The sequence below is a fragment of the Dermochelys coriacea genome, chromosome 6 (assembly GCF_009764565.3).
Source record: "Dermochelys coriacea isolate rDerCor1 chromosome 6, rDerCor1.pri.v4, whole genome shotgun sequence".
Taxonomy (NCBI): Eukaryota; Metazoa; Chordata; order Testudines; family Dermochelyidae; genus Dermochelys; species Dermochelys coriacea.
The window spans coordinates 22,699,832-22,988,189 of record NC_050073.1 but is presented as its reverse complement, the minus strand read 5'-3'; the positions used below and the strand labels follow the sequence as shown (position 1 = coordinate 22,988,189).

At 41.8% G+C, this 288,358-nt stretch overlaps 2 protein-coding genes across 9 annotated transcripts in view; both read left to right on the top strand.

Moving 5' to 3' along the window:
* The first annotated feature begins 49,906 nt into the window (after nucleotides 1-49,906).
* On the top strand, nucleotides 49,907-269,313 carry OSBPL5 (oxysterol binding protein like 5). Of its 8 annotated transcripts, XM_038406906.2 has the most exons (23): nucleotides 49,907-50,390; nucleotides 170,052-170,208; nucleotides 187,658-187,731; nucleotides 203,038-203,118; nucleotides 204,371-204,472; nucleotides 207,595-207,798; nucleotides 216,295-216,379; nucleotides 234,195-234,366; nucleotides 241,758-241,974; nucleotides 242,053-242,106; nucleotides 245,962-246,146; nucleotides 247,538-247,619; nucleotides 248,376-248,474; nucleotides 249,243-249,339; nucleotides 250,645-250,743; nucleotides 253,045-253,142; nucleotides 255,258-255,347; nucleotides 257,511-257,647; nucleotides 262,088-262,273; nucleotides 263,029-263,167; nucleotides 264,655-264,772; nucleotides 265,542-265,644; nucleotides 267,985-269,313. In XM_038406906.2, the coding sequence occupies exons 2-23, from the start codon at nucleotides 170,073-170,075 to the stop codon at nucleotides 268,118-268,120; spliced, it is 2,694 nt and encodes an 897-aa protein (XP_038262834.1). In that variant the 5' UTR covers nucleotides 49,907-50,390; nucleotides 170,052-170,072; the 3' UTR covers nucleotides 268,121-269,313. The 8 variants fall into 8 exon arrangements, with proteins under 8 accessions (XP_038262834.1, XP_038262836.1, XP_038262835.1 ...); XM_038406908.2 differs by lacking the exon at nucleotides 242,053-242,106 and having other exon boundaries at nucleotides 50,328-50,390; XM_038406907.2 differs by lacking the exon at nucleotides 49,907-50,390 and having other exon boundaries at nucleotides 268,021-269,313.
* A 4,016-nt stretch (nucleotides 269,314-273,329) lies between these two features.
* The window catches only part of LOC119857266 (tumor necrosis factor receptor superfamily member 10B-like), a 15,320-nt gene continuing 291 nt past the window's right edge, over nucleotides 273,330-288,358 (top strand). The window contains exons 1-10 of the mRNA XM_038405962.2: nucleotides 273,330-273,643; nucleotides 276,536-276,641; nucleotides 278,150-278,281; nucleotides 278,509-278,620; nucleotides 279,277-279,350; nucleotides 280,016-280,132; nucleotides 281,104-281,129; nucleotides 283,339-283,662; nucleotides 284,160-284,214; nucleotides 286,817-288,358. The exon at nucleotides 286,817-288,358 is cut by the window's right edge and continues 291 nt beyond it. Of these exons, the coding sequence (XP_038261890.1) occupies nucleotides 273,500-273,643; nucleotides 276,536-276,641; nucleotides 278,150-278,281; nucleotides 278,509-278,620; nucleotides 279,277-279,350; nucleotides 280,016-280,132; nucleotides 281,104-281,129; nucleotides 283,339-283,662; nucleotides 284,160-284,214; nucleotides 286,817-287,115 (1,389 nt within the window). The 5' untranslated portion in view covers nucleotides 273,330-273,499 and the 3' untranslated portion in view covers nucleotides 287,116-288,358. The remainder of the gene's footprint in view (nucleotides 273,644-276,535; nucleotides 276,642-278,149; nucleotides 278,282-278,508; nucleotides 278,621-279,276; nucleotides 279,351-280,015; nucleotides 280,133-281,103; nucleotides 281,130-283,338; nucleotides 283,663-284,159; nucleotides 284,215-286,816) is intronic.

Here is a 288,358-nt window from a genome sequence, read left to right as displayed (position 1 = left end):
AGTATAACAAAGGGGATTTTATTGAGAACAGGAAAATAGGATATGGGAAAGGAAAGGGTAAAGTTTAATTAATAAGTACTAAAACATCAAAAAATCAACACATTTCCCACCTCTTAACACTCACAACTCTTCCCAACCCTCAGTCCTTCCCAGGTGCACGGTACGCTAAGGATGAGTCATGAAACAAATGCTGCACCATGATGAACATTGGTCTGTTTAAACAAAAGAGCAGAATAAAAGGGGTCCTTTTAGAGTGTTTTTGACCGTGAGTGGGGAAGGGTCCCATCATTTTGTGCTTTGGGCACTTTAAAAAGGCTCTTTTATCTAATATAGTTTTGTAATATGTGAGTTCAGAATGCAGTCTTGCAAATTATTTTGGTATTTAACAGAATGAAACTTTAAAATGGTCAAAGGAGATACTGACATTTAAAGAGTAACTCAGCAGTAATCTTGTTTCATAAGGATTTTAATTCTATTATCATGTGTGCAACAGAGGATCTGTTAAACTGTGTGTTGTGAATCTGTGACTAGAATATTATTGAGCTATAATTTGAAACATGTATTACCAATACTCATTCAGAAACCTGATGTGTTGTGAGTACAGTTCGGGAATAATACACAACACATGGAGCCAGACTATGAAATTCCCTGTGTGTGATCCAAAAGGCCAGATTAATAACTGGGACAATAACTGGAATATCACTTTTCAGTTTATACTGCCACCCTAACAAATGGTGCATTTATTTTCCACTGTTACTAAATAGCCCTCGTGGTATATTCTGTTGCTTTTCACAAACATATTGTGTGCAGCTATTAGAGTTGGACACTAATTTTCAATTAGTTTTGGAATTCTCACGGGATTTGTGTGCATGTCTTAAATTGAAATTAGACCTGTCAGGAATGCCATTAATGTGGAAAAAAGTATCTCCCTGGAGCCCTTTTTAGACTGAAGCCTCATTAGTCACATTTAAGGCCGATCAAAAATCCACTAAATCCAATAGGAGACCTTCCAATGACTTAAATGGGCTTATGAAGTAGGCCTTTAGACAGGTATTAAGATTTGATCCAAGAAGACATATTTGTGGCCCTCTGTGTGGATGTCACATCAGTAGAGTGCCTCAGCTGGGGCCTAAAAGGGGAACAAGCTTCCCAGTGGTGTGGAGAAAACCTTGCTTATTTTGACAAAGAATGAGCAAAGTTGTACAATATGCTTTAAAAAAAGAGAGAGCCAAGAATGATTCTTTCAACCCACGCACCTCAATGTACAGTGGATCTTCTGCAATGCTAGCTTGGATTGCTCTCGCCACATCTCCGCTCCCTCAGTTTGACTGCCAGCTAGATATGCAGTGTGTTCGCTTGGCCCTTTGCAAAGCAAACTCCATGAACTCCAGCCACTTTTCTCTTCTTCTAAGGACAAAAAGAAGAGATTCTTTTAAATGTGATCGACCAGACAACAGAATTATTCATCCTCTAATAAATGCATAATAAATTTCCACACAGAGGAGAGGAGGCTGAAAATCAAGCAAAGGCCAAGAACTTCCATGTTTTTGTATCCAGAGAGATGTGGAAGGACTGTATAACTGCCACAACCTATAATCCATAATTAAGAGAACTCTGTTTATGTGCAGACATGCTATCAAATGCCAAGTCGGAGAAGTACTAGGACAGCAAGAACAGGATGAAACTTTATAGTGATTTTATCTGATATCAGGGACGGAGATAATGTTGAGCTGTTTTGCTTTATATAGGAACTATTTCTTCCATCTCTTTCAGAAACAGAAGTAAACAACAAGAAACCTAGTTAGTGATGCTTAAGATCGGGGAATATTAACTTGGAAAGCCCAGCCTGCTAAAACTTTTCATTATTACCTTCAGCGTTTCATTATCTGTAGTTTATGCATTTTCAGTTACAGCTCCGCTTCCCTCTGCTTCCTTCCTTTCTACACCTGGTGTCAGAGTGGATGGATGGATGATAATTTAATTAAATATATCCCATATAGCTCATATCCTTTGTGACAATATTGTGGCCCCTTTGGTCCAAGCAGTTAGTTCAGGGGTTCTCAAACTGGGGGCTGGGACCCTTCAGGGGGTTGTGAGGTTATTATATGGGGGGACGCGAACAGTGATGAGCTGCCAGAAGCTCAAGAACCGGTTTCTTCACTTGCTCCGGGTCTTCGGTGGCGCTGAAGGACCCGCCGCCGAAATGCCGCCGAAGGCTCGGAGTGCCACTGGGTCAGTAAAAATTCACATGGGAGCCTCCCCAGCCGAGAGCTCAGGCAGGAAGGACAGGACGGTCCCGCGGGCCACATTCTGTCCATCCCGTCTGAGCTTCTCCACCCCTTTAACAACTGGTTCTAAACCGGCTTCAAAATTTAACAACTGATTCACGTAAACCAGTGCGAACTGGCTCCAGCTCACCACGGGACACAAGCTGTTAGCCTCTACCCCAAACTCCACTTTGCCTCCAGCATTTATAATGGTGTTCAAGGCCAATCAGAGGGGGGACCAGGAGAGCCATTGGCCTGGGCCTCAAGCTCAAAGGGGGCCTCAAATTTAGATACTTGTTAATTTTTTGGCATTTGATAAGTTTTGCAACTTGTTTTTATGTGCATCCCTATTGGACCAAAATGTGACACACACACTCAGCTTAAAGCTGCAAATTTAGGCAAATAATAAATGTGATTTGGTAAAAGACATAATTTTTTTGTTAACTGATACAGATTTTGTCATCTTAAAGAGTTAAAAATGTTCATAAATATTAATAAAAATATATCGGTTCTGATGGCATAAGATTAGACCGCGATGAACGTGTCCTCTCAGATCAGCTGATTATAAAACAAACCACTACGGTGGCTGGTGCTGGGTAAAGTGCGCATTGAAAGGGGCCTCAAAAGCTGGAAGTGGTCAGGGCCTCTCTGGATCTTTGAGAGGGCCTGATGGTGTTAAAAATATAAAAACGTGTTTTTAATTATAAGGGGGGCTGCACTCAGAGGTTTGCTATGGGAAAGGGGTCACCAGTAAAAAAAAGTTTGAGAACCACTGAGTTATTTAGTATTTGGGGTCTTGCTGGATTGTCTCTGTTAGGAGGAGAAATCGATGGTACAAGTCAGATATTTCTTTGGTCCAGTCCTATTTCCCTGAACACAGTAGAAATAAACAGCAGTCCTGTGCCCCAAGGAGCTTGGTTCTTTTGCTCCCTCTCAGGACCACACTTACAACTGCTTCTCTAGCTATCTGCTGCCTTCCCTCACCAGTTCTCTGCCTCTCTCTCATACACACAGTTTGCCAAGCAATCCCCCATCTTTTGGGGGGAAATGTGTTCTTGCACATTTCTTCTGCTAATATACAGATATGTGTCTTACAACATGTTGCACTGTCTGCATACAGTGAACCTTGCTTACAGTGAACTTAGTTGTAATAAAACTTTACTTAAGACTGAAGCAGAGTGAAACTCTTAAACTAACTCCAATGTATGTCCATTCTCCTAGTGAAATTGCAGTTTACTCTGTTCCACTGCGTTAATCCCTTTGGAAGTTTGAAAAATTATCACCTCCCACATGAGTATTAAATGCTGCACTCATAAAAGATTATCACCTCCCCCTCCGCCTCTTCTACTCTGCTTGTAGAGAAGTGGTGGTGTGGGAAAAGTGATGTTGCCACCTCTTCATGGGAGAAAAAAATAAACCCTGGCTCTTGGTCTTGCTAGAATTATTTTCTTATGGCAGTGAAATTCTGGATACCCAGAGACCTCATTCACAAATATCCACTGAAGCTTCAGGAGATTAATAGAGGTCCTGGCATCACTCCTAAAGGCCTCTCCAGTCAGATTGAAACTCATACAAAAAAGTTTCCATGTTGTGCCTAGGGGCGCAGGGTGGGGTGGGGCTAGGGGGAGTCCAACACTATAAAAGTTTGTCTCCATGCGAAAGTTTTACTAGTTACACCAGTTAAAATGCTCTACTTTTACTGGTATAACTTCCCATGTGGACATTTTTATTCTGGTATGAGAACCTTTTTTTCAATTTAGCTTAAACCCCTTTCCAAAGTGTCATAAACTAGTTACCATTATAGTTATGCCAATAAATCTTCCTGTATAGACAAACCCTTTGTCAATAAAGTTCAAAAAGTTCCCCATATTGGGTATGTCTACACAGCAGTTGGGAGCAAGCCTCCTAGCCCAGGTAGACAGACTTATGCTAGCAGGGTGCATGCTAAAAATAGAAGTATGGACTTTGTGGCTTGGGCTTTGAAGCCTAGGGGTTTTGGTGCTTTGCCATTATTATACCTAGTCTTATATTTTCACTTTGTGAATTTTCATGTGTAAAGATAAAAATTTTCACAAGTGGCTTTAGTAAATAGTGAATAGAAGGTGGGGTTTTCTAACAAAAAGACAACTTTCTAACTTTGTCTAAACCGCAACATGTTGCTAATTGGACACAGGCTAAAATTTTGCCAGTGGAGACTGAAATTTTGAAGTGAATTGGGATGGTGAAGAAAGGACAAAAAAGGGTATGAGGTTTGTTTAGATCTGGTCTCTGACAAAAATGATGAAATTTGAATCTAGACTAAAAAAAAGAAATGTGTACACTTGATTTCCTCCTCCTTCCCTCTCAGGCTTTGCCAATGATGGGAGCTTTCTCACACAGCTCAATCCTGTGAAATTAGATTTTCAGATTGAACATTTCAGTGTTTGGACTGTAACTGCTCATTCTTCATGCCCTTATGCAATGTTGTGTCCACCTGAAAAATGCCAGCAAAGGTTAATTCAATTTTTTTTAAATGGAGGATTTAGTTAATGTCTCGCCCTCTTTACAAGATGGATTGCTCTTTCTGGCTGAAGGATGAAGACATGAAAGACTGTGATTGAGGAAAAATGATTTAATGCATTAACCATTAGTCAAACACTCCAGTATGGAGAATCCAACTCCCCCCCCCCGTACAAACATAATATCGCGTGGCTTGGATGGATGCGTTTGTGGTTCATTTGTTCTATTTCAATGTCTCCCCATCAGCTAGCCAATTTCTCTCATTGTCATTTCTCTCCTCCCCACCCCCCCCATTCCCTCCAAAAATATTTTTCTTGAACATTCTGCTCCAAAAAATGGTGATTGCATCTATGTTTATGTTCTCAAAGTGATCTAATTGAGGCTGGTGATGAGAGAAACAATGGCCAGGCATCTTACCAAGTTCTGATTCTGCTTTTCTCCTGGCTCCAGTGACAAGCATAGGTATGGTCTGACCACCCAATATGTATGATCTTGTGCGTAAGGCACAGGATGGGAAGTTAAGAGGCCTGTCTTCCATAGACTCCCTGTGTGATTTTGGGCAAGTCATTCATCTCTGTGTGCCTCAAATTCCTCATCCTTGTATACACTGTGGACTTCACCTGATTATAGCCCCTGGTGTAGATGCAGAAACCCCTGGTGAGGACAAAACGAAGCTGTTACTTGTGTCAGTGTTGCTTTTGCTTGCATGACACTGGGATTAAGCTGCATTTGTGCAAATCGTGGCTTCTAGTGGTTTATCCTGTTTACACTAACAGTTTGTATTGGTGCAGCAATAGCTTTAGCTGGCTTCTGTAGAACTTTGCTGACTTACACCAACTGGTCTAGAATGGTCTGACCTCTTGAATTTTTTTTTTAATTATGATGTTTATCTCTCAAGAACAGTAAATAATACAGAGATATCATGGAAATGCATTTCTAATATTTTTATAGGATAGGATCATTTGCATTTGTGGTCATTTGCATGTATTTATTACATGCAACCAATTTATTTCTTTGCCATGATTTTGCTCCAAAATTCTGTAAAGTATGTAGCAATCACCATCTGCTCAAGAAACTCCCTAAAGAAGCTCAGGAACAAATCTACACTGACACACACCTAGATCCCCAACCAGGGGTAATTCTACCTGCTACCCAAAATCCATAAACCTGGGAATCCTGGACACCCCATCATCTCAGGCACCCTGACAGCAGGATTATCTAGCTATGTAGACTCTCTCCTCAGGCCCTACGCTACCAGCACTCCCAGCTATCTTCGAGACATCACTGACTTCCTGAGGAAACCACAGTCCTTTGATGATCTTCCAGAAAACACCATCCTAGCCACTATGGATGTAGAAGCCCTCTACACTACCATTCCACACAAAGATGGACTACAAGCCAACAGGAATAGCATCCCCGATACCATCACGGCAAACCTGGTGGCTGAACTTTGTGACTTTGTCCTCATCCACAACTATTTCAGATTTGGGAACAATGTATACCTTCAAGTCAGCGGCACTGCTATGGGTACCCAGATGGCCCCACAGTATGCAAACATATTTTTATGGCTGACTTAGAACAACGCTTCCTCAGCTCTCATCCCCTTACACCACTACTCTACTTGCGTTACAATGGGACCCATGGGAAGAAGGCCCTTGAGGAAATCCACCAAGATTTCAACAATTTACACCCTACCATCAACCTCAGCCTGGACCAGTCCACACAAGAGGTCCACTTCCTAGACACTACAGTGCTAATAAGCGATGGTCACATAAACGCCAGCCTTTACTGGAAACCCCCGGTGCCAACTCTGTCCACATATCTAGAGATACTATCATAGGACCTAACCACATCAGCCACACCATCAAGGGCTAATTCACCTGCACATCTACCAATGTGATATATGCCATCATGTGCCAGCAATGCCCCTCTGCCATGTAGATTGGCCAAACCGGACAGTCTCTACGCAAAGGAATAAATGGACTCAAATATGACATCAGGAATCATAACATTCAATAACCAGTAGGAGAACACTTCAATCTTTCTGGTCCCTCAATAACAGACTTAAAAGTGGCAATTCTTCAACAAAAAAACTTCAAAAACAGACTCCAATGTGAAGCTGCAGAACTGGAATTAATTTGCAAACTGGATACCATCAGATTAGGCCTGAATAGAGACTGGGAGTGGTTGAGTCATTGCAAAACCTAAACTTTATTTCCCCAATACTAATTTCTCCCTACTGTTACTCATATCTTCTTGTCAACTGTTTGTAATGGGCCACTCTCTTACCACTTCAAAAATTATTTTTCCTCCCTTGGTATCCTGCTGTTAATTGATTTATCTCAAAAAGAACGAGGAGTACTTGTGGCACCTTAGACACTAACAAATTTATTTGAGCATAAGCTTTCGTGGGCTAAAGCCCACTTCATCAGATACATGCAGTGGAAAATACAGTAGGAAGATGTATATATACAGAGAACAGGAAAAAATGGGTGTTGCTATACCAACTCTAATGAGACTCATCGAATAAGGTGGGCTATTATCAGCAGGAGAAAAAAACTTTTGTAGTGATAATCAAGATGGCCCATTTCAAACAGTTGACAAGAAGGTGTGAATAACAGTAGGGGAAAAATAGTTTTTAGTTTGTGTAATGACTCATCCACTCCCAATCTTTATTCGAGCCTAACTTAATGGTATCCAGTTTGCAAATTAATTCCAATTCTGCAGTTTCTCGTTGGAGTCTGTTTTTGGAGTTTTTTTGTTGAATAATTGTGACTTTTAGGTCTGTAATTGAGTGTCCAGGAAGTTGAAATGTTTCTCCGACTGGTTTTTGAATGTCATAATTCTTGACGTTTGATTTGTGTCCATTTATTCTTTTGCGTAGAGACTGTCCAGTTTGGCCAATGTACCAATGTACATTGTAGTCGTTAGACTGACTTCACACTTGGTAAAGCAACCCCCATCCTTTCATGCATTTATACCTGCTTCTGTATTTTCATTCCATGCATTGATGAAGTGGGTTCTAACCCATGAAAGCTTATGCCCAAATAAATGTTTTAGTCTCTAAGCTACCACAAGGATTCCTCGCTATTTATAAAGAATGTGTATTTTACCACAGCACAGCAAGCCAACTCTTAAGTTTGATCCAATATGCATAGTGTTTTTCCAACAGAAATCTCACAAAATAAAAAAAGCCAAAACTTTCTGAAAAAGAAACCTAAACTTTATGGGCCAGCATTCTACCTGGCCATTAAAATCAATTCCATTAAAATCAATGCAGCTACACCAGTTTACACCTGCTGAGCATTTGGCCCTAAATATAGAGATTAATGGCACTTATTGATCACCCTCAAATGCAAGTCCCCATAACTACTTTATTTGACTACAAAGAGACCACATGTATTATGCAGAGAGTTTCTCATTTCCCCTTCAGCATAAATCTGGCAATTTGGAGCCCAAATCAATTGACCCAGCCAAAACTATAGTGTGCTAAAATAGAGCTTTATAACAGAAACTGGATGCAACATTAATTATGGAGAGTTGCTGCCTCTCCACATGATTTGTTTTAAAATAAGTCATTTTTCTGACTGTTAATAGCAAACCTCTAAGAGCCACTCTTTTTATTTTGCAAAAAGAAAAGGAGTACTTGTGGCACCTTAGAGACTAACAAATTTATTAGAGCATAAGCTTTCGTGAGCTACAGCTCACTTCATCGGGGGATCCGATGAAGTGAGCTGTAGCTCACGAAAGCTTATGCTCTAATAAATTTGTTAGTCTCTAAGGTGCCACAAGTACTCCTTTTCTTTTTGCGAATACAGACTAACACGGCTGCTACTCTTTTTGAAACCTCTTTTTATTTTCCATCTGAGTGATGGGGGAGGCCTAGCTCATTACAGAATGGATTAGGCCACAGGGAAATAAGGCAGTGCTTAATTTGTAATGAAAGAGGTACCAGGCCTCAAGCAAATTCTTTACATTCATAACTGATGCAGCAAGCCCAGATGTGCCAGGGCTATGAACTGCCAAGCCTAGAGATGCTGGGGCTCAGCCCAGGCGCAAATTAAGCACTGAAATAAAAAGTAAAATATAATTTTAAAAAGGGTGACTGGCTGAGGGCAAACTACTGAAAATATACAGCCATTTGGAGACGAGTCAATTAACTATCCAGGCCTTTGTTGGGAAGCACATGCAGACCTGTCTATTTGGACCATCTGTTGCTGCATTATAAAGTGGCTCTGGACATCAAAACTCTTAAGCAGCTTCTGATTTTGTTTTAATGCTCAACTCATCTGTCAGGAGGGAATTCTACTCTCCTCCTCCAGTACTGCAGGTTCATGAAAAGGGCTTTACCTTCCTCCAGTACTGGTCTGGTCACTGTTGGAGAGATGACATTAGATTTGATGGACCATTTTCTGACCCAGTGTGGCAAATCCAGAAATGAAATAATACCGCTGAGCTCTTTACATCTTCAAAGCAAATCGAGAACACTGGAGTTGATCCTGCTCTGGGCTATGCCCGATTCCACCAGCAAAAGATTCCTAGTGGCAGCTAGCCTTCTTTGAGAGAGATCTGTGATGGTGCACCTTCTGCTCTGCTGGGGCCTGACAGCCCCCAACATGGATAACACTGGATGAAGTGAGAAGGGGAAAGAAGCCACAGCACCCACAGGATGCCCGGAATCAGAGTATCCTCAGGTAACCAACACCAGCATGGCTTGAGAGATCGCTGATTGTAGTTTAAAACTTCCCATCACTAATAAAACCCATAAGGGGAGTTTGGCATTGCAAACACGACTAGCACAGGGGGAGAGGCCCCAACTGGAGAAGGTATGTTTGTGTACAGTATGCACCAGTGGAGATGAATCAACTCCATTAACTAATTCTTCTACCCCAAAGATGGTTAGTCTCATCCCCATTTTACAGAGAGGCTAGTTAGCAAAGAGGTTGATGTCACATGGACAAGGCCATAACAGGAGTCATTATCAGAACAAGGATTAGAAGAGAGCAGGACAGCTAAACCACACCCCTGGCTTCAACTAGCTCTTTGTCTTTTCCTTAGAGATGAACCTGGGTTGCAAAATTCAGATTTAGATTCATCCAGATATTGAATCAGCCTGGGAGTTCAGGCGCATTTGCATTTGGGTTTCTGATTCAGCACTTTGTGCAGAGATGACCTAATTGTTAGTTTAAGATCAGGATTTGCATTGAGAATTCAAAACAAACTTCTCCAACTCCAACTTTTTGAGGAGTTCATATAAGGATCTCTGAGTCAAAACCCATGCATACTCCATAGCTGGGGACATCAAAATAAAACTAATATAACCTCACAAAAATACACTCAATAAACTGCCCATAAAGGCCAACCAATATATTTCCCCTACACATTCACAAAGCTATCAGTCTTACACACCCAAGTTCTCTCTCTTTTTTTTTTTTTTTTTGTAAGCAGCCCTGTTAAATACGACAGCACATGCCATTCTGAAACCGTGTGTCTGAGCACAGTGAATTAATCAGTGGTGCTCATAAATCAATGCAGTTAATGTTGGGAAACATATCTGAATTTCAACCTAGTCAGAGGTGCAGACAGTATCCCTTTCATTGTTGGAACAAAATGAGACATCTAATCTCCTGACTTTCTCATTTTCTAAATGGAATGGAGGGGGATGAACAAATGCTACTTAGGTTTTTTTTATTGTATAATATAAATTTCCCCCCCTGAAGCACATTTATTTCTGTGGCTGAATCCAAGGAAATCTGAATCCTAGCTCTGAGTCACAAATACAGGGTAATCAGTTAAATGCTCGTAACTAAGAAATGTGCTCTTAATTTATTTTGGCATAAAATGGATAAATGTTTCCACATCTTTTAAAATCACTTTAAAGATCTGTGTACAGAAGGAGGGGCTCAAGTCATACTGTTCAGAAACATTACAGAATCCTGACTTCCCCAAAATGTCAGTCCCCATTTGGCCTCATCTCTAGTATTAATAGACATAAGCACAACCAACGATGAGTTTTAAAAATGCATGTATTATGTATATTAGAGTTATAATACTGATCAGACATCCATTGAGCTCAATGGAAAGACTTCAGTGCGCCCATAATCTCTTTCCTTCCTCTCTCACCACTGCCTCGCCATCATTTGTCTCCTTCCTTTTTGTTGTGATCTGGGGGAAAGAGAGCTAATTTTGAAAACGCTAGGCCATATTTTGCCCTGTTGAATAGATGCAATACCCACTGATTTCAAAAGGAGTAGCATGTAGAACATTCGAGGGCAGAATTTTCATTAGTGGCTGCTGGCCCAGAAAGTATGTTAGCTTGCCTGGCCCACTGCTTTACCAAATGCCTCTGTTTTTGTGTGGCAGGGAACCAGCCCACTACTGCCCTGATTCATCAGGAGGGCTGAACCTTCACCAACTTAGTATCCCTTTGTTAGTATGGGGGTAAAATTTCCAGAGTTTCAGGCTGGGAAGAGTGGCATGAATCCAGAGCTGCAGAAGATTCTAGAAACTTTCAAGGAGCGTTCAGCATGGAATGGTTGGTGATGTATATGTTTCTGTAACAGGGGTGGCTTGCCCCTTAAGGGCTGGAGGTTGCTTCCCCCGCCCCCCGATTACTGAATGAGTCAAAGGTGGGAGAAATGAGGTGATTTGCCTGAAAAGAGCAGCAGGAAGTTTCAATAGGAAAGCTCAGGAAACTGTAAGGCGTGAGAGAGGCTCCTTTAGGAAAGACCCTGATTCCAGGGGGATTTGGAAGCTAGAGCCAGAAGACTGAGCTCTGGGTAGGCAAAGCCTGGTGGGAGTGGGAATTGAATCAGAGGAGACAAGGCAGACCCCTCAGGATTGGAAGTAAGGGCTGGACGGGGACCAGTTTAAAAGTGTTGTGAAGATTTTGTGTCTGTTTTGGGCTACTAGGGGAAGGATATTACTGAGTTCTGATCATGACAGACGTTGTTGCTAGCCTGAGTGGAACTGGTGAAGGGCAAATCACAGGGACCATGGAAAAGACAGCCCAAGCCCCTGAGGGAGGGCTGTGGGGTTCCCTTAGCGAAGAGTGGAAGGTTTGGGGGTCTAGGGGGCCACTGGAGACTGCAAGATTAAATAAACTAGACCCTCCCCCATCCAGAAGGGGTAATTTTGTTTGAAATATTGTGGGCTGTGCTGTTTTTAATAGGCCCCTGAAGAGAGGGAAACAGACAGGGCTGCAGAGTGACCCCATCCTATGACAGGGAAGTCAGGAGGCTGCTGATCCTGTTACAGTGTCACCCAGGGAGATTTCTGTGTAGGTAGGACCTGGGCTGTGACTGAGATAAGCACTTAAAGGCATACTTAATTCTACAGCACTTGAAGTCAAGAAGACTTAAACAGGTGCTTAAACAGAGCTGCTTTCCCAAATTGTAGTCCCATCGTGCATTCCTAAGAAAAAATATCTTGCCTGAGAACTTCAAAAGCTGAATTATTATTTTTTAGGTTTAAAAGTAGCAGCCATGTTAGTCTGTATTCACAAAAAGAAAAGGAGGACTTGTGGCACCCTAGAGACTAACAAATTTATTTGAGCATAAGTTTTCGTGAGCTACAGCTCACTTCATCGGATGCATTCAGTGGAAAATACAGTGGGGAGATTTATATACACAGAGAACATGAAACAATGGGTGTTACCATACACACTGTAACCAGAGTGATCACTTAAGGTGAGCTATTACCAGCAGGAGAGCGAGGGAAGATGGGGGGGAAGAAACCTTTTGTAGTGATAATCAAGGTGGGCCATTTCCAGCAGTTGACAAGAATATCTGAGGAACAGTTTGGGGAATAAACATGGGGTTATAAAACAATAGTTTTACTTTGTGTAATGATCCATCCACTCCCAGTCTGTATTCAAGCTTAAGTTAATTGTATCCAGTTTGCAAATTAATTCCAATTCAGCAGTCTCTCACTGGAGTCTGTTTTTGAAGTTTTTTGTTGAAGAATTGCCACTTTTAGGTCTGTTATTGAGGGACCAGAGAGGTTGAAGTGTTCTCCTACTGGTTATTGAATGTTATGATTCCTGATGTCAGATTTGTGTCCATTTATTCCTTTACATAGAGACTGTCCGGTTTGGCCAATGTACATGGCAGAGGGGCATTGCTGGCACATAATGGCATATATCACATTGGTAGATGTGCAGGTGAATGACCTCTGATAGTGTGTGCTGGTAATAGCTCACCTTAAGTGATCACTCTTGTTACAGTGTGTATGGTAACACTCATTGTTTCATGTTCTCTATGTATATAAATCTCCCCCACTGTATTTTCCACTGAATGCATCCGATGAAGTGAGCTGTAGCTCACGAAAGCTTATGCTCAAATAAATTTGTTGGTCTCTAAGGTGCCACAAGTACTCCTTTTTATTGTTATTATTATTATTATTATTATTTACTTTCAACTCTTTTTCAGTGGTTAAAAATTCAAAGTTAAGGTGCAGCATTCCTAGTGGATATGTTGCTTTATTACCAAAAGAAATCTGTGCACTACCAGAAACCACAGAGAGAAATAGGTTATTAATTTCTGGAGGAGAGAGTTATGCAATCTTTTACATTCATTTGAAGTATTTCTTTGAAGCTGCTTTTGCTTGAGCTTTGCAGGTGATGCCATGCCTTGCTAGGCTTCTAGTGAAATAGTGTTTTCTAATATCCAACCTAGACCTCCCCCACTACAACTTGAGACCATTGCTTCTTGTTCTGTCATCTGCCACCACTAAGAACAGTCTAGCTCCATCCTCTTTGGAACCCCCCTTCAGGTAGCTGAAGGCTGCTATCAAGTCCCCCCGCACTCTTCTGCAGGCCAAATAATCCCAGTTCCCTCAGCCCCTCCTCATAAATCATGTGCCCCATCCCCCTGATCATTTTTGTTGCTCTCTGCTGGACTCTCTCCAATTTGTTCACATCCCTTCTGTAGTGGGGGGACCAAAACTGGATGCAGTACTCCAGGTGTGGCCTAACCAGTGCTGAATAGAGGGGAATAATCACTTCCCTCAATCTGCTGGCAATGCTCCTACTAATTGAGCCCAATATGCCGTTGGTCTTCTTAGCAACAAGGGCACACTGCTGACTCATATCCAGCTTCTTGTCCACTGTAATCCGCAGATCCTTTTCTGCAGAACTGCTGCTTAGGCAGTCGGTTCCCAGCCTGTAGCAGTGCATGGGATTCTTCCTTCCATGCATTTAACATTTAATGTGGAACACTGAAGAGTGGGATTTTCAAAAGTACTTGGCGTTGGCCTAACTCTGCTACCATTGAAGGCAATGAAAATATTCATGAGAAGCAAAGTTAGGTTAACACTGAGTGTCTGAAAATCCTACCTGTAGCATTTTAAAGCTATAGAAGTTATTAGTGAGTTTACTCAGAGACTTATTGTTTACTCTTTAACATATACACTTATTTTTAAAAGGCTTTTTAAAAAGGGCTAAGCATAATCAGTCTTTTGTTAACAAAAATACATAGCTGCAGTTCATTTTAACACTGAATTTAATTAGAACATGGATTATTTTTGCTCACTGCCTTTTGCACCTGCACTGAAGAAGACTCTGAGATCTGGCAAGACTGTGATGATTAAGTTTTAGCAGACTAGAATCTCAAAGACTTGCACTGTACAGTAGCTGTGTGAGTTCTACTTATGCTAATGGGAGCCATGGAGGTGAATCTCTGTGTGTCTCTTTGAACAATGTAGGATAGTCTTATGTGCCATATTGTATTTCCTTTATTTCTTGGATGGTTTTCATTTCTGAAACTTAACTTGTTAAGTATTTCAAGTATTAACTTGTGTGTATTTCAACCTTTTACTGTGAGAAAACAGCAAAAATAAGCATTTTCCCTTATCCACAATTCCTATTCCTATCCTGATCAGCATTGAAATCTTAACATTTCCTTTTTAACAGACCTCATTAACTATAATTTGCCTAAAGACCTACATCAGTGTCCCATAATCACTTTATTGGATCTTTCTTGCCTTTTTAGCTCATTCCCTGAAGAAAGATGTTCCTCTGGTCCAAGCAAAGGTCCTGGATTTAGGACATTTGTGCCCTTTTTTCCTGGTTCTGCCCCATATGACCTTGGCCAAGTCAAATAATCTGTCTGTGCCATACTTTTCCTATCTTTAAATGAAGATAAATGTGTTAGTCTCTAAGGTGCCACAAGTACTCCTTTTCTTTTTGCGAATACAGACTAACACGGCTGCTGCTCTGAAACCTAGAATAATACAGTGCTTTCTCTCTCAAAGGCAGTTCTTAAAAGCTAAGGTTTTTGTGTATTTGAGAGAGTTGTGTATTTATGGGGTGAAATTTAACGCTGTGCAGAAGGCCAGCAAAAAACTTAAGCATCCCTTAAAATCTCTGTTTAAGCCTTCAAAAGAGGGTGTAAGTGGAACTTAAATGGTACATAGGTCTTTACCTGGCTCCTTGCATAGGGTGAATTTCATACTATAGTGAGTTTATAGTAGATTTTCCTTCAAGAAAACAAGCAGCAGTATGTATGCAAGATAATAAAGCAGTGTAAGAGATTACTTTATCTTACGTTGTCCAGGACCCTCCTTTAGACAAATCAGTAGGAATTGTGGGTGCTCAGAAATTTTGAAAATCAGGCCCAAGGTGATTATAGTTGAAGCACTCAAAATCATTGACTGCCTTCACAAAAGTTGGCTTTAGTTTTGAGTGAGACAATGACAAAGCCTCACTGCAGTTCTGGAGTCTTAAAGAAACTGCTACCATAAATAATTAGCACAAATACTTTGCTGAATAGAATTCAGCACCCCTAAACAGCAGGCCATCTCTTCCATTATCTCAAGAATAAGAATGGTTACTACTAGTCAGAATACTTTCATTATGTGACGTTTTGGCAAAATGTGCTTGTCTTGTCAAAGCCAAATTGGTTTCCACGAAACTTTAGATGGGAAGATTTTGGGAGGAGGGGACAGAGAGAGACACACACACACACATGCTCAGTTGTTGAGCACCTAGGGTGTGAGACTGGGATGTGGAAAAACCAGGTTCAAGTTCTTGCTCTGCCTGATTTGAATTGGCTTAGGATGGAAAATCTGCTCTGAATTAGTCAAAGCAGGGACTTAAACTTGGATCTGTGACCTCTCAGTTTAGTTGCAGTAAAGTGGTCATGACAGGATTAACTGGGTCATCCAAAGTATTATGGGATGGAGCCATCCTCTACTGTTCTTTACTCCCTGTTTTTTAAGTGGGAGTTTTCCCCCTCCCACTCTGTTGTGATGCAGTTAAATAAAGCAGCAAGTTCCCAGCCTGCAGTCCTGTGAGTAAAGTGGTGTTTTAGTTGAACTGAGCAGTGCCTTTACAAAACTAGTACCATAGAGTGTCACTCTCACACACTCTCTCCGCCTATGACACAATTCTCTTTTCATTAAATGTTTGAAACATTTTGGGGGTTTTCTTCCATTACAAATGAAAACACATTTTGAGACCTCAAAAATTGCCACAAAATAGAATTATTGTCCTGTTGTCTGAAATGAGGGTTAAGCCTAGAAACTGAAGATTTACAAATGCTCAGCCACTATATTCAGAAATAGATGTATGTCACCTTTGGCTCAGTATCAGAGGTGCCAAATACATTCAGCATGATGGCCCCTTAGACTTTTGGCACGAGTGTGTCCTCCACGTCCATCTGTACATTAGCCTCAGCACATAGCTGTTTCCACAGTAGACAGCCAAAAACGAAAGCTTTCTACTTCAGCATGACATGTTCTGCCAAGGAGTAAATGTGAATGCTTTATGCATGGCTTACTGGCAATGCATTTAGCTGTAAAATGAGTGAAACTAAATTCAAAGTAGTTGTGAATTCTGGAGAGCCGTGTCTTCCAGTTTTCAGAGTAGACACTGAGTCCACAGTGAACTCAGATATCTGCTATTTAAGTGTAATTTTAGATACAGTAAAGGATAGTAGTGAATATCTAAGTACTGTTCAGAGCAGTGTGCTAGCAAAGAGCCATAAGATGGCATGGAAGGGCTGTGGAGGAGCATTAATGGAGGCAAGCATTACAGAAGACCAGTGTATTGAGTATCTTATTAAAGACTAGCAATAGCGTAGTGTGGGCTTCAGGGATTAAACTATGTATCCTATGATTGCTCAGAGTTGAGAAAGGAAGTGCAGGAGTAAGCAGGAAGCTGAGATTTAGCTGAGAATAGGGCTGCTGAGGTGATGGGCAATATTTTATTATTATTGTTATTATTATTATTATAGTGGTGAAAGTGTATTGGTTCATTTATGCACAGGTAACAAAACAAAGTCTATACCCCACAGAGCTTAAAATCTAGCAAGTTAACTCCAATGGTGTGATTGTTAATGAATAAACAAGTGCTCCAGCAGTACACACAGATTCACACTTTCATGTAGAGATTTTTTTTTTTATCGGTATGTAATTACCAACCATACAGTTTTGGGTGCTAAATGAATTGGGTTACCTGATTAATGACTGTGTTTTTTGGCACTGCCCCCAGTTGACGTGGCAAGACAGATGTTTCAAACCTCACTGTTGAATCCTACAATTTATATTAGGGGGACTTTCTGGAACTGCTTAGAAATACCACCCAAATTCAATATTTAAATAGGAATTTTTGAACAGACATTAACTATACTAATGTATAACCTCTATAACCCTCTATATCATCATGTACAAAGTATGTACATCCAGAGTGTGTACTAAAGTACTAAGGCCTCAGTACTCAAGTATGGAAACATGTTGGAAACCTAATCTTGTTTGCTGTGGGAAGTAACTGGTCTGGCCTGGTCCCCTACTATTTTAGAAAGAGATGACTTCTTTGTGTCCTATTTTCTGCTAACTAATTTGGCTCAGGCTGCAGGAAGAGATTATAGTGCAGGGGTGGGAAGGTTTGTTTTACAAACAAGAAAAGCTGGCTTGATCCAAGTAGGGGGGTTTCACCATGCAGAATAAAGTGCTGGTAATGTATTAGCTTCAGATGTCCACTACCCTAGCTGCATTAATTTCCTGTTTACACACCAACTTGAACGGGTGGGTGACAGACTGTGGTGAGACCATGTACCTGTTGCCAGAGCTGAACTACAGTAATCAAAAGGTTCATTCACAATGCGTTTCAGTCTGAAATGAGGAATCCGCTGAATAGCATTAGAGACAAAAATGTCTTGGGTTTTTTGCATCATGTTCTGGGGAACCACAGTTTCAAAGAAATAAAAATACAGAACAAAACCCTTCTTTCAGGTACTGGCTCTAGAACTCAACCAGGGGTTAGTGGCATCAAAAAGAGTCAAGAAAAATTCCTTTGGCTTGCCTTTAGAAATAAGCAAGTGAGTCAGTGACTTACACAGGGCCAGATCCTCAGATGGTATAAAGTTGACTTCAATTGAGCCATCCCTATTTACACCAGCTAAGAATCTGACCCCAAGGGTGCTGCATTTTTTCCTTTTCCCCAAAAAGGCTAGCAGATGCATGCCATCACTTGAGGCAATATTTGCACTAATCTTTTTAGGCGTCACCTGAAACACCCAGAGTTGATACTGGGAAGCTTGTAATGTTGTTCCTGTCTGTTTGTCTGTCTTGTCCGATGCACTTCTGTGAGGTCTTTGTTTTGCTATTGCTTCTCTCTGGGGCTGTCACCTCTCTTGGCTGTAAATGTTTCATTTCTGACTGAGGAGTCCCTAAAAGAGCTTATTTCCCCTGTCCTCTCATGTGACTACACACACTAGCCCCAGAAGGGCAGTTTTATCTTATACTCCAGTCATAAGAGTGTCAAGACCTCCTCCTTTTCCATGGGCAAACAAACATAGTGGGCTTGTTGATAGAGAGAACTGTGGGGATCTAAAATGGACCAGAAAAGGGAAATCTGCCTCTGCATTTGTTTTTTATTGTTTCTACAGCTGTGCATTTCACCCACTCAAACAACAGGACGCTGTGCAGAAAAGCATCTCCGGTGAACTCTGAGGTGGTCCACAGCAAAAGCAAAGATGCACATTAGCCAGAAAGATCTGAATAAGCTCCTGACTGTTGTGGTTTGCGGCACTTGTAGCAGAATGAGCAGGTGAGCAAGACTGCAAGGAGGAAAAGAACTGGACAAAAGAGAGAGTAAGGGAAAAAAATCCATCCTGTTCCCACTATGCCCCTGCTTTGCTTTGTTGAGAAGAGAAAAGGACTCGTGACTAGACTGTAATCATGAGGCTTCTACTCCATCCACTAAGTTCCCTGCCAGTGCCCTGGCTTGAAGAGCTCTCTGCACAAGTTTGGCCTTAGATTTCAAAGACCATGATTGAATCAGACATGCAGGAGCCCAGATCTAGGAGATTGGACTGTTTGGTAGCAGAAGTTTAAATGTTGCCCCTTTGACCCAAGTGGCTAGCCAATATGTGGGGCCTTGTTGGGCTGTTTCTGTTAGGATGAGAACTCGATGACACAAGCAAAGTATATCCTTGGTGTAATCTTAATTACTCAAAAATGTACACAAACTCCCACTTTCTTGAACACAGTAGAAACAAACAACACTAGGCAGTTTCCTTCCTCAGAAATCTTCTGAACCTGCCGCGTCTGTGAGCTCCATGCCCAAGAAGCTCTCCTCTGTCTCTTAGCTTTGTCTCAGGATCATGCTTACAATCCTCCAGGCTTTTTCTGCTTCCAGCACACACAGATTACAAACTGATATCCCAGCTGCCACATTCGCAACTAGAGAAACATTTCCTTCCACACAGTCTAGCTGTGACCTGCCATGCGACCTAGTCCTGGGTGGTAGCCTCCATTGTTTGCAACTATCTTATTACTTAAAGGTGCTTGATTGCTCCTGCAGAGCCTGAAGGAAAGTGCTTGGTACACCCATTGGCTTTGATGAGGTCTGTGATTTCTTTTGGATCCAAGACTCACAGCTGGCAGCCACTAGCCCTTTCATTGCGGGTGGATGCAGGAGGGTTTTGGGAAGTGAGGAAGGGGCAGGGTGTTTTTCAGTATTGGGGTAGCTAAGAAGAGTTCCGAAAGTAGGAGGCACTTTCATTTCACAGCTTATTTTACAAGGTATGTGTTCATGGGAAGAAAAGGAGGCAGGTTGTCGCAGAGGCTGGTAAACTGAGGTCCCTGCGGAGAACAAAGCTCTGTGCTGTCACATGTGAAGTGCTGGCCCTGGCCCTCGTAGCCTGGAAGCCAGACATGGCTTTCACTTCACTGAGTCTGTACAGTTTCAGAGTAGCAGCCGTGTTAGTCTGTATTCGCAAAAAGAAAAGGAGTACTTGTGGCACCTTAGAGACTAACAAATTTATTAGAGCATAAGCTTTCGTGAGCTACAGCTCACTTCATCGGATGCATTTGGTGGAAAAAACAGAGGAGAGATTTATATACACACACACAGAGAACATGAAACAATGGGTTTATTGTTTCATGTTCTCTGTGTGTGTGTATATAAATCTCTCCTCTGTTTTTTCCACCAAATGCATCCAATGAAGTGAGCTGTAGCTCACGAAAGCTTATGCTCTAATAAATTTGTTAGTCTCTAAGGTGCCACAAGTACTCCTTTTCTTTTTGTACAGTTTCAGAGACTCTTCTCCTGCTTATACTTAGCTTTCTCCATTCAGGAATCTATAAAGTCTTTAAGCAATAACTACCATCCCCCTTATGCAGAAGACAAACTGATCCTTCCAGCTTGGTGTGCCAGGCAGCAGCCCTCTTGACTTGAAAGAAAGGTCAGCATGTCCCTGACAATGCAGCCTTCTTGTGCCCCCACCCTTCTCTCATCAGAGCTGTTCATGGTAACCTCCACATGCTTTGCATGAAATGAAGCATCCTCCCCTGGGAGTAGCTGATCTCACTGGGAATCTGTTTGATTCCGACACTTGGCTGCACTTTAGCAGCACTAGATCTAATTTTAGAAGGTAAGTGTCAGGTTTGTGAAAAGGACAAAGGAAGATCACAGCATATATCAAGAAGATATTTGAGGTATCTGTCTCAAGCCAGTTTGAACAGTTCAAAAGCACAGCTTTTATTGTTCATCTCTAAATCATGCTGTATGGCAGCACAAATCAAGTTAAAACATCTAGAACTAACTTGTATAATAAATATCAACTAAAAAGAAAAGGAGTACTTGTGGCACCTTAGAGACTAACAAATTTATTTGAGCGTAAGCTTTCGTGAGCTACAGCTCACTTCATCGGATGCATTTAGTGGAAATACAGAAGTGGAAGTATTTTCCACTGAATGTATCCGATGAAGTGAGCTGTAGCTCACGAAAGCTTATGCTCAAATAAATTTGTTAGTCTCTAAGGTGCCACAAGTACTCCTTTTCTTTTTGTGAATACAGACTAACACGGCTGCTACTCTGAAATATCAACTACTGTCTGAAAAGGTCATTGTTGTTATGTTTGCGACAGTAGCGCTGTACAAATAGGTATCAAAAGATACGATCTGCCCCAAAGAGCTGACAATCAAAAAAGACAAGGCAGGCGTAGGTGGGAGAATTGTTTATTACCATTTTACAGAGGGGTACTGAGGCACAGAACATAACTGACCTTCCCCAAGTCACACAGGAAGTCTATGGTAGAGCAAGAAACTGAAACGAGATTTTCTGAATACCAATGCAGTGCTGTAACCGGACCACCATCCTTCCTCCCTGGAGTTTAGGGCAGAGTTAATTACATATGACATCAATTAATTACATGTAGACTAACTTACTGTAAGATTTTTTTCCTGCTGTTTTAACTATAACATTTGGCTATACACACTTTATACGTACTTCTCAACTGTCATATGCATCTGCAATTACTTCACTCATACAGATTCATTCTTCTCACACAGGGATGTGTGTATTATCACACATGCAACATTCTCTCACTTGTACAATCTCTTATCTTCCACAGTCATTGTCCTTGCAATCACATTCTTTCACCTCACTCATATGTGCTCACATTCACACTGCCCACATACACACTAAAATACACAGCAGTGAGCAAACCCTGTGGGGGGTTTTTGTGTGAAAAAGGTCTTGGATGTTATCTATATTATTTGTACTGTGGTACAAATAGGAGCCCTAGTGATGGACCAGGACCCGGTTCCAATGTTCAGTAAAAATGCCAGTGCCATAAGTATTCCATTGGAAAATCACTTTAAAACCTTAATTCAGTTATTTAAGTTCTTGCTTTATAATTTATACATCAAATAGTGTTTGTACATGTCTGTGCCCTTGATATGAATTGCAGTGCTATTTGTTAGAAAATAAAAGCAGTGACAAATCAATGGATTTGAATGATCCAGGATGGTAATTTGTTTTTTTTTTTAAACCACTGCAGTTTTCTTGGATGTCATGCCAATGTCTTGTCAGTGCCAGAAAATGCCACTTTCTTCTTCATTGAAAAGAGCAGTGCTAAGCCTAATCCAGGAAGGTGATGAGCACCAGTGCTATGAGCTCTTTAATTTCAATGGACTTAATCCATGTTGATTTATGGTCTTGGGTCTTTATGGTATAGGGTAATGGCTTGTAGAAAATGTTGTAGAAAGGTTACCCTCTGATCCCACTGAGAGTTACCAAAAGAAACTATAGCATTTGCTCAAGAAACTCCCTGAAAAAGCACAAGAACAAATCCGCACAGACACACCCCTGGAGCCCCGACCTGGGGTATTCTATCTGCTACCCAAGATCCATAAACCTGGAAATCCTGGACGCCCCCATCATCTCAGGCATTGGCACCCTGACAGCAGGATTGTCTGGCTATGTAGACTCCCTCCTCAGGCCCTTCGTTACCAGCACTCCCAGCTATCTTCGAGACACCACCGATTTCCTGAGGAAACTACAGTCCATTGGTGATCTTCCTAAAACACCATCCTAGCCACTATGGATGTAGAAGCCCTCTACACCAACATTCCACACAAAGATGGACTACAAAGCCGTCAGGAACAGTATCCCCGATACTGTCATGGCTAACCTGGTGGCAGAACTTTGTGACTTTGTCCTGACCCATAACTATTTCACATTTGGTGACAATGTATACCTTCAAATCAGCAGCACTGCGATGGGTACCCGCATGGCCCACAGTATGCAACATTTTTATGGCTGACTTAGAACAACGCTTCCTCAGCTCTCGTCCCCTAATGCCCCTATTCTACTTGCGCTACATTGATGACATCTTCATCATCTGGACCCATGGAAAAGAAGCTCTTGAGGAATTCCACCATGATTTCACAATTTCCATCCCACCATCAACCTCAGCCTGGACCAGTCCACACAAGAGATCCACTTCCTGGACACTACGGTGCTAATAAGCGATGGTCACATAAACCCACCCTCTATCGGAAACCTACTGACCGCTATTCCTACCTACATGCCTCTAGCTTTCATCCAGATCATACCACTCGATCCATTGTCTACAGCCAAGCGCTACGATATAACCGCATTTGCTCCAACCCCTCAGACAGAGACAAACACCTACAAGATCTCTATCATCCATTCCTACAACTACAATACCCACCTGCTGAAGTGAAGAAACAGATTGACAGAGCCAGAAGAGTACCCAGAAGTCACCTACTACAGGACAGGCCCAACAAAGAAAACAACAGAACGCCACTAGCCATCACCTCAGCCCCCAACTAAAACCTCTCCAACGCATCATCAAGGATCTACAACCTATCCTGAAGGACGACCCATCACTCTCACAGATCTTGGGAGACAGACCAGTCCTTGCTTACAGACAGCCCCCCAATCTGAAGCAAATAGTCACCAGCAACCACACACCACACACAACAGAACCACTAACCCAGGAACCTATCCTTTCAACACAGCCCGTTGCCAACTCTGTCCACATATCTATTCAGGGGATACCATCATAGGGCCTAATCACATCAGCCACACAATCAGAGGCTCGTTCACCTGCGCATCTACCAATGTGATATATGCCATCATGTGCCAGCAATGCCTCTCTGCATGTACATTGGCCAAACTGGACAGTCTCTACGTAAAAGAATGAATGGACACAAATCAGACGTCAAGAATTATAACATTCAAAAACCAGTTGGAGAACACTCAATCTCTCTGGTCACTCGATCACAGACCTAAGAGTGGCTATACTTCAACAAAAAAGCTTCAAAAACAGACTCCAACGAGAGACTGCTGAATTGGAATTAATTTGCAACTGGATACAATTAATTTAGGCTTGAATAGAGACTGGGAATGGATGAGTCATTACACAAAGTAAACTATTTCCCCATGGTATTTCTCCCTCCCACCCCACCCCCCACTGTTCCTCTGATATTCTTGTAACTGCTGGAATTTAGTCTACCTGCTTGTCACCATGAAAGGTTTTCCTCCTTTCCCCCCCCTGCTGTTGGTGATGGCTTATCTTAAGTGATCACTCTCCTTACAGTGTGTATGATAAACCCATTGTTTCATGTTCTCTGTGTGTGTATATAATCTCTCCTATGTTTTTTCCACCAAATGCATCCGATGAAGTGAGCTGTAGCTCACGAAAGCTTATGCTCTAATAAATTTGTTAGTCTCTAAGGTGCCACAAGTACTCCTTTTCTTACTGCTTATCCGGACAGCCAGGGGAGCTATAATGTTTTCAAAGCAGTAATCAGTTTTTCAGCATACAGGGTCTGATTTTGTTCCTGCACTGATTTTACGCTATCATAACTACATTAGCTTCAATAGCGTTACTCTTTATTCAGACACAAATTTAAAGGGGCACTGAGGCGGGTGCTTAACTTTCAAGTCCTATTGACTTCAATGGGATTTAAACCTGTGCTTAAAGCTAAGCATTTGCTTTCAGTGCTTTCCCAAATCAAGGCTTTTGACTGGTATATATGAAAGAAGAATCAGGCCCACAATGTGGTAGGAATAAGACTGAATTATTTTACACACACTCACTCAGTCACTCTCATACCACTTCCTTTTAGAGATTTCCAAAGGTTGAAGGGTGGAATAAATAGAGTATATCTAATGATTATCCCTTTCATCTCTCCAGACCTACAGTATCTGCCGGTATTGATTTTTGGATGTTAAATCTCCATTTAGCCTTCTTTCTTGTGCACGCACAGAAGAGATTGATGTTTAAAGAAAAACCTAGGCTTTAAATGTTTTGAGGGTTTTTCAACCATCATCATTAATGGTGATGGGCCATTTACACCTGTTGCAAAGTTTCTGTAGGATTTCTACATATCTGAACCAGATGACGTCTCTTCACAGGGGTTGAGTACAGCCAGTTTGACTGTTTTAGTGACTTGTACTAACAAGAGGATTAAATCTTTGGGGGTTTCACAACACCCACTCAGATTAGAATGTTTTTATAAGTCTTCCACTACTTCAGTGTTTTCCATGGCACAGAGCCTAATCCTGTTTGCTGATTCTGGGCAAACTCCCACTGACTTCAATTAGAGTCTTGGCTATTGAAGGGTGTGTGTATGGGATCTGGCCCTATGACCTGATTACTACTGGTAGTGTGACAGTTCACAATGTAGCCTTCTACAGCCCCACAGATCAGCGACTTGGAATCCCAGGCACCCTGCGTTAGACAGACCATTCACCCTTGAGAAGGACTCAGTTTATTGTGGCAGCCATGTTTTCATGCCATGCATTATATAGACCAGTGCTTCTCAAGCTATCTGATGTGGGGGACCGGCAATTTTTTTTTCCAATGTGAGCGCAGACCGGCAGCCAATGGCTCATGGACCAGCACCGGTCCACAGACCACCATTTTGAGTAGCACTGATATAGACAGCTGGGTAGGTAATGATTTTCCCATCCCACAAAAGTTTTTGCAATTTCAAAAGTTTTTCCTGTTCCACAGTGAGATGAAACTGAGACCTTTTGAAGTTTTCATGAAAAACAAGTGAGACCCTAGCATAGCCAATAGCCTTGTGGTCAGGGTACTGCTTGGGTTCGGAGACCCCAGGTTCAAGTCCCTGCTCCAAGTTTTCCTTCTTACTATTAGGGTTGGTGTTTCATATGAGGTTTGGGGTATATTCTGGCTGCAGCTTACAGTGAGTGATATTTCTTGCCAGCTGTGGTAATAACTAGGCCTGTGATCCTAATTCTCCAATGCCTTGTCCTTGGTATAGTCATTACCACTTGTACAAAGGGGCTTAAAGTGTGACAAAGTCAGGATTCTCCACTGAAACTGGTGGTAACAACACTTGTCCCACCAGCACACATCTACTCTGGTCCATTAATGCTGCAGGCAGCTCTTTCTGGAACCCCTGCTTGTATTTCCCAGCTCTGTAGACAATTGTGACTTACTTCCTGTGCACATGTGCTGGAGAGTGGAAATAGGCTCCCTGTACCTTATACTCTCTCTAGCTCACCCAAATAAAAGCAGGTGTAATTTGGCCCCTAAAGTGTTGAAAGCTCAGGTTCGAGGGTGCACTGCCCGTACTTTTAGCCTGTCAGAACGCAGTCAGGGAGTGATCTCTCCATCAGACCATTCCCAGGAGAACTGAGCAAAGGGGATTAAAAAGAATATATGCAGATGCCCCTGAGAACATTCTTCACCAGATCATAACAACTGTAAACAGGTCAAATCTGGGTTTTTTTAGATTCTATTCTGGTGTACAGTGCCCAGCACAATGGGTCTCAATGATGACTGGGGCCTTTGGGTGCTTCTGTATATAAATGGTTCATAATAATCATATGGCCATCTCCCTTTAAACTTCCATGGCTACAGCATAGCAGGAAATTAAAAAAAAAAAAAAAAAAAAAAGATAAATGCTTGCAGTTTGCACACCAGGTGCTTTTTGCCTAAATGCTCTTAGCTCTAAGTACCATAGCATTGTTAGTAATCCTGGCAAAAGGGGCTGTTTGCTGGGGGGCAATGCAATTTTAAATACCCTTTTCAACCTTACAGATCAGGAGACAACAATGCTTGGATATTAAAGTATTTAGGCTCGATATACTCCGAGGCCCCAGTCATTAACTTTTACCAGGAAAAATGCCCAATAACTTTAATTGTAGATTTCAGGACTGAGCCCAGAATGCATATTGAGGATTTCAGGTTTATTGGACGATAGATAATCCTCTAGTTAGAAAGATCGGGAGTGAAATTTTAAGAGGAAATCTATCATCTCATGTACAATTCAAAACCAGGACTGGATCCTCCACTGATGTAAACAGACTTCATCTGCTCAGCAAGAGTTCTCCTATTCAGAAGCCCCACGCATACATAAATCACTTTTGTGACCTTTCCCTCTTTGCACTTTGAGGCCTGACACAGAGACCTGCATCTGACTGATACAGGAGCACTGTGGAGATACATGTTTCTCAGCTGTGGAATACATAAAATCTAACATACACAGAAAGGGATTCTTTCTTTTCAAGTCTCAGCAGTTAACTTGACGCTTTATAGGTTCAGTGCATGTATTTAATAGGGATACCTATGTGGACAAGAGTACAGCCAGTTGACTGCTACTGGGAAGAAATGGATGGGAGCCAATAGCAAAAGTATTTGTCCAGAAAGTTTCATCTCTAGTTAAAAAAAATAACTGATCATGATCATATGTTTCCTGTATTTACATTAGAGTCCTTTATCAAAGAAACAGGTCCCATAAATGCACCAATCTAGATAAGCTGTCGTGAATGACAGCTTTCTGCTTTGGTTGTAAATGGCCATAAATCACCATTGTGTAATAATATTAACAATCAGACACCCTCTGTATCTCTCACTTCTGTATAGCACACTCAATTTATCACCAATACATCTCCACGCTCCAGACACTTAATGCTAGTTAGATCTTTTCTATGAGGAAAGCCCTGCTGTTTTCATCTTCTAATTGTCATGCCAATTTCAAAAGCCCTTGGATCTTGTCTACAGTAGGAAAAATTTCACTGGTGTAAGTTACACGCAGTGCAAGGCTCTAATGAAGTGTAGTGTCTCTGAGGGATTTGCATTGGGGTGACTTAATTCAGTAACCCCTGGAGTAAGGCAGAGCAATGGAGTCCTGACCGCATTGGTTGCTGTCCCTCTATGTTAGTGGTCTGGTGTAACTATATCACTGTTACACCAATGCAAATTTCTCTCGGTTAGTCAGGGCCTAGGTCTCCACTGCCTTGCTCATTGTATAATCATTTATACCAGTGCAAAATGAGGGTGAAGTGCATGTAAAACTCTAAGATGCAAGAATAGTTGCATTTTTACACTAACTTTGCATTCATCTTGCACTAGTATAATGGCTACTCAAGGCCAAGGGCAGTGGCGAATTAGGCTCCTGGTTTGAAATTTACAAAGTTTTAGTGTAATGAATTCCAGACGGGCAAACTGAAAATTCCCAACAGTGTCAAACTTGTAGTTGATAGACCACAACCTTAGGGGTATTTAAAATGTAGTGGACAAGTAGCAAAGTTAGATATTTCTAATATTTTCAGGCAGATCCTCAGTTATTGTATAGTGGCATAGAATCATTGGAGTTTATGGCTGAGGTGTGAGACAGGCAGCACCAAGACTGGTCCTCAGGCAAGCATTGGGCCACAGTTCTTAGGAGTGGAAAGTATTATTGTTTGTTATTACATGTCACCATCATCCCTGTTATTTTCATTAGTGTGGCCCGACCAACTCCTAGATATTTCTACATTTTTTTCCAATTGTCAATTTTAATCAATTTGTAAATGACCAGAACATGTGATAAAAACGTCAATATTACTGATTCTTTACGAAATAAACACTTTCTGCAGCTGCATCTTGCAACTGTTATTAATTTTGTTGGGATTTTACACAGGCTTAGCACTCTTGGGAACCTCAGCCACCCCCAACTATCCAACTTTACCATTTTTTTTGAAATAGCAGCTGGGGAAGAAGTAAGTTTGTTTTGGTTCATTTTCTCCCAGCAGATGTCACTATAGGGCAAAGAGATAGGTGAAAATTAATAACAATGAACTATTTGTTCAGAAACTGAAATCTAATGATAATCGCTGCAAAAATTTGAGGAAAGGAATAAGCATGAGTTGTAGCAGGGGATTCTAGCAGCTACCTGTTGATTGAAGATCTGAAGATTTTCCTTCAGGAACTGAGTTGCTTGGTCCTTCAAACTAGCTTTGTTCCTCAGTTAAGTCAGTTATGGGCTGCATTAGAAATCTAAATGAGATTTGGAGGTTGCAGAAAGGAGATTCTTTCTTTAAAAATTTCTTATCTCTAATGCAGCTTCTTAGATATTATTTCCCTTCCAGCTCTGTCTGTCTAGTGGGGATCAGGATGGATCTCATGGGGAGGTAGATTATCCCCACAACTGCCTTCTCTGGGGTTCTTACACCTTCCCCTGAAGAATCTGGTTTTAGCCATTGTCTGAGATAGAATACTGGTTGCAATGGACCTCAATATGCAATGATCCAGTATGGCCGTTTCTCTGTTTAAAAGAGAGCAGTGTAGACCCTGGACTTCAGTGGAATGATGCTGATTTTCTACTAGCTGTGCATCTGGGTCTTTATCTTCAGGCCTTTTTTATTGCGGTACAGCACATCTGTTAGTGCCAAACTGGTTTATAACGATAATGAATCAAGGATAATTCAGTACATAAGCCTATAACCTCACCTTTCTGCAGACATACTTGTGGCACTGGCCAACAATGTAATGAAAACATTATTAAAAACCAGAAATAATCCAAATTTGAAAACATTTCAATGACATTTTTTGTTGACATTTTAAATGTTGACCAAAACAGTTAAAGAGGAGGAAGATTTCAACAAAATTTTCAGGAATTATTGTTCCTGGTTTTCAGACAGCTCTACCCTGGAACACCCATCAATTTTTTTAAAAAAGAGGGGCATCTGAGACAAAGGAATTGGGGGGGAAGGTAACAGATAAGGCCCTATTCCTACCATGAGACCCGCCTATGTGACAGCGGGGCTCTGCAAGGGTGCAGAGGACTGCCTGAGTAGCTGTCACTGCAGGATCAGCCTAAGAGCCCAGCAGTGGTCATAAGAGTTTTTATGTATGTAGGCCAGGCTTTGATCTTTAAATATTGATTAATAGTGTGAAGGGACAGGCTGAAACAGGTGCCAAAGAGGAGCAAGAGACAGCTAGTAGCAGATCCATTTGTCCTGGCCCATCCTTCCCTCCATGACAGCATGGTGGGAAATCATATAGGGTTTATTATGTACCACATTACACTGCCTGTGTGGACTCCCCATATTTTATTCTCTGCCAGACGGAAGAGTGCCAGTTTCATTTCCTCTGAATACCTCCACGTCCATGAGGAAGGAGATGCAAATCTGCTCCTAATCATCTAAAAGATGCTCAGAGGGGTCTCAATTGATGAAACCCACTGAATGTTGACAGAATATTTTTCCTATCCGTATCCCTGCGGGTTGCAGCATATGTAACTAAGTACATTTATGTGGTAAAAATATAAATGTATCTTCTGGCTAATTTGATAAAGTGTTCAAAAAAGCTGCATATTATTTTATGGTTGTCACTTTGATTTTTTTTTAAAAACCCCATACATTCAATTTTTACCACACTGTAAGTCTATAAAGTGACTTTCTGTAAAGATCTGTTGCAATATACAGCTATCCAGAAGACAGGAAGTTGTAGGTTTGAGTACTAGAATGTTGCCATTCATCTTACTCTGCATTGTTATCCACTGAAATAAACCTGTAAGAGCATGTGCACCCATCTCTCCATTTATGTATCCATTTTTATTTCAGCCACTAATCTGCTGTAGTTTTCAGCTTTAGCTTGGGGTTATTGGAATGGCATTGTGACTGGATAACATCTGTTTCAGTTTTCATCCATCCAGAATGCAAGCATTAATCACTACAAATGAGTGTGAAATGGAAAGAAGAGTTAAATGCACAATTTATTCTGAACAGTCTCAGAAAAATGTCTTTCGGGGATCTGTCCAAATGGAAAGCTCTACTATGATATAGTGGAGTTTACAACTGTGGCTAGAGTTGAAAGCCTATCACATTTTCAGTAGAAATGTCTCCTTCCTGTAGTTTATATTATAACTGCCCTATAAATAAATTTCTACACTTAAAAAAAACCACCTAAAAACAAGTTGTGTCTTTTGTTTTATTTAGGTTACTGAAGTGCAAAGAAAAAAAATAGTTCCTTGTTCCAGTCTCTTTGTGCCCTTAGCACATTCTGTGCTCCTGGTATTGTCCAAAAGCTTTGCTTGTTCCATTAAAATGAAAATGTGCAGGCTATTGGCATGTGGCAAAGGATTTGCAAGGCCCTATGTAAAGTAAGATATGTGAGGCCCCTTCTAACTCCCTCCTGACTGGTGACTACCCCTTCCCACTTTCACACACTATGACCTCACCTCCTGGCTGCCAACTGAATGCAAAGGCTTCTGGGGCATTCACAAGCTAGCTGGCATTCAAAACAGCTGAAGCCAGGGGTGTTGCACCAGACCACAGATGGATGGGGAAGAAGAATGGCTGAGGAGGGTTGCAGGACTTAGGGGATCTGAGAAAGTGGGTGGTCCATCAGCAGCTCTGTTATTAGGACTGTCAGCTGTTTGGCACTGGAGCCCTGAAGGCTTGAAGTCCTATGCTGCAATGGGTAGCATGTACCAGGCTCTTTTGGGGATCTGACGTAATTTTATCAAGACTAGAGAAAATATTGGAACAACCCTGCATTAACAGAGTGAGGGAGAAAAGTACAATGTATAGATTTTTTTTTCCCATCTCCAATATCCAATTCTAGAATTCCATGACATTGAGTTTGATTAGAAACATTTTTCTTGAATCCAGCCACCTTTTACATTCTACGGATCAACAATAGTACTCAGTAATCATTTAAGGAGCAATAGGAGTGAAATATTGACAGACTTTTCAGCCTTCACTCCTGATTTATTTATTTTGTACATTTTAGTCTATTATTAAAAAAACAAAACTACACTTAGTTCTAGTTTGCCCTTCCAAAGCAGTTTTTTGCTTTTACAGCTAGGTAAATTCGTAGTCATTGAGCTGAAATTTGTGTTAAAGACAGGAAGGACAGCAAAAAGGCTGCTGAAGCATGGGTCTAGAGTTTGATCCTGCCAATCCTTTACTCACAAGAATAATCTTTAATCAAGTTAAAAAAATTTCTACTGAGGTCCATGAGAATATTTATACGATTAAGGGTTTCCAGGCTCAGGAGCCTAATTTGTGTGCCTCACACAGTTTGCACATGAATATTTAGTCAAGATTGTGTTTCTCAGTTTTTGCATTGTCATTCTCCAGTTACACCCCAGTAGAAGGTAAACACTACTAGAAACGAGGCAAGAGAAGAATCAAAATCTTTTCCTTGCAGTTTTAGGGTCATGTTATCACCTAGCTATCCATCTCCTTTTGTCAGTGAGCTCACGTGTTCTTTACAACTGTGTTGGGGTCCACAGAACTTTAGATATTCAGATATGCTGGATGGACAGCTGTTTCTGTTCTGTCCTGCCATGTGATTTATAACTTAGACAGTAAAAACTTTCAAACTCATAAATTTCTTTTACTGAAATTGCCTTTCATCTAGGAAGGCTACCATGGATGTCAAAATGCTTGATGTGACTATCTCGTGTATCTCTTTGTGTTCCCTATCATCAAAATGAGGCAATTTTCTGATGGCATTGTATCTATCTAATTAGTTAGATAGAGCAGACAGTTTGGCTGTTGAGCTGCAAGTTGAGGGGACGTGATTTGCAAATTTCTTAATGTTGCTTATGTTGTGTATGCGTGGGTGTGTGAATTTCACTGGTCAGGCAAATTCCTTTATAAATATGCACCTTGGGTGAAATGTCCAAGACAGCTGGCTTCAGAAGGCCCCCAACACAACAGAATGCTGCATGGAGGTAAGTGGTGACATGCACATGGGGACTTTGTATCCCTGAGTCCTCCCCTGCAGGGATCCTTTGTGAGAAACTCCCTCATAGAGTTTGCTGGGCCCTTTAACCCCTTCCTTCAGTTTTTACCTGAGGGAGGATACAATGTAGACCTAAATTTCCTGGAGATGTGGGATGGACTTCTTTTTTTTCCCGGTGCTCTAAGTGTGCCCCTATGTTGGTGAATCCATTCTGTGGCATGGCATGTCTGTCTTGTGAGATTATGGTTATTCTCAGCTCACCCAGGTATACTTATTTTCAAAGCTACATGAAAACATAGTGGAGATTCCTAATCAAGCTCTTCAAGTCAGGTGATCCGAATGGGAGTAATTAATCTCAAACCTCAGAGAAGGTTGCTCACAGAAGTCCTCAAATAAAGTAGAATATAAGTCCCCCCAGAGCAGTCAATACTACATGCTATGTTCATTTGAAAGGTGTTCTAATCAAGATAAGGTTATATGGTTTCCTCAGTGTGTAATTTTGCTATGGCTCAATAAGTTCAGCAAACAGTCCAGTTCATCTTTCCTTTTTTGGTGTTGCTCCTCTGCTCCCCCTCCCCCATATGTTGCCTTTATTAGAAACCTCTCTCAGTGCTTTAAACAGATTCCAACTACTGAAGAAAGCTATTGCTGTGTTTAATAAACCACTTTTGCCAGGCCACAGTGCCAGTCTAGCATGTGAGTATTACCTAGAGCAATGTTTCCCCAATTTTTGAAAGCTGAGCCCTACCTTCAAGAAAATAAAATCACTTGCACCACCTTGCAACTTTGCTATATGTTGTTAAGACCTATCGATCTTAATTTATGCATGTTCTGCAACCCTGGCTAGTCCTTCATGCCTCACATTCTAGAAAATGCTGCTGCAGCTATTCATAATATGATACTTCCCCAGTTTCTTACGTGTTTTCATTAGTAATGAAATAGTTAACAATATTGACTTTTAAAATATCATTGTTGGCCTCTGAGTTAGCATCTTTTCAAATGAACGGGGAGTTTATACCTCACAGGTGTTGTTTCAGACTCTCTGCAAACTCAGGGCTTGTCTACATGGGGAAACTATATAACTATATTTAAACTACTATAGTTAAACTGGTATAACTCCCCATGCAGGTGGTCTTATCCTGAAATAAGAGGACCTTTTTCCACTTTAGCTTTCAGAGTAGCAGCCATGTTAGTCTGTATCCACAAAAAGAACAGGAGTACTTGTGCACCTTAAAGACTAACAAATTTATTAGCGCATAAGCTTTCATGGGTTACAGCCCACTTCATTGGATGCATAGAATGGAACATATAGTAAGAAGATCTATCTATCTATCTATCTATATACATACACATATACAAGAAAGTGGAAGTTGCCATACAACTGTAAGAGGCTAATTAATTAAGATGAGCTATTATCAGCAGGAGAAAAAAAACTTTTGTAGTGATAATCAAGATGGCCCATTTAAACAGTTGACAAGGTGTGAGGATACTTAACATAGGGAAATAGATTTAATATGTGTAATGACCCAGCCACCCCCAGTCTCTATTCAAACCCAGGTTAATGGTATCTAGTTTGCATATTAATTCAAGCTCAGCAGTTTCTCCTTGGAGTCTGTTTTTGAAGCTTTTCTGTTGCAAAATTGCAACCCTTAAATCTTTTACTAAGTGGCCAGAGAGGTTGAAGTGTTCTCCTACTGGTTTTTGAATGTTATGATTCCTGATGTCAGAACTGTGTCCATTTATTCTTTTGCATAGAGACTGTCCGGTTTGGCCAATGTACATGGCAGAGGGGCATTGCTAGCACATTAGCCTGTCACTTTCAAAGCAGTTAAGCTAAACTGAAAGAAACGCTATTCTTATTCCAGGATAAGATCGCTCATGTGGAATTATAACAGTATAAATATAACAGTATAATTAGACCAGTGTAACTGGAAAAATCTCCTGTATAGACAAGCCCTCAGGTAGCCATCTCTGCATCAGTTATACTCTATATTTTGAAAGTTTTTCTTTGCAACCATAACAGGTCAAGACTTGCTTTTTAAAAAAAGAATGAGATCTGAAATGCTTGAGAACAATTGAGAGGGGGTTCACCCCATACTTTGAGTAAACTGACATAGAATTTCTACCACTCCCACTTCTTTTCTTCCTCTAGAAGGTTCCTATAATACTCCTCCCATCTTTTTGTTTAAAAAAAGGAAAATTGTACTGCTTCTGTTTCCAGACCTAATGGTTTTTGCTGCTGAATTGTGTCATGAATAAGGTTGTGTCTCACACACTGTGTCCCAGGACTGGCTCTGCCAGTATACATAATATATTATTGCAAGGCCCTAGCAGTTTCTTTTTCTAGAAACAGACTTCTCTAGCTGTTTTTCCTGTCTCTAAAAGCAACTCGTCCACATAGCAACTTCCTTGGCTTTCGGAGGCTGCTGTACTAGGGCATTTTTTATATGTGCTCGTTAGTACTTGGAAAAAATGACAACCCTGCAAAAGAGATTTGAAAAACAGAATATCAATTAGAATATCTACAATAAGTGATGAAAAGAGGGCCTTTTAGTGAAACTCCATATTATTAATTATATCAGAATAGCAGTACCTAGAAGCCCAACCAAGATTGGGGTGCTATTGTTCTAGGTATTGCAAGTAAGAACCATCATTGATCTAAAGAGCTCTCAATCTAAATAGACAAGAGATGGGAGTATTATTATCTTCATTTTATATATGAGGAACTTTGAAGCATGCAGACATTAAGTGACTTGTCCAGGTTCACACAGGAAGACTGTGGCAGAGCTGGCAATTGAACCTAAATGTCCTGAATCCTATCTCCAGTCTGCATCTTTTGGCACCCTAAATCTTCATTCTGGCAGGAATGGTCCCTGTGAAGTACTTGCCAGGGAGGGATCACTGGAGTGCAAGACCTCTGTCAAACTCCTTACACAGAAAGTCTTCAGAAGAACACGGAACTGAATCCAGATTTGCTGAATCCCCATACATTGCTTTACTTATAAGGCCATTCTTCCTCTCCGCTGTGTTGTAAGTTTTTGTACACACAGAATACACTTTTTGAAACAATGTTGATGTTAATAGCATGAACATCATTTGATGGGATTCATGCACAGAAGAAGAGGAGCCCATGATGCATTCTGTATTGAATGGAAAATAAGACACGACAAATAAGACTTTGTTCTGGAAGAGTGTGTGTGTGTGTGTGTGTGTGTAGGCAGACACATATGTACTGTGACAAAGTTCCTGCTCTACCTTGGTGGGTCTTGGGCTTATTGGCGGATTTGCTTGGATTGGAGCTTCATGGCAGCCCTCAGCTTGGCCGTCTTTCTGAACCCACAGTCCAGGTCGACGACTCCTGTGACTGATCAGGAGTTGGGAGGAACGTGGACCCACCCTCTACTCCACGTTCCAGCCCAGGGCCCTGTGGAATGCAGCTGTCTAGAGTGCCTCCTGGAACTGCTGTGTGACAGCTACAACTCCCTGGGCTACTTCCCCATGGCCTCCTCCCAACACCTTCTTTATCCTCACCATAGGACCTTCCTCCTGGTATCTGATAATGCTTGTACACCTCAGTCCTCCAACAGTCCGCGTTCTCACTCTCAGCGCCTAGTGCCTCTTGCTCCCAGCTCCTCACACGCACACCACAAACTGAAGTGAGCTCCTTTTTAAAACCCAGGTGCCCTGATTAGCCTTCCTTAATTGATTCTAGCAGCTTCTTGATTGGCTGCAGGTGTTCTAATCTTAATTGTCTCCAGAAGGTTCCTGATTGTTCTGGAACCTTCCCTGTTACCTTACCCAGGGAAAAGGGACCTACTTAGCCTGGGGCTAATATATCTGCCTTCTATTACTCTCCTATAGCTATCTAGCCCAACCCTGTATATGTATAAAGTTTTGCAAAATTGTCATGAAAATTTACCAGCCTAATCTCAAAATCTACTTGCCCATTCCTAGCAAGATCATGATTATAATAAGATAAAATTGCCAAATCCTCAGCTGATTGTAAATTTATGTAGCTCCATTAGGGATCTGCCCCATGGTATTTTAGGGTCGGTCTACACGGTAAAAAAAAAAAAGGTGTGTTTCTAACCCACATTAGCTAACTTTGGTTAAAATAGCAATAGAGACATGGCAACTCAGCTTGTATCTCAGTTTAGCTGCTCAAGTTAAAGTCCATCAGGAGCCTGGGGTCAAGTTAATATTCCAAGTTACAAGCTAAGATGCCATGTCTTCACTGCTATTTTAAGCTGAGTAGCTGCCGTGAGTTCCAAACACACCTTTTGCTTGCAGAGTGGACATAAATGTAATTGCCCATTGAAAATAATATTCATCCCCTTGGTGAATAGAATTTTCAAGACCAATATATATTTATAGGTTACTCTGGCTTTTACAGAACCCACATAGCAAAGGTATTGTTGAAACCCTGAACTCAGTGACATTCCAAGGAGCTTTTTGGCTGATTCAGAAACCACTGCATTTCACCTGGTTTTGCAGCAAAACTGTACGAAGTTCTGAGTTTTGCTACAAGACCCTAAGCTGGCTCAGGTTTGCTCAGACCCTTGGCAAAGCTTAAAGAACTTTTTCATGAAGATGGGATGAACTTTGAGCTTGGGACCAAACCCAGACCAGGTAAACTTCATTTAGTTTCTAATTTGTAATGAAACTTTTGTACACTCTTGCTGAAGGTCACTTAAGGTTTTGTCACGCACTGTAAGGTTTGATTGCATATTTAAGTGTAATTATTTGCCTCCTGAAATAGCTTAATGAAAAGATTTTATTCTGATCTGTTCCTTGAAGCATTTAACAAGCAGGGGATGCAGTGGAGAGTAGTGGGAGGTGAGAAAGAACAGCAGTTGTGACAAACTTAATATAATGGAGTCCTGCCGCAACTCTCGTTCTTGGCAACTTAGAGATCAATAAAGGGCCTGAGATCTAGTCTCCTCCAAAGCTCATCTAATAAACAGCTCCTCTTTAGCTATCCTGCAGTACATTAAAGTATATACAAATAATAGTACTTTGAACTTGTATGCTTCATGAACTTGAGCAATTAGTACAACTCCAGGTTCTGTGCAGTCATGGAGATGGCTCTGTCATACAAAGCTCAAAGCTAGTAGAGAGTGTGTCTTGTCTTTTTATTGGTTGTCAGGGTCATGGGAGCTCAGTGGTGCAATCTGCCATGCCGCATTGCAAACTCTCCTCATTTTATTGAATGTCTTGGAATATTTGGCATTGGATTCAAGAGTCTGCTTGAAATTCTCTGCACTTCTTTAAAAAGTATGTTTCTAGCCCTCAGGGTTGTGGAAAAAAACTAGCAAGGTGAAGTGAATACATCCTAATGTATGAAAAACCAGCAGTCAAATGAAAAGCAACCAAAAGGTTATTTTTGTAATTCATTATTGTGAACCACTTGGGTTGCAGTGCTGCCCCTTTATGGTGCTGAGAGCAAGGAATGGAGGCACTCAGGACCATGCAGGATTTAGCCCATTAGTCCTGGCATTTTAATGTTTTTTTAAAATGTGTCACAGTTACCAGGGTAAGCTGCACCTTTGACTCCTCACTGGTTGCACTTAGTAGGTAATGCATGATGCAGAACACTTTGTCAAAACAAATATTGTTTAAATCCACCGAAGCACAGTATTCAGAGGAAAGGGTTAAAATAACAAAAGGCCTCATAGCAGTCAGAGAGTTTAAGGCCAGAGAGACCACCAGATCTAGTCTGACCTTCTGCTATCACAGGCCTATTTGCATCTGTCTTACTTAAAGGTTAGTATTTATGTCAAGCTTAGGTAGGCCCCATTTATTCCAAGTACCCCTGCTATTAGGGGCTGGGGTTCAGTCTGTTTCCCTGATGACTGTGACTGAGCTCAGGTTTTATCTGCTCTGCAGTTTTTTTGTTTTAGTTTTCCTGCTAGAATGCCCCCTCCCCTGTCCCACGCCAGCAGTTTTGGCCAAGTGTGATCAATGCTAAAATTCAAAGGCATTGATAACTGTATTGTCCGCGAAGTACCGGTGACTGGGTTATCTGATGCAGTGAGCTCCTGCAGGAGTTGATTCTTTTGAACCCATATAGCAAAGCAGCATGATAACAATCAAATAAATAGAAGTACACATAATATTCATAAAAATAACCAATATCTCCTTTGTCTTTGTAAATATGCATGGTATTTGCCTGTAGATGTGATGGTAGAGGTAAACAGACTTCACTGAGAGCTACCACGGGCCTTCACAGAGGACTAATGGGGAGGAGAAGCTCAAACCCACCATCGTGGTGGTTGCTATAAATGTCCCCATGTGATGGGGTCTCTGGTGTGCCAAAGCACCCTTACCTCCTCAGGTTTCAGAGTAGCAGCCGTGTTAGTCTGTATTCGCAAAAAGAAAAGGAGTACTTGTGGCACCTTAGAGACTAACAAATTTATTAGAGCATAAGCTTTCGTGAGCTACAGCTCACTTCATCGGATGAAGTGAGCTGTAGCTCACGAAAGCTTATGCTCTAATAAATTTGTTAGTCTCTAAGGTGCCACAAGTACTCCTTTTCTTCTTACCTCCTCAGAAATTCAGTAGCGCATCAGGTGTTCCATGACTTGAAGGCAATTTAGATGCTAGGCCTTATAGGTTCTTGCACCCAGTGATTTGGGTCACTCTGATGCTTCACTGAAATGAAAGGCTAATTTACGGAGGCTGTCAGGAAAGGTCACAAATACCATAGGCTCAGTGGCTTAATTGTGGTTTACAATTAGGCTTAATCTGATACAAATCTGATATGCTCCCCTCTGGTAGGTGTCCAAAAGAAGGCTGAAACTTCTCAGTCCTAGCAGGTTTTTTGTCCATTCTTCCATTAAAAGCAACTAGCAATCCCCCATCCCTGCAGGCCCCACTGGCTTGGGTTCAGCGCCATGGTTCATCTAACTGTGGGCCCAGCACCCAGACAGATCCACTAAACGCTTCCTTAAACTAATACTCGTGTCCGGACCATGCTGGCTGCCACCATTACTAAAGGCAAATGCCCCTTTCAGACCCTTATAGAGCTGCTGACTCTGTGATCCTGACAGCCTTATTCAGGCCCTTTGCTATTCAGCTTTCTAGCTGTGTGAACCCTGCACCAATCTCTGTTGCTTCCCAGGGGTTCTGAGAAAGGCTTGTTATATCCTGCTGTTGTGGCAGCTTCTGTTTAGCTTGCTGGGCCGCTTACCAGACTCCTAAGGCTCCAGCTGCTGGATACCCAGAGAACCAGCTCCCTTCCTGGGAGAGACGCTTTTTAAAGGGTTTTTTTGGGTGTGGGGCACTTACTGTATGGGCTAGGACAGGGGACTAGGTCTGCTGTCCTGTCGGCAGTTGAAGCTCCAGAGATGGAGAAAGAAAAATATTGAGTCTATTGCTCAAGACCAGGCCAGGGAACTCCAGGGAGAGAAAATATCTTCAGACCTCAAAAAGTATAGTTTTTAAGGCACAGTGGGATTTTATCTGTTAAGTAATTGAATGGAAATATACAGTTTTCTAGATAAATTTTTTCCTGCATGTTTGTAAGTGCTTGGCTCACAGCCTCACTTAATCTAGTATGTGGAAATCATGCTGGGAGACCCAAACATTTGCTGCTCTCAAAATGTCTCATTTACATTTTCTTGCAGGTGAAAATCAGCCTACTGTATATATCTTTGTTTAGAAGGTGTCCCCTCTTAGGAACCCATCTGATTTCAACAGCAGCTGCTCTATCATGGAAAGCATGGAGGAAAGTCATTACATTTAATGAAAGTCAGCTTCTAAATGCTGACTTTAAAAAAGGGTGTCAATGTAATCCACTGGAGAATCAGGCCATTGGCTCCCATAGTAAGCTTTCTGGTAGCCAAGATGTGCATGTTCCCTATATATTTATTTTATTTATCTGGGTTTATTAAGCATCCATCCAATGCTCTGGGCACTGCACAAAGACATTAATAAACAAAAGCATTCAGCAGGTAAAAAGTCAGTAAGCAAAGACAAGACTATTCCCCACAGTTTATTACAGATACATAAAACAGATGTTCTGCTTGATAACCCAAATCCCAGCACCATTTCCCCTCTTACCATACCTCGGTCAGCCTCCTGATCATTCCCCATTCATCCCTCTCTCTCCCTAGCTTTATCAACATTCAATATGCAAAAATTAGAATGGATCCAGATCTGAGTTTCCCAGGGAGTCATGCAACACAGCAAGAGCTGTTGCATTATTGGAGAAAAACAACAAATGGCAGTGGGGCAGTACAAGGCATCAGGCTTGAAGACAGCTGAGACATTATTAATCTTGTTTACCAGCAATGGAGAAAATACTTACAGGATTCTACAGGTTTCAGAGTAGCAGCCGTGTTAGTCTGTATTCGCAAAAAGAAAAGGAGTACTTGTGGCACCGTAGAGACTAACAAATTATTAGAGCATAAGCTTTCGTGAGCTACAGCTCACTTCATCGGATGCATTTGGTGGAAAAAACAGAGGAGAGATTTATATACACACACACAGAGAAAATGAAACAATGGGTTTATCATACACACTGTAAGGAGAGTGATCACTTAAGATAAGCCATCACCAAAAGCAGGGGGGGGAAAGGAGGAAAACCTTTCATGGTGACAAGCAGGTAGGCTAATTCCAGCAGTTAACAAGAATATCAGAGGAACAGTGGGGGGGGTGGGTGGGAGGGAGAAATACCACTTTGTGTAATGACTCATCCATTCCCAGTCTCTATTCAAGCCTAAGTTAATTGTATCCAGTTTGCAAATTAATTCCAATTCAGCAGTCTCTCGTTGGAGTCTGTTTTTGAAGCTTTTTTGTTGAAGTATAGCCACTCTTAGGTCTGTGATCGAGTGACCAGAGAGATTGAAGTGTTCTCCAACTGGTTTTTGAATGTTATAATTCTTGACGTCTGATTTGTGTCCATTCATTCTTTACGTAGAGACTGTCCAGTTTGGCCAATGTACATGGCAGAGGGGCATTGCTGGCACATGATGGCATATATCACATTGGTAGATGCGCAGGTGAACGAGCCTCTGATAGTGTGGCTGATGTGATTAGGCCCTATGATGGTATCCCCTGAATAGATATGTGGACAGAGTTGGCAACGGGCTTTGTTGCAAGGATAGGTTCCTGGTTAGTGGTTCTGTTGTGTGGTGTGTGGTTGCTGGTGAGTATTTGCTTCAGATTGGGGGGCTGTCTGTAAGCAAGGACTGGTCTGTCTCCCAAGATCTGAGAGAGCGATGGCTCGTCCTTCAGGATAGGTTGTAGATCCTTGATGATGCGTTGGAGGGGTTTTAGTTGGGGGCTGAAGGTGATGGCTAGTGGCGTTCTGTTGTTTTCTTTGTTGGGCCTGTCCTGTAGTAGGTAACTTCTGGGTAATCTTCTGGCTCTGTTAATCTGTTTCTTCACTTCAGCAGGTGGGTACTGTAGTTGTAGGAATGCATGATAGAGATCTTGTAGGTGTTTGTCTCTGTCTGAGGGGTTGGAGCAAATGCGGTTATATCGTAGCGCTTGGCTGTAGACAATGGATCGAGTGGTATGATCTGGATGAAAGCTAGAGGCATGTAGGTAGGAATAGTGGTCAGTAGGTTTCCGATATAGGGTGGTGTTTATGTGACCATCGCTTATTAGCACCGTAGTGTCCAGGAAGTGGATCTCTTGTGTGGACTGGTCCAGGCTGAGGTTGATGGTGGGATGGAAATTGTTGAAATCATGGTGGAATTCCTCAAGAGCTTCTTTTCCATGGGTCCAGATGATGAAGATGTCATCAATGTAGCGCAAGTAGAGTAGGGGCATTAGGGAACGAGAGCTGAGGAAGCGTTGTTCTAAGTCAGCCATAAAAATGTTGGCATACTGTGGGGCCATGCGGGTACCCATCGCAGTGCCGCTGATTTGAAGGTATACATTGTCACCAAATGTGAAATAGTATGGGTCAGGACAAAGTCACAAAGTTCTGCCACCAGGTTAGCCGTGACAGTATCGGGGATACTGTTCCTGACGGCTTGTAGTCCATCTTTGTGTGGAATGTTGGTGTAGAGGGCTTCTACATCCATAGTGGCTAGGATGGTGTTTTTAGGAAGATCACCAATGGACTGTAGTTTCCTCAGGAAATCGGTGGTGTCTCGAAGATAGCTGGGAGTGCTGGTAACGAAGGGCCTGAGGAGGGAGTCTACATAGCCAGACAATCCTGCTGTCAGGGTGCCAATGCCTGAGATGATGGGGCGTCCAGGATTTCCAGGTTTATGGATCTTGGGTAGCAGATAGAATACCCCAGGTCCTGGCTCCAGGGGTGTGTCTACAGTGACCATCAAATTCCACCCAATTTCAGAGTCAAGTATTAGGTAAATCTCGCGATCCCCAGAGAACTGTGGTTTGGGATCTTTCTATTTGAGAGACTGCCAATCTCCCTGTGCTTTACTGCACAGTTATGATCAGTGGAGATGCTCAAGATGGATTTCCATTGGCTCAAAAGAGAGGGACCCTTGGCTCTGAAAAACAGCCCCGTTCTATTGACCTTCATGGCACACGGCAAGGTGTATCTATTTGGGCTGATGGTGGGTTTTCATGGGGTGAGAGCTGTGCTGTGGAAGGGAATTTTGTGTTCTGTTGGAGGCTGGGCACTGCTATTTAGTTTTTTATTTTTGTGCTTGTAATTTGCAGCAGGGACCTTAGACAATGCCCCTATATAAATCCTAAGAAATAATACAGGCCTCCCCAAAATGCAGATAGACCAGTAAGCCAGTTGCCCTTCAGCAGTTTTCTAGGCTGTCGAGAATATTATTGAAACTTTTATCTTTCTGAGCTCTTCCGTATCCCTGTGGCAATAGTAGGTGTTCTGTTCATGTGGGGCACCAACAATAATATAGCAGCCTCAAGATTAATTATAACAGTGAAGCAGATTCTTATCCTAATCTCTGCTGGAGGCAGAAGATGAATTTAAAGTCTGAGAGCAAGAGGTGTGAGAGGTTACAGTAATTTAGCGTGCCTGAGTAAAGATTCAGGAAAGATAAAGGGGTCAAAAATAAGAACAAACACATCTAATAATAATTGGAAGCAGCAGCAGACACAGAAATACGGTTTAGTGCTATTGTAAAGCTAGAGATGGACCAGATTTGTCAAATTCTGACTTGACTGACTCATCAATCACATTAGCTCAGGTGACAATAACCAGATTCAATAGTTTGAAAATCAAAATGCTAAACTAAAAAGACAGTCAAGTGATTAATAAATCAGAACCAAACTATACATATCTGGTTTGTTAGTCAAGTGATTTATAAAGAGAGTCCCAAGTCATAAGTTTATGAACAACTGACTGTAGGTGTCTCTTATAACAGTACTTGCTTCAGACAGACTAATCTTGTTAGCATCTGCTCTAAAACTTTTCTGGAGCAGGAGGGGAAATAGACTGGGGAAAAAAAGATTCTTGTAAATCTGACCTCAAATGGAGATTTACCTTTTGTACTAGGGAAATATCTAATCTAGGATCATTCAGGAACATGTTAGTTATCCCTGTTGATTTTGATGTTGAAATCTAATCCAGCCATGCAGGAAGATCACATTAATATACACTTTAGACCATCATTGTTCTATTAATGCTGGTTTGAGTTCTAGTTCACTCGAAATACACAGAGAACAAGAACTCTGGAATGTTTTGGAATATCAAACTTGCATTTTTATGTCATCTCTCCAATAAGGCTCTTGAAGTCTGGCCCAGATTGGGTCGCACTATTTATCTGATTCCAGGATCACCCTTGCTTTCTAGCTATCCACTACCCCCTATATTTCTCTGAAAAAATGTCATTCAGCAATTATCATAATATTTTCCCTCTTGCTGTGTGGGCAGGTGCACAATCTACTCCAATGCCATGAATTAGTTAACAGGGTGGCCTGCTAGAGAGAATGAATGGCCAGCAAACCCTTTGATCCACCTGTTAACATCAGAGCCCTGCTGGCACAATTCTGCAGTACTTGTCCTCTCCGATTGTTATAAGAAATGAAAACAGACCAATTGTATTTCATTTACTATCACTGGTCATCAGAAGAGAAACAAGAAAAAAAGGACTGATCCTGCTACTGTTAAAATTAATGGCAATGCTCCCTTTGATTTTGGTGGGAGCAGGGTTGAGCTCTATGTTAGTGCAAACCATGTTGGAAGAACCAATCTAACTCTCAAACCACAAGTCACTAGCTTAAGCCCTAGCACACATGGGATTTGAAGACTGCGCTGGCCAGGGCACAGAGCAGGGAGAGAACGCAAGAAACAAAAAGCACCTGCTGCCCATTAAATCTCATTGAAGACACATAACAAGATGCCTGTTTGGAATTCAGGAGAAGGAAAAAGGGTTTGGGGAAAGGAAGTTGAAATGGAGTCCTGTTGAGATTCATGGAGCAGAGGTTAGGGTTTAGTAGGCCTTGTAGGAAGGGGACATGATAAAATAATGAGATGACATGATCAAAGTATATAAACTAATGAATGGTACAGAGAAATTAGATCATGAATGTCGGTTCTGCCAGTTTTGGAACACAAGAACAAGGGGCCAGTCAATGAAATTAGAAGGTGACAAATTCAAAATTGATAAAAGGAAATACTGGTTCACATGCCCTGTAATTTGACTGTGGAACTCATTGCCCTAAGAAGTCACTGAGGCCAAGAACTTAGCAAGATTTAAAAAAGGATTGGACATTTATATGGAGAGGAAGAGTATCCAGAGTTAGAATTGTTTATGCTAACACAAGAGATATTAAGTCATTAGAGATCAGCTGAGACCTAATGTGATTGCCCCACAGCTACCTACTGCAGGGCTCTTATACCTTTCTCTGAAGCATCTGGTGCTGACCACTGTCTGAAACAGGCTATTGGATTAGATAGACCTTGGATCTGATCCAGTCTGGCAATTCCTACATAAAACAGAACTCAGACTTTTCTATAGGGGCGTATCAGAACCATCTCAGACTTCTGAACCTTTTTGTGGTTAGGCCAACATAATAAATTCATAAGCAAGTAATGCTATCCTAGGTGGTGAAGGCCACTCTGGACCATTGCTGTGATTCAACCAGAAGAACCCTTAGATTACTTGCACACTCCATCTTGTCCAGGAATGCTCTATTGAAGACCTGGCGCTCTGGGTAATGGCTACATTGCCAAGGCCTATCAGTTATAGCACAATATTTTCTAAGTTGAACCCAAGCCAACACAAACATGTACCATTACAGGTACAAAACCTAGAAGCGTGGGACCCTGGAAAAATAGATGAGATGTAGCAGTGAAGTTTAAACCAGACCTTAAAATTATGTCATCCCCCAACTCAAAGGGCGAGTGTAAAAAGAAAACAAAACCAGGAACTGCCCTGTGGTACCATTCATGTGAGCACAAAAGTTGGAAGAAGAGTTATTAATAATGAAACACTCAAGAAAAATGGCCTGGAGTTGCCAGAGAAAGCCCAGTCAGAATTTGTCATCTCAAAGGGAAACACACACTAAGAAAGAGACGCAGACAATGTAGACAGTATAGCAATCTTTATTATCAAAACACAAGTTGCTGTGGGATTCTGTTGCTTTTCATGATTGCACGTCGCCATGTATGCTGTCTCCACGATGCTGCATTTATGCTGTGCAGTCTGACAAGAGAATCTCTGCAAAGCTGAATTCCCTATATTTGTCAGTTACTGTGTGGCTTGCTAAATAAAGCTCCAGTTTTCATCAACATTCAATTGGTAAAAATTTTCCTCTGCCTCTTGCCACAAGAGGCCTCTCTCTGTCTCGAGAGGCTTCCAGGGGGTTGTTTGTGGGATTTTTTCTAACTTCCCTGGAGAACAGCTCTAGCAACCTTGCAATTAAAGCTCTAGTTAGCAATATCATTGTTTTCCAAATGTTGAGCAAATGTGTTAATTCTAGCATTCACTTTTACTAGTGAGCTCTGAGGAGGCATAATACCATTTGCTAACGAGGATTTCTCTATCCAGCTATGGCATTAAACATTTTAGCCAATGAATTCTGCATCAGGAAACATTTAAAGGTAAAATCGTAATCTTTCTGTTTCATTAATTTTATATGTCTGAATTTAAAAGTTATGGATAGTGAAATGATTAAATGACTCTTGGTTTTGGTCCATGATCAGCTATAAACTAAAGGACAAATTACTTTCATTGCTGGCAAGACCCACTGTGGTGTCAGATCAATATGGTTATGACTGCAGAGGCCTGGTGTAAATTATAGTGGTAAAATATGGCAACAGAGCTGTTGTTCTCAGATTCCATTTTAATAGGGAACAATATTTACATTTGGTTACTTTTACAGAGTCTAATCTGCTTTTTAATTATACATACGAGCTTGTAGCATGCTTACAAATGACGATTGTGTCCACAATCATTGTTCCATGTTGGGTACATTGTGAGATCAGAAAAGCATAAAATACAAGTCTTGTGTAACAATCGGAAATTGATGGATGTTTGCATTTCACGCAAACAAGATCCAGGGTGCATGTGTGGGAGGACAGTCTGAGGAAGGGAGCTGAGGGGATAGATAGGGACAAAAGATACAGGGATCAGCCAGAGTTTTGTTGAAAAAAAAATTGAAACAAAATTTCAAAAGTCAAAACATTTCAACTTTTCATATTAAAATGGTATTTTGTTTAGAAATGTAGCTACATTTTAAAAAGAAGATGAAAAACATCCCAAAATGACTGGAAATGAAATTTAAAAACTGAAAAAAAAATCATTCCGGTTTTTCTTTCTTTTCATTTTGGTGAGAAAAACTGAAATTCTTCAGTTCAGGTTGGAACCAAACCAATTGGGGGTGGGTGGAGGTTTTCAGTTTGGCTCCCAAACTAAAAATCAAAATCAGTTATTCCCTCAGCTCTAGTCAGGAGAAGGCTCTGGTGTCTTTTACTAACATGAGGGTCATAGACCTGGTCACATGAGGTAGTTTTGATTCCCTGTAGTACATCTAGGATCTGTTTTTTATATGAATGAGCCAAAGACTGGAAAGCGAGAGGATTGTTCTGGCTTTGGTTTATGCCTCCTGATGTCTGGGGAGATCATCTTAGATTCAGGTATCTTCTCCATGAAATCGGTTGGCACCTCTTCAGACTGTGAAGCTTCCCAGGTAGTGAGATGGCCATTAAGGTTGATTAAACAATTTTCCACTCATGAAGTTCTGCTGGTCATGATTTAGTCACTGTGATGACTGAGGAGAAAAATGATATTTTTGCAGGCAGGTCTTGAGTTGAAGTCTGTTTCTTCTTGTGATTTCCATCATTGATGTTCATATTTACTTTGCTCCTTCTTCATCAGCAAAAAACCATGGTGATTTACAGGGCTGATGGGAAGGGGAGTGCTGTTTAGATGTCTGTGTAACTATAGCTGTGCTCAGTGTAGGATTCTAGGGTTTCACCAGATCTTCCACTTGGCCAGTTGGACAGTCATAGATTTCTTTGAGAAGATGGGATCTATGAGCAGTGGACCAGGATGGTATTCTGTCATCCTGCTCTGAGGCTCCAGTTCTTATGCGTACCTATGTCCTTGACATAGGAGTGGTTTTTGTGTCCTCTGTATTCAGTGGAAATCTGACTAGCGGTAGGGTATGCCCAGCTCTATGCATAAATTTGGATAATGCTTGTAGGAGACCTAGAGTGGATTCCAGTATGGATTTTTGGCCCATAGCATCAGAGGTGTCATAGCATGGATGCTGAGATCTCTCAAGACAATGAGCTTTGGGGACGTCCCTGCCATATAAGTCAGTATCTCTATCAGTTCTTTAAGGAATCATTTGTGTCTGGAAGCCTGTAGATTAGTAATATGTCCGTTGACTCACAAGCTAATGGTATTTAAAAGATTTTGTAGTTCCTGGGGACGCCCTGCTGCATTTTTGCCCCAATTCAGCACAACACACAAACGTGCTTAACCGAAAAATGTAAGCAACCTCATTGACTTCAGGTTCCAGAGTAGCAGCCATGTTAGTCTGTATTCGCAAAAAGAAAAGGAGTACTTGTGGCACCTTAGAGACTAACAAATTTATTTGAGCATAAGCTTTCCTGAGCTGTAGCTTATTCTCAAATAAATTCGTCAGTCCCTAAGGTGCCGCAAGTCCTCCTTTTCTTTTTTCATTGACTTCAGTGAGGCTACCCATATGCTTAAACTTAAGCATGTGCTGAAATGCTTTGCTGAATCAGAGCCCTACACTGGATGGAATAAGAATGGCCATTCTGTCGCTACTCCTGCCTGTTCTCGGAGCGTGATTCACTGCATGTCCCGAGTTTCAGAGTAGCAGCCGTGTTAGTCTGTATTCGCAAAAAGAAAAGGAGTACTTGTGGCACCTTAGAGACTAACAAATTTATTAGAGCATAAGCTTTCGTGAGCATCCGATGAAGTGAGCTGTAGCTCACGAAAGCTTATGCTCTAATAAATTTGTTAGTCTCTAAGGTGCCACAAGTACTCCTTTTCTTTTTGCATGTCCCGAGGAGACCATGCGGGGTAGCGTTGGGCAGGCAGTGGCATTTGGCCAGCTTTGGGTGATGCTGCTACCAGGCAATGCACATTGCTTAAAGCGGTGTCTTCTCCACTACGCCTGCTACAGGATAGTTACATGACCTCCACCTCCAGGGTTATTCTACAGGCTGAACCTCTCTAGTCCGGCACCCTCGGGATCTGACCGGTGCCTAGGCAGAGAATGGCCGAACCACGGGAGGTCAATGTTGTAGCCAGCGGGTCTCTTTTTGTTTATTTTATTTATCCCGAAAGCTTACGCTCAAATCAATGCGTAAGTCTCTAAGGTGCCACAAGTCCTCCTGTTCTTTTTGCGGATACAGACTAACACGGCTGCTACTCTGAAACCTGTTCCTGGGGAGACCTTCGCCTTTGGCTTCCTTTTACTTTGGCCTCTGCCTCCCCCCTCCGCGGTTGTTTCAGATTTGAATGAAATGCCTCTTTTGGAGATTGATTGTCCAACGGGGGGGTGGCATGTCCCTTGTCTGCGTCAGCCTGCTCCCATATTCTGTTGTGCAGGCTTTGAACGTCTAAAGAGAAAGACAGGCTCAAACTGTGGGGGAAGAGAGGGCAGAGGAGGGTTTATTAGATGCTAAAAACTCCACATTCGGTGAGCAATACCCGGCGCGCCTGGGCAAATGCGTCTTTGCTATGCATTGATCGGCTCCTCATGTCTTTTTTTGGTGGGTGTATTATTATTATTATTTATTATTTTCACGTAAAGTAATCCCCCGTCCCCCTCCTCCCATTCAATCGATAAAAGCGGCCCAACACCATGTGAAAATCCAATCCAGGATTCAATGATCCTGCCCAGGTTTTAGAAGCTCTCTTCCCCCCCCCCCCTCCCCGCCGCCCCCGCCCCTTTGTACTGTGGTTGGATAAGTCTTCTGGTATTTCCTGCCGCAGACTCCCTCAAACAGCTGTCCAGCTTTCCAGTGTAAATGCCTCTCCCCTTCGCTGCTGCTGCGACTGGGACCGAGAAGGGGCAGCAGCTCCAGAGGCCGGCTAACGCCTAGACAGCCCGTGTGTTTTGACGGCAGGAGTTTAGGGCAAGGGGAGCAACAGCTGCTTGGGAAAGGCAGGGGCTGCTTGCGGGTGCCAGCGCACAGCGCACCGGGCACCGCGCCGCGCACGGGAGAGACTTGGCGACGGTGACCGGTCGGAGGAGGCGGGCAGGGGACACGTGTCTGGCCCCACAGGAGGATCTTTACATCCAGGACCGGGGGAGGGAGGCGGGCAGCCCCAGCCGAGCTGGGCGTCATGTCAGACAGCCGGTGGAGAGGTGTTCAGAGGAACTTTTTACTAGGGTGAGGAGGAGGCAGTGAGGACATGGGGAATTTGCCCCCCTGATCTCCAGCAGGATTTGGGGCAGGGGCTCTGTCGGTCCGAGCTGTCAGGTATTACGCTCTGAGAAGGTAAGGGCATCCTTTCTGCTGGCCATAACTGTGTGTGTGTGTGTGTGTGTGTGTATTTGAGATAGCTGACATGTCTTATGCCTTGTGAACTGGCAGATCTTCCCTCTCCCCACCAACAATACCTGTGCTGTTGAAGATAAGATTTTACAGTCTTGTCTCTCTTTTATCAATGCAGTAGTAATAACTGAATCCTGCCAATGCTAGCAGTTAACGCAACCTCACATCATTCAGAGCCTGCGCTTCTAGAAATGCACCCACACAATGGAGCATTCAGCATTCACTGGGATCTGTTTCTTTGAAAATATGGGACTCCTCCCCAGACAGAAAATTAACATTTGCAAAGAAGCCTCAGGAATATTAATTTGTGTAATACTTTACTTGTGAAATGCCTACCCATCCTTTGCATGGGGCACAGGTACAAATATTTAAGCTGCACTTCACAAAAATTCAATAGACCATAATAATAGCGCCCCTGTAGACAGCATACAACATGCACCATGTATCCATTCCTCAGTGAATCAGACAAGAAATGCACTAATACTTGCTTTATGATGCCATTATCTTCACACATTAAATGAATGTTGCACTTGTTTTTCTGTGGCATTTTTGTCATTCATAGCAACATAGCATCACTGCTGTCTTTAAAAAAAATAAAATGTCCACAGTTCCACGCTTGTAATTAGAAGCCATACTTCTAAGAAAACACTTGGTGAAACTGAGATTTCATTTCCTGTGGAGACTGACTTGTCATCCCTTACTCATGCAAAAATCCCCATTGAAATCACTAGGAATTTCGCCTGAGTTAAGATGTACAGAAAACAAAAGAAAACAAAATCTCATTGAAAGCTGGGACACTGTGTTAAGAAGAACATAATTACAGAACAACGCAGTCTTTTCTTTTTGTTTTAAATGAGATCTCATCTGACTGCACAATTACATGCATTTGCTTTTGTTTTCATTCATATGCCAGAGAATATAATTGTTCTTAGAATCAGTACCCCACAGTGGTTCTATTTGTATAAACATGAGACCATGGAATTTTCCTGTTTATCCAGATCACAGTTTTGTTACATCCTAGGAAAGGCTGTGTTTGTGCTGAAAGTGAAATGTATACTAATTCTAGCTGTCACTTCTGTAACTAGAAGAGAAAAGTTTCCTTTCTGAATGAGTTTAACCTAAAGGTCCACTGTTACAATAGATCTTTATTTAAACTCCGGCTATTTATACCTTGTTCTCTGACAGCACAGCTTAGCTACCTACAAAATTATATCTATATATCTGTAAACAAGAGCTAAGGAGACAATGTGAAATACATTAGAAGAGCTTGGAATGCTCAACTAGCAAAATAATCAAAAATCTTTAAGATCTGAAATGCGTAGTGGCTAAACTTACTCACGCTTATGAAATGGCTCAGCAAGGCCAGCACACACACACACAGCATATTACTGTTTTTAAAGTGCATTTGTTGCACTTTGGGATTTAGCAGTGGGAGCAGTGAAAAGTCAGAATACTGTAGTTCAACTCTGTCTCTAACAATTCATCAATCAGGCACTCAGAGCACCTTTATACTAGAGCTAGAGGTGGATTTGAACAGACTGTCAGTTTTGGCAAAAGGAATTGAGAGCTATTGTAAGTGATATCGTTTCCTTTAAAAATACATTATGTCTGGCTGGTGGGACCCATTTTCAATGCACTTCCTGTAATATGAAGGGTAGGTAGATTATAGCTTTGATCCAAATACTTAAGCCTGTGTTTAAGTTTAAACCCAGCATTAGCCCCAGTGAAGTAAATGGTCTTAAAGTTAAACATGTGTTTAATAGTTTGGAGGATCAGGACCTATATTTGTCAATTGCTTTGAAGACTAAAAGTGCTATACAGTATAATCTGAAACTAGTAATTGAGATCAGTGTGAGACTAGCAAATTGCTAACCTTTACCATCAACACATTCATGTCACCCCAGTTGAGTTTATTCAACTCAAATTCAACACTCTGGCCCATTTATTTCACCCCAGAGCATAGGGCAAAAAGGAACAAAGCTGCAGAGGTTCACATAGTCACTATTTTCCTCTCTGTGGGGTGCCCTTCCTCCCCGCATCTTTCTCCCTGACACACAAATTCTCAGAAGGCATGGCCAAGCAATGGAGGAGGGAAGTGCCGGGGAGAGCTGTCCTTTGAAGCTTATTTCCCTCTCTCTCCACAGGTAGGCTTTTTCTCACCAAAAACCTGCAGACGTTAATGCTGCCCAAAGCATTTCCCTATAGGCTTGGTGAAACTCTGACAGTGGTTCACAGATTGCACTGGGAGTGGGCAAACAATGGCAGCCACTCAGCCGTTGTTGGTGAGAGGGACCCTGGAATGAATGTGAAGGTGAAGGATAATATCTGAACTGGGTCATAAATCTGTGGGGTTTGCAATGTATTCCTGTCCCTTTGTTGGCTTGAGGCTACATCCCTGTGGTTCCTCTGTCCCATACGGACTGCAAGGATAAATTCTGTCTGATTCAGCAAAATAGGATTTAAACAGGCACCTTAATCTGGATTTCATATGGAACCTGGAGACCTCAGTCTTGTGTAAATGTACTGAGGTTATGGAATGATTTATTCAATGTGGGTTGCACAAACATAGCTGAAGGAAGGATTTGCTTCTGTATTCTTTCTATGGCCCCTACGTTTAATTTCCATATGTTTTATTGCAACATTGGATCACGAGCTGAGTGGGAGAGAGGAACAGAATTTCAGTTTCTATTGCTAGGCTGTGTGTTTAACAAGGCGCGTTACTGGACAGAACATAAGAGAGGATGAGTCTCTCTGAAGAGCCTCGAAAAAGCTTTTATGGTTTGGAATCTGCAATACCTTCAGGTTAATGCCACATTCTGACCCTGAATATACCCAGTGGGATCTTTTTGAAATAAATAGTACCTGCATTCTAGGATAGAATTTAGTCCTGCTTATTTTATATTATGCTACAGTATTTACTTAGGTCAGTCTGATTTAGCGTTCAACTGACTCATTGTCTAGGGGATCCATTCATTGCGCATTCAAGTCAATGAAAAAGGCTCCCATCAGCTTCAGTGGCTATTGGACCAGGCCCTCACTCTTCTAGGGCAACTAGGAGGCAGCACAAATTAAGCCGCTACCAAGTATGCTAGGCATGGTGCTTACCTGCTTCTGATTTACCGAGCCAGTAGAAAGCTATTCCAGCCACCGTATCTGCAATTTATAGTCACTTTGTAAACAGGCAGGAAGCCTAATTTGGGGTTTCTTCATTAGTGTTGCCTCTCTGCCTTGTGTGCATTACCACAGGATTTGCTCAGTGAAAACTGCTGTTTTTCATGGCTCTACTTTCTGTGGCGAGATGTCTCTTGCAGCACATTTCAGGTTTGCACACATTCGTGCAGTGGTTACTAAGGAGATTGTAAAGGAAAACAAGATACATCTTAAGAAATGGCAGCTGGCAATCAGAATGTGTCCTTTTGGAAAGGAATTACAGTGACCTGTTTTACCCTCACATCTCGAACTGCGGCTGTTCTTACGCATGGCTGGTGCTCTCCAGACTGCCTGTGCTGGGATTTGCATCATTCTTTCCAGAATGCATGACTCCCGACACTGAGCACACTGCTACAAGAAGCTACTAGGGGTGAAGCTGGTAGTAACTTTTATGGAGCAATGTGGTTGCTGTGTACCTTTTATGTGGTTGCTGTGTACCTAACTGGCCTCTCGACACTCCTCTGGATTTTTGTGTGAAAGTCAGAGGACAAACCTGGCTCAGAATGGTATGGCTGAATTTCACCCTCTTCTCAGCACACTCTGGGCAGCTGTTGACCTTAAGTTCTTTAAGGAACTTAAGGCACAGTGCTCAGCACCTCCAAACTTTTCGACGTTCTGTCTCTTGCTCTGTAGGATGAGCTCCTAAAGTGTAGACCCCAGAGAACAAAGTGCCACTAAGCAGAAATGCTTGCTGCCTTGATTTTGTCATCTTGGCGTCCACTTTATAAACATTCCTAATTCTCGCTTCTGAATTTCTGTTAATCAGTTACTCTCTTGAAGTACACTTTTCCTGACTGCAAAGTTTATTATCCACGTTCTGCTGCCATGATGATAATTTGACACATTTTAGCATACTGTAAATTTCCAGCCAGCATTCTGACAAGGCTGTTTCAAACATTTCCGTCAACTGCCACTTTGCAGATGGCAGGAGCCAAAAGATCTATGGATGCAACATTTTTTTCCTTCCTGTCCAGCTTCCAAGTTAGAGAACATGCAAACAAAAAATTCTGAAATAACATATCCAGACTTAGAATGCTTCGTTAAAGATGGATCCAGGGACCAAGACTTTATATCAGTTATTCCCACATACTGTCTAAAGGCCTTTTATAGTACTTGTATTTGGATCCAGATACTGTGTGTGCAGGTATCTGTGTAACATAAGGAAACTGGGTGATTAAGAAGGAATAGTCTGCAGAATTTGTAGCAGCTGACTGATATGTTTCTTAATGTTGCCTCTACATGACTTCAGGCCTTAATAAGGATGAAAGAGGATTTTTCCAAGCCAGAATTGCCAGGCTACTTGTTTAATTAGCAAGGTGGATAAAGATAAACTAAAAGGTACCCATTGTTCTGGAGACAGAGCCTTCCCTTTGGAGTGCTCTGAAATCTCAGATTATTTGTGTTATGTTTGTATAGCTATAGTGGCGGTTGTGTCAATATTTCCATTATACTCCCTTTGGTTTGTGGGCTTTGTAATGTGGAGACAAAACTTTGCTCTGGGCTGAAAACTAACACATACAAAGTCTTAGTTTGGGATTCTTTTTTTTCCCCCCAGTTATAAAATCTAATGTTCACGGTACAGCACCTTTGACGGGTGCAAGTTGTTCTTGTGCAATTTTTCGCTCTCTAAGATATGAGAATCTCTTGTAATTCTTTGCTATGAGCCAAAATCAATAACGTTTTCTTGGTGCTTAAAGCAGCCTTCTCAATGTTTATGAAATATATTCAAAACAAAACTCTGCCCGTTTGTAAAGCAGCTCTAGTGTAGTGACAGTTTTGCAGCAATTCAGTTTCCATTTGAACGATATAGTATCTGTGTTACTGAGTAAAAGTAACACACTGCAATCAGCCCTGGAATGGGAGTGTTAAGATTGGAAATATTATGTAGTCTTAATTAGCATCGACAATCACTGGTACACTTATGGAGCTCAGTATTGATTAATTAAACAGGAAAAATCAAATACATTTACTATAAAAATCCCCCCAAAGAAATCATAGTAATTTGACAGGTTTCAGAGTAGCAGCCGTGTTAGCCTGTATTCGCAAAAAGAAAAGGAGTACTTGTGGCTCCTTAGAGACTAACAAATTTATTAGAGCATAAGCTTTCGTGAGCTACAGCTCACTTCATCGGATCCGATGAAGTGAGCTGTAGCTCACAAAAGCTTATGCTCTAATAAATTTGTTAGTCTCTAAGGTGCCACAAGTACTCCTTTTCTTTTTGCATAGTAATTTGATTATTGTATGCTGTTAGTGCCTAGAAGTCTAAACTGAGATTCGGACCCCTTTGTACTAGGAGATGTATGTACGCACAGTAAGGCTATGTCTACCCTACCACTTATGTCAATGTAGCTTATGTTGCTCAGGGGTGTGAACAAGCCCCCCCCCCGCCCCCAGAGCAACATAAGTTACATCAACCTAAGCACCAGTGTGGACAGCGCTATGTTGGCAGGAGAGCTTCTTCCATCAACATACCTACTGCCAGTTGTTGCGGATAGATTAAGTCAATGGGAGAGCTCTCTTCAATCGGCTTAAAACGGTTACACTAGTGAACTTTCAGCGGCACAGAGCTGTAAGCTCTCTAGTGTAGCTATAGCCTAAGAGACAATCTCTGTCCTGAAGAGCATACAGTCTAACAGACTAAGGGTAGTGAAAAGGAAGGATTATTATCTTTATTTTACAAGATGGGGAACAGAGCCACAGAACAATTTAAATGACTTGCCCTAGGTCACACAGGAAGCATGGTGCAAAACTGGGAGCTGAATTCAGATCTCTGGAGTCCCAATCAATTGCCTGAACCATAAAGCCATCCTTCTTTCCTTAATTAGTACCCTCCTCCACAAATAAAGATACAACAGGTGGTAACTGTCTGCACAACTTCTGCATCAGAAGAGTCCTTGATGCAGAATGTGGCTAAAAGAAGCAATTTTTTTTTGTATAGATATAGTGGAGGTTGTGTGGTTTTGAGGAATGCATGTAAATAAAATCCTGAGATAACAATCTGAATGCTGTTAGCTGGTTATTTTTTCAAATTGAAAGTCAAGATTAATCTAAAAATATTTTTACACCCACGCTATTGCAGTGCCAGTAGAAGCTCCGGTAGCTGCTGGTTTTTTTTCAGTGCTACAAAGATGTTGTGATTTTTGTTACTTGTAGGTGAGTGCCAGTGAGAGCACACCAAAAAATTAAAAAAAAAATCAGAAGCCAGTGTGGCAGCTGTTCAGCTGATTTGCTCTTTTCTTTGATTGTAATGACACAGTCCTCTAGTCTCTTGGTAAACAATTTACACATCTCATTCACTAGGGTTAGGGAACTCTGCTGTACAGCATGGTGTGGTTAGCTATTAGTCATTATGGGAAATCTTGGCAAAATAGAAGGAACAATTTCTCCCTGTCTTGAATATTGTCTGGCACATACCCTGAATAATTTTTCTAAGGCAGCGGGATGTGACTCTAAGGAGCCAAGGCTTTTTAACATCTTTGCAAATGTGTTGCTATTCACTGAGGAAAGGCTGCTGAATGATCCACAGAATCCCTGGAAGTCTGATGTGAAATTACCACTGGAATTACTACTGGACTAGTGGGTTCATTTTGATAAGCTCCTGGCACAAGCACAAGTAGAACAGATTTACATTTTATAAGATGAATCTCTCAGCTTTCTCTTGCCACGTTGCTTTAAAAGGAAACCCCACACTGTATTGTAAATCTGTTACTGATATTAAGAACCTTTCCCCCTCTTCTTCACTGTGGGGAAAAAACGGTTTCAGAGTAGCAGCCATTTTAGTCTGTATTCGCAAAAAGAAAAGGAGTACTTGTGGCACCTTAGAGACTAACAAATTTATTTGAGCATAAGTTTTCGTGAGCTGCATCCGATGAAGTGAGCTGTAGCTCACAAAAGCTTATGCTCAAATAAATTTGTTAATCTCAAAGGTGCCACAAGTACTCCTTTTCTTTTTGTGGAAAAAAAGTTTGTGACCTTTTTATTTTATACGTGGATTTCTTCTGATTCTGTGACCTTTTTCTTTTATATGTGAGTCAAAGTCAATTCAGCTTTGAACAACATTAGCTTTAAAAAAAATTCTCATAAAGGGGAAAATCCTTACTTTGGTTAAGAAGGCGTTCTCCAAACACTGAATTCATCTCATTTGGGTTGGAGCATTAGCAGGCCAGGCCAATAATTTGAGCTGCATTCCAAATAGATTTCTACTATTGTCAGTCCAGAGAGGGACATAGGTGTTTGGGGTCGGAAAAGTACAACATTTATGTTTGTGATTCTGTTTATAATGGACCAGTTTTCCTGCCTGATGTAAATCCAGTTAACTTGGCCCAGTGTCTCTGTTTTACACTATTTATAATGCCCCTCATGATGGAGAAGAGACAGAATAAATAAATAAATTTATTGGTCTCTAAGGTACCACAATTACTCCTCTTTTTTTTTTTAAATAATTACTGTCGATCAGATGAGAGGAGAGATTGTACAACTGTTCCAATTTTGCCCTTTCTATGACCAGGTACATCTTCATGAGGGAGTATAAAGTAGGTAGGGACTAGATGAGAAAAGCAAGTGAGCAACGCTGTAAATACAACAAGTGGACGGTGTGACTCAAGCAGTTTAACCAAAATAATCCCTGCAGGGCTTGAAATTTCCCTTCCCAGAAAAGCACACTATGTTGTTCTTTGCTATAAAGCTGTCCTCAAGTGATTGCATTGTGTTAACGTGCACCTCGTTGTTATCTACAAGACCGCTTAGTTAATAGAGAGCTGCTGCTAATTATTATTAATGTTCTCTCAACTGTTGAACAATGGTAGCAATAAGGACATTTCCTCTTATGACAGGTATCAACGTACTGTGTCAAAAAGGATATTTCCAATAGCACTTCAAATATTACAAGCCAATGTTTTATTTCTTTATGAAAACACCAAATCACCATGTATCAGAGTGTCACTTGGATAGCTGCTTCCAGGCAAATTATCCCTTTTTCCCATAGTGCTGTAAAGTTAGTTGCTTTAAAGATGGGCTGGACTTCTGGGAAAGTTCTCATTTCAGGATTTTCACAGCCTTCTATGGTGCAAAACCAACTAGCGCGGAGTACAGTCTTACAAATCCTACTCACATGGAATGTCTCATTGACTTTAATGGGCTTTCTTTCCTAAGTAGGGACTACAAATGAGAGTAAAGGTTTGCAGGACCTTTGAGTCCTTATAGTTTAATATCATGCAGTTAACTGGCATATAAACATATGCCATCCCCATCTTGGCTTCTGTGTTTCACTGAATGATACTGTGAGTCAAATCCCGGCCATTGACTTCAGTGGAGCCAGGATATCATCTTGTATCTTTTGAAGGAAAACCACGTTAACACCACATCGTTAGTCAGAAATTGCTCATACTGCAAAGATACACATTTTTATTTGTAGCCAAATTTGAATCCTTTCTTCAAATAAGTGCTTTGGAGGATAGGATTAACATTCAAAATGATCTGGACAAACTGGAGAAATGGTCTGAAGTAAATAGGATGAAATTCAATAAGGACAAATGCAAAGTACTCCATTTAGGAAGAAACAATCAGTTGCACACATACAAAATGGGAAATGACTGCTTAGGAAAGAGTACTGCTGAAAGGGATCTGGGGGTCACAGTGGATCACAAGCTAAATATGAGTCAACAGTGTAACACTGCTGCAAGAAAAGCAAACATCATTCTGGGATGTATTAGCAGGTGTATTGTAAGCAAGACACGAGAAGTAATTCTTCCTCTCTACTCCATGCTGATTAGACCTCAACTGGGGTATTGTGTCCAGTTCTGGGCGCCACATTTCAGGAAAGATGTGGACAAATTGGAGAAAGTTCAGAGAAGAGCAACAAAAATGATTAAAGGTCTAGAAAACATGAACTGTGAGGGAAGATTGAAAAAATTGGGTTTGTTTAATCTGGGGAAGAGAAGACTGAAAGGGGACATGATAACAGTTTTCAAGTACATAAAAGGTTGTTACAAAGAGGAGGGAGAAGAATTGTTCTTCTTAACCTCGGAGGATAGGAAAAGAAGCAATGGGCTTAAATTGCAGCAAGGGCGGGTTAGGTTGGACATTAGGGAAAACTTCCTAACTGTCAGAGTGATTAAGCACTGGAATAAATTGCCTAGGGAGGTTGTGGAATCTCCGTCACTGGGGATGTTTAAGAGCAGGTTGGACAAACACCTGTCAGGAATGGTCTAGATATTACTTAGTCCTGCCTTGAGTGCAGGGGACTGGACTAGATGACCTCTCGAGGTCCCTTCAAGTTCTATGATTCTATGAAAAGGGGGAAACTTAACTGAGGTCAATGGGAGCAAATGCAAGTGAGATGAAAATTGCCTTCTAACAGCTGTCTCGGTGTTGGAACTGAAGCCTTCTTAGCTATATGTGGGGAACATTGTGCTGCTATTCTCTAGTTATCCCTTGGACATGTAACATTAAATTCAGAAATAGAATTTAAACCTCCTCCATGCTAACGTCTGAGTTGTCTACTCACTGAGCGGAAACAAGAAAGAAAGGTCACATTATTAAATACGTAGGCCCATTTTCAAGTGACAGGGTTTAAGAGAGTAAAGTAGTAGCTCTGGAAAGAAAAGAGTTTCCTTTTCTAAACATTTTTAATTTGCCATAATTATATTAAGTACTAAATTGGGAGGGCCTTTTCCGTGATGAGGATAATGAATAGTTGTGCTGTATTACTGTAGCCAAGGCTGGAAAAGGAAGCTTTTCTCCAGCTGTGAAAGCATATTTGGACCAGTGTGGGACTTCATAATGTATTTTCCCCACTAATAAACTGCAACACTGATTCCCAAAAGATATCGCATCATTTTTAAAACTTTGTGCTCTGCCCTAGGGAAGTGGCAGTTTTTAAAGGGAAATCACCAGGCACTCAAAGTGAAAATGGCTTTGGAAATAGATCTAAAGGGCTAGATTATACCTTCAGGCACAGCCCAGAAGCAGGGGTGCTGCATATGCAGTGCTGTCCTAGGAATAGCTTCAGGAGGCACTTTGCCTCAGAGAGGCATCTCTGAGGCTCAGTTCCCTCCCTTCTTCCCCTTTGCTCCAGGGAAAGCTGTAATTTGCTGTTGAAAGTTACAACACCGTGACCCCCTATTCCAGCACAGCTGGTGGTATAGCCTTGGCTCCATTCATTTCTCTTTTCCCCCACACCTGGTCCCCAACCATCTGCTTTGTCAGGGAAAATCGGTAGGCACTGCACGCCTGTGTACCTTAATGCAAGGTCCAGGTAATTTACGAAGAGATGTAGGGGGAGTAAGAACCTCACCCATCCTTTATTCCCTTGAGTGGATGCATAATCCAAATTGCAATTTAGACCACAACTGTATTTTTTTAAAAATCACAGGTTATTGCATCCCAAATACACTTTCTTATTTCATGTTTAGAATAAATGGTAGGAACTCAGTTCTAAGTTTTTGGATGTAGGAACTGCTGCAAGTGCAGCCCAGTTCTTCATGTTGTTAAAAATGATTACTTGGGGGAGAAATTTCATTCAACCCTTTTTGAGCTTAAGTAGTCATTGGGAGCATATGGACTGCTCCTCTGTCTATCAACCTTTGATACTTCTCGTGTGCAGATCACCACAGTGTCTAGTCTCTGCTTTATTACAATGTTCTCCTCGTCCATTCATTACTTTGCTTCTCTGCTGGGACTGCCATTAAATTGATCCACGGTGATTTTTATGATATGGACACTAGTTTTCTAGGAATTATACACAAGACACTCCCTTATTTCACACAGACTACCACCAGACTGGATTTGAATCGGTCACCTAGAGGTTAAAGGCTCAGTAGTGCCTTATTAATCTTCTGAGCATTCCAGTTCCCAGCCTAAAAAAGTTTAAGCAATATAAGTCTTCTCACCTAATTACTATGAAGTCCATATTGGCCCTGGATGAACTTCAAAAGGCTCAGAGGTTCAGTTCAGATGAGCATCAAAAGTTCGTATGCTTGTCCCAAATTCTCTGGCCTGCAATATTTGTATGGAAAGCTTGTAGTCATATGCTTGTCTCTGATACTTCTGGGATCTGCTTCTAGATGGGTTGGAAATATCCCAAGAATAGTTTTCCTCACCATATTTTGGTAGATGTGGTCCCAGACGGAGTGAAGAGGGTAAGCCAGCAGCCTTAGGTTCAGAAGATCTGTATTCAGTTCCTGGCTGTGCCACAGGCTTCCTCTGTGACTTTAGGCAAATCATTTCCTCTTTCTATGCCTCAGTTCCCCATTTAAAAAAAATATAAAACATCTCTACCTCACTTGGGTGTTGTGAGAGTAAATCTACAATACCCTGAGAGATGCTCAGATATTGTGGTATTGGAAAGGCCGGGATCATATATATAAACCTAAATTGGATTAGAGGTATTTGCAATTTAAAAGTAAGGAGGAAAAACAAGTTGTTCAAATGTTTTGTTGGGTCGTTGACTTTCAGTGGTTTGTTGTGTGGACTGAGTGAAAGCTCAGGACTCCTCTTGTTACAGCAGATTCATCCATCCTTAGTCTGTTCAATATAGTCACATCACAATACACTTGTTTACTCTCTCTCTATAAAGCCAGTGATAAAATCATCAGATGATATTCTTGTCTTTCTGTTAACCTTGTGAGTAAAAACTAAATGGAGAATTAAATAAATACATTTCAAACTAGCTTTTATAACATTTCTTTAATGAGTTGAGGTGTAATTATAAATATATCTGGTGCCCTCAGGAGACCGAGATTTGTATTCTAGAGTAGTTTATGGACAATTCTAGTGCTGTCTGTACACATATGGGTGACTGATTCTATGCTGGGTGCACTGCAGATGAGACACTCAATATTGTAAATAACAATACCATTTATTATGAAGCACTGGAATGCATAATAGCAAATGAAACAATAAAAAAGTTAAAAAGCCATTTTGCTGTGGCATAATTTTTAAATGGAACAATTCAACAGAGGTAGTGGCGAATACATGCAATGTTACACGGCTAGGAATGTTCAGCCATTTCAACAGTACTACCTCCTCATCACTGAGTGCTTTATCAGTTGTTTTGCAATGAGTTATATGCACTGTTTTCTTTGTGCCTGAGAATGGAGTTATAGAGCTCAGGACTGTACTCTAGTTATATGCATTTCCTGTAAATGAATGAGAACCAATAGAAAGGCTTGAACTCCCATATTTGAACTGGTGTTTCTCAAAAAACATGTAATATCATAGCTTTTAAAACCGGAAGAGACTATTACGATCATCTTGTTTGACTGCCTCATAACACAGGCCATAGCATTTCACCCAGCATGTCCTGCATAAAATTCAACAACTTGTGGTTGAACTAAACCATCTACTTTAGGAACACATCCTACCTTAATGTAAAGACTTCAAGTGATGGTGGATCTGCCGTATCCATGGTAATCTGTTCCAGTGGTTAATTATCCTCACTATTAAAAATTTGCACCTTATTTCCAGTTTGGCCTTTTCTAGCTTTAATTTTCAGCCACGGGATATTTGACTGCTAGTTTAAAGAGCCCACTACTATCTGACAACTTTTCCCTGTGTATGTGCTTATAGACCATGATCATGTTGCCTGTTAACATTCCGTTCAATAAGCTAAATAGGTTGAACTCCTTAAGTCTTTCCTTGTACAGTGTTTCACAGATCTTGAATTATTCTTGTAGCTTTTCTCTGAACCTTCTCCAATTTTTCAATATTGTCTTTAAAGGGTGAGCATCGCACAATATTTTGGCCATTGTCTTGTCAATGCCACACATCGAGGTAATATCATCTCCTTATGTCCTGCTCAGTATTCTCCCATGTATGCATCCAAGGATTGTGTTATCCCTTTTTATCCACGGTATCATATGAGGAGCTCCAGTTCAGTTGTTTATGTACCAAGAGCTGTAAATCACAGCCTTTGCAGAAGACTGAGGTATCTTCCTGGAAAGGGTGTGGACAGTTGGTTTGTTCTGAGGCAATAAAAGTTTTTTATTTTCTGTGCTCTCTTTCATTTACTGTTCTTACATCACTTTAATTATCTGCTGGCAGTTTGAAGGCAATAAAAAGATCAAGAAAAAAGTTTTCTCCTTCAAATTGTGGCATTCGAATATTCCGCTTTTAAAGCAAACATGCCTTGCTTGCAAGGAAGGTGCAGCCATCCGCAGTTTTGGTAAAAGACTGGTAATTGGTTCAAATGAATGCAAATAAGGCTTGCAGCAGTTTTCATAAGTAGCTTCTTACTTATGTGCTGCAATGGTGCCTGCTTATTGCATTTATCCCCAGTAGAAAGTGGCAGTGGAAAGCAAGTGAGGAGTGACCACAATAACAAAAAAGAAGTGAGCAAATGTTTGTGCTTGGAAAACAAGGCATTAGGGCATTTTAAAAATCCCTAGAATTAACTCTATTCTCTGTAGTTTTCAGGTTGCCATGAATTCATAATTTTCCACGCTGTCTTTCCAGAAAGCTCCCTTATTCCCAAAGTATAGTATTTCAATAGAATTAAAAGCTGCATCCCTCGTTTTCTCCCCAAATATCCCTATTTATAGCTCTGAAAGGTTGGCAGATCTTTAAGCCTAAGTCTGAAACTACTGTAATGTTTTCCTCGCAAATCCAAATGGCCTTTAATGATACCGAAATTATGGCTTTGGAGACAGGGTTATAGCTCAATTATAGCACCAGCTATGCTGACAGAGTTGAAAATAGTTGGAGATGGAACTGATGGAGATAATCACGTGCCATGTCCATCCAGAAGGGCAGGACAAACAGCTGGGACTGTGAGTTGGGGGCAGTGAAATGTGCCTTACATGGTAAAGGTGGGAGTGGTTTAGGTTTGGATTGTTTGTGGCCGTGTTACATATACTATTGAAGTGAACATAGTGAGAGTTCTGTTTTTCTATACAAAAAAAAAAAAGCAACTGTACATTTCAGTTGGAATGCCTTTTATTTTAGAGTAAGGGGAAAGAACGAAAGTAAAGTCTTTGTGAACGAGCAGTCGGCTCAATAACATGCTGCCTCACAAAATGGCAGCTGCCTCAGCCAAGAGAAGATTCCTAGGTCTTTGGAGGTGCAATACACAGAAAACAAAATGACAACAGTTACAAAGCTACATTCATCACAAAGGTGCAGGGGGAAAACAGGAGACATACATATTGTACATGGTTCCAAACAATCCTCTAAATGCAGCTGAGCAGAAGCTCTTTCCAAAGGGGGAAACAGCATACATAATTCCGTGATAAATGCGTCATGTTTCCTAGAGATGCTTAGCCTTGAGAGATGTCATTAAGTGTAAATTCAATGGGGAGAATCTCCACATTTAGCAGTCAAGGATTTCGTGTCGCTATTAATTGGTGTCGGAGGGAAGCCAGGTCTACTCAAAATGGATTGCTTTCAAAATGTGCCAGTTTGCTATTTCAATGACTTTATCCAAAGCACTCCTGGGTAGCTCAGTGGGGTTTGTTTTTTTTTCAGTGGTAGCATCATATGTGCTCGGGCTTTGCACCTGTCAGTTCTGGCAGTGGCTGCTGGATTATAAAACACTGAAATACACTATAGTTAGAATGATGCACCATCTGTGTCAGGCTTGAAAAAGCAGTCCCAGCATCTTGGCATCCCAGGGGGGCTAGTATTCACATTCAGGGCTGCTTTACCAGTCTTTCATATCTAAATGGTTTAAAAGTCCATCCTGCTGCTTCAAAGTAAGTGTGAGTATGTGTGCACTTACAAAAACTTAATCGAAAATGCATAAAGGTTTGAAGTTAAAATGTATGTTTGTTTTGTTTATTTATTTGTTAAGCATCCTGTTCTAAAGACAGCTTGTTTTAGAGTGGTGGCTCTCAGCCTTTCCAAACTATTGTACCCTTTTCAGGAGTCTGATTTGTCTTGTGTACTCCCAAGTGTCACCTCACTTAAAAACTACTTTCTTACAAAATCAGACACCATAATATAAAAGTGTCACAGCACACTAATTCTGAAAAATTGCTGACTTTCTCATTTTTAGCATATAATTATAAAATAAATCAACTGGAATATAAATATTGTACTTACATTTCAGTGTATAAAGCAGTATAAACAAGTCATTGTCTGTATGAAATTTTTGTTTGTACTGACTTAGCTAGTGCTTTTTATGTAGCCTGTTGCAAAACTAGGTAAATATCCAGTTGAGTTGATGTACCGCTGGTTGATGTACCCCTCCTGCATAAGGGGGCCTATAAGAGGATTCCCTTGATCATCCCATATTCTATTTCTACTTCCCCATAATATGCTGCTCCCCACAAAATATAGTTGATCCCTCACCAGAGAGCTTCAGTAGGCCAGGGCTACCTCATCTTCTCCCTAGTCACAGCTGCCCCCAGAAACGCAAATATAAGTGGGACTGGTGAAAGAGGGTCTGGTTTCAGGAGGACCTAGTTGGTAAGTGACACCTCAGGAATGCAAGTTGGTGGCCAGGATGCTATGGAATAAAAGCAGGCCTCTCTGCAACACTGTCCTCTAGGCACGCTCAATACAGATCTCTTTCCTACAGTGCTGCCTGCCGGCTGCTTCACTTATTGCTAATGAAACTTTAGGCTGTATTTTCTTTTCGTGGGAACTTCTGTGGCTTGATCCCTTCCCCAACACATACTTTGGACCCACAGAATTGCTTCTGTCAGGTCTGGGAAAATGGGATACAGTGCTTCAGGAACCATTATGATCAGCCTCCAATTTTCACAATCCTCCATGAGTTTTTCATTGGTTCTTAATGTGTCTTTGCTCAATTGTAAACATTAAAGCCTTTATCAGGCACTCCTACATTCCTAAACGTAGTCCGAGAAAATAATTTCTCCTGCCTTCTCTTATAAAAGTGCTCTCTTATCTGATACAATATTTAGATAACCATCCAAACATCAGAAACTGTTCTAGCTACCACAGTAAAGGAGTTTAGACTAGTGTCCTGGCATTTAATGTTTTAAAATTATTATTTTCCATTCAGACTTTTTTTTAGCTAATGATGATTTTTTTTTCTGCGTGTTTATGTCTCTGAGTTTGTGAGAAACTGCCATGGTCAGTGCCAGTTCTGGAAAACCAGCCAGTTAACGCTGAATAACTTGTCAGTCCCAATTTTACTGGAAAAAGCGAGGCTAATGAAACTTGAGGAATGTCTCAGTACCTCTGCTCTGATGTAATAAATCAGGATAAAAAGCATCGGCACTGTTAATTCAGAGTTATATTAACTTTCAGCAAACCACTGCTTCTCGCTCTTTCCCCACAATTCTCTCTCTTTGTGTTGCCTCAAACCTTCCCAGTAGATAAGTGTTGTTATTGCCCACAGTTCAGAGCTGGTCTTCTCAGGAGACTCTGCAAAGGAAGTGGCAAAGCATCTCTGGTCCCCACTTGTATGAAATACACGCTTTACTTCTGTCTAATATATCTAGGTAAGTAGGGCCTGATCCAATTCCAATTGAAACTAATAGAAAGACTCACATGGACTTGAATGGGAGGTATATCAAGTACTTATACTGTACTTGTTACAAGAGTATATGAGCACCTTATCTCTGTACACATTTGAACCCACAACTTGTTTCAATCCTCTTCAACCCTTCACTATTCAACCCAGAGCACCCTACAGCTGCAGACTTGAGAGTTCGTCTCAGTCAGTCCTAATGAGGTTTGGGAGATGCAATGTCTTTAGACCTCAAGGGGAAAAACTTTCTGAGTGTAGCCTCTCCTGTCTGGAGGTGATGTAACTGCTAGATTCCCAAATCCCTCCATAACTGCATGGTTGGACGTACAGCATGTGGAGAACCTCCATAAGGGCCTTGAATCACCCATTCCCCATCTCTAACTTGACCACTTTTCCTGTCATCTGTGATGTAACAAGTCTTACACAACACCCTATGACACGCACAGTGGCCTCTGTTCTTCAGAGTAGCTTTGGGTGAATTGGCTACTCAGGTTTCTATGCAAAGAGCAACCTTGCATATCCTAGTATGGGTTCAGGCTCCAGATGGGGAGCACAGTGAGTCAGATAATCAGAGAACTTAGCCCAGTTCCAACCAGACTGAATTCATTGACTCATTATTCTTGTTGAGTATATTCAACTACAGTGGCTCCTATTTCACAATGGAAGGAGAGGAATAGGGATAGTGGGGATTATTAATTCCCACTTGCAGGGGAGTCTGGATTTGTTTCTTTCCCATTTCTAGAAAGCTTCCTCAAAGCACATGGGACGAGATTGAGATATACATTGAGGAAATGACAAAATTAGTTTGATTGGTTTTCTAACGCTATAGTAGAAATTCATAAACTTAAGGGTCCGAATGTTGCCCTCAGTTATACCTGTTACAGGAATGCTCTCTCTGCATATATGTAAATAGTTAGTTAATCAGTTAGGTGCCAGAGGGTTTTGTAGGACCAATACATCTTGATATTTGTACTGTGAATGGGTTTCTCTGGCTGCACTGTACATTACTCTTAACAACACTTATACAATCCTATTGACATCAGCGGGGAGAAATAGGTATAAATGAGGGCAGAATTTGGCCCAAGGTTTCCCCCTCACTAAGTGTCAATACTGTTAACTTCCCATCTGAAGTAAATCAGGAGAATTGGGGCTTGTCTAAATGGGGGAATTTACCAGAAGAACTGTATCGGTAGCATTATGCTGCTATAAATGCCCATATGGACACTCTTATTCTGGAACAAGAGTGCCTTTTTCCAGTTTTGCTTACGTTGCTTTGGAAGCAACATAAACTAAACTAGGAAAAGGCACTTCTATTCCAGAATTAGTGTCCACGGGGCTATAGTTATATACAGTATAATTATACTGGTATATTTCTGCCAGTAAATTTCTCTCTGTAGACAAACTCTTCTGTATATAGGAGCATGGAGAACGCTGAAATGTCGGTGGTTGGGCTGCAAACAATAGTCTGATCTGTCTTTTGTCTAAAAAACACATAGGTCTCCTACTTTGTACATCTTACACATTCTTCTTCCCTTCCTGTTGTGCAGTCTGTACTGTTTTCCACCCCAGAGGTAGCTGATTTCAGTTGTGGGTATGTCTGTAATTTGTTAGGTGCTTTTGAATTCTTCAGGATGTAAGATGCTGTCTTGCTTATCTGTCTAAAATTTATCATGTGAATGACTGAGAGAGTTGAAATATCTCTGATTCAAATTATGTAAGAAAGCTGATCTCCAGTAGGTAGCTTTAATCTGCAGAGCTGACCTGCATTCAGTGAGCAGAGCACAGAATACTGATCTTGACACAGTACCACAGAGAAGTTAGTTCTACATGGATTAATTGTCACTGAACAATTCTTCCAATATAATCATCCCCCACCTGCTGCTTCTTCTTTGTCCAAAAAGCACATAGTGTAAAGTGGTGACTTCAGTTATTTCCACTGCAGTCAGCAGAAGTGTTACCCTAAGTGACTGCAGGTTAACATTGCTGATTCTCAATGTTTGCAAGAGATTTAATGATCTTTGGGGGATCTTAGTTTTAATTGACCTAGATGTCCTCCAGCAGCAGGGGAAGAGCAGCCAATCTCCACAGTTGTTGAGGGTAATTCAAGGAAAGGCCCCTTCTCCATTTGTGCTTGTTTTGCACTTCTTTCTGCCTTCCAATCACGTCCCAAGGTACCAATGAAGTGTAGAATCTTGTTGGGTATTGTATTTTTCTTGAGGTGTCATATAAATCCTTTTACCTTTAATGGGATATAGGCGGGGTATAGACTCTGTGCTACTGTACATACTAACCATCATAGGGATTCATTATTATTATTTATTCATAGTGCTTAGAGGCCCCAAACACGGCCCACATTTTGCTAGGCGCTATACATACACATAATGAAAAGACAGTTGCTGCTCCAGAGTGCTTACTGAGGGCACAGAAACTATTTTGGTGGCATCCCTGCACGGGTTCTCTGCCCACAGTCCCCCCATGCAGCCCTTATATGGGGCAAAAGTGGTGCCGCAACCTTTCAGAAATTAAATGAAGCCAGCTTGTAACCCACAATCAATGAAAGTCTAATGGGAGAGGCCCCTCTAAAACCATTAAAGACAATCTGCTATAACAGGAAGCAGAGTTCATATTATTCATTTAATTTGGAACTGCCTTGTTAAGAAGAGATCTAGTTAGGATTTAGAATTAAAAACAATAGAACACAGACACTTATGCTTAAAAAACCACCTTCAAGAATATGAGTTATACCAGGAATATGTAGAGTCAAGGTTGAGACAGTGTCATAGACCTAGAACAAACGGGATATAAGGGACCACAAGGGTCACCTAGTCTAACCCCCTTCCATTAAAACGTGCATTATGCACAGGAGTTGTTGGTTTGTATAGGGTTTTTTAATTAAATCTCTGCAATTCACTCTAAGCTCACTTGCACAAAAAACCACAGCATCTCTTCCCACTTTTTAGCCAAATTTTAATAGCAGAGGGTAATAGTCAAGGCTTCAAGGCTGTTACAAAATACACTACAGAGAGTTTAGCAGTATTTTGTGAAGTATTCACTGTTGCCAACTCTTGAAATTTTATTGCAAGTCTCATGATATTTCGTGTCTTTCTTTAAGACCTATTTCCTGGAGCCATGGGATTACATGAGGGTCTCAGCTTTCACTGGAAAAAAAATAAAAGGAAAAAGAAAAAATAAATTTCTGATCCTCACGGATGAAAATGTGATTTTACTTTAACCTAATGACTTGAAATTCAGCAGGCCATGAAAAGGAACCCCACATTTATTATTTTTTTAATCTCATTTTTAACCCAATCTCTTGATTTTTTTGAGGCCTTGGAGTTGGCGATATTGTCCTAAACAACTAAAACTAGACTTAACAAATAAATGAGCAAAGTACATTTCACAATGCACTGTCGCAGCTGTTTTAATTTAGTTTGTTTACAGACTCATTGATTTGCAACATCTAGTCATACATGATCTCTGTCTTCCAGTCATTAATGTGAATTAGTAAGGGTTCTTTATGTTGCTTAAGAGTTGGAGTAGGGTGGGGAGTAAAGGAGGAAGCTTCTGAACCCCATACAATTTTTTGTGTCTTTTTCTACGCTGAGATTTTCAAAGGAGCCTAAGGGAGTTAGGCACTACCAATGAATGTCAATAGGATTTGAGTGCCTAATTTAGGTTCTCATGAAAAATCCCAGTCCTGATCAATTAATAGAAAGTATCTGACGAGATTTAAATCCTTTTTTGGAGGAGAGGAGAGAAAATACAGATTCTTAAGCACGTTCTTAATTGTAAGTTCATGAGTAACCCCATCCCTGTTTGTTAAAGCATTGATTGCAATGGGACGTAAGCACACGTTTCAATTGAAGCATGTGTTTAAATGCTTTGCTGAATCAGGGCTATAGTGATCAGGCTGACAGCTTGCATACCAACTTTGGTAATAGTAAAGGAGGAGTCAGTCTATAGCTAAACTGCTGGCCAATCGTGGCCATTTTGACTACTCAGTCTACTTATGCAGCTGTGCCTGATTGTATTCATATGGCATCACCAATCCCATCCAACCCCTTTTGTCTGTTTGTCCAGGTGTTGCCTTTTTTGTCATCCTCCACTGTGAGCTTTCTGAGGATCAATTTATACAGAGTCTAATGCAATGGGACCCTGATCAGTGATAGGGACTTCTAGGCACAACTGCAATATTTAGTAGTAATAATAATAATAATAATAATTGCATGAATTATCAATCATTCTTATCCAGGCAGACCAAGGGGATGGACAGGGTTGCGGGGATGGACTCAAAAAGGAATGAGTTGCTCTGTATTTGGCGATAGCTGGTATGAGTGATAAGCATTTTCGTTGTCTGTATGATTATATGAGCACTTTCCTTGATTCTGTGCTGTTGTATTTTATGTGAGTTTTTGGGCTATACTGTTTTATTCAGGGAATGGGCAACTTCTGCTGTTGTATTTCACGAGCCTTTCACAGATGTCCTTCTCTGCTTAGGGAAGTGTGTTTATCTGTCAAATACCTTGGTACTATCTTGTGTTGTGATTATTTGTGTTGACACAGCAGACCTGTGGTGGGTAGGGAGGTTCTCTACTACTTTTATTGGTGGCAGATTGAAAAAGGAAAGTGTGTAAATTATTCTAGCCTAGAGGCAGCAGTCATTTACACTGCTATGAGTTGGGCTGGTTTGATATGTCCAATTTTATAGCTTTTTTTGTAGATGTATCATTGTTCCCAACATTCCCTGGGCTGAGGAAGGAGACGGTCAAGTTCACATCCAAGCGGATGTGCTGGAGCAACTTAGTGCTGGCTGCAACCATGAGACTTTAAAAAAATCTTTTAGTCTCCCCGCTTGTCTCCTCCGACAGGCTCCTATGGCGTAGTAGAGGGTGTCCTTAATTCTTGGCCAGATTGTCAGCTGCATTGAGTTTCCACATGGGTTAGCAGATAGGAGAGAAGCCGGTTAGAGACTCCCCGATTCTCCACCTGGTCCTGGTACAGGTTAGAATAGCCTGAGAGTTGCTTTAATCTGTGCCAGCTGGCAGTGGTTCCCAAGGGACTGTCCAGTAGGTGAGGAAAGTGCTCTGACTGCATCTGTTTCTCACAAGTGACATGACTGTCCTCACCACAGTATATCCCTGCACCAGCAGCTGTAAAGGAAGGTGACTGTGTACCTGCTGTATTCTGGCTGTGTACCTGCTGTGGGAGACTGGAGATAGCAACAGATTCCATCCCTTCAGCTGTACAAAGGGGACAGCCCAGGGTAGAGTTTATGGGCCTCTACTTCTCCATCTTTGGCAGTACAGAGGTGGGACTGAACTCTGTGCATTTCATAACACAGAAGCGAGTTCACATGGAATGCATGCAGGTGCACACACAGCAGAGGAGATAGCACTCCCTGGGGATAGACAGTTGATGCTGTAGGAAAATAAGTATTACAGAAAAACATTACCCATAACCCCAAAGGACTATTTGGGGCCAGAGCCTCAGCTGACATGTCTGGGTAAGTCCATCACTTTAGTGGAGCTGTGTTGATTTAAACCGCCTGAGGCTGTTGCTGACTGTGCCACCTCACCTTTCGTGTATGGAGAACGGTCACGTTCAGAAAGACAACTTGCTTTATTTTATCCACTTTTTCCCATTTAACAAATAGAATTGACTCAGTGCTTGTAATAGTGGAGGCTGAGCTGCATTCATAATACGATTCTTTTCTGAGTATGTTGCAATTTGGGGGATCTGGCTCATCCATATGAATTACTCTATTGTGCAGAACAAGGTCATTCCTCTCTATATCTCTGTCTTCTTTCTGTCTAACCAGACATCATGGCCCTCTGGCATTTTGTTCAATGCCTGTGAAATCATTTTCAGTTCACTTCATATTTAGGTTATATGTTTCCCCTGTTATTGGTGCGAAGGGCATATAGAAAATCAATGGTCTGTTTTGTGCTCTAAAAAAATGCTGTAAATTGTGTTATTGTTGATTGCATATTGTGGAAGATAATATCATACCCAGCTTTTCAATAGCATATCTTATAGCTAGAGGCCCCTAACCCTCACGGGCCCTATACTTCCACTAAGTGTTCTGGTTGTACTCAGTCAGGCACATTTTCATATATATATTAGCACTGTGATATTCAACATCAAATATAAATACTACATTTATCTATGTGACATAGTACCATACATATTGTATTCTGTAGTACAATTGGAAGTATAAATGCACATGTATGCATATAGAGACACAATACTTATATGTGGCACCTTAGAGACTAACAAATTTATTAGAGCATAAGCTTTCGTGAGCTACAGCTCAGCATCCAATGAAGTGAGCTGTAGCTCACAAAAGCTTATGCTCTAATAAATTTGTTAGTCTCTAAGGTGCCACAAGTACTCCTTTTCTTTTTGCGAATACAGACTAACACGGCTGCTACTCTGAATACTTATATGAAAAAGAAGGTTCCATCTTGAATGCTCAACTGACTCCTGCACCCGCCTGGAGCACTGTTGACATCATGCGGTTCCACACTGGGCCAGCGGTCGGCTCCTGTATATTAACTCACAGGAATGGAGCCTAAGGGCTGGTCTACACTGGAAACTTAAGTTGGTATAGCTACGTTTCTCAGGAGTGTGAAAATCCACACCCCTGAGAGATGTAGCTACATCCACTTAACTCCAGGTATACACAGTGCCAGGCGGGATGGAAGAATTCTTCCATTGACCTACCTGCCACCTCTTGGGGACGTGGATTAACTACTGCAATGGGAGAACCCGTCCTGTCGCTGCTGTGAGCATCTATGCTGAAGCACTACAGTGGCTTCTAAAGATACCTTGTTTAAATTATATAACCAGTTCCATATTTTGCCTTAAAAAACCCTACTTGTCTGAAAATAATACTTAGCTTTTACTGAATATAGCACTTTAGATCTTCAAAGCATTTTACACTCAGTAATTAATCCCATAACACCCCTGTGATGCAGGGAAGTATTGCCGCTAACTTGCAGAAGAGGAAATAAGAGATACATTAAAATGACTTATCCAAGGCTACACAGAGAGGACAGAATTGTGGCTTTCCCTGAAGAGGGTGCTGGGGCCCTTTCCCTCAATGAGCTCACACCAGAGGCATAATTCTCCTGCCTGTGCCATGCTGGAGAACACAGGAGGGAGCTGGGGAGGGCAGAGGCCAGCTGCCAGTGGAGTCAAGCTGCCAGGGTCCAGGTTGCAGGGGGCATCTGAGCTGGTATAAATGCAAAGAACATCTAGAGCTGGCTGGAAAACAAGAAGTCTGATTTTGAAAAATTTCAAGGTTTCAACCTTTGTTTTCATTCTGAATTGGAACAAAAAGTAGACTCCTCAGAGATGTGGGAGACCCAGGTTCAAGTCTGCCTGATTAAGAGCAGGGACTTAAACCTGTCTCTCCCACGTCCCAGGTAAGTACCCTATAACCAATAGGCTATAGAGTTTCTCTCTCTCTTTTCTTGCCTCTCCTCCCCACTCCTTGCCAAAAAACAAAACCCCACCATCAATAATTCTGGACCTGAGAAACCTTACCAATTAAGATTTTGTCAAACTGACACATTTCTGTGAACAGTTTCAGTTTCAACAGATCAGCATTTTTCAACTAAAAAAACCAGCGTCTTATTGAAAAAATTTCCTACCAGCTCTAAAGGCATCCACACAAGACGGCTTTAGGCTCCAGTAGACTTTGAGGCCTGTGTTGTTGGGACTACACACCTAATCTGTTATTTGGAAAGGACAAACCCCTAATCTACAGAGAGAATGACTTATGGGGCAAAAGTTTCCCTCTCATACCTCCTTCTGGAAGTTTTCCCAGGAGAGGGGTGATCTAGCCAATGGCATTTTATACGTATTTAGGCTATGTCTACACTTAAAACTGCCAACATTGAAAGGCTATGCATAGGGACACACCCTATAACTACATTACTCTAGGAGAGATCTTCGGAGAGAGTGTGTATTAAAAGGAAAAGCATTTTGAAAAATAAAAATAAATAGGGCCTACCCTTCCTGACTAGGGACTCATTTGGCTAGTAGGTATGAAGCAGAGGGGGGATTGAACTGTACCATATGGGCCCAATCTGGACATATGGAGTAGATATGTGCAAAATCCAGGTTTGGTCCCAGATCCCAGCTTTCTCAAAGAGTGGAGGTGTTTTGATATTAGGTCTGTTAGCTCAGCCCACTATGGAGACAAGTTCTAGTTTGGATCTTGAGATATGGTTTGGCCTATCTCTGCTACTGAGATTGTGGTGCATCAAAACATTTAAAGAGGACCCTTGCAGGCATTTTCTGCTGGTCTCTAGATCAGAAATCCTCAAATTCTGGTCCATGGACCACTGGGGCAGAGCATTTTCTGGTGGTTCCTAGAGAGCTAGCTAGTTGCATTGTGTTTGCTCTCTGCCTTATTTCCAGCTGCTAACCTCAATAAAAAGGAAATAAAGTACATTAAATGTTTTCCTATTATCACTCTTCTATGGAATCAGCTGCCATAGGGATGTTCTGCAATCATGAATGGAAGGGATGGTGACCTGTGCGGTCATGACAAAAGGGGAGATTCTCTCATGGACCATCTCTCTAGGGAAGCTCCTAAGCTGGAGATCCTCTGTCCCAGAGAGTACACAGTCCAAGCAGACTGTATGGCATAGCCTGGGTAAAGTGACCAATGCAACACAAAGGAGGACAGTGCAAATTGGATAAAGCATATCTCCAAACAAATTGGTCTTTATGCTTTAGACAGACAAAAGCTTTGAGGAAATGTCAAATTCTTTATAAATACCATGCAGTGCATAGCTAGTTGTTCCCTGCATTTTGCTGGCCTGGTGGGTGTGATCTATTCAACAAGAGAATAGACTAAAAAAAGAAAAGAATACTATCACTGTTGGCCTCCTGTTCTTAAAAGTAGCCATCTGCACATCCCCAAGCTCTCAAGGAATGGGTTGTCATTATCTTCCACACATCGCAAGTGCATCTAGAATGTGTCCACTCAGCACCCTGGGAAATCCTGGAATATTCCATAACTGCCAAGCACACACGTGCAATCCCAGAGCTGGCAAATTTGTATGAATAATTCAACTGCTCTGTAATGTGGGCTGGAAATAGCAAGGCTAGCTCCTTACAAAGGCCACAAATCCATCATTTTGAAATGTCAGGCCTTTGTTGCCTAAAATAGGCTTTTTGTCTTCTTTTTCATGCATGCTACACATAACGTTTATTTTTGTTTAGAGCACACAGTGTAATTGCCACCAGAAACAAGAGGATGGGTGGTTAAGAAGCTAGAAGGAGCCAGCTCATAGTGGTTGGGCTCAATAAGGACTAAATGCTCCTTCCCACCCACATGTGGACAAAAGAAGCCTAAAATTCAATCAGATTGTTGTGGTGGGGTGGGCCACTGGGGTATGCCTGTGTCAGCTGACTCCGACTCGCGGGGCTCAGGTTGCAGGGCTATAAAATTGCTGGGTAGATGTTCGGGCTCTAGCTGGAGTCTGTACTCTGGTACTCTGCGAGGGAGGGTGGGGATGGGGAGGTCCCAGAGCGCAGGCTCCAGCCAAAGCCTGAATATCTACACTGCAGTTTTGCAGTCTGATCCCCGTGAGCCGGAGTCAGCTGACACGGGCCAGAAGCGAGTGCTTAATTGCAGTGTAGACATACCCTGAGAGAATGCTCAGGAAGCTCCATTCATCTGGCCTGGGATGGAATTCTGCTCCATGGTGTCGCTATGCACTGCAGCATTATGGGGTTATGGATATGGCAAAAATTTAGCGGGGAGGGGGGAGCAGCTGCTATGCAGCTCCACAAACCTAAGAGCCCTTTATTGGGGTTGTACAGGGATTGGAGCTGTTACTATAGCCGAGGGACAGCAGTAGTGTCATTCTAAATGACTGGATTCGTAGAGTGGATTCTTGCTTCTTGCAGTGGCTCCTCTGTGTAGCCCACATTTATTTGGATTATGCATGAGAATGTGGTGTGGTCTACATCAGCATGAGCTGAGCTTCTCTAAGTACCCTCAGTTCACGACTCCTTTCAGGGACTTAAAATAACTTGGCTGTGAGCGGTTTCTGGATCTGGATCGTGTTGGCTGGCGGGGAGGGAGTGGTGGCAATGTGCATTATAGGAAAGATTGACCCAGAGAAGGAAGGAATCCTAGGTTAAGGTCCAGATTCAGTGAAGCGCTTACACATGTGCTTGATGTCCATGGAAATTAAGTAGGTGCCTAAAATTAAACACGTGCTTAAGAGCTTTGCTGAATCGGGGCCTTAATGTCCTCGCACTGTTAGATCTGGAGAGGACTCTTTGTCACTGGTAATGGAGTCTGCAGGTGCTCCAAGGCCATTTCAATAAGTGGTGTTGTCCACAGCAAGAGAGGCCCCTGAGTAGAGAGGCACTAGTGGGGAAATACTGACTATAAAGACAGGGAAAGGTTTCAGTGGCAAGGTGTAAATGCCTCGTCTGCATCCTGTCAATTAATTTCTTAATCTGGAATCATTCGCAGAGTTTGTTTAAAGAGCATATAAATAAAGTGGGATTACTTGTGTGAATAAACTGCTCACCAATGTCAGTAAAGGGGTCACAGTCTGGCCGCAACTGTCAGCTGCTCTGGTTTAGGTTAGTTGTATGTCTCTGTCACGTTTCTTCTGGAGAATGTACTGTGTGAACTGGAAGGTTTTTAACCTGTCAAGACTTCAGCTCAGTGTTTGTGCTTCTTCTGTGACTGCCACATTAGCGTAAAGAGCTAATACTTTATGCTGCTTTGAGTGTCATTAATGCCACTAAGTATTGCAGAAGAAACATATGACACCAAACACTGATCTTGGCAGCTAAATGCTCCGGGAAGGGCAGATTTTCATCTCTAATTTAAGTGTGGACATATGTCTTTTTGTAGATTTGTGATCTTCTGGATTTTGTTAATTGATTTAATTTAAGAACAGTGGGTGGGGGCAGGGGGAAAGGATTTCTGTTCTCCTTTCTCTTGCTCTTTCAGGCAAGCTCCATGAATGTTCGCCCATGTGCCACTCCCTTGGAAAGATGGCAAACCCCTATTTCCATTGAACAAGTATATTTCCTAATCTTTGGGAGAGGGCTGAATATCGTGCTATTCTTTAAACAACTGAGCAGAGTAAAGCAGCTGTGTCGTTTTAAATGACAGGGTATCTGACATCCAGAGGAGGGTGAGAGAGGCCACTTTGACTGAGTTTGAAGTGTCATTTTCAGAAACATTGTTCAAGTCCCCATTTCAAATATCTGCATATAGTTCCAATAACTGGAATTTGAACAAAGGGTTCTGTTTCCAGAGTGCTCTGTGTGTGTGTTGGGAAGTGGGAACAAATATTTCTGGGAAGAGGCTAAATAAAACGACATCTTGTCACAGAGGGATTTTCTGAGTTTGGCCTGTAAAAAGAGGACCTTTTTCTATCGAATACAATGAATAGAGCTTGTTGGAGACTGACCTTTTCTCCATCTGTGAACAGTATGAAAACTACATTTAGATGGACCTTCATTAGCTCAATGTGTGTTAATTAGTGAAATACTATGTTGATCTTGACATGAATTCATTGGCAAGATAGATATTACTTATTATGCATATTGCAGTAGGGCTCAGCAACTGCCTATGAAATCAGAGTCCTGTTCTGGGGGTAGACACAGTCCTTAGTTTACAATCTAAACTGTAATCCTCCAATCCAATCTGCATGAGTAGACGCATATGCAGAGTCCTGTTGAATTCTACTGTAAGGCCCATTCACATAGACCAGTTTGCATGATTAGACCCTAAGAGATTAAAAGACCTATGCTCCAGGGAGGAAAAATACAACACATATTGCAAATATGTTTCTGAAGAAAAGAGCCAGCATACTTGGGGTAATTAATACACTGCACTGTAACTTCTAAATCCTTGATTTTTACGTTTTTTCTTCACCCTGGCTTTGAGATGGGAATTCACTGCTTCACCATTTGCTCATACCTTTTTAGAGCTGTGCATAGTTTTAGCCATCTGACACTTCCTGTTTGATTCAACTCAGAGCTACACTTATACAACCTTGCATAGATTCTCTGAAATTGTATATGTTTGCAGGCCTTTCTGTCGTGCTCATCATCATAGTATTTGAGTGCCTGCTCTTATGGAAGATGATCTTTGCATATGATGCGGTTAGAGAACAATTCTGGGGAAAGTGCTCCTTTCTGTGACAGGGTTCAGGAACAGACAAACTACTTTGGGGAATGTGAGTGCTGCACCCTGGCAGATTCTCTAGGGGAAAATACCACCAACAATTGGGGCTTGATCCAAAACCAGTTGAAGTCAATGGAAGGACTGCTGCATCAGTCAGCCCCAGGGCATTGCAGTTAACAGCAGTAGCAGAATTTTATGCATATGTGCTGTGTGACTGGTACCTGATAGGGGGTTGTATGTGTCACGGATAGGATCCATAGAAGCAAATTCTCATACAGAGCAGGGAAAGCTCAGTGCTAGTGTAATTTGAAAATGTTCTGTTTTACCAACAGCTTGAGTGTCCTCATTTTTCTAAGGTCAAGGCCAACTCATTTTACATTTCACTAGAACATGCAGTAACATTGACTGATAACCTCAGAACATCCCATTGCTGATGTAATATGAGCTGATTTACAATTAATCAAATGACAAGATTTTCACTGAACTCCTAATGGATAATGATGGAGCATCTCTTCTCTTGTCTAGATAGGAAGCAATAAGATGAACACTGAGGGAAAAACACTCTGATCTTATTTTTTTTAATCTGCATTGATTTTGTTTTAAATAGCTTCCTTTTTTACCTCAGCAATTAGCAAGTAGAAAATCAGTCCTGCTGGGCTGAAGCAGGTTCGTGTAGTCTGAGTTGTTGCTTGTCAACTCAGCCTTCCACAACACCCAGGAAAATGTATGACTTTGCTCCATCTGGCTTACTGCCCCATCCTCAGTGGGGCACAGATTGAGTTAAGGAACTAAGCCATTTGCTATGCCGTTTGACCCTCACTGTTCAGCCAAACACTGTTAAAAACTGATTGAAAACATGACTCTACATTTGGTTTAAAGGCAAGGCCAGTGGAAATAGGAGCTAGAATATGATAGTTTTGCAACTCCTAGGCCAGAATTTTCAAAAAGGTTCGGCCCCCATGCTCAGGAGCCAGATTTTCGGATGAGCTCAGCTCCTTTGAAAGCCTGGCCATTAGCATTGCAAGGGGAACTGCAGGGCACTCAGCACTTTTGAAAATATGGCTCTCATTAAGGTGCCTAAGTGGGATCTGAGTTCTGGTGAGAATCTGGTCCCATTTGTTAAGCCCTTGAAAATCAGGCCCCCAGAGTGTACTTTTACCATTTTATTTATGCTCAGACCTCAACGTAAGTGTGTTTTCTTTTGCGCTGTGAATGCAGTCCTATTGTGTTTATGGTTGTGAACCCTCCAGGATTACCCTGGAGTCTCCAGGTATTACAGATTAATCTTTAATTAGAGATTACGTCATGTGATGAAATCTCCAGGAATACCTCCAACCAGAATTGGCATCCCTAGTTGTGGTCCGTATTACTGAAATTTTGTCAAAAGTAAATTTACTTTTGCTTGATCTGCATTATCAAACAAAACACTCTGTTATTTCTCAACCCCTTCCTTGGGGCTTCTCAGCACCTGTTGTCTCCAGACTGCAAGCTCCTTGGGGCAGGGACTGACCTCATTTTGTGTCCTGTATAGCATCCAGCAAACATGCGAAGAACTACAAAAGAATCTCACAAAACTGGGTGACTGGGCAACAAAATGGCAGATGAAATGTAATGTTGATAAATGAAAGTAATGCACATTGGAAAACATAATCCTAACGATACATATACAATGATGGGGTCTAAATTAGCTGTTACCACTCAAGAAAGAGTTCCTGGAGTCACTGTGGATAGTTCTCTGAAATCATCCACTCAATGTGCAGTGGCAGTCAAAAAAGAGAACAGACTGTTGGGAATCATCAAGAAAGGGATAGATAATAGGACAGAAAATATCATGTTGCCTCTATATAAATCCATGGTACACCCACACCTTGAATACTGCGTGCAGCTGTGGTCTCCCCATCTCAAAAAAGACATATTGGAATTGGAAAAGATTCAGAAAAGGGCACAAAAATTAAGGTTATAGAATGGCTTCTGCATGAGGAGAAATTAATAAGATGGGGACTTTTCAGTTAGGAAAAGAGGTGACTAAGTGGGGGTTTTATAGAGGTCTATAAAATCATGAGTGGTATAGAGAAAGTAAATAAGGAAATGTTATTTACTCCTTCTCATAATACAGGAACAAGGGGCCACCAAATGAAATTAATAGGTGGCAGATTTAAAACAAACACAAGAAAGTATTTTTTCACTCAACGCACTGTCAGCCTCTGGAACTCCTTGCCAGAGGGTGTTGTAAAGGCCAATACTATAACGGGGTTCAAAAGGAAGCTAGATAGATTCATGGAAGACAGGTCCATCAATGGCCATTAGCCAGGATGGGCAGGAATGGTGTCTCTGGCCTCTGTTTGCCAGAAGCTGGGATTGGGTGACAGGGCTTGGATCACTTGATGATAACCTGTCTGTTCATTCCCTTTGGGGCACCTGCCATTGGCCACTGTCAGAGGACAGGATACTGGGCTTGATGGACCTTTGGTCTGACCCAGTATGGCCGTTCTTATGTTCCTTTGTAAGCATATTGTTTGGGCATAAAAATATAATAAAAAGAAAAAGGACTGGAACCCCAACTTAATATTTGTGTTTGTACAGTGAATAGTGCATTTGGACTCTTCTAGGACCCAAGCTTCCAGGACAGGAGAGCTCAGTGAGTGAAAAAACTACGTTTCAGATGTATAGGTCTTAAAGCAGGGGTGGGCAAACTACAGCTTGGGGCCACATCCGGCACGCCAGATGTTTTAATCTTGCCCTCAAGCTCCCACTGGAGAGGATGCTTTGGGCTGGAGCCAAGGGGTTTGGAGGGCGGGAGGGGGATCGAGGGGTTTGGAGGGGCCCAAACGCTGCCCCTGCAGCTCCCATTGGCCAGGAACCGCGGCCAATGAGAGATGCTGGGGCAGTGCGTGAGGACAGGGCAACGCGCAGAGCTGCCTGGCCGTGCCACCATGTAGGAGCCGGAGGAGGTACACGCTGCTGCTTCTGGGAGCTGCTTGAGGTAAACGCCACCCAGAGTCTGTACGCCTGACCCCCTCCTGCACCCCAACCCTCTGCCCGAGCCCTGATCCTCGATCCCCCTCCCACCCTCAAAACCCCTTGGTCCCAGCCTGAAGCACCCTCCTGCACCCCTAATCCTCACCCCCAGCCCCACCCCAGAGCCCACACCCCCAGCCAGAGCCCTCACATCCCCCCCACACCCGAACCCCCTGCCCCAGCCTGGAGCCCCCTCCTGCACCCTGAACTCCTCATGTCTGGCCGTACCCCAGAGCTCTCACCCCCCACACACCCCAACCCCCAATTTCATGGGCATTCATAGCCCGCCATTCAATTTCCATACCCAGATGTGGCCCTCGGGCCAAAAAGTTTGCCTACCCCGTCTTAAAGGTACGAATGAGGAAAAGCTGATTTATTCCTGCCACCTCCCTCAAAACTGGGGTAAACTGAAGCACTCACATACTATGGTGATGGTCTCACTATAAGAACCTTGATGGACAGTATGACCGCTTGTGCTAGAACTGCAACCCAGTTAATTATAGATATGGGCATGAGCCCCAAAGTTTGGATACAGATCCAAACTTCCTCTGAAGGCTAAGGGTATTTAGCAGTGGTACAGACTGGTCCCTGGTTAATTAGCAGTCCACGTGTGTATAGTCACATCAGCAGCAAGAAGTCCCATATGAAGATGTACTGCAAAGCTTGAATTGTCTATTCCCTGCACACATGAAATATGAAGCCATTGAGAATGGAACTCCTAGGGAAATGATTAATGGAAACCTTGGAAATCTGACAGCTATACCACTGAGCCTGTCTGTACTGAGAGATGAAAGGTCTGGCATCAATAGAGCTATACTGTACTAGGAAGCTTGAAAGAGCATTGCTTCCCCTGCTTTTCTCTCTCTGTCTTCCTCTTCCTTATTTGCAGCTGTAAGTGTTACCATAGGATGGATCAAGGAAACACAGACAGCTGGTGAATTGGTGAGTGAAGAGTAGTTTCCCCATGATATCTGGAGGAGCGTCTTTGTTAAACGAGATGTACTTTAAGGGTTCAGAAATGTTGAAAAGCATTAAGTAGTGATATCAAAAATACTTGGTTTTTTTTCTCTTGTGAGAAGAAAGTGTTTGGAGCCTGATATTGCTATGGAGAGCTTTGAATACACCTTTGATAATCCTCAGGTGCCAGACATCATATTAAATCCAAGCTGCCCATGTGGTTCCCGACCAGAATGCTTTTCCTGTGTACTCCTCATTTTGTTCAGGAATGCTTAAACTTCCAGCCCAGGGGCTGTTGCCAGTAGCACATTATGATGCCACACAGGAAATCTGAGCACAGGAGCAATGCTGAGACTTCTGTTTCCCATCTGGGCAGCAGCTGGCAAAACTACAGATGAGACTCTTTCCGTTTCTTGGAGTGGGGGCCATTTTGCAGCATGCTCACCCCATGTCTTCCTAATAGCTGATCTTGGAGGTACCTTAGCAGCAGCCAGGCAAGTTTGTTAGGATGCAGGAGATGGAGAGGACAAGGCCTTATTCAGGGGGAAATGAAGTTCCAGAACAATAGGGATGGTGAATTAAATTCCCACTCCCATTGTCTCTTGTTCTTTAAGAGCTAGTTGTTTGACCCTTACTCTCTTTCAGGCACACTTACTCATGCAAGCAACCCCCCTGAAGCTAACGGAACCACTCATGTGAACAAGTTGTCCACCAGTGTGAGTAAGTATTGCACAGTCAAGTCCTAAAACATCAGGGGTTGGGATTTGTGTGTTCTGCTGCTGCAGGGGTTGGGGAGAGGATATACTGCATTGCTCAGTATTAACTCCTCCAGCCAATTAAGCAGCAGAATTAACTGGAAGGAGCCCCATTCAGAGTACGTCTACACTAAAAACTTAAGTTGACCTATGTTAGGTCAACATACAGCCATTGCAGTAATTCCTTCAGAGGTGCATGTCCACATGGGCCTCCTTCGGTCGGCAGTGTGTCCCCTCACCAGGAGCACTTCCACTGATGTAAAGGGACAGTGTGGGAAGCTGAGAGCCCAGTCTCAGCTCTGCTGGCAGCTCCCTGGTTGGGAGCCCGGCTGCCCCACAGGCTTCTGGGATCCCGATTGGCTGTTCCCCCCACCTTAGCCCCCACAGCTCCCTGCCAGGAGCTGGGTCCAGTCACCCAGCTCTCCAGTGGAACAGGGGGCCAGCTAGGTTCTGGGTTTTCTTGTCAATTTCACGCTTCACTGGAGCCATGAAACTGACAAGAGAGCTAACAGCCAATGGAAGTAACTTTATCTACTGAAACTGCTTCGGGCCCCACATCTCTTGTGGAGATGGAGTTATTATGTTGGGATAGTAGTGCACTTACATTGGTGGGACAAGACTGAAGCATAGACAGACATAATTAGGTTGACATAAGGCAGCTTATGTCAACCTCACTGTGTAGTGTAGACCAGGCCTCAGTCTTTCTCAGATGATAGCTGCAACATGGGGTCTTGAAGGTAGATGTTAAAATTCAAAATATTTTGCCATAACAAGGTGCACAATTCTTACAAAAGAAAAACTGGGGGGGGGGAATGGGGAGAGGGTGGACAGAGAAATTAAGACTCCTTGCCCAAAGAACAGTTTGCATAGTGGTTTGGATTGTGAAGAGAAGTAAATAGAAAAGGCTCTGAGGATGCCAACGCTGAACAAAACAGTTTATCTACCAAAGTAAAGGGGAAACATGAGTTTTCCCTGCCCTCATACATATTTTATTTATCACTAGCATAAAGAAAAGTGATCGGCCATTGTTTCCATTTCTTGTGCTTCATTTCCATTCATTACACTTGGTTGCGTAACCCAGTCAGTGCCTGAGAATGAGGTAGGGATGGTTTTCAAGAAGCAGTCCTTAGCGTTTCTAGATAAGCAGAAGCTTCCTCTGCGGCACCTAAGACTGAACCATTTACTCAGAAAGTGAGGTCATTTGACATGAGCCCATTGTCTTTCGGGAATAGCATTTTAGCAAAGAAAATAATTTTTACTTGAGGTCTTATCAACGTTTCTTCTTTGTGTGTATGTGAGGTGGAGCGGGGGTGCAAGGGAGAGAGCAGAAGCCTCAAAAGAAGCTCACAAATTTCTGAGTTGAAATAGCATTGAACATCAGAGAAGCTGTGTTCAGATAAACTCCCCAAAGTTTGGATACTTAACCTAACCTAGTGTGTCTGAAAAATCAGGGCCTGAGCTTGCTCCCAATTGAAATCAATGGCAAAATTCCCACTGAAATCAACAGCAGCAGGATCAGGTGCTTTGGCTCTGGATGCCCAATTAACGATGTACAAAACGCCACTGCTAGGAATTGGTCTGGTGATGGCACCTTACTGCAGTTCTGGCTCATTTACATTTGGCTGGTGGAGAGTCAGATCCTGAATTTACCATAAGATGACTATCTTGCGCTACTAAATTCTTCTGGATCCTGATCAAAATTCTCCCTTGTGCACGCATGTCAGCTGCAGCCATTTGAAAGCTGCCCCTTGGTCTTACCACCACTACATAGATGAAGTAAAATGCTCCCTTTTCATCTTTTAAATCAACACCACACAAGGCTCACTCATGTACTTCTTCTTCCCTCCCGCCCCCTCCCCGTCATTCGCTTAGTTCTGCAGACTTTAGTCTGTATTTTGCCAGTGGAATTTTTAAACTGAACTCCCCACAGAAGTCAATGAGGAGTGTGGCTTAAAAATCAATGACCCAATATAGCCCAAAGTAAAACTATAGTACATCTTTCCTAAATCACCTGGGGATCAGAGTCTTACAGAGGTTGAGGGAAGTAATTGCTATCATTCAGGGGATGGTTTGTGGGGGAAAATCTGCTGAGCTAGGTTTAAAAGAACAGCCATTGTGAACTGGAGCTGTCCACGTTCTGAAACACAGTTTGCTTCGCACTACTTTGTGAGTTTTGATTTGATCTGTCCTGACATAGCTAAGTGGCTCGTACCTAAACACCCATAAAAATGCTCACTTGTCTTATGCTTGTTATTGGTTTATGGAACTGCTACTGATAATCGAAGGAAAAAGCGTTGCATGCTCAGTTATTTTCCTGCTTGATTTATGCTCATTTACCAGGCTAGGCAGCGTACATACCATACACATACTATACCGTAGAGAAACATACTAATATCGGTGTGTAATAAGAGATAAAGATCAAATATCAGCATTTTGCAATGGCTTCTTGGAATGGATGGCTTAATCAGTTTTTGGAAGAAGAAATTACATTAGAAAACATGATTTTCAAAGACTTGAGAGTTTTGAGTTTACATCCATTCTAATGGAATATTTAAGGGGGGAAGTTTCAGTGTCGTTCTAATCCTTTCCATTTCATTCTGTATGTTTGTTTTTGTTTATTTTCTGCCATGCAGTTGTCAGTTTCAGCGACTTAACAGAGCTCTACTGACATAGATTACTATTAGTATACAGGATTATTACTGTTATTTATTTATATTGTGGTAGTGCCTAGAGGCCCTGCTCTGGAATCAAAACTTCATTGTACTAGGTACTGTACACACCTAGTAAAAAAAAAAAAAAGACAGCCCTTGCCCTAAAGAGCTTACAATCTTAGCACATGATGAGAGACAACAGGTGAATAACACAAACAAATGGAGGGAAGGAGCAAGGTAACCCAGAAACATTCATGATTAATAGAATAAGCAGCGGTCGCAGCATACCACCTCTCTAGCTATAAAGTGAAAAAGGCTTGTGACTAGCAGAGAAATGGAAGATAATTTCTCAGAAATGTTTTTTTCCTGATGAAACAGCCTTCAGCAGAATGTTTGCCTTTTGATTAGTGTTTACAGTGCTTTTTCAGTTTAGAAAGTCTTTTTAGCTACTTTTTGCAAATCCCGAGCCAAACTCTGCTAATCTGTGACCACATGAGGCTTCTTCTATGCACAGAGATTATAATTGGCTGTGAAATACTGTATAAGGATTTTGCGTGATAAACTGTAGAAAATTATATTCCTTTGAATTGAAATATGGCCTATTCCCTAACCGTTACACACATGGGACCAGATATTGCAAGCTGCTTGAGAAAGGCCTAATCATGTGTTTAGCTCCTATGGAAGACAACGGGATTTAAGCATACGCTTTAAGTACTTTCCTCAATCAGCACTTAGCTGGTGGGACTAGTTCAGGGTCTGTAGCTCAGTTTTGAAAATAAATTCTTTACATTTGTGTTTTTCATTTGTTTAATACCTTTAAGCATATGACTATAGCATTTCATATGAGTGACAGAGAAATGATGTCACAATTAGTATTATTCTTATTTATGACTGTTTATCTCTTACCTGGACAGACACATAGTGATGACTTCATGCCCTTTTGGTGTTGCAATTCAGGTCATTCATTTTTACAGGGAAATTTAAAATATTGCAGGTGTTGATTTTCAGAATTTTAAATTAAAATACAAATTCTACAACTCAGCAGCATGTTCAGGTTTCTCAGAGACTGACAGTGCTTAGTATACTGTGTGACCAAATTCTGCTGTTACATAATTGAAAATCCAAAGTAATGCTTTTGAATTCAGTGGCCTTTCTCTGGTGTAACAGCTGAGTTGAATTTGGTCCAAAAAGTATTAGGTTTGGGATTTCCCAAGAAGCCTAAGTGAACTGAGAAGGAATTTGGGCACCTAACATTTACGTTCATTAGAAAATCTCTGGTCTTGTACAGTCAGCCGTGATGTAAAGGAAGGTGTCCAAAACCTCCACTGCCTTTTCTTGGCATGACAGTGTGTTTTTCCAGCCAGCCTGAAAGCAAACCTGTTCCTTGCCTCGGAATTGTGCAGCTCATGTTCAGTGATTTAGCTGGCACTACGAGTAGTCTTTGCTGTTGAGCTTTCATTTCAGAGGTGTGCCAGACTTAGCAGGCAGATCCAAATTTAGGTCTCTGCCTTTAAATGAAATACAAGATCTAGGATGCATCTGATGAAGTGAGCTGTAGCTCACGAAAGCTTATGCTCAAATAAATTTGTTAGTCTCTAAGGTGCCACAAGTACTCCTTTTCTTTTTGCGAATACAGACTAACACGGCTGCTACTCTGAAACAAGATCTAGGATGCCTCTTTTAGGATATCTAGACACCATCTGCCAATGACAAACCTTACTGGCCACTACATACATCACAGTTACTTCCACAGACCTAAATATACTAGGCTGCTGACTGTTTTGTTATTAATGTAATCAATATAGGCTCTTATAATGCCTGAGGCACAGTCCTTAATGAATCTGTGGTGATGTCCAAACCAAAGCAGAAAGCAGCAGCTTTCAATCAGGGACAACATGCAAGTGAAATCCTTCATCGTCATCAATGCCCTGCATATTTTTGCCCCTGCTATTCTCACTTCTTTACGTTTGGCTTGCTCCACTTGCCCAACTGCTTCTTTCATCTGCTTTTCGTGACTCTCAGCTTCATGACTTTGATGATGGGGCCTCTGTGTGTGGAATAAGATTCCAGTCCTCTTCTCTGTTCTCCTTCATATCCCTTTAAAACCCCCCTCTTTTAAAGAATCCCAACAATCTCTCCACACTCTCTTAAGGTGCCGTGTTTTTATGTGTTTGTTTCTTTGCCTTGTGTTATATGGTTTATAAGGTTGTCAGAGCAGGGACAAGGGGCACAAAGGGAATATAACCTGGTGTCAGCTGGCTGGGTGAAAATTCCTCCAGCAAAAGGGAGTTCTCAACTGGTATAAGGCTGGTACAGCCAGCTCTTATGCCAGCTAGGGTTGTCAACTGTCTAATCACACAAACCCAAACACCCTTCCCCTGCCTCCTGCCCTGCCCCTTCCCCAAGGCCCTGCCTCTGCCCTGCCTATTCTCAGAGGCCCCGCCCCACTCACTCTATCCCCCCTCTCTCCATTGCTCACTCTCCCCCACCCTCACTCACTTTCACCTGGCTGGGGCAGGGAGTTGGGGTACAGGAGGGGTTGCGGACTCTGGGCTGGGGCTGAGGGGTTCAGAGTGTGGGAGGAGGCTCTGGGCTGAGCCTGGGGCAGGAGGTTGGGGTGCAAGAAGGTGTGCGGGGTGCAAGCTCTGGGAGGGAGTTTGGGTGCAGGAGGGGGCTCAGGGCTGAGGCAGGGGTTGGGGTGCAGAAAGAGGTGGGGGGGGTGGACTCCATCTGGGCGGCACTTACCTTGGGTGGCTCTTGGGTGACGGTGCAACAGGGCTAAGGCACACTCCCTGCCTGCCCTGGCCCCATGCCATTCCTGAAGTGGCTGGCACATCCCTGTGGCCCCTGGGGAGGAGAAGGAGGTACCACACGCTGCCCCTGCCTGCAGGCACCACCCCTGCAGCTCCCATTAGCCGCAGTTCCCAGCCAATGGGAGCTGCGGAGTTGGCACGCGGGCAGCAAATGGAGGCCCCTGCCACCCCAGGGGCTGAAGGGATGTGCCAGCTGCTTCCGGGAGCGGCGCAAGTCTAAGGCAGGCAGGGAGCCTGCCTTAGCCCTGCTGCGCCGCTGGACTTTTAGCGGCTTAAAATCTTCCGGTTTGGCTTCAGTAGCCTCCAGCAGATAGAGCCTGATTCTGAGAGACTCCCAGCAAAAGCAGGAGGGTTGGCAACCCTAGTTGCCAACCTGGTATAGGGGAAGTGTTCTAGGAGGGAGGGAGCATAACAGGATAAGAAGAGGGTGGAGTGGAGCTCTCCTATGGCAATTCTCAACTGGTGTGGACCATAGCCAGCTGTTGTAAGTTAGAACAGCACCTAGGCTACTCTAACTCACCTCAGTGCCAGTTGATAATCAGGCCCCAGAGCTGGATTGATAGGGAAGAGATGGCCCTAGGCAGAGACATATGTAGCATGTAATGTGTTATGTGTACAGCTCTGGAGGCCAAATGTCCCCTTCTATATGTTTTAGAGTCACTGAATGATTTGATATGATTTTTTTCTAAAGATTATCCTTAGTTAAACTATTAAAATGTATTTTTATGACTCTTTGCACCTTTGGCATCAACATCTAACAGCTGGGTAAGAGTCACTGCTTTCTAAAATTAACTCCAACTTAAAGCACGATAATAACAGCAGCCCTATAAGCTTGTAGCCTACTTACTTTTTCATTGTGTTTATACTTCAGAAACACTTGAGGGTAAATGCATTAACCCAGGTCTGTATTTGTAGGTGTATATGGATACAGTATTTTTTTACACATTTTTAGTAGCTAATGTTTGGCTAATAAAATAAAACTGAGCAATGCTATTGCATTTTTATCAGTTGCTGATTTATTCAGTGCCTCTTTCATTTTGTTCATGAAGGAATTTGATTCTTAGAACCTGCACAAACAACTGCAACTCTTTAACACATGCATCAATTGGTGCATTCTCCATCAAGTCCTGTTCTCCGAAGCTCCTGATCTGTTTGAGTCCATATCTAATTCCAATAGAAGAGCAACATGTCAAGGATTGTGGGTAGGGCTGTCAATTAATTGCAGTTAACTCATGTGATTAACTCAAAAAAATTAATCGTGATTAATTGCAGTTTTAATCACACTATTAAACGATAGAATACCAATTGAAATTTATTAAATATTTTGGGATTTTTTCTACATTTTCAAATATATTGATTTAAATGACAACACAGAATACAAAGTGTACAGTGCTTGCTTTATATCATTATTGTTATTGCAGATATTTGCATTGTAAAAATTATAAACCAAAGAAATAATATTTTTAAATTCACCGCATACATGTACTGTAGGGCAATCTCTTTATCATGAAAGTGCAACTTACAAATGTAGATTTTTTTTTTGTTACGTAACTGCACTCAAAAACAAAACCATGTAAAACTTTAGAGCCTCCACTCAGTCCTATTTCTTGTTCAGCCAGTCGCTAAGAGAAACAAGTTTGTTTACATTTACGGGAGATAATGCCACCCGCTTCTTATTTACAATGTCACTTGAAAGTGAGAACAGACTTTCACATGGCACTTTTGTAGCCGTCATTGAAAGGTATTTATGCACCAGATATGCTAAACATTCATATGCCCCTTCATGCTTCCATGTGATGATGCTAGTTAAAAAATAATGTGTCAATTAAATTTGTGACTGAACTCTTTGGGGGGAGAATTGTACGTCTCCTGTTCTGTTTTACATGCATTCTGCCATATATTTCATGTTATAGCTGTCTTTAGTGATGACCCAGCACATGTTGTTCATTTTAAGAACACTTTCACTGCATATTTAATGAAATGCAAAGCAGGTACCAATGTGATATTTTTAAAGATAGCTACATCACTCCACCCAAGGTTTAAGAGTCTAAAGTGCCTTCCAAAATCTGAGGGGATGAGGTGTGGAGCATGCTTTCAGAAGTCTTAAAGAGCAACATTCCAATGTAGAAACTACAGAACCTGAACCACCAAAAAAGCAAATCAACATTCTGCTGGTGGCATCTGACTCAGATGATGAAAATGAACATGTGGTCGTCCGCACTGCTTAGGATCATTATCAAGTAGAATCCGTCATCAGTATGGACGCATGTCTTCTGGAATGGTGGTTGAAGCATGAAGGGACATATGAATATTTAACGCATCTGACAGGTAAATATCTTGTGACACTGGATACAACAGTGCCATGCGAATGCTTGTTCTCACTTTCAGGTGACATTGTAAACAAGAAACGGGCAGCATTATCTCCTGCAAATTTAAACATACATGTTTGTGTGAGCTATTGGCTGAACAAGAAGTAGGACTGAGTGGACTTGTAGACTCTAAAGCAGGGGTGGGCAAACTTTTTGGCCCAAGGGCCACATCTGGGTATAGAAATTGAATGGCGGGCCATGAATGCTCATGAAATTGGGGGTTGGGGTGTGGGAGGAGGTGAGGGCTCTGGCTGGGGGTGTGGGCTCTGTGGTGGGGCTGGGGATGAAGGATTGGGGGTGCAGGAGGGTGCTTCAGGCTGGGACTGAGGGGTTCGGAGGGCAGCAGGGGGATTGAGGATCAGGGCTGGGGCAGGGGGTTGGGGTGCAGGAGGCAGTCAGGGGTGCAGGCTCTGGGCGGCGCTTACCTCAAGCAGTTTGCAGAAGCAGCGGCATGTCCCGCCTCCGGCTCCTATGTGGTGCCGTGGCCAGACAGCTCTGCACGCTGCCCTGTCCTCAGGCACTGCCCCTGCATCTCCCATTGGCCACGGTTCCTGGCCAATGGGAGCTGTGGGGGAGTGTATGGGGCAGGGGCAGCGTGCAGAGCCCCTTGGCTGCCCATAGGTGTAGGAGACGGACAGGGGACATGCCATTGCTTCTGGGAACCGTGAGGAGCGGGGCAAGACCCCACCCCCGCTCACCAGCAGGAGCTTGAGGGCAGGATTAAAACATCTGGAGGGCCGGATGTGGGCCCTGAGCCGTAGTTTGCCCACCCCTGCTCTAAAGTTTTACATTGTTTTATTTTTGAATGCAGTACATAATTCTATATTTGTAAGTTCATCTTTGATGAAAAAGAGATGCCACTACAGCACTCATATTAGGTGAATTGGAAAATACTATTTCTTTTGTTTTTAGAGTGCAAATATTTGTCATAAAAATAAATATAAAGTGAGCACTGTACTCTTTGTATTCTGTGTTGTAATTGAAATCAATATATTTGAAAATGTAGAAAACATTCAAAAATATTTAAATAAATGATATTCTATTATTAAATATTATTTCTAATATTTAAATAAATGGTATTCGATTAATCGTGATTAATTTTTTTATTGTGCGTTTAATCATGATTAAATTTTTTCATCGCTTGACAGCCCTAATTCTGGGATTCCATATGATTCCCTTAGACAATGAGACCCAAAGGCTTGGAATCTTGTATATTAAAAGTATTCTTATTTACCAGTCACCAAACACGAGAGGCAGGTTGTGTTTATTTTAGACAGTATGGACATGTTTCTACTAGTCTCCGGGAGCATCTCTGGTGAAGGCTGTCTGAGCATTTCGTGCTCTAGAAGTTATCACTTCCTCAGTTACATTATCCTTTGCAATTCCAAATCCTTAAAAAAAAAATTCCGTGCCAAATACTTAAACCCCATTCCCTGTTAGCAGCTTTGACTTCTGAGGTGGCTGTGTTATCAACAATAAGAAAATAATTATAAAAATTAGGGTCAATGCCCTTTTTAAGAGCTAGCAGATACACTTCTTTTTACGGGCTGCTACATGGTACATTGATTTCCTACTGCCGGAGGCCTTGTTTGTGAGGCTTCCATAGACTTCAATGGTTTGGAGTCATGGAATTAAACAGAATAAAGCCACCTCTAACTTTTATCAGGGTCTTGTACTAGTACTTGTACTTGTCTCTTCTGCTGAGTGCTCAGTTACCAATAGAACTAGAAAAGTGCTGCATGCATGCAGCCAAAATGAAAGTCTTGTATATGTAGGTGCTTATCTAGACTTTCAGAACTGGAATCTTCTTTATCAATATTACAGATGTAGAAGCTTCAGTCATAGGTGGCCTCATGTCTAGCTAGCTAATGTCTCATGGCCTCATGTCTAGCTCTTTTACCTCACAATTCTCTCTCCATTTCTCTCTCATGACTTATGGAGAAGTATGTGATAGAGTGCTCTGCTCACTGCTCGATGGCACCTCCTCCTGGCTGTTCTGGGGATTAGTGCTGCCAGGCCAACTCCCTTCCCTGTGGTTGCATTCCATCTCTCTCTCTCTCTGTGTCTACAGCCCCTCTCTCCCTCCAAGAACTGCTGCTTCCTCTTCGTGACTCGGCCATCCAGCCAGGCCACTAAGTGATTTCCTCTTCCAGGGTGGTCTTTCAAGGTTTCTCTCCACAAGCAGCATTAGGCAGTTCTCAAACCCCTGACAGTGTTGCTCCAACAGTCTTCGTATCCACTGCCCTTAGCAATGCCACTGTGCAGTGGAACCCAGGCCGACCCTCTGTTCTGGATTCCAGTCCAGGGCCCTTTAGTGAACAGTTAAGGACTGCATCTATACCAACCTGACTGCTCTGACCCCTGGACTTCTTCCTACCATGCTTCTTTTCCTCTTACTTCTATGTGTGAAACTGCCAGCTTTCTCCCTGCTACACACTGTTGCTGGCCTTCTGGGTTTATAGAAGCCCTGCCTGTTGCCTCAAAGGTGAACTTTCTTCTAATTAGCTTTGTCCACACAGCCTAAATCTCCCCCATTTGCAGCTTAATTGGCTGATCATGCCCTCTTGGCCTAATTCAGCTCTTGCAGGGCCAGTGTGGAGAGTACACCCCATCACAAAGTATATTATTGAGCTCTGCTACGGTGGGATTTTGGGAATTCCGACAAACACAGTGTAACAAACAATTACCATCTTTCAGACTTCTTGTACATCATGCATATGTTTGTGCACATATCTTTGTTTTTGCAGTAGTTCTTCACATGGCTTTTCTAACGTACAAGCATAACCAGAAAGCATTGAAATACGATTTGGCACTTGCCTCAGAGGGTCAGGAGTCTGTAGGAGGAGGAGGATGGTATTTACTTGAGTGATTTCCAGCACCTTTACAGTGGAATTATGCTGCAGTAAAATGACCCACAGCCACAGATACTATATACTAACAGTTTCAGGTTGTTAGGATAGTGTTCCCAGGTTGCATTAGAATAGCTGTCTTACACAGGCGGGGATTATAGTTTTGTGGGGTCCTGGGCCAGAGCAAGCGGGGGCCCCTCCTTACCCCTTCTGCCTGCAGTCCCCCCAGTGCTCCTGCCGAGAAAATGGGGTGGGGTCATGGGGGCTTCCCTGCCCCCGCACCCGGGACTCCTGCTGGGGAGCAGGGTCAGGCTCTGGGGGCTTTCCCTTCTCTGCCTGGCTGGTGCTCCCACCGGGAAGTGGGGTCAGGGCACGGGGGCTTGCCCAGCTCCCAGGCAGGATTGCCGGGCAGGCGGAGCAGGTCAGAGTGCCCATTTTTCCAGACCCCCCTCCAATTGGCTGCGGCTCCTGGGCATGGGCCCCGTTGCCCCAGTGGCTAATCCACCACTGCTGCTTAGACCTTGTACATGTTAGTAAGCTATTGCATTTTGTGTTTTGATTCCCCCTCCCTTAATACGGTTTCTTTTTAGTTACTTAACATCAGTAATTGCCACGTTTCATGGAGAATGTGAATGGTGAAATGATGCTGAAAGGAATCTTGTGAAGGATGCATTAAAGAGTAGGAGGCAGTTCAGAGGGTGATGAACTTCAGAGGCCATTTGAAAGTTGACTTTAAAGGAAAGTTGCACTCTCCTTTTGTGTGGTTGTTCAGTACTATTTTGGTCCAATGGCGAGAAATATTCACTGTCCGGTACAACTCTGTATTGGAATTCAAAGTTGTGGGTTTTTTTTTTCTGGACTTGGCATTTTTTCGTGGTTTCTATTCTGAATAGAAAGAGTCATTGGGTTAGGGACAGAATGGATCAGGAGGCTGCTAAATGTCTTTAATTTCTAGATCATTAATTTAAATCACAACCCAGTTTGGTAGGGACCACAAAGAACCATACTTTGGCTGCTTGCCGGCCAGCATTCAATGAACTGGTATCTTCAGGCTACTGCCTAGGTGCCAGCTATCCACATCACACAGACCACCAGAAAAATTGACACTGATTGGTACTGTTAGCAAGCATCATGAAAAACGTGATTAATTTGTGACACAGGGCCTGCAGGGCAGGCATTAGGAAGGGAGTGGGTGGATTCCAGAGGGCCTACACACAATAAAAAGAGACTCCGGTAGCTGTCTCTGGACACAGGCCAGGAATTGGAAACTACTTATCTCTTTGGTGCAGAAACTGTCACTGACAATATATTTGTACAGATTCTGCTATCATCAGGCCTTGACCTGGCTCATTTATAGTCACTACTGTAATGTAAAAGTTAAATAATAATAATAATATTTCCATCCTTCTCTAACTCCAGTTTCAAAATCACAGGGCTTTGGGAGTTTTACTGTTTAAATGCAACAATTTTTATTTTTGTTTATGCAGCGAGGTTGTTGGAGCTTTACAGCAGGACGGACACACATTGGTTTTGACAGTTAATTGTGCCTCCATGCATTTGTTTAATAAGATGGCGGCTGTCAGGATGCAGGAACATTGAAGTGGCAGCAGAGTGGGGATGGAACAAATGATCAGTGGCTTGAGCATCAGGCAATCCAGGGATGCAGGTGGAGGTGTGGTGTTTCCTTCCCAGCAGAGCCAATGGAATTCTGTGTTCCCCACTTTCTCCTTTCAGATACCTCTCTCAGGCCTCTCCAGCCTTCAGCACCTGGTGCTGAGTACCTCAGTATCTTTTAACCCCTGGCTGGCTCCCTGCATTGTCTCTGTTCTCCTTGCTTGCAGCAGCTCTAGGCTCACTAGCTTTAGTCCACACTCCCTCCCCTTCCCACAGAGCTGCAGATTGTTAAATGGCCTTCTGGGTGAAAAAAACAAAAGGGTACTTACACCTACAGGCACCAAACCTGTCCCTGGCTACTGTGGGGACTGTGAATAAACCATAGGAACAATCACCATGACAAGTTTTCAACTCTAGGGACATAGCTTTCCATTTTCTAGGGTTTTTTTGCATTGTAAAGGGCCAGATTTTATCCTTTCTCTTCAGTTAAAGTTGAGATTTTGGGGGAGAATGTTTCTCCCTCAGTTAGATACTGACCTTACATTGATCTACCTCACAACCTTGATTCTGATGCACATGGCTGTCAGCAAGAGTTTCAGAAATATCCATGTGCAGGAAAAATGTCAATTTCTTGTAGACTTTTATCCAGTAATCAGATTCTGCTTATATCACTGTGTAAACTTTCCAGATTTTTCATTGAGCAAAAAGAGGGTAGGTTTATTGAAATGCAGGCATTGAGGTAGAAATGGATATACTGTTAATATGTATGTTTCTACAGTTCACCACATTTCTGTTTCATTGAGGTTTCTCTTGTCAAATATTAGTAATAGCCCAGCTATTTGTTAAGCAAGCAAAGAAATCCTGACTTCAATTTTCATTGCCAATACTTAATTTTACACGGGTCCTTTTGTGAGAGAAGTTTATATATCAGTGGTATCATTTAGATATCATTTCAGATGGCTCTTAAATACCACCCCTACAATTCCACTGCTACTGCTTTCAAGCTGATTAAATCCGTCTCAGAGCTGTAAATATGGTGGTCTATTTCAAAATTGCAGAGAGGAGCACAAGCTCATCAGAAAATGTAAGTGGCGATAATTTCAGAAAAAGCTGTCAGTGTAGAGAGAGAGAGATGTTTTAAATGTCTTATCAAATTAGTAATAACTATCAGGGATTCTCTACCATGCTTCGCAAAGGAACAGATCTTTCCTAAATGAGGCAATAAAGTGCAGCACCTTCTGCACTGATCTAATGCAGACCTTTCTCGTTGTCCTATTAGTTAACTATTAAGCCTACAAGTCATGTTTTATATGCTTTCTGCTTGCAAACTGGCAAGACGTCTGAAGCAGAGATGGGCAAACATGATCAGGATTTAAGGTAAGTGTCTACTGCAGATTTCAAATACACTGGATAGAATGAATTGTGATTTCCCTGCTGTAGAAGTGGGATAAACCAGGAATATTTCCAGATACAATACAGTAAATAAACTTTGAAATGCCAAAATGTTTTGGAGAATGGACATGTTTAAAAAGAAACAGTGAATACTAAAATGGTATCATATCTCAACTCATTAAAAGGCTACAAGATGGTTTTGCTACAAGCCCTGAGCAAAGGGCAGCATGTAGTTGCACCACTGCAAGAACAGACTGGAACCATATTGTGGTTCCTTGATTTCCCCCTGTGCTCTGGAAAGGAAGACCTATACTTGGCATAGATCACTTCCCCCAAGTGCCCTGGCTCAGCAGCAGTGTTAGCTGGGGGAAGGAGGGAGCCAGATTCAAGGCTATACACCAGTGGTAGGCAACCTGCAGCCCGTCAGGGTAATCCGCTGGCGGACCGCCAGACAGTTTGTTTACATTTGCATGGCCACCCACAGCTCCCAGTGGCTGCGGTTCACCGTTCCTGGCCAATGGGAGTTGTGGGAAGCAGCGGCCAGCACGTCCCTGTGGCCCGCGCTGCTTCCCGCAGCTCCCATTGGAGAACCACGCATTCCCCATCCATCTATGTGAGAGAATTGGCAGCTTTGCAGCAGCTGCTGTCTCCCTTGTACTATTACCTGTGATGCAGGTCGTGAGTGCAGGATGGGCCACAACCCCTGCCGACCCAAACACTTGTGAAGGTTTAGGGCCTGATCCCATGCTCATTGGAGTCTATGAGAGTCATTGCATTGAGTTCAATGGGTGTAGGATCAGGCCCTTAAATATTACAAAGAAAAAGGTGAAATGAAAGGAATTTTACCAATCAAGACCTGAGTGCAGCAATTTGTTTTCCCTTGCTATGGTAGACATTATTATAGCAGCCCACTGAGCTGCTTTGCGAGCACTGTTTGAGGCAGGTAGAACTCACAACCCTGAATGCTGAACTTAGTAGGTAACTAAAGGAACTGATTTTCAGCTACAGTGTTTTGTTTTAAAATATGCTAATTTGCAATTAAATCTACTTGTTTTTATGGTTTCTGCTCATTATTTGTGACCATGTACAGTTTTTCTTGTTAACTAGCTACTGTAAAAGATTTTGAAGGGCCACAATAGAATGTTTTATTTTTATTTCTATCCATTGTCCTTAATTTTAAAGGCATTTTAGTCCCTTTTCAGTATAGTGGGCCTGATTCTCACTTACACTGAGACCACTTTGTACTACTCTGGCTGTGCAAAGAGGCCTTAAGGTTGAGAGTAAATTTCCTTTACATTCACTTTAAGTCCTCTTTGCACTGCCAGAGTGGCATAAAGCATCCTTAGTGTATATGAGAATTAGGCCTCATAGATTTTCTTTATCTGATAAGGCAGGAAATATGTTCATTGCTATTATATTGTACTTAAAATTAGAGCAGTTGTCAAAAATGTTCATAAAAAATTACTCTTGCTCTAAATCTTAATGGTCACCTTTAAAAAATAAAATGTGGACATTTTTACATTAAAAATAACCCATGTGGATGTGCTTTGTTTTTCTGTTGCATTTACCCATGTTCAGCTGATCTGACTGTCTTTCTTTTTCTGGTGATGGGGTTGATCTGTATGCTGTCAGGTCCAAGGCTCATGCAGGTGCTCTGGGGATGGCTTAAGGCTTTTCATGTTGATTTCTGGTTGCCGTCTCAGTCTTGTCAGCATGTTTTATTCCCTCTGGACGTACTCGGGAATGCAAATGCCAGACTTGCTCCCTGAACAAGTTTGTAGCAGCTGCCAAAGCCTTGAGCCTTGTGCGCAAGTAAATGCTCTCCTCACCCATTTATAGCAAGCCAAACGTTACCGCTCTCCAAATGTCTCCTCCTGAAAAGCACAATTAGTATACAGAAGGGCTCGATGAAATTTCATTGTATAGGGTTTTTTCCCTGGAGTTTTGTTTCCAGCACAACAGTATTTTAATTGAATTTCTTTTAATATATAAAGACTGCTTACTCTTTTTCTTACAGGCCCAGTTACAATAGAAAATGCTGTCCTGCCAACACCAAGCACTCAAAAAATCATGAGTCATGAGATTGTCTTAAAAATTATGAGATTGTCATAAAAATCTGAGGATTTTTTTAATAAAGAATAAATAGATTTTTAATTTTCCTTCCGGTTTCTGAGCCTTTAGGGCTCACTCAGTTCACTTTTCTGGCTTTTCTGTGCAAACGTTAGGGCTATAAACTTACCTTTTCTTTTAAATGAAAGCTGAGATGCTCATCTAATCACATGACTCCAGGAACCGTGGCCTTAAGAAGAACATCAGATATCATGTGACTCGCAATAAAATCGTGAGAGTCAACAATGCTATAAATGTATAACAGTGCTGACCCTTATATTACGTTTCAACACCCCAATCTCAGAATACTTTTAACCAGGAAAAACAAGAGACTAGATCGTTAAAGCAGGACACCTAAACGCAGACCAACGTCCATATTTCTTTAAATAGAAGCAGCCCGGTTTTCAGAAGTGCTGAGCTCTTGCAATTCCCATTGAAGTCAATAGGAGCTTTGAAAATCAGGCCACTTTTGTTTAGGTGGGTTTAGAATCCTAAATTGAAACATCTAGCTTTGCCATTTTGACTGTGATATCTTTTCATTCCAGGTTCTTGACAAACTACAGTCTTCAAGGTTATATTCATTCAAGACTCAATCTTTGCACCCCTTGAAGTAAATAGTGAAAATCCCATTTGATTTCAGTGGTCCAGGATCAGGTCTTTACTGTAGATTTTGATTTACTGACTGATCAAAAGTCCAGTGAAGTAAATGAAAAGACTCCTATTGACTTTGGTAGTTTTCGGATCATTTCCATAGACGGTTCTCTCTTGATGACTTAAATAGGTTATAAAAAAAGAAAATCAGCTTTAAATTTACCATAGTCCCTCATTATTTTAAAGGTCACTTTATTACAGTACTCAACCATGTCATTCATTAAGATGGGAAATAGGTTGTTGGCTGATGTATAATCTATGTTGCTTATTCAGTGAAAGGAGGTAACTGGAGTAGTTTAGTTGTATAATTGTGTTTTTAAAATGTGGCAGGGAGCACCAGGGACAAAAAATAGGCACTCTGCTTTGTGCAATGCATGTACAAACGGGAGGGAAATAAAATAAAACTAAATAAAATTAAAGTCGTAGACTTTTCCAGCCAACACAACAGTACTCATCATAATACATGAGATACACAAGACTAAAAGTAAATCAAAGCCTCTATAATGACTTGGGAAGGAGAGGCGTTGAACATACTTGTGGTCCTGGGCCTTGATGGAGCAGAAACTGAAGGTAAGAAAGTACCCTTCAGAAAGGAGTTTAGGAAGAAAGTACTTTAGGCAAAGACCAGACTGTTGCAGAGACCAGTGGACAGCCCTTGATGAGGTTCCTGTGCATTGTCCACAATCAATTATTCATTCTATTCTGTTTTTTTTGTGGTCCAAATCTACAACCCATTCATATCACTGGGTGTCATTCTATCGACTTCAATGGGCTTTGGCTTAGGAGCTATACTACTATCACAGGATACATCCAGAATGTAGGAGTTGCAGATTAATCTTGTAGGTTCCAATTCAACTGTTCATAATGGAATGCACTTAAAATTAAGCACATACTTCTGTTCTTTACTGAACAGGGATGGACATGAGCATATGCTTAAATATTTTGCTGAATAGATTTTCTTTATCTGATAAGTTGCAGAGATGGAGTTTATCTTAGCTCGTTTCCTAATGAACAACTTCAATGAGTTGTTCAGAAGAAGAAACTTCCCTGGCTTTTTATGCCAGTAATTATGCTATTATGTTTTTAAAGCTAATAGACATTCTGTCACACTATCCTTGTACTATGTAAATTCTTCAAGTTTTTAATTCAAAGACATTTTCAGGGACTGTCCAAGTTTAATAAAAAGCTTTGATCTCTCTTTATTGCCCTCTATCTCTGAGGTGAACATGCATTCATTTTCAGCTCAGAACATTTTGTTTTGAACAGTGATGTTCCTTTTTTTTTTAAGCAATGACACTGGCACTGAGATTTGTTGGTTTTTTCCCCTCATATGATCTAAATACACACAGATTTTTTTTTCTGAGTCCTAAAAATTATCTTGGTCTTCTTGAGGAACTTGTGAAACATTTGCATATTAATCAAAACTCAACAGCCATACCTCTTCCCTGTTCTAGTTATCTCCAAGCTGGTACTGCAGTTCTTTATTAAGTCAAGAATTCTAAGATGTGCTCATAGAGTGGATCGCATTTAATCACAGAGGTTGTCTCATGGACCACTTTCCCTCCCATTTGTGGTTGCACGCTCCACCTCCTTTTTCCATTCATGACAGTATTGCTTCCCGTTGACAATTACTGGAATTGTTTATGTGGGAAAGCGTTTACTTAATATATTTATAGAATTCTCTTAATGTGATTTAGCAGCTGAAAATAAGGTGAAGCCAGCACTATGTGACGAGCTAAACCCTTACAAACCACTAATTGCTCTGCTGATCACCAGTGGTCCACAGTTTGAGTGTCTTTGTATTAAATTCGTTGCTTACCTCCGTTATCCATTGTAAAATGCAAGACTCTTTTTTTGCCCTTGAAGTCTCCATCATATTGTTCCAGTTTATTTTTCTGATCTGTTACTTCATACAGTTTCTAATGATGCTCTATCCTTGTGCCTTCCCTGCCTTTTGGCCAGAAAACAGTAGTTTGAGAATTCAGGGTCCCACCCTCCAGAATAGAAGAGGAAAGATTTATTGAATTGTACTTGGCTCACAAAAATGAAAACTTCTGAGGCACCTTATCAGACAGAGACGTCTTGAGATATTTTTAAAGTTTAATACATTCTTCAGAGTCAGTGATCCTTTAGAAGCTTGTGACAACAAGTATATCTTTACTTTAGACCTAAACAAGGAGCTGGGGACATTCATGTTTCCTATTTGAAGTTGGCATGACAGCTAAAGGCTGAGTGAGGCCTCTAATTATATCCAATGGCTGACCTCCAATCGAGTTAAATGGGAACAGGACCAGGCCCTAAATTCATGTCTTAGATAGGGATAATGTTGCCAACTCTTGCAAGTTGTTGCGATTCCCACAATATTTGGTGATTGCTTTAAAGCCCCAGCTTAAGGATTCATGGAGTCACTCATGATTGCAGAGAGAAACTGGAAACTTTCAAATCTTCATAGGTTCCAAAATCAAAATGCATATGAAAAAACTCAAAATGTATTATTGTAAAAAAAATCTCTTGATTTTAGGTCAATTTCATTCGCTTTTGGGGGGTCTGACTCATGGATTTGCGAACGTTGTGGTTTGGCATTCCAGTAGGCATGTGGGGATCCTATGAAGTAATTGGGAGTCACACGCAAGCACAGAAATAGTCTTATAAGAGGAATCACTCAAAATTATTTTAATCTTCTTCCAAAAGGAAATTATGCGTGGGGTACTCTGCAGCTGCTTGGTTTTCAGATTGTTATGTTACTCTCCTTCCTTTTAACAAGCCTTCAACAATAAGGCAGAAAATGTAAGTAGCCAACTAACTATGAAGTCCAGAAGATACTGCTTGCTGAGCAGTGCTGCACAGTGTTATTTTCTAGATTATAAAGGTAACTTGCTTGCAAAAGAAAATTATACTTCAAAAACAGGGTCTAAATGTGCATCCAAAATCTTCCAGAACTTGGCATGCCAAGAACTGTAAGAATAGCTTCTCTCTGTACAGGCTGAAAATCTTGCAGGCAGGAGATGGGGCTGATCAACTAGGGATAGGAATTGTTACAGGAAACAGGATCTAGAAAACTGTCAGGAGTGCAGCTAAAGCTATCTCACTCATCTGGATAAACAAAGGACCTGATTCTGAAAACTGTCGCCACAAAGAACTTCCATTGGCTTCAATGGGAGTTCCATATCCTAAGGGCAAGCAGAATTGAGTGCACAGATGTCCTGGAAATGCTTCCAAGAGACTGGGTTCTTACCTTGGTACCAATATGTTAGGTTTTCCCAGCGTGGTATGAATATTTTGTGACTTTATTTACCCTAAAGAATTAACTGTTGCTGTTGTCACTGCAGCCCTAAAAGCGATACAACAGCATTGTTTGTGTCTCTGCTCAGATCCTTATGACGTTTCCCTTTCTCTCTTGGGTCTTATCTGTGTGCTGCTTAAAAGGTCCCTATGACCCAGGCCTTCTATACATAGCTGTAGCATCATCTGGACATTCTGGACTCTCCTTAGGCAGTGAGGCAACACGATTAATGAGCTACAGGGCAGCAATTACACCCCAAATCTTTCCTTAGTGCTTCCGCTAACAGCGTGTTTCATGTCACATTTAGTCTGGTGGCTCTCAATTGATACCCAGGCATGCTCACTTTGTCTTGCTCCCCCTCTCATTGCTTGCCTTCCACTTGCCATAGAATCTTCCGAACCTCTTCCCAATGTCTCTGTCACAACATTCCCCATGACAGCCTTTTACAAATGTGAAAAAGGTCTCCATTCAGATCAAGTGCCAGACTAATTTAGTTTTTAAAATGATCCTATCTATCATAGGTGATAGAAAATTGGTAATCTTTTTTTTTTTTTTTTTTTTGGTTTTTGCCAACAGGCCCCCATCTCCCTCACAATAAATAATCATGTGATGTATTACCATATAATTGTTTTTTACACTGGGTCTTTCATTAGAGCAGTATCCCCAAATGCTTTAAATATCAAGTTAAAATACGTAATGCATGTATGCAGGTCTCTCTGGATCCTCAGCTAGTGTAAATCAGAGTTGCTCTGTTGAAAGAGCTGTGCTGATTTATGGAACTTGAGGATCTCTCTCTGAACAGAAAAGCAGTGCTCGTGGCACCTTAGAGACTAACAAATTCATTTGAGCATAAGCTTTCGTGAGCTATAGCTCACTTCATCGGATGCATTCAGTGGAAAATACAGTGGGGAGATTTATATACACAGAGAACATGAAACAATGGGTGTTACCACACACACTGTAATGAGAGTGATCACTTAAGGTGAGCTGTTACCAGCAGGAGAGAAGAAAAACCTTTTGTAGTGATAATCAAGGTGGGTCATTTCCAGCAGTTGACAAGAACATCTGAGGAACAGTGGGGGTGGGGGGGGATAAACATGGGGAAATAGTTTTACTTTGTGTAATGACCCATCCACTCCCAGTCTTTATTCAAGCCTAATTTAATTGTATCCAGTTTGCAAATTAATTCCAATTCAGCAGTCTCTCGTTGGAGTCTGTTTTTGAAGTTTGTTTGTTGAAGAATTGCCACTTTTAGGTCTGTAATCGAGTGACCAGAGAGATTGAAGTGTTCTCCGACTGGTTTTTGAATGTTATAATTCTTGACGTCTGATTTGCGTCCATTTATTCTTTTACGTAGAGACTGTCCGGTTTGGCCAATGTACATGGCAGAGGGGCATTGCTGACACATGATGGCATATATCACGTTGGTAGATGTGCAGGTGAACGAGCCTCTGATAGTGTGGCTGATGTGATTAGGCCCTATGATGGTGTCCCCTGAATAGATATGTGGACACAGTTGGCAACGGAGTTTTGTAATATACAACAGAGGGGAGAAATTATGAGGTATATGCAAATGGGAAAAGATGTTTCCAGCTGTGGTTTAAAATAAATGATGAGTCACTGGGGCAGACATAAGGCAGTTCCCAGTGGCAGGAGCAGCGGAGGAGAGCGTGTTTTCAGCAGTGATGACCCACGGTGTGAATGAACAATGAAGATACACTGATGAATAGACAGAGTGAGAGGGGAGTAGTGGGGAGTGAGGGGAGGAGACCATTTTCTTCAAATTCAAGAGAAAAACTAAAGTGCCTAGATGCTGAGAATCTGTATGCTAAGTTTCAACCTGGGAGGAGTTTTGCATTAGAAGCGGAGATGTTATAAATCCCTGAAAATAAGGGTTTAGAATGGAAGTCCTGACACAGCCCTAAATATAGTTTTGCAAATAAAATGCTATTAACTTCCCTCCACAACTATCTGTATAATAATAATTCTAGTAGTAGTAGCAGTGGTATTAAATCATTCATCATTTTCACAAAGGGAAAGAGAGTTCCAGTTCCCCGCTCTCCTGCTGGTAATAGCTCACCTTAAGTGATCACTCTCGTTACAGTGTGTATGGTAACACCCATTGTTTCATGTTCTCTGTGTATATAAATCTCCGCACTGTATTTTCCACTGAATGCATCCGATGAAGTGAGCTGTAGCTCACGAAAGCTTATGCTCAAATAAATTTGTTAGTCTCTTAGGTGCCACAAGTACTCCTTTTCAGTTTTCAGGGGGAACTCCTGAAATGTATAGCCCTGTGGGTTTTGAGAAGCTTTTAGAAAATGTTCATTTAAGTTTGACCCCCTGTCCCCAGGATTTTTATTCTGTTGCTTTTTATAGTTGTAACCAGGACAAAAGTAAAAATCTGGGTTTTTTGCTTAAATAAATCTATCAAAACATGCTGACACGACCTTAACAGAGATAAACATCCTTCTCTGCGTTTAAATATGGTGTGGGTTGAGAGAGAGAGAGAAAAGGTGCTTCTACAAGAGCTAAATATCAACAATATATTTGAGATTTAAAAAGATGCTGTTTTGATCACATACTCTATGAACAGAACTCTCTGTGGGTACAGCTTTACTTTGACTTCGCATGCTGAATTGGCAGTCATTTTAGATTTCACAGATAAGGTTTGTGGATTTCAGCAAAATGTGTAGGATCTTGATCCTGCAAACTCTTATGCATGTGCTTAATTTTATGCACGTGAATATTCTCATTTACTTCATTGGGATTATGCATAGGAATAACATTAAGCATGTGTCTAAATCTTTGCAGGATCAGGGCCTAAGTCATTATCAAGATGTTGATTTTCATCTTTGTATTTAAGTGAAACAGAATAAATAATGCCTCAGATGTGGCATCTCATGAAGATCTATTCATTGAATTTGCTTGTGCAAAACTCTGTTGGGCCTGACCCTCCACTCTATTACTCAGATTTTTCCCACAGTATTCTTGGATTTAATGAAGTTAAACTGGCATAAAATTTATGTAACTGGGTAGCAAATAAGGCCCATTTAACTTATTCATATATGTGTTTATAGATTGGCCAGATCTTGAGCTGATTTAAATTAACACAGCTTCATTGAAATCGGTGTAGCTATGGAAGAGGATGAGAGAAAGAACAAACCACATGTGTGATAGATGTTAATCAGATCTCTTATACGTAGAGCCCTACCAAATTCACAGACTTGCAAAACGCACCATGGACCGTGAAATCTGTTCTTGTGTATACTTTTACCCTATACCAGGTGTTGGCAACCTGCAGCACAGCACAGGAACTGATTTTTAGTGGCACTTTGCTGCCAGCCAGGGTCCTGGACACCAGCCCCGCTCTGCCTGCTGCCATCCTGGATGGACAGAACCACGGGCTGGCAGTGGGCTGAGCGGGGCCGGCGGCTGGGACCCCGGCTGGCAGGGGTCGGTGCATGGAACCCCAGACTGGCAGTGGGCGGAGCGGCTCAGCATGCTGCCGGCCCGGGGTTCTGTCCAACCAGGCTGGCAGCGGGATCGGCAGGGCTGGCAGCTGGGACCTCAAACCGGCAGTGGGCTGAGCTGCTCAGCGCGCTGCCGGTCTGGGTTTCCGGCTGCCGGCCCCTGCCAGCCAGGGTCCCAGCCGCCAGCACTGCTCAGCCTGCTGCGAGTCTGGGGTTCCATCGGGGGGCCCTGTAAATGTAAAATGTATTACTGGCACATGAAACCTTAAATTCATGAAGACTTGGCACGCCACTTCTCAAAAGTTGCCGACCCCTGCCCTATACTATGCAGATTTCATGGGGGAGACCAGGTTTTCTCAAACTGGGGGTCCCAATCCAAAAGGGGGCCATGTGGGGTGAGGTCGCAAGTGTTATTGTTGTGGGTCACAGTGTTGCCACCCGTACTTCTGCTCTGCCTTCAGAAGTGGGTGACCGGAGTGTGGCAGCTGCTGGTCAAGGGCCCAGCTCTGAGGGCAGCAGTGCAGAAGTAAAGATGGCAATACTATAACATGCCACCCTTACTTCTGTGCTGCTCCTGGAAGTGCCGCTGCCTTCAGAGCTGTAAGCAATGCATCCCTCGGCTAGAGTTTAATTAAAAAACCATTGATTTTTAAACATTTTTCTCCAATATAGATCGACATAGTTTGTTCTAGGTTTTTCATGTTCAGTACCATTGTATTCGTGGGAGAATGGGCTTTCAAATGACACCCAGCTTTACCCATTTCTGACAACATTGTATTATCAAAATTTCCACCAACCGGAGGACCTGGAACTGGAAGTGGGGTGGCAGCAAATCCCCCCGCCATGCCGCAGAGGGTGGCCCCATTGAAATTATGATTTGTAGCCCTTAGCTTTCTATCATTAACTTTCCCATGGAATTACACATACTCCCAGAATACGCTTTTGCAAGGAGCAGATTCTTCTTTTAAGAAATGATTCTAATGACTAGAGTTGTAACTCTGAATGTAACCAATGCTGTTCGGATTAAGCTGAAGTCACTTGAGTTAAGAATGAATCAGAATAAGCAACATTCTGCTATTCAGAGGAAATGACTCCTTCCTTTTACATTCCATACACACAAAACCAAAAAGCCACATCATCAACTGGGAAGAAAGTGCTTGCAGTCACGAAGCAAGCAAGGTACCAAAAGGGCTCTATGTTAATTATCTTCATATATTGCCAGTGGGAGTTCAGAAAGCAAGTCATCTGCAGCAACTGGCAGTTTTGGACTTCTGTAGACAATGGGTCTGTCTTGATGCCTTTGTAAACTTGAGTGTGCCGTAATTAGTGCTGTAGCTTTTATTATTCACTGTCCTGCAAAGAATGAGATCAGTACCTGAGAGAGCTGCATAGAAACTGTCATCTAAAACAAAGTTTGATAGGGTATGTAGAGTGAAAGTTCACAGCATCTTTTCAGCCAAATATCTCTGGAGGTCCACAGTAGCCCAGACAATTGTAAGCACACCTGGTTCATGAGATCTAGCCACCTGGTGAGCCACAGTGTAACTGTCCACAAAGCATTGGTATATTACAAATATATTAGTGTGTAGAATATGTACTATGAACTGCTGCTGTTTTGGTTTCAGTTAATTTGCCAAACACTTTCTCTTTTCTCTTTGCTTCGGCATTGATTGATGCAAATTTTCCAATTGTATGTTACAAGGCAGCTTTTAGTCAACAAATCAAGGATATTGCCATGTATCAACTGATTTTCCTCACTACAGTTAAACAGAGGAGTTCTTGGTAATTTTAAACACAAACACCAGGTAAGTTTTTTCCCTATATTTGGTAATGAGACCTCTTCCTAGGCCTGCCTCAAAGAAGCAGAGGGTGAGAATGCCAAGCCTTGTCTGTGTTAGAAAATTACCAGTATAATATCCATTGATAGAGTTTAAAGCCATGTATCCAACTCCAAGTTAAGTGTGTTCAAACAATTAGAGATGCAATGGTATGGATTACCAGGAACTTCTGCCCTATTGGCCTAATTCAGAGTCTACTGAAGTTGATGGGAATCTTTCTGTTGACTTCAGCGGGCATTGGAGCAGGCTCGTTGTCCATGCTGGCATGGCACTGCATGAGTTGTGGCTCATTGACCTCTGGGCATATATGCCAAAGTGGCTGGCACCACTCTGAGGCCCCGGTTCTGGACAGTTTTCCCATGGGATTGTGGGATACCTCCAGACTAGATTTACAACCCTAAAGTTGGTATGGGCCATACAAATTGAGGAAGGTAATACAGTCACTACGTGCAGAACTATTTCCTTGTAGCCTGGTAAAAGAGGTGGCTTTAGTGTCAGTGGTTTTTCTTTCCGGATTAGACCAGTTATCAACAGACAGAGTAAAGAGGACTGTGAGGGGGAGCATGATATACCTACATAACAGAGGTCTGAAATATTAAGCTGCACTTTAGCCTCACAATACTTTTCACTGTTGCCAGGGACTTTTTTGGCTCATGAGGTACGTTTAAAACTAAAGCTCAATCTCTTAACTGTGAGCATGCTACTGTTCCAGGGCAGCCCTCGTGTGACATGGAAGCCCCTTTCACAGTGATTTTTCCACATCTAACAACTTACAGCAACTGTTTGTTTAAATTCGTCATTCTGTGCAAAACGTTGTTGTGGGAATGTCCACTTATTTTCTGAAATGCCAGGCTTTTCATTTTAGAGCTGTCATTTCACTATGTGTACACAACCACTTGTGCATTTGGAAATGCCCACCATATTTATATGGATATTTCTCAGAAAGGTTTCACTTATGCTTTGCACTGCTTTCATTTTTAAAGGGCAAGTAATGCAGTAAGCATACAGAGTCAAAATCATGTCATGTCCAGTGCTTTACTGTAAGATATACACATCTGTGGTCAATTATGACTTCTTCTGTTATGATAGAAACTAAATTTCCCCTTTAAAAAGAAGTGGTTGTTCTCATTTTCTTCATCTTGGAATTACCATGGCAAACAGTAATGTGGGTTTGGTTTTACTGCTTCGTGTGCATATGGTTTCAAGCTGATGGACTGCTTGTTTGTGAAACCAAGGACTTGATTAGTTCATTGTTAACACAGTGCCACAGCTACAGTTCATCATAAGAGTAAAAGGTATAAAAAAATGATTAGATCGTTAAGTCCCTCTCCTCACAAGGGCAAAATAGATCCCGGTAAAGGATGTTCCCAGCATTAAATTGACATCATATTGATCTTAACTAAAAGGCCACTGCTTCAGAATTTCTCATGTTTGTTCACAGCCCAAACATGTACACTTTTGGAGTGTGGAAAAAAGGGCATCATCCAAATTTAGCCCCTTTTGAGTTTTTTAATATCACAAAATGTTGCCTTAAACCAGCTTTGAATTTTCTCAGGTGTTTTATTTACACACTCTGGTAATGCAAATGGTTTATTTAGAAAAGTTTACATGGCCTTATATTTCAGTGAGGACAAGTGCCTAGGACATGTCTGAAAAGAGTTGGTTTAGAAATGTCAGAGTTATAAGTGTTTGACAAATACATACTCTGCAAGCTCAGTAGTTTCCTGCTAAACTATTAATAGTGTTCTATGGGGCACAGCTCTGTGCTTATTTCAGTCCTTACATATTCAAATAACTCTGAATTGTGCTGTATACCCTCTAGAACTTTCAAATGAACACACAAAGTGGTCTGAATTCTGTGGAACCCAATCTTGCAAACACACCCTTGAGTAACTTTATTCATGGGAATTGGCCCATTAGGCTTAATCCTACAAGGTGCTGAGCACTCCGACTGACCCAGAAATGCATTTACTTTAAGTGTGTACATTTACATTGAGTAAACATGTTTTACTTTAAGTAAATGTGTACTTTAAGTAGATGGACTCTCTATTGACGTCAATGGAATTGTATCAGGTCCTTTGATGTCAATGAGAATTTTACCATTGACTTTAATGGGAACAAAGTTAGGCTAATGCTGAGTGCTTTTGAAAATCACACCCTTCATATATAGGGCCAACTATACACAAGAGTAATTTACAAGTTCTGACTCATAAATGTGAGTAATCACATGAGTCAAGCTACTTATGAGTATAATGGAAGAGTAAGTCTTTGGTGATCATGAGCAGCAAAACCTAGAAGGCTTTGAGAGGTATAGTCCTATAGTCTAATACACTCGTCTAGATGCCACCCCTAAAATGTCTTATTGTTGCTATTATCTTCCTAAGTGCAAACTGTCCTGCTGTCAATGTAGATAATAATGTAGTATTTTTCACATTATATATTGCAGGTTATTATCTGGGATGCATTTTATATGGACAGGTAACATGTATGCTTTGAAACAGATGTACTAGGTATATCACTGTCTGATGTAGATCTGTTGCTGCTTTTCTCTCTTCATTTACTGCAGGGTTATACATCTTTATTAATTATACTGTCATTGAGAGCTCCCATTTCCCACTTCCTCCTGCCATCCAAACCCAAAGTTACTACAAGAAAATTCAAGCTTTTGCTTTGTTTGCTTGTTTCCCAGTAACCCTTAATGGTTACAGATTGATAATTTCCTCATAAATGGTCCCTTTGAGAAGTGCTGATGTGATTTATGTGCCTTCTGCACACTGCTGTGGAAAGATAGCTATTTGTGCGTAATGATCCCCTAGGCGCTATGCCCATGAGATCTCGGTCAGTGTATTAGGATGGAAAGCACTGGGATGAAGGTAATTAGAATGGGGCTTAAGGCACTATGTCATTGGGAATGAGACTGGGTTTATAACTATGGATGGCAGTATGTTATTCCTTCAGTTTAATTGATGGATTGATTCATTAATTTAGTAAACCTAGTGCCTATGAAAAGGGCTGACTGACAGTCCTCAAGATTGGAGTTCTCAATTTATTCACAGACGAGGTACAATACTGGAGGCAGCAGTGTAAGCTTTTTCCCACCCTGCCTTGCTAACAAGCCTCAGGGTTTGTCTATGCTTCAAATGTACAGTGGCACAGCTGTGCCACTGCAGCACTTCAGTGTAGATGCTATCTATACTGACGGGAGGGATTCTTGTTGTAGTTAATTTACCTCTCCGAGGGGTGTACGTAGGTCAATGGAAGAATTCTTCTGCCGACTTAGCGTTGTCTACACGGGGAGCTAGGTTGGCATAATTACACTGCTAGGGTGATTTTTCACACCCCTCAGCAAGATGGTTATCCTGGACTAATTTTCTAATGTAGACGAGGCCTTGTACTAGAAGGCTCACCTTAGGAGTGAGAGTACAGGTCGTGGATTTGTTATTAAGGCACTAGGACTTAGCTTCTGCTGCACTGAAGTTATTAGGAGTTTTGACACTGAGCTCAGTGTGAGTAGGATCAGGTCCTAGTTGTGAACTGGTAGTTCTATCATACTGGTTTTCATCCCAATTCCAGGCTCTCTAGCTCCCTCCCTTCCCCCCACTCTTCATCCAATCTTAGTCTCCATCCACCTGCTGGCTTCCAGGCCTCCCCCCACACCTCAGATCCTAGTCACAGTCTCCTTGTTTAGCCAGTCCCAGTCTACCCCCAACCCCCAGTCTCACTCCATTTCCTCCTGCTGCTGGTCCCCAGTCTCAATCTCCCACTCCAGGCTTCTTGTCCCAATCTATTCTCCTCACAAGTCCAGCTGTTGTCCCTCTGCATTCTAATCAAGAAGTTTCCTTCTCCGCTGTTACCTGGGCCCAACAGGGGTGTCTTTGAGAGCACTGGAGAGACAGGATCCCTGCTGTCAGTTCCAGTGCCTGGACCCAGCACAACCCAGAGTAGCTGAAAGCAGCAATCTCAGGATCAGTTCAGCCCTGGACTGAAGCCTGCCTAGTGCAGGCAGAATCTTCGGGAACTTTAGCTATTAAAATCTAAGAAGTGTACTGAGTAACTCCCTGCGTCAAATGATGGGGGTGCTGAAGCTTTTCAAAAGAAAGGTCAGAATTTTTCAACATGGGCAAAACAATATATTTCCCCTAGCTTCATTCTCAGAAATGGCTGGTATATCTTGGCTGAAATTTTCCAGAAATATTCAGCCTGAAGCATGGGAAATGTTAACGCAAATAGTTTAACTCTGGCAAGGTTTAAACAACTGATAACAGGGTCTTATATTGAGAAGTGTTGGGCAACCTTAATAATAGGTGGTGCTACCAGTTCCATTATAACAATAATGTCCCTCTCATCCTACCCAACAAGGGTGCCAAATAGCACCCATTACGGATGTGTTTTTGTGAGGACACCTGTCCTTTAGACACTGGACTGATGCATTTATTCATTTAGTGTCTGTTTTCATAGCACTGTCTGAGCCATTGTTGTCACAGTAAATGTATTTATAAGTTTAAAAGTGCATTTCTGAGTGTGTCCAACAGTAGTTTGCCCTAATTAGTGTTGCCTTAAATGGCTATTTGTTTCGTGTTACAGTACCGAAGGACAACATCTTATTAGAAAGGCACCATATTTTTGTAGTTATCTGACCCTCCCATCCCACAGTACAGTAGTGATAATAACAGGCACCAGATATTTGGGAGGAGGAGGAGAGTGATATAGTTGCAAAACAAACAAACAAAAAGGGTTGTACCGAGAGATGAATGCTGCTATATCTTTTTTTAAATTACTGGGTGACATCTGTTTATCGAACAGCAGCAGCTGTGGAATAGAGCAGACATCACCCCGTTTCAAGAAGCACTCAAGTGAAACACATGTCGGCCTGTGTGTGTTGTATGCTTCTCCTGCTCCAATCAGCTGGGACTCTTCTGGGGGCATTGTATTTGCAAAATAACCTGCTGGGTGGTTTTTTTTTCTTTTTCTAGAAGAATACGATGGCAATTAACTGAATGAGGCTATACAATGAGAAAACCAAAATGCTGTTGGGTCATATCTTCCTTTTGGTTGCATTGCATATAAACAGAAGAACTAGGAGCAGAATTTGAGTCAATAGACCAGATGGAAGATTTGGACCAGTAGCTCGAGCACCACAAATGTTGGGGGTGTTTGGCTCTCAGGTTGTGGTTTGAGCATATCCCTAACTATTAGATTTGTATCTGAAGCCTCCACAAACAACTGTCACCTGCCTAGAGAGAGAGTGGTCTCAAACCTGAGCCCTGCTTTGGCCCCTATGTGTCACTCTGGTGGTACAAAGGTTGTTTTAAACAGTGCAGCCAGTGGTATGGCACCCCCTCTCAGATTATTTTCATAGGAGGTGCATTGGAAAGAAGCATAGCACATATTGTGAGAGGACATGGCTGGAGTATGTTACATCCAGTAGTCCCTGGCTGATGTGCAGTCCCATGGAAAATGTTGCAGCTGGGCCATAATTTAGAGTAGTGGTCCCCAAAGTATGGTGTCCGGACTCCTGAAGGTCCACCATGGGTTATGTGGGGGTCTGTCCCTTGAGCCAAGCTGACAGGGGTACAGGACATTTAGTAAGATGCCAAAGGGGCCCTTGGGGAAAATGTTGGGAACCTTTGGTTTGGAGCACCATCAAGAATGGGACTGAATTGGCCTTTGGCTAATGCCAGAATCTGGCTCCTGAACTTCAGCTGCACTCAAAATTGAGCCCTGTGTATTTATTCCCCGGATATATGCACATGGGATTATGTATTTGTTCAGGTCTGAGACAGCTCCTGTCAGAGAGTGTTTTCACGTTAAGGGTTTATCAAAGTCTGGCCTGCAGAATGTGGGTGTTAGTTTTTCCTATGTTTCTTCTTGTGGTCTCACAACTGTGCTGGAAGCACAGTGCTTTCCTCTTACCCATGCTTCTGTTTCGAGTTCTGGGTCAGGTTCTATGGAACAGAAAGCCAGTTAAGAAAAGTGAGGCAAAATTTTGAACTGAATGCTGCCTTTCTGGCTATGTTTTCTTGATGCTGGTATTCCTCTAGATGTAGGAGACTTCTTGGTGCTGCCGTCTGACCCACCGCAGCTGCCTCTTCCTCCTTTTACTGTGCTGATAGTGTTCTCAATCCCTCTCCAGTTCACTCCTCTCATTCTCCTAGACTGAGCAGATTCATTTTTTTCTTACTGTTGCACAAAGCAATGTGAGATGCTGGGTCTCAGAAGGGGAGCAATGGGCAGGCTGACTAAAGGAGGAGCTCCTATGTCTCTTGGTGTGTCATGGTTTCAGACAGGAGGAAAGAAGCTAGAGTGGAGAGGAGATGGGAAATAAAAAGTTGGGGAGACTCCCTTTTAGCTTGTCTAGGAAAACTCAGTGTGTGTGATTGTGAGGAATAATTAGCAAGCCCACAACTGATGGGTCAGCACAGACAAGAATCCTCATTGTCAGCTAGTCATGGTTAACCCCTGGTCTTAATAGAGTTTAACCACAACTATTATTTAGATGATGGTAGAGTTTAGATGCCTTGACTGAGACCAGAGCCATACTGTGCTACGTGCTATACATACACATATATTAAGAGAAAGTTCCTGTACCAAAGACCTTGCAGAGGTGAAGTTACTTGCCCAAGGTCACAAAGCAGGTTAGTGCCAGAGTCAGGAATAGAATTGGAAGTTGCTTTACTCCCAATCCAGTACATTAGTCACAAGACCGCAGTGCCTCTCTGGCTAGCTGACGTCATGCTGAACATGATTTGTTGTTGTCCATGCCGACCACAAAGTCATGGTGAGCATCACATCAGCTAGGTAGACTCCTCCCAGTCATGTTTGAATGCAAGATGCCCTGGTGAAGATAAGCCAACAATGGATGGAGATGAGGTGAGGCTGAGAGAGAAGAAACAGGAGGGAAACGTTCCCTACTTGCTTTAAGCATTTACTGTGCTATTTTCCAGTGTGTGCTATTGGTGGAACTGTCAATGCTATGATGTTGAGAAAAAGAATCAGAGAGTGAGTGTTGCAGGAGTTCATTTCATTCTGATGTTTAATGTATATATATTTAGATTTGAATATTACCTATGAAAAAATATATTGTTTTTTCCTCAAACTGATGGCCCGTATCATTTTAAGAATCATCTTTCTCCCTCTGGAGTTTCTATGAAATTTGCTGCGGACATTTACATTTAATAATTGTTATGCTATCTGAATATAAATAGTCCCAGGGAATGTGTATGGTGAGTGAGATGGTCATTTAGGAAGGGAAATGGCCTCTTGGTTGATGTGAAGAAAACAGAATAGTTTAGGCATCATTTTCATGCCACACCATCATGGACTTTATCTATATGGCTATTTACTAGATATAACTTGTGTGTTACAAAACACATTAAAACGTGTAAAAGCAGAGGACCCAATGGTTTTATTGTTTATGTATTTTTAAAACTGTTTGCATCTTACACTCTGTTCAAGGTATGCTGCATGGGATCTATTTTCCTTTTTATCTATCCTTTTAAGAATTACTATCTTTTTAAAGAGGAAATCAGAGTTAATATGTGTATCCATTCCCCACATGCTGTTAGATTCATCTCATGGAACACTTTCTCTTTCTTAAATGCAGAAATAAAGGCAGATTTTGTCACCCTTGCTCACATTGAGTAGAATCTTACTCATCATATAGTCTCCTTGATATCAGTGGGACTACTCAGGAGAATGTGAATGAGGTTATCATAATCTGTCCCATTTTACGAAATCTTTGGTTTTTCTGTGTTTTTTGTGGAATCACAGGACATATTCAACCGATGTCAGCCAAGCATTCTTCAGATCTTCTGGTGTAAATCAACATTGACTTCAATGAAATTATGCCAGTTTACATCAGCTGACAATCTGGCCCCGTGTTATTAGTTTAACTGTGTATTTAAAAGTGTATTTAAATGCTGTTGGGAAAGAGATGGAAAGGCATATCCTCAGCTGGCATATGTTGTCATAGCGACAATTTATACTAGCTGAAGTTCTGCCTGTTGATCATTTGCAAAGATGCTGAGATACATTCACTCCGACAGTCTCTTACTTCCTAGTTGCATTTAAATACATTTCCAGCCTTGGCTCTGAGGAAGGTCTAAGTCCTGTGATGAGAGTAAATTAAGATGATTGAAGCTCAGCTCTTAAGACTAGACAAATAAACATGGTATTTGAGTTTAGACTGTGTCCTATGTGGAAATGGCTTATAATTATTACCTGATTTGCTTTAACAGAAAGGCCCAAGTTAGTCAGCTGCCATGGCATTAGACTAAGTTATACATTTTGGTCTTTTTCTACAAGCAAAGTTATTCCTGTTTGTGAATGCTCCACATTCACAAAGCAAACTTAGTGCGCTGACTCAGTAAAACGCCAGGAAGATATGTGATTTTGACGTTAGCGTCCTGATTTGTGTGAATGTCATCTAAGGACAGTGAGGTGAGGTGGGAGAGGAGGAGGGAAGCCCTTTTTTCATCTTGAAAGCTTCCTTATGGTGGATTTGCTGTGGACCGGATATTCAGGGAAGCTCACAGATGTCTCAGGATCAAAGAGGAGCCTTTGCTAGCTCAGTATCTAGAGTGTTGTTGATAACAATTCCAGACGGAGATGAGGGTGTTAAGAGGAGCATGCTGTTTGAGCTTGCAGAAGTTAGGATCATAAAGTTGTAGCTCTCTCTGTGCAGAGCGTACAGCCAGCATTATTCATGGACTTAATTGGTTTTATTCTTTGAACCTAATTCCTATGAAACTAATGCAAAAACCTTTCATTGACACCCTATGCTTCCTAATACCAACAGTTGGGATTAGGGACTAAATCCTGAGAGGTGCTGAGCAGCTCCAATTCCCATGACTGAAAAGTAAAAGGCAAATGAGGTGTCAGCTGGAGCTAAACAGTAAAGGAGATGGGATAATAAACACTTTAGCTTCACTCCCTACGCCAGTCCACATCAGTGAGTTTTTCACCTACCAGCCAGGATGCAGCAGCTAATGGGAGCACTAAGAACTTGAATATTTCCAGCCTGGATTTCCATTATTCCTCAATAGTTCACCTCCATCTAGAGTGGCTCACGACAGGGTAATTTCCTATCTCATATGGGTTCCTAGAGTAACTGTACTGTTGCCTGTGAATCGGATTTTTTCAGTCAAGGTTTGTCTGTTGTTTATCTCTAGTATGTCACAATTTATTTTAGTACATGTTAATAAGCTAAAACATACCCCTCTTTTTTACTGTATCTTACTGATGAATGTTCTGTAGCATTGCAAGAATATTTCTCCATAAGAAAATAAAAATTATGATACTTAACCCACGACCCAGTATTTTGCATTTTATGACACTGTATATGTGTATAAAGAAAAGGAGTACTTGTGGCACCTTAGAGACTAACAAATTTATTAGAGCATAAGCTTTCGTGAGCTACAGCTCACTTCATTGGATGCAGTGAGCTGTAGCTCACAAAAGCTTATGCTCTAATAAATTTGTTAGTCTCTAAGGTGCCACAAGTACTCCTTTTCTTTTTGCGAATACAGACTAACACGGCTGCTACTCTGAAACCTGTATATGTGTATAACCTTAATGGTAAACATTCTCATTCTTGTATATTTTTAGCTCATTGTAGACGATTCTAAAATACCACACAGCTCTTCCCTTCGGTATATTTTTTCTGACAAACAAAAATTTAGCTATACATTGTTTTTTATTTTTAAATCAGTTTTATACAAAGCTATAATGGCAAGTGAAGGAGTGCAAAGCAGGGGTCAAGTGCTGCAAACCATGGCTCAAATGAGTAGCTTCATTAACTTCAAAGTGGCTACTTGTGTGAGTAAGGCTTTGCTGACTTGAAAAGGAGAGTAATTGTCTTGTGGTAAAGTCTGCTCACCACAATACTGCATTGCAAAAATAAGATAATTTCCTGTCTTAGAGTGAGTAGGTATCATTGTCTATTAAAATACACGTGGTCACTCACATTTGATTACCTTGTGCTGGATCCTGCTCTTTTTTAAGTCAATTAGAGTTTTGCCATTGACTTCAGTGGGAGTGGGAACTGGCTCCTGTGTTTTGAAATCACCAGTTTCAATGATATGTCAAATTAGACTAAACATCAAGTCTGTTTATTTTTATGAGTGGGGTTCAAATGTTGTTAAATAATTCATTAAATATATCAGTGACTTGCAAATATATGATGGGTGTAAACACCAAGGATGGAGATAATTATTTAAGGTGATGCCTGAAATAATAAGATGGAATTAAGAAAAGGAATCTGTAGGCTGAATTTCAGGAAGAACTTCCTAACAGAGAGACATGTAAGGTTGAGGAATTCTCTTTCAAAGGCATTGATAGAATCCCCAGTACATGGGATGCTTAAAACTAGACTGCACAAAGCACAAAAAAATATAGTTCAAAGAACCATGTTACTCTGGTAGAGGGTGGATGAGATGATCTAATAGGTCTTCTCCATTTGTAATTTCTGTTGGTTAGTCAGTATACATTGGGTGTGAGCAAAGTAGTTGAGATAAAAATCAGAAACAGCTTGATATTTTGCTCAAAACTTAGACTTTCTAAATTTATACTTTTTTTTTTAGTTTGGAAAATATTCAGTTAACTTGCCCCGCCCCCGCCATGCACATCCTCACTGCACGATGGCATTTGTTAGGTGGGCTGTTCTGATCATAGAATCATAGAATATTAGGGCTGGAAGAGCCCTCAGGAGGTCATCTAGTCCAACCCCCTGCTCAAAGCAGGACCAACCGCAACTAAATCATCCCAGCCTGGGCTTTGTCAAGCCGGGCCTTAAAAACCTCTAAGATTGGCAATTCCACCACCTCCTTAGGTAACCCATTCCAGTGCTTCACCACTCTCCTCGTGAAATAGTTTTTCCTAAAATCCAACCTAGATCTCTCCCATTGCAACTTGAGACCCTTGCTTCTTGTTCTGTCGTCTGCCACCACTGAGAACAGCCTAACTCCATCCAGGTCCTTTTCAGCAGATGACCCCTAACTTATTGCCATTTGCAAAAAGAAAAGGAGTACTTGTGGCACCTTAGAGACTAACAAATTTATTTGAGCATAAGCTTTCGTGAGCTACAGCTCACTTCATCGGATGCATTCAGTGAAGTGAGCTGTAGCTCACGAAAGCTTATGCTCAAATAAATTTGTTAGTCTCTAAGGTGCCACAAGTACTCCTTTTCTTTTTGCGAATACAGACTAACACGGCTGCTACTCTGAAACCTGCATTATTGCCATTTGTGTCTTATGACAGGTTATGAACTCAGGTGGTACATTAACTCACCATCATGGCCAGTATGCTATTCTGATCAACATTTCACAAATCCCTGGCCTCTTCTTTTTTTATCATGTTTTTCATCAAAGTATCGAGGACTTCATTCTTCCCTCATTTTCTGCTAAATTTATGCGCCGATGGGAATGGTCTCTGCTTTCACTGGCAGCAGTTGCTTTAGCTTTTCAGTCTTCCATATTCTGTGAGTTTGTCAGTTATTTACCGAGCATCTGTCACCAAAAAGGCACCAGATGCCATACATAAAATAAAGAATCATAAACCAGGTTCAGTGGCTGAGTTACAGGGTTCTCAACATCAACTGTCTCCACCCTTCCCCATCTGTGCAGAATAGGCGGAAACGAGAAGATAAATGGTCAGGAACAAAATGACTCATACTAGGACTTCAGTTCTTAAAATAGCCACACAAGGGAATCCACTCATCCACTCACGGAAGGGAGTTTCACTGAGGACAGCCTGCCACCGAGAAGGCCGGACCTAGATTGAACCTCAGAAAAATGAGCAAGATCAACCTCACAGATCTATATTACTTTGTTGGGACATAGGGTGAAAAGCAATCCTGCGAGTACATCATTGTGGATCAGTTTCTGATTGAACAAAATCTTCCCATCTCATCATCTCTAGTGACTTTAACACTTTTCATAAAAGGAGTGGGCTTGTTTGTTATGGATCGTCTTTCCAAGTTTACTTATTTCACCTGCTGCAGCTTCTTGAGCTTCAGAATATGATGGCAGAAAAGAGACTGTGAACAAAGGAACAAAGTTATCCTACAGGCAGACATTCTGAGGAAACAAATCAATGAACAAAACTAAGTTAAGTCAGGATTTAATCCTCTAGGAATCAGATTTTGAATCCTGAGCTAATAGCCTTAAAGATTTGAGTCAGGACTTTGAGAGTTTTAAGTGGGCCTAGAAGAAAGATGTTTGGAATGATTTTTTTTATGCTGGGTAGTATACAGTAGTTATTTAAAGCTGGAAATGAGGGGGTTTCAAGAAGCTAACATTTAGATGGGTTTCAAAGTAGCAGCCATGTTAGTCTGTATTCGCAAAAAGAAAAGGAGTACTTGTGGCACCTTAGAGACTAACACATTTATTTGAGCATAAGCTTTTGTGAGCTACAGCTCATTTCATCTGATGCTGTAGCTCACGAAAGCTTACGCTCAAATAAATGTGTTAGTCTCTAAGGTGCCACAAGTACTCCTTTTCTTTTAACATTTAGATGACAGTCAATCTGATTCTCATCCTGAGTTAGAAGAGAGAGGTCATTGTGTGGTGAAGAACAACTAGTGGTGTTTTTAAGGGAGAAGATGTATCTTGTACTTACAACTACAAAGGGGCAGGTGTGCTTTCAGGAGTTCCTATTCTCACTGCTTCCAATGAGTTTATTTGGTTTTTCACAATACATCTAAATAGCACCTGGACAACTGGTGTTTGCTAGCCTGAAGGTCATGTCCCATGCCTTTTGGACTATGAAAGCCAAGAGTGGTGTTTTCAAAGCTGCCTAAAGGAACTGGATGCCCAGTTCCTAAAACCACCTAAAGGATTTCAGCATCCAGTTCTTAGAAACTCCCATCCTAATGGTCAAATCCTGTTTGTCTTCCTTATGCCTCTAGACTAATTAACTGTGAGCAAGAAACTCCATCACTGGCGGTTGATGAAGATCTCATAATAACAGTACTCTATATTAAAGATTATTTTAGTATTAATACTGTTACAATAGCACCTGGAGGCTTCAACCAAAATTGGGGCCCTATTGTGCTAGCTGCTGTACATATACATAATAAAAGTTCCTGCCCCAGAGAGCTTACAATTTGCATTACCCAAATCAGATAAAGGGTGAGAGGAAAGATTATTTTTACCTATTTTACAAATGAAGGAAATCAAAGACTGATAGAACTAGGAATTGAATCTAAGATTCCTGAGGACTAAGCTAATGAATCAACCACAAGGCTATCCTTCCAGCCCTTTGGAAAGGGTACTATGTTAGTGTGTCAGATGCTCCTCTTCTTCCTTTACTGGCCCACCCCCCAGCAAAAAAAACTTCAGTCAGAAGATGGGGGAACCCCTTTGAAAGGGGAGTTTCCCTGCCATACTCACTGCCCCAAATCAACAGGAGAACAAATTCAAAAGAACGTGTGTCATCCTATGAGATATTAAAAGAATCCTCAGAATCAAAGTCTGAAGTCAGGTAGGCTTGTGCAATGTGGCACTTTTGGGTGAAAGGTAAAACTCAGCCATTGGCTCTGGGAATCAGGGCCATTTCCAGGTAATTTTATTTTATTCTGTTCTTTACAGATTCTTATTCCATAATCATCACCATAGTGTCTGAGTGCCTTCCAGTAGTGCATAAAGGTTTGTGACTATCATCTGTCATCTGTGGTTTGTTGTCTCTCCCATCGCGGTCTCAAGGGAAGAAGTGTGTGTGCAGTTTTAGTTGGTAAGGATTTTTTTTTTTTTTTTAGATCTTGTGGGAGTTTTTTTCTCACTGTCTTGGACTGGCCCCTGAGAAACCGCTGTCTCCTGCACAGACAAATTTACCCTCATTGTAGAAAGTTCTCTTTTGCTAGAGAAACAGAGTTATCAGCCACAGATTTCACCACAGAGGGTTAGGCAATATTTTAGATATCCTGGGGTCCAGGTCAGGAGTGCCTTGAGATAAGGACCAATACCTTGAAACAATATTTCTACTACCTGACAGTACTACAACCAAAATAGGCTACCAAAAATGCATTCAGATGCTATCTATTGTTCTTTGAGTCACCCAGCCTTGGGTGAACCATCAAGAACTATACCAGAAGGAGGAACTTTATATTCTAGTTCTGAAGGAAGTATACTGAGCACAGATGGTTCGGGGTGAGAGAGGAAGTTGGCAGTATTTATTATCACAATAAAAATCTTGCATAGCTGAGTTGGGTAATGTAATAAAAACTCATGGTATTCCTGACATTTCAGTGAAATGAGTCAAGTATTGGCAGGGCTGTAGACTAACAGTCTTAGATCTCTCTATATGATAACCCTACTGGAAAAGTAAAGCAACTTACTGTCTGTTCTTTTGATAGGTTTAACTGCCATATTGCTTTGGATCATGGCTTAAACCTCCTTGTACCTACGTATATTTCATATAATTTGGAAATGACTGTGGAGTTTCTCATGTGAAGGAGGGCTTGGTATGGCATCTTCAATTGACTTTAATATTTTGGAAGCTCACTTGGAATATTGCTTTCAGTCCTTCTCCTGAAAAAAAAAAAAGATTGGACACTGAACACTTTTTATTTTTTCTTTGTCTTCTTAGTATCACTAATGTAGAATTGAAGTATTGTTTTGAATGGAACCCACCTCAACACATACAGTCTGGTAGACTGCTTTGTGGACAATTAGCAGCCATTGTGTATCTGTTTGTAATACAGGTATGCCGTTCAGAAGCCACATTTAATTCCCTAATACACTAGGAAGCCTGCGGAGAGTTTGGAACATTGGCATTGATCCTCCCTAAAGCTTTCTCTACCACTTGAATCAGGTGGGCAGCTTCCTTGGTTCACACCAGCTGCTGTTTTCCCAGCTTTGGCTGCTGATGAAAACTTGGAAGATTTTCTTCTTTTTCATGAGTGAGATCTCCCAAGCTGTTTGGCAAGATGATAAGCCTTGAGCGAACGCATTTGGTTCTCACTATTAAAAATCTGCCCACTCTTGCACAATGCCAAAGCAAGAGCAGGCATATATTACAATAGCACATCTAAAAATACTATACTCGGGCTTGCTCTGCTCATAACTGCAAAAGTACACCACTCGCAACAAAGTGATTCAAAAAGGAATGCTGTGTTCCTTGCCCTTATCCCCACAGCTGCCACCTAGCTATAGAATTCCAACCCAGCTTCCACCTTTGTATTAATTCATGTATTTCTTCTGTTTAACACAAGAGTAAATAATCCAAGAGCCAGCCTGGCCCTCTGTATAATCAACCTACCTTCACCACTCTGCGCAGTCAATTACTCACTGCCGGGTGCACCAGAGATCTAACATTTGGTCTGTTGTGGTGCTGACATCATTTTAAAATATTCTACACAGCTTTTGTCCGTCTAAAAAAGCATATAGCTTGATGAAAAACAAGGGTGTTAGGAGAGAGAAGACTGTTTGCTTTTATGGGAGTTCCTGGCTTTCTGTTTTAATAACAATAGTTCAGCCTCTTATAGATTGAGCAGTAAATGGTTTGATCTTTAAGCATTATACTTCAGAAGCAGAACACTGTAACATGAATGCCTGTTCCATTCATCAGGTCAGTATGGGCTGGATTGAAAACCCTGACCACTGAACAAACTATTAATGTCGTCTGTTAAGTACCCACCTTTTAAAAACTCTAAAATGTACATAAATATCAGTATCATGTTAGGAGGCATCTAAATAACTGACACACACTCTGTTGGCTTCAAAGACATAAGGTCTTGTATACTGAAGGATAAACCTCAAAAGGGTTTGGGTAAGTATCTCAAAGTCTGGATGCTTAGGTGATTATCTGGAGTCCGCCAAATATGGATTAAAAACTGTAGCAAAATAGGCTTTTTTGCAGTATTTCACCCATTGAGGTTCTGTTTCTTGTCAGAATCCAGAAGTCCAGAATTGCACAAAAACGTAAAATAATTAACCAAATATTTCAGAACCATACAATAGGTCTGAGTCTAAAATTGGGCATGGGTTTCCACAAAAGTACAGGATCTGCCTATGCAGAACAGCTAACAGGGAAAGGGTTTTGGACTCTCACTGATCTCTACCACAGTCTGTCCACTAGATTTGAGTCCATGGCTGGATTTATATTTTGTTTATATTTTTTTCAAGGAATTTGGTGTTGAATTAGCCACCAGAGGGAGCCTATCCAGTTGTTGGAGTCCAATGGAAACAGATTGAAGTTGACAGAGTTAACATTGTAGCGTTCAAATGTCATTCAATGGTTCATATTGGCTTTTACATAAATGGAAGCTCAAATAAAGGTCAGACGTTGCTTAGTTTTACTTTTTTATTAAAGGAAACAAAAATGCTTTTGCCCACTTTTTTTTCTTGTCATGGGAAATAGACATGTATATAAGACGTATGGGTACAATTTTCAAAAATCCTTCAGCATACTAGGAGCCTAAGTGCCATTTTTCAAAAGTGATTTAAACAGTAAGGCACCTAAGTCCCATTGATTTTCAATGAGGTTTAGGCTTCTAAGAACCTGCATCAGTTTTGAAAATGGAATTTAGCCTCCTAAGTCACTGAAGCACTTTTGAACGAAGAAAATAAAGCTATAGTAATTCAAGGCCTCACATTGTGGTATTAGCCTAGATTCTCCATGGAGTTAATTAGTTAATTAATTGCTTTTGCTTTCTAGTATTTAATATATGTTTCACCACCTGATGATTTATCTGTATAAAGGCTATGGGTAAACTTTGTTTGTAGTCTTCCTTTAGTAGAAAAATGAGCCTGATTCTCCACTTCCAAGTCATTTACACCTGTGTAGAGTGAGCAAAAAGTGAGTGTAAAACATTTGCTTTTCAGATTTGGTATCATTTTTACATCCACTTTATGTGGAGGTAATAATTAGGCCAGGTGCAAGGCAGTGGAGAGAAAGGCCAGAGGAATTCATTCTCAGTATAAATAATAGAATCACAGAAATGTAGGGCTGGAAGGGGCTGCAAGAGGTCATCTAGTCCAGCCCCCTGCACTGAGGCAGGACCAGAGTATGTATTAAATGACATTTAGTACATCGTTTGGGCATTTCACTATAATGAAGCACATCTTTCACAAAGCAATATTTCCTGACGAAGGCTCCAATACAGGAAAACATGTCTATTGAGGAAAGCACTTAAGGACATGCTTAACTTTAGACACATGCTAAGTCCCATTGATGTCAATGGGATTTAAGCACATATGCTTAAATGCTTTCTTAAGAAGCAATTAATTTACGCAGATGCTTAAGTTCTCTCCTGAATTGGAGCATAAAGGTCCGATCCTGCAAACATTCTAAAGGACTTAGTTTTTACAACAGGTTTCAGAGTAGCAGCCGTGTTAGTCTATATTCGCAAAAAGAAAAGGAGTACTTGTGGCACCTTAGAGACTAACAAATTTATTTGAGCATAAGCTTTCATGAGCTACAGCTCACTTCACTCACAGTAGTGAGCACTAAGCCTGTTAGAAAGTGTTTGTGGGATCAGGCTGTAAGTAAACCAGAGACATCCAGAGATAAGTGATTTATTAGCTCTAACAAGGTGTTTAGACAAGTTGGTGAAACTACTTTGTCCACTCTCCTGAATCCATCCCCATCATTGTCTAATACACCTTCTGGGCTCTGACCCTTATCTGTTGCCTTCTGATAACTCTTGTTATTTTCACACTATTTCTCCTTATGCTCCTACATGGCTGCAGGGCTCTTTGTTTCTCAGAACTGCAAGATATACTGGCTGTAATTGCCTCATTTTTCATGAAGTCTCTTAGGTATCTCTCTTTGCATCACCAAACCTGCACCTCTCTAGTCTGATACTTTTCCACTAATTGCGCAATATACCTGTCATTATCATTACTTCTTTATCCTGTTACTACAGTATTTCTCTGTGTATGTGCTGTGGAGTACCTTTGAAGGCTAGTAGGATATGGCACTTCTGACAGATTGGCTATGTAATGAAATGGAAATGTGTCGCATGCATTAATACATAGTGGGGAGAATGTCAGTGTTATGAAATAGTTCATGGCAACATAAATTAACACAAAACTGAATGATCGTGTTCGTTAAGAATTGCAGTTCTGGAGCTGTGCTACCGTTGTTGTATCAGATGTGATTATAGAATGGGCATTGTTTTTAATGTTATTATTATAGCTGACAGTTGAGATCACTCTGACTTAGAAAGTTTCCTTTTTCAACATAGGCTAAATTGTTAACAGACAGCTTTACCTGTACATTGCAAAGCCTAGTCAAAGATGCACTCTGTGCCAAGCAGCAAGTATGGTTCGCTATTGTGCATATCCTGCTTCCTAAGACCATATTAATTGATAAGTGAGGAAAAGGTAATATTTGGAAGAAATTAATTTTTAGAAGCATGTAGGGCCCTGAACATCCAGATTTAGCATAATAATGAAAGAATGACATATTGCCAGGCTGCCTGCTCTCGCCAGTGTTATTTCTTCAGAAATGAAGCAGCAAGGTTTTCCATATGTAGCATTCAGCTTCCTTTCACTGATCCTTATTTTCATTATTATTTTTATTATACGTGCATGGTGGCATAGCACAGTGCAATGAATAGTAATCTCAGTGGCTGGAAATGTATTATAATACTTCTTGGTCCTGATTCTGAACTCATTGTCCCTGGTGCAAAATCAGGAGTAACTCCAGTGAATCTAATGGAGTTAGACTGTTGTAAAACTGATGTGAGAGGAGAATCAGGCCCCTAATAATTAATGATTTCCATCCAGAGGAACTGGACTGCAAGGGTAAAATTCTGGCTCCATGGAAAGCTATACCAAAACTCCCACTGACTTCAGTGGAGTCAGTTTTACACCCCAAGTTGTCTGTGCAAAGCTATATATCAAATCCAAAGTGGTATCATATATAATAATAAACTGCAGAGTCATCTGATAGATTAGATATGGAACTCATGGTGATGATTATCAGCGTGAGACTAGAATGGCTGCATTATTCACAAGTAGCAAAGTCACTAAGTGCGTTATGCAGGTTGTCCCAAATGATTGCCAATAAAGGCCCATATGTTTTTGAAAAATGAGAGCTTAGTTTCTAAAACACATTCTGCAGAAAGGTGTGAAATCTGAGACAACTTTTTGGTGGAATGGTAGGGTACACGGGACCCTGGTTATAAAGTGTAAGTGTCCTTACAAGAAGCAATTTTAAAAATAGCCCAATGAAGTTTGGTCGTTTTTGTTTTTTTTTAATCCAACATTGGGCTGAGAATAGTACAAGAAGATCCAGCTAACTGTTGAGCTGCTGGTTCCTTTGTCATTATAAAATGTGGAATCCTGAATGTGTGCAGTTAACGGAGAGTTTGGAAGCAGCAGTAAGATGTGGCAAGGGTTATAGCGCAAAGCAGCTATGCCCAAGTCTGCTTCCTTCTCAATCAGTAGAAAAGCAGGGTTGAATTCAGGTTCTTTTTGTTTGTGTGTCTGTGCTGCAGTGGTCACCAAAAAAATTCAAAGCCTGAGTCACTTTTGCCTTTGTGATATTTCAAAAGGATATTTCACGGCATTTAGAAGAGTCACTTATTTTAAAAGCTAGAAATACACCATTGAGACTGTACTAACTGAAGACTTATGGTTCAGGGGCCCAATCCTGCAAACCCTTATTGGTGTACACAGTCTTTATTGATGCAAGTAGTCCTATTGACTACTGTGAGACTACACATATGAGGAAAGACTGTGCAGGACTGGGCCTGAAACTGCTGATGTTACTGAACTGGGTGTGGCTCAAGAATCAGCAAATTTGAACCATTGTATGGTGGTGTCTATTCTCTTTTTTCTTACAGTGGTCAATGTGCCTTTGAAAGTATGTTCACTGGCCTTGAGTCTAGAAGTACAAGAAAAGGAACCATATCGGGGTGCATAAATCAAAGTTTGAAACTCAGTTCTTTTCTTGTCCTAAATTTCTAAAAGGCCTGCAGTCAACTCAGTCTACTTGAAGACACGTTTCCATATAGTGTGCTGATTGAGTAGTTTATAAGCAAAAAATGCACAGTGCTTCTGTATGTTTCACTTTCTGTATGTTTCACTAAATCAGTATTTTATATTAGTAAACATTAGTCATTTTCACTGTTCTTTTTGGGGGTGGGGGCTTGATTCAATTAAATCAATGAAAAGATTACTTTGAAGGACTTTAGATCAGGCCCTTGATCAAGTTGTTTCTTAATTTTTGGAATGGCAAACAATATAACAAAATATATAAAGAAAAGCATCTGATGTAAACATGCATATGGCAGGGGAATGCAGAAATCCCTTGTAGAATAAAAGAAGCTGGTACAATGGCACTCTACCAAAACAGTCCCTAATCAAACTAAGAAATAAAATTAATAGTAGTAATAATAATATTCTGTACGTAGACATTGACTTTCAACAAGAGTCTCCAAGATCAGTGTTAAGATTTAATCTGTATGGACTGGATCCAAGCAAACCACCACTGACTGACTCAAAGTCAGAAGTCTAATCTAATGTTATAAACCAGGGAGACTGCACCCACGTACAGACTAATCAGAAGTTGGTTTCAGTTTTGATTTTAACCCTGAACCATTTTGTGTGGGAAAGGAAGCACATCTAACTAACAATGGCTATATTTCTCCATAAACCTAACACTGGAGGATTTCTTCTCATTTTATTATGTCTGAGACGGCTGAAGCGGGTGTCATCATTTGCTAATGAGGCTCCCCTGGTTCTCCTTTTCAGATTAAAAAGCATTGTATCACATCTAGCTGGGGCCAGATGTGTCACAAAGACAGGACTCATGGTTGCCTAAGTCAGCAGAACATTCCCAAACTGTTTGTGAGAGTGACTGCAGGCTGCTAGGGGCTGACATACATTGATCTGATTAAGGGCAGGCAGGGGACTCCTAGAGATGCCTCTGCATTCAGCCAACCAAAAATTCATCACCTTTTCTCACGAACTCCTGACTAAGGAACTACTTGTTTTTGATTATGCTGAAGAAAGAACAACAAATCCCAAATATCCTCAATAACCACTTGGAGACTGATTTTCCTAGAGGTCGAGCACCCATAGCACCCACTGGTTAAAGTGGAGCTGTGGGAGCTCAGAACTTAAGAAAATCATCTCGCGTGACATTTGTGCCTGGAAACCCATGTGCATTCTCTTGCACGCAGCAGGGCTAAAGAAAGTTAGCAGGGATTCCCCAGCAATGATTCCTCTGGATTCCTGGGACCACTGCTGAGGAGCAAAACCAGATGGCCTCTCTGCCTCCTGTCCCACTGCTCCACTTGGTGACTTACAGCCATCAGGGTGTGGCAGGTGGGCATCAGGAAAGAGCGGGCAGGACAGAAGGTGAGTAGAAAAAACCTGCTTCAACTCCATAATCTCCCAGGCACCCAACCCAGCAAGGTGCCCCAGAATCCTCCAGCCGTCTCACCACGCATCCACTCAGCTTCTCAAGCACCCCCTGCGCGCGCGCACACACACACACACACACACAGAGTTTCCCCAGGATCCACCAGGCATCCCATCTCCCTAACAGCAAAGCATCCCACTACTCATGCAGCTGACTCTGGAATTTCCCATCAACATCTTGAGTTTCCCCAAGCATCTCCTCCAGCTGCTTCCCTCACCTTCCCGGAAAATGGGGTTCCTGTGTGTGTGAGGAGGGGGCTGTCCCACCTGTTACTTCTGGGGAATAACAAGGATGGGATCCTGTCTCCTGAGTCCATTTGCTCCTCGGGCTTGAGGTGGGAAGGGAAGGGGATGGGTGGACTCCTTTGTCTCAGCTCCGTCACTGCTTGTGGAGGAGATTGGGAACTGTCATTCGTCCATGAGAAATTTCATACCTGGAGCTGCCCAGAGCCCAGGAGCTTTGTGCAACCCTTACTCCTGTGAGCATTGGCATAACTATCGTGTGGGTGTAAGCACCACTTGTGGGAACAGGAGTAGCATGACTGAGCCCTAGAAATTAAAGCTAATACAAACGGTTTTATGATATCTACATGGAACCTGAGTGATGGAGCTGCTTGCTGGTGGTGAGTCCTGTGCCATGGAGGAAACGACTTTTACACAGATTTGTGGAATGGAGAATCAGAATACAGGGTACAAAGTCATTTCAAAAGAGGCTTAGTTTATATTTGAAAAATAGAGAAGATTAATAATAGTAATTAAGTGGGCAAAATACTGCTGATTTGCTACAGATCTTACTCAGGGAAAACTCCCATTGAAATTGCATGGCTGTTCAAAAGTTGCAATTTTTTACTATTGTTGTTATTATTATTATTTACCTTACAGTAGCACCTACAGGTCCCATCCAAGATTTGGTCCCTATCATGGTAGGTATTGTATATGCACATAATGAGAGACAATCCTTGCCTTGAAGAGCTTACAAACTCAATAGGCAAGATGGACAAAGGTTGGGAGAAAAGTATTGTTATCCTCATATTCCTGGGGAACTGAGGCAGAGAGAAACAAAGTGTCAAAGGTTACACAGGAATTCTATGGCACACCCAAGAATTAAACCAAGGCTCCTTGTCTAGTATGTTAATAAGAAGATCTCCGCCCTTTTATGTTGTTGGGGGTGCCACAATCACTCTGCTTTGCCTTACGATTCTCATGCTCTATAGGCTCCAAGGGAAATGACTCCAGTTGCCAAATTGTGAGAGGAATTTTATGTTTTTTTGTTCTTCTTGCTGTACCTACCACAGCTGGCTGCTGTAACACATTGGTTGAATTGTTTTGGAAACTCTGCAGTTACCTAAGAGGTATTTTTGTGGCTTAGTTATGGTCTGGCCATGCTTCTGTACCTTCCAGAAAGGTTTCAGAGAGTGGTGGGGCCAATGTCCCCAAACTGAAAATTCCCACCTGTCTCTCGTGTATCTGTGAAGGAAAGAGTGGAGAAAGCCAAATTGAAACAAACAAACCCACTTCTGCATCTATCTCATCTTATTATCTAAAGGCCAGATCTCCAGATGGCATAAATTGATGGAGCTACACCAGCTGAGGATCTGGCCTTACATTTCTCCTTTGTGCTATCAAACCACTTCAACTATCTATATCAAGGTGAGGTTTCTGGGCAGAACTATACAGGATAGTACAGGATGAGATTTTCTTGGTTGTTATTCAGAAAACGGCTGCATGTATTTTTAGTTGAACTGTAAAATCCTGCATTGATTTAAGAATTGTTTTGAGCTGTGGGGCCCCAATCCTGCAACTCAGAGCATGTGGACTATAGTGCTATACCAGCGCGGAGCCCCATTAAAGCCAGTGGGGCTCTGCTCGGGCACAGCCATCCACGTGCACATTATCCACTGCAGGAACAAGGCCTAATTCTTCATGGATAAGCAGGGCCAGATTTCCAGTTAGGCAAAGTAGGCTCGTGCCTAGGGGCGCTGGTGTTCTAGGGGTTCCTTACCTCTCTAAAAGTGTGTGCAACATGAAGGTCAGCTATAGGCAGGGCTAAAGATGCTGTGCCTAGGGGCATGTAAGGTGTAAATCTGGCCCTGTGGATAAGGCCAAAAACTCTGCCACCCCTTTCTTTTCACATGTCAGTAGGCCCAGATTTCCATGCTCTGACATCATTACATTCCTCACTCTATCTTTATAAGATTCATAAACTCACACTTAGCAACTCGGATTTGGGACTGGGAGACTATGGCCCTGACCTTTCAAACACTTGCATGTTTGCTTAACATTAAACATGTGAGCACTGGTAGATTTCAGTGGCCTTGATGGTCACCTGATGCAGTTCTTGCTGCTGTACGGGTTGTCGTTGCCCTAGAATGGCATAATGCTAACACTCTGTACATCAACAAACGGCTTGTACAAGCTGAGGATGGTAGTGAGTGTGTGATGGAGAAGACAACTAGTCTAAGGAGTGATATTGCAATGAGTAGCGCCTTCATCTTTTTTCCCCCTTCACCTTTGCTGCAACTTAGGTCAGCAGAAGGCAAAAGAGTAGACCCAGTCTCTTCTCCTGGAGAAACAGGTCGGGGGGGGGGGTCTGTCCCAGGAAGAGTTTTGGCTTTCTAGGGACCAACAGCAGGGGCTGAAGCAACCCGAGGGCTGAGTGAAAAGATGAGAGCCCACCAGAGGTGCTGGCTGGTAGCAGTATACTTTGACTCCCAATCCAGACATCCCTTCATGTGCAGTACTCCTATCTGTAGGGTCCATCATGGTAGAGAAGTGACAGAAATCTGTTGGAATGAATATAAAAGGGAATTTTCTATTGAGGCTGCTGGACACAGACAGTACCCTGTAGTGCTCTCTGGCTTTCCAGTTCCAAGACTAGGGCCTCTATTGCCTAATGTCATCACACAGGGTCCACAGGGGTTTCCTGACACTCCGGGGGAGCATGTCCACTGCACGGAAACTTCTCTATTCCTTCCCACATGAGAGTAGCTGATGCCCCAAGTGGTGCTAGCAGGGGCTGCAGTAGTGAGAAATCCTCATTGTGCTTTGGGCACCTCATCACAAAGCTGTCCATGATAGAGTGCCCCCTCTGGGAACCACACAGGGAGCACACACATGTAAGTCCAGTTATCCCCCACCCTAGCAGGTGTTGTAGAGGGCTGGCGCTCCACCCTCCAGCTGAGGCCTCTGGAGTCTCGTCCCTTCTTGGGGTCCCCTGCAAAACCACAGAACAGCCCACAGTAAGTAAATGGGGTGAAATAAAAGAAAGGAAAAGAAAAAACCTGCAGGAAAAACCCTGGGAATATCACTATCGACTTCAGAGGCCACTGAGGTTCCAGTATAAGTATCAGTCTCCTTTCCCCCTCTGCTCAGGGGTCCTGCACCATGTCACTCTTCTCTTCAGGGCTGGAGAGGCTCAACAGCCTGTTCCCTTCCTCAGCCCAGTCTGAGAGGAGTTCCCTCTCTTTTAACTCCTCCAGTCCTGCCATGATTTGCAGGTGTGGAGGGGCAGGGCAGGTGTGGAGGGGCAGTTCCAGCCCAAAGCAGCTCCTTAACCCCATCCATGCTAGTGAGGGGTTTATATACTCGGTTATATACACGGGCCAGGCCACAGTCTGGCTGCAAATTAAGTCCTGTCTAGCTTTTGATTGAGTTGTTTCTGTGGTTGCCAGCTGTGCAATGTGAGTCTAACTACTTCAAGTACGGATGGGGATTGTGCCTTTTTATTTTCTGAACCTTGGACAACTGCATAATTTATTAATAACCAAGTGCAAGCGTGGCAATAATCTGCAAATGTCTGAGGGTAAGTCTGCAGTGCAGGCAGAGGTGTGACTGCAGTGTAGAAGCACAGGTGGCCACACGGAATGTACAAGCCCACCCAGGACTCTGGATGCGTACTCAAGCATCTAGCCTGTGCAGTCTCCTGCACCAGCACAGCTTCACTGCTATTTTTCAGCTAGCTAGATCAAAGCTAGGTTGGATATGTCTACAAGTGCTGCACTCACCCCTCTGATGGCAGTGTAGACATACCCCGAGTCTTCACATGCCCTCTTCTGTACTCCGTTGTTGAAAGAATAGGTACAGGCTCGGAACCCCTAGACTAAGGATCATGCATGTTTGTATAGTTTCCTGTCAAGGAGCAGTCATTAGACTCTAGGAGGTGTTCTTTCATGCAGCTTTCCATGTGAACATAGCCTCCCACATGGATTTCAGCAGCATCCTCAGGCAAGAGTCTCTGAGATTGCTGAAATTTCTAATTTGACGAAAGATCTTCTTGTCTCAACAGGTACTATGGTTTCATCAAACCGTGTACTGACAAGCATATGGGATGTTTATATGCTCACTTTACTTCTTGTTTGCACAGTGCTTTGAAAAGGTAAAATATCATAGAAATGCTGGCTTATTATTATTATTATTACTACAGTTATTATTATCTTACTCTCCCGTAGTTTTGAACAGCGGTTATTCATGAGAAATCTGTGCAACAAGTGGGAGTTTTTCAAACCTTTTCTGGTCAGATTGTGTCCAGTCACATGATGCCAGGTGTCTCAATGTAACCCTGATATGATGCAAAAGCAAATAGGCTGGTGCATGACAACTGGGGAGAACCCAAGCAGGTAGTTACAGAAGAGCCAGGAATACAAATACAACATCCTCCCACCATACAAAGAATATTAAACAAAAATAATAATTGATAATAATAAGGCCTTTTGGCTGATTGCAGATGTGGTCGTGTAATTGTGGGGGCAGTTGCTAGAATCCTCCATGGAGATGCAGAATTATTTTTGCTGACTTACTCTGATATTGGTTCAGCATTCAACATTTAAGCCTCTCTCTGAGATAGAGGGAACATGTTCTACAGGGAAAAACCTTAGGAACATTCAAACAAAAGCTTACATTTACATTTTATTCTTGTCACTTAAGTTAGTGATAAAGGGAAACCCCGGGCAGGGGGAAATTTGGATCACTTCCAGTGTCTGATGCGTTAAGAGCAGGGTAAGATGTAAACACACTTTCTTTCTGAAGGGATCTGTGTATATATTGCTAAGAGAGATAGTGAATAATATTTGTTTTACTATTTTTGAAGATATAATAATAATACATTAGTGGGTCTGTGTTGAAAGCTGTGGCATTGGTGTTCGGTGCTGAGATATGTGCATGTTATGCACTATAACTGTCTTACCCACTTGATGCTTGGAAAACTGTCCCCTAGAAAATGACTTCCAAGCTGTTTGGCAAATGGCGCTTGCACCTTTTCTCAGTGTAGATCAACTGACAGGTTTCTATCAAACTCGGGTATGGCTGGCACCTTTACAAAATTCACTGAATACTTTTTTTCACTGTTGCGGGGATTTGCCAGGTCCTTATAAATGAATTATAGGAAAGATTTGTAGCCCAGATTTGTAGGCTAGTCTGCCTTTATTATATTTACTGCTTTGCATTATATTCTGCTTTGCATTATTTTTAGCAGTAATGCAAGAAACCTATAGGCCTGTATCCTGTAAGACATTAGCTTCAGCAAGTTAGTGTAAGGCTTGAGGCCTATGACCTTTGGACAAATAAACCACAGATAAACAGCCAAAGGAAACCCCAAGTATTGGGGAGCCAAAAATAAAGTGTTTAAGGGGAAGTTTTGACCAAAAGTGCATGATACAACCACAAAAGTGTCATGGCAGTAAGTTAATATATATAACAGGTACATGAACTACCTAACCACAAGAGGGCCATGGTAACAAATTGATGTACGTGTACATTGGCCAAACCTGACAGTCTCTATGCAAAAGAATAAATGGACACAAATCTGACATGAGGAATCATGACATTCGAAAACCGGTAGGAGAACACTTCAACCTCTCTGGCCACTCAGTAAAAGACTTAAGGGTAGCAATTTTGCAACAGAAAAGCTTCAAAAACAGACTCCAACGAGAAACTGCTGAGCTTGAATTAATATGCAAACTAGATACCATTAACTTGGGTTTGAATAGAGACTGGGAGTGGCTGGGTCATTACACATATTGAGTCTATTTTAAGTTTACCCATGTTAAGTATCCTCACACCTTCTTGTCAACTGTCTAAATGGGCCATCTTGATTATCACTACAAAAGTTTTTTTTTTCTGCTGATAATAGCTCATCTTAATGAATTAGCCTCTTACAGTTTGTATGGCAACTTCCACCTTCTCTGTATGTATATATATATCTTCTTACTGTATGTTCCATTCTATGCATCCGATGAAGTGGGCTGTAGCCCACAAAAGCTTATGCTCTAATAAATGTGTTAGTCTCTAAGGTGCCACAAGTACTCCTGTTCTTTTTGCGGATACAGACTAACACGGCTGCTACTCTGAAACATGTTAATAAGTTGAAATCATTGATATATTAACCTACAGAAGAAAAACACTCCAATATTAATGAGGTAAGAAAATGCAAATAAGGAAAAGGGAAAAATCCCCTATTGAATATGCATCAAACATAGCATTGTCAGTATAACATATTATAAAAGTTGCATCCCAGCCTAGAGGAGTGGGGAGAAGGAGATGTAGTCCTTGGGACATGCCAGAATTATGGCCACTGGTAATGAGGGAAAAGGTAACGGTGATGAAGAAGATGATGGATAACATTTCAGGTTGTTCTACAAGAGATGGTGTGAGTATATGGATGTGCAGATGTACATTCTGTAGTATTTTTATCTACCTTACTGAGTTGGGGTGTTTGTAACTGTGCTAAATGTGTTAATAAACTATTTTGTAAATATAAACAAGTTCCTATAGTGTAAGTGTTGCAACTGCGCACATCGAGGTTCCCAACTATATAAATAATACTGGGCCTGATGTTGGAACACAAACCTGTCAACCCTCAAAGTGATAACTGGAGATTCTTAAGTAATCAATACATATATAATGTATAACTCCAGCTACAGATTGATCTACTTTTCTGTAAATTGCCTGAAGCTTTTGTGAGCCAAGAAACTTTTTTTTTAAAATGATATACTGTAAATAGCAAAAGCAGAATCCTGCAAAGAGATGTGGTGTTATTTTTCTGACTCACTGTAATGTCAATTCAGGGAGATCCTATTAGTTCTAGTGCTCTCTGTGCCATCATGCTGTTCTACAGCTTTTCACTTACCCTGGAAATAGTCATAAGTACATATTCCAGCTTCCTTTTTCATTGCCCTTGTCTTGCCTCTTGCTGATGCCCAAAGGAGGGGAACTCAGAAATGCAGCTGCATACTCATCCAGAAGGCTTAATTTGGGGGAAAAGGAGTGATAGGTTTCTGTGTTTCTCCTCTGAACCAAATGTTTCCTACTTGAGTTGCCAAAATGAGATGCCACACAGTGGATTGTGCAGATCTTCATAATAGGATAGTCTCTCTTCTTTCTTTCTTGCCTTGATCAGCGGTGGAGTAGTTAACAATGATGACAATTAATTTATCATCATTGGGCATAACAGTTATAAACTCACAGTGATGAAGGTAGCAGTTCACACCTCTCAGGGCTTTTTACAAACTCAGACAGATGTCACAGCATCGGTTTGCACTCTCTTAGTGTTCTCCAGAGTCATAGGCTATATGTAGGAACACCACCTCCCTGAACGATGTGGGCTAAATGGACAGAAGCACTATTCCGTTGATATACCTGTGTCTATACTGGGGATTTTGTCAGCACAGCTATTTCGGTCAGGGATGTGTATGACTGAGGTAGCTATGCTGATTTAACTTGTAAGTGTAGATAAAGCCATCATGGTTAGAAACTTTCTTTAAAAAAAAAAAGAAGAAAGCTGAGATTCTAGACACATGATGGCAACTTGTGGGTGGTATGCTCCATACCTACATGCCCTTCCAATATGAGCTCTCTATGTACAGGTCTTCTCTGGATCACAAATTGAGTCTGAGCCAACAATGTGATGTAGTTGTAAAAAAGACTAGTATTCTGGGTGTATTAACAGGAATGTCATATGTAAGACATGGGAGGTAACTGTCCTGCTCTACTCAGCACTGATGAGGCTCAGTTGGAGTATTGTCCAGGTTTGGGTGCCACTAAGAAAAATGTGAACAAACTGGAGAGGGTCCAGAAGAGAACAAAAAAATGGTAAAAGGTTTAGAAAACCTGACCTATGAGGAAAGGTTAAAAAACCTGGGCATGTTTAGTTTTGAGAAAAGAAGACTTGAGGGGGGAACCTGATAGTCTTCAAATCTGTTAAGGTTTGTTCTAAAGAGGATAGTGATTAATTGTTCCGCATGTCTGCTGAAGGTAGGACACGAAGTAATGGGCTTAATCTGCAGCAAGTGATATTAAGGTTAGAAATTAGGGGAAAACATTTAACTGTAAGAGTAGGTAAACGCTGGAATAGTCTTCCAAGGGAGGTTGGGGAATGTTCGTCATTGGAGGTTTTTAAGATTTGGTTGACAAACACATGTCAGGGATTGTCTGCCTATACTTAGTCCTGCCACAGTGCATGGGGTTGGACCTCTTTAGGTCCCTTCCAGCCCTACCTTTCTGTGATTCTAAGGTTTGAAGCCTTGTAGATCTGAAGATTGAAGGATCTTAGGAGAGGCTAATACCCAGGAAGGGAACAGAAAGCCCTCCTGTATGCACACTCAAGGAAATGGGCAGAATGGCTCCTGAAAAGTGACAGTGATCCTTGCATAGGTGCATCATGAGAGAGAAAAAAGTTTGTTCTCTATGACTATACGTTCTGAGTTGAATTCTCTTACCCCCAGAGTCACTGCACGTGTAATGCCGACAGACCCCGGTCGTCGGCCGGCAGAATTGAACTGGGGACCTCTGGAGCTCAGTGCATGAGCCTCTACTGCAGGAGCTAAAAGCTAAGGTTGTAGAGCAGACTCATTTTCTCTTTATGTTTAAGTGGTCTTGGTGCCACTAGATGGGACAGAACATCGCACCCAGAAGGTGTGCGTTTTACACATGCACATAGCCTTTCCTATGTCTTTCTTTAAATCTCCCTTGAGACACTTTCTTCAGTCCTTCATTCCTTTCTATTTTCTTCTTTCCCTTTTATCTTTTCTTCTTTCCCTCTCAGACCCATATTTTTTTATCTTCATTTAGTCTTTCTCATCTACCCTTCCTTTCTTTGCTTCCGTTCTTTCCCCTTTAAAATCGGATGCAACATCATGCTAATAAGCCAGGTTCTTTGAATGTTTCTAATGTTGTGTTTGAAACCTGTTGAGTGGCAATACTGCGTTTGCAGGATTTTTAAATACCCTAGCAGCTGTATGTTGTAATTAGCTTCATTAATTGATATTGTCGTTAAGCTAGTAGGTTATAAACGATTGGCCTTGTAACTGCCCTCTGCTTCTAAATAATTTGGATAAATTTCAAGGTGTCGATATATAGAGAGGTCATTTATTTTTTAAGTAGCTTATGCCTAATTCTGGGATTTTTTTTACTCAGACAGAAATCTCATTCAGTTCCACTGTCCCTTTGCCCTGGTCCTTCCCTAAATCTATAAACTGCCCCCACTTATATCACTGTGAGTTTTGCCAATGACTTCAAGGAAAGCAGAATCAGACCTAGAATAAGCCCACACCTTGTGTACACACAAAAGATTACTGCCTTAATCTTAAAGTTATAGTTAAAGGGGACAACCCCCCCTAATGTGGATGCAGTTATTCCACAATAAATGTTCTTATACCGGTATAGCTTATTCCTGTATGGGAAAAGGGAATAAGCTCTACTGGTATAAGGTACCATTGTATCAGCATAACTACATCCATACTCGGGGTTGTAATGGTATAACTACATTTGGTCAAAAATCACACTCCTAACCAACATAGTTATACAGCTACAAAAACTGTATGTAGATCATGTCTTAGGTCACGTCTACACGTACAGCGCTGCAGCATGTAGGGTGAAGAGTTCTCCCGTCGGCATAATAAAACCACCTCTGCGAACAGCAGAAGCTACGTCAGCAGGAGAAGCTGTCCTGCCAACATAGCACTGTGCACATGAGTGCTTATGCTGATGTAATTTATGTTGCTCAGGGGGGTGGTTTATTCACACCCCTGAGCAACATAAATTATGACATTTTGGAAGTTGTGGTATGATTAATTGAGAAGAAAAGACAGGGCATTTGGACGATTACAATGCTGTCCTGTTGGGGATGCATTTTACTGTGTTGCTGATGGTACTGGGATCCGCTGATTGGTTTGATGAAATAATTACAGTGAGTGGTTGGTGAGGAAAATAATGTTTACAGAAGCTAATGGATTCCACTTGTTGAGTTGGTGACACCTCTATTCTATTTAATTCACATATGTACTTACTGTTACTATCATTTCAAGGCTGCATTTCTGGAGCTGTCGTACCACATTTCTCTAAAACCTCAAGACAGGCAAAGTCATGGCTGAGCAATATGTTTTCACTTTCTAAACTGTAAACAAATTACTTTGCCACACACTCTGTATTGCACTCTCCCCATTAGAAATACTTCTTTACATGTGCGTACCAAGCTTTTTTCTTTCTCTCAACACCAGACCTTTTACAAATAATTATTTGTGCTCATTTCCATATTCAGTTTGCATATTCAAATCTTGGATCTTCACAAATAAAGATCATCTTTGCTGTTGACTCGTGATGATGATATTTTCTAGACATTATGTATTTGTCATTATATGTTACTTGGGGTGTAGTCTGATAGTCAGAGCAGGGAACTGGGAGTCAGAACTGCTCAAAGCCATTGACCTCAAGCAAGACAATTGTAGCTGGTTTGTAACCCTACAATCCAGCTCACTAAGGCTCAGTGCATAACAGAGTGAATCTGGTCTCTGCTGTTACCTCTGTGCTTCGGGGGGAAGTGATCTGTTGCAGCTTGTTTGCTGGTTCAGATAACTTTCCCCTCTGCACTGGCTCCAGTGCACAATCTGGCAGTTGAGGAATGGAGCTATGGTTCTGCCCACCGTCTTTTTGAGGATGGGAGTAGCACTGGCAGGCTGGCGGGTACTGCTCTCCCTCCTTGCAGCTTCTGGTAATGTGGGTGCCCATGTGAGGAGTAAAGGAGTCCCTTATGTTCCTTGATCTGCCCCTTACTTGCAGTTGAGTTCACAATCTGGACCCATAAAATGGGATTTTCAAAAGTGGATAGTGTTGGCCTAACTCTGCTTCCTTTAAATCAGTTGGAACAGAGTAGGAGAACAGTGGGGGAGGCATTTTTGGAAATCTCACTCTTAATCCCTCATTGCTGCAGTTTATCAATCTGTAAAATGGATATTAAAGCAATAATACTTACCTAAATCCCATCATTAATGTCTGTAAAAGTACATTGCGAGCCCCAGAGGAAAGGGCCTATTAGTGCAAAGCACTGCCATTATCGTTACAATACATGCTACTATATATCCAGAGCTTTCCTTAAGGATAAGAGTCGACTGTATTATTGTTCTTGCTGGGAAAGGCACTGAATGAAGAGTGGTAATCTAGAGGAAGAGGTTAAAATTAAAGTATATTCTTGTTCAGCTTTCTCTGGCTTCACCCATGCTATCAGCACAATGGACTCGCTACTTCTTTGGTGTGTATGTGTACTGCTGCCCTCTGTTGAATGGAATCAGGCCTGTTTAGGTATCGGAGGCTATTATAACCACAGTAATAGGGCAGGGACTGCTATTTATTGTCTACTTGTACAGTGACTAGCACTATCGCTGAAACCAAGTTCTTTGTTACGGGTTTTTGTAAGAACAATACTTAGAGGCATATGATATGTTATAGTGGACAGAGCACTATGGACTAGTACTCAGGAGACATGAATTCTGTACCTGTCACCAACTACTGTGATGGGAATGATAAATAATTAAGGGAGATTCTTTTAGCTCTGATAGTAGAAGTCTGTGTTTATGCCAGATGTATGCAGAGTAGATGGTATGTACACAGCCATGGAATGTTAGCGCTTAATCCTATGTTCCCACAGACTCTGGGTTAGACCCTCCGCCACTCTGAATATGATTATGGTCTGTGGGGATTGCCTCACACCAGGGTAGTTTATTCTTTCCTTCCTTCCCTTTTCTCTCCAAAACCCATCAAGTCTTTTTTTAGTCTTTGTGCCTATAAATACATACATATGTGTGTGTGTTTAGTGTGTGTGTGAACTGTATATAAATGGGGTGTACTGTAGTCTGATAGTCATGTGCTTCTCTGATTGAGAAATTGGCATAGGCGGTATAGAGCACGCTATGCTGGATGAGCCAGGGATTCCTCCCAGAAACTCTAAATTGTGCTGGGTTTGGAACTGTTATACAACAGCATCTTTAGGATCTGCTTTTGTAATATAGACCAAATTGTCCCCAGAATGAATTGTCAGCTTCGCCTTCCCCTGCCCCTGTTAGAACATTATAGATCTTTTTGGTATGGTTCCCTTTAGGTCCAAATTATTTGAGTTTGACTGTAATGGCTCAATCCTCAGCTGGTGTAAATCAGCAAAGCTCTATTGGAGTTCTTGGAGCTCTTGGAGTTTACACCAGTTGAGGATCTAGCCTTAGATCACTGTTGTTATATTCATTTGATGTGCTTTGTTCCTGCTGAAAATGATAGTGCAGCAGCCACAACCGTCCCCTATTTTGTAATCTTAATGTCCTTTTCCTGCAATAGAAAGGAGATTAGGCAGTAACCCACACAGTGGCTGTTCTCTGATCCACTTCAAACTGTCAGTCATCTTTCACCAGTTCCCCCTACTGCTTCTTCTTCACTGTGGAGATAATGGAAGAGTTTCCTGTGAGCTCATCTCTTTTTGATAAATTGCTGTGATCTGTATTGAAAAACATTGTCTAGCTGTTCTTATGTTGTGGTAAAGGAATTCTGTAACTGTCTGCATTGTGTTTTGCTTCCTTTCAACCAGAGTATAGCTGAATGGGTCAGGACCAGATCCTTGGTTGTGCCAAGGCTCTGCTCAGCACAGCTGAGGAAGTTTGGGAGGCAAAGATAATTTAAAAAACCCAAACCTTTATATTTTTCCTAGATCCTGGAGATGATGGAGGCTAATCTGTCCCATGGCATAAATTATGACCTGCTACAGTGGCCCCTACAAGCCTCTTGGGGATTGTAGGAGCACAGCATGATCCAGCCATACTCTCTGCCTCCACTGGCATGTGCCCCTCTGATTGGGGAAGTTGCATAGGTGACATAAAGCATGCTATGCTGGATAAGCCAGGGATTCCTCCCAGAAAATCCTCAACTGCCCACATAGGGAAGCTCTATGGTCCCTACACCCAAAGATTCCAAGCTGTAGGGTTTGGATGGTTGCAAAGTTTGATACTATTCAGATTTTTTGCTTAAATCCTTCCTTTTAATTACATAAAAATCCTGGGCCAGTGTATCTCGATTCTAATCTTTAAAGTGATATTAAAGATCCTCCCACTAAATCTAGCACTGCTTTCAGCTTTGTATTTTTTGTAAAGAGTTGTATTGCCATCTTTCTGCCTGAGAGTCTGGGGTCCAGATCTTGCTCTTGCTTACATTGGTATCAGTCTGGAGTAACTCCACTGAAGCCCATAGAGTTACCCCAGTATAAGAGTGGTGTAAGTGAGAACCCGATCCAGGCCCTAGGTAGCGGATGTTTTCAGATAATAACCACTGAAATATATTGATACTGTTAAAAAGAGAGTTTGTAATCTGTGCAGAGCATATTTAAATCACTTGAGGACCTTCCTTTCTCATCTAAATGAATTCAGCAGCAAAATGTGCAGTGCATTATAATTGCATTATTTCTGTGATCCTCCCAGGCTTTTGCTTATGGTTGATAAATAACACAATGACTTATCTCATCCAGCTCCATGAAAGTAGCAGCCTGCCAGCAGGCGCACAAGGATGAATACTCACAGGATGCTCTCCTGGAAGTAACTGAGAGACAGCAGTAGTACTATTTTAATAACTATTTGGATAGCTAGAAAACTCGCTGTACTCCCAGCAAAGTCAAGTGTGTGTGCGAGCTGTGATCATTATGGGTGAGGTTCACCCTCCTGCGCCAGGTTCTCTACTCCCGGAAATCTACTTTTAGCCCTCCCTGAGGAGTAGAGGGAGAAATCACCACAGAGGGAGTCTTCCCCGAGCTCTGACTGCTGCATAGCTGAGCTTTGGATCTGCTCTGAATAGGTTGGTGTGAAAGGAGAGATTGAGTGGGCACAGGGAGAGGCCAATACATCCAAGTTTATGTAGATCCTTGCAGCAGCCTCAAAACCCTGGAACAGAAGCCAAGTGCCATATGCTGCAGAGGGGCTGTACTGGGGGGTGAGAATTCCAGCCCCCAACCCCTGCAGAATTCCATGCACAGAGCCCAGTTCCTCTGGATTTGGGTAGTACAGGATGAATTCCACCCTAAATGTGCTTTTCAGGTTGTAACTGCCTTTCTCCCATAGAAAATGTCATTTTAAATCTGGAACTGAAACAACTGCAGTGTGGTCCGTTAGCCACTGGGATGGGAAAACGTGATGCTTTAGTGAGGCTTTTAAAAAATATATGTACATGTTAATCTCCATTCGAATCTGATGGATGGTCACCACTTCAAAGTAAGTGTAATTGGCATGCTAGACATAAACTATTACTTCACAAGGGGTGCTTGTATACAACAGACTCCAGAAATCTGAGACTCTAGATCAGGGACTTATAAGGATCTTTTCAAAAATAGATGCACTTCCTTAAAATGTATTTGGCCTGGCTTATCCAACCCTCCCTGTTAAGACCCCTGATGTTTAGATTGCCTGTTTGAATATGAAAGAGGAGACAAGAAAGCAAGAGACTAGAATTTTCCCCACCATTGGAACAGCTTACCAAGAGGCCTGGTGGATTCTCTATCACCTGGAATCTCTAAAACAAAGGTTGAAGGTCTTCCTAAATGAGTTACTCTAGTTCAATCACAATGTATTTGGCTTGATATAGGAACTACTAGTTGAAATTCTACGGCCTGTGTCTGCAGGAGGTCAGACTATACTTAGACTATCTGCTCCTTGGGGCAGGGACGATGTTTTTGTTCTGTGTTTGTACAGCGCCTAGCACAATGGAGCCCTGATTCATGACTGGGGCTTCTATATATATATCTATATATATAATAATGAACAACTAGAAAATCTGGAGGTGATCATAGTGGTCCCTTCTGGCCACAAAATCTATGAAATAACTTATCATTGATGGAGAAATGGTCTGAAGTAAATAGGGTGAAATTCAATAAGGACAAATGCAAAGTACCCCACTTAGGAAGGAACAATCAGTTGCACACATACAAAATGGAAAATGACTGCTTAAGAAGGAGTACTGTGGAAAGGGATCTGGGAGTCATAGTGGATCACAAGCTAAATATGAGTGAACAGTGTAACACTGTTGCAAAAAAAAAAAAAACGAACATGATTCTGGGATGTATTAGCAGGAGTGTTGTAAGCAAGGCACAAGAAGTAATTCTTATGCTCTCCTCCACGCTGATTAGGCCTCAGCTGGTGTATTGTGTCCAGTTCTGGGCACCACATTTCAGGAAAGATGTGGACAAATTGGAGAAAGTTCAGAGAACAGCAACAAAAATGATTAAAGTTCTAGAAAACATGACCTATGAGGAAAGAGCGAAAAAATTGGGGTTGTTTAGTTTGGAGAAGAGAAGACTGAGAGGGGACATGATAACAGTTTTCACATACCTAAAATGTAGTTACAAGGAGGAGGGAGAAGAATTGTTCTTTTTAACCTATGAGGATAGGAAAAGAAGCAATGGGCTTAAATTGCAGCAAGGGTGGTTTAGGTTGGACACTAGGAAAAACTTCCTAACTGTCAGGGTGGTTAAGCACTGGAATAAATTGCCTAGGAAGGTTGTGGAGTCTCCATCTTGAAGATTTTTAAGAGCAGATTAGACAAACAGCTGTTTGGGATGGTCTAAGATAATACTTAGTCCTGCCATGAGTGCAGGGGACTGGGCTAAATTGACCTCTCGAGGTCGCTTCCAGTCTTACGATTCTATGAAGCGAGGTGCATGGATGAAATATACGGGACATTTTGATGGGAGATTTATTCTTAAAAATTTGCTGTTGTCTCAGCTGCTTTGACTTTGGTATGGCAGGGAGTTCCTGAGAAGAAAACCTGGTGGAAAATACATCCACAAAAGATAACTTGCCATATTTTCAGATCAAGCCAAAGTCCCTGTGAATGATCCTGAATTGATCTATGCCCCAGGAAATCTTTGTGAGACTACACAGCACTCATACTCTCTTTTTTCAACGTTGTCCCCAATATTTTTAGCATTCCTGCTGTGTATTTGCATTGTACTGCCACCTTGCTGCCTTTGGGCCTGAACCTGCAAATTGTGAACACCTTCAAATCCCAGTGCAGTCAACAGGGTTTGAGAGTCCACATCTGGCCTTTTCTGAATATAACATGTTACCAGGGAAGAGTGCTTTACAAACAACAACAACTAGGATGGTGCTAGGAAGACACTATTAAGCATGTGAACAGGTCTTAAAATGAGATTGGTATTTCCCAGTAATGGTGTGTTGGGAGCCTAGATTTGAGTGTCACGGTTCCCTCCCCACTCTGAACTCTGGGGTACAGATGTGGGGATCTGCATGAAAGACCCCCTAAGCTTATTTCTACCAGCTTAGGTTAAAAACTCCCCAAGGCACAAATTCTCTCTTGTACCTTGGATTAGGTAATGCTGCCACCACCAAGTGATTTAGACAAACTCAGGTAAAGGACCACTTGGAGTTCCTACTCCCCCCTAATATCCCCCCAAGCCCCCACACCACCCTTCCTGGGGAAGCTTGAGAATAAACAAGATGAGCACAGACCAACCTTGGGTTTTTTTAGAACACCAAAAAAAAAAAAAACAACAATCAGATTCTAAAAGAAACAGAACTTTATTAGAAAGAAAAAAGGTAAAAGAAGCATCTCTGTAAAATTAGAATGGAAGATAATCTTACAGGGCAATCAGATTCAAAAACAGAGGATTTCCCTCTGGGCCAAACTTTAAAGTTACAAAAAGAAAACCAGGAATACACCTCCCACTCAGCACAGAGAAAATCACAAGCCAAAACAAAAATAAGCTAACGCATTCCCTTGCTAGTACTTACTAATTCTAATGGAGTTGGATTACTTGCTTCCTTGATCTATGTCTGGCAAGCACACAGAACAGACAGACCAAAACCTTTCTCTCCCCCACAACCCCAGATTTGAAAGTATCTTGTTCTCTTATTGGTCCTTTTGGTCAGGTGCCAGCCAGGTTACCTGAGCTTCTTAACCCTTTACAGATAAAAGGATTTTGTGCCTCTGGCCAGGAGGGATTTTATAGTACTGTATACAGGAAGGTTGTTACCCTTCCCTTTATATTTATGACAGTCCACATCTGGCCTTTTCTGAATATAACTTGTTACAAAGGAAGAGTGCTTTACGAACAACAACAACTAGGATGGTGCTAGGAAGACATTATTAAGCATGTAAACAGGTCTTAAAATGAGATTGGTATTTCCCAGTAATGGTGTGCTGGGAGCCTCAATTTGAGGTGTAATCTCTCCTATATTTAATTATATGAAAGCAAAGGTGGGTATTGCAGAAAGCCATGAGTGAGGCTTGCGGTACTCTGTTTTCATTAAATGCCATTAAAGCATAAAGTAGGGTCCTTCCTTTAAGAGGGGATACTTTCTTATTATGTTGTTTAGATAACAATGTGTAGCAGTAATGATGTTGTTCAGATGTTCTTTTAAAGAAAAATGCAAGGCAAAAATGACCCTGAAGTTTTGGGTTCCTTGAAAATGACATAATTGTGTGACCGAAGAAGCTAGTTCTGTTATGGGGTTAAGAGTTCAATGGGTTTAAGATAAGGCAACTTTGTTAATTTGTCATTCCTGGATTTTAAAAAAAAAATGTTTCCACATGACTTATGTATCCGCTGTTTCCCAGCTAGCACTTGACCTATACTCAATATTAATCAGGGGCCCAGGCCTACTGGGGGCTCTGCTCATTCAACTTCCACAGAAGTCAGTGAGAATTGAAGAGTTACTAACAGAGGGCCTGATCCAGCAAACTCTTACCCGCTTGTGTAGTCCTACTGGCATGCAGTCTTGGGCCCAGAATTATGAACACAGAAAGAAAACTTCTAAACAAAGTCAATGAACAGATGGTACCAATCACCACTCTAAGGGCTTGCCAGCCACAACTCAGCCAAATAGGAGAGCATTTCCCACAAATGACGGAGCCCAATTCTGTTCTCAGTTGCTCTGTTGCAAATCTGCATTGATAGCAGTGGTGTTACTCCAGATTTGTACCAGCGTGAATGAGAACAGAATTAGGCCCGCAAAAACTAGTCTTTTTGAGGAGATGGATGGATGCATAGTCTATACTATGCTATATCCAAGGCATTCAGTAAATCTATGCAAAACCACAAGTGAAATGTCTTCTGAAATAAGCAACAATATCACAATCAAGATTTAAAATGCATTTCTCCTCTGAGAAGTGACCATGTGAAAATGGGATTGTGGGTCCCAAATTTATTATCACTCAATGTTTGTCTCTCAATGATTTCCAGAGACAAATTCGGTTTGAAAATTAAAAGTATTTTTGAAAATTGCCAGCCTGGCAGACTCAACCTTGGCTGGGCTCTTTTCTTCCCATGCATCATCATCAGCACCAATAATAACTATTCTGAAGGACAAATTCTGCCCTCAGTGATATCTGTATCACACAATTGTTTTCGATGGGTTTGCACTGGTGTTAAAATTTGAAACTTAGGCTATGTCTGCACTGCAAGTGGAGGAGTAATTGCAGCTCGGGTCAGCATACCCATGCTAGCTTTAGTCTAGCTAACACAACTGAAAATAGTAGTGACGATGCCGGCTAGCAATGTGAATATGTAATCAGGATTATAAACAGGCTTTTACAACCTGCACTGGAGCCCATACCATTGTGTCTTCACTGCTACTTTTATCAGTTTTAGCTAGATTAAAGCTAGTATGGGTAAATTTACCGAAGCTACAACTATAACTCTGATTGCAGCGTAGCCATACCCTTAGTAAACAATTCTGTTGATGTTGCACATGGAGAAATAAACTCCAGCTCACTTTTTTAACTGCATTGGCCCTGCCTCAGAACAGAAACAACAATAAATAATAGGAACCCTCAAAACATGTATTATAATTACCATGGGCCAGATTGTGGTAACTTCACTCACATTGAATAGTACCTTCCCTATGAGTTCTATTCTAATCTGTATACTTCTTATACGACAGACATCCCATTAAAGTCAATGGAGTACTTGAGGAGTAAGGTGCTATTCAGCATGAGTAACCATATCATAGTCTGGCCCTAAATTAAGACAAGTGTGATACATTCAGAGAGCGTTTCTATACATTATAAGATCTTTGGAACTGTCTCTCAATATATGTTTATGCAGTTGACAAGATGAGGCCCAAATTTCAGTTGGGGTACTACCATAATACAAATAATAAGCAAAAAGAAAAGGAGTACTTGTGGCACCTTAGAGACTAACAAATTTATTAGAGCATAAGCTTTCGTGAGCTACAGCTCACTTCATCGGATGCGAGCTGTAGCTCACGAAAGCTTATGCTCTAATACATCTGATGAAGTGAGCTGTAGCTCACGAAAGCTTATGCTCTAATAAATTTGTTAGTCTCTAAGGTGCACAAGTACTCCTTTTCTTTTTGCGAATACAGACTAACACGGCTGGTACTCTGAAACAAATAATAAGATCTGCTCAGTAGGAAGGTCCCATTTTTATATAGTCAACTGCTCTTTAAAAGGGTTGCTGCTGAAAGAAAGTGGATGCTACTGATAATTGTTAGTGGTATAACAAATGCAGGGCATTGGGGACTTTAAAAGCGGTAGTCTCCAATGGAGGTGTATATTGAATCGTGGATAATTGTTGGAAGAGTCAGTGTGTCAAAAGAGGATGTTGTTTACCAGCTATCCAGCTCATTAATACTGTTAATCAGGTTTGGAAACTTGCTAATTATTCAATAAATCCACCCAAGATGAAAAGGGCAAAGCTAGACTAAATAAATATTGAGTATCACATTTACAGCACATACTTCAAATAATAATTTCCCTGGTGGAATGAATTATCAACAATGGTACTGACATAAAATAAGTCAAATGGAAAAAAGGTTTTGACAAGACATTTTTTGAGTCATGCATTCAGTGCTTTGCACTTTGGACCTGATCCTGTGCCCATGGAAATCATCAGTAAAGCGCCTATTTATTTAATTGGTGCAGGATCAAGCTCTTCTTAGGTCATTTTTATATTCAGTTACTGACTTCAGAAAGCGCATATGGGGCTGAATCCTGCACTCATTGAAGTCAGTGGGAGTGTTGCCATTTACTTCAGCGGACTAAGGATCAGACCCATAGTCATTATTTTGAATGGCCCATCTAACTTCATATGACTCAGAATAGTATCTATCATTCTAAAGTAAACAATAGGCTATTTCCCATAATAGCAATGCAAGAGTAATGACCCTTTTTAAACAGATTGCCGCAGGTCAGTTGCACTATCCATATGAATCCTTGTGTTACACTTCTCTGATGTTTTAATTTAAGAAAATAAAAAAGCAAAACACATGTTATTAGCCAAACAAGTCTATAAAGTAAAGTCAATAGAGGCCCAGATCCAGGTCCCGGGTGTTTGAGCCTCATCTGCCCTAATCAGTTAGCAGAGTTCTTAAACTACTCTCAAGAACATCTCTGGAAAATAGTTTCAGGTAACACAGGCATAGGTGTGCATAGACACAATGTTATAATAAGTGGTTGCTGAAAATTGCTGAAGACCAGGTCATCATTATCTAGTTTCAAGAATCGTTTACAATGACCATTTAATATAGTTATTTCTCGTCTATGCTGGCCAGCATAACTATGTTACTAAAACCATTTTCAAGATAGTTTCTTCAAATGGGTTTGAAAAAGGTGATTAATTTTGCAGTGTGTCTAATGTCTTTCCCAGCATCCCTTAGGATTCATCCCAAGTTAAATTGTATCTCTTTTAAAGCTGAACAATAATTCACAGTAAACAACTTATTCAAAACACTTGCCTCTTTCTTTTTCTTGTTTGCAGAATACCTATAAGCAAAATATTTTTCTCAAATGTATTAGTTATTCAAATGTATTTGATTGATAGCTTTTCAAAAAAATTCTTTTTTGATGGGTAGTAAATGTACTATATTGATCTGTATAGTTTGGTTGCGTTTGGTCATGTAAGTCACATGATGTGGTTTCTGTTCCTTGATTGCATGGACATGCTAGCTGTACCAGTACTGGAATTTGCCCTTTTTGAACATGTGTACCAGTAAACTCTATTGCAGAAAGTAAGGCTGGCAGGAGCATAAACATATTCAAAACAAATTCATTAAAAAAAATATCCAAAGATTATTTTTGTATTCACCCAACTCTAATCCTTCAATAAATGCAGCCTTTCATCTTTACCAGTGTTTTGCTAGTTCCAGCTAGGTTTTTAAGTGAATACATGTATCCGTATCCTAATGCAGCATAAATAGATTCTTCAGAAAAATAAAATCTAATTCTTCCAGACATCTTAATTTGAAATATCATACAGTACAGATCTGATTATCCAAAAGTCTTATGGGACTCCTATAACTTTCACAGTCTCCGGGGTTCAGATAATTGAGCCCAACAAGCTTTGAAATCCATTTGCATGCTTCCCTAACCCTGAGTTTAGATTCCAGATCATACAGGCCAGTTCACCAGAAAGCAGATTTCCCCAAGGCCAGATAGCTCTGTATTCCATTGTTGTGGAATTTAGGACTTCTCAAGAGTCAGACTTCAACCTTGGGAGACTTATCTGACCTTTGGGTAACCAAAAGTTTCAGTTTAACTGGAGTCTGGATAATCTATGTTTGACTGAAATTAAGATATTGGGCATGATTCTCTGTTGCCCATCATCTTGCATAGTCATTTACAGGAATGCAAAGCTGGTGTTAACCTCTACCCTTCTTCATTTGTAGCACATTACACCCACTTACTTTGCACTAGGGCAAATAACTACACTAAGTGCGGTGCAACAGTGAATGAGTTTACAGCTGTTAAAAAAGCTCCCCACACATTTATGCCTTACTGACACTTCCTGTCATAACCATATTACTGTTTTCAAGAACCCATAAAAGTGTGTAAAGTTGGAGCAGACCGCTTGGGATCACATTTGCATTATTCATCCAATAGCATTTATGGGTTTTCTTGGTTGTATGTGTTATTTTGGTGGTTCATATGGGGGAGCATTAGTAGTTTGCATTTTGATTATTAAAATTGCATATATTTAAAGTAAAACTTTACTTTAAGATCATTGGTTAACTTATGCCAAATAGTAGCCTATGAATAAGGGATGAGTAGAATGAAAAAATAATCAGATACATGATTTATACTGAGAGTGGTTTGATTGTCAACATTTTTAGTTGTGTTCTGGTCAACATATAACACAGGACTAAAGAACTAAGAGATCTGATTCAGGAAAGCAGTTAAGCACATACTTAACATTAATCATGTTCTGGAACATAAAATTAAGCATATGCTGAAGAGCTTTCCTGAATCAGGGCCTGAAAGACATTAATAAAAAGCTCAATTTGCTGAAAATAAAATGAAGGATGTAGAAGAAAGATAATAGAGAAGGTTGTTACCAACATCAAGTGAAAGGTATCTATAAACCACCTCGCCATTCTGGAGTAGTTTGTTGGATCGGCTGTATTGTCAGTGATATTCTAAAGGGCAAAACTCTGCAGATGAACTCTTTTATGAGAAGAAGTGATTAATGCAGATATACTAGCTTTAATTGTGATAATTGAAGTATGATTTCTGCCGTTAGCTAAAGAACAACCAGTAAAATTGCTAAGTCAGGAATGTGACCCATAAGGCAAGTGGAAAATGTAATGTGCTTTGTTAAATTAATGGGCTTCTGCACAACAATCAATTTACACGTTGAAAGGTCAGAGGAAATGAAAAAGTGGATGTAAAAGCCCTGGAGCATTTATTCCAATGACCCCTCCAAACCCAGCTCTAATTCTTAGAAAGGATAAGCAATAAACATTTAAAATAAGAACAGGAGTACTCGTGGCACCTTAGAGACTCACAAATGTATTAGAGCATAAGCTTTCATGGCCTACAGCCCACTTCATCGGTGAAGTGGGCTGTAGCCCACGAAAGCTTTTGCTCTAATACATTTGTGAGTCTCTAAGGTGCCACAAGTACTCCTGTTCTTTTTGCTGATGCAGACTAACACAGCTGCTACTCTGAAACCTGCCATTTAAATTAAGGTCCGCTGCGGTGTTCTTCATCCCTTTCATCCCACCTGCTTAAGGTCAGACTGTAATTAATACTTAAAATGGGATGCCACTCCGGCGGTCTTCAGTGAGATTCGCTTTTGGCTGATTCTTCCAGATTTCTGTCATCAAACTGATAAAACTGATTGCCGTAGGCTGCTGTACTGGCCTAGTCAGGAACATGTCAAAAGGAAATGTGCATAGGATTCATTCCTGATTTTGTTTTCATCAAACGATGTCCCCGGATGACACTACTTCAAGCCACTGGATCCCAGTTCTGCATAGAATGACTAGGGAGGTGTGTGGTACCAAATGTCATAAGAGTAGCAGTTGTGAGAAGGTTATTTCTATCCTCCTCTCTCTTCTTCCTCTTCCTGCTTCACGTCGTTAAAGCTGGATTTAAAATGTCTATGCTAAGGGAAAGAGGTCCAGGGAGTAAAAGTTTTCTGAATGAACAGAAAGTAGGACACAACACGTGGAAAGACATAGCTTCAAAAGCGATACATTTCCCAGCATGAAACCAGAAATAGTACTACTGATACAATGATAAATCAAAGGAAAGGGAAAGCTGTTCTGTCATCTAAAGCCAAGTCCCTTATTGGTTTGGTATCAGTTTAGTGTCTACTAATAGTAAATGTTTATCCAATCCAAAGGTGATTCATAAGAGGTTCTTCAGGGTCAAGCCATACTAGACATGAACAGTTTCCAAGTGGCTCTAGCCAATTATCTGATGACTGAGATAAGTCCCAAGGAATATTATACATCTATTAAAAAATGAATCATCGTTACAACCTGAGCTGTAACATTGAGCCTGTTATACGTGAAAGTGGTAGGTCACATGTAATTACCATGCAATTACATTGTGGTTTTGCTTTCTGATACTTGTAATTATTGCTAAAATTCATATATCTGCAAAGTTTATTACCTGAATGAAAATAATCTCAGTGTAAATACAATGGGCCAGATACTCAGTTGAGGTCAGTTGTCATGGAATGGAGCTATGCTGATTGACACCAGTTGAGGGTCTGGTTTACTGTAATTAATTTACCTGGATTCTAATAATATAATCTGTATTAAGAGGAACTCCTAAATTGTGATAACTTGTGAGGAAGGTAGTCCATTGCTGTTAGAAGAAGAATGTTGATCAAAGGACAGTCTCAAAGATTCAATTTTCCTTGGTTGTTTATAAATTTTTCCACAGTTGGAATGACTCTGAACATCCTAGCTGGGAGAAACGAATTTTACTTGTACAATCCAGTGTGTTGGTATGTGACAGTGTCACAGGGTGCATGGCTGGCCCCTCTTCTTTGGGGCCCAGTTGCCCTCCCAAATAAGTCCAGGGAGACTTCAGTTCTGTGCAACACCCATGTCCTTTATTCTTTAAGCATTTTCCTACCACCAGTGTCCAACTATATACAATCCTTACAGGTTTCTCCCCTACCGCAGACTGGGTCAGTAACCAACTAGAGGGCATCCACCTTCCTCCCTGGCTGACCTCTCTCTCTCTGGCTGCTTCCCTCCTTCTGGCTCCTTCCCAGCCTTTGTAACTCCTGCCTGGCAGGTGTTGCCAATCACCAGGCAGACATAAGGCTTTTCAACCAGCCTCAATCTATCCCCCTTGGTTGGGGCTGGCTTGGCAGGGGCTGATTAAGTGTGTTTGCAGCTGCACCCTGCCACAGACAGCAAATAGACAAATCTCACATATATGCAAGAGTTTAGATCCCAAGCTTGAAAAATCAAACAAGTTTCATCTCCTTGGTATGCATCTCATACTGTATGCAAGCATAAGTGTCCAGCTGGCATGTTCTGACTTGTACCCAGCCTGCTGCAGCTTGTGTTGAAACTTGTTATAAAACTTTATTTTTTCAGGTCTCCAAAGTATGATACAGGATCACAAAAGGCTATGTGTAATCTGCAATATGCTGGATTTCTTTTTTCTGCTATCAGTGTGTACTTTGCCATATTTCCACCCAAACAGGTGGATTAATTGAGGAGAGTTTGCCTGGGGATGTAGAATTCACTGTACTACACCTTTCTTTTTATTGAGCTGTGATTAGGTGGCATTTCTCCAATTTTCTATCCTGTAGCTAGACATATATTTTAGGAATAGCATCCTGAAGTGGAATTCAGGGACATTTAACATTGGTCACACTGCTATAGCAGATGTAAATTGGTAAAGATCAATTAAAGTCATAACAGCTACGACGATTTACACCAGCTAGAGATATAGCCCACTGTTTTCTGATTTGTGACTATTCTGAATCTTTACTCTGATGGGTCTATAATAGTAAAAATGCATAAGCTAACAACCAGCCCTGCTTTTCTGAACATGGAAATTTTTCCTCCTACAGTTAATTGAATCAGGAAATGTCATCTTCTTTACATTTCATCTTCCTTTTCAATGCAGATTCTAGAGATTGAATTATTACTGTGAATACAATATATAATTTAATTTAATATCTGAGAAAATGTAATCACCAGAAAAAGAGAACTATTGCTTGAAACAAGCCTTGAATAAAATCAAATACTCCCCTTTCACTAACACAGTCAGGAAAGGCTATGCCAGATCTTTAATTAACTATTTATAGAGATGTGCATATTTCCAATCTATTTTAAACCCTGTAAATGACAGTAAGCAAACCAATCTACGCACCGTTAGCACAAAGTATGGACAGCATAATGTCCATGCAGTGTTTAGCTACTTGGTAATTACATATCAGCAACCCAGAAAGTGTGAAGACAGAGCTGCCTAGCTTGATGCTAAAAGCTGAAACCTTCTGCCATCTTCCTCTACAGGTGCAGAAGGCACCAGAAGCATCACGGAGGGCTTCACTGCACATGTGTGTGCCATTGTTTATCTATTATAAATATAGCAGTCATTGTGACCACCCAAAATGGGTCCGCTGTTCAGAGATGATGAGCACTGACAGCTCCCCTTCGGTTCAAGGGAACCTGTGGGCATTCAGCACCTCTGAACAGCCTATGCAGTATTCTTACTTGTTTGCCTCTTGATTGGTTTGCACTTACTGGTGAACTCATTTATGGACTAAAGACAGCACCAGGCACACCAGGTCCTGTCATGTTCATTGCCTTCTATTTTATAAGAGTTTGGTAAAGTAGGTTTAGTTTGGTGACTGGGGTGTTTCCCCTTGTTCCAAGCCCTGGACATTGGGAACCAGATACACAGCTCCCATTAATTTTGTGGCACCTTAGAGACTAACGAATTTATTTGAGCATAAGCTTTCGTGAGTTACAGCTCACTTCATTGGTTGCATCCGATGAAATGAGCTGTAGCTCATGAAAGCTTACGCTCAAATAAATTTGTTAGTCTCTAAGGTGCCACAAGTACTCCTTTTCTTTTTGCGAATACAGATTAACCTGGCTGCTACTCTGAAACCTGTTATTAATTTTATGTTGATTCTCTTAAAGAGCTACTGCCACCTAATGGGCAACCTTGAAAACTATTCTATTTAGGAGCAGTACTGTCAATATTCTCTGTATTTCTCTTCTCTCATCTTTATAGTCAAGAACATGGTGGAAAGCTGGAGATTTATCGCTTCCAAGGGCAGAAGGGACTACTATGATCATGTAGTCTGGCCTTCTGTATAACAGAGACTATAGAACTTTCGCAAAACAATTCCTAGAATGTATTTTTTAGAAAAACCTCCAATCTTGGTTTGGAAATTGCCAGTGATAGAGAATCTACCATGACCTTTGGTAAATTGTCCGCTGGTTAATTACCCTCACTGTCAAAAATTTACATTGTCTTTCCAGTCTGAATTTGTCTAGCTTCAACTTGCAGCCATTGGATCATGTTCTACCTTCCTTTGCTAGATTGAAGAGCCCATTATTAAATATTTGTTCCTATGTAGATATAGGCTGTAATCAAGTCACCCTTAACCTTCCTTTTGTTAAGTGAAATAGATTGAGCTCTTTGTCTATCACTTTAAGGTGTTTTCTGATCCATTAACCATTCTTGTGGCTCTTCTTTGAACGTTCTCCAGTGTATCAACATCCTTCTTGAATTGTGGGCAGCAGAACCGGACACAGTATTCCAGCAGTGGTCACACTAGTGCCAAACACAGAGGTAAAATAACCTCTCTGCTCTTCTTTGAGATTCCTCTATTTATGCATCCTAGGATCCCATTAGCTCTTTTGGCCATAGTTTCACATTGGGAGTTGATGTTCTGCTGATTATCCACCATGACCCACAAATCTTTTTCAGAGACACTGCTTCCAAGGATAGAGTCCATCATTGTGTAAGTATGGCCCATGTTCTTTGTTCTTAGATGTATACATTTGCATTTAGCTATATTTAAATACATATTAGCTGCTTGCATGGAGTTTAACAAGTGATCCAGATCACTCTGTATCACTGACCTGTCCTCTTCATTATTTACTACTCTCCCAATTTTTGTGTCATCTGCAAACTTTTATCAGTGATGATTTTATGTTTTCTTGATAAAAAATGGCAAATGGCATAAGACCACGAACTGATCCCTGTGGGACCCCATTGGAAACACTCATGATTGATGATGATTCCCCATTTACAATGACATTTTGAGACCTATCAGTTAGCCAGTTTTTAACCCATTTAATTTCATATTTTATATTTAATTTTATATTGTTCTAGTTTTTTAAACAAATGTTGTGTGATACCAAGTCAAATGCCTTACAGAAGTACAAGTATCCTACGTCAACAGTATTACTTTTATCAACCAAACTTGTAATCTCATAAAAAAATCAAGTTAGATTTACAGGATCTATTTTTCATAAGCCCATGCTGATTTGCATTAATTACATTACTCCCTTTTAATGATTAATCAAGTCCCATATCAGTTGCTCCATTATCTTGCTCAGGAGCTATGTCCGTCTGACAGGCCTATAGTTCCTTGGGTCATTCCATTTACCGTTTTAAAAAACTGGTACAACATTAGCTTTCTTCCAGTCTTCTGGGATTTCCCCAGTGCTCGAAGACTTATTGAAAATCAACATTAATGGTCCAGCGAGCTATCAGCCAGCTCTTTTAAAATTCTTGGGTTCAAGTTATCTGGACCTGCTGATTTAAAAAGTTCTGACTTTAGTAGCTTCTGTTTAACATCTTCCAAAGCTATTAGTAGAATGGAAAAAGTGTTATCACCATCTGATGAGACTATGTCATCTGTTATTTCCCCCAAATACAAAACAGAAATATTTATTGAACACTTCTGCCATTTTTGTTTTATTATTATTGTTAATTCTACCATTTCCAGCTCGTAACGGACAATGCCATTGTCAGGATTCTTTTTGTTCCCAATATATTTTAAAAACTATTTTTATCATCATTCACTCTGCTGGCCATAGATTTTTCCCTGTGTCCCTTTGCTTTCCTTATCAGTTTTCTATAATTACTAACTTCCGATTTATATTAATTACTGTCAACTTCCTCTTTCTTCCATTTGTTGCCTCTGCTTCCCCTCTAACTAGGTTGGTTTTTTTTACCGAAACAGCCCTTCTTCTTCAATTGTGGGGTTCTGATTTTTGGACATCTAATAAGGTGTTCTTAAATGATTCCCAATTATCATTCACATTTTTCTGAAAAATTCTTCCTAACAGCTGATTTGGCTCATAATTGTTTCCAGCTTTGTGAAATTAACCCTAGTAAAGCACTGTGGGTGTGGGTGTGTCTTTATTCTGCTTACACATTTATAAATGTGGTCAAGTCATGATCTCTAGTACCTAAGCTACCATTAATTTTTAGTTCTGTGGTCAGTTCCTCTTTATCTGTTAGGACAAGGCCTAATAAAGAATTTCCCCATGCTGGCTGCAACTTTTTTTGAGTTAGGAAATTGTCATCTATAATGGTAACAAATTCCAAGGATGTTTTAAGTGGCCTGACCTACAAAATACGGTAGAGGGCTCTTTAATCTACCAAAGACATGACAAGTTCCAATGTCTAGAAGCTAAAGCTGGCTACATTAAGGCTAGAGATAGGGTGTAAATTTTAAGTGAGGATAATTAACCATTAGTAAAGCTTACCTAGACATGTAGTGGATTCTCCATCACTTGGAGTGTTTAAATCAAGTTTACATGTCTTTCCAAAATACGTGCTCTAGTTCAACTAAAAGTTATGGGCTTGATGCAGGAATTACTGTGTTAAATTCTTTGCCCTGTATTACACAAGCAATCAGGCTATGTTCCCTAGGGTCCCATTTGGCCTTAAAATCTATGAATCTGATCTAGATTTTGAAACCCACACTCAATATTTTCAAAACTAGGGGGTTGTTTCAGCTTGGAGCAAGCTCCAAAATACATATCTAGATCTGGGCTAGGATTTCAAAATAATTCAACTCCCCATAAAACCAATAGCAATAATGTAATGTCCAAATCCAAGGTGATTGGTTCAGGCCCAAAAAACAAGAGTGCTCGTGCTTGGAAGTTCCCTTCTGATCAAAAACCCTAGTTGCAGATTTATTTTTGTTATTCCTTCCGTTAATCCTTCCATTCAGTATGAGCTAATTCAGTTCAAACTGAATGGAAGGATTAACAAAAATAAATCTGCAATTAGGGTTTTTGATTTCAAAAGGGCTGACTTTCAAAAATTAAGGAAATTAGTTAGGGAAGTGGATTGGACTGAAGAACTTATGGATCTAAAGGTAGAGGAGGCCTGGGATTACTTTAAATCAAAGCTGCAGAAGCTATCAGAAGCCTGTATCCCAAGAAAGGAGAAAAAAATTCATAGGCAGGAGTTGTAGACCAAGCTGGATGAGCAAGCATCTTAGAGAGGTGATTAAGAAGAAGCAGAAAGCATACAGGGAGTGGAAGATGGGAGGGATCAGCAAGGAAAGCTACCTTATTGAGGTCAGAACATGTAGGGATAAAGTGAGAGAGGCTAAAAGTCAAGTAGAGTTGGAGCTTGCAAAGGGAATTAAAACCAATAGTAAAAGGTTCTATAGCCATATAAATAAGAAGAAAACTAAGAAAGAAGAAGTGGGGCCGCTAAACACTGAGGATGGAATGGAGGTTAAGGATAATCTAGGCATGGCCCAATATCTAAACAAATATTTTGCCTCAGTCTTTAATAAGGCTAAAGAGGATCTTAGGGATAATGGTAGCATGACAAATGGGAATGAGGATATGGAGGTAGATATTACCATATCTGAGGTAGAAGCGAAACTCAAACAGCTTAATGGGACTAAATCGGGGGGCCCAGATAATCTTCATCCAAGAATAATAAAGGAATTGGCACCTGAAATTGCAAGCCCATTAGGAATAATTTTTAATGAATCTGTAAACTCAGGAGTTGTACCGTACGATTGGAGAATTGCTAATACAGTTCCTATTTTTAAGAAAGGAAAAAAAAGTGATCTGGGTAACTACAGGCCTGTTAGTTTGACATCTGTAGTATGCAAGGTCCTGGAAAAAATTTTGAAGGAGAAAATAGTTAAGGACATTGAAGTCAATGGTAAATGGGACAAAATACAACATGGTTTTACAAAAGGTAGATCGTGCCAAACCAACCTGATCTCCTTCTTTGACAAAGTAACAGATTTTTTAGACAAAGGAAACGCAGTGGATCTAATTTACCTAGATTTCAGAAAGGCATTTGATACCGTGCCACATGGGGAATTATTAGTTAAATTGGAAAAGATGGGGATCAATATGAACATCGAAAGGTGGATAAGGAATTGGTTAAAGGGAAGACTACAATGGGTCCTACTGAAAGGCGAACTGTCAGGCTGGAGGGAGGTTACTAGTGGAGTTCCTCAGGGATCAGTTTTGGGACCAATCTTATTTAATCTTTTTATTACTGATCTCGGCACAAAAAGTGGGAGTGTGCTAATAAAGTTTGCAGATGATACAAAGCTGGGAGGTATTGCCAATTCAGAGAAGGATTGGGATATTATAAAGGAGGATCTGAATGACCTTGTAAACTGGAGTAATAGTAATAGGATGAAATTCAATAGTGAGAAGTGTAAGGTTATGCATTTAGGGATTAATAACAAAAATTTTAGTTATAAACTGGGGACACATCAGTTAGAAGTAACAGAAGAGGAGATGGACCTTGGAGTATTGGTTGATCATAGGATGACTATGAGCTGTCAATGTGTTATGGCTGTGAAAAAAGCTAATGCGGTTTTGGGATGCATCAGGAGAGGTATTTCCAGTAGGGATAAGGAGGTTTTAGTACTGTTATACAAGGCACTAATGAGTCCTCACCTGGAATACTGTGTGCAGTTCTGGTCTCCCAGGTTTAAAAAGGATGAATTCAAACTGGAACAGGAACAGAGAAGGGCTACTAAGATGATCCGAGGAATGGAAAACTTATGAAAGGAGACTCAAGGAGCTTGGCTTCTTTAGCCTAACTAAAAGAAGGTTGAAGGGAGATATGATTGCTCTCTATAAATATATCAGAGGGATAAATACTGGAGAGGGAGAGGAATTATTTCAGCTCAGCACCAATGTGGACACAAGAACAAATGGGTATAAACTGGCCACCAGGAAGTTTAGACTTGAAATTAGACGAAGGTTTCTAACCATCAGAGGAGTGAAGTTTTGGAATAGCCTTCCAAGGGAAGCAGCGGGGCAAAGATCTATCTGGTTTTAAGATTCTACTCGATAAGTTTATGTAAGAGATGGTATGATGGGATAATGTGATTTTGATAATTAATTGATCTTTAAATATTCAGGGTAAATAGGCCTAATCCCCTGAGATGGGATATTAGATGTGTGGGATCTCAGTTACCCAGGAAAGAATTTTCTGTAGTATCTGGCTGGTGAATCTTGCCCATATGTTCAGGGTTTAGTTGATCGCCATATTTGGGGTCGGGAAGGAATTTTCCTCCAGGGCAGATTGGAAGAGGCCCTGGAGGTTTTTCGCCTTCCTCTGTAGCATGGGGCATGGGTCACTTGAGGAAGGATTCTCTGCTCCTTGAAGTCTTTAAACCATGATTTGAGGACTTCAATAGCTCAGACGTAGGTGAGAGGTCTTTTGCAGGAGTGGGTGGGTGAGATTCTGTGGCCTGCGTTGTGCAGGAGGTCGGACTAGATGATCAGAATGGTCCCTTCTGACCTTAGTATCTATGAATATATGTTGCATATTCCTCAGCTGAAATCCTAGGGCCAAATTCAGGCCCCAGTTGATTTTTGGGTCCAGATGGTCATACATCAGTGCTGCAAAGGCTAACATTAATATGAGCCTGTGTTCTGAATTGGTTACAGTCTAAACACGGCCTCCACTCCCATCTCATATTGATTGTTCTGGACAGTGGCAGGAATAAATTATATAAAACATGCCAAGTCAGGGACTGTGTGCGCTTATCGACATTGACCCATACCTCTTGGACCCAGGCCCTGCCCTATCTCAGGAGAGCAGCTGATTTTATGAGATTTTGGTCATCTGGAATGGTGGAAATCTTGCAGGATCACTTGTTCTTGTGAAATTGCACCCACATCCAAATTAGAACCACAAAACTGGCCTCTTCCAATGTTGGATCTGACCTGGAACCAAAACAATAGAGGTGGGTTTAGTTTTGGAGATTGAAATCCAGCCACTCCCTTTGAAATTCAAAGGGCTTCACACCTGCCATTCTCCTTTTGACCCCTCTCAAGTAGCAATGGGTTTGGAATGTCATTTGTGGGAAGCAAAATGAGTTCCATACGTTAAAGTTTCTCTCATGGGCAAAATCTGCTCTGGATCTATGGGTGCTAAGCACCTCATACATGGAGGAACCCGTGCAATACTGCTGTTGGATGGGCAGAATTTGGGAACTCATGCAAGAGGTGCACATCCTGAACATGGCACAAGTCTGCAGGGGCTTCCTGTGCAGTTTTGAGGAGGAGTGAAAATGAGGCCTAGGGTCAAATCAGTGGAAAGTTCTTGGCCAGAAGATCAGCAAAGATCAGCTGACATGAATATTCCTCAATTCTCTTTCCCCACTGTTGCACTAGAGTAACAGAGCCTTATGCATGAATTTTCAAAAGCAGAAAACTAAATTAGCCTCCTAAATTAGGGTTACCATATTTGAACATTCAAAAAAGAGGAAACTCAACATTGGGGTCCTGTCAGCCCCGCCCACAGTCCACCCCACTCCATCCCTACTCTTCCCCAGGTCCCGCCCCATCCCCGTTCAGCCCCGCCACCGCACCTCTCCTCACCCCCTGGCCCACCGCTGGCTTGCTGAGTCCCTCCTCAGTTCCCCAGCCACCGTGGGCCACTTGCCACTCACCTCCTCACTCCCCTGCCAGAAACCCCCATGCCCGCCCTGAGAACCCCCACCTGCTGCTGGCTCGTTGCCCGCCCCCTCACCCTCCCTGCCCACTGCTGACTCACTCGCCTCTTCACCTCCCACCCCCCTGCTCGCCTACTCACCCCTCCTGCCGCAGGTCCCTCAGCTCTTAGGATCAGGAGTAGCCGAGGGGTCTCCATGTGCTGCGCCCGTCACAAGCGCGAGCTCTGTGGCTCTCATTGGCCGGGAAAAGAGCCAGTGGGAGCTGCCGGAGCTGTGGAGCAGGGCTTGCAGGCGCTGGCAGCACACAGAAAGCCCCCCGACCCAACCCTAGGAGGAGCCAGAGGGACCTGCTGGATGCTTCCTGGGAGCCGCGCCAGGTAAGCACCGCCAGGACTCCCCACCTCGCCCCCCGGCAGGTCCCTCTGACTCTTAGGGTCGGGTTGCAGGGGGCGGAGGGCTCTCTGTGCGCTGCTGACACCTGCAAGCCCCACTCCGTGGCTCCGGCAACTCCCATCTAGGGTTACCATATGTCCCTATTTTCCTGGACGTTTTTAGATATTTAAAAATTCCTCCCAGACGGCGATTTAAGAACTAAAAAGCCAGACATGTCTGGGAAAATACGGACGTATGGTGACCCTATCCTAAATCCATATTTAGGCACCTAAATTAGGGCCTGATTTTCAAATGTGCTCAACGCCCAGTAGTTACCGCTCAGGACAATTCTGAAAATGTTGCCTCTTGTGCCTGCAAGTGCGTATTACGCAGAGGTCTCAGGAGCGCTATATAACTCCAGACAGAAACAGGCAGGAGAGCACATGTGGACAGCTATAAAAATTACAAGTACATTATGTAATCCCAACTAGCTAAAGGAATTTGAATGACTCCAAACAAAAAGTGTTCACACACATACAAACACATAATCGTTTCATATGATTTTTCTACTGCATTGTGCACTGAGCTTGGGAATGGAGTAAATTCTCCGCCTCTAGCAAGTTAAGTCTGCATATCTCAGCCCATTGCCGAGGAATCATCATGGGAACCGAACTCTTCTCATTCTTAAGAAATGAAATCTAGAGCTACTTTACACTACAGTTAGACACCTGTGGGTGGCCCGTGCGAGCTGACTCGATCTCATAGGACTTGGGCTAAGGTGCTGTTTAATTGCAGTGTAGACATTCAGGCTCTTGCTGCAATATGGGCTCTAGGATCCTGCAAGGTGGGAGGGTCCCAGAGCTCGGGCTGCAGCTCAAGCTTGAACGTCTACACTACAATTAAACAGCCCCTTAGCCTGAGCTCTGCAAGCCTGAGTCAGGTGGCACAGGCCAGCTGCAGGTTTTTAATTGCAGTGTAGACATACTCTAAGAACCCAAGTCAACATCTGTCTTCTATACTTTATCAAAAATAAGGAAGAAGTGAATCTGGTGCAGAGAGTTTCTCCACCCTAGGGTCCAACACAGAAAAGGTCCTGTCACCTGTCAAATTTAAGTTGCAATGATGGGATCACTAAAAGGTAGATGGTGCATGAGGACAGATGCTTATCTGGATGAGGCTCAAGGGTGAAGTCTCAAATATAGCCAGGGGCTACAAACTACACCCTTAAGAGCTTTATAAACCAACAGTGGCAATGTGAAGCCAATCCATCACTTGAAAGGAGGCCAGCAGAGAAAATGCGTGGTATGCGACTAGGATCACGAGTTTAAACCAGTGGACAAATGTGTTGCTGCATTCTGAACAAGCAGGCAATGGAGATGCTTTGCATCAGGGAGCCCTATTTAGAGGAAATAACAGGAATCAATCTTCATGGTCACAAGGACATGTGTTGTTGTTGCAGGGTTATGATGTGATAAATAAAGGGTACAGCCTGTACAAATTGTATGCTGGGGGAAACCTCTTAGTACACTGTCACCCAGTGGCTTCCCACAGCTGACAGGGACATGAATGTTCCTTGCTGCAAACAAGTCCCCTCAGTAAGTATAAGGAAGAAAGAGAGAGTAACTTCATAATAATGAGAGTTTTTCTGTGGCTAAGTGATGCAAAATTTTTTAAATGAAGAACACAGTAGTGTATAAAACATGTGCCCCATTGTCATCATAAATATGTAGATATGATAGACAAATACTTTGAAAGTAAATGTATTCCACCTGGCCTAAGCAAATACAGAACAGTGCTCCTATTGGAGTCCATACGGGTTTTGCCATTGATTTCAATGGGAGCAGGCCCACAGCTCTAGAATTGAGTCTCTTGTGTTATTGCTGAGATGGAGCGATGCACATTCTCAGCTTTCTATTAAAAAAATCAAAGAGAAATTCTGCAGTGAAAATTGGGACTAGTGAAAAGAGACAGATGGAAAATAGAGTTAAAGCTTGTCACTTATTCCCTAGCCTTCTTTCCATTGGGTGGACATTATGTTTCTGAATGGTTTCTTGTAGTTCAGTTTGATGAAATTGGCCTGTCTGGGCCAATGCTATTTGGGGAGAAAATCCCAAGGGTTTGCTTTTGCTTGTGGCATCTTAAAAGCAATTCCAAAGGTGGAAAGTTCAGACAGCCTTTCTGGGAACAGAGACAGAAAATATCTCAGTGTGAGTATTCTAAAAAGAGTTATTTAAGCCCGTGTTATTTTTAAATATTTTTCCATGCGATAAGTGAATAGATGCATTTTCTTTTTCTTTTTATTTAAATTAACTTTGAATTTAATGCTACTCCCCAAATACTCTATAGTCAGAATGTAGAAATTTACACAACATATGGATCTGTCAGCATCCATACAATTATTCTCTCAATCTGAATTGGCCCCAAACTGAAACACTGGCTCAGTACTCTCTCAAACCTTTGGAGCAGTTTGGATCTGGACTTTGTGGCTCAGGTCCATCTAAGATTGAGCTGTTCTGTCTCCCAGAAGCAGATACTGGGACTGATTCTCCGCTGTGTTCATGGATACCCGTTCAAAGTAGTCACAATGAAATGCTGCTACTGTGACTCCTTGGCATTTTACATTCGCTTTGCAGAAGGGTAAACAACAATAATATTGAGCAGTTTTAGAGAACTCTGTATGCTCAAAGCATTGAGCAGACCTTAATTCATCGGCCATGAGGTAAGTGAAGTTATCCCCATTTACAGATGGGGAAACTAAAGGCAAGAAAGGTGAAGTGATTTGCCATGGTCACAGAGTGAGTCAGGGGGAAAAGTGGGATTAGAACTCAAGACCAACACTGAACTCTTTCTTCTGGATGACACTGCCCTTGCTTCTATAAAAATGCATATAACAGTGCAGTGGTTCTCAAAGCCAGTCCGCCGCTTGTTCAGGGAAAGTCCCTGCCAGGCTAAACCAATTTGTTTACCTGCTGTGTCCGCGGGTTCGGCCAATTGCGGCTCCCACTGGCCGCGGTTCGCCGCTCCAGGCCAATGAGGGCTGCGGGAAGGGCGGCCAGCATGTCCCTTGGCCCGCGCTGCTTCCCGCAGCCCCCATTGGCCTGGAGCAGCGAACTGCAGCCAGTGGGAGCCGTGATCGGCCGAACCTGCAGACGTGGGAGGTAAACAAACCGGTCTGGCCCCGGCAGGGGCTTTCCCTGAACAAGCGGTGGAGCAGCTTTGAGAACCACTGTAATAGTGCATATTAAATTAGGTTCACATGCCCTAAAATTGGTCCATGGGGAAGAAAGGAAACATCTTTCTTACTGTGACACTCCCTAGGATTGTGAGACACCTCATCACCACCTGCCCTAAGTGTGAAGAAAGTCTGGTCTGTACATGAGTTCCCTTAAACCACCAGCCTCAGGCAACACAAGCACCGCCTTCCAGGCCTCACTCTCTCTACAGGGGAGCATCAGGCCCAACTCCTCCCAACATTCCTTTAGTGTCCAGCCCCGTACCCACTGAACTGCACAGAATTACCAGGCCTGCTGCTTCCTGAAAGGAACAGTACACTGCAGTTTATTACTTATTCCTTGGAACAAAGCTCTGTTAAACACACAGCTCTTAGATGCATTTATAGTGCAAACAATAAACTGATTATCAAAGATCAGAGGTTCAAATGATAGTGAGTATGAAGAGTGGAAGCAAATGGTAACGTATAAAGAAGATCACGCTTTCTAGAGATTAAACTTTAACTAACAAGTCCAGCTAGCTGTCTAAAGAAGCTTATCTCACCCAAAGTTTTCACCAGCATTTTCAACGAAGCCTGGATGAGACCCCCTTTTTCATGAAGCAAACTCACTCCGTTTACTTCCTAGCTGAAGGATGCCAGAGTGTCTTCTATGTCCACCAAATATACGTGAGCAGACCTCTGATGTGCACTCCTTCCCCCCCGGGCTCCTCCACTGTTTATTTCTTCCTGTGACCTTCTTCTCTTTGATGTTTTCACAAAATCCTTCATTAGCTTTCAGTTCAGACTGGTGAGAGGAGACCCATTGTGAACTGTATAATACCTAATTGACATGTAAACAGCGGGATAGATTAATATTTCTTGTCTGAAAGAAAACCTGTTTTTTACCTTTACTGGTGACCAGTCCCTAGACACAGACTTTAAGAAAATAATTTTCAGTGTATATATATAACTCTTTACATAACATCCTTACATGTGTTTTGCAATGACAGTTATGACCCATGTGACACTGGCTTTTATTTGAGACCTCACATGACACTCTTTGGTGAACTAGGTTGTACATGCCAGACCCTTATGCACCCCCCCGGTGCCCCTTACCAGTTGGCACTAATAGATTCCTGGCTCACACTTACCTTTTGGCCATGTAAGTGCTATTTAACTCAAAAACATTATTATTGTAATTGCTTCTTATATGGATCAACATAGCAGGTGCCAGAGACAGCCCGAGCAAAATACAAGAGGATGTTTTCTCACATTGCGCTAGATTCTTGCCCCCCCCCACCCTCCCTGCTTTGTACTGCCTCAGTAGTGAAAAGCTCCCCTGAAGGGGCAGCTGAGGCTTCTCCTATCAGCGATGGAGTGGGGAGGGTTTCAGGTGCAGGGAGGCGGTTTTCCCAGAAGCAGGCTGGAGTGCACAGCATCCCCCATGACCCTCAGCCAGTCCAGTGGTCCATGTGGTATCACTTCAGCCAGTGTAATTTAAAGAGCCCCTAGGCTGCTTGAAATCATGCTGGGAGCTGTTTCCGCTGTGTTATCCTCAGCTGCACCAAGGAGCTGGCCCATTATTTCTTCACAGCATGAAGAGATGGGCAAACTTACAGGCCATTTTTCAGGAAACAGTGCCCTGAAATTCCAGTGGGTCTCCCCCAAGCTCTCTTTGTTGTGCAGTAATTCATCCTGTTAGAGAAAACATACCATGTATTCCCTTCTACAAACCCTGAAGGCAAAGTTAACTCCCATCGCTGCTCATGAGAACTCTGCCGTCAGTTGCACATCAGAGGGAGAGTAAAGCCTAGAAATCAGGGCGATGATCATAATACCCAATTGTGATGGGTGAAAAAGAACTGCTTGTCAGAAAGGTATAAAAGAAACCTTTAATTCCAGTCAGGATAATCTGTGCTTCAGCTGCGCAGTGGTAGATAGCACAGCACTACCCAGCTTTTGTACTGAGGCGGAGGGAGGCTTTCAGGAAGATAAATGCTGTTCTGTAGCCCAACAGAGGGGCAGCGCTTACTCCTATTGATCAAACGTTGAAGCTGATCTAATGGCCATTGGAAAGAAAATGTGATGCTGCTCAAATGTGCTGTATGAAGAAATCGGGCAGGAAGGACAGTGCCTTTCCGGTGCTAGGTCCCTGTGCAGCTCGAGTCACTCATATCAGCATCCTGGCAGCGGGTCTTCCTCTTTATACTGTAGACTGGACTCTGGTCTCAGTGGGTGCCGCCTAAAGCCAGAACCTGCTTTTTAAAAAAGGTAGCAAAACAATTCAGTGTTCTGCTCTTGCTAGGTCCAGGAAGTAACCATTACCTAGAAAGTATCTTCAGAGCCTCGTAAAGGAATGGATGTTACACTGGCTGGATCCATGAACGGGAGTTTGTACCCACCGTTCGTGAATGGCCAAGAGTCAGAAGACAGGAATTTGGCTGTTCCTCCTAATATAGCAGTTTGTTTGCATAGCTGTCTGACATTCTAAAAATGGAATCAGTGCTCTGCTTAGGTAGCTCTGAAGAAGCAGAGTCATCTGTGTGTGAAACTTTGGTTTCTTGTGTCTTAGCATTAACTGTTATTATTTCTGTCCCTTCCTTTTAGAAAACCCCTACTGCTCATGCCATGAAGGAGGAGAATTTTCTTCGTCGCAGGTTCTCTCTCTGTCCTGCTTCTTCCACCCCTCAGAAAATTGATCCTCGAAAGCTGACACGGAATCTGTTCTTCGGGGCTGATAATGAGATCTACCCACTCAGCCCAGGTCAGTGCGTGCTACATGGCTTCAGAATGTGCCACATGCTGCTCTCAGCCTATCTTCAATCATCTCAAATCTCAGTGCAATGCATACGCACAAACAAACAGTACCACACTTACTGAACTAATCCTCTGGGTGGGTGAGTGTAAGTGGATTTTATTAGATCATCTGCAAGAAACAAAGAGAAACAACTTTATATGGAAGCATGAGCAGGAGATCAAACTCGTTCAGCAAAGGAGGTCCCCAATCCTATGAACTATTGAGCAGTTCCTGCCAAATGCTACAAGCCTTCCGCTCCCATTGATTTAAGTGGGAATGAAGGTCATTCACCCCTCAGAGATGGGGTCAGAACTTTGTTGAACACTGAATGCCCTAAAATTTAAGAAGTGATTTTGGGCATCTCTGTTTTGGGGTGCCCAATTTGAGGAACCTAAAATGGATCACCCTAAAAAGCAGATCCTTTTAAGGCATCACATGGGCACCCAAAAATTGAGGAACCCAATATTCCAGCCCCTTTTGCAAATTGTGATTACTACTTTTAAGTCACTTGACCCTACAGCGCACAATAAACGTTACAAATGCAAATTCTCTTTCACCAATGATCAAAAATATCTTCAGCATTTTTCCTGGCAATATGCTCAGTTGCAGTAAGTATAACACCAGCTTCAAGAGTTCACAATACTTCCTTCAGGTTTAGTCTAAAATTACTAGCAAACATCTGTTCTACAGGAAATGAAGTCATGATTTTTTTGGTATTTGCTGTGCGTATAAATACTCAATCAAAATGTTTCTCTGATTACAGTCTGCAAACAGTGCTTCAGATTCCAGTTTGTAAACATGTGCTTTAACCTTAGATGAGAGAGCAATCATATTTTTGCAAAGTCATAATTTGTGGTTGTCATTTCTGTACTTAATAATCAAGTCTAGTAGCACCTAGTGAGTTGTCAGCATATTGATATTTCAGGAGAAAAGGATACAGCACCTGCAAAAAGCAAGGTGATATTTAGTATTTATATAGCACCCAAAAAGGTACTCGGGGCTAGATCCACAAAGGAATCTATCTAACTGCCTCTTTAGGCACCTAAGTCCAACATTTAGGCACTAATGCCATTCACAAAACCACTGCTCAAGTACCACCTACCCCAGTAGGTGCCTAAACTGCATAGACATCAATGTTTCTGCCAGTGGGCATATGCAAAGCTGCTTAAATCCTGATGCTGCCAAGCTGTTTGGTTCCTGTCACATCTAAGCCCTGGTGGGATTCTCAAAGTAGGTATTTTCTTGCCTTTCTTGCTGGCATGCTTACCTAACACAAAAGACATCAGGGATGAGCATGTGTGTAAGTGCCTAGTATATGCATGTGAGATATAGGAGATACTCAAGTTTGAATCCCTGATTTGGAGCAGGGACTCAAACCTGATTCTCTCACATCACTGGTGAATGCCCTAACCACTGGGATATACAGTCAATCTTGTCCTACTTTTCTCTTTGGCCTAATGAATATTTAGTTATTCATACTGAACGGAACAGTTTCAACAGGAGAGATTAAGACCCACCCCAGAACAGCGTGTAGCTCGGGCGCTGTCCTGGGATGAGCAGACCTAAGTTCAAGTTCTTGCTCCAAATCAGAAAGAGCAGAGATTTGAAAACAGGCTGTCTATGTCCCAGGTAATTGCCCTAGCCATAGGGCTATAATGGCATGGGAAAGGTGTGTGCGGGGGGTGTCTCTTTCTCTTGCATAGGTTACCTAAAGTGGCTGACATCTAACTCCAGGAGAGGGCTTATGGCTGAGAATCCCAAGTAGAGGGAGGCACCTTCCTCTGGCCCAGAGTTAGGCACCCAACTCCCTTTACCTTGGCCCTTCTCTGTGGCATTGTTTACTGCCTAGTTAGGCAGTTCCATGCTCAGCTTGCTGGCTTCTGGTTCCCTTTCTTAGGCACCTAATTCTCTCCATGGAGAGCCTGAGCTCCTAACTCTGGGCTGTGAATTCTACTGGGCAGCAGGCACCAAAGAGACCCCTTTGTAAATCTGGCCCTCAGTGCTTCACAAACAGAGAACAAGGTCAGATTTGGAACCAAAGAACTGACAAGTGAGGGGTCAATCGTAGGCCTGGCCGAAACGCTGCATTTTTGGTTTGGGGCAAATTTCAACATTTTGACCAACAAAATTAATTACAATTCAGAACAAAAATAACTATTATCAAAAGTCCCTTAAATTGGAATTTCCTGAACAAAAAAATCAGTTTTGGAAAAAGTGTTCAGGATTTTGGAATGTTGTTTCAGAGTTTCAAAATTTCATTTTCAGATTTTATTTCATTCGTTTATACTCTTACTTTTGTATTTTTACATTATTTCATGACCTGTCAGTAGTGCTAGGTTAGGGTTAACAGTATACATGAAAAGAAATTCTTTTTGCGAATACAGACTAACACGGCTGCTACTCTGAAACCTGTCTGTATATATTAACACTATGTAGGGTTGTTAGTAGTACCATTGACGTGTCGTATTATGCTATAATGTTCTACTGTAAAATTCATTAAGGGCAGCTGCGACTTTGTGCCAATTGAAACATCTTATCTTCTGTAGGTCCAAACGTCTCCTGTTTGTGTTGTAATGAAACAGTTTAACTAGTAGCTGCCCTTAATGAGTTTAAAAGTAAACAAAAATAACAGGATATTTTAACTATCATGTCAATTTGACATGCCAGTTGTACTAGTGCATATTATACAGTACTGCAACTCACATGTCGTGAAACAAGTAAAATATAAACATGAGAAAAATTCCAGAAGAAATTTTGAAATCCAAAATGAAATTCCAAAATCCCAGAATTTTCTAAAACATTTTTTCTGTTTCGAATTTTCAGTGTCAATCTCTTCTTTGAAAAATATTTAGATTTTGATTAAACTAGAATTTTCCATTGAAAAAATGCAGCGCCAGTCCATAATTTAAATAGATCTTTGATTTTAGGTATCAAGCTTGAGACAGGTTGGGCCTGATTTTGAGCAGTGCTGACCAGTTGAAAATTAGTCCACAGGCATCTCAATCTGAACATTTAAACGTTGAGACACCTAATATGTTTGCCCACTTTCAAAAGTTTGATGGCAGATAACTACAACTCCATATAGATATGTGGCAGGAGCAAAAAACCTTGGCAATAGACTAGTTTGTCGTTGCTGAACCAATCCAGGAGCTGGGCCAGCTTTTAGAGTTTGGAAAGCCTATTTGTCAACTTTAGGAAACTTACATTTTGAAGAGCACAGACAAAGGGTTTTCCTGCTGTCATCAGCTTCATCTGCTGCAGGGTAAATGGAGATCAGCTGCTTGTCACCGGGTCCATGCAGAATAATTACCAACAATCTCAAAAATTCAATTAGCTCATCTATGAGGTGCCGAGTGCTCTTTAACACCCCCATAAACCAAAGGGAGCTGAAGGTTTGCAGCAGATGCTCAGCACTTCATGAGTTAAGTCCTCTCTTACCACAGGCTGTGACTCTTTGTCAGCCTTCTACATTGTTTCTCCTTCTTTCTTGTAGAGGGAGCAATGTAATTGGCCTGGTCTAAACCTACTGGGTGTATGTGTGTAACAAATGCAGTGTGCTGGATTAGAGGTTTGTTGCCTTTCTCTTCTTAGCTAGAGGATCCTGCAACATTCGTACAAGTGATGAAAACAGTCACCCATCTTTAATCCCCTCTGTCCTCAATTTAGGAGAGTGTGGGCCAGAGATACAATTTAAAAAAGCACAAATTAATACACTGTTATAACTAAGAGTTCTGGGTGTGTGTCCAGGGATGGAGGAGACTTACTTTTGTCCTCCTTCCTTGGATTTTTATCCCATTTCTTTTTCCTTCCAGTTCATTCTATCTCTATAACACTTCTTAAGTTTGCCTTTTATTTCTTTGCAAGAGCAGACTCTCCTTCTCCATCTTCTATATTTGCTTTTTTCCCCACCCCCAATTCTCTCTTCCCCAGCTCTCTTCCCCCATAGTGTGTTGTAGCTTCCTCTTTACTCCATTTCTTCTGCTCCCTTTTTTCCTCGGTATCTCATTCTGTCTCCTTTCTGAGGGCCAATAGGGTGTCTCTCCTCACTGGGAATCACCTTTCCAGTTCCCCTCCTCCCCTGGGCTCTGGTAGATGCTGCTACTCCTGTGAAGAAGTCTGGGTTTCCCTTCTCTCTGTCCCCTGTGGAACTCTAGTTGTGTAGGCTTTTCCACTGATCACTCCCTCCCTACTCCCAAGTTTGTGTCCAGATGCTGTATTCTCAGCTCAGAGAAGGAACTAAAGTAAGTTGTAGGCAGCCCTGTTACTGGCTGGGAAGGAGCTTGCAGTGGCCTAGCACCATCAGCAGAAGTTCAGCTATTTTTCACACAGAATCAAGTCAGTCATAGTTGCTCTCTACCACAGCTGGGGCAGCAGGTTTCACAAGCCCAAAAACTAGCCCTGGGTGGTTTTAGGACATGTAAATAAATATAGTAAAAAGTTAGTGACAGAGTTTACACCCCAGTCAAACTACATTAGGAAGGTTCTCTGAAGTGAGGAAACTAGTACTCTTGTTTTTTTTAAAGGGGGAGATCAACTGAAATAGCTCTTCTGGCTCTTTGCCTACTGTTACATATAACCCTTCTGATTACTGTAGCTGAAAGAATTTAGAGGAAGATATATTTCTCTGTTTACAAAAGGTACACAAACTGAAGAATCAGTTTCATTATTTTCCCTTGTTTATGGTTTTTTTCCCCCCACATAGCAATAAGGAAGAGAAACCATTTTAGAAGAAAGTAGGATGTGGTTGGAAGACCACAGAATTTGGAAGGGGAGTAGCACATTTAACCATTTATTTTTAATTGGCTATACTTCAGGTGGATGTTCTTTCTTTAAATCAGAGCTTAGAGTAGTCTTCGCACATACAGGTCTCCCCAACGTTGGAAATCCACACCTCAGTTGCTATGGGCACCTGCCTAAGAGCACATACCTGCAGGTGTAAGGTTCATATAAGTATAGTCCCCTGGTATTTCCAGCATTCTGGGTAACATTTTCCTCCAGAAAACACAGACTCTATTTACAGGGGAAGTGTATTGCTGTGTATAGTATCAGTTATAGCTAAAGTTTGAGTGTTAGCTAAATAAGTCCTCATAAAAAGAAACTAAGAGAAAAATTTAAAAACCTTGCACCTTTCAAGTGAATGCATCCAAAGCTCCCTTTAAGATGAAGGGAGAGGGGAATTGGGTTCATGCCCTTTTTAACTTCTTTGTCATGTATAAAGAAGGCTTGAAAATAGTTCATATAAAAAAAATCAGTTCTCTCTTTGCCAGAGAACTTTAGAGAGGACTGGAGAGCTAGTGGGATAATGACATCACAAGCAACAATGAAAGGTTAGGTTTCAGAGTAGCAGCCGTGTTAGTCTGTATTCGCAAAAAGAAAAGGAGTACTTGTGGCACCTTAGAGACTAACAAATTTATTAGAGCATAAGCTTTTGTGAGCTACAGCTCAAAGCTTATGCTCTAATAAATTTGTTAGTCTCTAAGGTGCCACACGTACTCCTTTTCTTTTAATGAAAGGTTAGTAATTGAGAAAGGGATTTTTAGTCTGGCTGATGAAAACCCTGAGTTTTTTTTGTTTAATTTTATGAACACCTATTTAACAAAAATACCTGACAAACTCTTGGATGAAAAGCTCTTTCTGATAGATTCACACCTGCCCACCCTCTCAATTACAGGCTAAGAGAACTCACACTCCAAACCACTAAGAATTCCTCCTGCAGAATCAGAGAAAACAAGACTTGATATAGAGATTTTTTTTTACAGCCCCTGAATGCTTTTCAGACTTAAATATGAGACAGGCATCAAAGCACCACTAATGAGCACTTTGAATTATTAGTTACAAAGGAACAAGAGGATTAGTACCGGCACTGCTACCACAGTTAGAAATGTGGAAGCAGCATTACCTACAGAATGAACTTTGTACAACTTAAAGTGAGTCTCCTTGGAGACAAGCCATTTATGCCTACATGAGTTGCTGAACAAGGATGAGGGCCTTACAAAAACTTCTGTAAGGAGCCTAAAGATACTCCAAGAAATGCCTAGATACCTAAGGAGGTTAGGTGCTTAATATCTATTGACTTTTAAAGGGAGTTAAGCGTCTAACCTGCTGAGGTGCTTTTGTAAATCCCAGGTGCCTATGTGCATCTTTTGGTTTCTAAATACCTTTGTAAATCTGGCCTAAGATCCATACACACAACTAAATTTCAGCCTAACATCTGCTTCATACAATTTTAACTCATTGTGATCACTCTAGCTGGGCATCAGTGCAGGTTTTGCTCCATACTGTCTTGTTAGTTATTATAGCCTATGTTTTTCTATGTAGTTATTTATATGCTATACCAGAAAGATTATGAAGCCATAATTCTCCTATTGTATTACGCTAATCGGTGCGCTCCTTATCCCCCGCTTATTTAGCTTCATGTTAAGAGAAAGTGACCCTAGTAGTTATCAGTCATGCTATTAGATTGTTACTTACTTACTAAGGAAGAAGTAAATTGAACCTGTGAGTCAAGAAATGGTAGTAAGCCTTAAGTTAAAAAAAAAAAAAAAAAAAAAAAGCTGCTACTTTTCCAGAAAGGATCAGGATATTTATTACAACTATATAGCAGAACAAACAGAAAGTATCAACTCAAATGCATAACATATAGTATATAACCACAGGCTATATTATGACAGGCTGTCTCCAGAATGTTTTTAGCACTCAGAAAAGTGTGATTTCACTACTCTTTCACTAAGAGCAATTAATCTTCTTTCTGGACCCATTGCTATTACTGAGCTCAGAACATTTGCTTTATCCTTTTATAGAAGCCTTTCCCAGCATGCTGTCTGTCTTAGTAGCTAGCCCTTTAAATTTGTGAGGGAATGAGTTGTAGCTCTAATATAGTCATTTTGTGGTTTCGGGGGAAGGAACTACTGCTTTTTAAATGCTGGTAAGTGTTTGGCTTCTCTTATGTATTTGCTTATTTTTCTTTTCTGGGGGTGATAATGTGCTTTCTACTGTGGAGGGGGTTTTATCTTTGGGGTCTGCTGCTTTTTTCACTTTTGTGTTTGATACTGGAAAGCTTCCAAAGATCTTTTGACTCTGCCATCAAAAGAAGGGCTTTCTGTCTCTCTGCAGTGTCACAAGAGGCCTGCTTGAGTTAGTTTGTTAAAGTTACCTGAAAAACTGATATCTTGTGTGAAGTTCTGTGCAATTAATGAAGAGCATAAGGATGCAGTATAACCTAGGGTGCTGACACATAGAAGCATTTGATACATGCTGATAAATGTTATTAGTAGGGTGAACAAGAGGAACATATTCAGCTGTGGGAGAATTCCAGACTGCATAGTGCTATGGGAGAGGGGTAACCTGAATCATAGATATACCTGAGATTGCTTTAACTATGTGAGTTACCTAGTGAAACAAATCCCTACAATCCAATTTCTTAGTATGTATAGCAGCTAGGTGTAGAGACTTTATTTAGGTAACAAGACACAGGGGGAAAGTGTGAATTATATTGTTTAGAAATGTCATCAGAATAAATGTCCATGGGGTGAATAGAAGTTGAGGCTTATGTCTGCCATTAAGTTTAATTGGACTCATAGACCATATGTTGTCTTCCTGTGTAAAAGACCCATTGCATGGAAGAGAACAAATGAGCTAAGTACTGCAACTGCATAGATGTTTGAGTGCATTCTAACCTCCTCTCAGCCTGGGAGGACTGTAGGGATGTGGGGAGGAAAGTGCCAGCAAAGGTACGAAGGGCAAGGGATCACTGAGAGTTCAGGCTCCCATTCTCATGGTTGATCTCTGTGTACTCTCCCTTCCCTCCCCCCTCCTAGCCATGATAGCACAGTTGGGCTGGACACTGTACTGCAATGGGCTACCAGCCTGTGGCTTTTCTCTGTATGAGCTGGGTGTGAGGTTTTGGAGTACCCTGTCTGCAGGGTTGGACAAGGGTATGTGGAAACTTCACCAGAAGCTCTCCAAGCTATGGTAGACTGAGCATAAATTACCCCAAAATCTGTGTGGTAGGGGGCCAACCTAGCTGTGGTTCACAAAGGCATCAGTGAAGTCAGTAGGCACAGGATTTGGAGATTTCATTTGGATTGGGGAGTGACCTGATGCTATGTTCCAGCATAATATGCTGCCAAATGTGACCCCCCCCCTTCACTTCAGTGTGGTAAAGAGGCCTTGAACAAGGAGCTCGGTGTTGACTGGCTGGCTGTGACAAATATATATTGGGTCACCCCAAATGACACTTCCCTGCAAGAGTTGTTTCATTATGAAGAGATGAGGATATGCCACTCACAGAGGTGAACCTTTTAATTTTGGTCTGACACACATTACAGCAATGTTGATTTGAGGGTTTTTTTGTTAGTAAATGTACAATAGGTATGTAAATAAAATCAATAATAAGCCATATTCAGCCAATTGGTTGCAAAATACAGTTGTCATGTTTTCACAGAAATTATGATAGTTACAAATGAAGTCTAAAGGATCTGTGGCTTGCTGTTACGTGAGTGAAGAACAGGAAACATGAGTAAACTACAGATATAAAAACATGTATTAGTGTGTTGTCATTTGCGCCTTTCACAACAAAAATAATATGAAGACCCTGTTTGGCCACAGCTGACTCCCAATAATCACATTTATTAACTGTCTGCAACATACAAGGCCTAGCTCAGTGCATACTGCTGCTCTGAGTGGTTTCTGATGGTTCTAAAATTAGAAACGGTGCTTGCAAATTACTTATGCCTTTATACTATAGTCAGTTGAAGCAGCTAGTTGAGCTGTGAGACTCGTACAGCAGCAATGTGGCTTGGTACACTTCAGTGGAATTTGGAAAACTCTCTGTGACTAGAATATCTTCACCTTCTTTGTGTTCATTCCAAAATTCCATCATAGAAATGCCAGCCCTCAGTTTGACCATGTTTGTGGGAACATGCAAATGGTTCCCAGTGTGGTGTGGTATGTTTCGACAACTTCATAGCTATAAGGACAACATCTTTGCTTCAAAAGACTCTGTTCATGCAAATAATTTGATGGCTTATTGAACTAATCAGTATTTTGAAACATTACTTAAAATGTTAATGGTATATTCAATTGACTTGGAAAAAAGCTGCAGAGGAAGGATTTTTCTGAAGTAGAGAATTTCATTTATCTCTGATCAGTATTTGAAAAGATACAGGAGTTGCTAGTTTGTGATGTATCTTGTTTCTTTCAACTTTACTTGAGATCATGCACAGAAATCTCTGATTGTAATCAGAGGGTCAAATATTTGAATGTTTCTGTGATCAGACTTAACTGCAAGTGTAATACATAAGAAATACTCTTATGAAATGACATTCTCAATTGACATAATGCATTGCCCTTGTTTACTTTGACTCTGAAATTGTAAAATAAGTAAAGAAGTTGCTATTATTATAATTAAAATATTTTAATTAATTGACCATTGTTGCTGCTGTTAGTACTGCTCACTAGTGATACCTGTACTTAAGCATATCTAAGGTTTGTGTAAAACCCTGTTTTGCACAGAAGGGGTGTTTCTTCATTAATTTCTGCATTGATTGCTGCATAACTAGGTGCTGCCTGCCTCCCCATAAAGAGATTTTTTTTTTATAGTCTGTAATCCTGACACAACCATAGCACCGAACATCTTCATAGAGGTGCTCCATTGATAAAAGGTGTGTGTAGACAGGCCAGTAACAGGGTTTCATAGAGTCAGAGACTTTTCAGGTCAGTGGAGATCATTAGATCATCTAGTCTGATCTGTAGAACACCATAGAATTTCATCCTGATTACCCTGCACTGAGCTCAGCAATAATTTGTTGTTGACTAAAATGTATTTCTAAAGTGGCACCCACTCTTGATTTGAAGACATCAAGGGATGGAGAATCCACCATTTCCCTTGGTAATTTGTTCTAATGATTGATCACCGTCACTGTTAAATGAGGCACACATCTTTCTAATTTGAATTTGTCTAGCTTCAGCTTCCAGCCATTGGTTCTTTTTCTCTGCTGGATAAAAGAGCCTGTTACGACCCAATATTTTGTCAATGTTGAGGTATTTACACCATAATTAAGCCACATCTCAGTCTTGCTTTGGATAAGCTAAACTCATTGAGCTTTTTAACCTCGTATTGTAAGGCATTTTCTACAGCCCTTTAATCATTTTTGTCTTTTTTTCTGTGCCCCCTCCAATTTTTCCACATCCTTTTTAAATGTGGACACCAGAACTGGATACAGTATTTATACTGGTTTCACCAATGCCATAATCAGAGGTAAAATCATCTCCCTACTTTTATTCATTACTCCTATTTATACATCCAAGGATCACATTGGGAGCTCACATTCAGTTATTTAGCCGAGTCATTGATAAGTTGACAATAAATGGAGAGTTTGCTTATGAAGTTTGTGGATGACACCAAGATGGAAGGGGTTAAAAGCACTTAAGAGGGCAGGATTAGAATTCAAAATGATCTTGACAAATTGGATAATTAGCATGAAAAAAAACAAATTTAACTTCAATAAAGACAAGTGCAAAGTACCTTCACTTGAGAAAGGACAAATCAAATAGCTAAATGGGGAATAACGGTGTAGGCAGTAAAGTAGTACTGCTGAAAAGGACATAAGGATTGTAATGGATCATGCAATGAATATGAAACAACATGTGGTGCAGTGGTGAAAAAGGCTAATAGCATTCTGGGGCATATTAACAGGATGTTGTATGTAAAACCAGGAGGTAACAGTCATGCTCTAACTCAGCACTGGGCAGCCTCAGCAGAGTACTGTGGCCTGTTCCGGGCACCATGCTTTAAGAAAAACCTAGATCAAATTGGATGAAGTCCAGAGGACAGCAACAAAAATGCTAAAAGGTTTAGAAAACCTGACCTCTGAGGAAAGGTTACAAAAACTGGGCAACGTTTTGTCTTGAGAAAAGAAGACTGAGGGGGAATCTGATAAGTCTTCAGATATGTTAAGGGCTGTTATAAGGAGGATGGTAATCGATTGTTCTCCATGTCCAAGGAATGTAGGACAAGAAGTGATGGGTTTAATCTACAGCAAGGGAGATTTAGGTTAATATTGGGAAAAACTTTCTAACTACAAGGATTGTTAACACTGGAATAGATTATGGAATTCTTGTCATTGGAGATTAAGAACAGGTTGGGTGAACACTTGTCAGAGAAGGTCTAGATATACTTGATTCAGCCTCGTAACAGCGGGGCTGGACTAGATGGCCCCTCAAGTTCCTTCCAGCTTTACTTTTCTATGATTCTGTGACTCTTAATCCTTTTCAGAGTCACTGTTTCCAGGACACACCCCCATTTGATAGATGTGGCCAGTATTCCTTGTTTCTAGATGAATTTAAATGGATTTTGCTTGAATCCAGATCTTTCTGTGGGACTGTTTTGTCCTCATCGTTTGCCATTCTGCCAATTTTTGTGTCATCCCAAACTTTATCAGGAGTGATTTTTATATTATTTTCTGGTTGTTGGTGAAAATATTAACGAGTGTTGGTCCTAGTACTGATCCCTGTAAAGCCCACCAGAAACACCGCCATTCAGAGATGACTCCCCATTGACAACTACTTTTTGAGACTGGTCAGTTAGCTATTTTTTTATTCCATTTAACTTTTGCTTTATTGATATTGTATAGCGCTCACTTTTTAATCAACATGCATACAGTACTCGGTTAAAATATATTCTATCTATTCTGTAGAGAGATTGTTATAGCACATTCATTGCTGCAGTATTTGAGTACCTTGAAGTAGCGTATTAAGCAACGTGACTACACATCTGCCTTTCGGTGTTTATTTTCTCATTTCCCCCCTCCCCCCCGGGATAGAAGCAAATGCGGTGGATTGTCTTGTTTTTGTATGGTTTTTAGATTTGTTTATTATTCAAACATGCATGTTGCTATTCTGTGTGTGTGTTAGAGAAGGCAAAGTCAAAGAAATGAGCCTTGCACTTAGAGTAGACAAGGTTGGCAACCTTTGGCACCAGGCCAGTCAGGGTAAAGCTGTTGGCGGGCCGGGCTGGTTTGTTTATCTGGGAGTGTCTGCAGGCATGGAGCCCGCAGCTCCCACTGGCTGCAGTTTGCCGTTCCCAGCCAATGGGAGCTGTGGGAAGTAGAGGGCTAGCACGTCCTTCGGCCCGCGGTGCTTCCACAGCTCCTATTGGCCAGGAAGAGCAAATCGTGGTCTGTGGGGCTCCGTGTCTGCGGATGCTCTAGATAGATAAACCGGCCCAGCCCGCCAGCGGCTTTACCTTGATGGGCTGGGTGCCAGAGGTTGCCGACCCCTGGAATAGAAGGTGGTGAAGTTTTGTGATTGTCCTGAGTTCCTGGTGGAGTTCATTCCACAGTCTGAGAACAGCACCCCTTGAAGTTCTGCCTACTGCATGCACAAGCTCTACCCATATTGTAGAGAGTTGCACTGGCTTGAGGAGCAGAGCTGTTGACCATGGTTTTGTTCCACAACTTAGGAAATCGTCTAGATACCCTGAACCCAGGCCATCGAGCACCTGAAGATAAGGACCGAGATCTTTAAATTGCTTAGAAATTCTATGGGAAGCAACTGCAGAGAGCTGAGGATGGATGAGGCGATGCCCTGCAATGTTCTGTTACTAGCTGGAGCTTCCCAAATGCTGAAGGCTTCATGCCCAAGTTTATGATGTGGCTATAGTCCAGCTGAGAGGTGACAAAGGCATGAATAATTGAGGCTGGGTCATTGCCCATGAGGATGGGATCGAGTCTCCTAGCCAACTGGAGAGGGCAAGAAAGCATGACTTGTAGCTGCTGCTATGTGAGAACTTAGCATCAGCAAGGAATTCAAGAGTACTCTTAAATTATGGATCTAATTATAGCACAGCTATAGCTCTGTTATTGTTAAGGTTAAGACTGCTTCTATTTAAAGCTCAACTCTAAGTGCTCTAAAGTCTGCATGGTTACTTGAAATGGTTATGGGGCTCTGTTAGGGATTCGACTTTGGGGTATTTGACCACAATTTCCCAAAATATGCCTGGTGTTGGGGGGAGGGACAGCAGCGCAACCACTTTTCTTAAAGTTGACCCATTCTGGCAATGTTTATTTGTGCACAAAAGTGATCAAACCAAGGTTCAGCTCATTGCACCAGTATCTCCAATGCTCAAGAGTTACCCTCAAAAGAGTGCATTGGCACCCACCAGCCCTTTGGGGGAATTGAATTAAAAATGTTGTTTGAAAGAGTTTCTTCTCAACTTAGGTGCCTGAGAAGCCTCACACACCCAGTGGATTACACTGTGCATGTGCAAAGAGAGGCTAACTATTTGTAAAATATCTTCTGTGTCATGGGAACTGTGTAGCTCCCAGGGTATGTTCTGGTCCTCTAATCCAAGCGCTATCCCAGGCACCAACCCAATCTGCCTCTGTCAAAGGTTTACTGAAAAATTGCTGACTTTCTCATTTCTACCATATAATTTTAAAATAAATCAATTGGAATATAAATATAGTACTTACATTTCAGTGTATAATGTATAGAGCAATAGAAACAAGTCATTGTCTGTATAAAATTTTAGTTTGTACTTGCTTCACTAGCCTGTTGTAAACTAGGCAAGTATCTAGATGAGTTGATGTACCCTATAGAAGACTTCTGTGTACCCCTAAGGGGTACGTGTATCCCTGGTTGAGAACCACGGTCTTAATGGTATCAAAGATGGCAATAACTGTCCTTTTGGGTAAAAGAGAAATTAGTTGAAATGGGCTGGAGCTAGGATTGCCAACAGTCCATTATTACAAGAGGCTGACAAAGGTGTGGGGTTCCAGGAAATAGTAGTGGTGGCAGCCATTAGGGTGAAGTTTGTTCTACTAGCTTCCATCTGTTCTCTATTTCTTCCCAAAATCTTTCTTTTGCGACCCACAGAGGAAGGATGGATGGAATGGCTCATTCCCCTCATTATTTTGTCTACCAATTAGGCCTAGTATCTGACGAACCAAAATTGGTTCATTAATTTCTGGTTCAACATAGTCTGCTTTTTCCCAAGTGTGATTTCAGCATAATCCTTGAATTATATCAACATGACCTTTTGTTTGGACCTTCTAATCTTTCCGTCTGGTTTTCTTATGCCTGTTATAACACTAGTTATCGAAACCAACTTGATTTTCTGTTACATTAACCTGCAGTAACAATGTTAGCATGTTGTGAACTTTCCTATACTTTTACAATTGAGTTTACAATTAGGGTAAATTTGTAGGCCCAAGTATCAACACTCCTATAAGGTCAGCAAGTGGTATGTCCTAGCTCCTTTAGAACAGTCTGATGGTTGCAGGGATGTCACCTGAGGTGACCTGAGACCTAATTTGTCATGTACACCAGTCAAAACCCAGCTCCTTATGTGATTATTTAATATATAATTAATTAGTACTTAAATTTTTATCACAATCACAATTTCTAACAACTTAATCTTGCAGTGCTCTATTTTAAAACAACTTTGGCCTTTGTTCAGCGATGTGTAGTCACTATATGTAAGGCAGGCATTGCATGCCCCAGGACCAGCTCTGCCCACAGAACAACTCTATCCAGCCTCCATCACATGGACAAAATGGCATCCTCCACACAACGTGACCTCACGCACAGTGTATGTGTGAGGTCATGCTGTGTGGAGGATGCCATTTTGCATGCAGGTGTAGAATTGCCTGCCTGACTAATATGACACGGCATGACACAGCCTTTGAATAAGGAGCTGGGAACTATGAATAAGGAGCTAGTACCACAACTAAAAAGAAAAGGAGTACTTGTGGCACCTTAGAGACTAAACACATTTATTTGAGCGTAAGCTTTCGTGAGCTACAGCATCCGATGCATCCGATGAAGTGAGCTGTAGCTCACGAAAGCTTACGCTCAAATAATGTGTTAGTCTCTAAGGTGCCACAAGTACTCCTTTTCTTTTGGCGGATACAGACTAACACGGCTGCTACTCTGAAACCTACCATAACTAAGGAACCGTGAATAAGGACCCAACTTCAGCCTTGACTGATGCCTATGTTTGAATTTAGTGCATTCGTGTGATCTGTGGTATATGCATGATGTGGTATGCTCCATGGTAGCATATTAAACTCAAAGGCATAGGACAGGGAAGTGGTGCACATGACAAATGAAGCACAAAGGCAGCTGGGTCCATCAGAGAATGAAGTGGCTATTCTGGCCTTCCTTTTCTGAAGGGAAAAGAGGATTATTAAGAGGAAGGATGAATTAATGGCTAAGGAATTATATTGGTAGTCGGAGATCTGTGTTCAGTTCCTGGCTGTGATACTAGTTTCCTGGGATAAGTCACTTAACTTCCTTGTGTCTCAGTTTCCCATGTATAAAATGGAAATAAATCCCCCTCCCCATCCTCTCCTTTTTCTGGAGGCATTTGCTTTCTTAGGCCAAAGCTTCTGCACTTCACAGCTGAGTAGCATAGGGACTTGTGTCTGAAATCACAGGGGCACGTAACCATGATGCTGGAAGCTGAAGGCATTCACTCCAGCATTATCCTGAGTCCAGAGCACATTTTTGCAATTATTAAATAATTCTGAGAAGCATTTATACTATTAACTAAAGTGACGAGGCTCTGAATTGCTGATCAGTGACTGTAATCAGCAGTTTTCTATACAGAACCTCAACAATTCTGACCAGTGAAATCTTATTGACTTTACAATCACAACTCTGATTATTTGTTTATGAATACAGCCCAGCCAATCAAACAGATTGTTTTCCCACCTATTTTATACTGAAAGTTTAACAGAAAAAATGTCATAAGAAACTTACTTTCCTCCACAAGTTTCTGCCTGCCTGCTTTTCTCATTGCATTTGGCTTCTTAAATGGCTGTTAGATATATTTTTAAGTTTGACTTCTTACTGACATGCCAAGTTTGTTCTTGATTCAGTTGTACAGTTGTTTAATACATCTCAGTTGTTCATCGGCCCAAGCTGGGAATGGTACTAGTGGTACAGTATATAGGACTACTTGTCCAATTTCTATGATCCTCCATCACCATGATATCTGAGCTCTCCTAACATGAATTAACTATCCACAGCACCCCGTCAGTACTATCCACATTTTACAGATGGAGGAACTAAGGCACGAAGGTGATAAGACTTCCCTAAAGTCACACAGGACATCTGTGGCAGAGCCAAGAATAAAGCTTCAAGTCCTGACTTCCAGTTCACTGCACTGAAGGCTCTCGGTGAAATTCTGGTCACATTGAAGTTAGTGGCAAAACTCTCATTTGGCTTCAGTAGTGCTATACCAGGATTTCCCCTGTGTTTTTTGTGTGTCTCTGAGACTTGTCTATACTGCGGTAGGGTTTGAAATTTCTCTACGAAAACCTCTGTGGTAATATGTTGTCACTGAGTCTTTTGGCCACCAGTTTTAGTGGTTATTACTGCATCAAGCATTGTGAATCCCTAACCACTAATAATTTTGAAAACAAAGTTACTTTGGACTTGGGAAAGAATAGTGTCAAGACAAATAAAAAATCTAGTCTAATAGAATGGGTTTTTCAATAGGGGTTATAAGTTTTCCTTTAGTGTAAGGGCATTATTACACAAATTCTGTATTTTTGGTAAATTGTAATAATGAGTGTGTTGTCCTGAATAGAATACATATTTTTATAACATTAAAATATTCAACATGTATGAAATATATGTACTCTTCTTTGAAAATATAAAGCCCTACATAAATGCTAACTATTACTGGTTATATTTCTTATTGTATCCAATAACCTCTTGGTCAGGGGATCTTAATAATTGATGCCAGAAAACCTGTAATCTTTATTGTTTTGTTGTTGTTTAATTATATTTAGATACAGTTCTCTTTCTATAAGATTTATAATTCAGGTAATATTTGTTGAAAGAATGTACCCTGTCAATACATTTAGGTATGGGGCCATGCATTGAGCAAGGAGGATACAATAAAAATATTGAAAAGCTTCTTATTCACCAGGAGTCATTTTGTGCACTAAATGAGGCAGAAGGCCAGTGGGAAATAGTTTGTGACCATGTAGTTTAAGACCATATCTAATGAATAGGGGGCCAAATTAAGAGTGCGCAGGTAGCTTTAATTCTGGCATTTCTCACTCGTTTTGAGTGCTTGAATTTGCAACGGTAACACTTTTTTTTTTTTTAAGTGTTTTTTGGATGCAGTTTTAAATAGTAACAATTGAAAAGACCAAACATTTTAAATAGTGCCCTTGTTATCTGAAACTCTTACAGCAAATCTGTAATGTTTTCGGAAGTTAATTTGCATATGGACTAGGTTATTTAAAGCAGCACTGTCTTCCTGGAGCTGCCTGCTACGTCTATTGCCTATGACCATTTCTCCTACTCTCTGTCAGCAGTGGTCTTTTTAGAGTAATTGCTTGGAGTAGCCATGACTTTCCACAGAAATTCTCAGTTTCTTGTTTATACTGCTCTGTTGCAGGAAAAGACATGGAAGGAAACAGTCTGTCAGTGCTGAAGGATGAGACTCCACAGACTCCAATCTCCATTAGTAAGGTATTGTGGGGATTGTTCTTAGTTTCATTTGCATCTCTTCGCAGCGTGGGTTATTAATCAATTGTTCCATTTTTAAACCCCTCCAGAGAGCATCTTTGGCAGTACATACAGTAATGCTGTGTGCAGGTGTGTGTGTCTGATATGAAAGAGAGCATGCTTAGAAGGATACAGATGAATCAATGCCTTATTGTATGTCTGTACAGCACCTAGTCCAATAGGGCCATGATTGTTTGGGGTCTTGGAGGGGCAAAGGGGCTACTATAATGTAGATATTAATAATGATCACTATAAGGTTGCTATTTAAGAGGCATCCCCTGAAACAGTGTTTCTGGTCAGAGAGGAGAGCCTAAAACTTTTATTACGTTGTACAGCATCCACCACAATGAAACCTCTGGGCATTAGTGCAGTACAAATAATTAATAAGAGCCAAAATCCCAGATCAAAACATTGCATCTGTATAATAAGCCAAGCTGAAAACCTGGACCTGAACGCTCCTGAATTTGGAGTTCAAAATCAGGATCCAAACCTAAAAAATTCTGCCTGTCAAGATTGACTCAATGTAGCTATGGGATCAACCTGTGAACCTGGATCTGGATTTGAAATTTGAACATGGAATTTTGGTTTGGGCAGTCTCTACTTAATTTGTAGAGCTAGACGTAGAAACAGAAGCCTCTTAATAATTTTAACTTAATAGAGTCAGAAATGAAGCTATAAAATTGAAATACAGCACAAAGGAAACAGCTGTAGGTTGAAGTGATTTCTTATGATACAGAGCACATTTTCGTGCATCTTTAAATGCATTTGGCTTGTGACTCCCCTATAAGTGTGGGTAGAAGATTGTAAACACTTCCACAGTGGAATCCTGATCAAGAAGCAGTAGGGAGAGATGCTGTTCTGGAAAAGCACTGGAGACAGTAACCTTTCTTAGTACAAAATGGCTTTGTGTGCATGCGTATAAGCTATTGCTGTACCTAGACAAGCTGAGATCCAGTCCAATATCTGCTTTTCAGCTGGTTTCCTAATTTGAAACCAGGCTCCCAGATAGCTTGACAGTGCCAGAAAGAGGTCTAGTGATTTGTCCACAATCACCTGATAGCTACGATCTGAACCATCTTTAATCCCAGTCATCTTGGAGACTGAACTAGACTGTGATATTAACCCATGATTTAGGAAAGTGATGGGGAGGCTTAGCTTATTTTTATCTGTGTTTAGGCCACTCATGCTAGTCAAGGGACTGGCTGACAGATAATGGGCAACAGAATGGCATGTAAATCAGAACTTGATTTCTCAGTTACATTGTTGTGCTTTTTCCCCCCCATTGAAATGCCTTTATTGATGTTTCAGGGATTTGTGTATTGCCCTGCTGTATTTTTCCAGGTTGAGTGCTTGCTTTCTGACTTATGTGCCTAGATAAGGGGTGAAGGCTGCAGAGCCCCAGAAGGGCTTTTGCTGCTCATCAGGCAGGCTTTTGATTGGTTATTCTTTCCTATATGCTGTTAGGGGCATTTATCACCTAATAATTAGATAGAGGTGAGGCAAAACGGAAACCTTATCCAGCCCATTCCTGCAGCTTTGGAGGCTGAGATGACATGGAACCTAGGTCAGACCCAGGCCTGGTTCTGCCTTTGCCAAACCAAGGCCCTGATCCTGCATTGGGAGGTAGGCAGGTGAATTCCTTCACCCACACAGAGGCGCTCCTTTGATGTGCATCCGGGGCCCCATAACTTAGATGTTGAGTGTTTGTGAAAATCAAAACCTGGCTGCCTCAGCTCATTGCCAGTATTGGAAATTGGTGATTGAACATGCTAGACCTGGAAAGATGTAGCTTCCTGTTTCATTTCCTACCTAAATGATGTAAGCAGACTGACTGTCCATTACTAAGAGAGACAGGGTGGGTGAGGTAATATCTTTTATTAGATCAACTTTTGTCGATGAGAAAGAGACTTTTGAGTTTACACAGAGCTTTTCTTCAGGTTTCGGAAATGTACTCGGAGTGTCACAGCTAAATACAAGTTGGAACAGATTGATTAACATAACTAATTAACACACCTTTAAAGGACCATTAAAGGTGAAGTGGTCTGTTAACATTCCTCTAGACAGAGAGGGGAAAGGCGGGTGGGGGCGGTGGGTTATAGATTGTTGTAATAAGCAATAAATCTAGTCTCTCTATTCAGTTCATGATATTTTGTGTCTAGCAAAGTTATGAATTTTAGCTCCCAGGCTTGTCTTTTTTTGAAATTGTTGGTCAGGTTTTGCTCGAGGATGAGGACTGATAGGTCAGATATAGAGCAATCCCTTTGTGAAAAGTAAAGGAGTACTTGTGGCACCTTAGAGACTAACAAATTTATTAGAGCATAAGCTTTCGTGAGCTACAGCTCACTTCATCGGATGCATTTTGATGCTGTAGCTCACGAAAGCTTATGCTCTAATAAATTTGTTAGTCTCTAAGGTGCCACAAGTACTCCTTTTCTTTTTGCGAATACAGACTAACACGGCTGCTACTCTGAAACCTGTCTTTGTGAAAAGTGTTCATCCACGGGTGATATGGTGTCTTTTTTTTTTTTTTTTATCATTTTTCTGTGTGAATTCAACACTGCATCCATGTCCATTACTAAGATGTTTGTGTTGTGTTGTTGTTGTTTAGAAACTGTGTCAAATGAATTGTGGCTCTTAATTGTCAGTGTCTAGAGCTGGGAATGGGCGTCTTTTTTTTTTTTTTTCCACTATTTAAATTTAAAATAGTGCTTCCACCTTTGGTGAGTGAAAGAAAGCTTATTTGATTAGGTCATATTTGGATCAACAATAAATAGAGAGGAAACACTTTTTTTAGAACCCAAATTGTAATTTTCATGGATTTACAGTGACTATACTAGATAAACACACATAGTGGGGAGTTGTGATGGGAGTAGAGAGACAGACAATTAGCCAAATGTTTCCCTTGGGCAACCCTGTTGGTCAGAGGTGGCAAACTTAACCAGGTTTGTAGATGTGAGGTGTGCTGATATTTTCTCACCATTGCTATTATGATGAAATAGACACCTGAAGTGTCAGTCCTCATTAGCCATTCAGATCACTTCCTCCACTCTTCCCAAGGGCTGAATGCATGAAGTGGATGTCTGGGGAAGTTTAGGGATGAGGTTAAAATCCTGTTCAAAGCAGTTTACGACAAGTCTTGAGACTCTGTCACAATGGGTCTCAAACAATAGCTCTTAGCAGCAGCCCACCAGCTTTCTTGTACTAAAGTTGCCTGCCAGCAAATTAATGACTGGCATCCACATTGGTGCAGCTGCTCGCCTGCCTTTCTGGATAAAAGAGACGGGTTGGACGTGCTGTGGAAAGGGGCTGTTGCTGTATACCAGTGTTGGGATTATGCCAGAGCACACCCCAGCTGCGGCATGGGAGCTCAAGAAAGGAGCCTGTTAATTCCTTTTATTTAAAGTGAATTCCCTGCTGGTGAAAAGTGCCAGCCTGACAGCATTGTAGGCAGGCCACTTGAACGGATACTGTGGTAAGCAAGCTTCTCCAGCTGCCCCACAATTGTTCCTCTGGGCTGTTGCAAAAATGCATTCTCTAGGAGTTAGATTCCATCTCCAATCCTTGGCCTCTCTGAGTTGGCCAGCCAGTTAGTGCAAATCTGATTTGGACACCTGTCTGTTTGGAACTGCCCTGAGACCATGTTAACATAGGCTGTGATCAGCAGTCAGAAGGTCATACTTTTCAGTCACTGCTGATCTGGGCTTGCTTTGTTCCTATGACTTTAATTTTAGATATGAAAGGCTGTGTCTCGTTACCAACCCACTAAGTCCCCTACTTCTCTGTCACAACACTTCTCAAAGGGAATTCAGAGTCAAGGATGAAACTGGTTGTGAAGAACTGGAGTAATTTAAAGCAGTCATCCCATCCTACCTCAATTCTGGCAGTGCAGGAGAGGGAGCATTATTAGGCTCTCTCCGAGGGAAAAAAAAAAAAAACCTTAGTATTGGTCAAAGAATATGAGGCTGTAAATTCTTGGGTTTTATTTTGCACGAGCAGGCTTAACTAGCTTTATTACAAATATGTGCATCTCCAGCTTAGTTACTGTGACATAAGTACTTTTTCACTGGCTCCTGGGAAGGAGAAGAAAGATGGCTTTGTGGTTAGGGCACTTGACCGGGTCTTGGGAGGCCTGGCTTTGGTTCCCAACTCTGCCACAGATGGCCTGTGTGACCTCAAGTGGGTTACTCGGGCTCTCTGTCTCAGTTCCTCATCTGTAAAATGGAGGTTGCACTACATTTCTCCCACTCGTTTTCCTGTCTGTTTAGATAGTGAGCTGTTTGGAGGAGGAATTGCTTCTTTCCAGGTGTTTGTACAATGTTCAGCACAATGGGGCCCTGGTCTCAGCTGGGGCTTCTATGCTCTACTATAAACAATAAGAGCAGGAAAAGCAAGAGGTACCACTTTCTTTTTACAGGATATCTTCTTCCTCTTAATTCTAATTATTCGAAACATTTTTAACATATTTCCCATCTTCACCTAGGGCCTTTTAGCTTTGCTGTCCACTGGCAATTAGGATTGCCAATTTTGGTTGGACGTATTCCTGGAGGTTTCATCATGTGACATAATCTTTAATTAACGATTAATCTTTAATTTCTGGAGACTCCAGGACTATCCTGGACCATCACAATCCTACTGGCAATGCTCATGACTGGCAGTGACAGTACTTCAAAACCACCGCCAAGCTTCAACTTTCTTTAAATGCAAACTTTCATACTTGGGCCTAACATAAGACTCTGATCTCTCATTATTTTTTTCAACATCAAGCTCTGTTGTTGTGCTTTAATGTCAGTACCAAGGTGATATCACCACTTAGCGAAGTGATTAATCTCTTTCCTGTCTTCCAGCTGCTTTGATGACAGGGTTACTATTACTTAGTTCCCAGAAAGCTGTTGAGATCCCATGATTTGCTTGCAAAGACCTAAAATGTTGCTCATTCTAAGGGATTAACTATAAAATCTTGAAATTGGATTTCAGTGTTAGTTTCTTGTTCCTGTTAAGGCACCATATGAGTGTCATAATTAGAGCTACAATTAATACAGGACATGAGTTCAGATGTCACATGTACCATGATGTATTAAAGGGGCTAGCAGCAACAATAGAAAGCTTAGCTCAGCAGGAGTGAGGGTTTTTTGTATGTTGAGAGTTTTTGTATTGGTTTCATTGCTCGATTTTGTATTCAGAAAGATGAGTTGAAACTTTTGCTAGAAGCCTCCTCCATTGGCATTATTTTAATTATGATGCAATTACCAGTAGAGTGTGTTATGATGTATCAGTTTGGCTTTAATAGAGCCGCTACAAAACCCGCATTGTCTTGAACCAGTCTTTTAAGTTCCAAGTGGTAGTGTGCCTTTAACCTTTCTGAGTTAATTAAAGCCACGTTTATGCTTAAAAGTGTTATAAAAGATCAGTCACAAGTCTGGCAACTTACAAAGTTTTTACCGCTTATCCAGTGAACCAAGAAATCAAGACCAGACTCAGCTGGCAGAAAGATCTGATAGATGCGGGATCCGGGAACAAAACATTCTTTGTGCTCACTAAGCATCATTTAAAAGAGAAGAATCCAAGCATTCCAAACATTGCTCTTGCCAGGACACAGTTCTTGTTGACATTTTATTGCAGTAGTTCACATGCAAAAGTGGGCAGTATGTGTGCACAATTTGATATGTACTATATAATATAGCTTCCACCATCAAGATTTGAGTATATTCTCTCCTGATGTTCTTTCATCAGCATTTTGCCACAGAAGGTGACAGTGAGTCAATTCAGTCACACGAGCAATTTAGGAAGCCAGCTCCCATTGGAGGAGGCACGGTGATGCGAGTCATTGTGGGCTCTCACTGGACAAGATAAATCAGGTGTGAAGTCTCAAGGGCTGAAAGCTGAATGAAACATGACAAAACATGGGAAGAAACCCTTGAATTTTATTCCTCCCCAGCATCTACATGCTTTACTCGTGCATATGAAATTTCCATGTCCAGGTGAGGGAAATAACTTACTCCTTCAGATTCCACTAGTACAGTGTGTGATATTTAATGCAACATGCACATTGTAACTGTTACATTAACAGTCATCCAGGAGTGCTTTTTCATTTGAACTAATTAGAATACAATGCCCCTCAATTTGTACATTAGTAGTCCTTATTGTGTTTCAACGTGCCGTGGGGCACCGCTGTCTCTGTGCTAGATACTGTACAAACACAGAGGAACAGACAGTTCCTACTTCAGAGATGTTCCAGTCCCAATAGGCAAGGCAGAGGCAGTGTAAGGGAAAGGGGTATAACACATAAGTAGAGTAAATAATGAGAACATCATATTAATGCCACAATTTAAAAAAAAAATAACTTAGGGTGGGGTTGAATGGAAAGGGGAGTCGCTAATAAAAAAACAAGGTACGGGATGATATTTGAAATAAGGGGGAAAGGAGAGGAGGGGGAGGTGGGGAATGAGGCTGAGCTGAGAATGTGAGGGGAGAGGATTGGAGTGAACAGCCAATCAGCATGAGGCAGAGAATGGCCCACTCTGGTGCCATCAGTGTCCCATCAGTCCGTGCGTAAATCGATCCTGCGGCTCCTCTGCCAGTTTCAGTCTCTGTACAGCATCTTTCTCGTGGAGGAGTGATGACCGCTGCTGAATTGAATAATAAATAGCATGTGGGGTGATTAAGACTCTGGCAAGAAAGGAGACTGGCTTTCAGATGAAATTGAAAAGAGGTGAGTTAAGGTGGAATGATGCAAGAAGGACTCTAGATGGCAGAAGTTGTAGGGGAGAAAAACATTCACATTAAGAGTGGTGAGACTGAGTTAGAGGGCAGAGGCTGAGCTGGTGCTAGACAAGGAGAGGGACCAAGAAGAAGGAAGAGACTGTGTGCCCCAGGAGGTGGGCTGGTGCAAGTTTATGGAAGATTCAGAAAGCAAGCAAAGCCATTTTTAAGTGGCTCCTGAAATAAACGGAGAGCCAGTGGAGGTTTTTGAAGTGGAGTTCTGTGTTAAGTGCTTCTCTGTTCCTGTGGAAGGTGAGCTGCTTCATTCTGCTCATATGGAGGTGTAGTCTGCTGGACTCTGACAAGCCATGGAGAGGGGATTGTAGTAGTCAGAAGGGAGCTGAAGACATGGAGGAAGATTTTTGGTAGGGTTGAATGCAGGGGAAGTTGCAGGAATAGTTGTAAGGAGGTTGTCGGGATAGGTGGAGGAGAAGAATCAGGGTGGCTTGTGGGTTACCGAGACCACAGGCAAACAGGAAGCCTGCATGGAAAACAGAAGAAATCAAGTGGTTTAGGATGTTTCTCTGGCTTGTTAGAAGCAATTAAAAGCACAGGTTGACTTAGTGAAGCTATGCAAAGGAAGGGGAGAGGGAGGAGTCAATGAAGTGGGAGAAAGTAATGTTAAAAATCATTTAATATAAAAATAGTTGCTAAAGTAACTGGGCTGAATAAGTGTTGTGTTTAATATGGACATTCCTGATAACTATTCATGTTGTAGAAAGAATACTGGATTCTCTGCAAGCCTAGTGGAAGCAGTGATATGTGATTGTGAACACTTTAGCTGAAATCCTCGTGCCATTAAAATCTACAGAATTTTTGCCATTGATTTTCAATTTTGCTAGGATTTTGCTGTTTAGTGTCCAAGGGAAAAGGAAGTCGTATATGGGGAAAGCAAGAGAGCACCAGTACATTATCTAGATGCACCTAACGATTAATATTCCTGAGCACTTGGCTGAAGGGAAATAATTTCCCATTAAAAACAATAAAAACTCGTGTTAAGCCAGAATAGCACTCTCCTGTAATGGTTAATGGTGATCATACTTCCATACTCTACTGTATCTGAGGGAGGCAGAAGAGTTACTAAAATTAAAGGATTTTGAATAAGGTTTTGACAAATTATATTTCCAACTCCAACATCCCTTCAATGCCTGCTTTCTTCATGTGCTCAAGTAATTTGATAACTCAACCTGGAAACCAAAGCTACACTGAGCAGAGCAGAAAGCATTTCTTTGCTTGAGAATTCTATTCAGAATTCAGTCTGATTCAGTATCCCAAGGTAGCTAACTTCTCAGTAGTGCCTGAAATACAATTTGATGTTGTTTTAGGCCCGTACTTAACAATAAATTAACTTTTTATGTCTAAAAGTGCAACCCATCCCCCAGAATGAAATGACACTACAGGAATGACCCAGTACCTGTGACCCTCCTTTATCATAATTGCTATAGTGTTTTGGTGTAATGGGGCAAAGTGTTTAACTAAATTATTGTAAGATTTAGTGCTTTGGTCTGTATTGTAGAACACATTTGTAACCTTTTATTTGTGATCTTTCTGAGATATTACCGCCTCTTTATTTTATTTATTGGCTTTTCTATTGTGCTCAGCACTGTAGTATCTGAGTACTTCTGTCTGTCTCTCTCTTCCGTGAATTTATCCTTACCATCATCATGAAGTATGTTAGACTAGGAAGCTGAAACATGAATTAAGTGACCTGCTCAAGGTCACACAGGAAGGTTATGGCAGGGCTGGCACTGGAACCGCAGATGACTTGAGTCCTAGGCCAGTATAAACATGAGACAATTCTTCCTTTCAAAGGGCCTGATCCAAAGCTCATTTAGGTCAATGGGAGTCTTTTTTTTTTTTTTTTCATTGACTCCAGTGGGATCTGGATCAGGCCCTTAAATAGCCTTGGTATAAAATAGTAGTTAAGGTAAATGGAAGACAACACAGATTAAGTGCTGTTGAGGATGGCATGGCAATTCCATATTGTTTCTAAGTAAAACCCTCCATCTGATGTTAGATCAAGGATTCCCAAGCTGTTTCATGGTGTAGGTCACTTTTGATGTGTCTCTTGGGCCACCCCTCCCCGCCATTTACAATGGCAAAAGTTGCCCTATGGCAACTACAGCACGTGCATACACGTGGGGAAAATATTGGGAAGTGCTTTCTGAAGGTTTAGCCGTCTTCCTTCTGATGAGCGTTTTATCCCTTCATGAAAAAATAACCTGACCGGCTGCTGCTGCTCTTCACAAGTCCCCTCGCATCTAGTTCTTTCTCTCATTTGGAAACCAGGAGGAAAGCACCCAGTGCTTTGTGGGCTGCCATTATTTCACAGACCACAATTTGAGAATTGCTCTATTAGGTGTTTCTGAACTATTAGGTTTGTATCTAAATCTGATTTGTAAAGTTCTGTGAGTAGAGACTGTCTCTCTATATACCCACAGTGCCGAGCAGATTGTCAGTGATCATCAAGTGACTAATACCATGTCTCTCATTGTTATCCAACATCCTGTGTGCTAACTGGCTGCTGTCCTGCACCCAACAGGATATATTTTGCATTTGTAGTTTGTGAAATTTCGGTTCAGACACTGGATTAGTAGGATCACTAGTGTGAGAACACTGTAATGTTTTGTCAAAAGGGCACAAAAGAACTTTTATGCAGTAAATTGAGGATTTCCTGATAACTGCTAACTATTACCCACACCTGAGGATACAGTTAGTGAGATCAAGGGGAACGGGGCTTTATTAAGTATAAGGGTGTGCCTCAGAGTGGATAGAATACAGCCAGAAATCATCCAGCCAAGGCCATCAGTCAGTCCTGGAAATGACAGATGGGGTTAAAGAACCAAGAAGAACAACCTTCCCCTATTCCTGTGTGCCTGAGCATGCTTTTTGAAACACTTTTGCTGGGTGAACTTGCTCCTGGCCTTATAAATTAGAGGACAATAAATATAAAACATTGCAATTGCCTGTCTCTTTAGAAGACACCGGTCTGTCATTGATTTTTTTTTTTTTTTTTTTTTTTTTTAAAAGGACAAAGATTCCCTGCACCTCAGTTGTATGAAGCCACAGCCTTGGTTAATGTTCCTTAAATGCTCCTGAGACAGAGGGCCAAATTCTTTTTTGCCAGAGTAAACCCAGAATAATTCCAGAGACGTCAGTGGAGTTGCTCTGGATTTACTCCAATGTAACAGGGAATAGAGTGTAGCCTAGAGATTTCAGGTGCTGACAAATTACACCAGGGTTTTTCTACCACTCTGAGCAATGCATTATAATAGAAGGGCATTATTAAATATACTTGGCATTTCTTGATGATACAAAGGCTGCTGTGTTTTAGTCATCCTAGAGGCAATGGCCCTGGAGTCACTAAACCTAATAAAAGTAAAAAAAGTTAAATCAAAGCTATTAAGGCAGATTCATGTATAAATAAGAAATCAAATTATTTTGGACTAAAGTTAAACATTAAGCAAAATGTACATTATTCGTCAACACCTTCGGGATTGCAAATAGAGAGAGAGCTACTGTATATAGTACTGCAATCTTAAAATGACACTTTTCCTGGAGAAAGTACTTTTTAGATTTTTTTTTTTTTTAACAAGAACTCAATGCTATTCAGTGAAAGTCACCTTGTAGAATAGCAAGTCTCTTGCAGAACAAATAGCATTTTAAGGCTCTAAGGCTTTGTTCTCCTAAGCACTTACACATAGTCTTTAAGGGCAGAAGGAACCATCATGATCACAAGGTCCGACCTCCTGCACATTGTAGGCCATAGAACCTCCCCACTGACTCCTGTAATAGACCCCAACCTCTGGCTGAGTTACTGAAGTCCTCAAATCGTGGTTTAAAGACTTCAAGTTACAGAGAATTCACAATTTACATTAGTTTAAATCTACAAGTGACCCGTGCTTCAGAGGAAGGTGAAAATCCCAGGATCTCTGCCAATCTGAGCTCAGGGAAAATTCCTTCCTGACCCCAATGTGGTGATCAGTTAGACCCTGAGCAAGTGGGCAAGACTCACCAGGCAGATCCTTGGGAAAGAATTCTCTGTAGTAACTCAGAGCCCTCCCCATCTAATGTTCTGTCTCTGGCTATTTGGGATTTTTGGTACTGCCAGTCACTAATAGGCCATGTGCTTTCATAAGTAGTTCCATCATACCATCCCCTACATAAACTTATCAAGCTTAGTCTTGAAGCCAGTTAAGTTGTTTTTTTTTGCCTCCACTGCTTCCCTTGGAGGGCCATTCCAGAACTTCACTCCTCTGATGGTTAGAAATTTTTGCCTATTTTTGAGCCTAAACTTTTTGATGGCCAGTTTATATCTATTTGTTCTTGTGTCCACACTGGCACTTAACTTAAATAACTCTTCCTCCTCCCTGGTATTTATCCCTCTGATGTATTTATAGAGAGCAATCATATCTCCTTACTTAGCTAGCAGTTTGGAAAATGTCAGCTTGTTAAAAGCTATTGCTGTATTGGGGTTTTTTTTTTTCTTTTCCTATGCCTAGAATTTCTCCTGCAGAAAGTGAGGCAGCATGTGAGAGGATTATCATCTGACAGGGTGGAAGATGATTGGCACTTGTTTTTGTTGTCAGCCATTAAGTTGGTGTGAACTCCCTTCCCATTACTCCTCACTGATTAGTCCCCAACTTGAGTATTGTGTCCAGTTCAGGGCGCCACATTTCAAGAAAGATGTGGACAAACTGGAGAAAGTCCAGAGAAGAAAGAAGGTCTAGAAAACATGGCCTATGAGGGAAGATGGGAAAAAAAATATTTCTTTTAGTCTAGGGAAGAAAAGACTGAGGGTGGACATAAGTTTTCAAGTTCCTAAAAAATTGTTACAAGGAGGGGAGAGAAATTTTTCTTTAACGTCTGAGGATAGGACAAGAAGCAATGGGCTTAAATTGCAGCAAGGGAGGTTTAGGTTGGACATTAGGAAAAACTTCCCAACTGTCAGAGTAGTTAGGTACTGGAATAAATTACCTAAGGAGGTTGTGGAATCTCCATCATTTGGAGATTTTTAAGAACAGGTTAGACAAACACCTGTCAGGGATGCTTTAGGTAATGCTTAGTCCTTCCATGAGTGCAGGGGACTGGACTAGAAGACTTCTCAATATCCCTTCCAGTTCTATGATTCTGTTACTGTTCAGAATATACATTAAGCAAATCCAGCCAGTGGCACGCACACAAGCATCAGGGAGAAGTGGGGGGCTGCAACAGACTCCCTTTAAAAAAGTATGCAGTGAAACTTGATAAAAACACATGGATATTTCAGAAACCTGCAATAAAGAACTTCTCCAACAAGTAGCCTACTGTCTTGAGACCATTTAAAAGACTCTCTTCTCCTCCCTCCCCCCCCCCCCCAAGGCTTCAAGTCCAGTTTAGCTTGATCTGTAGTTAAAAATCACCTCCGTAAGACTGGCAGTTGAGGCTGGTCCTTGGATGATGATGACTTCAGACAAATTTAATTGTATGTACTCTGAATATTAACCAAACTCCTAAAGATTCTGCGCCATTACTTGGAACAATATCATTCTCTCCTCCACACAGACTTTTGTTTTTTAAATTATGGTGGGGCACCCCCATGCATTGAGATGGAAGTACAGCCTCTGAAATAAACAGAAACCTTGTGCCTGCCTCTTAAAACATTCTGGATTTGAAGTTACTTCAGTGGCTAGCCCTTTTAAACCTCTCCCCAGTGAGTTTTTACCTCAGACAGTTGCCATGACCAGCTTCACTGGGTGGGCATGAGTGTTCAGCCCTGGTCTAATCATGAAAATAACTATCTGCTGTGGCAACAATCCCTGGTGATAGGGAGCTTAGGGCTAGAGTCACATAATTTGGGGCAAATTTTGATCACTTTGCTGAATTTGTCTCCAAGCAAAGTCACGCAAGCTAGCTGCAGTTCTTGGACCAAATGGTGCCAGTGTCAGTGATTTGATGTCATTGCACTAACACCAGGGTGAGTTTAGCCTGTAATGTTCAGTTCATAGGATACAAAGAATGTCTGATATTTTATTTAGAAATATCTATTTGAGTAGGATTTCCCAGAACCTGATGACCAGCTGTGACGACTTGTTTCTTTACTGTAGCTAATGGGTACAGAAAGAGCTTGTCTATACTTAAAATGCTACAGAGGCGCTGCTGCAGCCCTTTAGTGTAGACACTACCTTTGTGGAGGAGAAGGATATTCCTTTCGGTGTAGGTAATCCACTTCCCAGAGAGGCAGTAATGATGTCAGTGGAAGAATTCTTCCATCAACCTAGCACGGTTTACACTGGCACTTAGGTCAGCTTAGTTATGCCCCTCAAGGGTGTGGAGTTTTCATCCCCCTGAGCGATGTAGTTATGCTGACCTAATTTTCCTCAGGGTTGACCAGGCTGAAGTGTTCTTTGTACTTAGTCCCTTGTGTTTCACTTCCCCCCAATGCTTGGCTCATAATTGCATCTCAAGAACATGGCATTTTTCATGCTGACTGGTGCAAAATAAATATATAAAATTCTTCTGACAATTTTTAGAGGCTAATTCTCTGGTCTTATTAAAAACATAATGTTTTTATAATCCCAGATAATTCTCTCCCGAAAAGACTTCTGGCACTTAGAGAAGTTTCCTCATTTTAAAAAAAAAAAGTAATAGTGTAGCTCTCAAATGTGTAACACTGGCCTTTGAAATGTGACACAGACTCTAAGGGCAGAATTCTCTCTAACGGTATGTCTACAGACCCCTTTACTGCTACAGCCACTTGCTGTTGTGTAGATACTGACAGAAGAACCCTTTCCATCACTGTAGTAAAATCCTCCTCTCCAAGGGGCAGTAGCTAGGTCAATTCTTCCACTCACCTAGCAGTGTCTACACTAGGGCTTACCCTGTGTGATGTATCACAGGTTTCAGAGTAGCAGCCGTGTTAGTCTGTATTCGCAAAAAGAAAAGGAGTACTTGTGGCACCTTAGAGACTAACAAATTTATTAGAGCATAAGCTTTCGTGAGCTACAGCTAGTGAGCTGTAGCTCACGAAAGCTTATGCTCTAATAAATTTGTTAGTCTCTAAGGTGCCACAAGTACTCCTTTTCTTCCTGTGTGATGTAGTTAAGCCAACATATGACATTTTTCACAGCCTTGAATGATCTAGTTATGCGCCCCTAACTTTTTAGTGGAGGTCTTAGCTGCAGGATGAGGGTCTCTGTTGTAAATCCTGTGTCTGTCAGAAGGTGGCCCATGTGTGGAGGCGATATAGAACATGCAAGAGACTGCATTGCAGCTAGAGAGCGAGAACATGGCCTTCCAGAAAAATTAAAACCCTGAATAGTTGGGTGGAGGCAGAAGCTGAGAATTACCCAGGAATTGTCTCTGAGTGAGGCTAATTAATAAAAATTCTTGTAATATTGTTGGTCAAACCAATTTATAGAAGAAAAGTATTTATATACTAAAGTTTTCATTTCAAAGTGTCATGTGTATGTATGTATTTATTTATTATGACTATAATTTATTTATTTTTCGAGTAGAAGAATACTAGCAGCAAGTATTTAAGAACCTGTAATAGGTTTTTGTTTTTTTCCCCACCAAATGCATCCGATGAAGTGAGCTGTAGCTCACGAAAGCTTATGCTCAAATAAATTTGTTAGTCTCTAAGGTGCCACAAGTACTCCTTTTCTTTTTGCAAATACAGACTAACACGGCTGCTACTCTGAAACCTGTAATAGGTTAGACAGTGTTTCTGTCCATAGTGTAAACTGCAATTTTTGCACTTTTTTCCCACACTATAGAAAGTAGTGACTGGTTAGGAAATTGCATTTCAAATACTCCAGATGGGGGTCAAACCCCTCGTGTTTAGTTACCGCAGCAGTTCTCAAAATGTGGTCTGCAGACCATTTGCCAGTGGCTGAATACATGGTTCTAACTCTCCTTGTTTCCATTAGCTAAACCACAAGAAAAGAAGCAATAAAATGTCAAGTTCTTCCCTAATTCTAATTCTCAATGTAAGTGATGGGCTGTAGTGTTCATGCAGTGGAGAGAAGTAGGTGCATGCAATCCTAACCTGAAGGAGAGACTTTGTGTATAAGCAAGCAGTTTCTGTCCTCTTAGATTCCTTGAGGACTGGAATTCTGCTGAACACCAAGACTATTGAAAACATGTGGTGGTAAAATTGATGGTCATCAGGAAAAGCCAATTTTTACTTCAGGATGTTAATGTCCTAAAATTTGTGATCCAAGAAAGGACAAGTTGTTTTTAAAGACCGGAGTGAGAATAATGGGATTGTTTACAGATAGGAATCTACAATGGGAAATTGTGTAGAGACCTGGTGGGATGGGGGAAGTTCTAAGTAATTGTAAGTGTAAAAGGAAGTTCACAGATTACACTACAAACGTGCCCTTCGTGAATGAGTTTGTCTAATGTTGTGCTGATGAAGTCTACAATCTGCCCTCAGTGGGTTCCTGGAAGATGTAATCAACTTTTCATTAAAGCATTTCACTTAATCATTTTAATATTAATACATTCCTCCTCTCTTTTCTTTTTCAGACTGAGTATAAGCTTTGCAATGGGTCTGATAAAGAGTGTGCATCTCCCACAGCCAAATTTACTAAGAAGGAGACATTGAAGGTATGTACAAAACAATCAGGGTTGCCTTGGGCTGTGTTGTCACCAAGCTATTTCCTTTTTAGAAAATATATGGATAGTTTAAAAAACAAAAAACAAAAAAACAAAACCTCTTATAAACTACTTCTCTTCTTACTTCTGAGTGTTATTTCCCATGACCCATCAAGCTGCTTGTTTTTTTTTTTTTTGGTCATTGCAGGTTCAGAACTGTTTTTGTTCCTGTATCCAGTCTTGCATGTGGGAGTCGTTAATATTCTGTAATTAGAACAAAACGACACAATCACCATGCATCCGAACAGTTATCTATATATTCCAGAGCCCTTCGACCAACAGGAGGATTGTAATCCATTTTAGCTCTTATTAGTAACACACAGTGTGCTCTAACACCATCTAGTTAGCCCTCATCACCGTCTCAAAGCAATAGGTCAGCTGGTGCTTTTGGGCAAGGAAGGCGGTTCATAAAACCAGTCTTGCATAAGGGGCTACTATTATTGTAGGTAGAAGCTTTAGGGCTCTTCTTGCTGCCTTTGGCAAACTGGGAAATATCAGTACCTTGTTCCCTACATTCATGTACCTTGGTTTTAAATGTTTAGCTGCCATAGACAGTTCTGCCCACATGGTGGGTTATACCAGAGGGGCTGGCTCTGTGATCCACACAATGAAAGTAACCTTGAATATTGACATCGATATGACACCACTGCTTGCTCACCACTGCACAGGTGTGTCAAACCCTAAGCGCCTGACATGTTGATTTAAAGCAAGTGGCCAAGTTTATACCTAGTGTGATTCAACGGTTTCAATTTCTGTACATGAAGGGTGGCTTTCCAGGAGATTTAGTCTAGATGAAAATGTGATTATACGCCTCAATTCCAATCTGCTTCTGCATAGCTTCTCACAGGGATTTCCTAGTCTGCCTTCATTGCTCTGTAGGCAGGGCGACAGCAGATTGTGTAACCTTTGTAACAGACAGAACTAAGTTTTAACAAGAAAAACATTAAATCAAGAACTCTTGTAGCATTTGCTATCAATGAAGATACTTGGCTGCTGTCTGTTCCCTTATACTATTGTCACTAGAACATACAATTTTGTTGATTTCTAGGGAACCTGTGTGAGGCCTGGTGAGTTTCATGAGGGCTCTATCTGCACAATAAATTGCTTTTCCAGATATATTATGTAAGAAGTTCCCTCCCTTCTCTAAGTACAGCATGCAGTAAAGGACATGTTTATAGCTGCTATTTTCTCCATTCTGAAACAGGTACAGAAGAAGAATTACAGACAGGAGAAGAAAAGAGCCACCAAGCAACTCTTCAGTGCTCTAAAGGATCCCAGTGTGGTGATTATGGCAGACTGGCTGAAGGTATTTAATGCAAAACATCACTTCTGAGGCTGGAGGAATAAATAAATGGATGAGAAAATCCTGTAGCATTTTGGGTTTTATGCAGTAGTACCAATAGCATCCTCCTTCGAGTGAGCAGAGAAGACTTGCTCGCTTTCACTCAGTCAACCTCACTGGAATTGGAACAAAGATATTCAGATCCTCTCTCAAGTACTTGCCTCACTTAGTTCTGTCCTGAGTTGTAGTTTAAAAAGTAATCCCACCTTCTCTGGAAGCTCTCTCAATCCAGAGGAGTTCTTTTGTTGGGTCCCAAACAGGCACAGAACTGTAATGCAGTAGAAAAAGAAAATCAAATGTCCAGTTTTTCACATGAAGACAGGAATCACATTGAACCAACGTAGGGAAAAGAGAATTCCTGTAGCTAACTGAAAAGTAGTGTTGGATTCCATTCTAGTCCTCAAACAGAAGGAGCTAGAACTTCAAGGGAAGGACAACCACAAAGGTCTTGCTGATTTCTATAAGTGAAATGGCAGAATCCCCTGGGAAACGAGCAAACCACATCCCATTTTGGTCAAATCTGCCTCTTCCACTGCCCTACTCATCCAGTGTCTTGGAGGTAGCATGTTTACTACAAGTCCAGCGGTTTTGGATCCTCTCCCCATATATGTTAAAAGGAGTTGGATTCAGAATTCTCTTCTTGCTAATCTTTCCTGGTTCTCAGCCTCTTTGATACTCCTACATAAAGGGGGTTGGATCCAAGGTGGATGATGGCTATAAGTGTGTGGGTTGTGTTTTTCCTGACTCTCATTGCATGAGCTTCAAAGCAAGTACCCCATCAATCGGACTCTTTCCAACCAGGATATTGAAGTTGTTTCCCACTCCCAGTTGGCCATTGTGGTCTGTTCGTGGTTAGTGGCTCGTGTAACAACCAGCCTTAGCTGAATGCTCATTTGCACCCTGCCTGCCCGAGCTTTGTTTGTTGGCCAAAACCTGGAAGCCAGCTCTGTTCAGTGCACAACTGATTCCTGTAATCCCCTCTCCACTGTGTGTGTGAGAGAGAAATATAATTTTCCTTCTGTCTACAGATTTCTAGGTGTTGCTTTACCAAAAGGCTGGGTTTTGTCTGGCCTTCTTGTCCCTGTAAGGCTGCTGAGTTCCCCACTGTGTTTCTTCCTCCACCCTCCTTCCCAAAATGTCTGCCTCCCATTGTTGCTGGATGCCAGTCTCCTTCCTCTTTGGGAGTTGGGGAAAAACTGCATTTACCTTTTAGACTAGACGGTCAAGGAGAATATACATGGCTTCCTGCTGCATCTCCTAACAGTTATCAGTAAAGCCATTTTACAATCACTGTGGAACTGAAGTGGGAGTATGTGGTATCTCAGAATGAAGAGACGAGTGGAAGTCTCGGCACTTTTTCCCCTCTGTCTTCCATCCCAGGCTTCTGCCTCAAGATTACCATGTCCCCAGTGCTCCTCTTCTTCTGTTTTGGGGGTCTGAGGGAAAGTCCACCCTTGAATATCTGCTGCAAAATGAACGTTGTGAGAATAGGGAATACCCTGCTTAATCTTGTCTAGTGATTCCATTTCTTGAAGCTATATGCTACTAATGCTGTAATTCACATATCCTGGGGTCACTTGGCAAAGTGAGAAAAATGAAAGGGGAACCAGGTCTCAGCAGCCATCTTGGAAAGACTCGTAGGTCTTTTCCCCACCCTTTTGTCCTCTTTGCAAAGAAACTTTAACTCACTGCACAAGAAAGAGATATGTCAGTTGCCTGTAAGCAGACAGTTACAAGATGTTTCATTGATGTTTGAAGTTTGTAGCAGTTAAGCTTTTGATTTTAGTTTGATACAGAACAAACTTTGGACCAGTTGACTAATTTCTCCTGTCCAAAGATATATGAATATTGACAATTTATCACTGTGCCTGGAAACTTGTACACCACAGAACAAATATTTGATTGACATTGTGGGATGTGGATGGGGGAGACTAGCAAATATGTCCATGTTTGTGTAGCGTTGCTGATTTACCATAGGAACATCTTGTTCTGCACATTGATTCCTGTCACTGTAGGTGACAGTCTTCTGTCCAATAAAAGATATTACTTCACCCACCTTGTCTCTCTTGTGTTCTGGGGCCAGCACAGCTACAACAACTGACCCTTAACTACAGTTTGCAGTGCCCTTTCCATGATAAATCCCCAGTTTCAGACGCTTTTATGAAACAAAGTTGTTGTTTTTTAAATTATGGACTTTGAGACAATAGGATTTATTTATATTTGTTACAAATGTAAACACTGGTGTTCGTGGTCAGCAGTGGATTCTAGGTGACTGGAGACAGCATAGTCTACTAGAGAACTAAAATTAATAATATCTTTGTACAACATTTAGGATTTATTTTATTTGTCTTCATGTGCAAAAAGTTTTTGTCCTGAGGAGTTCGAAGCTGTTAAAACAACTTCAGCTCAACAGCAAGCCATTTATTATGTATTATCACAGCAGCCACCCCAACAAAAGGGTTACATATTGAGATTCAGCCCATGTATGATGTTGGGCAAGAAGAGTTGAATCTCACTTTACTGGCTCAAAATGGCTAAAGCCGAATCTGTAGACCTGCAATGTATGCTATCCGACTTAATGTGTTGCCTACGAGACAGAATTTGCATTAAACATGACTGAAAAGTAAACCGGTCAGAAAAGGTGCTTCACAAAATGAAGATATTTAATTAAACTTATTAATTGTAGTTTCCCACAGCGGACCATTAAAGTAACTTCTAAGGCCACTTAGCCTAGATATAACCTTTTAAATACTTACTGGCCGAAGTGAAATGTCCATCAGCATTGTCACCAAATCATTCTCTTGTGGTCAACAACTAAAAAATTAAGTGTGTGTCTGTGTGTAATAAAAGGGGGCTGTGAAGTCACAAAATGGTAAGGGCTAGATTCTGATATCCTGACTCATGTGGAATATCTTCTTCTGAAGTTGATGAGACTACTAAAGGAGTACAGTGGTAGGCACCATAAATAAAGGGATCAAAAACTGTCTTTGAGCGAAAGGCACATGCTGAACACGTTGCACTGGATTAAAATATTTTATTTAAGAATTTTAAAAAAAACCCAAAACTATCTCTGCTTTCCCTCCCAGATCCGTGGAACCCTGAAAAGCTGGACCAAGCTGTGGTGTGTTCTGAAACCAGGAGTGCTGCTGATTTATAAAACACCAAAGATCGGTCAGTGGGTGGGCACCATCCTGCTCCATTCCTGTGAGCTGATTGAGAGACCCTCCAAAAAGGATGGCTTCTGTTTTAAACTCTTCCACCCTTTGGATCAGTCCATCTGGGCTGTGAAGGTAACAATCATGCTGAGCTGAACAACCTTCCCCTTCCCCTCTCCTCCTTCCCCCCCCCCCCCCCCCAAAAAAAACCCAACAAATTCTCTGAGGCAGAGAGGGATATGCTTGGGGAGGGAAAGCAGGGTTCCCAGCAGACTGAAATGGCAGCTTTGTCTCTTCCTAGTAAAACAGATTGCATTATTTAAGGCAAATTAGGGACTTGATTAAATTAAATTTGATGCCAGATCAAAAGAATGTGGAGCTATTGAGGTGGGCTATATAAGTGTAATTCATGGTGCATAGATACGTGACTGAAATTAAAGAGAGGGGGAAGGATTGTCTGAATACAGGGAAAAGCACCTCGACAGTCAGATGTGTTAGACTGTGGAATAATCTGCTGAATGTGGGAGGGTTAGGTAGAATTTAAAGTGTTGTACAGTGCAGAACAAGGGACAATCTGCCCTGGCAAAGCGAGGTGAAATGAATGATCTGGTCTTTTCCAGCTCTGTTCTATGATTGAGAGGAAGTCTGGTCTTGTGGTTACAGCATTGGGCTGGGCCTGGAGAGATCTGTGTTCAAAACCTGGCTCTTCCACAAACTTCTTTTGTGTGACTTTAATCCCTCTGTGCCTCAGTTCCTCACCTGTAAAATGGGGTTAATGATACTTTCTTTCTCCTATCCTTAGTCCCTCTTGTCTGTTGTAACTGTAAGCTCTTTGGGACAGTGTACAGTGCCTAGCACAACAGGATCTTGATCTCCGTTGGGGCTTCTAGGTGCCACTATAATACCAATAATTGATTCCACCCATCTGAAAGATACAGATCCTGCAGTTCATATTTTTTGAACTAGTAGCTGAAAGGCAGTGCTGTCACACGGGTATAATTCATAAAGTCATGGGAGGCTGAGAGCCAAAAATAGCTGAGAACTTAAACTGGATGTTAGCAGAGTGGGAATACCAGTGATGACTGAACCTGCTGAAATTCTAAACAAAAAGAGCTCTCATCCATTCTCATTGCTCTTCCCATCGCTTCAGGCTGGCGCAGCAGATATTCTAGGCTTCAGAGTGATGTTTAGGGTTATTATGCGGGGGTTGTATTGGGAGACTTGTGTGGGTGGTGAATGTGGGATACATGCTATGGTGATGGGCTCTGTGTGTTTGGGGTTGTTGTGTTGATTTATGTCTAAGATGGTTTGTGCTGGGATGCTTGTGTTTTTATGTGAGTGTTGGTTTTGGGCCAAGTAATCCACCATCTGTTCAGCCTCCCTCCATATAACCAATGAAATTGTTGCATGCAAATTAGCTGTAGAATAAAGGTGGTGGTTGGTTGAGTTACATGTGATATCTCTGTGATCTACGACTCTTGACTTAGCATAGATGCATGCCTTACTGTACCTGTACACCACAAAGGTATAATTCATTATGTGAAACTCACTGAAAATTGCAAAAAAAAAAAAAAAAGGAGTACTTGTGGCACCTTAGAGACTAACAAATTTATTAGAGCATAAGCTTTCGTGAGCTACAGCTCACTGAAAATTGGACAGTAGCAGACTGCAAAACTCAGTGATGATTCAGCCTGGTGATATTCTGAACAAAAAGAGCTCTTAACCATGCATATAGCTGTTTCCATCACTTCTTGCTGACTGTGCAGACGTTTTAGGCATCAGAGTGATGTGCAGAGTGGCATTTCTGAAAACTTTTATAATATCAATAACTCACCCAAAGTTTTAAGAAATGTACTTATTTCTCTAAGGTTGCATGAAACAGCATATGCCATTAGCTGTGATTAAGGAGGATGCCCCCACTGCTTACGGACCATAACATCTGTCTGATGCCCTGAAGAAAAAGCACTTTGACTCTGTTCCACTATTAAAAATAGCATCTGTGCAGAGTTATTGCAGATATAAATTCCCTAAGAAATATTACCAGTCTAAACAAGGCATTGCTGATTATGGTGTTACTGCAGGGAGGCCAGCATAGCAGAGATGCCTGGAAGGATTCATGTGCCAGGGCTGATGGCATTCATTACTCTGGCACCAAAGGGTCTGGCAAAAATGGGAGAGCAGATGTATGAGGCCAGATTCTGACAGCCTTACTCTCATTGAATTGTGTTGTGCTTCATGGGTAGTCCCTCTGAAGTCAAAGGAACTATTTGTAAAATAAAGTTCTGCTAAACTGAATCCAGCTAGTGGAAGAAAATTAAATGGACCTCAGCAACAAAGAATAAGAGCTACTGTTTCCTTACAAGGCTTTAAGCCTAGCCTCAGTCTGTGTCTTGACGCTTTTCTTTGCACTATAAACTCTCTTGTCCCAAAGGTGTATGAGGCATTGTAGTTCACCTACCACTTGGCTTTGTTCAGCCTTCAAGTTTCTGTTCATCTGGTTCATGTCCTGCACCCAAGAAAGCTGTCATTTATTTGCTGTCCATCACCACAACAATTCCTTGTGAGCAGACAGAGGTCAACTGAATTCATCTGAAAAGTGCAGTGAGAATGAACGATTAGAACAGGGGCGGGCAAACTTTTTGGCCTGAGGGCCACACTAGGTTTCCAAAATTGTATGGAGGGATGGTTAGTGGAGGCTGTCTCTCCCCAAACAGCCAGGTGTGACCCAGCTTCTTGCCCCCAGTGGCCCCCCTGGGACTCCTGCCCCATCCACCACCACCACCACCTGTCTCCTGACCATCCCTGGATCCACCACTCCTGACTTGCCCCCTGGAACTCCTGCCCCATCCAACCACCCCTTTTTCCCTGTCCCCTGACTGTTCCTGCCACCCCATCCAACCCCCCTGCTCTCTGACCACCCTGACCCCTAGCCACACCCCCGTCCCCTGACCACAACTCCCCTGCCCTCTATCCAACCCCCCCCCCCCGCTCCCTGCCCTCTTACCGCGCTGCCTAGAGCACTGGTGGCTAGTGGCACTACAGCCGCGCCAGGTCAGGCTGCGGCTCTGCAACTGTGCTGCCCGGCCACCCACAGCGTTGCGCGGGTGGCGCCACGTGCTGAGGCTGCGGGGGAGAGGGGACAGCGGGAGGAGGGGCCGAGGGTGAGCCTCCCGGGCCAGGAGCTCAGGGGCTGGACAGGAGGGTCCCGTGGGCCATAGTTTGCCCACCTCTGGATTAGAAAGTAGTACAGTTCTGCAATTGGAAGCATCTTGTGGTGTCGGAATGCTTTTTCCTTCAGTAAGACTGACCCAAAAGAAAGAAGTCCTATAAAATACATATATTATATTTTGTATATTAAAAAGTGGAAGGATTTTCCTGAACACTGTTATGGAAAACCAGAAAATCATGAGCTATTTGGGTTTTAAAGTCAGAGTAGTTCATTTGGATATCTTGAGCTGGATATTAGGGATGCTGCATTTGAACTGTGTATTAGGAACTCCCCAGGTTGGATTGCTGTGTGTGACAGCCACTTTGGGCTACATGATGAACACCAAGAGAGCAGCAAAAGGCCACCTCTAATGAACTGCTTGATGTCAAAGGAGGTGTTTGCACTCTGACAGCAGTCAAATGCTGAAGCTGCCAGAAATACTGTTTTTGTTTTATGTCACTTCACTGCATACTTTTAAGGCAGGGGTGGGCAAACTTTTTGGCCCGAGGGCCACATCGAGGTGCAAAACTGTATGGAGGGCCAGGTAGGGAAGTCTGTGCTTCCCCAAACAGCCTGGCCCCCACCCCCTACTTCCTGCCCCCCTCAGAACACCCCACCCATCCAACCTTGTCCCCACTCCTTGTCCCCTGACTGCCCCCCACCAGAACCACTGACCCCTGTTCCCTGACTGCCCCCTCCTGGGACCCCACCCCCAATCCAACAGCTCCCTGACTGCCCCCCAGGATCCCCAGCCCCCTTACCATGCCGCTCAGAGCAGCATGTCTGGGAGCCGTGCCAGAGCCAGACATGCTGCCCTGCATGAACGTGCAACCCCACCACCCAGAGCGCTGTCCGTGCAGTGGTGTGGCTGTGGGGGAGGGGGGAACAGCAGGGAAGGGGCTGTGGGCGAGCCTCCCAGGCCAGGAGCTCAGGGACCGGGCAGGACGATCCCACAGGCTGGAAGTGGACTGCAGGCTGTAGTTTGCCCACCTCTGTTTTAAGGCAACCAGTGGAGCATTTATTAGTGTAAATTGTCTAATGGTGCAAAGAGAACCCGCTTCTCATGAATTATAGATGGGTTCTTTGTTCCAGCACAAATTTAAAACTATTACCTATAATACTGGAACCAAAATGTGGCCAAGAATTCCCACTGCCTGTTAAAACAAGAGGACAGATCCTGAAACGTAGGGATTGTCTAGACTAGAATTTGTGATTGGGTTTTAACTCTAGTTAGTTGTTTGCCAGTTAACACAATTGTCAATGCTAGTGTGGATGCTCCACTAACATTTGTTAAATGACACAAATATTTGTGGTTACCCCAAGGCTCAGCCGTAAGCCCTAGAACAAATGTTTGTGGAACTGTCTAGACTAGCATTTACAGTCACGTTCATCAACTCAGTTTAATGGGCAATCCATTTAATTTAAACTAAAACAGAATCTCAAACTCTGAGGTGCCTGTCAATCGATTACCAGTGTATTTAGGGTGAAAGACTGCTGAATTTAGTAACTTCAATAATATTGTTAGGGCATGCACCTTCTAAATGTCAGTGGAACCCATACTTAAAGAGCACCAGCTGATCTGCAGTAACTTCTTTTGGATAAAAATGACAGGCTTCCACACTGTAAATTAGAATCATTTGCCTGGATAGAGAGTTTGCTTCATTTTACATGGCTCACCAGGCTTGTGAACATAAATAGCTTCTCTAAAGTTAGTTGCTTTTAGTCTAGGATGTGCTCATTCCTGCTTCCTAATGAAATAAAAATGCCCAATCTGTTCTCCTGCTTTTGAAAGGTGCTAAATTAACAGCACTAAAATCTTAAGTTCTTTATCTACAGCACAGGCAGTGACTGAGAGACCTTCCCCACGTGATTCTGGCAGTATCTTTAAACCGCTTTGTAATGGGAATGTCGTGTGGGTCTGTGCCTGCTCAGGATACTGCAGAGTACCAGTTAATGCCAGTATGGTGATTATTTTGGGGTTGTGTACGGGGGCACTGTACAGCCGTCAGATGGTTAGATTTGTGGTAATGTATTGGATCATCCTATGGTACTGAAACACTTTTTTAGATTTTATTTTTCATTTGACTTAACTGGATGGACAACACGGTGTGGGAATGTTTGTTTATTTCAGTTACTCGGGCACCTATATATGGCAGCAAATAATCCAGTATAGGTACCTGTGAAATTGAAATCGATAAATAAAATAGGAAATGTACTCAGTTTTGAACGAGCCCCTGCACCCTTAGATTTTATTTTTAAAGTAACTGAAGTGATGGAGCATCTATCACATTCCTTGGGAAACTTTTACAATCTGCTAATATCATTTAGATCGTTGTGTTAGGCACGCTTTTTCTAATCTCCAGCCCAAACTTTTTTTTTTCTCATTTTCGTCCATGTGGATGATACTTCTCTATCGTATTTTTAATGCCTGTCTTTGGTGATAAAAGCAAAATTTAAAAACGACATACTGAATGGCTGTAGCTTCCACGAATGCATCGACTAACTACTTTTTTTTTTTTTGGTTTTCATAATCCTTCCAGAGTCCTTACTCTCTGACATGGTAACGTAAATCCAGTCCTTTTTTTAGAACCACAAACGTATCCTTTTCAGATGATGCCCTTCACTGCCCTGAAGATGAGTGACCCAAAGACTTCCCTCTATTAACTGTATTACAGTAGCATCTAGAGGCTGCCACTGAGATTGGGGCTCATTGTGCTAGGCATTGTACATTAATTGTAACAGACAGTCATTGCCCTGATGTGCTTACAGTTTAAATAGGCAAGACAGAAAAAAGGTGGGAGAAAGGAAGGATTGTTATCCCTATTTTTCAGATGGGAAACTTCACTTACTCTGTAGAATTGTTAAGGGGGGGTTGGTTAAAAGTGGGCTCAGTGTCATCATCCTTTTACCCATGTGTGACTACTAAATCTATCTGACAGACCATTATTTGTAATTTTCCACTTGCATAAAAGTCTCCTTGAAACGTTGTGCCATCTACTCTTCTTTTAAATGTCAGTACTCTGGATCTGCACCATCTGTTCATGGGCTTCCCCCTATAAGTCGGGCTTCAGTCTGTGCATTGAAAATCCATACTATGGTGTTATCAACAATTCTCCAAAGTCTCATTCAGTTGAAGGCTCCTGAAAGGAAAAATGCCACAAGGAATGCTGCCTGATTGCATCAATGTTAGTAGTAATGTCTTGAGGGGCAGGGCTGCGGATCACTTATCAAATCCCAGCTTTGCCAATCCTGCATATCAAATCGCCGTACAGATGTTTTTCATTTCTAAATCTCAAACACCTCATGAAAGGAGTGTTTCTTGGCGCTCCCTGTTTTGATGAGTAATAAAGACCGGTTATTTCCCTGGCAGAGGAAGAAAGTAAATGAAGCCTCTGCAGAGCCTGGAAATCCCAGGGATTAGAAATTGGGTCAGAGAGAATGAATGTAAACTACTGGACATGTTGTCAAATCCATGTCCATATCAAGATGTCTCCCATCTTCTGACTTCCCCTTCTTCCCATTCCCAGCCCTACAAACAGGGCTTAAAAAAAATACAGGTAATTTTGCACAATCCAACTGCCAGACATTCATTCACAGGAGCAATTGAGAGTAGCAGGCAATGATGGAGAATTCTAGTATGAGTTTGGTGCTCAGGGGGTCCCCCTTAACTCACTGAAAAAAGTCAGATCCTCCCACCCACTGCACGAATTATAGTTTTGGGGATAAAAATTGGTGCAGTATGGTGCACAGAGAAAATAGAAAACAGTTTGTAGGAGAGGATGGGATATGGATATGAAGCCTTACATCAGGCAGGAGATGCCTGCAGAGATGGAAAAAGCTACCTTACATCCATGTAATAAAACATTTTTCAAATGCTGTGTTCACAGCTTTCTGTCAATTTAAAGGTACAGCTTTGAATGGGGCCTTGGAGAGAGCTGTTTTAGGCCTACTGCAGGTGGAATATGTGCAGAAGTCAGTGATGTCTCCTACTACACAGTGACTAATTTATTTGTCATCCTTGTTCTCAAAGGAAATTCTGCTTATGTTGTTTCTTTGCAATGTGATTTATCCTGCAGTGCATTGGTGGGGAAGGGAAGGGAACAGAGAACTAAGGGTGTCGCTTTGGAAATAGAAAACCGGGAGGCGAGAGGCTCCCCCTTGTCCATAGCCAGGTTGTGTCCTGCTGCATATAGATGGAGGGCAGAGGTAGCCTCCAACCCAACCCCTTGCACACCTGTGCATCAATCAGGCATAGCTGTTGCCCTTAAATGCACATCATGGATGAGAGAATGCCATACTCCCCGGAAGGGGTGTAATAGCGAATGTACTCTTCCCTTTGCACCAGGGAAACCTTAGCTGGAGTCTGCCTTTGTGAGAATTTTTTATGCATCCTCCCAAGGAGGGTCAGTGCTGCCCCCTAGCTGCAGACTGCATAGCAAAAAAAAAAAAAAACAAAACACAAAAAAAAACAACCCTCCTCTGTGTCTTTGAAGTAATTCTCTGCTTAGAACCCGTGAGGTAGGTGTTTCTAGAGAGAGAGATGGGGCAAAGGGAAGGAGATTGCACTACAGAACACCTAGTTACAGTAAAGCCTTCATGCCCTCTCCTAGCTCACCTTTCAAAGCACCATATCCTTCTCTTTTTCTTCCTTCTTTCAGTTGTGGCCTTTCAGAAAAGCTGCCACTGAAATGCCCCAGAATTTATCCCTCCGTGTCAGCCACATGAAGCCAGTAATGGATCCAGGTTAGGAGCCTGCACTGGGCCACTCCAGTCCCCATCTGCTGACTTCCAAGCTTATCTACCTCTAACACTGACGAAAGAGAGATGCAAGGCACTCAGAAGCCAACAGCAGGAAGGGACAACACACAATGATTTACAGGCATTAGCAGGACTAACTAAATAATTTAAGAGCAAACTCGCTTTTGTGGCACTAGCCTGCTGGAAAGGCTGATGCTGCCATCTGAGGTGTGAGTGCCACCTGCTGTTCTTCCAGCGATGGAGAAAGCTGAGACTTTTTGCCACTGGTGTTGCAATACTGCAGATGGACTCAGCAACGAGCACTGTGCTGAAAAGTCTTGTGTAAGAGACACAGTAATTGCACATTTTTCTTTTCCATTTCTCTGTAGGCTTGTTCACAAGCTAAAGAAAAAAAATCTCTTCAGTTCTGGGGATATACTTCAACATTGCTAGTGGTACTGACAATAAATCAGTCTTTGGGCTGAGCCAGACTTGTGTCAACGTCTTATTACTACTTAGGAGCAGTGGCTGGAATATCCTGGTTACTAATGGATCTCTCTAAATTACTCCATCTGTTCCTCCTCTTCTCCCTCACAAATACACTTGGCCCATGTAAGGGAAAAAATCACAGAACTGTTACAGCCTCCTTTTTGCCTTACCTTTTTCTTGTTTGTGTGTGACTCTAGGGCCCAAAGGGAGAGAATGTTGGTTCCATCACTCAGCCTCTTCCCAGCAGCTACTTGATCTTCAGAGCAGCCTCGGAATCAGATGGTGAGTTCTGGTCTGCCTATCCTCTCTCTCCACTTCTTTTCCACAGATATGAATGTTGGACATGAATCCAAAATAAGAGTTTGGTCCTGGGAGCTCGAGTGCCTTCTCTGGTGTCTCTTTCCTATTTAGGAAAATAAAGGTTGGGAATGCATAGGAGGAAGGATTTGTGTGGCTATGGTTTTATGGCTTAGACACTTGGTTTGGACTCAGCAGAGCAGGGGATGGGACATGGGTTTAATTCCTGGTTCTGCCATAGATTTTCCATGTGACTTCAGGCAAGTCATTTATTCTCTGTGCCTCTGTTAAAATGGGGATAATACTTTTTTTCCTATTCTTGTCTATATAGGTTATAAGCTCTCTAGAGCAGAGGCACTCTTTTTTTGTGTGTTTTGGTGCCCTGTTGTGTTATGCACTTTACACCATCTGGGCTTTATAGGTTCTATTGTAATATAAATAATTGCCTCTCCAACATTTAAAGGAAGCAAAATAGATTTGACATGACTGATTCAGTGAGGGATCCAGCTCGAACTCTAATTCATGTGTGCCTTTATTCTTCTTCTAAGCATATGTCTTCCAAATTTTGTTTTGTACCAAGTCATATGATTAAAAAAATTTGCTTATATGTAAATCCATCTGTATTTACACACAGTGACAAAATACAGATTTATTTGAGTTACTAGCATTATGTATCATGATATCGTGGATGCGTCATCTTTACTTCCCTGAATAGAAGGTGGGGAGATGTATGTACTACAACAAAATTACAAACCTATAAAAGGTTTGTACACTACATTGTGACTTGACTGAAGGTGCAACTTCCTCCTGTCTAGATGCTGCTGAGAACTATGCCTGGGGTTTTCAAAGATGCTTAAGGGAATTAAATGCTCAACTCTCATTGACTTTCACCTTTGAAAATCCCACTCTACATGAACAATCTACTGCAGCTGGCCAACCTGGAAGCACATGGATACTATGTTTAGGAAATCCAGGCACAGGGGTGAATCTGAGGATTTCACACCAAGGGCCACCAGAGCTCAGGTGGGTCACAGACATGCTCCACATACTGCTTGGTGATGGTGGATCACTCAACGGCCACCTTTCTGGACTGATTGGCCGTGTGTCTGGGAACAAGATACTCTTGCAGATGGAGGAAAAGTGCGGAGTCAACAGACATGTAGAAGATGGAAGGGAGGTGAACACCAAATTTGGGATCAGGAAGGGATTATCCCCTGCCTAAGATGGGAAATTTCAAGATATTTGCCACTTTCACTGGAGCTTTGAGAAGGAAGCATGTGTTGATTTCATGGGGCTATGCTCCAAATGCTCAATTTCCTGAGTACAGAAAACTTGGTCTCGCACTCATTCTTTTTGTAGATAGTCCTTGAAATAAGACGGGGGAAAATGTAGGACATCCACCTGGATCCTCCTTTAGGCAGGGGCCCAAAGAAAAAAATGTGTTGGTGAGGAGAGGTCTTTCCACCCATCCTTTCCCCTAATTTTTACTGTTGCAGGGTTAGAAATGCGATCAGCACAAATAGTCGCCAATGGATCCACATCTGCCTTTCTTCTAGAATCCACAAAACTAAGGGAGGTGTATGTAGGTCAATGTATGATAAACATGCCAGCTTGCTATGTGAAAATCTCTCTAACTCTGTAATGACCACAGAAAAGCAGTGGTTTGTAAGTAGATAAGAAGATTAAAAACGTTTTCATTCCAATTGACCTTCAAAGTACTGTAATTCTTGGCCATATCAAATTAACCCCTGCTGCTCCTTGTAGACATTTTCTTCCTGCCCCAAAGGGGCACCTAAGTGGCAGTCCATGCACCTTGGGCCTGATTTTAAATCTAATTAAGTAAATGGATGCCTTTTTCATTTATTTCAGTGGGCTTCAGATCACAACAGTCCTTTGGCTAAAGGTTTGTTTCAGTTAAGTTTCTCCCAGCCTGATAGGTGTCAAATGGAACACTGGGGCTGCTGAATGCATTTCTGGTGGTGCACTTGGAACATGGTTAAGCGCACCAACAAATCTAAGAGAAGGCATTCCAGAGATCTGGTTTATTTCTTTTGTTTTCTCTTTGGGTCTGTGCCTGCTGCCCTCTCTTCTATTGGGCAAAGGGGGTTATTCATGGTGGGGGGGAAAGGCATTTTTGATGGGGAGAAGTGCATTTTCACTGCAGTGAAATTAGGTGGAAAGCCAAAAGAGTGCAGGTTTTAATTTGAATATGGTTAGTTCCTCCCTTTTCCCTTCCCTCTTACCCCCCCCCTTGAATTTTATCACTCCTCTTATTTGTGGAAAGAAATACAGAATGCCACCTCACTCTGAATATCTCCTATGTAGAAACAGGTATGTTGATTTATAATACACACACCCTTTTTTAAAGCTTTCAGATATGCTTGCCAAAAAATAAGTGTTTCAAATCTCAGTCAGCCCATCTGATTGAGAAACAAACAGAACTATTCCTCAGGCTTTTGAGGCAATGGAATGACTTCAGTTACTATCTATCCAAGCCTTAAAAGCTGCTATGTCCTTAGAGATCAATGTTACTTGCCATTCCATTAATTTAATTTGAAGATGTGCAATGCGAGCAGTGTGGTCTCTGTGGCGTGTGCTTGTTTTTAAAGGAAAATTGGTATTTAATAGGGCACTACCTCTTAGCATTTTAGTATTCTTCTAAAAGAAGACTTCAAACTGGAAAAAGCTTTTCCACATCTGACTAAAATTTTAGGGCCAAGATGGCAAAGGGCTGCATGCCATCTTTATGTTCCCCTTATCCCTAGGGCTGCTGTGGGATACTTGTGTAAGTTAGAGCAGACTCAAGGTTGCTCGAACCTACACCATCTAATAATGGTTGGGAATCTCTAGACTAAAGCACTGCTCCAGTTGTGCCCTATTCCTCTGGCACATGCACAATATGCCCTGATATATTGTATGCCAGAGGGATAAAAGGGCCAGAATCCCCCTCCCTGAGGGGTTTTCAGTGTTTAGAATCCTTTCTGAGCTTTCTGCCAAATGAATTATTATGAATTTGTGGTAACCAAGGGATTAAAGTAGTGGGTTATTGTAGCATATCTTTAAGTCCAAAGCTAAGTAAGGACCCTTAGGAAGCAGATCTGCACCATTCAGGTTAAATCACAGCTAGTACCTGAGATTTTTGCCTCTTCACTTGTAACAGGTGCATATGACCTGGAGAAAAACTAATGTGATCTTACTTCTAAAAAAGGGAAAAAGCAAGAACCCAGCGACCTGAAATGTGACATCTCTACTCGGAGAGTCTAGAAACAGTGATTAAGGATGAAAGATCAGAATGCTCTTGTACGGCTACAAGAATAATCAAGGGCAGTCAGCACAGATTTGGAAAAGGGAAGTCATGCCTAACAAATTTCATCAACTTCTACAAGGAGGTGTCAATGAGAGTTGACAGAGGTGAAGCTACAGGCATAATCTGTGTGGTGTTGGCCTTCATGAAGGCTTTTGATGCAATATCACACCAAAAGATGTTAGCGTGAAACATTAATGAGTAGGGTACTGATTGTGGAAATTTCTATCAGATAAAATATTGGCTTGGTAGCTGAAGTCAGTGAGCAGTGATATATGGATTGAGAAGGAGATGTATAAATAGCCAAAAGCATCACTGTTAAGCTCCATACTCTGTATTGATAATCTGGAAAATGTAATACACAACACTGCATTCACATTGGCAGATGACATGAAACTGGTACTGTCAGTGTCACAGAGGAAGGGAACGGTTGCCTGGAGAAAGTCCTGAATAAAATGGGGCAGACAAAGTAGGGACTTGTGCCTTGTACAGTAGAGAAATATTCATTTCAATATCGATTGAGTTTAAAAAGGGGCAAGGAGGCTTGTGCTTAAATCATTGTAAACTACAGGACAGCGATCAAATGGTGACAGATTAAAATATAAAGGGGTATGAATTGAAGGTAAGAAAAGACCAGGCCATAAGACACTTGCATACCAACAGTTGTTGTTTAATGCATTGGACAACTACAGATTAAAGCCAGTCAAGAAGATTGGCACTTGGAGAGAGCAAAATGAGCTAGGGATATGAATAGACCCAGATAACCTCTTTCCCATTGCATGATGTTTACAGCGTGTCCATGGATCATTAATCAAAGTCTCCATGTAGCCTTGACTACATCCTTCTCAACACAGCCTCTCATGCTAATAACTAGTGAGAACATTTGGTAATGTTAATGGTAATTCATGAGGAATTCCTATTTTCTAGAGTACTGAGTTACATGATGGGTTTAGCGAACAGTCCAGACATTCATCTATATCACAATCAGCAGCTTGGTGTCCTATTTCAGAATACATTTTTCTGCTGCACCATCTGTGACAGACTGATAGGATTTAGGGCCCTAGCTTATGGACAGCCCATGGAACTGCCACTAATCCCCAGTAAATTTCACATTCCATAAAGTCCAGTAGCAGTCTGTTGTCTGCCTCGTTTTGTCACATACGGTTGTATTTGGAGACCTCTGGAAGGTCAAAACAGCCCACAAGGTTCAACATCTATAAATATAGGGTCTTTCTCTTGACATTTCCAGTAAAGGAATTTTATTCTGGAGACTAGCCATTATGTAAATAAGCTACACAGTAAAGATTTCTTCTTGTGAGTGGCTTTAGTGTATTGATAGAAGTTGTCATAACATGGCCCAATCCCCCTTTCTGTACAGACTGTTGTAAGTGGATCCAACCACTGGATCTTTCATGTCTCTGAGCCCTGGTCTACACTATGGGGTTAGGTCGAATTTAGCCGCATAGATCCATTTTTAAAATGGATGCATCCACACAACCAACCCTGTTCTGTCAACTTAAAGGGCTCTTAAAATCGACTTCTGTACTCCTCCCCGGCGAAGGGAGTAGTGCTAAAATCGACCTTGCTGGGTCAAATTTGAGATAGTGTGGATGCAAATAGACGGCATTGGTCTCTGGGAGCTATCCTAGAGTGCTCCAATGTGACCGCTCTGGACAGCACTTTGAACTCTGATGCACTAGCCAGGAAAAGCCCCAGGAACTTTCAAATTTCATTTCCTGTTTGGTCAGCATGGTGAGCTCAGCAGCACAGGTGACCATGCAGTCCCCCTGGAATCGCAAACAAGCTCCAGCATGGACCAAAAGGGATACACTGGATCTCATTGCTATATGGGGAGAAGCATCTGTGCATGCAGAACTCTGAGCAAAAAGAAGAAATGCCAATATATTTGCCAAAATCTCACAGGGTATGATGGAGAGAGGCTACAACAGGGACACATGGCACTGCCACGTGAAAGTTAAGGAGCTCAGACAAGCCTACCAAAAGACAAAGGAGGCAAACGGGCGCTCCGGGTCAGACCCCCATACATGTTGTTTCTATGATCAGCTGCATGGCACTCTAGTGGGGAACCCTACCAATATCCCACCATTGTCTGTGGACACCTGCAAGGGGGGAGTCTCACGCAACAGGGAGGAGGATTTTGTGGAGGAGGAGAATGCGCAGCAGGCAAGTGGTGAAATCAATTCTCCCTGGCAGCCAAGACCTTTTCATGACCCTGGACCCAGTATCCTCCGAAGGCGGGATCCCCGACCCTAAAGCCAGAGAAGGCAGCTCTGGTGAGTGTACATTTGTAACTACAGTACAGGGTTTAAAAGCAATAGTGTGTTTTGATTTGCCCTGAAGAATTGGGATGCATTTGCAGCCAGTACAGCTACTGGAAAAGCCTGTTCACATGTCTGGGGATGGAATGGGAATCCTCCAGGGACATCTCCATGAAGCTCTCTTGGAGGTACTCTGAAAGCCTTTGCAGAAGGTTTCTAGGGAGGGCTGCCTTATTTTGTCCTCCACAGTAGGACGCTTTACCACGGCAAGCCAGTAGCAAGTATTCTGGAATCATTGTAGCACAAAGCATGGCAGTGAATGGTCCTGGGTTTTGGTCACATTCAAGCAACATTCTGTCTGTATTAGCCTCAGGAGAGTGATGTGATATTCATGGTCACCTGGTTGAAATAGGGGAATTTTTGTAAAGGAACAGTAAAAGGACCCTGTTCATGCTGGGCTGTTTGCTCTTGGCTAAAAGGGATCATCCCAGAGAATAGCCACGTGGCAGCTGGAGGGGTGAAGGGATCATTCCAGATAATAGCCACTCTGGGGGGTGGGGAGAGGTGAGTGTTGCACGTCCACCCAAAAACCGCAGCCCCTCCATTTATATGTGAAACCCAACCCATTGCTTACTATGGGAAAGGATGGCACTGCAGTTTGAAACCATTTCCACATCTTATGTGTAAGAAGTCAACCCCACGTACCCTGTGCCTTACCATGGCTGCCTGGAAACCGAATTCTGTTGCCCAGCCATGTGTGATGTGTCGCCAAACCAGCAAGTGCTCAATATGAAAGGCAAAATGCTACCTTGTACCTAAAGCACATGTGCTGTCTGCTGTGAATTGCTTATTCACTGTGAAAGAGTATCCCTTTTGTTCTCAGAAACGTATCCTTTTAAATTTTACTCTCCCTTTTAATCTCCCCCAAAGGTGCAAATGTTTCTTTGCTCTTCCTATCATCTCCGTCCCTGAGGTTATCGCAGATTAGAAGATGAAAAAAACGCACTTGCGATGACATGTTTTCCGAGCTCATACAGTCCTCCCACACTGGTAGTGTACAGCTTAATGTACGGAGGCATTCAGTGTTAGAGGCCAGGAAACATTAAATGAGCACGAAAAGGGTACGTGGGGTTGATGAAGCATCTGGTGGAGCTGTAGGAAAGCTAACGGGAGCACAGACCCCCGCTGTATCCATTGTATAACCGCCTGACCTCCTTCCCAAGTTCCATATCCTCCTCACCCAGAAGCCCAAGAACACGGGTGGGGGAGGCTCCAGGCACCCAGCCACTCCACTCCACTCCAGAGGATGGCCCAAGCAACAGAAGGCTGTCATTCAAACAGTCTTTGATTTTTAGTGTGGCTACAATAAGCAATGTGGCCTTGTCCTTCCCTCTTCCCACCCCACCCCACCTGGGCTACCTTGTCAGTTACCTTGCTTTTTTTTTTTTTAATTTTAATAAGGAAAGAATGCGTGGTTTCAAAACAATAGTTTACTTTATTTCAAAGGGGGCAGGGAGGGTGGTTTGGTTACAGAGAATTAAAATCAACCAAGGGGGGCGGGTTTGCATCAAGGAGAAATGCACACAACAGTCACACCATAGCCTGGCCAGTCATGAAACTGGTTTCAAAGCCTCTCTGATGTGCAGCGCGCCTAGCTGCGTTCTTCTAATTGCCCTGGTGTCTGGCTGCTCAAAATTGGATGCCAGGCGATTTGCCTCAACCTCCCACCCCACCATAAACATCTCCCCCTTACTCTCACAGATATTATGGAGCACACAGCAGTCATCAATAACAATGGGAATGTTGGTTGTGCTGAGGTCTGACCTAGTCAGCAAACCACGCCAGCGAGCTTTTAAATGTCCAAAGGCACATTCTACCACCATTCTACACTTGCTCAGCCTATAGCTGAACTGCTCCTTAATACTGTCCAGGCTGCCTGTGTAAGGCTTCATGAGCCATGGGAGCAAGGGTTAGGCTGTGTCCCAAAGGATAACTATATTGTCACTTCAACATCCCCAACAGTAATTTTGTGTTCTGGGAAGTAAGTCCCTTCTTGCAGCTGCTCGAACGGCCCAGAGTTCCTAAATATGCGAGTGTCATGCACCTTTCCCGGCCATCCCATGTTGATGTCGGTGAAATGTCTCTTGTGATCCACCAGTGCTTGCAGCACCATTGAGAAGTACCCCTTGCAGTTTACGTACTGGTTGGCAAGGTGGTCTAGTGCCAAGATGGGGATATGCGTTCCATCTATCCCCCCACCACAGTTAGGGAACCTCATTGCAGCAAAGCCATGCACTATGACCTGCACATTTTCCAGAGTCACTACTCTTGCTAACAAAACGTCAATGATTGCATTGGCTACTTGGATCACAGCAGACCCCACAGAAGACTTGCCTATTTCAAATTGAATCCCGACTGACTGGTAGCAGTCAGGCATTGCAAGCTTCCACAGGGCTATCACCACTCGCTTCTCAACTGTCAGGGCAGCTCTCATTTTAGTATTCCTGCACTTCAGGGCGGGGGAAAGCAACTCAGAGTTCCAGGAAAGTGGCCTTACACATGCAAAAGGTTCGCAGCCACTGTGAATCATCCCATACTCGCAACACTATGTGGTCCCACCAGTCTGTGCTTGTTTGCCACGCCCAGAATCGGTGTTCCACTGTATCAACCAGCCCCACTGCTGCCATGATGTCCACAGCCCATGCTTTCAGGAATGTCTGTGTCCATGTCCTCTTCAAAATTCTCCTCATGCTGGCATCTTTTAGCCCGGTTCCGCATATACTCCAGGCAGCGGCGTATTAATGCCTAGGCCGACAAATTTGCAGGGGTGGCAAACTTATAATAGCAACCAGAGGCTGCTTTCCCTGGTGCTGGTTTGTGCCCCCGGCCCTGCCCCAACTCCACCCCTTCCCCGCCCCAGCCCCACCTCCTCTCCTGAGTACGCCATGTTAACCCCTCTTCTCCCCTCCTTCGCGAAGCTGTTTCGCGCACAAGCACTGGCAGGTAGCGGGCAGAAGCAGGACCTGGCGGCACACTCAGGGGAGGAGTCGGAGGCGGAGCAGGGGGCGAGGGGGGCAATTTATTTCAGGGCCTAGGAGCAGCAAAATCATAAATCTGCCACTGACTCCAGGATAATGCATGAGGTGTTTACAATGCTCACAACAGCAGTGGTGACAGTGAACTGAGCAGGCTCCATACTTGCTGTGGTATGGCGTCTCCAGGAGAGCAGAGTTGCAGTGGAAGGTGGATGATGACGGTTAGCAGTCCTACTGCACTGGTTGCTGACAGCAGCACCCAGGACACAACAGCCGCGGTGACGGTGAGCTGAGCTGGCTCAATGCTCGCCATAATATGGCGTCTGCACGGGAAAAAGGCACGAAACTGTTGTCTGCCATTGCTTTCACGGAGGGAGGGGCAACTGACATGTACCCAAAACCACCTGAGACAATATTTTTGCCCCATCAGGCATTGGGAGCTTAACCCAGAATTCAAATGGGTGGCAGAGACTGCAGGAACTGTGGGATAGCTACCCAGAGTGCACCGCTCCATAAATTGATGCTAGCCACGCTAGTGAGGATGCACTCCGCCGACTTAATGTGCTTAGTGTGGACGTACGCAATAGACTGTATAAAATCAACTTCTATAAAATCGACCTAATTTCGTAGTGTAGACATATCCTAAGGCTCTGGGTCTGGGTAGACCCAGGTCACTGTTCCTAACTCTGGACTCTAAGGCACCTCCCAGACGTAGACCCTGTGTCTGCCATCCTTCCTTGAGATGTGGGGCTCTGCAGCCTGTCTGCCTTAATCCCCAAAACTAGTGCCTCAGCTGCTTATACATGTGCCCTCAAAATTCCACCTCATTTTGGGAACTCTGAGTCTCAATTAACCCTTTCATGGACAGTGTAGCAGACAAACAAGGAATACAGGGTCAAGGAATTTCTTAACCACAACCGCTTTTACTCTTAAGAAAGAACCAGAGAGTTGCAGATCTTTTCAAATAACATAATCCTGAGATGCACCTTCCCCTGAGTCTGAATTTACCTCTTCTTTGAGCTAGAGGTCTGGTCAGCCTTTCAGGCAAGGCAGAGTCCCTCTTCCCTGTGTTCTGCTATGTGGCAATGGATAGCCTCTTGCTCACTCAAACCCTTCTGAAATACAATCTGTCCCTGTTTTGCCCATGTGCTCCAGCTACAAAATTCCAGCCCTTTTCTTCAGTCAGGCTTATCTGAAGAGAGTTCACTGTCCCAGGGTGAAGGGCTGGTAGTTGAGTTAGTCAACATGGATGGCCCTAGATTGCTCTCTGATGGCTTCTCAGTCATAGACATTCAACTAGGTGCCAATCCCTTAATAAAAAAAGGGTTGCTCTAATCCAAACTGGAAGTTGCTCTATGAAATGGTAACAATAAAGGTTACAATTCAAGATGGAGGTTGCAAGACCAAATAGATTTCACAGTTTGGTACAGAGGTATCAGAGAAAATAAAACGTGTAAGTTACATTTCCTTTGCTTTGTGAGCACCATTCTAAACAGCACATGGCTAGTGGTTAAGACTTGGCAATGGTTTAAAATTGCCTGGATTTTAACCAGCTTCAGTCCAACCTCTGCACCCGCAGAGGAATCATGTCTTTGCATCTTGAAGCTAGATAAATTCACACTGGAAATAGTGCGAATTTTTAACCGTGAGGGCAATTAACCATTAGAGCAATTTACCAAAGGTTGTGGTAGATTCTCCATCACTGGCAACTTTTAAATCAAGATTTGTTGTTTTTTTTAAAGAGCGTCTCTAGTTCAGAAGGAATTATTTTGGGGGAATTTTATGGCCTGTGTTATACAGGAGGTCTGACTAGATGATCACAATGGTCCTTTTGGCCTTGGAATCTGTGAATCTCTAGATCACCAAAGAATGGTTAAGTAGGTACAAATCAGGTTTTCAGATGCCCAAAGGGTATAGCAAAATGGGAGGCAGTCAACAGAAAATACAGGCTTTCAAATATTCAACAGCAGAACAAAATCAGGGTCTTCTCCGTCATTCAAGATGTTGTGATTTTTTTTTTATAAACAATATACAGTTGTCAGATAACAATACATTGTTGGCTCATTGTTAGAGGCATCAATCAAATAGGTGTGAGGAACAAGGCCAGAAATTGAATGACTTTAACTACCCAAAAAGTGTGATATTCCCCTCATGATGCACTGTCTGGAGTATTGTATGGCTATTTGGTAATAGGACTTCTAAATAAAATCAGGAAAAGGGATTCAAACCAGCCATCCTCTGTCCACAATTTTGTGGATGGGGGGAAAAAGTGCTCCCAGACTGAAACTTTAGTGCACAGCAATAAGCTTCAGGCTAGAGCAGACTTTTACATTGGAGTTAATGATGAGCACTGAGAGAACATCGGTTATCCCATTTGTTATCATATATTGCAAAACATGAAGAAGACCTAGGGTCATCTTGATTGTGTGACTGATATTAGTTGATGTTTGTGAAGGACTTCAAAGGTGAAAAGATGCTAATATTCTAATTGCATGACCTTCCTATAAAATATCTGATTAGTCTGGTTCTAGATCTGTTGAATGACTAGGACTTGCGTACTGTGTTTTGTGACCAAGAGTTGAATAGAGCTAGAGAGCTGTTCAGGATCATTGGGGTTTTTGTTTGTTTGTTAAATCATTCATTCCCTTTGGGGAAAAAACAAAACAAAACAGCGATTATTTGAGCTGCATGCTCGCTCCCATCCAAAGTTACAGCCCCAGGCTTTAAGAGCTGTAGCATCAGATCTCCCTTGATATGAGCAGTGCATCCATGAACTATGTCTAGAGCATCTTCACAGGGGGCAATAGTGATTTGAATATACATGGCTGTATTTCGTTCATTGTCTCAAATGGCCATTAAGAGTTAGTCCGGACCCCACGCCTAATGAGCCAAAAGGCCCGGGGAAATGTATAGAATATTTTGCATCAAATTTAAACTGTGGTATTGTAGGGCAAGGCAATAAATGCAAACCCATGTTACCTTGCTTAGGCCCTTTTACTAGGGAGTGTAGTTTGGAATACAAATAAAAACATAGCTGTACCCAACATCCCTGGTTTTCAGTTTTTATTTTGTTTAAAGTTTCCCAGGTGTTTCTCAGTGTCTGTTACAAATATTTAAAAATGGGTGAAAATCAGTGCAAAAAATTAACTTCCCAGTTTTCTGGGTAAATATCAGCGTTAATACGTGGGACAGGAGGATAGAAAAAAGCAACAAATAAAGAAAAATAAGAGTACTGAAAGTAAAAGCAGTTCAATGCTGTAGTTTATTTCATGAATAGTCCATTAACAGTATGTACACATATATATGCACATCTTCCACTTCATTGTGTTACTTTAACAGATTTTGTTAACAATAAGCTAAGACATCTACCTAACGTAATGGACTGGATTTGCTTAACATAATCAGTGTTTTCAGGAGTGGTCCAAATGCATGTGAAAATCCAGTAAAAACAGAATAATAGCTTTTTTTAAAAAGCCAAGAATTTTTCAGTAAAAACTGAAAACAAAGGGCCTTTGCTGTACTGTAATACGTTTGACCTTTTTTCCCCCCAAGCTCTGTTTTTATTGCAATTGCTTAATGAATTGTCACTGTTTTTACTGCAACAACTGCAGAATTATGCACCCGAGTGCCAGAGATGGAACGTAAGTAAGGCCAGTGCCAGAAGTCCAGGGAGACTCCTCTTCTTTCATCATTGTGCTATGTAATCCACTAGGACCTCTCCTAGGTTGCAAATGACTGTTCTGGAATTTCAAAAGTGAATCGGTGTCTATCCAAAATACACTTGCTGTAGTCTTGGATTGGCCTCAGTGTTTTAGCGTTTAACACTTTAGTTATGGGAATTTTTTTTCTTCTCTCAGGAATGGATTTTCGTTCCACTTATTGACAACTATCAGATCTGATTTAAAATTTTGAAAAACATTTTATCCAAAAATGGCAACTTCTTCATGACATAGCGTTGCTGGTTTTGATTAGTTCTACTTGCAGTGTACATATACAGCTATGGTAGCTGTCTCTCTCTCGGGGTCAACTGTGAATGAGTACGGGAATGGTCTGTGTTTATAATGCCTGGTGGTAGAGGTGGGCTCAGGGGTGGTGTGAAGTGTGTGCAGATGGTTGGGGTAGCTGGGAAGTCAATTGGTATTACCGGCAGTTCAGAGCAATGGTTGGAACTCTCGCAGGGGTTAGTAGCTGGAAGAACCAATCCAAGGGGCCAGGATAGTAGGTTGGGGAGGCAAGGACAGGTGAGGTGACAAGGAACTGTGGTCTAAACAGCAATCAGTTGCTCAAACAGCTCCCTCTTCCTGTTGGGGTCTTTATATAGTCCAGGTACCCAATCAGAGTGCTGTCTGTCCAGTCGATCAGGAGCCTGGGGTGTGGCTGCTTCAGGGCTGTAGGCCTTTAGCCCTAAGGCTGTTAGTCACTAGCAGTAATTCAGCACATTGCTGTGGCGCAAAGGATGCGAGCTGGTGGGCTAGGATTCAATAGTGGGGTCCTGATGGTTTTACTGAATTTCAGCTCCATCCATCCTTTCTAACTGGTCCTGTAATCAGGGTTTTTCCTGGTGCCCTTTGACAAAATACCCATTGACTTCAATGAAAGCAAGATCAAGCTCAAAACACTTACGAGAATCTTGAGAGAGTTCTTGGGAAAGATTCTCTTGCTCCAGAGAGGGGAAGATATGGGTATTTTTGAAGCAACATATACCTTTTGCATAATTTCTATCATAAAGGAGTTGTTGTATTTTAGAATTTTAATAATCAGCACTTAAACCCTGTGAAAAATGCTGCCAACTACTGTAGTTAGAGAATATATTCTTTCATCTTAGCCTGTGCTTAGAACAAAACACTGTCCACTGCAAATATAATAGAGCATATTTTATTTATTGACTTTAGAAAACTTTTATTGCACTGTTGAATACGTTACAATTTTAAAAGCGCCAAATCTTGAAGCAGACCTCTCTAGCCTTTAAGCACTGTCACGGTAAGAGCCTTATTACCTAACATAGCCCAGCCTCTCTTAAGGAATCCATTCATGGCCTTCAACCCGGGGTGGGTGGGTGTGTATGTGTGTGTGAATCTTACTCACACAACAAAACTAAAAGAACATTATTAAGGTTGCAAAGTCAAACACTGGAAAATTAGCAAATGCCAGAATTAAAGTTGCCTGTGCAGTCTTAATTTGGGCCCAGTGTACATATGCACTATAATTCTGTCTTTAATTACATGATCACTTGCTGTTTTTCCATATTTCAGTGTGAGATGGCAATGTGGACCCATCTTGCAAGCGCCAAAGCAGCAGTACATGCAAACAGGAGACTACAAAGAAACCTTTTATTTTCATTGCACATGTGCAAACACAGGTGTGTGCATGCGTGGGCATACACAAAAGTAGTAGTATCACTTCAGTATGACATGTTCTGTTCAGCTCTTCAGTAATAAACCCGGTTTATCTAGCCTGCAAGTCCTAAAAATTATAGATGGTATGTTTTCAGTGTAATGCACTGAAATTTAACACACAGTTGTGGTTAGCTTACAGAGAGTGGACCCTTTCTTCTTTGCAGAGGAAAGGCCGCATTTCACTTCCAACTTTGTGACGAGTATTTGAGTCGAGATTGGCAGCACCACCCGATGGACGGGGGGCTGTGCTATAGCCCTTTTATCCTGATCTGTCTCTCTTGAATGCACTTTTGGTTTAAAGTGAATAAGTGGCCATACTTTGAATATTATTGATACGCTTTGTGGGTGAGTAGCAAGTTTGAATGCTAACTCAGGACAGTCTATTATAGTAGATACTCGTTAGAGGAGGGTTTAAGAATGACTGTCTTAATACTCAAATGTAGAAACACCTAACAAAGATTTTCAAAAATGGTTCGCTAAATTCAAGCTTGTAGGCCAGATTTCTAAAGGTGCAGAGAAGCACCTAGTGGGAGTTACAGAAGTGTCTAAATACCTTTCTGTAAATCTGGGTGCTAAATCCTCATTGTGAGCCGAAAAGCCATGTCTGCTCTTCATGAGTCTTAAGCACGTGCTTGACTTCAGTAGGTTTTAAGTACACGCATTGGTGGTTCTTTTTTTTTCTGAATTGGGGCCTAAATAAGTGGCATTGACATCAGTGGGAGCTGCTGATCTGTAAACCAGACCACATTCCAGGTCTATATTTGAACATAGGCTCCTAGCTTTTGAACTCTATTTTTGAAAATCCTGGCCTGAACAAAATGCACAACAAATATAACATGTGCAGTGTTTCCTAATGGCAAACTACTGCAGTTTCCATCCCATAAGACTGAAGAATAAAAGATTAAATTGCAGTGCATTTTCCTCACATGGAGTAAACTAAATTGATTCTCATCTTGGTGAGTCAGGTGTGTGTGTGGGGGGAGGTTTATTTGTACTCAAAACACCCATTAACACTGATGAGTTATCCTTGTAAATCCTCCATGTGGCGTGAAAAGAATAAATCTCTGCATGTAAAGCCTTTGATATGCAATACTTGTAAAATACAAAATAATATGAAATCAATTACAGCAGTCCTGACCCTGCCTAAGCATTTATTAAACATTATGCATGGTGTTATTAAACAGGAAGCCAGTGCTGAAGGAATTTCAAAGATGAAATTACTGAGCTCTGATGTTTTAAGGTTTGGTATTAAACTGGAATTCTTCAAAATCTTCATTCCTTACCACTCTTCTGTAGCCTCTTATAAAAAGTGATTCATCGGAACATAGAATCGTTGTAGAATTATAAATATATATAAATATTTTTTTTGTAAACAAATGACTCAGACCTATTTTGAGCTCTATTTTCTGTCCTCATGGGGCCTGGTTTCTGTTAAAGTCAATGGAAGTTTTGCCCAGTGGAGATTTTGCTTATGAAAGCAGTTGAAGTCAATGAGATTTAAGTGTGTTCTTGAAATTAAGCATCTGCTTTCCTGCATGGCAGTGCGTCCTGAGAGTGGGATTTGATCCATAGTAAAATTAAACATGAAATTCATGTGTTACAGTATTTTCCACTGCTATTGCTATGTCCACCCTTGTTTTCTTTACAGCCTCTCAAATACATTTTTAATTATTCTGTAATGTAATTTGAGATGCGTAAAAAGATCTCTTTTGTACATGTTAGAAATTACTGAGTATCTCTCTTGATACCTCAGTTCTTGAATGTGCTGCAAATTTGCCAGGTGTCCTGGCCTCTGTGACCTCTTGTTGATGTCACCCAGAACTCTGAGCCGCTGTGTTACCACTCTGCCTCAGGAAGAGTGAGCTTTGCTGTTGATAAACAATGTGTCAGCTCCCTGATGCGCCAGCTTGTCCACCTTGCCAGCAAACTCTTAAGGACTCCACCAATCCAAATCTTGCCTTGCAGGGAGCAATCTGTTACCCCTTCAATTCCAGAGTTTTCCCCACTGATGGCTTTCTGCAGTGTCCAGTCCCTCTCACTGGACACTCACAGAAGTTAAGTGTGCTGCCTCCAAAACCTGTTAGTTTATCTGAAGACCCACGCTTCCCTTGAATATAACAGAACTGAGATGGTTTGTAATAAACCAAGAAAAAGTTTAACAAAGAACATGGGTTTAAGTGATTTCAAGGAAGAGTGGAAAAGAGATGAAAGGTTGCAAACAAAACGCTTTCTAGAGACTAAAACTTCAGCAAATTACAATCTTTGTCTTAGTCGGTTTCTCATCAATAGTCGGTTCGCAGAGCCTTCGGCCCCCTGGGCTGAAAGCCCATTGTCTCTGTTTCAGGAGCCAGGAAGGCTTCCTAGGGTACAAACTCCATCCCCCATTGTGATCATGAAGTGGTCATCTCTCCCACTTGCTAGTCTGCTTGCTTTGTTTACCTTATCTGTAAATGTGCGTCCATTGTTTCTGGCCTCACCTTGCTCAATTTACATTGAAGAGACTGTAAAGCAAGCAAAACAGCTTTTCTTTGTCTAGAATAGGCTGGGCTTATGCACATTTTAAGAACATATTTCTAGCACCCATCTATTATTCTTTGTATACCACCCATACATATATATGCAATGATATTAATGATCAGCATGTTACCAGTGTGCATAGGATACCTTTTTGTGACACTTTTTCGTTACAGATTCTAACAGTGAGTTGAAGCAATGAATGAGTTATGGTATGGTGTGCCCCCTGCCAGTTGTCACTGAGGGGCTCCCTGGGTCATAGCCCATCAGTGAGCCTGATTCTTCCTGTTATACGTATTTTAATTTTCAAGAATACACATGGTCTCTCTGCTAAGCAGACTAGGGTAATGGTTTAACAGCAAACAAAACAAAAGTTGAAGACTCCCATTTCCTCAATATACAAGTGCTTTTAAAAGTCTCCATGCATATCCTGAATGTTGATGCTCAGATCAACACTCAGCATCTAAGTATTCATTTTCCATGACTACATGTGGAGTGGCATGTTTAAATGAGGGATCGCTCAGTTAAGTTATGCTTCTCATCCTGCAACTTGTGTGCCAGCTGACTGCTGGACTCAGCTGAGCTTATTGGAAGCTCTGCCCAGGAGCAGCAGTCTAACCACACTTAAGAAGTTGCAGGCATAGGGCCTGTGTTTGTAGATTAGACCCAAAATATAAATTATGACAGATACAGATTAAGATAGGTGCACTTGCTTCATTAGTATATTGACTTTTACCAAATTCCCCCTAAAGGGATGAGGAAAAGGTGGGGGGAGAATGGCAGAGAAAAAGAAGGGAAACAATAATGGAAAAAAGAAAAGAACTCAATAAATAGACCCCGTAGGCTTTCATATGTCTTCATCACTTTGCAAATGTTGACAATCTTGGCTCTCATCATGAGTGACTGCTAATTATGATGATAGCATCCTGATCATGATTTTGGGGGCTAATAACTTTTCAGTGATCTCATGGACAACTGAACAGGGTTCTGGGACTTCTGTGCAGAATGACCCCTCAACACCTAGAAAGGTGGACAAGGGCACTGAATGAATGTAAAATGATATAAATCTTAATACTTACTCTGAGCTAACAAAAGCAGAGTATCCACAGTAGCCTATTTAGATCTTTAAAGTACTCTACCTGATGTCTCTATTAGTGAAAATTAATTAGAACTCTTGACTCCCAAATGAGAAGCTTTTGAGAAATCTTAGATGAACATTTTTGCTGTCATCTCTGACCTCCTGTGCTTAGACAAGTCCTGTTTGTTCTACAGGCCGATGTTGGTTGGATGCTCTGGAACTTGCCCTGCGTTGCTCCAGTCTCTTCCGACTCAGCGCCTCCAAACAGGGGAAGGATGGAGACCTGAACTGTTCTTCTGATTCTTCACATGCTGGGCTGTATAACCTATTGCACACGGCCACCATCTCTGACCAGGAGCTCTTCCAGTAAGACTATGCTTTCAGCTATTGTACATGTAAAGGTGTTGGTTCGTATACTTGACTCATTTTAACCATATTATTTTTTCAGAATATACACTAGCCACCACAGACTTGGTGAGGGGCTATAGACTAACCTGTCTCTGTCTGGGTTCTTATACTACACCCATCACTAATATCTGGGTATCTTTTGCAGGGGATGGGGAATGGCTCTCTTTTGTGTGCTGTCCTATAGCCTACAAACTATGAAAGACTTGATTAGAGTTCCAGCTGTGTGAATGTGCATAACAAAGGACCCATATTGCCTTAGTTGGGCCAAACTTCTGTTGAAGCTGATGGCGGGTAGGGGTGGGGATTACCTATGCAAAGTGTATCAGTCTACCAGTGAGTCCAGCCAACAAATGGAGTATGCTAACTGGACACACCCGCTCTAGCATCTGGCACCAATTGGTAGATATAGCCATGAGTCTGATTTTTTTTATTATAGTGATGTGCTCTCAGTGCTAATAGTAGTACTGTGTTATAGTCAGGAGAGCGTACATGCTGCATGGCTATAGTTTCGTAACTGCTGTCTCCACTGAGTTGGTGAGTTTGTGGTTTCCTGCCTGTTCCCCAACTGCATCATAAGAATAAAATTTACATTAAAAAAGTCACTGCCACCATCTTGCTATCCACACTCCTAATATTACAGCAGCATTTCCTGGCACTTCACTTTAAAGACTGTTGGAGTAAACATAAGGGTTTTCTCTGCACCTTACAGCTAGATAGGTTGTCTTAAAAATCTCTCTGGCCTAGGATAGGACGCTGAACATAAAGACACCCTGGTTCTGTCTCTGAGTTGTGTAACCTTGGGCAAGTCATTTTGCCTTCCTGTGAGTCTGTCTTGTCCCCACCCTTTGTCTCTCTTTTCCATTAAGACTGTAAGCTTTTGGGGGCAGGGATTGTCTTTTGCTATGTGTACCTGCAGCAACTAGCACAGTGTTGGCTTGTAGATGATACCACACTATGAATATAAAAATATGATAATAGGAGAATCCAGGTCCTTTTCAGAATGTGGAAGCATCTTTGCTAATCACGAGGCAGGACACAGACTTGTCAGAAGCTCGGTGACCCAAACCAGCAATGTATGTGCAGTTCCCTTGTTTTGCAGGGCTGTTGTATTTTCAGCACTTTATGCTTGCCATTATTCTTCAGTGCTGAGCAGAACTTTCTTTGATACCCAGCTATAATTTGCACCATAAACAATGATCTGAGTGTCTTTTTTTTTTTTTCCTCTTTTCTTTTCTTTAGTTCCCCAAGGTATAACATGGGGTGAGACAGAGCAGCAGGAAATCAGATGTGTTACTAGGCCTTACAGATTTAATTGTGCTTGTATGAGTTTATCTTATGGGTCTGTCCTTTGATGTTGATGTCTTAGATCTCCTACTCTCTTCTTAAGAATAAGTATACAAATAATAATGCCTGCACTGAGGGCCTTTTAGTTGGTAGTGAACCAATGAGTGTTTTGTAGCTAGCCTTTAAATGGGGATTGGTTGACTGTAAGATTCTAAGTAAAAAGAAACACTGAGATATATGTTGTGGTAGAGTGTTTGTGCCTTTCTTCAGTTATGTGCATATGCCAATCCTGTGTAAGACTGTAAAATCAGATACTACGTGCTGGTAATGGAAATGCTATTGGCATTTATTGCAGTTTTGTCTGAGGGTGTGTTTGTGCTGCCTTGTTCGTATAATAATAGTCCTTAGGGGCTTCAACCAGGGTTTGGGTTCCATTGTGCTCGGTGCTGTACAGATGAGTAAAAGAGACTGGCACCACCCTGGATAGTTCACAGTCCATATGCCACCCCTTCTCTTGAGGGGCACCGTTATGATGTCATGCCACAAATAAATCCACTACAGTGTCTCTGGATCAGAAAGGAAAATGGTGCCTTGGGAATGTGCATTCAGACCCACAGTTGCAGTTCATAGAAAGTATAGGGTAAAGAAGAGAATCCATTAAGCTTCTAACTCAAACATAAATCGTGCATGTACAATTGCTACTCTGTTCTCTGCTCATCGGTTGAATTTTAAGGGCCCTACTTGGGCCTCCTGAACTCAGCAGCTTTCCATAGGGCCAGAATTTCAAAAGAGCTCAGCCCCTTGGCCATACTTCTGGGTGCTAAACCCTCTTCAGAGCCTGGCACGCAGTGTAGATCGCTCTCTGTTCTGGTGTGTTGTGTGGCTCTACCACGGGATTCAGTTTTTCCTCAAATTTTTTGAGGCTTGGAGAATTTGGCAGCTACGTAACGAGAGTACAAATCCCCCGCAGCAGCAGCAGCAGTAGTGCAAAATGGGGTGGTGGGCGGGGGAAGTATGTGGAAAACCAGCCGTCCAAGTGTTGAGGAGATTCTTGGTTTGCCACTCACAGGGGCTCATTCATTCTAATTAAATGCCTTCCCTTCAGGGAGTCCTGCCCAATTAAGTTGGCATGCTGTTATTAGGGGACCAGTTAAATGTAATTAACTGATCTTCAGATTAGTCAAACTACTTGGCCAAAAACTAAAATGGAGACAGATGTTCTATATTTGGGGGGGGCCTCTCCCCCTTGGGGGAAAATCTTCTCTTGAAGATTTTCCCCTCGCTATTTCTGTTCCTGTGTTGGTGGGAAAAGAGAGAGAGGAGACAACAATAGCAAAAATCAATCCATTTAATAATGGAAAAGAGGGTGAACTTTCAAAGCACCTTGCAGGGTCACAGCCTCTCGATTTCCCCTAGAAATAAATGGGAAATTGGTGGCTAAAACACTGCACAAGTCCGTCTTGATGTTAAGCATGAGGCTTTAAGGGGAATAGAGACTTCTGTTTTTATGTGTAAGCCTGGTTGGTTGGTTGGTTGGTTGCTTCCCCCACCCCCATTTGTTTGCCTTCTCTAACTGTGGTCTGTCCTGTTTGACACCTTGATTATAAATTCTCTGGGACAAGCACTGTTTTCGTTATGTACAATGGTGCTTTGACCCTTCTTAGGGGTTCCCAGGTGCTGCCATAGTAGAAATCCTGAACATTACTATGCTGCTCTGATGCACATACTGCCCTTTGATACAGTACATGTGGATGGAGGGCAGTAACATAGCCCTGAAACAAAGGGTTTACTCTTGTTTGAGTGAGCGAAGGTCTTCTGCTTCTTTTAAACACTGTTATTACAGCTGTGCATTTGGGATTTGACCTAAAGCCAATAGGAGCCTTTCCATTGATTTCAAAGGATTTTGAATCAGGCCCATAATTTGGCTTTTGTTTTTAATGTATGTATTTACTGAATTTTTTTTTAATTTTTATTTTTATGATCCTGTTTGAAATGGCGTGGCTACATTTCATTCTCCCCATCTGTCAAGTTTGATATTCATGCTGAATAGCATGTGTCTTCCTTTGTGCTCCCCAGAGTAGTGCTATAGCTCTGAGTATATTGAGGTTTGGCGTGTAGAAGGCTGATGTGGTAATTGCTGCACAGAGTTGTTAATTGGGGAATTTCAGATGAATTGACTCCTTCCTGTTCCACTGATCTGGAATAACTGAAATACCAGAAAAGTGTCTTTGCAGAAGGATTTTTTTGGTTAGGAAAGAGCAGAAGTACAAAAGGAGTAAGATGTGCCCCAGCAGAAAGTTTAAATCGTCTCACAAATTAAAGGAAGATCATAATTAACAGAAGTTGAGCTTGTTACAAATGCTGTTTGTTTAAGCATGTGCTATTTCTCAAACATTGACACTGGCCCATATTGTGAACCTTTTCTCTCAAGTACACATATCCCAAGGAGAAGACTTTCACAAGGTAAGGGAGCATAACCATATGCAGAACACTGACAAATTGTGTTGGTTGTTGACCCCAAAGAAAATAAATCAAGCCTGAATTGTCGGCAACAAACAAATGATCTGCCAAACCTGCAAGTATCTGCATTGTGAGATAATGGGATAATCTCTTGCCTCCTTTCTCTCCCACATCTCTCACCATCCCCTGCCTCCCCCCACCCCCTTTCTTTTATGGTCTTAAATTCACATATGCACTAAACTTGACTTCAGATTAACTTTTCAGTCATCATGCCTGGTAGTCATTGTCTGAAACAAAACAGAGGCCTGATCCTGGCACTGAAGTCATTGGAGCTGCATAGTTTATAATATCAGAGCATCGGTGCTGGAATGTAATAGCGATTAATCCTCTGGCCCTAAATCTATAATAGTTTTTCACAATAATCAATACGATCATTTAAATATAGAGATTAGAAAAACAGCTCCCACATGTATAAGACGCCACTAGCCAGACTATCAAAAGAGCACAATGGACTGAGTACTGGGCTGTTCTAGAAATCTGACCAGCAGTGTTGCCATGGAGACTGTTGGGCGCTGAGCACTTTTTGAACACCTGGCCCTTATATGGGAGCCTAAATGGGAACTGACAATCTGACGCCAATTTGAGAGAGAGAGAGAGAGAGAGAGAGAGAGAGAGAGAGAGAGAGAGAGAGAACACACGAACGCAAGCGCACAACAACCACAAGCGAATTCTCAAAGTAATATAGAATCAAAATATCAATGTTTCCAAAGAGAGCTGGTGGGGAAACCCATCGTGGAGCCATTTAAAACTAGACAAAGCATTCTCATATACTTGAGAGAGATCCTGCTTTGGTTAGGAGACAGACTAGGTGACCTAATGAGTCTCTTCCATCTCCATTTTCTTCGATTCTCTGAAATACATTGGTAATGCAGAAAATCTTTTGTTACTGTAAGTGAGTGCCTCGTGTATTTAAATTATGCATAGAGCTTGTGTGCCTCTTAGGATTCACAAGATGAAACCTAATAAGCTTTGTATATGCTAGTAAAATTGTATAGTTCAAGAGATCATGATCTCTACTGTCAATATCACCTACTGGTTAAAATTAAGACAGTCATTGATATTGCACACTGGGATAATTCTGAAGGATATAAAACAAGACACTGCATGGAGGCTTCATTGGAGTCTGTGACAATCCAGGCTAGTGAGGGACTCTGTCACCCCTGCTCTGCAACCTTGGTGCCTTACAGCAGTAGCTCCGTCCTGGGCCTGCTCACAAACAGCCTTCCAGCATGGAAGCCACACCCTGAGTGTCTATGTGTAATGCAGCCTGCCAGCCACACTTCGCTTACACTCTGGCTTTTACCAACCTGGGTTACTCCTGTAGGGTGACCCGACATGCTCCCAGTCCAAGATTTTCCCCCCATCCCACCAATGTGTGTTCTGTACTGGCTAGCCCTCTCCTAGACAGTCCAGAGATATTGAGTCCATTGTCCTTTTAAGGGAACAATACACAGCTTGCCACCTTAAATGGAATTACCCAGACAATTAACTTGACTAACCCAGTGTGTTTTTAGTTAAAGAATAAAACAAGTTTATTTCACCACAAAGAGAGGTTTTAAGTGAGTACAAACAATGATGCATAAAAGTTAGAAATGGTTACAAGAAAAATCAATATAAAATGCTTCCTAGTGCCTAACTTAACAAACTATACTTCATTCAAAGTACAGTTCTTACCATATTCTTCCAACAGCATAACTGATCAATCTTTTTGGGTCAGGGCCCCTCCTCCAAAGTCCAATGGCCATATCTTTTGCCCTCTTAAGTGCGAAGAGGGAGATGGACAGGACAAGAGATAACGTGGGGTGTTTGGCCCTCACTTCTATACTTCAATCCCCCTCATAAAGTTATTTTCAGTCAAGAGCAAGTAGATGTCTGTTGAGGGAAGATGCTTCATGTTATTTTCTTGTTGAGATGTAGATTTTCTTTGTCTCCTTTCTTTTCCTCTCCTGCTGTCTGAAGACTCTGTTTACAGTTTATAAGCAAATTGAGGTAACCACAAACATCCTTTAGTTTAAGACCTGCTTGACACTTGTGCCCAATTGGGGCTTGAGGTTGAGCAGGTCCCTTGAACTATGTCAGTTTGGTCATGTCCCTTTAACATTATACAGGGTGGATTTTATAACTTTTCACAGAATGTTGCTATATACATGTCACCAATATTATTGATCAGTGACTTGCTAGTTTTCAAATGATACTTCACAAGGCATATTTTTTACAAAGATTATTACAAGAGTATGTATGGTGTGGATGCAGGGGTGCATTTGGTTACAGAGACATGGGCCATATCACAATAAAAAAGTTCCATGGGGGAGTCTTGTATTGGCACTCTAAATTGCACGGAGACCCAGAGTATGACTCTGAGCTGGAAGGAACATAGATAAATCTGTGTTGCTACAGGTGACTTGCCATCTTATAATCCATTGAAGGGGTGGGGGAGAAACATTGGGTTCATGAACAGAAAAGAGAAAACTGTGAGATTTGGTAGGATTGCCTTAATTGACTGAGTGGTAGGCCCCTTCCTTGCCACATTTTAAATTAACTAAATTTAAAGTAATAGTTTCTCATAGATAAGAAATACTAAGTATTGATATGGAAAATTAACTGAGCACTAGGCAGTAAGTTTTACTTTGAAACATAGGAACTGCCACTCTGGGTCAGACCAGTGGTTCATCTCGTCTAGTATCCTGTCTGACACTGACCAGGACTAGCTTCTTCAAAGGAAGCTGCAAGAAACCCTGCAGCTGGCAATTCATAGGATAACCTGCCCCAAAGAACTTCCTCCTAACCCTCTTTATTTGGAGGTTGGATTATGCCCTGAAGTATGAAGGCTTATATCCTTTCCAATTCATAGTAGTAAACAAAAACCAGAACTCTGGATATTCTTGTTTTCCACATAAATGTCTAATCCTTGTTTTGAATGCCGCTAAGCTCTTGGAGTCATCAATATCTGGTGCCAATGAGTTCCACAGGTTAATTGTGCATCATGGAAGGGGGGCTGTATTTCCTTTTATCAATAGTAAATTTACCATTGACTGTTCTCTTGACCCTTTATTGTTTTTACTAAGCATCTTCCTCTATTGAAATAGAGTAGTAGTTGGTGGTGATGACAATGAAAATAATGTATTCCTTTATGCCGTCCTTTGCCTTTGCCACATGTTATGTGCTACTGGCTGGTTCTTATGCAGGAAAAAATCTCTCTTCTCTGAGACACACTGCAAATCTCTGTCTGAAGAAGCAGTCACTGTTGCATATTTTGCATTCATTCTGTATGTCGAGTTTTGATTGAAGCCAATAGGAGTTTCTTCTGGGGCAAATGCAGATATGCAGTGGAGCTCCACAGTGCGGACTGAGAGGAGAATTGTGACCTAAATGTTTTACTGCTTTTATGGTATAGACCTTACCACTCAGCAAGCTGATGTCCTTCACTCTTTTTGGTTGCAAGCCTTATTTAGAGTCCTGGGGGCTTTTTACATATTAGCTAAAATGCTTTTCGTAATCTGGCTTCATAAATCAAATTGAGCGATGTAACAAACCATGTATTACAGTTTTAATGAATCAGCCCTGGAAAATCACCACGTGGAAAATGATGCTTTTTCGGACAAGTCTGAGAGAGACAACATAGAGGAGTCTGAGAATGAAACTCATGAGAACAGCCGGAAGACGAATGAAAGTGAGAGTGACCAGTCTGAAATCCACGGGGATATCTCCCAGGAAAGGAAAGGGACGACCTATATGGAGCAGATCTATGAGGAATTTGGGGAGGTAAAAAACATTCTGAACTCTATCTAGTCCACTGAAATGTCTCTTGGTTCATAGTGTTCATCTCTCCATTGTATTCAGCCTCCTGGATGCAGGACAGTCGAAAACTGCTCTGTGAGTTCAGATATTTTACAGGTAATGCTATCTGAAGATTTTTGCCAAATTTTGTTGAATTGTCCTTATTCGGTAGTTTGTGTGTTATGAACAGCAGCTCCCCTGTTGACCCTTGGCATGTTTCCAGGGTCAGTGAGCACTTCAACTGGGCATTGCATTAAAGAGCTATATAGCATTGCCACAGCTCATTACACTGCGGGAGGGGAGGTATCATTCCAAGCAGGGCTGTCATTACCCATACGCAAAGCACGCAGCTGCGTAGGGCACCAGGAAATTTGGGGCACCAAATTTCCTGGTGCCCTGCACAGATGGGTGCTGCTCCACCCCAGCCCCACCCCCACTCCCCTGAAGATTGCAGCCAGGCCCGACCCTGCACTCACCTAGTGGTAAGTGGAGTGACCCGGCCCCAGCCTGCTCAACTCCCCTGGCTCCCAGCCGTGCTGCCGGCAAGTGTTGGTGGGCAGTTTCCCCGCCCTCCCCCAAGCCTGGGAGCTAGGGGAGTAGAGCAGCCTGGGGCCCCAGGCCTCCATGGGTGGGAGCAGGGGGAGCTTGCCCCAGGCCTCCTCCGGGGGGGAGGGGCGCTGCGTAGGGCACCAAAATAGCTAGGGATGGCCCTGATTCCAAGCCTGTATCCTTGCCAGTTAGGATGCTTCAGTCCATTGCCTGGTGCAAGATATGGGACTTTCTTATTCATAGAATATTCTGTATTCTTTTTGCGAATACAGACTAACACGGCTGCTACTCTGAAACCTTTCTTATTCATGTTACACAAAATGAACCTTTTGTGTGTCCTAATGAACGTCTGAGCCACTTGGTCTCCTATGTGAAACTGCCATTTAGGAATCCATTTTTCAAACCATTTAACATTAGAATACATTCACGTCCAACATGAGGGCCTTTGTTGGCTTTATGTCACTGTGACTTCTTTGATGAAATAATGTTAGAGCAGCTTGTGGAGTTGACAGCATTGGGCGAGAGTCAGCTGGAGGAGGCTGGCAGCCAGAGGGGTTACTCTGGATTTACACCAGGAGAGCTGAGATCGGAATATGGCCCACTGTTTAAACAATGAAATTAAATTCCTGTCTATGTGTCATAGAGAAGCATTCTGCTCTAGAGATGTCTGCCCTGGGGATTTACTCTGACTTCAGCCATCACTGGTCAGACAGCACTGTAGCTGCAGCAGTCCAAACCTTTAGCATAGATGGGATAAATAGCTACAAGCCATGATGTGTACCAGTGCAGTTTGACCCTGGTTCTTGCAAAGATAAGCTATTTACAGGTGCAAATAGTGGCGTTACCTGTCTATATTAGTAGATTGCATCAGTGCAGCTACACTGATGGCCAGAATCGTGACAAACTCCCAGTGTAGACAAGGCGTCTGTCTCATGGTTTGAGACATCCCACCTCTGTTTATGGCTAAGGAGGCATGACTGGAAGAAAAAATAAATAAATAAGGTTGTTCAGGAGCAGCCATTCTTCTGCTTGGTCACTACTCCTGCTGTATCTTGCTCACTTCAAATCCTAATGTACAGCAAGCAATTACAACACAAAGTATTATGACTCCAGAATAAGAATATGCACAGGAACAAAGAGAAATTAACTCCGTCCATGGAAATAGATATTTAGACCACTTCTAAAACATATGTGTGTCGCATGATGGACTGTCATGGAGGTGTTAGCAGGGTAGATAATTTGGCACTTCCTGAAGAAGTGGATTTTTGACCCAGCTGTCTGTAATTGCTCCATTCAATGGTGGAGAGTACACCTAACTAAAGTATGTGGTGCCCTTTTTAATTCTGACAGGTTTCAGAATAGCAGCCGTGTTAGTCTGTATTCGCAAAAAGAAAAGGAGTACTTGTAGCACCTTAAAGACTAACAAATTTGTTAATCTCTAGGATACCACAAGTACTCCTTTTCTTTTTAATTCTAAATGAGTTTACCTAAGCTATAGGAAAGCTCAATGCAAAGGAATAAACTTTGGCTGTATGGAGTGGCATCTTTCATGCTGAGTGTAGCCTAAAATGAGATAAATACTGGCAGTAGATTGTGCAGGCAAATTTGGCACCCAGTATGCCCTCAAATCGTTCATACATTGCTTTGATCATTGGGTGCTGTTTTTCATATTTCTGTTTAGAGAGAATGCTTGATCTTTTTTCCACCTGGACTTGCACTTGAGACAGGTGAATAGGTGTAATATCTCAACTAGATGGTGCCACTGCTAAGTGAAGCACACCCCTCCCTTCAATACTACTCTTCATTATCAGCACTGGGATGGGATGGGTCTGAGATACTGAGCTGCAGTAGCCAATTTACAACATAATCCTCCTAAAATTTATGCATGCTTTCTACCCTACGAAGGATATATAAACTTTTGATACTATGACCCAAATTTTGTGTGGTTTTTTTTTTTTTTGGTTCTGTAAATTTTCAGCAAAATTATGGAAGCTCAATTGAGGGGTATGTACATGCACTTCTACCTAACTTTCAGCTTTGCCTTAACTAAGCTTCCATATTTGTGCTAGAAATCTGCAGCACAAAACCCGTTGCAGGAATAAAATTCCTGCTTGCAGAATTTGTCCCATACTATCAAAAATTACACATCTTGACAAGATGGACTGAGAGCAAAAAGAACTTCATTTGGAAAGCTTTAAGATAAGAAGTATGAAAGCTGCTCTCCCCTACTCCTTCCTCTTCCCCTCCCTCTCCCCCACCCCCTCATGACTCACTCTTAGGGAAAATCCTTGTATATCAAGTCCAATCTGGAATTAATTTGTATTGCCAAGATATACACACCTGAAAGCTGGGTAAATAAAAAACAAGCTGACTGACCCAAAATTATCAAGTCCTAGCTAGCACTCCTGTAATAAGTTCTCTAGTGGTTTCCATTTCTTCTCTAAGGCTTAAGCTGCGTGAGTCTCTATCAACAGAAGGATGGTAACATAATAAAAAAAGGTTTCACTGTTCCTCGTTCCCAAGTTTTCTAAAATACTACTTTTTCCCTTTTTCCAAATCTTGCTCTAATGCAAGAAGTGAGGGAGCAGATTCTCGGCTGCTGGTGTATATTCGCTCTACTGACTTACACCACCTGAGAATCTGGCCATTGCAGGTTGTAAAAACACATTGCTCTCCAGAACTAAATTGCATTTTCAGAAATGGATCTATTTCACTCCCCTGTCGAAACCTTTTGCAGGGGGCACTAAAAGCAGCAGAAATCCTGATGAGATAAATAGACCATTATGTTCCCTTTCTTCATTTAACTCTAATGGCCAGGGTGGCCTTTGTGTACTAGCTCTGATAACTAATAGCAATGTTAAACTTCACAGTATAACTTCTAATCCTGCTGCTTGAGGGGGCTGTGCATTCTGTTCAGTGATTATGTAATTCTGTTGAAATCAAGGGAAATACTGAAGCGTAACTGGAAAGCAGTACGTGGTCCCTGACTTCTGCTAGTGAAAGGTGCTGGATTGAGAGTCCTGCAGGCTATAGTCCTTGATTAATTCCACATGACTGCCTCCACAAGGGCCACGGCAGTGTAAGCTGTGTCACGCTTGCCCCACTAGTATGTTTCGACTGTGAAGGACCGCTTCCACTCTCCATTCTCTGTTCAGTCACTGGTCCCTCTGCTAAGTTTGTCAACAACATGGTGGATTTTGCAGTTGTTTTATTTTCTGTCCAGAGTAAGAGTGAGAATACCACTCATTCTACACAACCCACCGTTGCACACTGTAATGACTTTTGCTCCCTGTAGACCTAAGGCAGGTTTGAACTGTTTTCATAGAGGGTTTTACCATTCTCAATCCCCGAGGGCCATCCAGGCATATGTGCTTTGCTTTAACCATTGCCTTCTGTGCTGACTTTTTTTCTTCTTTCATTTAGACAGGTGAATCCTCTCAAACAGAAACTGTCTCGGAAGAAAACAAGAGCTTGATGTGGATTCTGCTGAAGCAGCTGCGGCCTGGCATGGACTTGTCCCGAGTGGTTCTGCCCACCTTCATCTTGGAGCCACGTTCTTTCCTCAACAAACTCTCTGATTATTACTACCATGCTGACCTACTTTCCCAGTAAGCAGCACTTATGGCAGGCTTAGCAGGGATGTGTTTCTCAGCTGTGTGAACATGTGTGAGAGCATTAGTCTGGTTCTGGCTGGGCCATTTGCACGCTTGAGAAGTCCCCCCCAAATAATGCATGAGTCTCTAGTTTGATCTGTGTAGCTGTAAATTAGGTTAGGAATCAACATCAGTGACCTTTAAAACAGATTGTTCCCAGTGGAAACCAGGGATGTGGGGGGAGGTAAGGAAAATGGGAAACTCTAGACAAAGCTTCCTATGCACCCTTCCCTCAAGTATGGGCTGGAATGGACAGAGGTTCTGTTATTTATTATAAGCCTGCTATAATAGTACTACTCCACCTTCTGATGTACCTGTGGAAAGAGATTTGTAGGACAAAGTTTACAGGAGAATATGTTTAAGCAAACCTGCCACCACCTGAAACCAATATAAATAGTGGCACTTGGAGATAAGTAGGGGCTTTTTTTTTTTCCTAACTCCATTGAACTGAGCAGTTTTTTGGAGGGCAGAGTGGAGAATACTAAATATTTTGAATGGGCATGCTGGATATGTTCTATGCAATCTTTATTCATAATATTACATGGATGGGTTTGTTTTTTATTTTTATTTATTCTGTTGCTTTCGGCTTTTCTTAAAATCCCAGGGCATTTTGAAGCTTATTTGTTGAGATCCAGTTACACTGTTTGTAAGATGCAGCTTGCTAGGTGACTGTGTTTATCCTGGCTATTACTGATGATTAGGTGAACCTCAGGAAGGTTGGAGGTTTTATTCAGATAAGCATCTTGAAGTCTGGATGTCACTTCTCATAGACTACCAGTTTTGTATCTGGTTGGAAATGCACTGAGGACAGTTTCATCACATGATCACTTCCGGCTCCATTTAAAACTGGGAAGATTTAAAGGGGTCAGGCAAGCGCTAAACTTCTGATTCTACCAAGAAGTTAAAGGTGTTGGTTGATTTTGAGTGATAGGACTGGACCAGTTATTATCTTATGACCTCTTCACATTTTCAGATCAAGTGGCAACGCTAAAGCCAATTATTGCCCTAAAGATGAGATTATTGCTTTGGGATTTTTAGTGGGGCACATACCTGCTAGTCGCTTCCAAGAAATCCCACAGTTTGTGTGTTTGATTTGCGTACACCACTAAAACTAATATCCACTGGGGGAGGGGCGGTGCTTTCCCCCTCAATAGAAGCAGCATAGTGTTTGTCAAGACATGTAGGGCCTGGTTCATCACTGCATTACTTCAGTTTTATGCTGGTGCAAGGCTGAAAAATCAATAGCATTACACTGGAATTAGCCTGGAGTCACACAGTGGTGAATCAGACATGTAAACGGTACAAAAAGCATTTTGAGTAAATGTCCTGTGTTGCTTCTCCCACAGAGCTGCACTCGAAGACGATCCATACAGTCGAATCAAGCAAGTGTTGAGATGGTATTTGTCAGGCTTTTATAAGAAGCCAAAGGTAAGACATTGCATAAACCTTGGAGATATAATAAACATTCAAACCTACTGCTTGCATAGTTTGGATTTATTTTCTTGTCTTTCTCATGATAATTCATTTCTCCTTTTGTTGTTCTTACCATTTTACTTATTTAAAACCGAATTTACGTGGGATATGGGGGGCGGGGGGAGCAGAGAATAGCAGCAGGTTATCAGAAATGTGCAAGAGAGCTGAGCCCTGGACAAAGGAAGCTAGGGCTGGTCGTGTGCCGCACAGAACACTATGGTTAATTGTTGGGGTCAACACTTCTTATGGTGCAATATCAGGAGTCTCTTCACAAGTTCTAACAACATACTGCTAGACCTCTGTATCTGAATGTACTTGCTAGTAATAACAATGTAACTCTTTTCATCCATAGATTTCAATATCTAAGTTAGTAGAGGCTATAGATCAGTCTGTGGATCAGGTGGAAGTGGTTAGAATAGACAGAGGGTGAGAATCAGACGTGCTGGGGTTCTGTCATTGACTCTGCCATTTGATTTGCTGTAGAACCTTGGGAAAGTCACTTGATGGCTCTATTTCTGTTTTTCCCTCCATTTGTAAGATTGGATATCAGTTTTCATTGGTAGTAACTTTTGGGTCCTGGGGCCATGTCCACACCAAGAATAACACAGCTCCCAGGCGTGCATTCTGTGGTGTAATATTCCCATAGCGGGGTGTGTGTGTGTGTGTGTGTGTGTGTGTGTGTGTGTAAGATTTGTCTTTTTTATTTTACAGGGAATAAAAAAGCCATATAACCCCATTTTGGGAGAGACTTTTCGCTGCTGTTGGTTTCACCCACAGACAAACAGTCACACGTTTTACATCGCGGAACAGGTAAATAACTTTGTTTGCAATCCAGACTTTTGTAAGCACTAGAACTGCTTGAACCGATGGGTGAGCAACAGTGTTTCGTACTCCTTCTCTGAGACCAAGTCTTTTGCACAGGGATATAGAATAGGTTATGGCCATAAACTAGTCCTTTTTTTTTTTTTTTTCCCCTCTCCAGATTTCCTTAGCTTGCCATTTGCTTCAACGTTCACTTTTTAGAGATTGTCACAGCTAAAATTCTTCTGTGCTGCTTTCTAATATCATGAGTGGGACTGGAAAAAGAACAAGTTGTAACAGGGATCTATCTAGTTTGTGGCACCAGAGGCTCAGGAATGTAAACCAGGGCCAGGCTGCTGCCATTCAAATAGTAGAGGCTCAACATGTAACACTGGCCTTTCAGGCTGTTTAATAAAGTCTCTTTTCCTGCCTGCCACATCACTCTCTTCTGACTAATGGAATACTATTCAAGTTAGTATGGTTTGCGTCTACACAGGGTATGAATAACATTAAATCAAATTCTACATTGATTTACACCAGTCCAGCCTCACTGACATCAGCAGGTGTAAATGGGGGGAATTAGCCCCTTATTCTTCATGGATGAAAGAGACGGTATGTGAGGGATTTAGCCCTTCAGGACATAGGCTGTAAGGCTGATTTTTTTTTTTTCTTCAAAGCTGCCAAAGGGTTTTGAATCCCCAATCAAACTGGACATGTAATTATTTTAATGATGGAGGAAACTGAGAGTTTCACTGAGCTACCTTTTTTTTCTTGTAGGTATCTCATCACCCACCAGTGTCAGCCTTTCATGTCAGTAATAGGAAGGATGGGTTCTGCATTACTGGCAGCATTCTAGCCAAGTCCAAGTTTTATGGTAAGATCTCAAACCTAAACACCCTTAAGGTTACATGCTGGTTTCTTTTGCTTCCTCTGATGGATTTCTTACTCATGCCAGTGTACAGTGAAGAGTAAGAGCAAAGAAAATGCCCAATTAAAGTCCATGTCAGCAGTATAGCCTAAAATGTCATCTGAGCTCCCACTGGATTTTCCAGTTACCTCCTCCAAGCAGGGCAAAATGGACACTTGCTGGGGAAACTGCTGTTTTTTGTAGATGACAATGCTCTATGGTGTCTCTTGGCAAAAGTTCAAATAATTCAATTGTGTTGCCCACACGGAATGATGGGTAGAGGTCTAAATTCTGCTCTCATTTACACACGTGACAAGCCCATTTGTTTCAGTAAGGTTGTACATGTCAGTGAGTACAGAACTTAGCCTACAACACAATTCTTCACAACTCAAATGATTCTTCAAGATGAGATTGGCAGCAAGATCTCAGTTCAGATTTTTCACATCTGCATTTTTCAGATAGAGCTGTAGGACTGTAAGGGTCTGATTTCTCCAGAATTTTAAGGTTCTTATGGATTTGTGGGTGTTCAGTTGTGCACCTGCTTTACGTGTGCAATTACCGTGATTGTACTCACAAATCAGGCTTTTACATATACCCATTAGTGCACACAAAATATCTGACTTGTGTGCATGTGTAAATACACAACTGTCTCTGATCTCAACTTTCTAAAAATGGGGCCCTAAAGTTCCACAACAGACTCTGCAGATATGAATATGTAAAAGGACACTGCTACTTTGGGGCCTAAAGATAATGAAATTATTTAAACTAGTTTGTCATGTGATACAACATCCATCAAGTAGTTTACACTGGCTGGAATTTGTGAGCAGTCACTGCTGTCCTTACAATGTTTATGGCATGTTTGTTCGTAATCGTACATAATTAGAAGAACTTGTATAATAAAGACTTTGAAAAAAATCCACTGAGCTCTAAATGACATAAGAACATAAGAATTGCCTTACCATATCAGACCAACAGACTGCCAAGTCCAGTTTCCTCTCTCTGGCAGTAGCTAGTACCTGTTGCTTCAAAGGAAGGTGCAAGAATCCCTGTAGTGGAGTATTTTAAAATAACCTACCCACAAGATAGGTTTCCACTCCCATTAATTAGTAGCTGGTTTATGCCCTGAATCAATAGGGTTTATTTATTTCATTTAATTAGTGATCCTACATTAAATTGAAGTTTCATTTTTAAGAACTGGAAAATGAGTGAAATAGCTTAGACATTTGTTTTACAAATATTCACGTATGCTAATCTGTACTCCTATATCTATAGGTAACTCACTTTCTGCATTATTGGATGGGAAAGCCAAGCTTATGTTTCTAAACAGGGGTGAAGACTACATCATTACGATGCCATATGCCCATTGTAAAGGTAGGATGTGAACTGAGTTCAAATATTATGTCTGAAGAAAGCAGGAAGAATAATATTATGGGATCCTAATGACTCTGGTTTCAGTTCTGCAGTAGTTCTGCTCTCTCACGTGTCCCACGTGAAGTCAGTGGACACTAAATGCATTCATAGTTATAACAATCAAGCCCTGTACCGGTGACGGGATTACACAACACTCATTTGTTACAGAGGTATGGCAACTCTCACTGAAGTAATTTGAAGTTGCTAAGCATGTCTAATGGCAGAATTAGTCTGTTGCATGTTTCTATCAACATTATATGCAGAAATTAGTAATCCAGAATGTCATGTGCACTATGGGTGAGGTAACAATGAACATTTTTCTTTTTTATACTTGCTGGCTTTTGAGTATTTATAATTGAAATTTTGATGTTAAAATACAAAGCTTAAGGTAATGCCCTTCTCTGGCTTTTTAAGGAAGATTTAGGGATTATTATTATTATTATTTATTATTTAACTTATCAATTTATTTCACCCTGAATCCATTTTTGTGTAGGTAAATGTTTGTGAAATTGGAATTCCACAGTAAAATAGCAGCGCAAACCCACAGTGAGGTTACTATTCAATATTGTGTGTAAATAGTATGGACCAAAATCTACTGTTTTATAATGGTTCAAATGTGCAGTAACGCCACTGTAGTCAGTGGAGCTACTGCTGACTCAACATTGTAGCTAAATACAGAATTTGTCCTAATAATGCTAAACTTGATATGTTGGTCTGCGTGAGTAAAGCCAATTTTTCAAAAGCTCAGACCACTTTTTCTTTTCTTGGCCTGGAGACTAGCCTTCCTTGAAGATTAACCACCTGGACAACTTCAGCTTTTATAAATTATGCTGTTTTTGAGTTATGCATGCACAAAGTCTTAATCTTTCTATAGCACCAGCAGGAAAAGTACGTATTCCCCCTACCCTCCACGCACACAGTGATGAGCATGCGAAAACATGGAATTCTCATAACCTTAACTTGAGTGGTTTCAGAGGGGTAGCCGTGTTAGTCTGTATCAGTAAAAACAATGAGGAGTCCTTGTGGCACCTTAGAAACTAACACATTTATTTGGGCATAAGCTTTTGTGGGCTAAAACCCACTTCATCAGATGCATGGAGTGGAAAATACAGTAAGCAGGAATAAATATACTACACATGAAAAGATGGGAGTTGCCTTACCAAATGGGGGGTCAGTGCTAAGGAGGCCAATTCAATCAGGGTGGATGTGGCCCATTCTCAATAGTTGACAAGAAGGGGTGAATATCAACAGAGGGGAAATTATTTTTTGTAGTGACCCAGCCACTCCCAGTCTTTATTCAGGCCTAATTTGATGGTGTTGAGTGTTTGCCTATCAGAAGAGAACGCCCAGAATCCTTTTGCTAGAAGTCCTCCCCCTCCTATCCATTGCAACTCGCAGGGCTTTTCACAAGAGCTCAACTCCAGTATAAGCACTGAAATAAGCGGAGCTGCTGGGTGCTGAGCACTTCTGAAACTTTGTCCCCTCTCTGCCTTCAGGATCCTACAACTAGTATCATCACTTGTGAGTGACTGATCTCTTCTAAAGATAACATCTTGGAACCCCTCTGCAGGGTTTTGAGAGCATGTGGAGAAGCCGAACAGGAGGAGTGGAAACTTTATGTTTAGGTTACATGGCCGATTTTAAAAAATCCCAGGCCTTTGCTGTTGAATTCATGCCTTTTTTACTAAACATCATTGTGGTGTCCAGAATTCAAGAAGGTAAATTGGAGAGAGGGTCCAGAGAAGAGCCACGAGAAAGATTAAAGGATTCGAAAATATACTTTACAGTGATAGACTCAAGGAGCTCCATCTATTTAGCTTAACAAAAAGAAGGGGAAGCGGTGACTTGATTGCTTTCTGTAAGCATCTACATGAGGAACAAATATTTAACAATGGGCTCTTCAATCTAGCAGAGAAAGTATATCATAATCCAATGGCTGGAAGGTGAAGCTAGACAAATTCAGACTGAAAATAAGGCGTACCTTTTTTACGGTGAGAATAATTAACAATTGGAACAATTTACCAAAAGGTTGTGGTGGAATTCTCTATTAGTCACAATTTTACAGTCAGGCTTGGATGTTTTTCTAGAAGATCTGCTCTAGGAATTATTTGAGAAGTTCTGTGGCCTGTGTTATGGAGGGGTGAGACTAGATGAGCACATGGATCCCTTCTGGCCTTGGAATCTATGAATCTATAAGAATGTCTGAATTTAGAAACCAGTCCATTGTTTCTGAAAACATTACATCCTATTGTTTTGTTTTAGGAATTTTATACGGTACCATGACAATGGAGCTTGGAGGGAAAGTTACTATCGAATGTGAAAAAAGCAGCTACAGGGCAGAGCTGGAGTTCAAGCTAAAGGTAATCGACATAATGCCCTTGGTCTGTCTCAGACCCTCCAGTTCTTTATCAGTGCCAGACATCCGGGAATCACACAAAGAATCTTATAATGGGACTTCCCATTAGTGAGGGAGGAGGCATAGTCTTGTGATTTAAGGCACAGGGCCAGCAGTCAGGAGACTTGAGTTTTACATTCAACTCTGTCACTGATTTGCTGTGTGACCTGGGCCAAGTTATTTTTGCACTGCAGCTGTGACTGTACTTCCCAGCGCAGAAAGGCAGCTCAAGCAGAGCCCGCACATCTAACATGTGAATTGTAGCAGTGCAGTAGCAGCAGCATGGGTATTCAGGCAGTGAGCCTGAGCTGCTGCTCTGTGTTGCCACAGCTATGCGGTTGGTTTTAGCATGTTAGCTCAAGCAGAACTAGTGCATGCGTGTCTACCCATGTTGGGAAGCGTACTTCAAGCTGAAGTATAGCCATACCCTTAGGGCCAGATTTTCAGACCCTGGGCTCTATTTTCATGTGTGTAATTATTTGTGCTTTCAGTTTAGGTCACCTGTGAAGTCAGTTTGTGGCTTTCAGGCAACACTGGGGACTCTTGTAGGCATCCTAATAGAATTGGGCATTCAGGAAGGATTAAAGGAGAGGGTGGTGGCCTGTCGCTTTTCAGAGACACTGAAATTGGTTTTTACAAAGCATCAGTTCATCTCCTATTCTGATGAGCAATCTCTGCCTAGCTGCAAACTAAATACAAAGGAGTAGAGTTGTGATGGCAACAGGCCTCACAAGGTGGGGTAGATCCCTTAGGGCAGAGCTGGTGCATTGTTACAGATTTCCCACGAATGCTGAGTCCTTTACAAATTCTCCCTGTGGGATTCTGCAAGGAAGGACAATGTTTTACTGTTTTCAACTTGTATTGGCAAAGCTACACAGTTCACTGTAGCTTCCTCAAATACCTTTTCAGCAATGAGGCTGCCACTGGGTTTCAAACCAGTGGATTTTGCATCAGAAAATCCATGGAAAGACTGAAGTTAAGGGAAGTCTTTCCATTGACTTCAGTGGGCTTTGCATCAGTCCCTCTACATATAAAATTGAAATCCAAGTATCTGATAAACTTAATGCTTATGACCCTGAAATGATTCAGTGTGTAGACCCTGCCTTTACTGGCTTAAAAATTGTCTGCCATAGCCCAAATCTGGTTTGGGGAGGTCACTGTAGCTTGCTTGTGAGATATTTACATATACTATACTATGGCTATTTCTTTGAGCCACATTTGCAGTAGACTTGTGAGCAATTAAAGATGTGATTCATGGCCTTGTTAATTTGGATGCTTGCCTGTTCTCTGGTGGATCACATATGTTCGTTCCTGCCATGCTAATTACCAAAGAATCCTTTTTCATGGATGATGCAGTAATGAATGTTTTACAGTATAAAATAATCCTGTGCAACTCCAACTTGCAAACAATGTTGAAAAGCAATTAGAACTGATGAAGAAATATCCTTGAGTGGTGGAAATGGAGCAGCTGGTCACTCTATTGCCTTCATTTCCTGTGTTAACCGCGAAAAGGAATTTTATATTGTTCTAAGGAATCTCTGGAAATACCCTTTTGCATTACCCACTTAAGCCTTGTCTACACTGAGGACTTGCGCCCATAACATTGGTGACCAGACACTGGTGTAGTTGCTCTGGTTCAAAACCCTGCTATAAACGGGGAAAACCACTATTTGTATTTCTGCTGTTTACATCTGCTTGAAATGGGGCTTAAGCTGCACTATTGCAAACTTAATTCTGGAGTTTACTCGGTCTGCACTTGGCATTATCACTGGTGAGTGAAGCTAGATCAGGGTCTAGACACCAATGGATGAAATTGAGGCAAATTCCTAGCATAGACATTGTTGGATGTTAATATATTTGAAAGTCTGTCCCCCTTCCCTTGTGTCTGCTGCAGCGACTTCAGTATCCGAGGCAGATAGGATGGGGCACACTGGTAAGGGGTATAAATGCCAGAATTCTTATCTTTCTTCCCAGTGACACTGGAAATCTGACAAGTTTTCAGCTTTGTTCTTACATACTGTTTGTTTTTTGGCTCTCTTCCAGTTTTATCCAGATTGTATTTTTTTTTTCCCCTCAACAGCCCTTCTTTGGTGGCAGCACAAGCATTAATCAAATCTCTGGGAAGATTAAATCAGGAGAAGAAGTGTTAGCAAGCCTTGATGGACACTGGGTAACGCATCTTAATCTGCACTGCTAACATTTAAAAACAAAAACAAAAACTGTGTGTGGTCGTGGGGAGGGGGGAGGATTACAGTTTGAAAACTTTAAGAGAATTTTTGTTACTTTCTCATTGTTTGTTTTGAAATGGAGCCTGGTTCCAAACTAACATCTCTGCCTTACCCCACATCATTCGTAGTTAATAGCGGAGGATGGAGTTCAATGGAACATAAAACAGAGGTCCTGACTACCTCTGGTCTTTAAAGCTCTGGTAACCTCATCAGACTTAAGTGCAGGTGACTATAGTCTAAGTACCTGCACTTCTAGGAGCCCATTGGAGTCAATGGGAGTCTTTCCAGTGACTTCAGTGATCTTTGCATCAGCCCAGAGCTGATATTGATGGCAGCAGACAAGAGCTGGCAAATTGCCAGCCCTAAACTGATCAGGATACTTGTCTGGCCTCCATTACCAGTGTCTCTGAATGCCTCACAATCTTTAATGAGTTTATCATCACCACAACCCTCTGATGTAGCTATTCTCCCCATGTCACAGATGGGGAACTGAGGGACAGAGAGACTGACTTGGCAAAGGTCATGCCATAGTCTGTAGATGAATTGAACCCAGATCTCCAGAGACCTAGGCTAGCACCCCAACCTCTGGACCATCGTTCCCCTCAAATGCAATGTTAACCTGTATTTGAAATTTAGTCAGAATGTATTCACTCTTCACCATGGGGCAGAGGGTATGTGTGTGTTCAATTCCAACTCTAATCACCACTTTGTGCACCTCTGCAATTTTGAGTAGTGCTGGATTATAGATTACATCGTCCATGCTGTTTTCTGTGAATGCAGTTAATTATATTACATAAAACAGTCATGCTGTCCTAGAGTCTAATGCCATCCATTTGCGTGCCGCTCGGCTTCCTGCATTTGTAATTGGGTTTCATCAACTCTGAAACAATTTGTTCCTCCCTTGCCTCTTGCAAGGAATAATTTGCACAGTGTGTTATGTAAACTCCATGGCTAAGAGAGCAAATCTATAAGATGCTCTTTGGTTTTGGTGCTGTGTGTTGGGGTGGCACAGGGAAAGGAGATGTTGTTGTTCAGGAAATAAGAATATCAGCCTATTCTCTGAGCTCTGCCTGCTTTGCTCCAGCGTCGTGCAAAATCTCTCTTGTCCATCCACCTCTATAATTTAAAGGAGCCACTGGTGATTTCATGCTTTGGGAGCACAATCCCTAGGGGACAAGAAGAAGAACTAGTTCTGGGTCAAGAAGCAAATTCCAAAGCTTCCCTAGGCTCTGAGAGGCAGGTGGGTAGACAGTGATGGGTGAAATAACTATCCATGATCTAAACATGGCATGGACACCATGTTCAGATGGCTGAATGGCATCAACCTTCATGCTGTTCAGCAAATGCGGTAATATATAACTCACTCCAGCCTAGTGGATGTCACGCTGTTCACTATATGCTGTGTAAATTACCAGTCTGGTTCATTTTGTTTGGGGTGTTGCTTTGTCTGTAGGCAGGCCTACAAACTCACTTAGTTAGGCAGAGACTGTAAGACATCACGTAATCAGTCTCTAAGCAGTGGAGCTCTATTAGTAGTTAGTTGCCAAATAGGCAACTAGGCAAGGAATGTGGATGAAAGGCTGGTGGTGGCCTCTGAAGAACGGAGTCTCCCTTTCACATGGTACATTTCCCACTTCTATTAACATTGCACTGTGAGGTTTTGTAGTCTCTGCTGTGCAATTTTCCTTTGGTTTCAGCAGTGATGATAGGGAGAAAGGGTTGGTAAAGAAGGAGAGGAGGTTGCCTGATGTTGAGCTTTGGTTCCTGTAATTGTGTTCAGATACTAAACTGAGGGGGGCTGTGTTAGCACCTATATAAATGGTCTTGTGGGGATGAACATGTGGTCAGCAGGGATGAATGTGGTTCATTCTCTTTTGCCCTCTGATGAACTTGGCCAGTGTTTCTTTTTTTCAGTAAACTCCCTGCTCCAATTGGATAGTTTTCAGAAAACATTTAGTGAACCTGTCTGGAGACTGGGAGGGTACTGACCTTCGAACTAACTGCCACTCCCCAGCCTGGCACCAACCTTCTGCCACTGTTCCTCAGGATTATTTGCCTGTGTGTTCCTGCAGTCACTAAACCTTGCCTTTCATTTTCTCTCTCAGGATGGGGAAGTGTATATAAATGACCTGAAAAATGGGAACACTGAAATATTCTGGAACCCAACCAATGAGGTGCGGCGGCAAAGACTGAAACGCCACATTGTGCTATTTGAAGAGCAAACAGACTCTGAATCAGAGAGGTGGGTAGGTTGCTAGAAACCAGCCTGCTGAGCTTCCCGCCGGTCTTCATACAGTTGGAACTAAATAAGAGGGCCCTGAGACTCCAGCAAGATGCTGGAAGGATTATGGCCTTGCTTAACCTGTGCATATTTCCCTGCTATATGTTGTTTTTTGTTCCTGGTGTATTAGCAATGATGTATTATTTCCAAGGAGTATTAATGATGGCATGACCAAGTCCTAGGTTTCAGAAATGGTAGAGGCCACTCCTTTTGTCAAGTAAAATAAGATCATTTTTCAGGACTCCAGAGACCATGAAAAGAAATCTCTGTTATAACCACTGGAACTGAATACCAGGGGATATGTTAGATTCTTCACCTGGAGTTCTTTAAGTCAAGTTTGGATATCTTTTTTAAAAGAAGTTCTCTGCTTCAATCATAAGTTCTTAAACTAGAGACAGGAATCGCTGTCCTCCTGCATACCACAGGCCATAGAATTTTACACAGACTGCGTGATCACAATGGCCCCTTCTGGCTTTGAAAATCTAAGAGACATTAGATGTTTAAGCCCCAAAATCATCAATTGACCTCCACCAATGCAGACACCATTTTTACATATAAAACCCAGCATTTAACATGCTGATCAGGAAACTGCCTACCTGAATTACACACGCAAATATACCTCTGCATACATAAATGCAGGGGCAGCATGGAAATGAATTCTCTACACACTTTGCAGGCACATCAGGAAATGCCATCTGAACATCTAGGACTCCATTGCAATGGAATAACTGTGAAATGAAAGTACTGTACCAATAAAGTCCACATGCACAGCCTATATTTAGTGCTATAAATACTGAATAAATAAAGCTGACTTCAAAAACATAGACTATTTAAAAAACTCATTGTGAAAGATGATTCGCCTGCACCCCAAAACAAAGAAAGTATCTCCGAATTTGGGGCAAATAGTTTGTAGTTTTTATTTACCAGGGTATCACCAAAGCTGCCTAGCTGGCTGACCCCCTTCAGTATGCCAAAATCTAATATGTGCAACCTGTTGTATTTGGGGGGAAGAGGGAATTGGCTGTTATGGTGGTGGCTGCATGAATGAATTGCAGTCTAATACTGAATCAGCTATTCATCTCACAGCCCTGAATATCACCTGCCCATGGGTAAGCTTTGCAATCTGTGAGGTGTATGCTGTTGTGCAGCAGAGCATGGAAAGCCTCAGGTTGTGTAGAATCCACAGTTCTCTGAGGGGATGGAGAAAACTGGCCTTGTCACAAAATTTGTTTTTTCTGCTGCTTCCGAGTCTGAGAATAAAGGCTTGAAGACCCAGATTTTTAAAGCTGTTTAGATGCTGCCATGACAGTCAACTCCCAGGAGCCTAAATCTCTTCCTAAAATGAAGTTAGGCAATGCTGAGCACACTGGTGCCTAAACAGCTTTAAAAATCTGGGCCTAACTCTTCACTACATTGATGTGTGGTGCAGTTACACCAGTAATACGCTGGTATAACAGAGTGGAGACCAGGGTCCAAAAACTAATTTTTGCAAGACATCAAGAGGCTGAGACTATTGGAGAAAGGCTCACACCTATTACTATTCATATTATAGTGGTGCCTAGAGGCCCCATTGTCCTGTACAACTGCACTATACAAATGCAGAGTGTGACAGTCTCTGCACCAAAGGCGCACAGAGGTGAACTGATTTTCCCAAGGTTGTACAGCAGCTTAAGGCCAAACCAGGAGTAGAACCCTGGTCTTGTAGCTCAAAGACAGTACAGTACCCACTAGACTCCACTGCCTTCCTTTGCCTGTACTGTTATCTACAGTGACTGCAATAGGCTCCCTAACAAGAAAATCAAGGTAGAGGATACCGCTGTTCACCTCTCCACTGCTGTGATTCCCTGCTCTTTGTGCTTTAAACTCGCTTCTTATTGCTATCTCTTTGTCTGGTTCAGATCTAACCCTGGAAGTACTTCTCTCTGAGGTCTGAAGAATGAGCAGTTTTTCCTGTAAAAGGTTCTAAAAAACTGGAGGCCATTTCCTTTTCTCACAGACTTATTGGAACAAGGGTAATGGTGGCATTGTTCTAAAAATAATGCCATCTTCCCATCTCAGCTGCTGGGAGACCTAGGATACAGGGAAGCTTTGATCTGTAACTCAGCAAGAGCAATGTCCCTTGTGCTTCTAGTTACTCTAAGGAACACTTATATGTTCACTGGAAAACTTGCTATGCAAATCTTCTGTACAAATGAGCAGACCACCCCAGCACCTCTTCTTGGCCAGAGTCAAACAGAAATCCAAAACGCAGAGGGTGAAACCAAGGACTGAGTTGCCATTGACAGGCAGAATGGTCCCATGGATGAAGCACTGGGCTGGGACATTGGAGTCCTGGATTCATTTCCTGGCTACGCTACTGACCTGCTGGGTGACTTTGGGCAGGTCACTTCCCCTCTCTGTGCCTCCAGCCCTTTGTCTTGTCTATGTAGATTATGAGCTCTGTGGGGCAGATAGTGTCTCTTCCTAAATGTTATGTACGGCACTTGGCTCACTGAGGACCCAAACAAAGCCCCTGATCCACCAAAACCTTGAGGACCTCAGAGAGTGTTTGTTCTCAGTTTAGCTAATCTGGTGCAAACCCATCAATCCCCTAGGTAGGCCCTTGTAATTGAGCTGCTTCTAGCAGACAGACAACTGGCAGTTTTCAACTGTGCGCTGCTCTCTCTCTTCTGAATCCTGGGTGCTCTAATCATAGGATTCAGATTCCAAAAGTTCTGCCGTATTTTCCCCATCTTGTCAACAGAATACTAAATATGCTCATATCTTCCTCATGATTGTCTGAAAGCCCTACTTGCTCTCAGTACAGCACATGAACTGCACATCAAGGAGCAAATAAAAAAGCTAACACTCTGCACATCTGTTTAGTCTAGGTGTTTGGAATGTGCCATCACCTGCGTATCTGAGGACAGTTCTAGAACACAGATGCCGTATCATTTGAGGGTCTCGGGATGCTTTACAAACATAAATTAAAGAACACCCTCAGTTTAAAATAGACTCATGTCAGATAATGAGGCCATTTCTATACTAGAAAGTTTGGTGACAGAACTTTTGCTAGCTTACAGCTGCCACCGTTGCTAAAATGAGGAGCACTTGCACGCCTGGATGCTTTTGCTGGTGTTGCATGTCCTCGTGGCAAGAGCTTGTGTTGACAAAAACCACACAGAACAATGGGTAGCTTTCGATATTGCACCTGCCCTGGAAGCCTCTAGGCCAATTTTTGTGCTTGTAGAATCACTTTCCTGCATGTGTGTAGGTTTTTTTAAAAAACAAAAACTTTCTTTCCCCTGTTGCTATGTGAAAGACCCACATACAGAGGAAACAATAAAAGTCTAATCACTAGATTAGATTATTCACTGCTGTTTTTGGATGGCTATCAGTCTCACCAGTGTTTCAAGTCTTATTCAGCCCTTTACTAAGGTTTGTTGAAAGCTTAGAGTGCAACAGAATTATTTGATTCCAGTGGAAAGGGATCAGAGTAGCAGCCGTGTTAGTCTGTATTCGCAAAAAGAAAAGGAGTACTTGTGGCACCTTAAAGACTAACAAATTTATTAGAGCATAAGCTTTCGTGAGCTACAGCTCACTTCATCGGATGCATTTGGTGCATCCGATGAAGTGAGCTGTAGCTCACGAAAGCTTATGCTCTAATAAATTTGTTAGTCTTTAAGGTGCCACAAGTACTCCTTTTCTTTTAGTGGAAAGGGAGGCACAATTTGACTTGTGCTTCCAAGGTGAAGGGAATAATATGAGGGTGGGGGGAGTGTCAATAAAATATGAAGGGCCAAATCTTACAAGTTAGAAGCCTTCTGCACAGGAAAATATATGCATGCAATTGGACGCCTACATTTGTGCCTTCAATTTATAGTGTTTGCAAGTGCAGATCAACAAATTACATATTTAATTGCTTTAGACCAATAGACATTTAAATAGACACTAAATAGACATTTTCATGTGTAAATATCCAATTTGCATATACAGCTGCAGTCCTTTCATGTGCATTTTTTTCCACATAAGTTCCTAGAATTTAGCCCTGGTTGCAAGGAGACTCTGACTCAAATCTCTGTCTCCTAGACTTAAATAGTTAAAAGGGCCAGTTCAACAAAAGGTTTTCCTTTTTACTATGGTTGCCTTTTAAACTTACCACTGGCCTCAGACAACTACGCAGTACTGCCTTACTATCTTTAGTGTTCAGGTGGCCAGTTCTTAAGGTGGTCTTTATGTGCTGAATTCATCTTCATCCTCCTGATAAAAGTCCATTTTAAGCCAAAGCTCAGCTGACAAAACCTATTATAATTCTCCTAGTGCCTCTCAGTGGACTAGACATTTTTTTTTTTTAAGGCTCCAGCTATCTGGGTGTGTTGCTGGTTTTGGGGCAGTTGTATTTGATTCCCTGTTTATTTCTAGACTTTGGCAGCATGTAACAAGTGCAATAAACAAAGGAGATCAACACAAGGCAACTCAGGAGAAATTTATATTGGAAGAAGAGCAGAGGAACGGTTCACGGGAGCGGAAGGAGAATGGCACGGAGTGGAAGCCGCTGCTCTTCCGACACGATGCTGCTACCAAGGAATGGCACTACAAATACGAAGAGTGAGTGACTCAAAGCATGTATAATGATAAGGGTGGCTATAATGGGTTAAGTGCAGACATTGCTTCTTGGGCTCCAGTCAGAAATACAAAGTGCTACATGCATACGGCATACACTGGCCTGCTGCACTTCCATCTGATGCTTGGGAACACTGGTCCTGCTCTTGACCAGATTGCACCTTGACCAGGCAACCTTCCTCCTGAATTCTCCCCAGTGAGTACTTGAATGTGCAGTCCTTTAAAATGAAAGGAGTAGTCAAATCAGTGGAATATCTCCTATGTATTGGTACAAATAGAGGACAGACCTGTAGTGACGAGAAGGTGTGTTACCAGCTGCAGGAGGTTTAGCAGTCTGTGTGATCTGAGTTGTCAGTCTCAGCTCAATTTGCTGAAGACGAATCCATATTGCAAAACCTCCACCGTAGTTGGTTCTCCATAAGCACCCTTGTTAGCAGCCTTGGCAAAGAAAAGAAAACAAGGACTTGGAGAACCTGAAGACTTCCCTGCCTTCCTGCTCTAGGTTTGTTACCTCTCTGTCTGGCTCGAAGTGGAGGCACCCCCGAGGTTGAGGCACCCAGATGGGCTAGGATGGAAGCAACCTATATTCATAAATACCTAATTGCCCCCACCCCGGTTCTGTGGGTACACCCATTAAGCCCACGGCTAAATATTTGCTCTTGTATGTTTGGAATTGATGCATTGCTTTTAATAAACCTGCTGCAGTTCTGCTTTTTAATACTTTCGTTTTGCTTCCGAAGTTTAAGACCCTGGGACCCTTTAAATGACATTGCCCAGTTTGAGAAAGATGGGATACTTCAAACCATGGAGAGGCACCTATCCACAAGGATGTTGTCCCACAAAACCATGTGTATAAACAACCAAGTTATACGACACAAGGTAACCATCACTCAGCCAGAAAGCCCCTCTCTGGGAAGTTGTTTTTTTTCTTTGCATCTTTCTTCATATACCTGTATTTCTTTGATCAAGTGCTCAGCTCTGATTTTTTTCACGTTTTCTTAGACACCACAAAATCCAAGGGCTGCCTCTGACATTAGAGGCTTGTTTCTCTAGCTGTACTTTTGCCTCTGATATTTTCCTGGTGCCTACTCCAGGTGCTAATCTGCTAATATTTTTTTTGGAAAGAGGCTGGCTGGGTGAGTTCTTGTTTTGAAGGATCATTGTAATTGTGCTGGGATTTGTTGTAATACTAATTACATGCTAGGACACCTAGAGCTTGGTATAGGCAACACTTATTTAAATCTAAAATAAAATCAGAATCCTTGATTAATTGACACTGTATGATTTGTAATAGATAATATCTTCCCCGCTATAATTTTACAAACTTTTATTCTTATGTTGGGTGGTGAATGGGGTTGAACTGAACTTTACTGTTCAATACTTACAAAGCACTTCTTTAGGCTGGATGTGATCTAGGGGTCTGAGCAGAGGACTGAGGCCCTGGAACTCAAATTCTAATCCTGACTCTATCACTTCCTTCCTTCTGGACAAGACTGGCAATCTGTCTATCCACTTTCCCCATTTGTAAAAGGGAACAATATCTACCTCCCTGCTTTGTTTTTGTTAGTTATTTATGGTTTGTAAAGTGCTTCTGAAATGTGGAGAGCAATATAGAAGTGCTAAATATTAGTTAGATATAGCCCATACCAAAATCCTGAACCTAGATCTTGATACATGGCTCACGCCTTTTTATAATGGCCTGAACACCTCTGAAATTTGGGCAAGTTTAGGTTTGGATCGGGATTTCAAACTCCGTGTTCCCTGGTGTTTGGCTATATAGCTTTTGGTTCTCCCATTCTAGAGAGATGTGGTAGAACTTTCGAAAGCATGTGGGAAATGAGAACACAAGTACCTGTGACTCCTAATGGACTTGTGCTCCTAAAATCTCTTTGGTGCCTTTGAAAATCTCCCTCATGAGATTTGGATCCAGATCTAGGCTATTATAGGTCTGGCCCCATCCCTGTTATACACTAGTAGCATAATTCAGAGCCAGCAAGAGAACCACAAAATCCAGCAGGCCAAATTCATCCCTGGTAAAAGCCTGTTGAAGTTACACCAGGGGATGAATTTGGCCTGCTGGATTTTGTGATTACTGAAAAATCTTAGCTTTTGGAAATCTTTTTTTTTTTTTGGGGGGGGGGGGGGTGTCGGTGTGTGGGTCGGGGTCTCTCTCTCTCTCTCTCTCTCTCTCTCTCAAAATTAGATATTTCAGATCTGATCCTGAAAGGTTCTGAGCAGGTGTTCAGTCCCCCTCATGATCAAACCCCTAGATTCCAGAGAATGTTCCCTACCAGACTGGATAACACTTAATCAAATTGTTGTCAAATTTTTGACAGTGTTCCTTTTAATCATGCCCATTGATTTAGAGATCTGCGAAAGACTGCAGGCGTCGTAAAACCAGTGACCAACCATCCAACCACAGCCACAACACTGAGAGCAGCTGTTCAACACCAGAGTCTATGCAGGAACTGTCGGATGATGATGGCAAGTACTTTGGCAAACGTTGGGCCAGATTTTAATACCTTTGCTCAAATTTAGCACCTTTAATCCTTTGAGGACCTAAGGTACTTCCCAGTCCCACCCCATTACAGGTGTCCGAATCTGGCCCATTGACTTCCTTTGACATTGTTTTACTGATACTGTATTAGAAATACGTCTCGCTCACCATTTCTGTCTTCTGTCCTTTCCTTCCTTACGAGTAGTAACACACATGTCAGTGACAGGCTGTTGTGCCTCTGAGGGCTTCCCGAGGGCTAACTTAGCAATATCAATCATTTCTGTGGCATGAAACATTGTAGGGAAATGTGCACTGCGACCACTCAGTGCCACTAGATTTAGGAAGAGAGCAGGCCTACTTTTCCACTACTCTTCTCCCTCCCCCTTAGGTTTTGTTGAAGGGGCTAGCAAGGTGCCCTTGAAGATGAAGAGACCGGGGGGTGGGGAGGTTGCAAACTACTATATAATTGCGCTTACCCTACAAAGGAGGAAGCTAGGGATATTTGGGGGGCAGGGGTTCTGTGTGCTGAGGGGGTACTACCAGTCTGACTTCATATCAGCCTCACTCCGGGGCTTGGTTTTCATGATGAAAATTCCACTCTGCATTAAGTTCCATGTTAGTGGTGTCCTTTTTCTGAAGTACTTCACTGCATACAGCTGCTCACTTGCTGGGGGATTTTGTGGCATGTGTCACAGGTCTCCCAATCACCGGAGGTGTGTGGTAAATCTGTTTTGTCCCTTCAATGGTTTGCCGCAGGTTTTGAAAGTCCATGTACTCGGTGCGGAAAGGAAATGAATCACCTGAAGGAAATCCACATGACTGTCTTATCCCTACAGAAAGCCCAGCAGGACATACACAGGTAGTGATTTGCATTTGTTAGCACCATGATCTCAGTAGGACCAAAATAACCTTTGGTGTTTAACTCCTCTGAGCCAGTCTTTGGAGTCTGGTTAAATCAGAGGGGTGCAGTTTCAAGGTATAACAATAAGTATCCTATTAAAATCCAGAAAAGGCTTAGTAAGCCTTCACATAAAACACAGAGAGGATCTTCTCTTAGCCACATCTGGGAGCATTATTGATCTTCCAGCTCTTAAACCTACCACATAGATGCAGACATCTGGGGAGCTCACCAGGGTACTGGCTAGAAGTCTGATTGCTAGCTGACCATAAAAGGCCCTGTTCGTAAAGGAATCCAACATGCCTACATTTGACTTGCAGCCCCAGGTAGGGAGGGAGCTGCACAGAGATCTCACTGCACTGCTTTCACTATTTCTCCTCTGACAGCCTCAGTCATTGCAGGAGAAACAAAGGCCCGAGGGCCTGTAATTGGGTCTTGGCAGATTCAGTTCATGCTTTTAGTAAGGTCTCTGTTTAATATCATGTCCGAGAGATTGGTGATCACATCTGGTTACTTCACTGGCAAACTGAAGCTACACCTTCTGAAATGGTCATGTTTTCAGCAGGGGTCCAATACGGTTTTTATACTCTGACTTGCCTTGGGGTCAGAGTGCTGCCACCCCATCCCTGCAGGAGTATAAGGAAATGGAGCTCGCAGGCGTACAGGGGGAAACATGGCTGCTGCTACATACCATATAGGGGGCTGCAATCATTCTCCTGTGCACCCTGGGTTGATCCTGGGTCCAATAAAGTCCATTGGAAAGTTCCCATTGACTTCACTAGGGCAGGAATGGGTGCCAGGTCAGCAGAGTCTCTGGGTGCAGAAGTGGGTGGAGTCCTAGTTGCTGACTCCGTGGGTGCTCCGGGGCTGGAGCTGCTCAGCACCCACCGGTAGCCTCATGGATCAGCACCTGCTGCGATCAGCTGTTCAGCAGCAGTGTTCAGGATGTATTGGGGGAGGGGAGAAATGGGGGCAGGAAGAGGTGGGGGTGGAATGGGGAAGGGGCTGGGGTGGGAGCTTGGAGGAAGGGGTGGAGTTAGGGCGGGGCCTGGGGCGGAGAGGGGGTCAAGCACCACCTGGGAACTGGGGAAGTCGGTGCCTCTGGGTGGGGACATATGCTTACTATCTCATTCCCACGTTTGGAGTGTCTGGTGCCCATTGACATGCTGGCAGGGAGCCAGTCCCTGCATTCAGGGGAGGCCAGGGAATGGGATTTTCTGGCTGTGGGTGAAGGGGATGCAAGAATGAGGAGATGACTTGTGCCCTCCTGCCCTTCCCAGCCTCATGCCATCTGGCTTTGAAGGCTGATTCTGTCCATCAGAATGGTTCCAAAAAGTACTGCGCAGAGGGAGAAGTGTGAGGATTAGTGACCATTCAGACACTCTTTGGGAAGCTAATTCTATTTTAGGCCATTTGACAAGACTGGTAAAGATTTTTCCAATGGCAATGCTCCTCCTGATGACTTTGGAAAGCTAATGAGTTTGTTTAGGCTTGAATAAAGTGCAGCAGATGTTGTTTCAGTAGACAAGGCCAAGAAACCTATTCTTCCCTCGAATTACTAAATCTTGGCAAGTGCACAAAATTTAGTGTCTTACGATGAGTTGGCAATTCCTGAATTTTGCAGTGCACTCTGGTCTCTGCTGCCTTTCTCACTCCTAGTGCTAGGTTTTCAAGGAACCTGGCCCCAGTTGGGGGTACTGAGCCTCACAAGTGCTCGGCATCCAGCGGTCCCCATTGTGAGAGGGCCAGATTTCCTGAACAGCCCATGCTGAGATCGCTTGAAAACCCAGCCATTTATTTTGGTGCCTGAGCTGTTCCACAATGAGGGCCAGATTTTCCAAGTGCTGAGCCCTTCTGAAAATTCTGTTCCTACTGTTTCTGTTGCGTGGGAATCAACTCTTTTTTTTACAATAATTGGTGATATTATAAGTAGCACCATGAGACCTAACTGATATCGGGGCTCCACTGTGCTGCGTTTTGTGCATGCACATAGTGAGACAACCTCTGTCCCAAAGAGCTGATGGTCTATGTAGAAAAGATAGACAAAGGATAGGAGAAAGGACATATTAATATTATTCCTTTGTTAAAAGAGAAAAGCATGTGGGCCCAATCCTGTACTCATCAAACAGGCTTGTAAATTTAAGCCATGGGGAGTCTTGCCTGTGTAGGATCTCCAGGACTGGGAACGGTAGCCAAGTGTTCATATGTGTCCAGGGCAGACGGCAGGGAAGAATATCTGTAAAATTCTTTCCTACATGCAAATGGCTTTATTATTTGTTGTTGTTGTTGTTGTTGTTTCAGAAACCTCACTGCTCTGAACAAAAAATCTTTCTACAGGAAGGCCTCTTCCGAAAACCTCCTCCTGGACTCTCGCTGCTGGTTTCTCATTTGCGTCTTTCTTACATGTCAATTGTTCATTAATTATGTCTTCAAATAAAAGCAGTACGTTTGGCAGCAATAAAAGTTACTGGCTGCAGGAGGGGGACACTCGCGCAAGGAGCCCATCGAGGCACCAAGCACTTTAAAACCAACGCAGCAGAGATGGAAGACAGAGCCAGGCTAAAAGGGGACCCAGGGAACCAACAGAGTTTAGTTCCTTCAGATTGTCATTTGCCTTTTTACATGTACATCTTCAAGGACCTCTTTACCTGTACGGGCCTTAATGCTAAAGCCAAATGTAGCTTTAATCGTGCAATTTGTTTTCTATGTCTTGTCACTTTCTGATGCAATCAATAATTACCAAGCAGTATAGCTGCCCCAATAACGGCAAACATCCACATGGCTTTAGAATGGTTCCATTGCCTTGTTTTATAGCTCTAAGGGTTGGGGGAAGTGGGAAGGGTTCTTATTGTCCATTTTCAAGATGTCTGTTGGGTACATTCAGTTATGGGAGGGGAACATCAGACGACGGTCCAAAAATCCAGCTACTTGGTTATCGGTCATGGTTTCTCCTCGGATCTTGCTGTTGACACACACACAGTTGGACCTGAAAATGTGCATGACACTCCACTGCACAGACATTGTAAATATGCACGATTTCCTAAAGTTGCCACCTTTAGGAAATGGGAATCATTCAGTAAAGCTCCTCATTCTGTTACAGAGCCGATAATGTCCTGAACTAGACCCACTGAGTCAAATGTCAGACATGCTTGTTTATAAATCCTGGTCACTTTTTTTTTTTTTTGGCTATATGGCTGTTTTTATATTATAATAACACAAGAATTGTATAGAATTCCTCTGAAATTTCCCATTGCCCCCTTGGAGAGGGAGCAAGTATGTGTGTTTGATCGTAGGCACATCTATTATTAAAGGTCAGGAAGGGTAAGGGTTTTGCCACTGCGTTGTTAATTCTGTTAATAGTCTTCCTATTTTACACCATTTTTTAAAAGATTTGCAATATTCTCTGTAGATTGCAGTCAGTACTAAGCCTTTATTTTCTGGCCTGAAGTAGTTCCAAGTGGTAAGTACTGCTATATATACAGCCTTAAAATACTTAGTGATGGTACCAGACTGGCAAACTTTAAATGTAAATGTTTCCAAATTTTTAACTACATTCCTTGTCATGTTCCCCAGCTAGGGGAAACCTGTTTGTGCTTGATATGTTGAAATAAAATTACACCAAACTTTCAATGACAATTTCTTTGATGGATGATTTTTCTCATTTTGTAGCAGTTATGCTGTGCTTTCCCAATAGATAGTATACAGTAATAGATGTACAGTTGGCTACCGTATGTACACAGAAGAGAGAAGCATTCCATGCTAAGTTCTGAGTGACACAATGAGTTGCCTTCCTCTCTGAAGGAGGAACAACAGCTCATGGATGGTGTTCATGGAAATGTTTGGCAGATGCTCTTTATCTTGCATGGAATGGGAATAGCAAAGTTCTATGATCTGACATTTGTCTGACTCTCAAATTAGGGTATGCTTTTCAAATGCAACAGGTAATTTTTGGATGTCTGACTTGCTGAAACACCTTAAAGATCCACAGTAGTTAGCACCTTCTTGAAAAATGCCTTTACAGGGAGAAAATACCTGGTACCAAAGGGCTCTTTCATCTAGCAGAGAAAGGCATACCAAGAACCAATGGCTGGAAGCTGAAGTCAGACAAATTCAAATAAGAAATTATACACAAATTCTAAGTGATTAACGTTATGAATAAATTATTAAGGGAAGTGGTGGACTCTCAATCTCTTCATGTCTTTAAATCAAGACTAGAGCCTTTCTGGAGGGTATGCTTTAGCCAAACACAAGTTATTGGGTTCAATACAGGGGGTAACTGAAATTCTATGGCTTGTGACATACAAGAGGTCAGACTAGTTGATGAGAATGATCCCTTCTTGCCTTAATATCCATGAGGGGGACCAGCTTTCAGAGGGCAGGAACTCAGCACTTTCTAAAAATCAAGCATCTCTAAGGCCTTCTCTACGCTGCCACTTTACAGAGCTGCAACTTTCTCTCTCGGGTGTAAAAACACCCCCCCTGAGCACTACAAGTTTAAGCACTGTAACATGCCAGTGTAGATAGTGCATCAGTACTGGAAGCCGCTCTCCCAGCGCTGGTAACTATTCTGACCGCGCTCTGCCATGACTACACAGCAGCACTTTAATGTTGCTAGTGAAGACATACCCTAAATGTTTCAGTCTGGACACCCAAGGTCACTAATCGCTCTTGAAAATGTTGGCCTAACTGCTTCACAAACAAGTGTAGTTCCAGCGTCCACTTTCTAACGAGTGTTCATTCCAAACAACCTACCTTCAAGCTCTTCATTTTCAGCAGCAGGCACTTGTCTGGTCTCTCCCATCTGTCAATGCTGTCTGTGCCCTTTTCTTACATTTTCATATTTTTGTGTTTATCTCTTTTCCAGACCTTGCATTAGATTAGCGAGGAATGTGCTGATAGAAACCTATTCTCTTTTGCAGGAGTGTTGTGTCTTCAGGACAGGATTATGACATAAGTTTTGGAAAAGAATGTCAAGAAGAGTCTGAATCAAAGGGCAGGGGTGCTGATTGGGAAGCCATTAGCAGGTGCTGAGTAAGCAAATGCTTGAAGTTGTTGGAACTCTTCCCCTTTAAGAAACAATATGCACCCTCAAGGAATTCCATTAGAACCTATTATTTATTTTTATTAGTCATAATAGCAGTAATATAAAGGTTTTTACAAAGAGATTTGCAGTTCAACCAATGAAATGTTACCTACATACACCAATTTCACATCAGCAGTGGGGTGTGGTGGAAGTCTCCAAAATCTATCACTGTTTCCCCACATGGGATCAAAATTATTCCAGTTTAAAAAGAACCAACAACCCATACATCCTTCTAAAACAGCAGCTGGATTAAAATCAACAAGCAATTGCTGTAGATGGAAATCAGAAAGGAAACATTCATGCAGGCATGGGAGATGAGCCATTTTTAGTGTATAGCATAGATGGAAAACACTTCTCATGGTCATCTGTGAGCATCCAACGCAGGTCCTTAGTCGGTAAAAGTACAAGCCCCTTCCATGCAAACTAGAGGAGACACACCTTTACCTTTAAATCTCAGGATATCACTGTTTCTGGGGCTAGCCACTGTAGGCAGACAAGATTAGAGTAAAGCCATGGCATTATATTGCACTACTTATTCCACCTTCAGAGAGGATAATCCCTCAAATTAAATGACAAAATGGACACAGTTGAAACAATGCCTACCATTTTTCCTGCATTTCACAATTGCTTGATATGCCCATAGGAATTGCTTAAACTGAAAAGTACTGGTAGGGAATTTTAGTGTACTTTTATCTTCTCATGCAGTTTAGAAGTGGGAAGCAGCTCGTTGCTCATCCATAATAAAAGTTTTGCAGGCCAAATCCTACCATCAGTAACAGCTGTGAAGTCCCCTTGTTTTCAAGTGCAATGTACAAGTGCAACTGCTTGGCATTTAATACACAATTCTGAGAATAATGTGCATAAAGGACTAAAAGAATACAGCTCACTGTCCTCTAGTGGGGTTGGCTTTGCATAAGAGTTTGCAAGATTTGTGGCTTTAGGGCCTGAGTCATTTCCCATTAAATTTAATGGGAGTTGCATTAGGCCTTTAATTTGTAAAGAGGAGATTAAAAGTGTATAAGGAAGAGAAGAAAGGTGGTCCAATGGTTAGGGCACTAATCTAGGATTTAGGAAACTGGTGTTCCAGGTCCCTGCTCTGCCACAAATGTTGAATGATTTTGGGTAAGTCACTTAGCCTCTTTCCTCCCTTCCAGTTGTAAAAATGGGGAATTTTGAGGTGCTCAAATACTCCAGCAATGGGAGCCATATAAGTACCTTACTCAATTGGTCATATTGAGTCCTATACTCTAATGACCCTGTTTATGGGTGGTCAGAACAAGAAACAATGGTCTCAAGTTGCTGTGCGGGAGGTCTAGGTTGGGTATTGGGAAACACTAGTTCACTAGGAGGGGGTGAAGCACTGGAATGGGTTATCTAGCGAGGTAGTAGAATCTCCATCCTTGGAGGTTTTTAAGGCCCAGTTTGACAAAGCCTTGGCTGGGATGATTTAGTCAGTGTTGGTCCTGCTTTGAGCAGGGGGTTGGACTAGCTGACCTCCTGAGGTCTCTTCCAACCCCAATATTCTATGATAGGCCTCTCCCACAGACATCACAGTTGCATGAGCCATAGCAAGGTAATGTGAGATCAATATACCTTTGCCTCTCTGGTTTGGTACTTGCTATCTGACAAAAGTAACTGGTGAATTTTTTTTAAGTGAATATGCTCCAACCTTAAAGGTCAGGGGTCAAATTCACTGCAGCTGTAACCCTGGATTTGGGGCATTTTTCCTGCGTAGTGAAAAGATCTCAGCAACAATGCTGTGACTTAATTTCTGGACACATCTACACTAGGGAAAAGTAGGCATGTTCATTTCAAGCAGCTACCCTGAAGTGAAACTAAAATGTGTCCTAACTTCTTTTAACTCTTTTTTTTTTTCTTTTCCCTAAGTGTGGACATGGCATTGGTGGCCCAGTTCACCCAACTGCAGCACGCTTCTTACACTATCATTGTTTTGAATCAGGGACTGCATCTGTCTACACGTGCGTTCAGCACGTGGCATCAGGATGCCCCTATTCTGATTCGGGTTGTGGGCTTATCAAGAGTTAGGAGCAGTGACACAAGCCCACAGGCTTCATTAAAGGCAGCATATAATTCCGTATATAACCCCCTCCTCATTTGGGCTGTTTTCTCAGCAGATAGGCTAGCTCCTGGGTCCGGTTAAGAAAGAAGGATTTCTGACGTTAGGGGGAAAAAAAAATTGCTCCCTGCACCCTGGGTTCTTGGGCTAGCCGTAGCCACAGGTGGCGTTTTTATCCCAGGAATTCATGATCACAGGATCATAGAAGCTCAGGGTTGGGAGGGACCTCAGGAGCTCATCTAGTCCAACCCCCTGCTCAAAGCAGGACCAATCCCCAATTTTTGCCCCAGATCCCTAAACGGCCCCCTCCAGGATTGAACTCGCAACCCTGGGTTTAGCAGGCCAATAGCTCAACTCCTTGAGCTATCCCTCCCCTAATGCCATTAGCCAGGATACCTGTAAGGGGGGAAGGAAAGGCAATTTTAAGTCAAGCCCCTCCGCTCAGTGGGGCTGTCTATAAATTAAGGAAAGCAGGGAGGGGTGAGCGGATCCTTAATTTTGCCTCTTTGATGCAGTTCCAAGGGGCGCCGCCGCCAAAGAAAATCACTCCAAGCTGGTCCCTTATTTATGCCGAGAAAAGCAGGGGAGCGGGGCGGGCTCCGTGCAGCGCCCCGGCTCAGCGCCCTTCCGGCGGGAGGGTGGTTCTAGGGTGACCGATGGCCTCAGGGGCCGGAGAGGCGCAGGCTCCGCCCAGGACGGGAGAGCCGGGCCCCGTGATTCCGGGTCCCGCGAGCCGCTCACCGGGACGCGCCATGGGAGCCGGCAGCCTCTTGCTGCTGCTGCTGCTGCTGCTGCTGGGGGTGAGTGCGGGGGCCGCGGGCCGGGGGGCTGCCCGCAGCCCCGCCCCGCCTCGGCCCATAGTCGGGCTGGCTGAACTCCAGGGATCGCTCCCTCCGCCTGCCTGGGGGCGCCGCCCCGCTGGGGGAGGAGGCGGCACCCCCTGGGGCCAGGTGTTTCCCGGCAGCCGGTGCAATCTCTCCTGTGTTTGGGGGACGGAAGTGGGGGGCGGGGATGGTCTCTCTGGCTTTAAGAAAAACTTCTCAAATAACAGACCCTAACCCCCTGAAATGCGGGTCTGAGCCGTGGGGAGGGGGGGCCAGTTTTGGTTGGACCTTTTCCCCGAGGTTTCATCACATGAAACTGTATCTCACGAAAGATGAATCATTAATTTCTGGAGGTTCCAGGATTATCTTGGAGTGTTGGTTGGCAACCTTAGTCAGGAGGCGTGTGGGCTTGGTTTTATAGGGGGGCCAGGAGAGAAGATCAAAGTTTTCAGTTTTTTTTTTTTTCCTCTGCATCATAGCAAAGGTGTGTCTGGAGCTGGCTTGATTGCTAATCAGTGGAGATCAAACGAGAAATTGGCTTCTCCTAATCCTGGCCTGGCCCTTAATTTCAGACCATTTCTCCATCAATTCCCAGCTGCAGAAGACATCAGTGATGTGTGCTAGCCTGCTAGGACACAATGCATGCCCTCCCAGCTCCAGGAACTGGCTAGATTCACACCTTTCCCTTTTCACACGTCAGACACATCTGAGTCACAGAAGCAATCTGGGCTCAGACCAGCAACCCCCTAGATTTGGTCTCAACCTGCCCTTGCTTCCGCGGTGCTGCACTCTGGAATGCCAAACTGGCCCTTTCCTGGGTGTCATGGGGCGCCTATTACTAGCTCCGTAGCTGTTGCAGTGATAAAAGAAGAACTTCTAAGTTCATGATCCTACATGTTTCAGAAAGGAAAGCTCTTTCAGAGAAAGAGGGGTTTGATAAAGCATCAATCAGTGGAAGGGGTCAGAAATGGATGGTCCCTGATTTTTGTTTTAAATGTAAACTTCCTAAACTTCTGTTTTAACAGTTCCTGCTGTCATTTAGCTTGGCCTTGCTATGCTGCTTGTATTTGCTGTAGAGGCTCCAAGTAGGGATCAGGAACTCCTTTTGCTCTGTTCTGTATAGCATACACATAACAAAAGGCGGGTCTGTGCCCCAAAGAGCTTACAATCTAACTATGTGATGAGACAAACACATGCATACAACAGACATACGGAGGAGCACAAGATAACAGAGGGAGACAATTTTTCTATCAAATTAGTTACTGTCTCCTGAGGAGGTGGATTAATTTTCCTTCCTGTTGCTGTAGGAAGTGTCTACACTGAAGCATAGACCAGCCCCAAAACACAGACTGAGTCCAGTGTGCCATAGGAGGGCTGTGTTGGAGCAGGGAATTGAACCCAGGTCTCCTGAATCCTGGGCTAGAGCACTAACTCCTGCGCCATCTTTCCTCTTGAAAATCAAAATCATGAGTCATTAACAGACTGCTTAACAGCTCTGTGCCTTGGTTTACCTAACTGTAAAGTAGGGATTAATATTCGTCTCCTTGCGTAGGATGTTGAAAGGACTTTTTAATTAATGTGTTTTTTAAAGTCAACATGCAGATCCTCAGGAGAAAGTTACTACCGAACTGTGTTTTATTTATTTTATTTAGTAACAATTTTTCTTTTGCTAGGGATCCAGTTTCTGAGTGTGTGTGTGTTATGGGCCTGAGATATGGGTGTACTGTATATTTAGTACCAAAAGGCAGGGAGAAGTGTTATAGGTCACCTGTAAAGAGGGGGAAGTTGGTGGGGGGGGTCGCCCCTTTTTGCTTCTGTATGTTGTGTGAAGGTGGCCTGAAAGTTGTGATATATTTTTTTTCCTCTTGTTTTTTCACACTGGAAATTGAGGGCCTTGGTAGGCTGGAAGACTGCGGACCTAAAGCAATGGTAATGTGAGCTAATAGTGAAAGAGATGTGGAGTTCTAGTCACACCGTCAAACGCTTTCATGTTGCTTTTGTTTGTTTGTTTTAACATTCATTCAACTTGAGTTAATGCTGTTGCTCCTTCTGCTGAGGTAATAGAGCACACAATCGACTTGCTCTCAGGCCTTCCCAGTGGGTCCTTCTGCAAAATCAAGAAAGACCAAACTTGATATTCCTGACTCTTCCACGGTTTGGGGAGGGGAGGAAATCTTAAAACCCCAAAACTCCTTTTAGGCTTCCTTTGTACGCCGAAAGGGAACAGGCCTAATCTTAAAAAAAAATATTTTAAGCATTCTTGCAAAAACAAAGCCCACCTTGAGATTATAGTGTGGTGGGTTTTGGTGTTTTTTTTAAATTGCTCATGCCCCTATCATGCTGTTTTACCCTTACTGAACCGTTGCAGTTACTTGTGACTTGAAAGCTTAGCAAGAAGGAATTTGTATTCCCTCTATTTCTTGTTGAAGTCTTTAGAATAACCCAGTATGTCCATAGGCCTTTGGCTGAGAATGGCAAAGAGTCCTGTGGCATCTTATAGACTAACAGATTTATTGGAGCGTATGCTTTCGTGGGTGAATACTCACTTCGTTGGTTGCATGTAGTGGAAATATCCAGAGGCAGGTATAAATATGCAAGCAAGAATCGGGCTAGGGATAATGAGGGTAGTCAATCAGGGAGGATGAGACCTTGTGAACACCAAGGGAGGAGACGCTGCGTTTGTAGTTGGCTAGCCATTCACAGTCTTTGTTTAATCCTGAGCTGGTGGTGTCAAATTTATAAATGAACTGAAGCTCAGCAGTTTCTCTCTGAAGTCTGGTTCTGCAGTTTTTTTTTTTTTTGCTGCAGGATGTACAATGTCATGGGGGAGGGTTGTTGATTCGACACATTGCAGTGTATTTTCCATAGGTTCAATCATCAGCAATATCTGAGAGGAGAGCCGAGCCCAGCAGCCACAACTGTGGTGATGGAGAATATCTGCATCAAGACTGCTGCTGTAAATACTGTCCAGCTGGTAAGCACTTAGTGATCTGTAGCTCACTTGGCTAACAAAGCGTTTTTCAGAGATGATGTTTGTACTGATTGGTTTTTGTGCTGTAAGATAAAACCACTGAGAGAACAATACATGTTTGCAAAAGCCAGCGAGGGCCATTTTATGCTGTTCCTCCTCCTCTTCTGTGGTGCGGCTCACTTCGGAATGGTGTCCAACCTTCCACTAAATAGGGTGTGCCTGGGTGACCTTGGCAGTCGGTCAAGAAACATGGGCATGCTATAAAAGGCAGCGTCTACGTCAGTACTGAAGGAAGCTGTTCAAAGTTAAACAGCTTTGTTTGAACTCTTGAAAAATGAACCAATGCCCTGACCGCTCATTTTATTCCCCCAGCATCACCCAATCGTAATAATCCTTTGTCAGATACAAACTCTCAGTACCGAGAGTCAGCAGAAATTTTATGCGTTTTAAATCAACATGCAAAACTTTTCTTTATTTTGTAAACTATATGCATGTCCATCTTGGAGATGGGTGTAAAATTCATTCATTCTTTATAGGGCCATTTGCTCCTTGGCACAGAGCAAAGTGAATTCTTTCCTCAATTTGTTATAATCTCATGAGGTTTGCCCTGTGGATTTTCTAAACCTTGTGAGTGAATTTAGTACTCAAGTGTCAAATTTGCCTTTGCACAGAGACCTTGAACAAGGCATATATATTATTTGAAAGTGACTTGAGCCCTGTTTTAAGGACTTAGGCCCTGATTGTGCAGTTGATAGCAGATGGGCACAGAGGCCTATCTGAGTGCTCTCAACAGTTCACCCATGTGGTATGAACTGCAAGAGCGGAGCCACAAGTAAGATTTAAGTGCAGTGTAGGCCTCGTGTGGGGTGGATTTCACTCAAAGTGAGGAGCTAATGACACTGGTTTCAGAGAGAGACAGTGTTAGCTAGAGCTATATGAGCTCCCCTATACATTATTTACCACATCAGTCTCACCTGAGGCACTTTCACTAATTATTCCTAGTCTGTTCTGAGCACAAACTGTTAGTGGTGCTGAACTATGACAAACTGCTTATTAATAAATAGGGACGTGAATACATGTCCAAACAGAACTAAGAAAAACATTGAAACAGTTATTTTATGCTAAAATCTTCCATTTGGGAAAAAAAAATACAGGCATCTTTATAAGTAGAATATATCAGAAAAATGACAAAAAAAAAAACAGGGAAATATTATTGATGGAAATTTTTGTAAAACATTTTTCCCTCTATCTATAGAGGAGGAAAATCTGCAAGCCTATTGGCCTCTTACTACTAGTTATTTCTGTGTTTTTTCTAATGTTATCTGGCCACTGATGTGTAAGTGTTCTTCCTGGTTTTGTTGCATATACTTAATCTCGTTCGGCTTCACTCCTTCCAAGGAGTGACTCAAAGGAGTCCTGTTGCAGTATGCTTGAATAACAGTTAACTATATCCTAACACTACCTGAGATATACAGCTTTAGTGTTGAATTTCTGCTTCTCCCTTTATACAGGCACTTACGTTAGTAAACACTGCAAGATTCCACATACAGAAGGAATTTGTTACCATTGCACAGATGGAGAGGATTATACTGCTCATGCAAATGGCCTAGATGAATGCATACGATGTAAACTGTGCAAAGAAGGTATAGTACAAAGCTTGGGCTGATCTGTAAATACATTTGGGTTGTTTTGGGCAAAAGCTTTGGTGCTCTTTGTTCCGCAGAAAAATCTGTTGCCTCAATCCCCTTTCTTATTTTCATAGAATTAAAAACACTTACACTTTTTTAAATAACTGATGCTTGGTAGAAAAGGAATCACAAATTCAGGTTGATTACATTTGTAACTTATATGATTAACTTATTTTTCTCAGATCAAGTAACTGTGAGCACCTGCACTTTGACGAGCGATACTGAATGTCAGTGCAAGCCAGGCTATTTCTGTCCTACTCAGGACTGTGAGATGTGTTACAGATGCAAGTCAAAGTACGTACAATAACTGATTTAGGCAGTTGGTTCTACTTTTGACTGTACTATATGGAAGACAACTCCTGTAAATGCTTACCCCCATGTTTACCTTTCGACACGTGAATAATCCCATTGAAGTCAATGGGGCTGCTCGTGTGTTTGAAGTTAAACCTATGCCTGAGTGTTTGCAGGATCAGCGCCTAGAACTGAACGTATATAAGTACTGCTGTCCTGTTTGATACTTTTGCCTGTACACAAATGTTTCCTGATTCCTTCACCTGCCACATTTGAATAGGCTTTGGAGGGCTACCAGTCAGGACAGCTAATGTCAGTCGAGCTACCCAGAATTTTATAACAAGGGGCCAACTGTTAAGGAGACTAATTACGCACGTGATTAGTTAACACTTCATCTCAGTATTTTTTCCCCCTGAATAAATATTTGAGTGTGTTAATCTCTCTCCTGGGAGTCTGTGTTTTTGCTGTGCTGCCACATAATCTTCTAGCATCCTTTTTTCATCATCTGTTTTTCAAGTACTCTCTCTTAGTGACTGGTGAGAAAAGACTACTTTTTTTTTAATTTGCACATTCTGTCCATGTATATCAATTATTCCTTGAGAGTAGGAGTGAGCACGAGTACAGATTTGATTTCATAACATTTTTATCATCAATTTTAGGTGCCCAGAAGGGAAAGAAATTGTACAAAAATGCAATGCTACAGTTGACCTGGAGTGTGGCCATCCTCCAATAGGTACAGTATAAACTATGCTTAGGGAGGTGACTTTCTGACTCTTTGTAGGTAATTCAGAAGCAGATTATAAAAGCGAGGCTTTGAAATCCTACTTTTAAGTGTTTGACGAGCCCATGTAATTCACACTAGCAGCCGCTAGATGGAGACAAAGACTCTCCAAGTGTGAGTTGTGTAACCAATATTTGTGGTGATATTTAAACTAGCACAGGGAACTTGTCTTGATGGAAAGGATTACATAGTGGACATGCCTTTCCAAGGTGTCACGTTCACACAGTTTAAAGTTATAGGTATAATGCCTTTCAAATACTCAGTTAAATATTAAAATGTGAAAAATATCTATTGTGGCATAAATCTGAAAAGATATAAAATGCATTGAATTTCTTTTCTGTAGATTCCCTTCTACTAGCTTTTAATTTGCACTGACACACACCAGCACCTAGATATTCTAATGGTGTATTAATATCTGAGAGATGGTGGCTTTCTTGGGGCAGAGACTAGAGGTGTCACCGTAACAAACTGCTGAATTTCGCAGGCATTAGTCTCCATTTTTATCGCAGCATCAACATTCTTACGCTGCAAAAACAACCGTCTTATGAGTGGCTTTAGTATTTCAAGCTTGCTTGGGTTTTTTTTTTGTTTTTTTTTTTTTTTTTGTTTTTTTGCAGGGACTGCGAATGCTGCAGGTTGGATTGCTGGGGTCATCGTTATGTTCGTTCTTTTTGTGGTTGGGTGCCTTTTTCTTTTCCTTAAGAAAAGGATATCCTATAATAAAACAAATAAAGGTAATTAAAATTCCTTTCCATGGTGTTACACAGAGACTCAAGTTTCCAAAGCTAAACAAAGTAAGAGCTGATGTTGTCCTTATGGCTTCTGCTCACCCTCGCTCCGAGCCTCTGCACTGCTTCCGGAAACAGCTGACATGTCCCCATGGCCCCTGGGGAGGAGGTTGCCACACGCTGCCCCCACCCCAAGCACTGACTCTGCAGCTCCTGTTGGTCAGGAACTGTGGCCAATAGGAGCTGCGGGGGCAGTGTCTGTGGGCAGCAGCGCACAGAGATCCACTGGGCCCCCTGCCTAGCAGCCGCTGCCAGAGGGGCATGCCAGTCACTTTCAGGAGCTGCCCAAGGAAAGTATTGACCCCCTGACACCCTCCTGCACCCCTGCTCCATCAAGAGCCTGCACCCCAACCCCCTGCCCCAGCCTAGAGCCCGCACCCAAACTCCCTCCCAGAGCATGCACCCCCTCCTGTACCCCAAACCCCTGCCACAGCCTGGTGAAAGTGAGTGAGGCTGACCTAAGTTTTAGGCGTAAACCAGGTCTCTGACTAGCCTTTGGAACTGAGGCCTAAAACATTTTAAAGATCATAGAATCTGAATAGATTACTACAATTAACAGAAAAGATAATGTTTATTTGTTGGAAACTGGAATTTGGCTGGGCTTATTAAGTGGAACCCAAATAGAACTCTTTGTTAATATCAATCTAGTACGTACAGTATGCCCCAACCGTTTGTGCTCCAATAGATTTGGCCAGAAGGAAGTCATTCAGTTCCTTGAACTTGTCAGCCTGCTCTATAGGTTACCTACATTTAAACTTCTGGTTGAAATTGAGAATCTGTGTCAGAGAGTTCTGCAATGTAACCAATATATTACATATATTGTAATATATTACAATATATATACAATATATATACAGCTATATTTAAACAATAAACTTAGTAGAGAGAGTTTAATTTATATTCTTTATATGTTTCAGAAAACAAAGATGCAGAAAAAGATGGGGTAAGTTTCCTTTGGACATGTGCCACTTTTCTTTTACCTGTATGTTTATTGCATAAAAGTTCTTTTAAATTAAATTGAAACTGTTTAACTATAGATGATGCACACCTTTAGTCACTTTCTCTGCCCTGCTTGCTGTTGTATATTGAGACACTTTTCTTCACTTCATACAAAACCCCCAAACTTTTAGGTCATCTAGTTCACCTCCTGTTAATGTTGGATTGTTCTCTACAATATAATGTATTCTTTAGAGTCTTGTTTAGTTTTACACGCCTGATATGATGGAACTTCCAGTATTTCCCTTGGAAGAATATTTTAGAGCTCTAATATATCTGTCAGGAAGCTTTTCCTAATAACCTAACTTTTTCAGTCATTTCATTAACTACATACCATTATTTCTAGTTATATCCTCTTGTAATGTCTTAAATAGTTCCACTTACATATTAGGGGTTTACACTCTTCAAATGTATATCAATAGTTGTATCTGCCCTCAGCACCCAACCATTAGTCAATGCTTAGCTTCTCTCTCTCACTTTAAATATAACTGGTATTCTTACACAAGTAGTTCCATTTCAGGTTGTTAGAACTCATAAAGTGACCAAGATTTTTACCCTTAATCTCTGCTTGTGAGTCAGTTCCTGAATGGGGTCCAGATCAATGCTTGGTGTTTGGAACACTGTCACAATACAAATAAATAATAGCCCCATCATTTTTGCTTGCTTTACTTGGAATACTGCAGCTGTAAATATCACTATGATATTGACATGCCAAGAACTGCACATCTTACTTAAAGACAACCTGCTTAAGGAAAATTGTAATGTGTAGGGAATTTTGGCAAAATCTTCAGTTTCTCCATTAGGTATGTAAGGAGCTCCAATTTTTATATTTGGGTTAAAGTTTAATACTAGGTATCATTGGAAGGCACAGATAAGACTGTCTCAGTTACCTTTTTAATACAGACTTTTGCTTAAATAAAAAGTAAGACACAGTTCAAAGACATTTGTTTATTAACTGCTGTTCTAGGACAAGTTTTAAAAAAAAAACAAAAACCCACCTCAATTCTGCAAGATGCCTTAGGGAAGTCGGTCACTTCAAACTGTGTGTGACCCTTGAGGTCCGTAGTAAGTGGCTCAACTATCTGAGCACCCAGCTGTGTTTTGTCATTGTTTTTGTTCTGAACCTGCAGGGTTATTTTGTGTGTTCTGTAAAGGCTTGGCAAAGTAATAGGTTACGATAAAGATGCAGAGAGAGAGGGTTAAACTGGAGTAGTGGTAAGAGCTGTGGGAGTATTCTGCTCAAGTTCTCACAGGCCCAGAGCAGATCTCTCTGTTAAAATGATCAGCAGTGAAATAGTTAATATTTACATTTTAAAATGCAATTGTTAAACTTCAGAGTTAATATCAAATATGGCTAGTTCATCTCCCTGCCCCTCAGCCCACTTGGCATGGGGTTGGTTACATGGTTGGGAGAGTGTAGTTTAGTGCTAAGGGAGTTATTGTAGCCTTTTTTCCTAAATAAAACACAACCAAAAATCCTATTTTCAATAGATATGGCACTCTCCTTGCCTAACTACAGAAGCTCACATGTAACTTCTTTGCTATTCTGTAAAAGTCTAGTGATTAAAGCTGCTCCTGTTGGTCACTTGTTAACACTGTAGCTTCTGAATTTTTATTTGGGATGTCTTGCTCACAGTGAGGCATTAAGTATGAAATGTTCTTCCACTGCAACAGGGGTGGCCAACCTGAGCCTGAGAAGGAGGCAGAATTTACCAATGTACATTGCCAAAGAGCCACAGTAATATGTCAGCAGCCCCGCTGATCAGTGCCTCCCCCTCCCTCCCTGCACCTCCCGATCAGCTGTTTCGTGGTGTGCAGGAGGTGTGGGGTGGGGGGAGAGGAGCGAGGGCACTGCAGGCTCAGGGGAGGGGTCAGGAAGGGGTGGAGTGAAGGTAGGGCCTGTGGCAGAGCCAGGGGTTGAGCAGTGAGCACCCCCTGGCACATTGGAAAGTTGGGGCCTGTAGCTCCAGCCCCAGAGTCGGTGCCTGTACAAGGAGCCGCATATTAACTTCTGAAGAGATGCATGTGGCTCCAGAGCCACAAGCTGGCCACCCCTGCACTGCAAGGTTCTTAAGAGCTTGCCTATAAACTTATGTATGCTTTAATAAAGCACTTTTAATTAGCACTCTTTAATAAGTCACTCTTATTCCTTACAGGAGTCGGAGGATAGCACTGAAATTTTCTTTGCACCAGAAATGGAGAATGCTAGTGCACCCATTTTAGATATCCAAAACTCTGTTCAGAGTCCACTAGTTTTAGCAGTTAATAGTCCTGATTTTGCACTAAGAAATGAATTGCCTGAGGATACCAGTGTTGCATTTTCTGAGAGAAGTGGTCTACTTCAAAATGGTGAAAACAACTCATGGGAAGAGTCTTACCACAGGACTGCAGGATATTCAGCACCAAACAAACCTCCAGACAAGCCCAATTTTGTCTCCCACCCTGGACAGTCAAATGGTGGGATGTCCATATCTCAGATGGTAAGTGGGAAATGCTCAGTGTGTCATGAAATTGGTTGTGTAATCGCTTCTTTTAACATCTAGAGCTCCCTGGCTTGCTGAATGAATTGGTAATAAAATAGACCCCCATCACCACCCAAAAGGTTATGAAATATGCTTTTGCATTATCTTAAATTTGTATGTTTGAGGTGGTATCAGAAATTTCCATCACTCATCCAGTCAACCTGGAAACATTGTTTAATTAAGTGACTGCTATACTCTTCTTTTCACTGCTCAGTACCAGCAGGGAAGACAGTTTTCTTGTTAAGGGATTATTAGCTAGTGGCAGAGCTGGATTTTCTGGCTGGGCAGTTTTATTCAGGTTTTTTTTAACTTGAGTTTATTCTGTGAAACTTTTGAATTCTCAGACCTACCTTTATAGATACTGTGAAATCAAATCACCAGATCAAGGATAGTGATTATAAATAAGCAAAAAATGTTTTGTTCTGTTTGAATAAACATGGGTGTTTATATTGCAGGTCAGGGATTCTGAAGCCAGGCCTCGTATAAAAGTTAAAGAGCTTTCTCGAGAAGGTGAGTAGTTCAAGTAGCCCTCCCTATTAGGGATCTAAAATTGGTAATAGTCAGCAGAGTACTGGGCAAAATTTGACTTTCTGTCTGAATTCATTGTACATAATTATACTACATAACTACATAATTCTACTCGATAAGTTTATGGAGGAGATGGTATGATGGGATAATGGGATTTTGTTAAGTAATTGATTTTTAAATATTCAGGGTAAATAGGCCAAATCCCCTGAGATGGAATATTATATGGATGGGATCTGAGTTACTATAGAAAATTCTTTCCTGGGTATCTGGCTGGTGAATCTTGCCCATATGCTCAGGGTTTAGCTGATTGCCATATTTGGGGTCGGGAAGGAATTTTCCTCCAGGGCAGATTGGAGAGGCCCTGGAGGTTTTTCGCCTTCCTCTGTAGCATGGGGCATGGTTGACTTGAGGGAGGCTTCTCTGCTCCTTGAAGTCTTTGAACCATGATTTAAGGACTTCAATAGCTCAGACATGGGTGAGGTTTTTCATAGGAGTGGGTGGGTGAGATTCTGTGGCCTGCGCTGTGCAGGAGGTCGGACTAGATGATCAGAATGGTCCCTTCTGACCTTAGTATCTATGAATCTATGAATTATGGAATAGCTGAATGAGAAAATAGATATTTAAATGTTTACAAAAATTTTGTCCTGTTTACTGTATTGGCACTTCTAAACTGCAGATTTTTTGCTGCATTTCAATTATTTTTGTACTTCTAAAAAACTGCTTTAAAAACAAAACAAAAAAACTCATCGCACCCCCCCCCACGTACATTTCATAGCAAATAACTATTTCTACATAAGGATCTCTCTTTTGCATAATGTATTCATAGGGACATGAGACATAGGACTACAAGTTACATTATGGGTCACAGAGTCCAGTTTCCTGCTATCACAGGCCACCCCCATCATATATTCATGTTGTTAAAGATCACTGTTCAGAGTGTCAGGTTTCAGAGTAGCAGCCGTGTTAGTCTGTATTCGCAAAAAGAAAAGGAGTACTTGTGGCACCTTAGAGACTAACACATTTATTTGAGCATAAGCTTTCGTGAGCTACAGCTCACTTCATCGGATGCACCAAATGCATTTCCACCACCAAATGCATCCGATGAAGTGAGCTGTAGCTCACGAAAGCTTATGCTCAAATAAATGTGTTAGTCTCTAAGGTGCCACAAGTACTCCTTTTTCTTTTTGTTCAGAGTGTGTGTCAATAACTTCAGGAACAGTAGCTTTTTAGAGCTAATCATGCTCTAGTAAAAGGTCCATTTATGTACCAGCAGTGTAATCCGTAGCATGCTATGCAAGGACATAACAGAGGGGTGTTTTGTTTTGTACAGCAGCTTTATCATTCAAACAAATAAAATGCCAGGGTGTATCAGATACCAGTGAACTAGTATATTGTATGGCACTGAAGGAAGTAAACCATGTTCTGATTGAGGGTACTGGTGATATCAGTCTTACCTTGGCAAACTATATCACACTGATAGTTGTATAGATGCGTGGGTAAAATTAATTGCTAAGAGTGGTCAGAAAGCCATCAAAAGTGAACAAGGACCTTAAAACTACAGTGAAATCTGTACAAAGGGCATCTTCAATAGACAGCTTCCCATCTTAAGAGACCACTTTGAAGTATGCATAATGACATCTTTGACCTTTTAAAAAGATGGTTTTGAATAGGAAACCAATTGGTTACCTGTTCCTTAGGTGTTAACTTAGGACAGGCTTCACCACTTTTGTTGAACTGAATCTTTTTCTTGTATTGACTTTCAATAGTATACATGAGTTTTTGTTTTTAACCTAAAACAGTTCAGGTCATGCTAATCAGATTCCATAAAATATATGGGTACAACTTGATTTTAAAATCATACTCTCTGCTCCTGTCCTACACTTGGGGCCTGTTTACATGGTAAAGCAATGTGCACCAGAGGGGTGTGAGTTCTAAAGTGCACCTGTTTCACACTAACTGGCCCATGTAGACGCCCCCTGGCACACACTAAAAGTCCCTAATGCACATTAACATAGTGCAATTTGACCCACATTAAGGAACTTTTAGTGCATGCCAGCAGTATCTATATGGGTCAGTTACCATTCAATACGGTGGTGCGCATGGAAATTCATACCCCATTGTTGCACAGTGCCATACAATGTAGACAAGACCTAAGTTGTATATTAAAGGAATAAAATGATTCCATTTAGAACAAATCAGTTATGATTTTATTACGGCATAAGAAAATTTCAGGTTTAGATGTTTCCTGAAGTCTATGTAATGGTACATTTCATCTTCTACAGATAGCTACCATAGAAAGTAAAACATACCTCTCTATTTGTATTTCCAATTTATCAGTAGCTGGTTGAACAGATACAGTATAGGCCAAAAATGCAGTGTGGGAGTAAATGGAGTATATTGCTGAAATACTCTCAAGAGTTTATTTAAACCCTTAAATCAAATCGTATACTAAGGAATGTTAAACTACAAAGGGGAAAGGTAGTAAAATAGCAAATGACCTGGATTTATCTGAGAACCTATACAACTGTACATACGCATCTATAGAAATGGTCATTTTAAAATATTCAATGCTTTTTTTTTCCAGCACTAAGTGACAGTTTTTATTATTTTATAAAAGAAGTGCCATCACGCAACTGGAACATGTTTATGAGAACTCATCTAGCAGATAATGAAATTGATAAAACAACTTTCGAACATCCAAGAAATATTGAAGAGCGATATTATCAGATGCTAATCATTTGGAGAAACAAATTTGGAAATGAGGCTTCCATTATTAAATTATTAGATAGCCTATGGAATATAGGACTTAGAAGGTCTCATGAAAACATAGTAAACCATTTAATAAGTAAGGATATTATAACTATACTAGAGGCTGAAGACTAATGAGTATACTATCATCAACAAAAAAACCCAAAACCAAAAGGATCTGTAAACTCTATAGATATGTTTCTATGCACAACCTTGCTTTAGTGCATGTTGCCAATTTTTTTTTTTATTGTTGGTTTAAGAAAACTTGAAAATATCAACATAAAAACTACTGGTAAAACAAATAGAGAAATGAGTTCAGGTATCTGCTATTCTAGAGGACACGAGTTGCGGTGAAGAGTCTCAGAAATGTATCTTACAGGACTCTACTTCTCATTTGTTAAACGAGACAAGGATTCAAGTTGCTGTGTTCACTGAGAATGTGTCCTGAGTTGTAATACATGAAATAAAAACTTGGGTAACCTTTTCATGTTCAGTTGAGGATAGAACATAAGTGTACGTTAAACTATATAATAAACTTTGAACACTTATGTCTTAGGAAATGAGAACTGTAAGGGGAACCTCACAGTAACTGGATGGAGTGATTTGTTGTCATTGAAGGTTTTGAAGCATATTGTCATTTTGTTATCTGCACTGATAAACTGGACCAAACAATATCCAGAATCTTAATTTATTTTTTATATGCAGTGAAGAATGTACTTATGAGAACACTGTAATGTGAAGAGATTTGTAGTGTTTTAGGCCAGAAGGAAACGTTAGACCATCGAGTTTGATCTCCTGTATAATTCAGGTCATTAAATTTCCCCCAGTTACCTTTTGTACTGGGTCAATAACTTATGTTTGGCTAAAGCGTATCCTCCAAAAAAGCATCCAGTCTTGTAATGAAGACATCAGGAGATGAAGAATTCACCACATCCCTTGATAATTTGTTCCAATAATTGCGTTCACTGTAAGGAATTTATGCTTTATTTCTAATTGAAATTTATCTAGCTTTAGCTTCTAGACATGATTCATCTAGCAGAGAAAGGCCAAATGAGAGAGAGCCCTTTAGTACCTGGTATTTTCTCCCCATGAAGGTTACTTGGATACTGATCCAGGTACCTCATCTTTTTGATAAGAAGAAAGAGCTCCTTAAGTCTTCCACTGTAAAGCATTTTCTCTAGCCTGTGAATCATTTCTGTAATTTTTCCAATTGTTCAACATCCTTTTTAAAGTGTGCACACCAGAACTACGTGCAGTATTCCAGTCTCACCAGTGCTGTATACAGAGGTAAAATCACCCCTCTACTCTACTCACTATCCTGTTTATGCATCCGAAGATTACATTGGCCCTTTGCCACAGCATCACACAGGGAGCTTAT

Excerpts from the sequence above, each read along its gene's own strand:
- OSBPL5 (XM_038406906.2), top strand. The coding sequence starts at position 170,073 with ATGAAGGAGGAGAATTTTCTTCGTCGCAGGTTCTCTCTCTGTCCTGCT. Across the intron at positions 234,367-241,757 it reads TCTGACCAGGAGCTCTTCCA|TTTTAATGAATCAGCCCTGG; the intron begins GTAAGACTATGC and ends CATGTATTACAG. Across the intron at positions 246,147-247,537 it reads CATGCTGACCTACTTTCCCA|AGCTGCACTCGAAGACGATC; the intron begins GTAAGCAGCACT and ends CTTCTCCCACAG.